The 283,833-nt window shown below is 53.8% G+C and overlaps 1 protein-coding gene and 1 non-coding gene across 6 annotated transcripts; one reads left to right on the plus strand and one right to left on the minus strand.

Annotated features, from left to right (window-relative positions):
• The first annotated feature begins 22,550 nt into the window (after positions 1–22,550).
• Positions 22,551–185,707, plus strand: SMOC2 (SPARC related modular calcium binding 2). Of its 5 annotated transcripts, none has more exons than XM_043592780.1 (13): positions 22,551–22,806; positions 67,630–67,801; positions 78,938–79,044; positions 80,667–80,766; positions 94,563–94,610; positions 97,555–97,605; positions 98,838–98,912; positions 138,266–138,452; positions 144,560–144,642; positions 173,268–173,364; positions 174,985–175,232; positions 181,477–181,514; positions 184,209–185,707. In XM_043592780.1, the coding sequence occupies exons 1-13, from the start codon at positions 22,723–22,725 to the stop codon at positions 184,224–184,226; spliced, it is 1,308 nt and encodes a 435-aa protein (XP_043448715.1). In that variant the 5' UTR covers positions 22,551–22,722; the 3' UTR covers positions 184,227–185,707. The 5 variants fall into 5 exon arrangements, with proteins under 5 accessions (XP_043448715.1, XP_043448711.1, XP_043448714.1 ...); XM_043592776.1 differs by having other exon boundaries at positions 22,555–22,806; positions 97,522–97,605; positions 174,985–175,259; XM_043592779.1 differs by having other exon boundaries at positions 22,572–22,806; positions 174,985–175,259.
• Positions 168,781–168,866, minus strand: TRNAL-UAG. Its single transcript has one exon. It is a non-coding gene; the product is annotated as a tRNA-Leu (tRNA).
• Positions 185,708–283,833: the final 98,126 nt, after the last annotated feature.

Raw genomic sequence — 283,833 nt, forward strand, 5'->3', positions numbered from 1 at the left:
CCGTGGCTCCTCTTACTTGTACCCTCACTTGCCCCATGCCCAGGCCACTTGCCTTCCGTTCACCCGGCTTTGTTATCTACACAAAAAACAGGATGATATTTTAGAAACAGAAGTCGCATGATGTCAGTGCCCTGGTCAGAGCACTTCAGTGAGTCTCAGTACTGTAAGAATCAAACGCAAAAACCTTAACGTGGCCTCTCTAGAAGCCTGAGTGGGCTGTGTTCTGGCCACCGGTCACCACCTGTCCCGTCACTGCCCCTCTGCAGGGTCCATTCCAGCTACAGTGGCCACCTTGCGCTGTTAGCAGGCAGGAAGACTCCTGCCTCAGCACCTTTGCCATTTAAAAAAAATTTTTTTTTGATGTTTATTTCTGAGACAGAGAGAGACAGAGCATGAGCAGGGGAGGGGCAGAGAGAGGGGAAGACACAGAATCCGAAGCGGGCTCCAGGCTCCGAGCTGTCAGCCCAGAGCCCGACGCGGGGCTCGAACTCACAGACTGTGAGATCATGACCCGTGCCGAAGTCGGACGCCCAACCGATCGAGCCACCCAGGTGCCCCAACGCCTTTGCCCTTTCGGACCCAGGGGCTGGAAGGCTCTTTGCCTGGCGTCCGAATGGCTCTTGCCTTCGCCGTCATCATCGGGTCTTGGCTCAGATGCCACCTTCTAGGTGAGACCTTCTTGGCTGCCTACTCAACAAGCAATACTCTTGCCTGTGGCACTTTATTACTCCTTTTCCAGCTTTCCCCCCACCTGAGTGCTCTGTGTGGTCTGTGTACCCCGTCCGAAGTCAAGTCCCAAGGTGGTGAATCTGTGGCCTCCAGCACGTCCAGTTCTGGCTCATCAAAAACGCACCATTAATATTTGTTGAGCAAATAAGTGAACGCGTGTCAAGCCAGCCACCGTTCAACGTGGTCTGTGCAGCAGTAAGAGAACACGGAGGAATGTCTGTCTCACCTCGACGGTGGACCCGTGTACCTGTGAGCAGCCTCGCTGCTTCCCTCAAGCTGCCCGGCCCAGCAGCGAATATGTTGTATAAGATGGCAAAATACGGAAGACCTACATTTTCCAAAATTCAGAATCACGATGGCAGGGAAAGGGATGTAATGGGTACAGTGCGACCACACGAAGGGGCGAGAGTCGTGCCAGGTGCCGGCGGGCGGGAGAGGAGAAAAGGCGGGGCGTCCGGATGGGCTCGTTCCCTCAGGCTTAAAGCGGGGGACGCGACAGGCTCCACATTCGCGGCACCGAACACAGAAATTACCGAACGTTGGTAAGCGACGGCTGAGAGGGAGTGGGGGACATGTGTCAAACTCCTTCGCCTCTGTAAGCCGTTAGACCGCTGGGTAAAGTTGGTATGTGGATAAGTAGGTGTGCTCACCCCCTTTAGCGGCCTTTAGAGCCCCGTCTGTCACAGTACAGAGGCGTGCCGACAGCCTCGACCCGGTAATTCCGATAATCCGTGGAACTTACCCTGGGTCCTTCCGCACGTGCTACGATGCATGACGGCGGGCTCTCCGTGGGGCTCGGGACGGGGGGGCCGTGCCAGTGCACGCGGGCCCCAGGGGGGCAGCCCAGGATCCCGGATGCCAAGGCCTTCCCAGAGCTGCCGTGGGTCCTTCAGAGGGCGACGCGCCCTCACTCCCTCCCTCAGAGGCGAGGCCGGCGCGGGGAGGTAGGTCTGCTCACACAGGGACTCAGACTCGAATTAAGGGGTGGATTTTCAGATTTATACAATAGAGCAATTGTCTCTTATTTTCTTCCAAGAACCCCAGTTGGTGGCTGACCGCTTAGCAGAACCCGCCCCACATCACCCGGGAGTGAGGCCACGTCCGTGCAGGGAAGGGGGTGGCCTTGCCTTCCCGCCCCACAGGTGTCCGTGCCAGCCACACGGCCACCACGTGTTTCCTCGGACATGGGGCTCAGACCCCTCGGGAGCGAGTGTTTATGGAGCCCGGACAGGCATGTGGACGCTCGGCGAAAGCGGGGGCTCCTTCAGGCCCTAGAGGACAGCCAGCCAGGCGCCCACGCCTCTGCGGCCAGGCCATTAGCTCCTCACCGAAGTGTCCCCTCTGCGCGCGGCGACGGTTCTGGCTTCAGGCGGTTCGCGCTGGAGTGCTCCTCCCGGCATCGGGCTCCTCCCTCCCTCCACGCTGTCCAGTCCTCCCTTAGGGAAGCGGCTCCGACGGCCAGCGTGGCTCTTGCTCTCGTCGCGGTGACCCCAGGCAGGGCGTTGCTGAGGTGGCCCAGCCTGGGACGCGTGGGGCGGGAGGGCCCGGGCTCAAACCCCTCTGTGAGTCGGGCAAGCACGCCGTCCTCCGCGGAATGATAACCAGGCCCTTCGCTTCCCGCACTTTCTTTCCTGACGGTGAGATGGCGCACCTGAAGGGCTCAGGACAGCTGCCGGCGAGGCCCGCGCTCGGCGACGACAGCGACACAGCCGTGGTGGGTGCCGGAGGCCACGCGCGTGGGGCGTGGGGTCCGGGCGTGTGCGCCCACCTGCTGCCCACCTCACACGGGGGCGCGAAGAGAGGCCCGGCCGCAGAGCGCACACAGGGGGACACGGCTGCGGGGCAGCAGGCCACGGGGCCGCCTTCCTGGCCCGGGAGCAGGGGAGGGGGTGGCCGTGGGCAGAGAGCGGCATCACCCCTCAGGGGACAGTGGGTTCCTCGCATTGAGGACCGAGGCCATGCCTGCTCTCACTGAAGTGTGTACTCTCCCAAGGCCCGTGTGCCCCGAGTCGGCTCGTCTGAAATGGGGTATCTGGGGACCAAACTTAGAAACTGGAGAAATGCACACGATGCCCCTAACTTTTTTTTTAGTTTTTGTAGTAAACGGTGGTACCCAGGGGAGGACGGCAGAGGGGGGACAGTGGTAACCGGGGGAGGACAGCAGAGGGGGACAGTGGTACCCCAGGGAGCACGGTGGACAGGGGTGGAGGGCATGCTGTGGGTGGGGCCCTCTCCCCCAGGAGGCCTTCCCTTGTGCTTCCTTGCCTTCCCTGCCCTGCCCTGCCCTTCCCTCCCCTCCCTGCCCCCCCTTCCCTCTCCTCCCCACTCCCTCCCTGCCCTTCCCTGCCCTCCCCTGCCCTACTCTGTTCCCCCCGCCCTCCCCTCCCCTCCCCGCTCCCCTCCCCTCCCCCCCTCCCCCGCCCTCCCCTCCCTAGTCTGGGTAGAGGGTCACCTGAGACATCGCACACGAAAAGTCAGTGTTTGGGGATCTTACACACCTACTAACTTCAGTACCCTCACACTGGACGCACACTCGTCTGCGACAGCGTCCAGGCGGGAAGTTGCTCTCCGCCAGATATCCGAAGCATTTCCCCGTTTCCTTTCCCTGACTGTAGGGACGCTGTGACTCTTCTGAGTCCTGTGTTTCCTAGGGGGCTGTTTCCTTTCTCCGCTCTAAGGTCTGGCCTCTTATTTCTAACCCGAGTGCACGTAAGCCTCACGTGGAGTGTCCTGATGCACTGCCCCCCCCCCAACTCTGGAGGTGTCTGTAGCTGCCCAGATGCCGGTGGTGGAAAGTCCTCTGGCTTCTCCACCGAGTGCTCCGTCCCTGTTGGTTCCCGGGGGACCCAGCGCCGGGGTCTTGGGGTCTCTGCCCGGCCGGACAGTGTCCAGGGAAGTGCCGGCCGCCAGACTCCGCAAGCCAGACGGGGGGAGACGCAGGGGCGGTGTGAGGCATGCCGTGTCATCGAGCCCCCCGCCCTCGGCATGGCCCCAGCCCAGGGACCTCTGATGCCCCAGCCGCGCCCGGGGCCCGGGGCGGGCCCCAGACGGCCTCTGATGGGCGCCGTGCCGTCCAGCCTTCCTCTGCCCCCAGGTCCAGAGGTGCCCGGCGCCCCCCCCATATCCACCTGCCCGGGACTCCACCGTGAGAGCCGGGGCGGCCTCCGGCCTCCGCCTCAGCTTGCGGACGGCGTCCGCCTGCTGTCTGGGAACTTGCTGTGGCTGTTTCCCCCTTTGTGGACAGACACCGTTCGGAGGTCCTGCTGGCCGAGCGGGGCATTTGCACCGAGGCTCAATCCATGATCTCCGTGCCCAGCTTCCTAGGACATCTTCACGTTCACGTCAGGGTCACGTTACCAAGGAGCAGATTATTAGGGCAACGCAGCGACTTGCCGAACGTCTCAGTAAGAGCTGAACGTATCTTCAGGTAAAGGCTGTGGGTCCGTGTGGAACTCACGGCCCCTCACTGATGACGACGGAGCTCTCGGGCCCGGCTTCCCCCCGCACGGCGCTCGGTGCCGGGGCGCCCCTCCCGTGTGCGCAGGGGTGGGGCCGTGCGGGAGAGGAGAGGCAGGCGTCTGCCTGAGGGAGCCCCGCTTCGTGGGGAAGACGGCCTGGACCCGCAAGAGGACCCCCCGCCCCCCGCCCCCGGGACGTCGCACCCCACATGCCTGTAACGCGGCCTGTCGCGGGGAGGCGGGTTCCCAGGGGAGGGGGCTCCCGAGGCCCAGCGGGGCGAGCCTTGTGTGGGCCTGGGCACCTTTCCTCTCCCGGTTTCCCCCCGTTTTTCCTTTTTTATTTTTAGTTATGGTAAAAAAACAAAAAACAAAAAACACAAAACCACCACGACATAAAACTCACCGGCCCAAGCATTTTTAAGAGTGCACTTCAGCGGTGCTAAGCACAGGCACCTTGTTATGCGACATGTCCCTTTTCGAAACGCGCCCCAGAGGGGCGTCAGGAGGGGCCGCCGTGGCAACCGTGCTCTGCGCTCCCGTCCGGGCCCCGGGGTGAGGAGCCGGGACCTGGGTTCTGCCGTCCAACAGCCGCAGCGGCCCCTCCCCTCGCGGCGTCCTCGTCCAGGGGGTCCCGCCTCCGCTCGCCTCCTCTGCAGACCCCGGGGGTGCAGGTGTCTCTCAGGTACGTGCTCGGGACTCTGTCCGGGCTGCTGTCTCTTCACAGTGTCATACTCACCTGGCTCCCACCATGCTTGCGGGGACGTGGGGGGTGCCAGGTCACGCCAGCCTGTTCCCAGGACGCCTTCATTCGTGGGCACGGCCCCGGAGACAGGTGCCATCGGGGGGGGGGGATTTGCAAACCAGACCCTTCGACATCCAGCTCATCTCAGACCTTCCCCATCACGAGGCATCTTCCCCTTGGAAACTAAAGAGGTGTGGACGCTTGAACATCCGTGCTTGGGGGCCCGGCACGCCGAGCCTCCCCCCTCCCCCCTGCTCAGAAATCACGCTGGAGAGCAAAGAAGACGTCTCTAAAATTCTCTCTCATGACTCAAAAATAAAACAATTTTGTTCTGCCTTAAACATCCATACAAAATCGCCTCTTTGGGGGAAAAAGAAACCGAGACTAAATAGTTTCAGCCAGAAAGCTTTCAGAGAGTTACGGGTCACTGGGTGTCGGATTATAAGGAGGGTCTGTGGGCACCCCGAGTAAAGCCCAGTGTTGCGTGTGATGTGGGGTGTGGGGGACTCACACACGAGCGGGGAGGGGGTACCGCGCACCCGCCGGACGGGGTTATGCTGATCTTGGCGCGTCCCGCGTTCCACTCCTGGCTTTGCCGGCTCGTGTCTGTTACTGGAAGACCCAGCTCGAAACCCAGCTCCTTCAGAAGCCTCCCCAGACCGGCCAGCCCCCCGATCTCTTCTCGCCCCCCACACCCCAAGCAGCATGTTGGGGTTTTTGCTGTGACATTTTGCAGCTGCCGACACACGGTCACGAGAGCACTTTCTCCCGTGGCCACGGGGCTTTGTGCCTCATCACCTTATCGCTCAGATTTATCTTTCTGTCTTTGTGTCCCTGCCCCCCACCACAGTGCCGGGTTCACTGGCCCGCTGGGTAGGCACTTGGGGCAGGCCGGCTGCAGGTGGCATTCTCAGCGGGCACAGAGTGCCCTCTCTCTCGCCCTGGGCCCTCTGGCACATGCTGGAGCTGCCGCACGGCGCAGGGGGGCAGGTACCCACAGCTCCCGGCCACCCGAGAGCCGCAGCGTCTGCGACCAAAGAGGGAAAACATGTGTCCCCGCGCTGTTCCCCTAGGGAGCTCAGAGGACCGCATGCTGGACCCCGGCTTGCTCCTCCCCGGACCGCGGGCGACCCCTGGGCTGGGTCAGGGCTCCAAGGGTGACGCCCAGGGAGGGGACTCGTGCTCCAGGCAAAGACGGGAATTCCTAGCCCTGGGCAGCGCTCTGTCTGTGTGAGGCGGGGGGGTCCACAGGCCCACTGGAGAGCTGTGACCAGAAGCAGCCTCCCGCCTCGGCCACACTCCCTGTCCCCTCCTGGGGTTCACCCATCAGCGTGGGGGGCAGAGACCGCGTGTCGTCCGGTTCTCTCGCTGGTGGCCCCGGCTGTTCCCGGAGGACACGGCTGCAAGGGGGCAGCAGAGAAGAGGGTGTGGAGCCTGAGGCGGACTCCCCACGGGCCCACTGCTCCAACCTGACCCTCGGAGCCGAGGTGCATCCCGGATGCAGAGGTGGAGGCTGGGGGCACGGCCCTCTGGCAGGCGGCTCCTTGCACGTGCTGCCCACCCCGCCTCCCCCCTCCGCCCCTTCCTTCCTCCCCGCGCTGGCTGAGCATCTGTCCCCCACCCCCTGGCTGCACTTGGACCGGTCCCGGCCGCAGAGCTGCCCACATCAGAAGCGCTGGTTCGGAATCGGGCTGCAAGGTCCTAGCGAAGCAGAAATGCGTCTATATGATGAAGCCACTGACGTTTCTTGGGCACCTGACGTCTTCATTAGGTATTTATCAGATACTTTCAAAACCGCCTTGGAGCGATGCCTGATTTCCCAGGAAGCGTCCTCAGTGCCTCTGAGAAAGGACCGTAGAGGCCGTCTGAGGTTCCCCACACGCGGCCTCCCCGGAGGCCGCCTCCTCGGCTTCTGACAGACGCCGGGCTCCGCAGGAGGCCTTGGGGACACGGGCGTCCCAGGGCCACCTCGGGTGCATGGGGAAGCACGCCGGGCTGTGTCCCCACGTGTGTGGGGCCCCTCCCTAGCGGCAAGGACCCCTCCAGGGTCATCACGCCGAGAAACTCAGCAAAAATAACAATGAAGTGTGGACGTGAATGGGACACATTAAAACACAATTCTACCATTTAAATGGATTTCCCCATTTCGTCTTTCTCTCTCTTTCACACATGGGCAGACACAGCTTATCTGTCTTTACAGGAAGAGAGGTGTTACCCAACACTGAGGGATAATTCAACGTTTATTTTTGAAAGGCACTCTGAAAACAGGGAGACTGGGGGTTGCCAAAGACGCTGAACAAAGTTCCTTGAGGCGTCCCTTAGAGTCTCAGGCCACCAGGGGCACCGTGGATGTGTCTTCACATGGTGCAGAATCAAACGGTGGCGTCGGAACGTTGTAGAACCCGGGTGCCCACGTGGAGGCTGCTACGGTGTGGACGGCAGGCCCGGCGTGGCGGAGGGCCCGTGCTCTGTGGCTCCAGCCTTCCGCGTTCAGCTGTTTGGACGGACACGGGAGCTCCGGGCGTACAACAAACCGTCCTGATTCCCGTGTTTCTCCTCCTCAGTTCCCATCAGTTTTGCAAAGCAAACTTCCCCTAAGACATGTCAAAAGCTGTAGGTAGGCATCCCAGGTGGGCCAAAGAAGAGGCAGAATTGGTGTGAAACGAGCCAAGAATTTTCATTTGTTGATGAAAGGTAAAGTCAGGCACCTGGTGCTCGCGGCACGGCTGAGCCGGCAGGGAGGCGGCTTTCTCTGGCCTTTCTCTAACTGCGTCGGTTTTTCTGGGCGAAACAGAAACGCTATTCACATCTGGCGGCGCAGACCTTATTTCCACTTTCCCTGGACGGGCTCCAAGCCTGGGCTGAAGGCGCTCGTCCCGCGGGCCCGTGCTCCGATTCCGAGGAGATCGCTACTATTTTAGGAGGGAGTAAACATCTTCTGAAGTCTTTTGTTGCCTACAGCCAAGAAGTGCACTTGAGTGTCCTGAGAGCACAGGCCGCGGGCAAGGGAGGCCCCGACTGACGGCAAAGTCCGGGGGCGGCGGGGCGGGGAGGCTGCGGAAACAGCCTGGCTCTCCCAGGAGCCCCGTCCAGGGTGGGAGTCGCCTCCCTGAGTTACTGTGGGCTCTGCTGTGGCCGTGTTAGAGGTGACGGTTCCTTGGGGCCCGAGGGCTAGTGGGAGCGTCCCTGATTTGCCTTTAACGAGGAGCTCCGGAAAACTCCTGAAAGTGCGGCCCTCGGCTGTGTGAGCCAGCAGCAACTCTGGCATCCGAGCCACGGAACGGCCGTGCTCGAGGACGAGGACGCAGTGGACGCGGACGTCGGCGCTGGCCGGTAGTTGGGGTGTTTGCTCTGCCTCGAGTACGAGATGGGCGGTTAGGGAGAGAAGAGGAGGAGAGCAGGCCAGGCTGCTGCCAGCCCCTGCGTTTGTCCCTCAACAGCAAATCCCCAGGGTCTGGGGACAGCACAGGGGTGGAACCAGCAAGGGGAAGAGGCCAGCGTCCCCCCGTGTGACTAGGCGGGACTCTTACCGGGCAGAAAACGGGGCCGCCTCCGTCTGTCCTGGCCGCTAACGTGGAAACACCTCGGATCAGGCGGCTTCGACAACAGACATGCGTTTCTCACGCGTTTCCCATGGTTCTGAGGCCAAGGCACCCGCACAGTCCGTGTCTGGTGAGAACGTGCTTCTGGGTTCAGAGACACGGTCTTCTCCTTGCCCTCACGTGGCGGAAGGGGCCTGGGGGCTCTCCGGGCTCTCCCAAGGGGGCTCCACCCCATGACCTCATCACCCCCCAAGGCCCACCTCCTAACATCATCACATCACATTGGGGGTCAGGGCTTCAGTATAGGGATTTTAGGGACGTGTGTCCTTAACAGGGGACAGTGTGGTAACAAAAGCAGCAGGTGGCTTTTGGGGAAATGACAGTCCTCCATTTCAAAATTTACAATGAAGCTGCCAGCAGACTGGGGACCTGTCACCTTCCCGCAGCCCGCAGCGCCCAGCCCACACCGTGGGTCCGCGGGACAGGGCTGCACCTGAACCTGAGGCTTTCTAAACACGGACACGGACAGGACTGGGTCTCAGTGGTTGTCTGGGCAGCTGGGGCTTTCGCCTTTGGGGTCGTAATTGCACAGGGCTGGGGGGAGAAGGGGGCACACGGGCTCCTCGGAGGGCCCGGTGACACAAGTGTGACCCCTGGCCCCAGGCCCCGCCTCCCATGCAATTGGAAGCTCGTTCCTCCGGGGCTCGCACCCGAGCTCCCTTCCTCCGCGCCCCGGCCCCCCGCGCGGCCTTGTGCCAACCCTGTGAACACCTTTGTCGGGACAAGGCCTCGAGGGCCTGGCGAGTCAGCGTGTGCTCTGCCCAGAGGGGCCTGGCGTGGGCCTCCCGCACCAGGCTCTCCCCGTGGCCGCGGGCACGTGGGGGCCCTGGATCTGGGCCTCGGCGACGGGACTCAGAAGACGGGGAACTGGCAGAGGGCACAGCGTGGACGCTGGTGCGGGCCGAGACACTGACGTGTGGGACGATGTGGGGCACAGCAGGTGACTTGGGGCCGCCGAGCGGGCTACGAGTAGCGACCCCAGACAGGAGAGGTCAGAGGGCACGGGAAGGGGGAAGGGAGCGTGGTTTTCACGTGCTGGCCCGTGGGAGCCACAGACGTGGCGGTGACTCGAACCTCATGAAGAGAACATTCAAGATGCTCAGGAGAGAGTCCGGCGGGGAGATGAGCAGGCCACGGCTGCACTGGCCAAACGTGGGCCCGGGGACCTGCCCGCGCTGTTCCCGCCTGGGCCGAGAGGGCCTTCTTCCTCCAGCCGTGCTGCTGGCCGCCGTGGGCTCCTCACCCACTCCGACGGTGCCGGCTGGTGGTCCTGGGGGCTGATGATGCGGGACGTCTTCCTGTGTGCTTATTCGCATCGGCGTATCTTCTTTGCTGAAATATCTACTCACGTATTTTGCCCATTGTTAGTTGGAGTTTTGTTTTCACTGCTGGGTTTTGCAAGTTCTTTGTGTATTCTGGTTACAGCCCTTTCCTTTGTCAGATATGGGGTTCGTAGGTATCTGGGGGGCAACTTAATTGTACTACGCTCCATGATGAATCGTCACCAGCGCAACGTCCCCGAAGAAAAACGTTCAGATACTAGACAAAATTTCAGTTGGTAAATGGAGACGAATGATTGAGAGGCTCCGCGATTGTCATACGACGCGGGGCTCTCCGGAACGGCCGACCCCGTGGCGCTCACGTGCAAACGGCCTCGTGCCAGCTGTGAATGGCCCCCGTATATACTCGAGGCCTCCAGACAACGCTGGGTACTGACTGGGACAGGAGCCCCACGCCTGCAGGGGCGTTTCAGCATGAGGCCGTGCTCCGTGGCGAGCAGGTGCGTGCGGCTGGAGGTATGATGAAAGGAGCGTGTACGTAAGCGGTTTCCGGACGGAGGAACGCAGCATCCCGGTCCCGAGAGCCGCTCCCGTCCTGCTCCGTCCTCTCGCTGGGAGCGGACGTGGCTCTGACGCCTCTGGTTAACATCGCCCTGTTTTGCTCTGGGCGTGTCCTTCCACGACGCTGCCTCTTTGTGCGCTGAAAACAGTGTGCTGGGTTCACTGCTTCTGCTACCGCGGCCAGACTTGCCTACGCGTCCCAAAGAGGCGCGGGCGTGACGGAGCGCAGGTGCTGGAAGTTACAGTGACCTAGTCTAGGCTCTGTCTGTCTCATCGTGTCAGGCTCATCACTGCACGTCAGGAGAGGCCCCGCAGGGCTGCTGCCCTCCTGAAGCCCTTTGACTGTCCGTCCTCCCTTCCCCAAGCTCGTGAGGAGCAGGGAACGTCAGAACAGCACAAGGCAAAGGGCGCAGAACGTTCTCGAAGCGAGCTGTCCTCTGCAACACCGACCGTATCTTCTCTGCTTTGTCGTGCCTTGGAAGGCGGGGTCCCCGTGCAGCAAGGACCTCGTGCGGCTCCAGAGGCCTCCCGCTGAAGAGCCCCCGCCGCCGCCCCCCCCCCCGCCGTGCTCCGTGTGCTGGGACGTCCTTTCCACCCCAGGAGCACGCACCGACTGACGTGGCTGGCCGTAGCAGCCGTGCGCCTGGGTGTTCCGTCAAACCCCCATCTAGATGCCGCCGTGAAGCTATTTCTAGATGAGATTGAAGTTAGTCAAGTCTGAAGAGAGCCGCTGACCTTCCACGCAGAGGTGGGCCTTGTCTGATCGTCTGAAGGCCTGAAGAGAAGAGCGTGAGGTTCCCCAAGGAGGAAGGGGCTCTCCCGCAGACGGCCTTGCTCCCACGGCAGCATCTACGGATCTTGGACGTGTGGGGCCCGCGGGAGCCCAGCCCCTACCATCGGCCTCTCTAGACGGAGGGATCGACCTGTTCTCTGGGGAACCCTGACAAGTACAGCCGCTCTCTACCGCTTGCCACAAAACCAGAATTTTTCTGACCCGACGCTCGACTACATCAACCGCCACTTCTGCACGAGCGTGTCCGTTCGGGCCGCGCGCGTCTTCTCAGGGCTCAGCTCGCGCCTCCGGGAGCCGTCTTCCTGCAGATGGAGGGCTTCTGGTTCACTTTTCCTTTCCAAACTCCCCTGTCCTCCAAGAGTCATCTGAAGCCCCACGTCCTCTGCGATTGCATCTGAGTCAGTCCACGGCCACATCGACCCCCCCAGTGCCCCAGTCACGCCTCAGTTGCCCCCCGCAGAGAGCGTGCGCGCCAGGCACCGGGGACGCGGGGACCCAGTGCGTGCCGCAGGGCTCAGGGCACGGGAGGAGGCCGGGAGGCAGAGTCGTGCTGGTTCACGAGGCCTGGCCTGGCAGCAGGCAGGGGTGGGTGAGACGTGCACCCCGGAGGGCTGGGGCTCCCTCGGTGCCAGTACGGGCCCGGCTCAAGGAGCCAGAATAGCAGACGTGTTAGTCAGAGGCGTTCGGGAGCCAAATTCTGGGGAAACCCAGCCAGGTCTCGAGTTCGATGAGTGCACAGACAACTCAACAACAGACAGTGTGGTCTTTGGCCCGGGGGGCAAGAGACCCTTTCCCCAGAGACAGAGTCTCTGTCTCTGCGGAGACTGTGGGGTGGAGGCGGGGCCGGCAGCCAGAACAGGGAAGACCGGCAAGAAGGCCCGTCCTTGCAGTTGGGGTGTGGACGAGAAACCGAGGGCCAGAGGCCCAAACCCTGGAGGGAAATGTCAATTCTAGACGCGCGCCCAGCTGCCAGGGAGATTTTTCGGGGCCTTATCTCGGCCGCACATCTCTCGCCCCTGCAGCTGCTCATGCTGGGCAGGTATTTGAGTTCCAGACGCCTGTGTGCTGAGCGCGGCAAGCAGGGACCCGGCGTGGCTCCAGCACTGCATGGCGACATCACAGGGCAGACTTCTGGGGTGCTCCCCTCTGTGGCCCTCGAGGGGGGGCCGGGAGAGCTACGCGTGCAGGCAGGAGGGAGTACGCGCACAAAGGAGCAGTCCCTTGAGGACGCCAGCGGTGCCGACGGGCGACAGGCGTAGGAAGGGGAGAGACGGGCGTCCCTGCGGGGAATGCGGGCCACGGAAGGAGGAAGCGCCCGCGGTGTGGCTTCCCGAGGGCCCGGAGCCGGGCCCCAGCTGGACGTGCGGCACACGGTCTCACGTCAACCCTGCCCGGCCGCCCCCAGTGTCGGGACCCCTGTTTTCCTCTCCTCCCCTCTCCCTGGCAGGGGCCCCGCTGACTGGAAGTGTCATTCTGGGCGAGGGCTCAGCCCATCTCTGTTTTTACGCAGGTGGTCTCTACTGTGTCCCTGATTCTGTGGGAAATTATTTAAAATGCTGTTTTCTTCCCTGAAACTCACAGCCCGCAAGACGGATCCCTCTTCGGTGTCCTTTCCTTGGCATCTGTGACCGGGGAGCCCCCGGTGGGGGCAGCCCCTGGCCGACGCAGAGGGACCGCTCCAGGATGGGGCCTGGCTTGCCGGACACAGGGCTTTCTCAGGTGATTGAGCTGAAAGGAATTGGGAGGGTATGTGAGTGTTTGTGTGCACGTGTGTATGTGTATATTTGTGCATGTGTTTGTGCACACGTGTGCAATGCATTGTGCACACACGTGTGTTTGTGTGCACGTGCACGCGTGTGTGCACACACGTGTAATGAGTGTGCACATGCGTGCTGTGAATGTATACACACGTGTGCTATGGATGTGCACACATGTACTATGTGTGTGCATGTGTGCATGTGCACATGGTTTGTGTACACGTGTGTGCTGTGAATGTGCATGTGCGTGTTTGTGTGTGCATGTGTACTCATGTGTACATGTGTGTACTATGAACGTGTACACATATGTGTTGTGAATGTGCATGCGTGTACCGTGTGTGCATGTGTTTGTGTGCATGTGTGCACACGTGAATGGTACGTGTACATGTGTATGCTACGTGTTCACATGCATGTTTGTGTGTGCATGTGCGCTCATATGTGTGCACGCATGTGTGCTGTGAATGTGCATGTGTGTACTCTGTGTCCCTGTGCACTCATGTGTGTACATGCGTGTACTGTGTGTGCACTCGGGCTGTGAATGTGTGCTCGTGTGCTGCATGTGTACATGCGTGTGCTGTGGATGTGCACATGTGTGTTTGTGCGTGGGCACTCGTATGTGTGCACACGTGTGCTGTGTGTGCACGGGTGACTCCCCTGTCCCCACCTGCACTGCACTGCTGACGAGGCTGAGGCATCCCTGACTCGGGCTGCTGTGAAAATATGTCTCCTTCCCTGTGGGCGTTTGATTTGTGGCCCCTGAGGACGTGCCTGGATTCAGACTATTTTCCTTCATTTTTCTGAGCACTGGAGGCCCCTTCAATCTTGAAAAATGTTGTCCCTGTTTGGGAACGTCCTAGAGCTGTTTCTTTGGGGGCGTTCTCTGTGCTGGGTGGGTGGCCTCCACGAGAATCGTCCACAATGCCCGTGTTTCAGGGTCGTGGCTGGGAGCCCCCTCCCTTCCAGGGCGGCTGGACCTACGGACCGGCTCAGGACGGCTGGGGCGCCCTGGAAAGGACAGCTTTCACCGTGAGATCAGGCTGCGCGAGGGCCCCCTTGCCCTCTGGAGGTCGCGAGGGGCCCTGGCGGCTGCCGGTTGCGCGTCCTGGAGTCCCCCAGGCAGTGCCTCCTGGACAGGGGACTTTGAGCGTCTGGCCGCAGGCGGTGGCCGGCCCGCGGGGAGGCCAGCAGAGTGTGCTACAGCTGCAGAGCAGGGCCTGGCGGGGAGTGGCGGATGGCACCCACCGAGTTAATGGTCTGGAGCGCGTTTCCTTCCTGGAGCCTCTGTGTCCCGGGAACAGGGTGTTCAGCCCGCGCACTGGGAAAGGGGAGCAGGCACGCGGCTCTCTGGCTCGGGTGTCTGGATTGGCTTCCGTTTGCTCAGAAGCCCGGGACAGAGAGCCGCTGCTCTCCCTGGGCCCTGCTGCTGCGGGTGCTTACCCCGGAGAGGTCCTCAGAGCCCCCAAGGCCCCAGCCCCACCCCTCTACGCCCGTCACAGTGCTGCCCTGGGACAGCGCCCTCCCCTCTGTGCCCCGAGCGCCCCTGCACGGGTCTGGTGACAGTGAGGCTGCAGGAGGGGCAGACGCCCTTCAGTTACTTCACAAAAGCGTGTTTAATGGTGACGACCTGCTTGTCCCCATCAGTGTCAGGGGCCTGATTTTGTGTCTATAAATACATCAGCAAGCAAGCCAGACTCGGGGGTGTGAGTTCTCGTTGAAGGTCTCAATACCAGTAATTCCCCTAGGTGTGCAGAAGGGGCTTGTGGGAGAGGCATGGGCACTCGGAGGGGGGTCCCCGATTCTTTGCCTTGGTTTAGGGGTTGGGGGAACAGGAGTCTCCCCTCAGCTCTTGGCCTCGGAGCTCCCGTCTTTCTCCAAATCTTGGTGGTGGGGGGGGTCCCAGGAAGCCTCCTTCCCAGAGGCTGGCCTGTCCTTGGGAGCCGTCCCTCAGAAAGGCTGTGGCAGAAGACAGAGCTCGCTCTCCACCGCGGTCACACCGGCTCCCCTCCCAGCCGCAGACCGGGAAGCAGGCTTCCCAGCACCTGGCCCACCGGTTGGACCTCAGGATGGAGGGACAGACGAACCGGTCAGGGAGTCTGGGCCAGACCCGTGGGCCTGTCCCAAGTGGTTCTGGCCACTGTTTCCTTGGGCCACATTCCTCAAGACCAGGCTGGGCTTCTGCACGGATTTGGGGGGGGGCAGTTGGACTCCCCTCCCAGCCCCGGAGGGGTCAGCGAGGCGGGGGTGGTCTCCCCAGACCCGCTTCCTCTCCCCTTCTCAAAGGCCTGTTCCCAGGGGAGCAGGTGACGGGGGCTGGAGGAGGCTGTGTTCTCTCGGCCCGGGTCTCCGATCACCCCCGGTTTTCTCTCCCGTTTTCCAAGTCGGTGCATTTTCGCCTGGCTTTCTTCAACCACAGTACTACATTTTCCATTTCTGCTAAGAGAGTACGTACTGCCTTTTCCTATTTGAAGTTGCTTTGAAAAAAACCCCAAGCATCTAGTTCCTGCCTGTTGGATGTGTAGACTGCTCGGAGGCGTGTGTCAGAATACGGCCTGGGGCCCTGCTCTGCTCTCTCTCCTGCAGGGGCGCCTCCTTCGGTCGGCCGTGGGCTCGGCCTCTCGGAGGAGAGGCTCCCCGCCACTGCCCCGTGGTTCTTGTTGACTGTCCCCTGGTACTGCGGACGAGACATTAGTAGCGGTTTGTGGCTCTGAATGTGTGTGTGAGGCCCGCCGGCCGTGGTTCTGAGGGTGGGCTCCCTGTTTCCACCACTATCGGTATCTTCACGCTTCCCTTTGTGCCACAGGCCACCCTGGAGAACGTTCTTCCAGACCCCTCACCGGAGGGCACAGGCCTGCCTGTGATCCCTCAGGGAGTGAGCCGGGGACAAACAGCTTTTCCGGCATCTGTTACACAGACTTGCGCTCCATTGCACGTGCATCCCGGACAGTCCCAGGTGTCCAGCGATCCGGGCGCCCGACACTCGCTGCCCCCTCTGCTCGGTGGGACAGGGACAGGGGCTGTCTCTGGGCTCCTCCGTCCTTTCTCAGCCGCCTGACGATTCCGTGATGGGGCCGGGCTTCCTCGTCTCTGAGTCGTTTTCCACTTGTGTGTCTGCTTTCCAGCTTCCGTGATTTTCCTGCACCTCCCCACCTCTTCTGCTCTCCTTCTCCTTGTAGATTTATGGCTTTAAAAGCTCCGCCAGCCTCGCTTTGGAGGTGTTTCTGTAGAAAGAGGGAGAAAATGTATGCATCCCAACCACGGTCACTAATTGGAGAACTCTGGGTGTTGTTTGAATTCTTCTTTTCTTTCTTTCTTTCTTTCTTTCTTTCTTTCTTTCTTTCTTTCTTTCTTTCTTTCTTTCTTCTCTAGTGGTTATGTATTTATCTTACTTTGAACAAAAATAATAAACCTAAGTACAAACCAAGCCCATTGTCAGCAATCACCATTGTTCCTACAGCAGAGAGTGGACTGTGAGTCCGCTGAGTATACTGAGTGTATACGTGAACGTGTGCCCTTTCTCCACATTGTGGCGTCTCCCAGCGGCACAGACACGTAAGACCGGGTCATGACTTTCTCAGAAGGTTGTTTCCTTTCATGGCGGCTGATAAAATAGTGGCATGTTTCCAAGGACGGCCTTTTCTGTGTTCCGATATGTTACGGGTGGAAATAAATTACAAATGTAAAGAAATGCCGAAGAGTCATAAAATAATCTGACAAATTCTTAAAATGGCACCGGAATCCTAAAAATAAAAGGCTGGCAAATACCTCTGATGATCCTGGTCACTAAATAATAAACAAATAATGAAATTCAAGGACTTTTTTTTGGCTAAAAATTTCAAGTACAGTTTCATGCTGACCAGCGTTTCAAATTACTGTATATTGATTTTGTGTCCGGCAACTTTCCTGAGTTCATTTATTAAACACTTGTCTGATGGAGTGTTTAGGGTTGCCTATAGATAATACCATGTAATCTGCAAATAGTGACACTTTATTTCTACCTTTCCAATCTGGATGCCTCTTATTTTTTTTCTTGCCTAATTGCTCTGTCTAGTACTTCCAATAGTATGTTAAATTAAAGTGGTGAGAGTGGGCATCCTTGTCTCGTTCCCGATCTTAGAGGACAAGCTTGCAGCTCTTCACCATCACTGAGTGTGCTGTTAGCTGTGGTCATGTCAGGTATGGCCTTTATTATGTACCTCCCCTCTATACCCATGTCGTTGGGAGGTTTTATCACAAATGGATGTGACATTTTGTCAACTGCTTTTTCTGCATCTGTTGAGCTGGTCATATGATTTTGTCCTTTATTTTGTAACTATGGTATATCACACTGGCTGATTTACAGGCATTAAACCGTCCTTGCATCCCTGGAATAAATCCCACTTGATCATGGTGTGTGACCCTTTTAATATACTGTTGAGTTCAGTTTGCTAGCATTCTTCTGAGGATTTTTGCATCTGTGTTCATCAGGGATGTTGGCCTGCAATTTTCTTTTCTTGCTGTGTCCTTATCTGGTATCCGGATAATGCTGGTCTTGTGAAATACGTTTGGAAAAGGTCCCTCCTCTTCCATTTTTTGGAAAAGTTTGTGGAGGATTGGCACGAATTCCTCTTTAGATATTTGGTGGAAATCACCAGGAAAGCCATCTGGTCCTGGACTTTTGTTTGTTGGAAGGTTTCTGATTAATGATTCAATCTCCTTACTAGTAATTGGTCTGTTCAGCGTTTCTTTTTCATCATGATTCAGTCTTGGTAGTTGGTATGTTTCTAGCAATTCATCCATTTCTTTGAGGTTGTCCAACTTGTTGGCGTATAATTGTTCACAGTAACCTCTTATGGTCCTTTGTATTTCTGTGGCAGAGATGTCGTATCTCCTCTTTCATGATGCTATTAATTTGAGCTCTCTTTCTGTTTTCTCAGTGAGTCTGGCCAAAGATGTGCCCATTTTGTTTATCTTTTTAGAGAGCCAGCTCTTACTTCATTGACCATTTCTGTTCTTTTTAGTACCTAGTTCATTTATTTCCGCTCCGATCTTTGTTATTTCTGTCTTTCTACTATGTTTGGGCAGATACATCTTAATATTATGCTTAGAGCTGGGCGATGCACAGGGTTTGGTACAGTGTTGTGCTGGTGTGTGTGCTGGGCCAGGGAAGGGGGGGCTGCTGAAGGCAATCGGAAGCTTTCTTCATTGGGGTATCTTTTTACACTGCTTTCTGCTGGTGTAACTCCCATCCACGTGGGCCACAAACGGCAGAGTATTCTTAGCAAGCCGTGTTCCAGTTGCCATTTAAAACCTTTTCCCCTCCTAAAGGCAGTTCTCATGTGAAGAGAGGAGGAAAGGCCCCCTAGACTGTGGTTAAGGGGAAGGAGAATCCAAAGGCAGTTTTGAGCTGAGTTAGGAGCCGTTGACTGGCTCGAGGCCTCTCCACGCTCGCGCCTTATGCCTCCATCGGTCTTGGCAGTGACGGGCTTTCCAAATGATCATTGTTTTCAGCTCTATAACTGATACATTCTGTTAAGTTTTGTATCGTAATAAACGCAGTTTCCCAGATGGCAAAAACAGCTTCTGGATATTACGGAAACAGATTTCAGTAAGCCTGTGCTGTGTCTGTGGTGGTAGCGGGGTGATGGCATGTTGGGACCTGAAGTTAGATGAGTTGTTGGATTGAGTGGATCTCTGGCAGCAGAAACACATCCTTGTGGAGTGGCCCAGGCATCTCCTGTCTTACAGGGAATGTTCTCACTGGAAAAGTAGCAATTTTGCATTTGGCTTTAGAGCAAGCTTGTATTTCTTTGGGAACATTACATCCCACCTTTGGAAAGCGCTCTAGTTGGGTTGAAGTATTATTACTGATAAATCAAGGACAACTGTAAGGTGCTTTTTTTACTTGTTAGGTAATGGATCTTAATGTGCAAACCAGTGCACGCCAGGGGCGCCCGGGTGGCTCAGTCGGTCAAGCGGCCGACTTCAGCTCAGGTCATGATCTCACGGTTTGTGAGTTTGAGCCCCATGTCCGGCTCTCTGCTGTAAGCACAGAGCCTGCTTTGGATCCTCTGTCCCCCTTTCTCTCTGCCCCCCCCCAACTCACGTCCTCTCTCCCTCTCTCAAAAATAAATAAATGGTAAAAACATTAAAAAAAAACAACAACAGTGCCAGCCATGGATGGTTCACCTGTGCACGTGCTCAGCAATGTCGGCTGATGTGGAAGAGAGGTGTGGGGGAGGCTGGGTTCTGCTCCTACCTGTCGTCTCCCAGGTCCTTATTATTACCATCTGGAAAATAATCACATTGCAGAATTTCTGCAAGAACTAATTAGATAATTAATATGTATAAAACACTCAGTATATTTCAATTTATTCAGAATTTCCATAATGTGCCCTTAAAGTGTTGTCATAAAACTTGTTATAAGGCATCTTGAGAAGGAAGGACAAACTTGTCTACATGATTTTATTGAGAACAAAGACAAATTCAAATGATCTGTTACTTTCATGTGTAAAAATAAGCAGACAGCCTCCGAGTTGGGCAAAGGGTTCACGCAGTGGGACCCTGACTGCTCTCCAGCGCGACCTGGCTGTGCTCACCTTGTCTCACGGTCCTGACAAAGGCCAGCTTCCCCAGCGCTGTCCATCTGCCTGACCGCTCAGCTCAGTCTCTCTGTGACTCTTTTTGGCACACAGGTCTCTGGAGTCGAGGCTTGGGCGAAAAGCCCAGAACTGAGGTGAGAGCACATCACCCACAGTCTCCCGAAGGGAGGGAAACAGTGCGCCGGGGAGACCTTCTTGCCAGGATTAAGTAGAAGCTGGGAGAAGCATCAGTAAAGTCAATGAGCGGAGGGGGCCGGCGACGTGGGGTCTGCTCCCCGACCAGAGCTTGTTCAGTCCGGAGCAGCTGACCGTCAGCGCGGGGACTCTGCGGTGAGCTTGGGAGGACACGATCGCAGACCTTTGGTCAGTCGCCCTACATTGGCACGTCGAGGTGGAAAAGAGGGCTGACAAGAGCGTTTGGCCAAACACAAATTAGCCAGAAATAATAATTAAATTCTATCGTGTCTCCAGCAAGAATAAAATCCCATCGCAGTGTTAGCATAGTAAAAGAAATAAACAAAGAAAGCCGGTGCGCCTGATAAGGCGTTTTGCTAATGGTCTAAGAGGGTTGGAAATCCGAGCATGGCTGGCGTCCTGGGCCCTGACTTTCTCCTGCTCTTCTGCATTGTAACTTCCATCAGTGACAGGGATTTAAACCCTGGATCCATAAGGCATGTTTTAGAATGACCGCTTAACACTTACTACTTTAAAAATCCCCACATTTCCAAGAGAAAGGAACTTCTGCGGACTGCTCTGTCCTCCAGGAACTGTTTGGAAAATATTGAGTTATTTCCTGTCTTAATTGTGAAACACTTACATGTATACGTGTCTTTCCTAATGGGATGTTTACCTGGTATTCATGCCAGTAATAACTTTCTGGAGATTTGAGAGTGACAGACAGACATAACCATGACCTAGTGCTTTAAATAAATGTGTTGTTTTTTGCCCCCCTCCCGCCCCCGCCCCCAAAGAAAAGTGGAGACTGACTGTGTCTCCAGACTCTATCACCAGCGTCTGTAAGAAAGCGACACTTGGCTCTTGGGTCCCGTGCTCTCTTCCCGTTGTTAGGGGGGCTTTGAAGGGCCCAGCCCTGCCTCACCCGTCAGAAACGTAGACAAACCCACTGCACGTGTCTTTCTGGGATCCCCAGAGGGTCTGCAGGTGATGTGTGACAGACACGTTGACACATCTTTCTTGAGTAAAAGGCTTTGAGAGTCACGTTTTCTTCTGTTCCCCGTCGCGCCCGGTGCCTCCAAAGGAAGGGAGAGAGGATTCCCAGGACCACAGGTGTGGGCACCTCAGGTCCGGTCCCGATTTTGTTGCTTGTGAGATTGGGCTCGGGCATTTGACCGCCTTGCCTTTATCTCTCCTCCATAAAATGGGAATAATTCAGGTTTCTCCCCGTAGGCAGCGAGGGTGACAGCACGGGCATGTTTTCAGTCTTCCGAGTTCGGTAGAAAAGTGCACGCGTCAAACAGTCCAGCTATTAGCTCGCGGTCCCCGAAATCGAGTGGAAAGTAAAAACAGAATTTTTAGAAGGAAGTGCTTTTCAAAGGATTTATGTCACATCTGAATGCAAATTTTCTCTGGATGATCTCACAGTTAGTGGTATACGCAGTGTTTCCTTCTTTATTTCTGCCTTAATTTCCATTAATGTTTCCTAATTGCATTCCTTATTTACGTAATCATTTGCAGCTGCTTTGCTCACCTGTTTCTCAGGCCCCAAGAGTTTTATTATAATTTCCTCTGAGCCCTCCAGCCAGGAGGAATGCATCTCAGTACTCAGCAGATTCTCAGGGCTCTGGAATCTGAAGGGGACTTCCTAGTGGATTTCAGGAAGACCCATTTCTTCCCCATCTTCCCAGGCCTTGTGTCCATCACTCCCCGGACAGAAATGAGACGCCCTCTCCCCCCGCAGTGTGGGACCCTGTGGTTGGAATACCAAGCTTTTGTCTCAGTAACCCGTCGCAGAATTTGCTGAGACAGCCCCTCTTCTGGCCAAAGCTTCAGATTAAACATCCGATTAAAAATCAGATTTGGATTTTCTGTTTTGTTCTTTTTCCCCGTGCCCCTGACAAGTCAATTGAGGCATTGTTCTTGAAAATCCTCACTCTGGTTTTCTGTGCGCGCCAGAATTAGCTTTTTTTTTTTTTTTTTTCCTCCTGTAAAGTTGTAAGCCAAGGCTAAACTATTTCAGCAATGTCGTCTGCAATGGATACTATGCAGAGTCTGGGTGTGCACAGTTCGCTGCGTTTCCAACCGGTCCTCGCTGCGGACCCTGCAACTTGTGCCACCCCTGTGCTCGCTGCGTAAACACCTGAGCCGCCTTCACAGAGCCGCTTTACAAGCAGCCACATTCCTGCCACACTTGCCTCGCTGTCAGCCCCCCCAAGTTCGACTCCGAAATTCGCCCCCAAGTGCATTAATCTGCTAAAAATGCCAAAGGCGCACCGCCCTCCGTGAATTTTCTGGACCCTGTGGTGTTGATGGTGCCTCTTGCCGGAGAGCCAGCTAATCCATCAGCAGATTTGAGAGGCGACCTTCAGGACTGGATGCGGTAGCATCAGAATCCACAGGTCTAGGACAACCGCGGGGGCTGGGGACTGCCCTGGGCTCCTCAAGTGGTGGGTATCGCGGGGCCTGTAGTCAGTGGAGCGGGTCGCTGCTCCCGGACACGGGCAGGGGAGGAGGCAGAGCGCGTCTTGCGGTTGTGCCCGGCACTCTCCTAGGGCGCGCGCGCGCGTGTGCACGTGTGTGCGTGCCTATGCATGTGTGTGCGCGTATGTGCACGTGTGTACGCGCGCATGTGTGCACGCGTGTGCATGTGTGTGCACGTGTGTGCATGTGCGTGCACGCATGTGCGCGCGCAGGGAAGCCGGCACGCTCGCGGCACTGACTGGCGGCGCAGCCCCGGGGGCCCGTCTCCACCTCCCGCTCCCGCAGACCCGCGCCCGGGGCGGCCCCCGGCCCGAGCGCGCAGCCGAGCGGAGCCGAGCGGGGCGCGGCGGCGGCGGCGGCGCGGGGGTGGGGCTGGAGGAGGGAGGGAGGGAGGGAGGGAGGGACGGAGCGAGCGAGCGGGAGGAGGATCCGGGAAGTTCGGGAGTTATTTGACAGCCGCCGGCGGAGCCGCACGGGACGCGGAGGGCCGCCGGGTGCGGAGGGCGGCGGGTGGAGTCGGGCGCCCGCAGCGCGGGGACAGGACCGCGTGCCGCGCGCGTCACCATGCTGCTCCCGCAGCTCTGCTGGCTGCCCCTGCTCGCTGGGCTGCTCCCGCCCGCGCCCGCGCAGAAGTTCTCGGCGCTCACGGTGAGTCGTCCCGCGGGGACGCGACCCCCCGCCTCCCCTTCCCGCGCGAGCGCCCGGGGCGCGGGAAGCAGGTGACCCCCGGGAGCGTGGCGCCGCCTCCCGCCGGCGGGGTGGGAGCAGGTGGGGCCCGGGCTGGTGCCGGTGCCCGGGCGGCGGCATGGGGCTTCTGGGCTCTTCCCGCCGCGTGGGGGTGCCCTCGGGGTCCCGCGCTTCCGGCTGGCGGGTGGACAGGGCCCCGCGCGGACCCCGGATTGCCCCGAGGGCCGTCCCCCCCGCCCCCCACCGGCATTCAGCGGGTCGCGCACTCGCCGGCCCCGCCGGCCCCGGAGCGCGCTTGGCCTCGAGCCCCTCCATCACCGGGGGTCCCCTGCGGGGAGTGGGGTGGGGGGGCGAGCTGCTGTCCTGGGCCCAACTCCTGAGCCCCCCGTGCTTCGCCCGCCGGCCGCAGAGACCCTCCCTGAGGGAGACTGGGAGGAGGCACGTGACATTAAAAAGAAACCCTATTTTCGCCCGTCTCCGCGGGCGCAAGTCGCGTCCCGCGGCCCCTCCTTCCGGGCCCTCTCCGGGTCCGGGTGCTGCGCGCAGGCAGGCGCGCTCCCGAGCGCGTGGGTCACCGCGGTTGACCGCCGTGTGTTTTTCTTTCTTAGCTGAGACTTCTCTGCAGCAGTCTTGGCCGGCGGCGCGCGGGGCCGAGCCCGGAGCTATGTGCGGGGCCCGAGCCAAGCCACCGGCCGCCGGCCCAGGCCGGGTGTCTGCAGCCCCCAGCTCGGGCGGACCTCGTGGGCTCCGCAGTGTTTGCAAACCCGTAATTAATGCAATCTGCAGAAACGAAAACATTCCACTTAAATGTGTTTTTGAACAAGTGCTTGAGAAAACACGAAGGTGGAGAGAACACCTCTGGTGGAGAGATGCCTTTTAAGTGGCGGGACTTGTCCTCAAGGCGTTTATTGTATCGAAAATACCGGAGGTTTGAAAAGAGCTGTGCTCCGGTTCTGCTTTTCAGCAAAAATTTGAAGCAGTCCTATGAGCCTTTTTTCCCCCCTCCGAGTAGTGTGAGGGGGGAAAAGACGTTACTGAGTTAGTTCACTGTTCATACCTAAAATTCTTCTGGAACCCTCTTTGGGTCCCTGCCTTGTGTCTTGCAAATGACTTGTAGATTAGAAACTGCTCCCTGGAAGCTGTAAGGAGGTTTTCACAGGCTCAGCCTTCCTGCAGAACGTTGATCTCCGGGAGAGGCCATCAGACACTGTTTCCTGTGATTATCCCGGTGTCTACCTCCGTGGCCAGAACACGCTGAGGGCACAAGCTCCTCACAGCCGACTCCTCCCCGCGACCCCCCCCCCCCCAGCAGCTCGCTGAAGGCCACAGAGAAACAGACCGGTTCTCAAAAGAAGACACTGGCATTTCCTTCTAGAGCTGTGGCCGCGGCTTACCTACCCTTGCCGCGATTTTCTGAGAGTGTAAAGGGTGTAAAGGGTGGAGTCCCGTGTGCCCGCTCCCCGGGGGGATTTTAAAGCCCTCAAATATTTTGGCCTATTCCTCCCCATCCCGCCCCACCATCTGAGAATTCAAGAGGTTGGCCGAAGGGTCCCGGGGAAGTGTTGGGAGCCCTGGATCCGGTGTAGGGACCATCTCTTTTCACATCCCTGCCTCGTATTCGGGGAGCTTTTGGTTCCTCTGCAAGATTTACATCTGATCTTCATTAAATCCGAGAGACAGTCCGGGAGCCCGGGAGTGGCGTCTTCTGGATGGGTGACGACCCTAGACACGTTACTGAGGTTTCTTAATCCCCAGGTTGCTTATCGGTGTCGTGTGGACAAAGTGCTGTCTGATTAGCTTGCGGTGAGGATTAAAGATAAGGCTTTTCACATGCGGGGGATCTCTTCTCCCATTCACCTTGCTTTGGATGGCGCCCGTGCCTTGGGTCCACAGGAGGTGGTTTGAGAGACCTTAACTATCGGCTGTGGTGCTGTGTCCTTCGGGGGTGAGGGCACTGGCCTTTCGTGGTTTCCCCGCCCGTCACAGGGTGCTTAGGACGCACCGCTTTGCTCCTGGCAGCTACCTGCGTTTAGTTGAGGTAAATTGTGCAGGGCTGGACAATGTACCGTCTCTCCCATCCTCTCTTCTCAGCTAGAGACCGGGATACTCCCCACCTCTGTGGGTCAGAAGCCCGTCGCGCTTGGCTTCCCAGGACCGTGCACCTGCCTGCCTTCCTCCCGACGCCGCCTGGTCTGTGTCTGGGTGCCGTGCGGTCAGAGTGTCCCTGGGTTCGATCACCTCCACTGCTCTGTGTCCAAGGCGAAGGGAATCTGCTTTGCTCGACCATTATCTTTTTTTTTTTTCCCTTCAAAGTTGTTCTTTAGAAATGGCACCAATAAGCCCTTTCTGATGGCTTTTATGATCTCCTGGTCCTCAGTGAGACTTTCCAGTATTATTGCCGATCAGCAGGTGGTGTTAAGTGATTAATCTGCCCTAATTGGGGCCACTTGTCTGCCTTCCTTTAAAAGGTGGGTGCATTCTAAGGCCAGACGGTGTCCCTTTCTCGTGGGAATGGTTGACTTGTCTGGAGCTATTTCTGTGAAGGGCTGAGACTGTGGCACAGCGTGGGCATGTGCGATCCGTCTTCTTTCACTTTGTCACAAGTGTCGTCGTGTGGGTTTGGACAGACGGACGGCCAGCCCGTCCCTGCAGGTTTCCTTCGGGGCGGCGAGGAGGCGCGTTACGCGACCCCCTTCCCACGGAATTTGAGCTGGGCCAGCGGGCTCGCTGTGGAGCAGACCAAGTGCCCACGCTTAGGGGGCAGGCGTCTTGCCACGTCTCGTCGCCAGCGGGTGCCATCTCCTGGGCTCTGCCCGGAGGCACTGGAGGTGGCACCGAGCGCCTCCGTGCACCACACACCCCGTCAAGGGCATTTTGTGGGTGCTCCTCCTGTGTGCCCTCAACAACCTGCCCACAAAGGTTCTGCTGCACCCACGCTGGAGAGTCAGGGAAGCTGCCCCTGCCACTAAGCTGATCTAGCTGTTTCCAGATTCAACCCGAAATTATTTTCCTTCCCTTGGGGGACGGGCATTCCCTGCTCTAATTTCGGTGACACCTTCAGGGACTTTATAAGTCCGCACTCTTTTCCCTCCCACCTTCCCCCTGGGGAGGGGACGTGCTCCGGACTCATTGGTCTGGGGGATGTGGAAGGACAGGGTCGAGATGGCTGTTTTGTGCCCCACGTGTATTTCTTTGCTTTGAAAGAGAAGAGGGGGGAAAGGAATGACAGTGTTTGCTCATATATAAATTTTAAAAAGTTTTGTCATTAGCATGTCCCCGAGAGGGTCTGACAGCAGCGTTTCTGAGCCATGGCGGCGGGGGTGTGTGTGTGGGATGTACACGGTCCCAGCATGAGACGTGCCCAACAGGCAGTGATTCTGCGTGTTTTCTCCCACTGCACATGCTCTGAGTGCACGGTGCTCCGGGAAGGCCGGGTTTCATTCATCAGCAGAGTGGCCACGGAGGCGGCGAGGGAGGAGAGAAGTCACCACAAGCGACAGTCTCCAACCTAGAAGCCTCAACGTCAAGACCATAAATAAACACATAAGCAGCCTCAGGCCCCGCGAGGATCGGGTGGTAAATGGGCATCGATGTAACGATGACTCAGAGCAGATTTCCAGGCAATTCTATATCAAAAGAAGCCTTCCCGACCCCCTAGGATGTTAGGACAGAGGCTGTTATTAAGATGGGCAGAACAGTGGGACAGAGCGAGGTAACACCTCTATTTCTGAATGACAACTGCACTTTTCTCCACATACAAGACAAAGGCTGAGGACGATGAATCTCCAGTGGGATCTGGCATTAGGGAAGAAAAATTACGACTTAGAAGGAGAAAATTAGAATTGTCCCCTCTCTGTGTCCCCGCTTGATGGGGTTGGTAACGGGGTAGGATCCCGCTATTAACATCCGTACGTGCTTGGGGTCTGAATAACGCTCGATACGTTAAGTATTTAACCAAAGCCCACAAGAGGAAAGAATTCAGAGAATAAAATCCCAAGTTCACATGGGCTGAGAAGAAATTATTCTCAAAGTATTACTAACAGACATTTTTATGTGGTTTCGCAGTCCCAGGCCGAAAATCAAAGAGCAAAGATTCCTAATAAAACACAAAAAAATTGGAACCAAGTAAAACGTTAACGCATTTATATCGTCAGAATTAAAAAAAAAAAGAAGTAATAAATGGAAACTTGTGGACTATCTGGCTAAATTTAACGAGAACTTTTGACAGGAGGGCAGTCTTAGAGTGACGACCAAAACCACGATTCTGCCCAAACTTCGCCGCGTATGACATACTGTGGCAGGTGACGGACGGGGCTGGCGCAGAGGAGGTGAAGTGTCCCTTCGGTGAGTGCTTCCTTCCTCCGGGAGGAACCTTCCCTCACCTACTCGCTTTTCCCTGGTGGTCTTTCTCGTCCTCCTTCTGCCCGAATCATGGCGGGCCCTCTCGGCGTCTGTCACCAGGACACCCGCCATCCGTTCGGCCGTGGCTGCGGTAGCTGGCCCTGAAATCCAGAAGAACCTTCTGATTGCTGTCCCCCACAGTCCCTCCTTGCCAGCGCTGGTGCGTCCCCTCCTCCCGGCTCTGCCCTGGTGGTCAGCTTGCTGAGGGGGGGGGGGCCCGGCTGCCATCCTGTCCCCCCGCATCGTGTTACGACCCGTCCGTTAGCAAGCCCCACGCCTTTGGGGGGGGTGGTAAGCCAGCGCTTAAGGGTTGAGGTTGCTGGCACGGTCTCTCCCGATAATAATGAAGTTTCAGAAAGCATGAAGAGTTTGAGGTCAACACAATAACGGGCGGTGTGTTTGATCACCGCTTGAGAACACTTCAGTGCGGCCTGGGCCGTCAGCCCCGCTGCATTCTGGATGTTCGCAAACTTGTTGGATTCTGGTCACTTCTTAGAGAGCAAGTTCGTCGGCTTGTTGGTGAAACGGTGCCCAGCCCAGCCCACGACAGGCAGACGGGATGATGGACGTGTCCCGGGCCAGGCCGAGGTGCTCTGTGCCGTGGGCGAGGGTTGGCGCTCGGGAGGCCATGCTGAGGCCTCGCCGTGAGGGAGGCCGTCTTGGGCCCTGTCCCGTGAGGACTGCATTGGGGAGCCCTCGCGGCGGGGTCCCCACCTCCCTCAGGGCGGCAGGGGAGGGCATGGGGCACCTGGAGCCTCGGGGAGACTTTCTGGCCGTCCCATCTGCCCCGATGGCGAGGGTCCTCTGACCGGCGAGCAGATCTGCCTCTTTGCAAGGGTGCCACACTTTTGTGTCTGGGCGGGAGGTGGCCGAGAAGTGTTCGCACGCGCTCCGAGGCAGCACGGACGGTGCGTCGCTGAGCGGGCCGACTGATCTTAATTTCTGAGGGAACCTGGTGTTCGTGAAGGACCCGATTTGCCTCTGGGGTTTGGCAGGCGCCCTTCCCCAAGACTTTCCAGCCACCTGGGAGCTCCGGGTGCTGGGGTCCGGCGGCCCCCCTGTGGCCCAGAACCTGACCCCAGCGCGGGGGCATTCTCATTTTCCTCCCCTTCTTCGCTCGTCGAAGGACTGGACGTCGACGTGCCCTTTCTCCACGCAGCTGGTCTGTTTCTGGTTGACTCTGCACGGGGCAGCTTCCCTCTGCGACCCTGCCCTAAGGATTCCTAGAGCCCTGAGAAATATTACGGGTGAACACAACTGTCACAGAGCCACCCTCACGGCTCCCCGGCCGCAGGGACCCTTCCTTGCATTCCAAATCAAAGTGACATACAGGCTTCATAACATGCAGTCGCCCCGTGGAGGAGAGCCAATCACGCTGAACTACGAAAGGGAAATTTCAAGATAATAAATTCCACAGACGCTGGTAATTTTGAAGACAATGCTCCAGATTCGAAGGAAGGTTTTAGAGCAGAATTTAGTGCATTGTTTGTTCTCAGCTGTGTACTGATTCATTCCACATGGGGCTGGGGAGTGTGTGACTGAGATTTTAAATATATGTACAATGAATGGAAAAAAATAGATCTTTGGGAGACAGAAGCGAGTGTCCCGCCAGTCTGTGGCGGGCAGGCTTGAGGCCGCCTCGCGCATGGGAGCGTGGGGGTTCCTAGGGGGTTGGGGGTCGGTGATGCTGACGGTGTGTCCCCTGTGTGGGGCACAGGTGTCCCTGGCACGCTTTGGTGATGTGCAGTCCCCTCCGGCGCAGTGAAAAATGACGTTGTGCTTTCCCATCATACTTTCTTCCCCAGAGATCAGGCACGTTAGGTGCGTTATTAAACTGTAGCGTCTTCACTGGAAACGGAGCTGAGACGGGCCCGCGGGCCCACGGTCCAGTGTGGGCTCTGCACGGGGCTCGGCTCCCCCGGCCTCTGCCCTGCCCACGGGCCAGGCGTGGGAGGAAGGGGGAGGGGACGGGGAGGCCCCCGTCTCCCGTGGAACTGGCCGAGTGCCAGGGCGTCACGGCCCAGAGTCCCTCATCTTTGGGAAACAGACACATGCAAAGTTTTACACGTTGAAAAGAGAGAATAGAAACGTCTTGTGTCCTGCTCCAATGGCGTCCACTACGGAATACGATTTGTCATCAGCAGGATTCCCTCTGGAAGGTCTTTGGTTTTAACATGGGCTGAGAATCACGCAGTCTTTAACAATTCGTCTGGGGGCGCCTGGGTGGCTCAGTCGGTTGGGCGTCCGACTTCAGCTCAGGTCGCGATCTCGCGGTCCGTGGGTTCGAGCCCCGTGTCGGGCTCTGTGCTGACGGCTCGGAGCCTGGAGCCTGCTTCAGATTCTGTGTCTCCCTCTCTCTTTCTCTGCCCCTCCCCTGCCCGTGCTCTGTCTCCCTCTGTCTCAAAAATAGATAAAAACATTAAAAAAATTAAAATTCATCTGTATCCAAATCCACAAGAATTTACGTCATCGGTTTGCATGGGCCATTCGTGGAGGTGGTTAGAGAAGATCACTGGGTCTTCTGGAGGCCAGACCCCTTGCTTCTCAGGCCTGGGCTGTCTCTCCAGGGTTTAGAGAGCTCTGAAGACAAAGGAACTTGTCCACGTGCCCGGGGCGCCGGCTGAGCACTGCCCCGAGTCTGCTGTCGGCTCTTCTATGGGGATCCGCGGGCCTGAGGCTCCCGGCTTCCTTTCTGGACGGGCTCCATTCTGGGCTCTGGCTGACCCATATCCTTTTAGGAATATGGCCCTCAGTCTAGATGCAAGATCTCAAAAGCAGTCGGTCACTAAGCCGCCAAGCACGACCTTGTCTGAGGCAGTAGTGGGGTGCATCTGGGTTCTCCATGTGGTGACTCTCCCTGTCGTTGTTGTAAGTGGTCTTTTCTGTGTTTTTCCCGTTACAACTAGATTTGCATCCTGATCCCATCATCTCAGATGGGGACTGTCCCCTCTGGCTTATGCAAATTTGTTGAGCACTCCCTCCTCTGTCTTCCTGTAAGAGGGTTGGCCTCCATGCACCCGAGGGACAGGCTAGGATTCAGTCCCGGGAGATGAGACACGGGCACGTGTCCATTTGCCGCATGGGTTTGCTGTGCCAAGGAAGAAGCCCCAGGAGCTCTGGGTATGTCTGTCCCCTCCTCCCCCCGCCCTGAGAATCAGTGCCTCGGAAATCAGCGAAGCCCTACATCAGATGCCCAAGTACACGTTCCTGTGAACCTGGCTCCAAAAAACCCCGATAACTGACAGTTTGTGAATAAGGTCATTCAACCAGCTACGGATACCTCTAATTGTTCTGCTTCTAGCTCTTTGTACACAGGATATCTCCCGGAGACGTGGACGTGGTCTTCTAAGCGTCAGGATGATTGTATGTGGTTCGTGGGACTGGGAGTTCCGTGTGATATAATAACTTGTTTTCACACTCTCTTTCTCTCTTCAAATAGACAGCCAGCTTCCTGTGCTCCTGCGATGTTATCTCGTGTGTCCTCATACTGGCCCTGCCAAGACGCTATATATATTTCGTGGGCGTGTATATTTTAGATTTTTGTAAGCGCCTCAGGATAAGGAAAGTGAGTAACAGCTCTGACCTGAACATACACGTTTGCTAAGGTGTAGCTTTGCCGAATCTGCAGATATGTGTTCCTGATAATCAGGTCTTCATTCTTTGAAGATTGATCTTTTGGAGGGAGTGGTCGCAGACGGATCATTCTTTGCATTCAGAGCTGTAATCCAGGTGGCGTCCCGGAGCCCTTCCTAGGCACTCTGGCCACCGGGGCCACCTTGACACCCGGCTCAGAGAGCACAGGTGTGGTCGCTCCGCTGGGTTTTATGCTCAGGTGCTAACGTTCCGGCATTGGCCACAGGGGGGAGCCCGAGAGCAGCCGGGCTGCGGCTCCAGGAGGGGCTCCTGGGTGGGCTTTGGGGTTTGACCGCCAGCCGAGCCCCCGCCACCTTGACATCGAGAAGACCCCATGGGCCGCTGCCACTTAGTGTGAGTGCAGGCCCCACATTCAACTCCCCAGTTTTAAAGATTTGACTCAACCTGAGGAGATGCTAAATCAGGGAAGGGAGACACAGGGACCCTTTTAGCTGATGTTTCTGGAAGCTGTGTTTGGAAGTCTGGGATCAGCCTGTTGAATTCGGGCTGTTGCTCAGCTGTGGGACAGGCGCGCCGTGTTACTGGGGTAGAACGGTGGCTCTAAGCAGCCAGTCGGGGGCGGCCCCCGCTGCCCCCGGGACGCTGCGAGATGGGCTCACTCAGCGCGCGCGATTGTTATCGGAAGCAGTGGCTTCGCTTACTTTGTCCTAAACTGTTATTTGCTGTCCTCGTGCTCCAGGGACGGAAGCTCTCAAACAGACTACTCTATGATGGATCTTCCCCAGAAAACGATCGTGCCCCTTCCCCAGCTCCGCGGGCTCTTTGCACACGCTCCTGTGGACCGCTCACCTGCACGGGCTTGGGGGCCATTTACATTGCTTTGTGGCCCAAAATCGGAAGGACATTTAGAAAAGTCTTTGTTGGCCCCATTCTCATTCATTTCTCCGTCCCTCCCCTTCCTTCGTGTCCAGACCTCTTCTCTCTGCGCCTTCTGCCGTCGCTGGGTGGCCCGCAGACTGGGCTCTGGAGGCCGTCAGGAGGCCATGCCCACTGTTCTGGGGTTTTCCAGACCTCCACGGCGCTCGGTGTTTATTCCAAGCTTCCTGGAGGCTGTCAGGGTCCCTGTGTGGTGCAGGGTAGCCCTGCGGGTTGCTGCTGGGACGGGGGGGTCTGTCCCCGGGCTCTGGGAGTCCTGGAGTGCGGCCTGGGCCACGAGGGGCCCTGGCCTCTGGTCTGCGTCCCTCATAGGGCTGTGCACCCACGCCCCGGGCTCGAGCAGGCCCTGGACGCTCAGGTGGGGCAGCCTGTGTCCTGCAGAATCCGGGCTGAGCAGCTCTGAGTCCAGTGCCTCCCTGGGGGCGGGCACGTCCGGGCCGATGCTTCCGGGGTGCGATCGGACAGGAGGCGGGCCAGCAGCCTCCCAGAGCTCGGGTCCAGTCCCGGGGCAGTGCTCCCTGAGCACCCTTCCTTCCCCGGCGCCTTGGCACCTCAGCCCTTTCCCCCCATCCTTGTTCTTCTTACGTAAACCCCAAATTTAGCAAAACATGACGAAATAACTGGCAAAGCAGAGTTAGGGGTTCATCGCTGTCTCTCTCTCCCTCCCTCGGTCTCTTTCTTTATAGCTGTCTCTCTGTGTCTCTTATGCATTTCTATCTCTGTCTCTGCCCTTGGGTCTCTTGACGTCGGCAGTGTGCGTGGGGTCACTGCCCCCCCCCCCCCACCCCGTCCTGGCCTCAGGCCTCGGCTGCCTCTTTGCATCAGCAGGGAGGCCCCACAGGGAGGATGGAGAGGCCCCTAGGTCGTCGGGCTCCGGGAGCTGAAATGTCTGAGAACACATGAACTAACCCAGAACTCGACTCCGCCAAATCCTAACCGGGTTTTGTTTTAAAACATCGCAACTTTTGAAGTTAACTCTCTCTCCTTTACTTTCTGGGCTTCCCAGTTTTTTTGAGAGCTCAGGGTAGCCCTGCGTGCGTCTGCGACTGTGAGGTCCAGCTCCGGGTGCTCCCAGGGGCGAGCGCCGCAGGGCGGGTGGGGGAGCGGCCCCCAGCTGTGCCCGAGGTGCCCGTGACCCACGTGCCTGCAGCCCAGCGCCCCATCCACGTGGTGGGGGGGCCTCTCAGCGCGCGTCCCTTGGAGCAGAGGATGCCCCCGGGGGATGGGCCCCGCGCAGTGTGTAAATAAAGTCGCGACACGGCGGTTCAGGCGTCGGACGTGCTTGAGGGCCGGGGGGCGCGTGACAGACGTGCAGCCTCCCCCGGGCGCCTGGTGCTGCTCCCAGGTCACCGTCCAGCCGCGGGGCGCTCCGTCGTCCCGCAGACGAGACAGCTGTGCGCCACGCAACCCGTGTCCGGCTGGAGGCGTGGCGGGGGGCAGGGGCCACGGGAGGGGGTCATTGCTTTCAGAAATGCTGCGGGAGGGCGGCAGGGGTGGGGGCGGAAACTACCAAGACAGGCTCCTGGACACGGGAGAGGGTCTCATGAGCCCCCCACCCCTGCCCCGGGCTGCAGGGGTCGGGGAGGGTGGGGAAGAGCAGGAAGCTCCCGGAGAGGGCAGGCTGGGCTGCTCCGGGAGCCTCCAGGGGTGTCAGCAGGGGTGCAGCTGCGGTGCTGGGGCGGGGGTCCCTGGTGCCGGCTCCTCAGCTGTCTTTCGGTTAGGGTTAGGGCGGGAGCTCTCCGCTGCCCGAGCCTGGACGGGCCGTTGGGGTGGGGGGGGGGTCCGCTTTGGTCTGATTCTCTTGTAGGAGTTCTTTTGAAAATAGGCCAACGTTGTAACAGTAACAATTTCCCGGTGCTGCCTTTCATCCCAAGAGTTGCTGTCTCTGTGCAGAGGCGGAAATGAGAGCAGGAGGGGGGCAGGAGGAGGGGGGGGCGGGAGGAGGGGGGGGCGGGAGGAGGAGGGGGGCGGGAGGAGGAGCGGGGAGGCGGGAGGAGGGGGGAGGCGGGAGGAGGAGGGAGGCGGGAGGAGGGAGGCAGCAGGGCGGGCTCAGCCCTGCAAGCCCAGGTGTACCCGGAGGCTCAGCCCTGCAAGCCCAGGTGTACCCGGAGGCTGCTCTGGGTTCCCCGTCGGGAGAGGCTGGCTTCTCTCTCATCGCCTCAACTTGGAAACGTTCATGCTCTCTCTCCTTCCCTGCTTAAAATTCACTTTCCGAAGCATATCTGAGACCGCTTCACTTTATGGAGGTTACCTAACAATCAGGTAAGACGGTGTGGACAGAAGGGCGCAGATTTCATCATTGCTCCTGGGGCCTGACTCAACGTCACTGGTGTCAGATGTCCCGGCCCAGCCGTTGGGTTGGTAGTTAAGCTGTGGAGACAGGAACCCCACAGTGAAGTAAGAGTGAAAAAACCCTGAGGCCATCCTGATGTCACCCAAATGGAGGGAGGACCCTGGGGAAGCAATTGCTCTAGACTCCCCAGTGCGCATTCCGAGTGTGGTGCCTGGAGGGCACGCAGGGGTGCCGGGGCGGTGCAGGGTGGCGCAGGGGCACGTGGGGGAGGTAGGGGCGCCCGGGTGGCGCAGGGGCACATGGGTAATGAGCTCGGGGTCCCCGCCAAGTGCCTGTAGGGGCCGCACGTGGCTTTCCAATTGTGGAGGGCGGCAGGGCCCTCCGGCCGGCCCCTGAGTGTGCGGATGCCAGCGGCGGACCGGGGGACAGACGTTCATGCGGGCAGGTGGGCCTGGGCCTCCCGTGGCGGTGTCACGATGTGAGGGCTGGTTTGTGAGTGCTGCTAAGCCAGGGGCCATTTGAAAGCTTGTGGCACACGTCACTCTTGAATGACACACTTGTGAATGGTCACAGCTTATGAGCAGGGAGATGGCTAGGTCTGTGGGCCCAGTGAGCCCGGGGCGGGAGGAAGGCAGGTGGGTGGAGGGAGGTGGGGCTTGAGGAGGTGGGACGTGGGCGGAGGTGGGGTGGTCGGGGTGTGGAGGGGGAGGGGCGTGGAGGGAGGCAGGGTGGGCGGGACATGGGCCGGGTGTGGGGGCGGCGGGATGGGTGGGGAGGGTGGGGCATGGGGGGTGGGCGGGGCGTGTGGAAGGTGGGGGGGTGGGTGGGGCGTGGAGGGAGGCAGGGTGGGCAGGACATGGGCGGGGTGTGGGAGGTGGGGTGTGGGGGAGGCGGGGTGGGTGGGGCCTGGGGAGGTGGGATGGGCGGGGCATGGAGGAAGGCGGGGTGTGGGCGGGCTGTGGGAGGTGCAGTGGTGGTCGGGTGGGGAGAGGGGTGGAGGGCCCTGGCAAGCGTGGGGCGTGAAGGGGATGGGACTCTGGGTGGGGGGCATTCCCAAGGGACGGTCCTTCCCTGGTGTTAACCTGCATCCCGTGGCCAGGTTTGGATGCACAACAAAGCCAAGCTGCGTGGAGGGTCCCTCCCACGCCCGCGCTCTTTCTGTGGATCGGGACCCCCGCGGCCCCCTAGCAGGGCTGCTCCTGGACACGTTTCTTGCTGCTGCTGGGTGGTGACAGTGACTTTGGGGTGTGGACTTCGTGTTTTGGCGATGGTGGAGTCAAAGCGTCTACTCCGCAGGGTCGCAGTGTCCTTTACTTACGGGTTCTCTGTGCGGAGCTAGATTGACCAGTGCGCTCAGGACGGAGGCGGGGAGAGCAGGCTGGTTTTAGTTTCAGCAGGGTGCCGGGGGCTCTGGGGACAGGTACTGTTAGCAGGAGCGTCTTGGTGCACAGCACAGGACCAGGGACTAGGAAGTGTCACCAGAGAGCAGAGGGAGGGGGCAGCGGGGAGGGAGGTGAGTGGCCCATCGGGAGGAAAGTCTGTGAGCTCAGTCTTCCTCCTGCTGCCCCAGCCACGTGAGCTTAGGTGGGAGTCAGGCGGTAGGAGGTTGAAGGGTCCGACCGGGAACAGGTGCGCACGCGTGAGAGCGAGGTGGCCGTTTTCTGGTCACGCTCAGGTTTTTCAGCGTGGCGGACCGTACACAGTGTGGAATGAGCCGGGCCCCGCCTGGCGTCCTCAGTCTCCCGGAGGCCCGTTGCGGGCGGCTGGACCCATCCTGCTCTGTCCTGTAACTTGGACAGACCTGCGGGTCTGGACTCTCACGTGAGGGCCCAGGTGGGGGACAGGTGTAAACACGGAACAGAAACGTGTGTGACGCATTCCACCCTTTACAGAGTATAAACTGGGACGGGCGCCTGGGGGGCTCAGTCAGTTGAGCACCCGACGTCGGCCCCAGTCATGGTCTCTCGCTTTGTGGGTTCGAGCCCCGCGTCGGGCTCTGTGCTGACAGCTCGGAGCCTGGAGCCTCCTTGGGATTCGGTGACGACTCCTCTCTCTGGCCCTCCCCCTCTCATGCTCTCTCTTTCTCTCTCAACAATCAATAAACATTACAAAAATTAAAACACAAAACAGAAACAAAGTATAGATCAGAGCAAAGCTCAGGGCAGCGCGCGGGTCCCGGTGTGGCCACTGCCCCTCTCACCCGGGAGTGACTCCTCATTGGGGGAGGGCCAGGGGACTGATGGGCACAGTCACAGGGGGCCCCTGTGCAGGACTCACTGCGGCCCGTACCGACCCGTGGGTGGCTCGTGGTTGTAAAGTGACCAGGAGACGTCACGTGTAAATGCGCAGCACAGATTCTAACGTTACCTGTGTGGGTGTGACAGGGGCTCCCGGACCCTGCGTAGCCAGCCTCCTCTGTGAGCACTGCCAGGGTCACAGACCTGCCGGGCGCTGGCCACGCGCTGCTCCGGCTGTCGTCTGGGGGCCGGGGACCCCCGGCCTGTCTCCGGGGATGAGCGCACTGGAGATCAGTCTAGCCCAGGCGACGGGGGCAGCGGGCCCAGCAGAGGGAGAGTGCTGGTCTCTCCAGAAGCTGGTCTCTCCAGAAGTTGTTCTCTCTTTCTTGCCTGCTGTTCGGGAACTTCCTAACTGGTCTGATAGTGACATCCCGTTCTTCTTGGTCTCAGTGCTTTCACGGCCGTGTTACCTCACGTGTGCCGTCCTCCCCTGCTGGCCCTCGGGGTACGACACGTGGCCCACCCTGTTCACCCGCCGGAGAAATGGACACTGGGGCCCCTCTCGAGACAGACTCTGGCATGGGATTTAGCGCCACACGGGCCTCCCGGACTTGTTCTGGAGGGACCCCTGGGGACGAAATACTGCAGGAGGGCCCCTCGCTGGGCCCCTGTGGTCAGTGGGCAGGAGGACTCAGTCTGGTCACGAGGTGGGGGGGCGGGGCCGGCCGCGGAGTCTCAGTCTTTGGTGCTGCGGGATGGGAGGACGTCCCCCTCTGTCACCGTGCTTGTGATCGCTGTCCCTGTCAACACACGCTTCCTCCGCCGCGGTGGCTTAGCGTCCAGCTCTTTGAAGAGAGACCAGGCGTCTTGGGCTCGGCCGCGACCCTCCACGTGTCCACCCTGCGCTGGGCTATTTGCAGCGTGGCCTGCTACGCCCTTGCTGTGCCGAGCCCCACCTGCACACCTGCCGGGCGTCCTGTGTCGGGGTGCTTGCTTGCTCTGCCTCCCTCACTTGCCAGAATCGCCGGCTCTTCCTCCGGGAAGCCTTCCGGACCCTCAGGTTGGTCTGGGGCCAGCTCCGCGAGGAGCCGCCCAAAAGCGGGGCGGCAAGTCAGGCATATGCTTATTACTCTCACTTTGTAATAATTAAAAGCGAACTTATTAAGTACACCTTGGAAACCAGTGGACTAATTTTTTTTTTATTTAAAAAAATTTTTTTTAATGTTTATTTATTTTTGAGACAGAGAGACACAGAGCATGAACAGGGGAGGGCCAGAGAGAGAGGGAGACACAGAATCTGAAGCGGGCTCCAGGCTCTGAGCTGTCAGCACAGAGCCCGATGTGGGGCTCGAACTTGCGGACCATGAGATCATGACCTGAGCCGAAGTCGGCCGCTTAACCGACTGAGCCACCCAGGCGCCCCACCAGTGGACTAATTTAAAAGGAATTGCAGAGTGCCCCTCTTGCTGGGACTGCTGCGCTAGAAACACTACTTACTGGGACACCGATGCCCCCTTCCCCACAAGCGGTGCCCCGAGGGGGCTGCTGACACTGCACTTTGTGGGGAGGAACTGGGGGCCCGGATGGATTAAGTGTCAGTGGCTGCGTCGTCGGGGGGGGGCGCTGTTGCCGTCTGGGGGCCCAGGCTGTCGTGGGGGGGACCGTCCAGGGTCTCCGTGGGGCTGCGGGCCAGACCTTTCTCCCCGCGCCCCATGGTCTCGTGTGCGAGTCACGTGAGTCCCCCAAGTGGAGGTGTTGGCCTCCGAAGGCTTCGCGGTGCCTGTGTCTCGGGCTGCCAGTGTGAGCTCTGCAGGTCCCCTCGGGAGGCACCTTCGGACGTGATGCGCATGGAGTGTAGGTGGGTGGAGGTCGCGTTGCCGGACTGATGTGCCAACAAGGTTTTCTTGGGGGCCCTGCCGTTGCCTCCGACTTAAGTGCTCACGCCCCCACGACCATTAAGCACACGTTTAAGGGGCCAGAGGCCGCCTCCAAAGAAGAACGCACTCCAAGCCCGGCCCCGTGAGCAGCTCTTTACGGAGACAGGACGGGGTGTCCTTCCTAGGAGAGTAGAAGACGTTCTAGAAACGACATAACCACATAACAGACATTTTGAGAGATAACCTCGCCGACCCACACGGTGCCTCCAGACACGTCTGCTTGATTTTGCTGAGTCGTCTTCAAGACTTTCCCACCTGGTTTTGAAAAACTCTTTTGCGATGAGAGTGTTTAATCTCTTTATTCGGTAGCGTCGAGGCGTTGGGGAGGCGAGAGAGAGAGAGAGCAAGTCCTGTCACCGGCCTGGGAGTTAGAAGGGGTCGGGGGTCTGCTCACCCTCTTTGCTCCCTTGATGTTTAAGGTGAAATCTAAGGCTGATTTTTATCAAAAATGATTTCAGCACTCAAACCTCCACAGCGTAATCACATCCATTATTGTGAAGGACTTATTTTGGTGGAAATGTGTTAATAGACAATAGAATCCATTTTTGACATTACGGGTGCAAAACAATATGAATGCCCCTGGGGCTTTTTTTTCTCTTTAAATGCTTGTTACGTGAGGGGGAGGAACAATCTGGCCCCGGGAGAGCACAGGAAGGTCTGTGGTTGACCCTTGGCCTTGGCCGCAGACCCTGGGAGCCCTGACATATGTCTGTCTGTAGGATGTCCGTGCTTACGTGGTAATTTGGTTGGAGAGGGAAAGTCTGAGCTCATGCCCTTGGTGCTGGGCACACTGTGAACTTAAAAGGAATCACTTGGCAATCTTTTGGGGTGTTTTTTAGAGACTACCTAGAGCGGTAATGTGCAGGGTAAACTTTTAGAGGTTCACCCCTTCTCGCACAGCATACTGAGTAAGGTTTACTCTTCTAGTGGCTTTTCATTTGACCATCGTGTTGGCTTTTCTTTTAATATTTACTGAGAAGCTGGGGTTGACTTGCAGTGTTTAAAGCCTTCGGGGTGTTACCTGGTCTTCTCTCCTAGCATAGCTAACAAGGTAGGATCTGTGCGGACGTGTGGTTCTGGTGACCGCACCTGGCATCTGGCACCCAGCGGGAAGTGAGGCGCATGCCGGGCGTCCCCAGTGCCCTTGACTCTCCGTGGGGCTCGTGCTGTCCTAAGTTTTTTCAGGACGCTACCATCTGACGTGCGACATTCCAGCTCGGGGCTTTGATGCGGATAAATGGAGGCCCTTGGCGAGGAGATGGTGTGTCAGCTTTGCAGGAGCGTGAGCCTGGTTGCTCATTTCACGGGAATCCTTGATGGTGCCTCTTGTCTAGACCAGCCAGGAGGCCTGGGCTGTGCCCTCCCCCTCCCCCCTTAGCTTTCGACGATTCTGGGTCAGCAGGTCCATTGCTTGAGCCCGCTTTGTGGGTGACTTTGGGTTCCCGTTCCGTCGAGTATGATGAAGGCGGTTCCCGTATTCTGAAGCTCGTGCCAATCTTTGACAGATTGGGGAAAGTTTGACACTTGCAATGGAGTCGTCAGTGCGCCTGGGTTAGAACTGCCCAGTGGCCGTGGATCAGGTGGTCCCTTCTGCGCTGGGCTGCATCCTCCTTCTCCCAGCGCCCCTTCTGGGCGGCCTCTGCCGTGAGGATTTCGGGCCCCTCTGAGCTCTCCGTTTGCTTGCAGAACCCCGAACTCTTGGTGTTGGACACGCATGAGGCTCTCACCTCATGCTTTCCCATACCTCTGCAGAGATGTTTAGGGAGGGGGAGTGGAAGGGGAGCTTAGAGGCCGTAGGGAGACAGGAGGCTCCAGAGATGGGGCGCATCAGCCTTGGAAATGGCCTGACCTCAGGGGCTCCCAGTGTATGCTTTATGCCCGCCCCCTGCCCGCCCCCCTAAGTGCTATGTGACCTGGTGAGACTGAACGGTGGGCGTGTTCCTGGGAAGAGGGCCAAGTGGGTGACCAGGTAGCGGGAGAAACTCTTCTCCCCACAGTTTTGAAGATTCAAATGGCTTTTGGCCATGTTGGTCGTGATCTGTGAGACACTAAGCGGTGTGTCATTTGGAGGTCCTACGTTTATCTGCGGACGCTGTTGGGGTCCGGCCCTGCCGGACAGTGGGGATGGCTCTCGTAGGCTTGCTCTGTGTCACTGCATCACCAGGGACATTACCGCCCCTCCCTCACCCATCCAGCTCTCAGGTGCTCTGTCTCTAAGACACCCTACTGACCCAAACTTGAAAAACAGAAAGTCATAAAGTGCTACCTTGCCCACCGACCTGGAAAATTACCGCTGCCCTAATGGTCATTCTCAGGTGACCACAGGGGACGTCAGTGTGGGCCGGCGGGGCCCCGGGGCATTGCCAAGGTCAGAGGGGCAGGTGCACCTGCATTGAAGGGGTTTCTGTGGAGGGAGGCCGGCCGGAACGGACGGAGCTGGGGTCGGGTTCCACATCACGACCCTGGTCCACGCGGGCGATAGCTGTGGCCGCTGGCCTCGCGGCGACTCCTTCCAGGATGACCTACTGGCAACCCGTTCATCCAGCTGGAGGGGCGGCTTGTCCAGAGCTGTTTCTGGACGTGTTCTGTTCCCTGGGGAAGCGCTAGACAAGTCCTCCCACGAGGATTGTCCCAGCCGCCACCAGTCCCACGCGTGTTCAGTCCTTTTTGCTATTGTTTTCTTCCCACGCCCGCGCACCCGAGGTTCAGAGGTCCGCGTTACGTCCCGTTGATGATGACGTTCCCACAAACCGCGGATGGGCAGACCTGGAGATGTCACGTGCCACAGACTTTCAACATATTTGTTATTGAACTCACAAGCAATAGTATTTTCAGAGTTCCCAGGTTTCCCTCAGGATTGTAGTAGTCAGCTCTACTCTGCTGTCGCAGAAGCAGGAAACTCTGGGACAGTATTGTGTTAAGAAAGCCAGTGGGCAGAGGAGTAAAAGTGTGAGCCACCGGGGAAGGGAATTCGAATCAGGTAGTGTCTACGCAAGTGCCCGTGAGCCTGCCCAGGTTCCGACTGTCCGCAGCCCTGCAAGCGTGTGCCCCCCACGGCGGTCACAGAGGGGGCCCAGCGGCCCAGGCGAGGCCCCAGGGACCCCAGCAAAGCCCTGCCTGGGGTGGGGGCTACCTATTCCTGGGATAGATCCCCCCGGGCCAGACTGTGTTTATCAGAGCTGGGTCCCGTCCAGCGCGGGGAGAGCCCAGCCCGCCTGTGTGGGCGGCAGGCACTGCTGCTTTACTTAGCTGCGACGTCTTGCCAAATCTTCAACGCATTCCTTCTGGGTTATTTTTTTAATAAAAAACGAATTTCCATGTTGGTTTATATGGTCTCGACTCAGCAAAAAACAGTCGTCAGTCCTGCAGGTGTCATTTTCTATAGTTTCCTCGACTTCAGTTTTTTATTTTTATTATTTATTTCTTTATTAAGAAATTTTTTTAAACATTTTTTCATTTTTTGAGAGAGACAGACACAGAGGGTGAGCAGGGGAGGGGCAGAGAGAGAGAGGGAGACACAGGATCGGAAGCAGGCTCCAGGCTCCCAGCTGTCAGCACAGAGCCCCCACGCGGGGCTCGACCTCACGAACCATAAGATCGTGACCTGAGCCGAAGTCGGGCGCTCATCCGACTGAGCCACCCAGGTGCCCCTCAGATTTAGATTTTATAGTTTGGATTCTGGGTTGCAGATGGAAGGCCAGCCTTTGCTCTTGTGGGCGGTGAGAGGGCGGCTCCCAGCCCTTTGCTCAGCCCAGAACTTCCGAGTGCCCTCCAGCGGGCGGGGCAGCGCCGGGTCGGGAGGGTGGCCGTGGCCGAGGGTCCGCTGGCCGCAGTCTGTGTCCGTAGGCGAGGAAGGAACGTCCGCCGGAGGCAGCTTCCAGAAGTCTTCGGAAGAAAGCATACTTTTCATAGCATGTGTGCACACGCATCTGTCCCAGAGGACGAATTCTCCAGGCCCGGGCTGGAGGCAGGGGACACCTGCAGTGTGTTTATGTCCCTGTGAGGCAGGATGGCGTGGGAAGGAGGCTGGAGGGGGGGGGGAGGGAGGCCGGACACGAGGTCCTGCTCCTGGCCTGGCCTCCCCACAGGTGCCGGGGAGGTGTGGGGGGACGGGAGCTGAGCCAGGCCTGGGCCCGGGGCTGCCCCCCGACCCTCTGAGGAAGGGGGCTCCGGCTGGGGTTTGTCTCAGTGGCCGCTGGAGGCTCTGGAGTGACGGGTGGGTCACTGAGCGCTCGGGCCGTGTCTCCCGGGTCCTGCGGCTCCTGGCCGTGCAGCCTGAACTCGTCGGCCCCCGAACCCGCGCAGTCTGGCTGAAATGCAGATTGTTTCTTGTGCACGTGAACTTTATAATATGAGAGCTACACGTCCACGAAGCTGTGAAAATTGTATTTCACTTTCAGTGTCTTACTGAGTTTATCCAGACACTTTCCTGTCGATGAAAGATATTTTCCTTTTGACGGCCCTGCCGTGGGTGACTGTTTTTCAGACTTTTCTTAAATCCCGTGTAATACCTGTTACAGGAGAAGATTTACTGTACGTGTGATGGAATTATAGGAAAAGTTGCAGGCTCCTATGTATTCTGAGAAGGCAGCGATTACGTTTTCTGCTTAAATAACAAATGCATTTGAACAGATAGATGCTTCAGAGCACCTCCAGGGAGCTCTCCGTGTGCGCTTCTGTTCCGTGGCTCAGCTAGCACATGCTCGTTTGCTCAGTGCCGACACTGAACAAAATCGGAGGCCGGAGGTGAGGGCCAGGACCCTGACCCAGGTTTGTGCCCAGGCCGACGAATGGAAGCCTCCGGGCCGTCCTGTCCCACCGTGGTTAGAGCAGGTGAGGAGTGTGTGAGGTCCGCCTGTCTGCAGCCCTGCTGTGCTTTGAGACGCCTGTGGTCGCAAGTGCGTGTGGCTGCTGCTGGGGTTAGTGACCTTCAAGGCCCTGCTCTCAGCTCGTGGAGATGCTCCGTGGAGACCTAGACCCGCCCCGGCGTCTCCCCGGCACACGGATGGCCCGCCGCCCCGCAGCGACTCCGAGCGTCGGTGTTGACTCTGGAGCTCTTTAGCACAGCTCTCACTTCTGCGCACGCGGCAAACGTTTCTGAAGTGCCGCGTTAGTCTTACTGATAATCCTGCTTTCCCGTGGTCTCAGAGAAAACGAGCCGTGGTGTAACCAGCCGTGACAGCTAGGTCCTGTCAGCTCGCGTTCTGGACATCTGTGTAGGGCAGGTCCTTGCCCGTCCCCCCCCCCCCCCCCGGCCCCACTGACTATTAAAGGAATCTTGACCCCGAGCTAAGGATCTTCCAGGGTGTCGTGTCTGGCTTTTGTAGGAACATCAGGGGGAAGTGGTTTCAGTAGTGCCTTGGGAAACCTTCTGGAAATTTCTAAGCGAGCAGTGCGTTCCCCAGTGAGGAAAGTGGAGCAGGGCCCACGGTGGGTGGGCCTTGCTGGGGGTGACCGAGAGTGTGTTTTGTAAACAGATGCGGGCCCACCGGTTTACACAAATGTGAAGGTTTGGCTGGTTGAGGACAGGAGGGCTTTAGAATTCACAGGGTCAGGGTTTGGATTCGGAAGCGATTTTCTAAATCTTTCTGTTTGTACGTGGTGTCCTGAAATCAAGAAACGTTAGCCGCTCCGAGCACCGTGCAAATTCAGGCCCTGCACCAAAACCCACATCACAGGACTTTGTGGTAAAAATCAGCAGGGCATCAGCCTCCCTCCCGGCGTAGCTGGTTCTCGAGATGACATTTAGGAAGACAGAGAGCGTCTCCCACATCGCGCACGCTGCCAAGATTCCTGATCTGCAGTCTCACTGGAAAGGCTTTCTCATCCCTTCGAGAAAGTTGAATGGAAATTTCCAGGCCGTTCAAGGAAATCGTGCCTGTGTCTTTTTCCTGGTCTCGGGGCTGGAGGGCTGTGCTAGACAGTAACGTTCTCTAAGCTCGACGTGCTCGCGGAAGATACGTACACGACTTGGGGATGTCCGTTTCTTCAAAGCTGGCCCGAGCGAGCACGTGCGAGGCTTGTGAGAAGAGCTGCTCACAGAGTGAGCGGGGGCTGGTACCCCCCGGCCACCCAGCCCCCCGCCGTGTGGAGGCGACGCGGGCCTGCGCCCACGCTGAGTGCCCCGAATCGGGGTCTGTGGGCTGGAGCCGGGACACCCTTCACGTGGGGTCTTCTGGGGAACCCTCGCGACTTGACAGAAACAAGGCTCTCGCCCTTCCCTTTGTATGACACCTTTTCCTTTTCGTGGAGAAGACCCGCCCGTGAAGCCACTTTGCCACACGGGTGGTTTGTTGTTTTAAAAACCCAGTTTCTAAACCTGGCCCCCGTGACGCTGCTTTGTTCTGTGTTGAACAAGTATCACCAAAGTTTTGAGAAATGTTTCTATTCCAGGATCCCACAAAGTGTCTCTCTGACATTTTATTTTTCAGTGAAGTCATACTGAATGCATCTAAGGCCGCAAATCCCAAGACACTGAAGATTAGCAAGAAATCTGGATTCTCTCCACGGCCGTCTGGGGCACTTCCAGAATAATTTTTACCAAAACATAAAAAAGGGCAAGAAATAGCAAATGTGAGGTTCTAAGAGCGCCTTATATGTGCACCTTGTTGTCTCCGTTCGGTTTTATGGAAGCGCTGACGTGTCTGTGCAAATAATTTGTTAACGGGCTCCCTCCAGGAGCGCAAAGGCACGGACGTCAGTGGTGGCCGGGGTGGCAGGGGCCTCTGGGCGTGGCTGTTGCAGGCAACCGCCTCTCACACGGACTTCGTGAAACTTTCCGCTTTGTCGTGACAGCAGACTGCTGTGGCCTGTGGCGCCTCGATCTGCCGGTGACGGTATGATAAGGCTTCTGCCGAATGAGATCTTAGACGTGATCCGCCACGCGGCCGGCTGGAAACGCAGGCCCTTCCCCTCCAAGGCGTGAATGGGGCCACGCTGCAGAGAGAGGCTGGTTTCTCGGGAACAAGATCATTTTTTGCGTGTGTTTCACGTTTTAAGCTAACACCGGAGGGCAGACGGGGGAATCCCCGCCTCTTACTGGAAAGGACCGGACGGGAACGCGTGTGCCCGGAGAGCCGTCTGGTCCCGGCCCCCTCCGCCCCTGCTGCGGGCCCCCACGCTGTCCTCTCTCTGCTTCGCGGGTCACCAGGGCGAGCTGCTGACTTCGGGCACGGGCCGAGTCTGTGCCGGCTGTTGCCCCGGGACCGCGACTCCCCCGTCCTCTCGCGGACGCGAGTTTGGCGTGTGAGGTCTCCGGTCTGGTCCCCACGCCCCGGGGTGACTGACGCTCGGGTGCCGCCCCGGCCCTGACGGGGGAGGGTGGAGGGACCCAGGTCGCGGCGGCCCCCTGGGAGGGCGGCCGCGGGCAGGTGGACCGGGCCCCTGGTGACGGAGGGAGGGGGGGGCGCGTGACGTCGGGAGCTGCCGCTGGTTGGCGCCCGGGGGGCCTCCCCTGCTGCGTCCGCCGCCCGTGTTTGTGCCCATCCGCGGGTCCACGCGTCCTCACTGCCGCCTTTTCTCCCTCCTCTCCAGGTGTGCATGAGCGTGTGTCCGGGTGTGGGTGTGAGCGCGTGTGTAAGGGCGTCTCTCTGCGCCCTGCGACCGGCACACACACTGCGTGGGGCCGGGTGCTGGGTGACGGGCACGGCCCCTCGTGCGCCGGTGGCGCGCCGGCCGGTCGGCCCCTTCCTCCCACAATATTAGCACCTCCCAGTGTCAGGAGGGCCGGCGCTGGGAGGAAGGCGGCCCCAGCCCCTCCTTCAGGCGTGGGTCGCGGGGGGACGGCCGCCTCCTGAGTGTCACAAGGGGAGGGCGCGGCTCACCGCCCCGCTGGACCCTAGTTGTGCGCGAGGCTGAGGCTCTGGGGCGACTTCAGCGAGCCCCCGGCTTCCTTGTTCTGAGGTTTCCCCGGGGCCCTGTGGCCACTGCCCCCTCCCGGTGTTTGTCCCAGCCCCGACGGGTCCTGTGCGCTGAGCCCTCTCCGCCCTCTGTCTGGCGCTTGGTCCTGGCCCCTGTGCCCCCTGCACACCCTACCCCGTCTGGTGTTTAGGCCACAACGTCCAAGTCTTCAAACAGCACCTGCCGTCGGATGATTTCCAAGCTTGTCCACGTAGCCCAACTCCGGATACGCATCCAGCCTCCTCTTTGACAGCTCCGCGGCCAAGACCGCTGTTCACAGCTGCACGGGCTGCACACTGGACGAGTCCGGGGCGTGTCGCTGACCTACACGGTGCAGCACAGCGGCGAGTTCAGGGTTGCGGCTTAGAAGGTGGCGGCTGTCGTGACTGCGTTGTTCAACTTAGAAAACCTGGAGCAGAGGACCGAGTTAGCCGTGAGCATCCCCTCAGCCTCCCGAGCCCTGGACACCTGCCACCGCTGGGACGTGGCCGCGCGCAGAGCGGTTCACACGCTGTGGCCTCACGGCTGGGACGTGCTAGTCCTTGTTCGTTCCCCTTGCAGATGGCACCGCGCTGCTAACTGCACGGAAAGCCAGCATCTTGTCCCAGGACTCAAGGTTCAGACACGCTGGTAAACAGAGAAAAGGGAGAACGTGAGCCAGATTCGGCCGTAATTTCAGATCAGACCGCGTTGTACGGAGGGGCCGCTTACGATGCGGACTTAGGTCGGATCACGTCCCGTTTCAGAGACCCGTGGAGACCGGAGACGTTGGGGTCGGAAAGGCTGAGGTCCCCGTGTGGCCCTGCCCCGGGGGACGTCGGGCTAGACAGCTTCTCACGTCCTCGGACTCCTCGCGCGAAGAACCCCCGTGGCCTCTCTGGTTCTGGAGACGTCGCACGCGGAGGGCAGCTGGCATCCTGTGCAAACATCACATTTTAGTGCCTTCTTCCTCTTCCCCGTGGAAGCCGATTGAGCTCGCCCGTGTACGTGTTTGTGAGACATTTGTGGCTGTGCATGTGCACGCAGCAATACCCGATGAAAACCACATCCCACATCCCGCTCCGCTCCCTGGTGCACAGGGTGAGCGAGTCAGATGTGCACGCGGAGCTCGGTTCCCTAAAAACCCGTGGGAGCCTTGGGAGGCGAGGCGTTGAGGTCCTGCCTGGGAAGGCGGGGTGCGTCCTGGAGGTGACGGATGGGAGGCCAAGGTTAGCGTGGGGATGTGGGGGCCCAGCATCCCAGCTGGCGGGGGGTGGGTGCCCTAGACCCGGTAGGACGGGCAGGAGGGCAGGAGGAGGAGGTGTTTGGGACCGGGCTTTGGGGGTCTCGGGTGTGATGGCCAGTGTCTGTGGTGTGATGCCGGATGCCAGGCTTCTCGCGCGTTCCGTGTCCCTTGACTCCTCAGCGGAGCGGCGGGGAGTTCACGGACGCAGAGGAGCTCGCCTGCGTAACGGGAGAGAAGGGGGGCTTTACCCCACATGCTTGCGTTTGTTCTCGGTCGTCCCAAGCTGCAGGGGGCAGCTGCAAAAACACGGAAGAGTCGGCTGTGTGTCAGATTTGGGGGGTCCATCCGGATCTGGTGGTGACAGGGCTGACACCAGTGTGTCTTTGGCACGTTTTACCGTGCGTGGTTAATCACGCGTTAGCTGAGATGGTGACTCGAAACGTATTCGAGGGGCGCACGACGTGAGCCTGCCCTGTTTCACCGGGCGTTTGGGGCGTTTGTTCTTTGCTGTTGCTTTTAGTAACTCACGCTTTTTTCCTACTTTGCTATCGACACACGTCCACTGGGTGATGGGCAGGCACATCCTTACCTATTTGCCATAGGTTCGAGGTGTTTTATGAGTTAAAAATAAAGCGTATGAAGAATGGTGTTTTAAAAGAGAGGGAGCCCAGATCCACTGCGGGTATTTGGAAAAGAGAGCACGTCGATCTCCTGTGTTATCGTTACCCAGAGACTAAACACGGGTAGAACTTTGCAGGGCTGACGTGTTGCGGTCTTGTCTAGTGTGCGTGTGCGCGTGGGGTGCGTATAAAATTGGGATCCATTCTTCACTTGCAGTTTAAATATTCTCGTTTGAAACTATTTTCTACGCCTTTGTGTGATTGTAATGGATTACCATACTTTTGATGCACACACTTAGAGCCGTTTGTGTATCCGGGCTCTCTTGTTGGGTATTTAAGTCTTTCAGGTTTATTTGGCTATTCGAAAGAATACTGCAGCGAGCAAAACTTGCATGAACGTGTGCCTTTCTGATTTTTTCTTCGCATATACTGCGGTATGGAATTGCTGTGATCAACGTTTTGAAGGCTTCTAATACACGTTACAGAATTAGTCACGGTTTCCGTGTCTGTGAAGCGTTTGGCACCGTTGGCTCTGCTTGGAACAAGTCACCGCTTAAAGCTCAGAATCAGCAAGTCTGGTTTCCTTGGTTTTTGATCTGAGAATCTAGGTTTATTGTAGACTTCTGTGTGCCGTGCCGCTGAGGACTTCACACCTTAAACAAATTTTTTTTTAATGTTTTATTTCATTTTGAGACAGAGACAGAGCATGAGCAGGGGAGGGGCAGAAAGAGAGGGAGACACAGAATCTGAAGCAGGCTCCGGGCTCTGAGCCGTCCGCACAGAGCCCGACGCTGGGCTCGAACTCATGCACCACGAGATCGTGACCTGAGGGGAGGTCGGGCGCTTAACCGACTGAGCCCCCCAGGCGCCCCAAAAGGACCTCACACCTTTAACCAAGGTTGAACCGAATCTAGTTATTTCTGGGTCTTAGTTCAGGTCAGTGAGCTTTAGAAGCTCGGCCCCTGCAGTTCGATTCCACGCACTTTTCCAATCCCGGGGTCACTTCGGAGCAGGGGGGCTCAGACCCCGTCAGGGCAGTCTTTCCTGTGGGCACCCCAGGCCACTCAAGGACCAGACTGGGAATTGCACAGATCGGCATCCAGATCCGTACGTGAGGCCACTGACCACACGCCCGCTCGGTCCTGGCCTCGTACCTCGGACCCCGATCACCGCTGTGCACCCGTTCGATCTGCACGTGCAGATGTGTGGTTTGGGCCCGTCGTGGGTGCTTTGTCATGTGCTGCATATTTAGATGGGCTTCCAATCATTTCTTTCTCATTTATAAGTGTTTTTATAACTTGCTTCCTCCACCAAGAGAGTCGACAAGTACAGTTGGAAGTTTTGGACACATAACTGAGCGCTTTCTCGTTCTTTTGCGGACGTCTCCGGGCCTGGTCAGCAAAGAGGTGAGGGGGCAAAGCACACGTGGTGAACAGAGGTTATAGCTCTTTGCCGCGTGCCCTGCTGTCTGCTGCGGGGATGGCGGCCTGGCGGAAGAGAGTGCGTGTGTGCGCACAAGGGAGGGTGGGGAATGTTCTAGACGTGATGTCCTAAAAGTGCTCTTCCCGGGGGGCACCCGGGTGGCTCAGTCGTTTGAGGGTCTGACTCTTGATGTCAGCTCAGGTCATGATCCTAGGGATTGAGCCTCATGTCTGGCTCTGTGCTCAGCACGGCGCCTGCTTGGGATTCCTTCTCTTTCTCTGTCCCTCTGCCCCACTCCTGTGTGCACTTTCTTTCTCTAAAAAGGAGAAGGACCCAGTAATTCATTTTTGCTTTTAATTCCCTTGCCTTTGGGGATGTGTCGAGTAAGAGATTGCTACGGCTGAGGTCAGAGAGGTCTTTTCCTGCTTTCTCCTCTAGGGTTTTGATGGTTTCCTGTCTCACATTCAGGTCCTTTATCCATTTTGAGTTTATTTTTGTGAATGGTGTGAGAAAGTGGTCTAGTTTCAACCTTCTGCATGTTTCTGTCCAGTTCTCCCAGCAACAGTTGTTGAAGAGATTGTCTTTTTTCCATTGGATGTTCTTTCCTGCTTTGTCAAAGATTAGTTGGCCATACTTTTGTGGGTCCAGTTCTGGAGTCTCTATTCTATTCCATTGGTCTGTGTGTCTGTTTTTGTGCCAATACCATGCTGTCTTGATGATGACAGCTTTGTAGTGGAGGCTAAAGTCTGGGATTGTGATGCCTCCTGCTTTGGTCTTCTTCTTCAAAATTACTTTGGCTATTCGGGGCCTTTTGTGGTTCCATATGAATTTTAGGATTACTTGTTCTAGTTTCGAGAAGAATGCTGGTGCAATTTTGATTGGGATTGCATTGAATGTGTAGATAGCTTTGGGTAGTATTGACATTTTGACAATATTTATTTCTCCAATCCATGAGCAGGGAATGTCTTTCCATTTCTTTAAATCTTCTTCAATTACCTTCATAAGCTTTCTATAGTTTTCAGCATACAGATCCTTTACATCTTTGGTTAGATTTATTCCTAGGTATTTTATGCTTCTTGGTGCAATTGTGCATGGGATCAGTTGGAGAGTGTGATGCTAAGTGAAATAAGCCATATAGAGAAAGACAGGTACCATATGTTTTCACTCTTATGTGGATCCTGAGAAACTTAACAGAAACCCATGGGGGAGGGGAAGGAAAAAAGAGGTTAGAGTGGGAGACAGCCAAAGCATAAGAGACTCTTAAAAACTGAGAACAAACTGAGGGTTGATGGGGGGGTGGGAGGGAGGGGAGGGTGGGTGATGGGTAGTGAGGAGGGCACCTGCTGGGATGAGCACTGGGTGTTGTATGGAAACCAATTTGACAGTAAATTTCATATATTGAAAAAAAAAAAAAAGGAGACGGGAGAAGAAAAGGGAAGGGAAAGGAGGAAAGAAAGTGCCTTCCCCGAATACGCTTGCTGTTTTGAGATGAGATAAAAGGCCTCTGAGCAGAAGTAGCATGGCCACCTCACCCCCTCCCGCAGCCCGTGCTCCGCAGACTTGTGCCCTGCCTCTTGGCCCAGCTTCTCCGCGAGAAAGACATCTCCCCCGACGCCACCGCTCTCATTTCTCCCCCAGCACGAAGGACATTCGGCATTCTTCATTCTGTGGATGTACGGCAGCCACGCTCTCCCTGGCCTCCAGTGAGGCAGAGTGGGGCCGTGTCACCTGTGTGCCTTAGACCTGCCGTGTGCCTGTTGCTGGACGTTAGGAGGGATGCGTCGAGTCTTAAGCCACCTCTCCTGGACTTGGAGACCTTCCGTCCAGTGGGGAGAAAAGGCATCAAGACACGGAATGAGCAGAGAACGGTCTGGAGTATCTCTACGTCCTGTGTGCTTCGCACCGTGACCGTCGAAGGAATTCGGATAAAGACAGGGTGACTGTGGTTGGGCTGCCCTGCCATGGCATTGGGGAGGGGAGGCAGAGGGTTAGTGGAGCCGTCAAAGCTGTGTGACGTCTGCCCGTACGGAAGGTCAGCGTGAGTAGGTAGCTTCATGAGGCAGGCAGGAGAGTGGCCTGAAAATAGGTGTTTCTAGAACGGGATGGAGATGATATGCTGGAATCCAGTGTCCGTGTGTGTGGTGTGGCCACAGGCTGACGAGAACGGGGTTCGTCTGGGGCGACAGTCCGGCTGTCCTTTGAGCACCACGAGCCGTCTGCAGGACAGAGAGTAGCCGTGGGGGGTCGGCTCGCCCTCTGTCTGAGCTCGGAGAGAGAGCTGGGGCTCCAGTGCCCGACGACATCTGGTTTTGAACCGCTCGGGTTTACGGAGGATGGTCCCTCCGTTGACCAGCAGGTAAAGATCCTGTGCTTGATTTATATTAGCAAGAACTGGAAGACCATTGTGCGTAGTTGATCATTTAAATCAAAATGTATTTATGAGCTACATTTATGAGGCGTCTCTGCTCCACAGAGTAAAGGGAATCAAGAGGCGGAGAACGTTAGCAGGTTCTGTGTGTCAATACTACCATTCAGGAGTTTTCTTACAGGTTCCTGTGACTCTTGGTCAAACCCGGAGGCACCGCACGTAAGAGATGAATTCTGTGATGTTCTGAGTAGTGCCGAGCCACGGAACGTCTCGGAATGAAGGCAAGACTCAGGACGGTGCTCCCCTCCTCAGTGGATCGTGCTGGGCCGTGAAATCTCCGTCTTCCCCGAGTCCCGCTGTGTGTTCCCTTGTCTCGACAGGGCCCTGGGGCCAGCCCAGTGTTCACCAGAGGGACGCGAGTAAGGGAATGGCTTGCGTGACCAAAGTGGCTGAAAAATCTAACGGCGCATCAGGAAAATAAAGTCGACAGCTAGTCGGCTCTGAAAGCCACGCTTCACCCTTTGCCTGCGACCCTCGCATCCCCTCCTCTGTTCCTGCGTGTCCCTTGTCACTTGCGAAGACAGGGAGCCCAGGTGGCGAGCAGGACCGCGGGGGCTGGAGGTCTGGGCTGGAGCGGCCTTGGTCTGAAAGAGTATCAGTCTTGGAGTCGCCCCTGTGGCCTCCTGCCCCAGAGCCACGACTACACGTCCAAACCCGTGGTGAGTCACCGGTGAATCGGTGACAGTGCTTGGGCCCACCCGTGAAAACCTGGCTCCCTGTTTGGTTTGCTCAGATTCTGTTGTGGCTGACAAGAAAAATAGCCCAGGTTCCAGCTCTCTGCCGGCCAGTCCACGTCGTGACTTTTCGTGGCAGAGTAGAAGTCCAGGGCAGGACCTGTGTCTCTGCGGAGCTGCCTTTCCCGGGGCGGGGGGGGTCATGACACCAGCCCGTGGGGGGCGGCCGGCACATGGTACACTTCCTAGCACATCACCCCCGCCCGCCCCCCCCCCCCCCCGCCCCAGTAGACTTCTGACGTAGCAGTGTCTGGGCCAGGGCACGGCAGGACTCGGGGACAAGCAGTTGGCCAAGAGAGGTCTCGGATTTTGAAACCTTGTGAGACCTGAGAGATCGCCTGATGCCCCAGTTTTATAAATGATGAAGTCCGCCTGGAGGCGGGATAGACCCATCCCGGGGGCAAGTCAGGTGTAGTGAGGGCAGGTGGGTACACACGGGTGCCGAGCTGCTGGCTTGTCGGGGAGGCAGCCGGGGGTGGGCACACGCTTCTCACAGGGCATGTCCCCCTGCTCAGTGCCCTTTGCCTCGGCCACACACGCACAGCAGCCAGGGCCGAGGGGCTCTGGGGTTTGCATTCCCCTCTCACGCTGGGGTGGGACGTGGAGGGGAGCCTCCCGCACCTGCCTGAGTGTGTTCATGCATCACTCGAACAGGGCAGGGAACATTCTTTCCTCGTGAAGGGTGACCCCGCATAACTCTGGGTGGGTCACGCCTGAGACAGGAAGTATTTCTGGGTCATCTTGTAGGATCCAAAGCGGGTCAGGCCAGGTCACTGCAACTATTTCTCATATCAGGCCTTCCCTATCGTGTATTTGAGCTGCGCGGTGTTCTTGATCTGGGTCCATGTGACGCCGGATGAACTAGATTAATGAAGAAGCCAGAGATCAACAACGCTGAACGGAAAATGGACTTTATCTTATTAAAATCACAGCATAACTTGTGTATGTGAAGTAATGGCTTAACGGATGCTAAGGTAGTTTCCCAAGCACACGGAGACCGGCATGAGAGTCAAGGGCAAGAAGGATGTGTCTTTCGGCACCGGCGTTTGGGGTCAGGGAGCCCTGAAATCCTCCTGCGTGACTCCCACTGAGTCAGGCCGAGCTCGTGCGTGTTCGAAGATCAAAAATGTCATGACTTGTGATAAAGCGTTCAATGAAAACTTAAAGCAAGGCATTGATTGGATGCTCGAGTTACAATACATGCGCACATGAGCCGCAGGGACGTTTCCGTCTTACCAGACACGGATGCAGAAAAGCCGTTTGAGTGTACGGAATTGTGGTTTTACCTTGCGATTTTCCAAGAGCAACTGTCCTGTTGGCCGTATTAGAAATACTGAAGCCAGGTGGGAACTCACCGCGGAAGATTACAAACCCGGGGAGAGCGCTCTGCGCCCGGTGGCTTGTGTCTTTCCTGGAGCAAGTCTGGACGCCGCTAAGCAGTCAGCAGTACCTTCCGTGACGGCCGGAGCACCAGGCACATATCCCCCAGCCCTTCTTCAGTGAACCGCTGTCCTCACTCGAGAAGCGAGTGTCCTAGTGTATGAAATTCCTTTGATTAACTAATCTCTTTGTATTTTAGTTCCTTCTGGTGTTGAATTGGCCTCTGGAGTTACGGATGAATTTACTTAAACACAATAACGTTTTCTTTTACTCGCGCGTGAAACACCGCAGGTTGTGTTTGAAGGGAACGTTCCTCGTGGAGGCAAAAACAAGGCCCCTTCCATCTCAAGCGGAAATGCCCCCCGTCATTAGGGATGCGGGTTTCAGCTTGCCCTTCCCGTGAGAACGCTCGGGGCCCGGACGCTGTCCCCCTTCAGTCAGAACGCGCACAGGCGCGGAGTCCGCTGGGTTCACGGACTCTCCTCTCTTCCCACGCTGGCGTCCCTTCCAGCTCCCCTTTACATGTAGATCCAGAACTCTCCAGAGGCCGGAAGGCAGGGCCGCCCGGGCCCAGCCGGTGTCTGCACTCACACCCCCTTCACGGCTCCCGGCTGATCAGATCTGATTAGTCGGACGCCGGCCAGGTCCGTCCTCAGGGTTGAAATCAGTGACCGCCCAGCACTGGAGGGGCCATGCCGGCATCCACTGCCCCACGAGATTAACTGAAAAAGATTATGGAGTGAGGTCGGTTTAGCTAAACAGGCTTCTCTGTTGGTTCTGGGAGGACAGCGGCCACGGCTCAGCGACACTGAGACACCACGCGCAGGCGGCAGGGCGAGGTGCTCCCCCGCGGAGCAGCGTCTCCAGGCCGCCGACCGCACCGCGAGGGGCGTCTCTTGATGTCCCCGTGTGCCGCCGGGCCTTGCTGGGGTCCAGCAGGACCATCCAGGGGAAAATGCACCCGGGACATTGTCCCGAGCCGTTCGTACGTTGTTGGGAAGGTAGTTCCAAGGAGACATCACAAGTTGAAACAAAGACGACACGAATGGAGTATTTAGATGCTCGGAAGTGATCTCGGGGAGGGACACGCGCTGAAACACTGATCCTTGCTGGCAGGGATTTGTTAAAAACCCAATTCCCGGGGCGCCTGGGTGGCGCAGTCGGTTGAGCGTCCGACTTCAGCCAGGTCACGATCTCGCGGTCCGTGAGTTCGAGCCCCGCGTGGGGCTCTGGGCTGATGGCTCAGAGCCTGGAGCCTGTTTCCGACTCTGTGTCTCCCTCTCTCTCTGCCCCTCCCCCGTTCCTGCTCTGTCTCTCTCTGTCCCAAAAATAAAATAAACGTTGAAAAAAAAAATTAAAAAAAAAAAAAAACAATTCCCATTACTTTGTGTCAGATACTGCATAGCTTTGCACAGTGGTGACAGTTGGTGTTTTATGAATGGTCTACAACTCCGGGTGACAGGTTTCCAGAACCAAAGGAAAACTTCGGAAAATGACCAAGTATAAAGATATCTACAGAATGGACACTGCTGTGAAAAGATTTGGCCCTAGAATAGGATCATAACTTAAAATTACATTAGTTTGAGGTCTTGATATCGAAGTTCTAGGTATATTACCCCTTGGTTACTTAAAATCAGTGTTAGACAAGCAAGTTGCTAACGGGGGGATGAGAGTATGTAAATCCTGGTTTTCTTTCCCCAGTGAGATGACAGCTAAGAACACCTATCTCACTGGACCCGTGTTCTAGTCTTGAAGTGCCTTTGTTGCTGCTGCTGTCCTCACTGGGTTTGCCGACCGGGGTTGTGTGACAAGAGCTCCTCACGGAATCACCCTTCCGAAAATGCAGCCGGACCCCGTGCGGCGGCCACGCCTGCGGGTTTTGTGCGTCAACAACCGCGGACCGGTAACTGTGGCGTGTTACAAGTGTGGATCCATTCTAACGCTACCGGACCAGTCCTAAATTGAAGTTGTGTCTCTGTTTCCATTATAAACCTCACCGTCTGCTCGGTCTGACATGACTCCAGGCGTGTTGGTCCAAATCTTGGCGAGTCTGTTAAATAGTCCTACCAGATGCTGTTCAGAGTGGCTTTCCCCCGAGACGTTCCCAGTGGGTGTATTTTCGGTGTGATGGCAGAATGCAGCGTCGGGGGCCAGGAGGCTGACCCGTGGGGCGGGCACGTGGCAATCCTGGTTCCACCCTCATTAGGAGACCTTCAGGGACACGAGTCTTCTCTTCCTCCCTCCCCTACTTCTCCGAATTAAAAATTTTTTTTTTCAACGTTTATTTATTTTTGGGACAGAGAGAGACAGAGCATGAACGGGCGAGGGGCAGAGAGAGAGGGAGACACAGAATCGGAAACAGGCTCCAGGCTCTGAGCCATCAGCCCAGAGCCCGACGCGGGGCTCGAACTCACGGACCGCGAGATCGTGACCTGGCTGAAGTCGGACGCTCAACCGACTGCGCCACCCAGGCGCCCCCTACTTTTCCGAATTTAACACCTAGCATTTCTCTGGACTTTCAGTGAAATGCTTTACTACGGAGAAGGAACCTGTCAAAATCTTTTTGAATAAATGAACCCACGCTAGAAATATTTCCTGGACACATCGTCACGGCCAAGAAGATGGGAGAAACTTGATGAGGATGTTGGAACTTAGCAGTGCCTCTGACTTAGGGTGGAACTGATTTTCTGGGGCCGGGAGCCCCAGGATGCAGAGCAGACGTCATCTGAGGGTGTCTGTCTCCTTATGCTGCTGTTCTGTGCTGCTTTCTCCCAAAGCCGGTGCAGCCGCAGGCTGGAGCAGTCCAGTCCTGAGCCAGGCCACCAAGGGTACAGCCGCTGATCGGCCCCGACCCCCCGGGGCCTGTCTGGGAGCCGGAGGTCCCTTGGCCTTGCCAATTCGGGGCATTGGTTCCTGGCCCCTAATCAGCCAGGTGTGTCCAAGGATGTGTAGAGCCCGTGTGGATGTGGACTTGCCTCCCGGCAGGAATTTCGATCTCTAAGTGAGGCACAGAATTAGGGACTCTGTATACCGGGGACACCCCCACCCCTCCCCCGCTCTCAGGACTGTGCATGTCTGGGAGCACCCCCACCCCCGCCCTCGGGACTCTGCATGTCCAGAGAGCACCCCCACCCCCACCCTCGGGACTGCACTCCAGAGAGCACCCCCACACCTGCCCTTGGGACTCTGCATGTCCGGGGAGCACCCCCACCCCCACCCCTCGGGACTCTGCACTTTCGGGGAGCCCTCCCACCCCCCACCCTTGGGACTCTGCACATCCGGGGAGTATTCCCACCCCCCTACCCTCGGGACTCTGCATGTCCGGGGAGCAGCCCCACCCCCCACCCTCGGGACTCTGCACATCCAGGGAGCACCCCAACCCCCCCACCCTTGGGACTCTGCACATCTGGGGAGTACTCCCACCCTCCTACCCTCAGGACTCTGCACGTCCGGGGAGCACCCCCACCCCCACCCTCGGGACTCTGCACATCCAGGGAGCACCCCCACCCCTCCCCCACCCTTGGGACTCTGCATGTCTGGGGAGCACCTCCACCCCCTCCCTCAGGACTCTGCATGTCTGGGGAGCACCCCCACCCCTGCCTTTGGGACTCTGCGCGTCCGGGGAGCACCCCAACCCCCGCCCTTGGGACTCTGCGCGTCCGGGGAGCACCCCCACTCCCCTACCCTCAGGACTCTGCACGTCCGGCGAGCACCCCGACCCCCACCCTGGGACTCCACATCCGGGAGTTCCCCCCGCTGGAGGCTGTGGGCTCTGGGAGACCCATGGTGGTGGGTTTGCTTCATGCCCTTGCCTGTCTGGCACTGTCTGATGTTAACCCAGGGCCACGGCGGCTGATCCCAGTCAACACCGTGGGGCTGGCTTCCAGAGTTCTGACATTTTCCTCCTTGGAGAAACCCGAGGTTTTCTTTGTGTCTCTTCGGGACATTTAATTTCTCTGTAAAAAGTGGACGATGTGCGTGTTGCTTTGAGTGCCTCGTGGGGAAGATGACTGGTCGGCAGTGACCACGGGGACTTCTGGGTGTGTGTCCTGAGTGTCCCCGCGCTCACCCAGGCCACGTGAGGCCCCCAGCCCCCCGGGGCAGAGTTTCCTCTCATCCCGGCAGGCCCCCAGCCGCCCCTCACCTCGCTCGCTGCTCCTGAGCTCGAGCCTCAGCCCTGAAATGCCCTCGCGTCCTGCAGAAACGACTGTGGTCCCCTGCAGTCCCTCCCCCTCCCCTCCCCCTCCCTTCCCTTTCCCTTGTAGTTAAGGCATTTCTCTCTGCTCTGTAATTAAAGGTGTTAACTTCAACGTAATTTTTTCCAAAAGAAGATTCTTTTCTCGGCATCCTGGATTTGCGTCATTACCAATAGAGCCACGAACTGATTTTCATTTGTGTTTTTGCGACTGTTCTAAAAATTGGGCTTTAGGGAGCAAGGGGAGGGACAAATTCTGCTCTACCCCCTCGCTTCTGGATGGCACCGTGGGGAAGCTGTCCTCAGCGATGGAAACGCTCTGTCCCCTGCCTTCAGCTCCACACACAGGTGCTCTGGGGGACTCAAAGCAGCTGTGCAAGGGAGCCCCTGGATTTCAAATCCCGTCTAGTTTTGGTTCATCTCCATATAAATGGCTGCCCGTGGCTCACGGTTTCTGTCCTGGGCTGTGCCGCTCCAGAGGGCCGCGGGCTGCGTGATCCAAAGGTTCTGGGCGAATTGCAGGTTCGTGCCTCCCAGCTTTCCAGATCTGCTGAAACACGGTTTGCCTGTGGGATGTAGGAAGCCCGCAGGCGAGGACAGGGAGCCGATTCTCCTGCGTTCGCCCCTCGGGGAGCGGGATGCCGACGCCCCGGGCCGAGGTGTCGGGTGATGGACTCCAGAAGCAGCCGCAGCTGGCGAATGTGGGGCTTCCAGAACCGTTCCCACCTATCTCAGAGATTGTACTGGTGCATTTCAGCGATGATGATAGTTTTCGATGGTGGCATAACTGCTTTGCGGGTTTCAGATGCTGCATTTCAAACGACTGTGAAGAGAATTCCCGTGGAAGGATCCCATGCCTTGGCTATCTCGTAACATAAACCAAGACTGTTAAGAAATGTGAGGAATCTGTTCTAACGTGTAAACCAAGGTGAGAGGGGAAAAGCCATCTCGCTCTTCTGATGATGCCCGACATGAGCCAGCGCCCGTCAAGCCAGAGGATGAAAACCCAGGAGGGAGGCGGACGGAAGGGCCACTCTGTCACCGACCCTCCAGCCCCTCCTCCACGCTGCCGTCTGAGGTTTCTTCCAGAAAACTGGTCCCGTGTGTGGGGTGGATAGGGTAGCCCCGGGGTCAACGCCTGGAGAGAGACGACCCAGCCCCGGAGCCTGCGGGTCAAGGACCCTGCTGTGTGTGCTCATGGGGTGACCTCCTCTGGGACCCTCTGTCTCTTCATCGGTCACATGAAGATCTGAGCGTGGTGTCCTCTGAGAGCCTTGGTCTCTTCATCGGTGCTCCCGAGGGCTTTCCCCCTGACCTCCAGGCCCTGGCAGTGTTCCTTCTGAAGGGGACGCCTCTGCACTTGCCCCTTGGGCATGCGAGCAAAGGGCATTTGGCTCTTTGTGTCACAGGGAAGGGCTCTGGCTTTTTTGCACCGGTTTCTTTCACCTGGGGGTGTGGGAGTCGTGTTGGTGGAGGCGAGTACGGGAGAGATGAAGGTGTCCTTGTCCGCTCTTTTCCTCCACGGAGCGCTCCCCGCTTGTGCCCCGGGAGCACACGCCTGCCTCCGTGGCGGGTGGATCAGGATTTTTGCCTCCCGGGACTCGAGCGGGCCGTCACGGGAGCGCTTGATGCCACGGGAGCGCTCGGTGCCCGGCTCACTCACGTGGCACGTCCTTGTTAGAACCTGCTGCGCGGGCTGTCCAGAGAGCCCCGCGGGAACCAGGCCCGTGACCTTGTTAGCAGCTGAGCGTCCCTGCTGGCCGAGGCCGTGAGGGGCACACGTCTCGTCCCAGAACGGGCGAGGTGGCGAGCGCGGGGCAAATGGAGGGCTCGCTGCAGCAGGGAGCGTAGGCGGTATTTCGGACACCGCGTGGGTCTCGAGACGCTGGAGTTCGGGAACCGGGCCCTGCTCGGTCTTCATCCGGAGATCGGGGGTCCCTGCCCCTAAGGCGAGGTACTCACCCTCTGCGCTTGAAGAACGCAAACGCGGGAAGCGTGTGCGAGGCTTCCTGGCTCGTCCCGTCCCGCACGCCTGCCCGGGCGGGCTTCCTGGGGCCGCGTGGGCAGGTTGTGTCCCGCGGGCCCGCTCTTCCTGTCCCCCGTCCCCCTCTGGCCGCGTCTGCAGCGGGAGCGGGTTCCCTGCGGAGCGCGTGGTCCCCGCGGAGGTCTGGCTGGGGAACGAGTGATCTGGTGTCTCAGCTTTGGGATGCGCTCCCCCTGCCTTGCAGGCTACTTGGTGTCCTCTAACATGCACTTTAGTGTAATTTGCTCTAAATGCTTTGAAACGAGCAGGAGCCTGGAGAAAGGAACTGGCCGAACGCCTCGGAAAATGTCGTTTTATCAACGGAGTGGATTCGATAGCCCTAGGGAAGCGGGGGCCCGAAGCACCACAGCCGCGGCCCGTGGCCCCGGTTAGCTGCCTCCCAAAACGCTGGGGTTCCTGGGGGCTCCGGATCGTCCGGAGCCCGTCTCCGAACACCGAGGCTTGGCCGTCAGGGTTGCACGGCAGCACCGTGGACACCCGCCCGCCGGCTTCCCGCTGCCTGGCCGGGGAGCACCGCCGAGAAGCAGGGTCGGGGCCCCGCACACGGGCGATTCCCGGCACCGCCCCGGGCCTGCAAAGCAGGGTCTCGCTGCTGGGGCGGAGGCCAGGCATCCGCTCGGTCGGCCAGCTGCCCAGCTGACCGCGGTGCCGTCGAACTGCGGGGACCCCGGCGTGCAGACGGCCAAGGTCAGGACACCGGCTCTGACATGGGCCCCGTCCGATTCCCAGGTTGATATTTTTTTCTTTTTTTGAGCTCCAGGAACACATATTTTATGTATGTATGTATTTGTTTTTATTTTGTTGTATTTTATTTTATGTTATTTTATTTTATTATTATTTTTTGCTTATTTTATTTTATTTCATGTTAGTTAACATGTACTGTGGTGTTGGCTTCAGGGGTGAAATTCAGTGATTCATCACTCACATACAACACCCAGTGCTCATCCCAACAAGTGCCCCCCTCCCACCACCCACTTTCCCCTGCCCCTCACCCACCTCCCCTCCGTCAACCCTCAGTTTGTTCTCCATAGTTAAGAGTCCGTTTTTATCTTAGTTTATTTTTCCTTCCCTCCCCCTATGTTCGTCTGTTGTGTTTTCTGAATTCCACATAGGAGTGGAATCGTAGGATACTTGTCTTTCTCCGGCTGGCTTATTTCACTTAGCACAATACCCTCTAGTTCCATCCACATAGTTGCAGATGGCTAGATTTCATTCTTTTTCATCGCTGGGTAGTGTTCCATCGTGTGTGTGTGTGTGTGTGTGTGTACACACCATATCTTCTTTCTCCGTTCATCCATCGATGGACACTTGGGCTCTTTCTGTAGCTTGACTGTTGTTGATAGCGCTGCCCCTTTATGTTTACACGCTTCTCACTTAAACTATTTTAACCTCTCACTGGGAATTGCCCTCCAAGTAGAATGCTTGTTTTGGTGCCACGACAGGGCAGATCTGACGTCTGGGCTTCTCTGTGCCTCAGCCCGGAGATGTAGGAAGTGCCCACGAGATAAGGAGTGTGCCTCAGAGGGTGGCGGAGAGACCGTGAAGGTGTCAGGGTGCAACCCAGGCTTGCTCGTTCTGATGCGGTCACAGCAGACAGACAGTGCCCAGTGTGAGTCTCCCCTCCTGAAGTTCGAGCGTCTGTCTGTGGCCCTGGCTCTCCATCATCCCTGCGCCCTTACGTCAGTTTGCTCGAATACCTTCTCCTTCCTCTGCAGTGTGTCCTAGTAAGTCCGTAATGGGTTTCCCAGAGGTATATCAATACAAGCATTTATTGAGCACCAACTGTAGACCAACCGTGTGGCTGGGTTGCCAAGGCCGCACAGACGAACATACATCGTCTTTACCCCGTCCCGGGGGCTCTGAGCCGTTGATCGGAGGTCCACTGTCAGGGTTTCCTATGTCCCAGCCTTGGCCTGTTTCTCAAGGCGGGAGCCCGAGAAAAACACGTAAATCATTGCGTATTCATTTGGCACGGTCCTCGATGCTTCCTGGGATTCTGGATAAAGAACTGGGACTTGGTTGTAGCTTAAACTAATGAAGATTGAGCCCAAGGTCCAGTGGACCTTCTGTAAACGCTTTGAAGTGATCCAGATATGGTGAGACCGTTTGGTGAGAGGGTGTGATGTCTAAGACTGGGAGTTTGGCTGCATGGAATCTTTATGGGGTATTTGTAGAATCCAAATCTGCCGTGGGCAGACAAGTCAAATCCGGTACTTAGAAATAATGACAGATGTTGACTAAGGTGATTTTTTTGTTGTTCCCAAAGTCTCGCATTAAGGTTACACCATCTGCACGATATTTTTTTTTAATTTTTTTTTAACGTTTATTTATTTTTGAGACAGAGAGAGACAGAGCATGAACGGGGAAGGAGCAGAGAGAGAGGGAGACACAGAATCCGAAGCAGGCTCCAGGCTCTGAGCCATCAGCCCAGAGCCTGACGCGGGGCTTGAACTCACGGACCGCGAGATCATGACCTGAGCTGAAGTCGGACGCTCAACCGACTGAGCCACCCAGGCGCCCCTGCACGATATTTTTTTAAGAAGAATTTTATAATAACCATGTTCTCATGGAATCTCACACAAACATAAATCTGGAACAACGAATAACCCAAGAGACTTCTTGACTTACCTCCGAGAAGTGCTAAAAAGAAGCAAAAATACATGAATATTGCAATTGCTATTGATGTGGAAGCAGGCGAGGAAAACAAAGAAAACGGAGGTGTTTGGGGAAAGGGAAGAGATTTGCAGAGCAAACAGTTCAGCACAACACGTGGCCGCCCTGAGTCGGGGGCTGGAGCCTAAGTCTCACCGTACGGCAGGTGGGGTCCATGAAGGGGCTGGAAGAGCTCCAGGAAACAACAGGTCTGGGGACCAAAGCCAGCACAGAGTCTCTAAAAACACAGAGAAAGTCTTCTGTCAGGGCGCCTGGGCGGCTCAGTCCGTTGAGTGTCTGACTCTTGATTTTGGCTCAGGTCATGATCCCAGGGTCGTGCGATCAAGCCTTGGGTTGGGTTCTTCACTGAGCGTGGAGCCTGCTTGGGATTCTCTGTCTCAATCTCTCTCTCTCTCTCTCTCTCTCTCTCCCTCTCCCTCCCTCCCTCCCTTCCTCCCTTCCCCCTCTGCCCCTACCCCTCTCGTATTCTGTCTCTCCCCACCATCCCCCCAAATCTATGTTCACTCAAACAGTGAAGGCAGCGTGGTAAAAAACAAGAAAGATAACGGTTTCTAGGCCTCCTGATTCCATCACAGTGTGTTTCCACATCACTCCCAACCATAAGAAGTGTCTAGAACCTGCGTGCCTCAGCGTCTCAGTGAGGCCGTGGGGACTGCGTTTCCCCTGGCTGCTTTCAAGTCCTGAGAGGTCTGTGGTGGTCCCACACAGGGTGGAGAGTTTTCCCGGGGTTTGCTGCTCACACACGTGGCCTCAGCCTCTGTGTCACCCCATCCCACATCTGTCACCCCATCTTGGGTCCTCCTGTCACAGCACCCCTCTGCATTGACCCTGAGAGAAGGACTGACCCTTCATTTTCTTCCTGACTCTTCCTTCAGAAACCTGATACTTTCTCTTGACCTGGTGCTCACGGGTGGCCCTGGATGGTGTGGTGATTACGGGTGGTCCCAGAGGGCCTAGTGATCATGTGTGGTCCCAGATGACACGGTGACTGTCTGTGGTCCCAGGTTTGCTGCCCTCTAAATTGTAAATTCTACAGGGGCAGGCCCTCCATTGAGTCCCACCTTCCTGGAGGTGAGAGGAGGTAGGCGGCAGTGACTGAATAATTATTAGGTAAGGTCACTTAAAGCTGCATCTGAATTGGCTTATATTACTTCTAGGGAACAAATGAATGAATGAATGAATGAACGGATGAGTGAACACAATGGCAGTGTCTCCGGGAGAAACACCTACAGTGGGCTGTGCTTCCCTTCCCCCTTGAGCGCAAGTCGTAGACTTTACGAGATCTCCACGTCGGCATCGTGGGTTTCCATCCTCTCATTTGCTAACGGCAGGGAAGGCTCAGGGCTGAAAACGGAGACGTTGCTCCTTAGAACGGGCTTGCGTTTGTGACCTCTCACACCTGTCCTTCAGTTGCTCTCAGAATTGCCTCCTCTGACGCGCCAGCCAGCGGTGTGCAGGCGTCCCCACCCCCTGACCGTGCTTCTGTCCCGCCCGATCCCCAGGGTCAACCTCGTCTGCAGAGGAAGCAAACACACTTAGGAGCTGAACTCACTGCCTAGTGGCCTCCGGGTTAGAAAGTTGATGCTTTTGCGAATCTTACAGCTGGAGACCTACGTATTTCTTGATGTTGTGCCATAGCGTAAACAGTAGAAAGAAGTCTTGAATCAATCTCACTGTGGGAGGATCCATCCATATGCAGACTTAAGGGATGCTTTAACCCGTTCCTTTAATGGCTGGATCTTGTTCTAACTTCCCCTCCGGCTTACACCCTTGCTTTAATCAAAATATAGACCGTGTTTTTGGCCCATTTGCATGTGACCTGTCTCGCGTCCACGCAGGATCTCTCCCTCGGTGTCTGGACAGACACGGCGCGGGCACCCCCTGCCGCTGTCCTTGCTGTCGGGCACACAGCACTGCTTTGTAAAGATAAATGACATGGGGACCCCTGCAACTCTGAGGTTTTCCTTAAAATAGTGTCGCTCAAGGTCCTATTGATTCCTTTCTAAACTTGGCAAATTACCTTTTATCTGAACTAGTTTGAAGACCCTCAACCAAGTTCTTTTAGTAGAGTGAGTTCTTGGGGTGCCTGGGTGGCTCAGTGGGTTGAGCACCCGACTCTCGATGTTGGCTCAGGGCGTGATCTCGTGGTTCCTGGTCCTGAGACCTAGCCTCCTGTTGGGCTCTGCGCTGACATCGCGGAGCCTGCTTGGTCGGGATTCTCTCTCCCTCTCTCCCTGCTCCGCCCCGCTCTCTCTCTCTCTCTCTCTGAATAAATAGATGAACTTAAAAAAGTGAACAGTGAATTCTTTAAACTAGGACTGTTCTATTTCCCCTTAAGTGGCCTTGTTGAAGAACACAGCCCCGGTAAGTGCACTGTCTCCTTGGAACATAATTGCTGTTAAAAATGGGAAGGGGGAGACACGTGCGTGAAGTGTGTGTTCTCTCATTTCTGACAAAGAATGGCTCCATTGTTAGTTCTGCACCATTAAATGATCAAGAATTATGGCCAAATTCCAAATGCCTGAATACTAGGCTTTTTTTTATTATTGTGCCTGGGGGCGGGGCCGGTCCTGAGATCTCACAGGCTCACCTGTGCTCCTTGATTCCTACACCGTCTCTGTCTCTCTTTCTGTCTTGTGTCTGCCTCTCTCTCTCTCTCTCTCTGTCTCTCTGTGTGTCTCTCTGTCTTGTCTCTCTGTCTTTGTCTCTGTCTTGTCTTTGTCTATGTCTCTCTCTGATTATCTCTCTGTCTTGTCTCTGTCTCTCTGTCTTGACTCTGTCTCTCTGTGTCTCTGTATCTCTGTCTTGTCTCTGTGTCTCTCTCTGACTCTTTCTCTGTCTTATCTGTGTCTCTCTCTGTCTCTGTCACTCTGTCTTGTCTCTGTCTCTGTCTTATCTCTGTGTCTCTGCCTCTGTATCTTTGTCTTATCTCTATCTCTGTGTCTCTCTTTGTCTCTATGTCTGTCTCTGACTCTCTGTCTTGTCTCTGTGTCTGTCTCTGACTCTGTCTCTCTCTGTCTTGTCTCTGTGTCTCTGTCTCTCTGTGTTGTCTCTGTCTCTCTGTCTCTGTGTCTATCTCTGTGTCTCTGTCTTGTCTCTGTCTCTCTGTCTCTGTCTTGACTCTGTCTCTCTGTCTCTGTCTCTCTGTGTTGTCTCTGTCTCTTTCTCTGTCTCTGTGTCTGTCTCTGTCTCTCTGTCTTGACTCTGTCTCTCTGTGTCTCTGTCTCTCTGTCTTGTCTCTGTCTCTCTGCCTCTCTGTGTCTCTCTGTGTCTGTGTCTCTGTCTGTCTGTCTGTCTCTCCCACACGACACTGTCAGGGCCCAGCTGTGTGGTGTGAGAGGAGGTCTGTCTTCGCGGAAGGACGAGGCAGGGACAGAGCCCCGAGAAGCTGGGGGTGACATTTCCGGGGGGCCGTTCTCCCTCCGGGACAGCAGGCCGACGCGTCGGCACCTCCCAGGAGCTGGGTGGCCCCCGGGGGCGGGTGCACCTCTGGGGCCGCAAAGTTAAAACACATTTTGGGCAAAGCTGAACGACCGGGCCCGGAGACTCTGTGGCCAGAATTCAGTCAGACGTTCTTCCGCGCTCGCTTCGCCCGGGTTGAAGCACAGGAGCACGTTTTGCACACCCCCGGGAAAGCGGCGACGCCTTTCCGCTTGCTTTGCTCTTCCTGGTGAGGCTCCCTGGGCTTCTGGACCCATTCCCGCGTGTCCCCCATTGCGGACTCTGAAGGGGACAGGCCCTGAGCACGGCGCTCTCTGGCTCCGCAGGTGTTTCCGGGACAGACGACGCCACGTCCCCCTGCTCACACGTACGCGGTGCCCGCGGGAGGCGGCGACCACCGCGGCTCTGCCCCCGGTGTTTTCCTTCAGCGCGGGGCTCGTGCTCACAAACCAGAGAAAACCCCACGCGGGGCGGGGGATGCGCCCGTGGCCACGGGCGCCCGGAGGTGCCGTTTATGCCGTGGTACAAAGCCGTCCCACGCTGGACAGGCGTGAGGTGGGCCGCCTGCAGTGGGACCGTCCGCGCAGGGCCGGCGTGGGGGCAGCCGGACCACTGGAGGGCACCGTGGGCTCCGTGATGCCGCGTCGGGATGTCAGCAGGAGCCGACGCGGGATGGGGAACCCCTGTGAGCACGGGCGCTGGGGGGCCGCCGGGCCCTCTGCACTGGCTCCTTCGTGTGGTCCCAGGCTCGCAGCCCCTGTGGCCCCGGGCGGGCAGACCCCTGACTGCTGGGCGTGCCCCGTGTCCCGGGAGCGAGCAGCGCCCCCCCCCCCCCCAGGGCCCGGGCGTTTATTCAGAAAACAATAATCTGAGCAAGTACGCGGGAGGGGGTCGCTGGGACAGGGAGGTGGTGAGGCGCCACCGCCTCCTGGCTCCTCCGGTGCCCTCCTTACGGTCCTAACTTCCAGGGTGACCATGAGACGTGGCGCACGCGGGAGGGAACTAGCGAGTGAATTTACAGATTAAAATCCCGGTCGCGTGGACGATGGAGGTGAAGCGGGTTTCCCGCACATCCCACTGCGGGATGGACCGTGTCGTGCACCATTGAGTCCGGAGCTCCGGGATCCAGCCGCAGACGCTGGCTTGGAGACCGCGGGCCGTCGACCTCCCTGCTGGCCCGTGGCTCAGAGTCCTCGGGCCCCCGCGATGTCTCTGACCGCCGTCGGTTGCGATCGGCGGTGGCCTCAGGCCAACGTCCGTCTCCCGCTGCTCTGCAGAAACGCCTCTTTACATTTGTCTGGCTTCTTTTTCTTTCCTCCCCCAAGTTTTTGCGAGTGGATCAAGACAAGGACAAGGACTGCCAGCTGGCGTGTGCGGGTTCCTCACAGAAGCCACTGTGCGCGTCTGACGGCCGGACCTTCCTGTCCCGCTGCGAGTTCCAGCGTGCCAAGTGCAAGGACCCTCAGCTGGAGATCGCTTACCGGGGCAACTGCAGAGGTGAGCCGTGTCTGATCGTTCGCTCAGAGGCCGGCCGATCCACCGCTAAGCGTAAGGCCGAGTCGTTTGTTCTCATCTTCGCTACGTTTTTATGCGTAAAAACTCAGGGATTCCAGGTTTGTGTCAGGAAGGAGGGAAATTTCGGGGACTCAAGGGCAGAGGCACCTTTTACCTTGTTTCGTGCTCTTTTCTTAGGCTGGTTGGTGCCATCTCGACACACGCGTATTGGCGTTTCACAGACCACTTTCTGAGTGTTTTATTCTCACCAAAGTTAATCCTGCTTCCATTGGCCCTGTCTTGTCCCCCCTTCCAGCCAGTGGGACGTCACACAGCACCTGTGGGGTGGATGGCGATTTCTTTCGTGTTGATTTTACACGTGAAATTTTCGATTATCCTGATTTAGGAAGCAGATTTAGATTTAACTAGCACGCTCCGAGCAAAACACTGAAATACTTCCTATGTTAATGAAGGGTTTGTCTCCGCATAGTATGCTGATGCTTTGAGCCCCAACAGAGTCGCATTCAGAAAGAGACAGGGCACCAGCAGGGGAGGGGCAGAGAGAGAGGGAGACACAGAATCCGAAGTGGGCTCCGGGCTCCGAGCTGTCGGCACAGAGCCCGACGCGGGGCTCGAACCCACAAACTGTGAGATCATGACCTGAGCTGAAGTCGGACGCCCAACCGACTGAGCCACCCAGGTGTCCCTCATACGCTTTTTACTAGGAAAGACGGTGTCTGGACAGTTGTGCGGGGATTCAGATGATTTTCATTTTTCGAGATACGTCCCTGGAGGCAAGGGAAACAAAAGCAAAAATAAACTATTGGCACTTTATCAAAATAAAAGGCTTCTGCATGGCAAGGGAAACAATCAGCAAAACTAAAAGGCAGCCTACGGAATGGGAGAAGATATTGGCAAACGACATATCTGATAAAGGGTCAGCATCCGAAATCTGTAAAGAACTTATGCAACTCAATACCCTAAGAACAAATAATCCAATTAAAAAATGGGCAGAAGGCACGAACGGACACTTCTGCAAAGAAGACATCCGGATGGCCAACCGGCACATGAAAAGATGCTCACCGTCGCTCGTGATCAGGGAAATACAGCTCAAAGCCACACTGAGATACCACCTCACACCTGTCAGAATGGCTAACGTTGACAACTCAGGAACCAGCAGATATTGGGGTGTCGAGAAAGGGGAACCCTCGTGCACTGCTGGGGGGAATGCCAACTGGTGGAGCCACCCTGGAAAACAGTATGGAGGTTCCTCAGAGGTTCCGGAACTACCCTAAGATCCAGCAGTCTCACTATTAGGTATTTACCCAGAGAATACGAGGACACCAGTTCGAAGGCATTCGTGCACCTTAATGTTTCTAGCGACATCATCTACAACAGCCGGATTATGGAAGCAGCCCAGATGTCCGTTGATAAGTGAATGGATGAAGCTAATGCGGCATGTATTCAGTGGAATATTACTCAGCCATCAAAAAGAATGAAATCTTGCCATTTGCAGCGACATGGGTGCGGCCAGAGTGTATCATACGGAGCAAAATAAGCCAGGCAGAGAGACACAAACGCCATAGGGTTTGACTCATATGTGGAATGCAAGAAAGGAAACAAATGAACAAAGGAAAAAGAAAGAGAGACGAGCCCGAAACGGAGTCTGAACTACAGAGAACACAGTTGAGTCACCGGAGGGGAGGTGGTGGTGGGGGGGGGAAGCAGGAAGCGGGTAAAGAGGACGTGGTCGCGATGAGCACCGAGGGTATGTGTAACTGCAGAATTGCTATATTGTGCACCTGAGATATAACACCGCATGTTTACTGTGCTGGAACTTAAAAGAGTGATTTGCAGTGGGTCTGGCCAGAAACGGCAAGACCATGTCTCACGGAAAAGTGGCCTCAAAGAAAAGCAGCCGCGTGAGGAGTTCTGTTCCTCTCTGCTCTGTGTCTAATTTCTGTACTCTCGTTCTGAACTCGCCAAACTGAGAAAAATTTGGACGCCTCGATTATAGTTTTACACGTCAGTTATCTGTGCTGAGAAAGGAGAGGCGATTTAGGAATAGATTCAAATATCAGGCGACTTGGTCTTCAGGGAAGCTTCTAGAGGCTGTCGCCTGTGCCGGCCTTGCCCACGGAAGCATGCTGTGGGCGCGGTGGTAAAGTTTGAGTCAATGCTGCTTTCTCGTGCCACGTTCCTGTAGATGACCCCGATCAGCTGTTCTGCCGGAAGTTCCACGGGGGAGCTGCCGGGGTTAGTCTCTGCCTTTGTGATCACCAGCGGGCACCTGGGGGGCGTTAGTTAGACCAGGGCCCGGGCCCCTGTCCTCCCTGGGTGGAAACCTGACGCAAAGGCCCGCGAGTCCGCACCTCCCGAGGTCGCTCTCCAGAGCCCTTGACTCGGGGCTCCGCTCTGCCCACCGTGGCGTCCGTGCTGGGCTGCTTTTGGACGCGTGTGTCCTTTTTGATAATGTCATCGCTCCCCTCTTTGTATTTGGATCCAGCCTAAGTTTTCTGGGAAATTCCCTTGGCTGGGATTCTCATTCACTCCCCTCAACCAATTTCAGACCACAAATCTGTGACACAGAAAATGTGCTAAGGGGAGTGAGCAGACATAAAACTCACTTCACAAAATCTGGTTCCACTGAAATCCAAGGGGTTAGTATAAAAAATAAAAAAAAATCTACGGATGCCCGTAGATTTCAAAGTCAAGTTTGTTTGGTGCTTCAGCTGGCAAGGGTAGCGAATATGAAGGTTATTGACAGCGACGTTATTAGTCACACGTTTGTTTAAAATAACCGGGCGTCACGCACCCCTGATACGCGTGATGCATGATTTGGGAACAGCCCTCATCTCGTAGGGGACAGGAACCTGTGCCGTGCTGGGGGCTGCCCTGGAAAGGGGCTTGCAGGCTGCGACGGGACCGTCCCTGCGGAAGCAGCCTTCCGCCTGGATCCCGGCTCACGGTGGCGATCGGCCCCCGTCCAGGGGATGGGCTCCTTCGTATAGACTGGCGAACTGTGCCATCGCTTACCAACGCCGTTCCCCTGCCCAGGGCTCCAACAGGGAGGAAACGGTTCACGGGGAGTGGGAAGAGGTAAAAGGGAGCCCCGGTGCGGATGGGGGCCAGAGACAGGAATCCTGCCGGACTGGGGAAGTCATGGTACTGCCTACGTCCCTCTCAGGGCACGAGTACAGCAGATTCGACAGCACAGCCGGGTCAGAAGCTCGCGTCTCCGAACGGAAAGGAGGGGGCACGAGACCGAAGGTCCCCTTGCACCGCTTCACGTGCTACAAACAACCGTCTGGGTTTTTCTCACATTGTCCCTGGGGTTGAAATAGTGCCAGTCTGGCAGATGGGCAACCGCATATTCTGAGGACATTGGGTGGGTGGCAGTCCCACTGGCCTGTTTGGAATGTACTGGTTTGAAAACAACTAAAATGTTTTAGTCCACGTTTCATTAAGCTGGATTAAAATATTTTATGCATTCGATGTCATGATCTAAGTGTTGCCCTTGAATAGAAATGCAGTGATGGGCACCGATGGATTTTTCTCCTATTTTCTTAGAAATTTTGTGGAGTTTGGGTTTTCAGAGCTTAGCAAACGCATTAATATCTTCCCTTTGATCTGAGTCCATTGGGGCTGTCTTGCTTTTCGACAACATTTCTGGCATCCAGTGAAAAAGCCAGAAAACCAGGAGGAGGAACGGTCCAAGGTCAGGAGGCGTTGGAGCGACTTTGGGATTTCCGGAAGCAAAGTCATAGCGGAAACGTGACAGAAACAGCCCGTCTCGGGGATTCCGGGCCCCAGGAGTTTTTTGTTTTTTTTTTTAATTTTTTTTAAATGTTTATTTATTTTTGAGACGGAGAGAGACACAGCATGAACGGGGAAGGGGCAGAGAGAGAGGGAAACACAGAATCGGAAGCAGGCTCCAGGCTCTGAGCCATCAGCCCAGAGCCCGACGTGGGGCTCGAACTCGCAGACCGCGAGATCGTGACCTGAGCCGAAGTCAGACGCTCAACCGACTGCGCCACCCAGGCGCCCCCGGGCCCCAGGAGTTTCTAAGAAAAGGAACGTGCTTGCAAAATGCTTCCGCTCTCTCCCCATTCCTGTTTGCTGCCAGTGTCTCGTGGTCCTCGTCGTGGCTGGCTGAGCGAGGCCACGGTCTCCTCGCGCCACGGTGAGCACACGGCACGCGGGCCGGACGTGCGGGGCCTTGGCAACGTCCGTGTGGAGGCAGAACTGCGTGCCCACATCAGGGACGGACGGATGAGTGGTGGTTGTTCTTCATGACGATCGTGTTGCATGAACCCCGAGGGACACACACCCACAGGGTTTTCTTGGACAAGCGGCGACTGTAAGTAGAAGCCAGAACACGTGCTTGTGGGGCCTCCGTCCGTGGTCAGTCCCTGCCGGGACAAATCCCGGGTCATAGTGCTGTCTGGGGAAACCTGCTGGCCCATCCACAGAGGCCTCCCGCCACGGCTGCCTGCTCGGAACCTTCCCCACAGCCCTGCGGAGACCCGTGGTCCCTCTGGGCCTGTCGGTGGTGGTGGGAAAAGCCACTCGGGGTGGCGCCTTGGAGAGTGTTACCTCGTAGCTGGCGAGCTGCACCGGGGACCCTCCCACGATGGGGAACACACAGCAGAGCCTGCGGCCTCGATGGGGACAGACCCTGGCGGCCCCAGCGCCTCCCTCTGTGGACGTGCGGTCCACGGGCTGCCCACGGAGGGACTTCTCGCTGACACTGGGCTCTGAGCGGCCAGACCCCCAGGAGGGCAGCCCAAGCGCCGGGCACCTGTGTCCCAGAAACCCAGCGGGAAGCAGCGACCTGCAGGGCAGCGTGAGCGGGGTGTGTCGTCCCCGAGGATTTCTGCGGAGCCCGGAGGCGTCGCTCACCCCCGCTGGGCTTGGTGTTGGCGTCTCTGAACGCCCTCTACCTTTCCGTTAGTTTTGCTAAAAATGTGATGTAACCGCCCCGCAGCCCGAGACTCCTCCACGGTCGCTGGCCTCTCCTCTCCACCTGTTTGTCCACGTGGGTGCTCGGAACGTGGACATCGGGGCCCCCGAGGGGTGGGGCGGTGCCGGGAGGTCCCAGCGCCTGCCCTGCACACTTCCCAGTGCTCTGAAGCCCGCTCAGGTGTGAGAACTGCAGACTCAGCCTCAGTTTCTCTCACCGGCTGGCTGGGGCTGCATGTCCACACCAGCCTTCTCATCTCTAAAACAGGGCGGTGGGGACAGGTGAACACTAAGAATTCTTTCTGTTCAACCATTTTCCTAATCATGAGAAGGCCCCTAACAAGCCTTGATTTACACGCGGACTGTAAAGAAACAGGCTCCTTTCACTTCAGGGGCGTCACCTTTGGGAGGCCAGAGCCGTCTGGATGTTTCCTGTAGCTTCACCAGGAGGCTTTGTGAACCCACAGCAAGCGTCCGGTCCCAGAGTGTGGTTCGGCTACACTAAGTCAGCTCTTAGCCTGCTATTATTTTCTTCAACAAAACAGAGATTTCTGTAAAAGAAATCTACGCGGGATGTGTGGAATGTGTGTGTGCGCACGACTATCTGTGTATGCATGTGTGTGCATGTGTGTCTAGTGTGCACATGTGCATGTATATCTTTGTGTGTGTTGTGTGTATCTGTGTGTATGTGTGCATGTGTGTATCTGTGCATGCACATGTGTGCATATATATGTGTATGTGTACATATGCTTGTGTTCTGTGTGCATGTATAGGTAGCTGTGTGTATTGTGTGTGCATATGTGTGTATATGTGCATGTCTGTGTGCATGTGCATGTGGGTGTGTATTGTGTGTGTGCATATCTGTGTGTGTGTGTGCATGTGGGTGTGCATTGTGTGTGTGCATATCTGTGTGTGTGTGCATGTGGGTGTGTATTGTGTGTGTGCATATCTGTGTGTGCATGTGGGTGTGTATTGTGTTGTACGTGTGCATGTGGGTGTATATTGTGTGTGTATATCTGTGTGTGTGTGCATGTGGGTGTGTATTGTGTGTGTTTGCATATCTGTGTGCGTGTGCATGTGGGTATGTATTATGTGTGCCTATCTGTGTGCGTGTGCATGTGGGTGTGTATTGTGTGTTTGCATATCTGTGTGTGAGTGTGCATGTGGGTGTATATTGTGTGTGTGCATATCTGTGTGTGCGTGTGCATGTGGGTGTGTATTGTGTGTGTGCATATCTGTGTGTGCGTATGCATGTGGGTGTGTATAGTGTGTTTATATCTGTGTGTGCATGTGGGTGTGTATTATGTGTGTGCTTGTGCATGTGGGTGTGTATTGTGTGTGTGCATATCTGTGTGTGTGTGTGCATGTGGGTGTGTATTGTGTGTGTGCATATCTGTGTGTGCATGTGGGTGTGTATTGTGTTGTACGTGTGCATGTGGGTGTGTATTGTGTGTGTATATCTGTGTGTGTGTGCATGTGGGTGTGTATTGTGTGTGTTTGCATATCTGTGTGCGTGTGCATGTCGGTATGTATTGTGTGTGCCTATCTGTGTGTGCATGTGCACGTGGGTGTGTATTGTGTGTGTGCATATCTGTGTGTGCGTATGCATGTGGGTGTGTATAGTGTGTTTATATCTGTGTGTGCATGTGGGTGTGTATTGTGTGTGTGCATGTGCATGTGCATGTGGGTGTATATTGTGTGTGTATATCTGTGTGTGCGTATGCATGTGGGTATGTATTGTGTGTGTGCATATCTGTGTGTGCGTGTGCATGTGGGTGTATATTATGTGTGTATATCTGTGTGTGCGTATGCATGTGGGTATGTATTGTGTGTGTGCATATCTGTGTGTGCGTGTGCATGTGGGTGTGTATTGTGTGTCTGCATACCTGCGTGTGCATGTGGGTGTGTATTGTGTGTGTATCTGTGTGTGCATGTGCACTTGTGTATCTGCATATATGTACGTTGTACCCATGTATGCATGTGTATGTGTACATGTATGTGTGCATGTGTGCATCTGTATGCACAGATGGTATGTGGGTGTGTCGTGTGTGTGCATATCTGTGTGTGCATGTGCATGTGGGTGTGTTGTGTGTGTGCATATCTGTGTGTGCGTGTGCATGTGGGTGTGTATTGTATGTCTGCATACCTGCCTGTGGGTGTGGGTGTGTATTGTGTGTGTATCTGTGTGTGCACGTGCACCTGTGTATCTGCATATATGTACGTGTACCCATGTATGCATATGTATGTGTACAGATGTGTGTGCGTGTGTGCATCTGTGTGCACAGATGGTGAGTAAAAACCTCTGGGCCACCAGACAAGAGGAGAGATCAATCGTGCACTGTTCTAAAAGGAACTGGACAGCAAGGGAGTTGTCTGTGTGTGTGCAGGTGTCTCTGTGCGTGCACATGTGTGTGTACACGTGACTCTCTCCTGCATCCAGTCTTCAGGCGGGGTCCTTGTTCGTGCTACGTGCTGTGTCGAAGCTGCGCTTCCTTCCCACAGGCAGGCCACCTGAAGTAGCCGTTGCAGAAAGCGGTGTCCTAGGACTTTCGTCACATCTGTGCGTCTCTCTTGCAGAAACCCTACGCCAGTCACGTTCACCTTCACTCTTTTATGGCGTTCTAACAGGTCTGAGGTTAGAAACGTCCTTCCTTGCGGACTAAAGTAGACACGACGGGAAGCAGCATCATTGCTCGCACGTTCCAGCCGCGATCAGAAGCACAAGACTCTTTGGAATGTTGCGTGAAGAACGGTCTTCTCTGTGCTCCACCCACACGCGTGTTCCCGCAGCGCTGGCTCACCAGCAGAGCCGCGAGCGACAGCGCAGCGCCGGGCCGGGCCCGGGAGCGTGGCACTCAGACTCCGTAAAGGGGATGTGGTGACGGTTGCGCCGTGGTCTCGTTTGATGCCCTGATGCTCGCGGTTATCAGTTACCCGGCAGATGGTTGTGACTGGTCGTCTCCTGTACAAATGTTGCACAGACTCCGAATACTTCGATATGTTCTTGCAACAGCTTGCAGCGCATGTAGGTTTTTTCCTGTATGGCTTGGCAACCCCAAGCATGTACTCGAGGTTTTCCTATTATAATTTGTTTCTGTCTTTCTGCGTTTGAAACGATAACACTTACGTAGAAGGGAAACTCTGTTCCTTCCCCCTCCCGCTGCAGAGCGCCGCGGTCACGGAGTGGTGCCGGAGGACGTACGGCACCCCTGCCCTCGCCGACCGGCAGTGGCTCGGTGGACGGGGCGCCTTGCATGCCCTTCTGGTCTTGCATCACCGCACGCCCACCGACGTTAAAGAGGCACAGAATGTTCTATTTATGCGAAGAGCGTGGTGGTGCCGAGTCCTCCATTTTCCTCGGAGTCTGGCCTTTGAAATTATGGGTGGATAAAATAGTACAACCTTTGAAATCCCGCGTCTGCCTTCACTGGATGCCAGCAAAAATAAAAGTGTCTCATAGGGCCATCATTTCTGAGGCCACCGCCCAGGGAGAGTGTGCCTCCTTTGTCTGGTGGCCTCTGCTCATCCGGCTCCCTTGCCCTGAGGCCAACCTCACCCGGGCCGGGCCTGTGCCGGGCATGGGCACACAGCCGTGAGGGCGTCTGGACCTCAGAGAGCACACGGCACCAGGCTGAAAGTCAAAACCACTCGGTAGCCATTCCAGACCGAGTCACCGGCCAGAAAAACATCCAGCGTCGCCCCGCATCTTGCTGGGCTGAACACTTGGATTTCTGTAAAGGGGGGCGTTCGATTTATCCCAAGCGTGTACACGTTAACAAGGTAGGGGTTTAACGTGACCTTACGGCCGTGGCGGAGAGCGTCAGCGATGCGGGATCACCTGTAGTGCTCTGTGGCGCGTGGAACCCAGAAGCGCTTGCTGAGGAGGTGGGTCTTGTGTGAAATGTTCCGACCACGATGAAGGAAGTAACACGCTGAAGACAGCACAAGGGAGGCGTGACTAATTTTGAGCGAAATCCCTGGCATTTTGCATATTTCAGGAGCATTGATCTGGTAGGTGCCGTCCAGACCCTGCTCAGTCGTGAAGACCGTCATTCAGAAGATCTAGGAAAGGGACACCAGGCCGGCGGTGGGAGACGGACGGCACGTTCGTTCGGTAGGTGGTCACGGACTTAACTTCGGGGGACATCTGATGCCGACTCGGCCGTTCCGGGCCTCAGAGTCCTGTTTCCTGTGACTACACAGCCTGCCATGTGCCAGACGAAAACTTGGAATTTAGTCTCCGTCAGACGTGAGCGCTGCCTGTCCGAGGACGTCCGATCAGCGCTAAGCGCAGAGTCTTTGAAGGAAGTGCGTCCAGGCCAGGAACGAGGCCCACACGTTGTTTGGAAAACGTATGCTCTTCTGGCACGTTCCACGATAGTTCAAGTATCAGAAATGATTTGCGATTCCGTCGGGACCCTGGCGGAGACCGTGCAAGCTGGAACTCCTGTCGCTTTTCCTTTTAGACGGTCAAACCACAGGTTGTGCTAAAAACACGAGGACACAAGTCCAGCAAAGCGGTGATTTGTCCTCAGCTAAAACACAGGCTGCATTAAAACCACATGTTGCCGAGTGCCGGCTGGCCGGGCCAAAGCGGAGATCAACACACGAGCACCGGCCTGGAGGGAAGAGCATCTTCTGCAGCGCGCATGCCCGTGACACACGGCGCGGCTGGCGGCCCGGGGTCCGCAGAAGCCGGGGACGGGGATGTTCCGCAGCAGAGTCTGTATTCAGCAGGCCGATGCCGCTGGGGCCTTGGCTGCGGCCCCGAGCCCCGCAGCGGGCGCCCAGAGGGCACGCAGTCAGGGCCAGCAGGATTTGCTACCAGACCACGAGAAGTCGCCATCTAAAGCCGTTGGCCAGGGCACACGTTTGAAGAAGCAGCTCTCGGAGTCCAGAGGCCCTTTCAGATCGAGACCGCCTGTTATTTAAATCTGGAAACACTTGGGGCGCCTGGGTGGCTCAGTCGGTCAAGCGTCCGACTTCGGCTCAGGTCACGATCTCGCGGTCCGTGAGTTCGAGCCCCGCGTCGGGCTCTGTGCTGACAGCTCGGAGCCTGGAGCCTGCTTCGGATTCTGTGTCTCCCTCTCTCTCTGCCCCTCCCCCGCTCATGCTCTGTCTCTCTCTGTCCCAAAAATAAATAAATGTTAAAAAAAAAAAAATCTGGAAACACTTTAGAAACACGGGGAAAGCCTGTCTTTTCAAGCTCTAAAACTCACATGAGCTACGCCGCACGGCGGCCCAAAGAAGGGAGCGTGAACTTGTGGTGGCGTGTCGGGGGGCGAGAGGCCCGTGGGCGACGCACGTGGGTGCTTGGCCACGCACGCCGTGCTGCGGTGTCCAAGGGGCTCGCGCCCCGGAGCCCATGCCGGGAGGCCTGGGGCCCGCAGCGAGAGGCGCTGCCCGCCGGGCCCCCGTGTCGCACGCAGGCCGGTGCGGGCTGGGGGGGGGGGGTGGCGGAGGGGACGGCGGCCTCGCGCACGAGCCACCACGTCCCTCGTGCACACCCGCGTGCCCGTGATTGGTTTGAGGGTGTCCGTGTCCGGATGCAGACGAGACGCACTCGGTGTTTTTAGCCGCTTCCCTTCTCACCGACTTACTGGGTCGCAGGAGACGGCTTCCTGAGGAGCAGTAGGAACTGGGTGCTTTTTATCAGGTTCTGCCGCAGTATCGCTAATGCCAACACCTGAAAGTCTGGGACAGAGCGGAGGGCGGGCTGAGGGTGTTTGGCTTTTCATCTGACGTGCTGTCAGATTTTCCTCCTGGAGCTGGAGGGGGCAGGACCTTAGTATCGCTTTGAGACCCCGGGACAGTGCGACACACGCGAGGGCCGTTGTGCAGGTCCTGCCGAGGCGGTCTTCAGGTGGGGCGGGTGTCCCGGGCCAGCGCGGTGTCCGAGGGCCCCCACGTGCGGCCTGGACCCGCAGAGAGCCCTCCTGCAGCCGGCCGCGGCCGGAGCTTCTTCGTTTCCCAGGAGGCAGCACCTGCCTTTTAGCAGGACGGGCAGAGTGGCTGCTCTGAGCCTCGGCTCCCTCGCTCATCGAGTGCAGAGCAAACCTGCTCCCGTCACCTTCCCGCCGGGGGCGCTGCGGCCCCACGCCCCCACGTGGCCCGGTGGCTCACGCCCTCATGGGTCCCGGTTGTGTAACTGGTGCATATGCTGTGCTCTCCCCGCAGACGTGTCCAGGTGTGTGGCCGAGAGGAAGTACACCCAGGAGCAGGCCCGGAAGGAGCTGCAGCAGGTGTTTATTCCGGAATGCAACGACGACGGCACCTACAGCCAGGTGAGGCCCTTGGCCCCGTCCGGTCCCCGCAGCGTCTGCTCCCAGCTGCGGGGGGGGGGGGGAGGGGGTGTCCCTGGGGGCCCCCGTGCACAGCTGGGAAGGGAGTTCCCGGCGGGGCTGACTGTCACCGCTGGCGGTGGTCCTGGTGAGCTCACTCACTCACGCCCGTCCCGGCGCAAGTGCCCACGTCGGGGCCGTGCCGCCGGCCGCTGTCCCCGGGCGCTGGCCTGGCCCAGCCCTTCCGGGAGGCGAGCGGGCCCCACTGACCCCGGGCCTTCCGTGGGAAGCAGTCCTAGTTTGCCACGCCTGGGGCAGGTGCGGGAAGGCGCAGGCCGCCGGTGACCCTGGCGCGAGGCGGGTTTGTGACTTTCCTCCCACCTTGTTGGTCAGAGTCAGTCGGGAAAATAACCCAGTTCTCTGTCTTACGTGTGGCCGAGTCTTTGCTGTCAACACCACTGTTCCCCGTTAAGGCAAAAATCCCTGAAGTGCGGGGCTAACAAACACAGCCCTTCGCAGAGAAACAAACAATCTGCTGTCCGATAGTGACATGAACGCTGTGCTTTTATATCACTGGGCCTCCGGGGGCCTGGCAGGGGGCTGGAGCGGGGGAGAAGTGGGCAGAGGCACCGACAGCAGGGGATGCCCTCTCTGGAGCATGTCTGTGTGGATGGAGGAGGGGGGGGGAGGAGCCGGGGCTGAGAGGGATGCTGTGGAGACCCGGGTGAGGGGCAGGGATGCTGGGGAGACCTGGGGGTGCAGGGGAGGTGGGCGGGAGGCTGAGGAGACCCAGGGAGGCAGGTGGGATGCTGGGGAGACCCGGGTGGGGGGCAGGGATGCTGGGGAGACCTGGGGGTGCAGGGGAGGTGGGCGGGAGGCTGAGGAGACCCAGGGAGGCAGGTGGGATGCTGGGGAGACCCGGGTGGGGGGCAGGGATGCTGGGGAGACCTGGGGGTGCAGGGGAGGTGGGCGGGAGGCTGAGGAGACCCAGGGAGGCAGGTGGGATGCTGGGGAGACCCGGGTGGGGGGCAGGGATGCTGGGGAGACCCTGGGGCTAGGAGGTGGGCAGGATGCTGGGGAGACCCAGGGGGGCAGGTGGGATGCTGTGGATTCCCGGGTGGGGGGCAGGGATGCTGGGGAGACCCGGGGAGCAGGTGGGGTGGTGGGGAGACCCCAGGGCTTGGAGGTGGGTAGGATGCTGGGGAGACCCAGGGGGGCAGGGGGATGCTGTGGATACCCGGGTGGGGGGCAGGGATGTTGGGGAGGTGGGAGGGATGCTGGGGAGACCCAGGGGGGCAGGTGGGGTGCTGGGGAGACCCCGGGGCCAGGAGGTGGGCAGGATGCTGGGGAGACCTCGGGGGTGGGATGGACGCCGTCCCTCCCTCCTCATCGTGGTCTGGGCGCTGTGGGGAGACACCGAGCCTGTCTCGGGACTGCTGGGGCCCGTCTCAGAGGTGGCGAGCCAGCGTGAGCGGCAGAAGCGCCTGGGTCGCCTACAAACCCCTGGGTCCCGGGGCCGCCCGTCTGCCGCTGTGTCCAGATGCAGCCAGGTAAGAGGCACGTGGCCTCCTAGTGGGGCTGCCTCGAGCACGGCAGCGAGCTGACCCCGTCCTGCCGTCCCGCAGGTGCAGTGTCACAGCTACACGGGATACTGCTGGTGCGTCACGCCCAACGGGAGGCCCGTCAGTGGCACGGCCGTGGCCCACAAGACGCCCCGGTGCCCCGGTAGGTGCCCTACGCGTGCCGCGTCCTGACCCTCCACGCCTGTGTGCTCGCGGTTCGGAAGAAATGCAGCGTAGGTGGTGGTGAGGGCTAGCGGGCGCTGGGCTCGTGTCGCCGACAGAGCCTAAAACAGGACGAAAACGGTTTCAAGAGGCTTTCCCAGCCGAAGCCCTGGTCTGAAGGTTGGTAGGTTCTTCGACTCAGGGTTCTTAGTCTTTTAGGAACAACCACAAGGGCTGTAGTCAGCAGTGCAAATCCCCACGTGTTTTCTTTGGCAAAAAAGAAAAAGGAAAGTTCTGGTTTTATGTGTATACGTTTGCAAAGAGAAAGAGGACCGTTCTTCACAGGTCCGTCCCCAGATGGTTTATTTGTGTTGCTTTATTACTCATAAGAGAGCTAACGCACCGAAGGTAATCTTACCGGCAGGAGAGTAACTTACGGGATGGTCCGTTTTCCACTAATATTTTACCGAAAATGATACAAATGATTCATGTCATTTTTATTTGAGAATGTTTTTCAGCTTGAGTTGTGATTTAAAAAGAATTTTTTTTAATGTTTATTTATTTTTGAGAGAGACAGAGTGCAAGCAGGGGAGGGGCAGAGAGAGAGGGAGACACAGAATCCGAAGCGGGCTCCAGGCTCCGAGCTGTCAGCACAGAGCCCGACGTGGGGCTCGAACTGTGAGACCATAAGTCTGAGGCTTAACCGACTGAGCCACCCACTCGCCCCTTGAGTTGTGATTAATTGGCCGAGAGGACCTATCGGCGCATCTGTGAAGGGGCCCCATGACCTTTGCATCACGGTCCCTAGATTAGACTAGTAGAACGTAGCCGCGGTGATAATAAAGGACAGAGCCTAGTCCTGAGTTTTCATGTGAAATATTGAAACGTTTGCGTTCAGGATGTACTTCTAGACTCATTTTTTTATTTAAAGGTCAGGCATCTTCTAATTAGGAATTCTGCTCATGATTCAGACGCTTACACCAGCAGCGAAGGCACAGGCCAGAACTCATAACCGCTGCAGCCTGATGACGTCTGTAATTAACAGCGACGCGAAACCTAATATTTCCAGTGACTGGTCATCGCTTAAAAGCCACGGGGTGTGCATAACGTGAAATTAAAATATATTTATTTCAAATAACTATTTTGTTATCCGAGAGCTAAAAATTGCTGACAAATATTTTTAGCGAGCTAACATTTGCACCTAATAATTCTTGTGCAGACTCGTGGTGTAAGGGGGGGATGAACGCACACGGTCGGCCTCCGTGTGTGTCCCTCGCTCTGGGACGTACTTTCACAGACTTACTTCACCTCCGGCGTGTGGCACCGGCTTGCACTGAGCCTCATCATACAAAGGAGAAAGCCAGGGGATGCCCGTTGTCTGTGATTTTAGTGGTACCGTTTGAAAAATTAAGCTGCGTCTGAAAGATCTTTATCGGGAAGGTCTTTATGTACAGAATCGGCTGAATTTCTTACATTCTCCAAACAGCCCTTTGTTTTTGGAATCAAACCGCTGTACTGGGCGCTGACGTATTTTTCCAGGCAGGCATCGGTAATTATAATTTGACTCTATAGATATGCTCCGTTTTCTCAGTGCCCGTGTGGGTTTTCTGGTCCACGGGATGGATGATGGACAACAGTCTGCTCAGAAGTCCGGTGTGTGTTGTGTGGGAACCGCAGGAAAAGCCCCGTGTTTCAGGGCAGAGTTGGGGTGAGGACGGGGCCGGCTGTCCTCTCAGACCCTCTCTCTGCAGGTGAGCATCCCTTTCCACTTCCCCGGGGTTGGGGCTGTGACCTCAGGGGGCCTGGCCAGTGGCCAGTGAGGCCAGTGGCCTCACGCCTGCTGCTGCCGCTGGTGCGTTGAGTAACTTCCAGGCAGCTGCGGAAAAGGCCCGTCAGCCCCCTGCCATAGCCGCACTCTTATTCTGCACAAACGTGAACGTGGAGAGCAGGTGTTGTGCTCAGAAGCTCTGCAGGTCGTGGGGATTGTTGAGAAAGTCAGACCAGGGAGCTTCCGGATGCGGGAGCTGACGCCCACACACGTGATGCCCAGTCACACTCAGTCACACACACACACACACACACACACACACACACACACGTGGACAGTTTATGACGGACTCTTCCACAGCGTGGCTTAACTTCTTCCCAGATGCTGACAGAGCCTCCCAGGTCATGCAGCACGGCAGGGCGATAGGGCGGCGCTCTGCATGGGGCCGTGACACTGACACGCACCACGGAGGGCTGAGCTTTCATGTGCACACAGCCAGGGACTCCCTCTCCGCGTGTATCCCCCTCTCTCCACTGGTCTCGTAGCTGGTGTGCCTCGTGGCTAGGGTCCCTTAGCCACGGCTGTGAACGATGGCCTTGGCCTCCGCCCGGTTTACTAAAACTGGGTTAGCCTCAGTGTTCAACAGTTACATTTCGCCCTGGAGTTCACACCAGGCTTATCCTGTAAGTTCATGCTATAAAAATGTAAACACTGGGAGAAGAGATTTAAAACGTAGCCACAAAGAGTGCCTGTCACTTAGAACGTGCACGTGTGTGTGTTTGTCGTGAACACGCGCAACCACGGAGGCAGGCCGCAGCGGAGGGAGGCAGACATCCGCGTGTTGGCGAGGATTCAGCGGCACACGAGAGCCCCTGCCCCCGATCCTCCTCCTCCCTTCTCCCAGGAGGACCTTCGAAAGAAACATATTCCATAAACATGTATTTTTAAGCCATTAATACAGAATACCCAGGCTCCTGTTAATGGATAAGAAAAATGAGACGACTCTAGCCAAAAGGGGTCCAAAGCCTTAAGCAGGCAGCACGTTATAAAGGAGGGAAGCTAATGGCCAGCGAACGGGAGACGGGGTTGAGACTCACACAGCAGGGAAACGCACGTGAATGTTACAGTCGGGTCCCCACACACCACTCCGTTAGCCGCCAAGAAAAAGCGATCCGTGACGTGCCCGCGAGGCCGTGGAACCACAGAACCTCCCACGGCTGCCGGAGCCACCGGTGCAGAACCCACGCGCCCTTCCCGTGCGGGCAGCAGGACGCAGAGCGGCTACGGAGGAAAGCACTCACGTCTGCGGCAGGACAGAGACTGGCACCAGGACGTCCGCAGCAGCATTTGCCGTAACCACCAAATCCGGGCAGTGGCTGGATGTCCGTGGTTCCTGTCGTGGTTCGCTCGGGTCGTGCCGACATGGGGCTCCAGCGTGGTCCCCAGTGGACGCACCGAAACACAGGACACACGGGTCCATTTAAAATGCAACACCAGACAAAACTCACCCCTGGCACTTCGAGAAGCCTCTTTGGGTGGGAAGCCGCAGAGGCAGACGAGGAAGGGGTGATCACACCGCCAGGACGGTGACTACAGGTGCAGAGAGGGGTGTTGACTGGAAAGGGGGTTGGACGTGGGGACTCTCTCCTGCCCCGGAAGCTGTTTCTCTGCGTCTTTGACAACAGTCCATCGTGCTCTGCCGGTGTGTTTATGTTCTTTCAGGCACGAGTGCAGGATTTCACGGACTTAAAAAGGTGCGGAAAGTTAAAGTGCGTTAAATTCCTCGTGAGGTCACACATCTCCCGGAGGATTTTCCCGGGGGGAAAGGGCGGGGGTTTAGATGCCTCGGGAGCCCTGTGAGGACGGCCGCTCCGAGGCGGGAAGGGAGGCTGGGACAGGTGTGGATGAGGATTTGGGGCCGAATGGCCTCAGCGTCTGCCCTCCGCGATGTTCTGGGGAGTGGCAGGCCTGGTGGCCGCCGCTCGTGGGGCCCCGCCGTGTGTTGGGCGTCACAGCCGCCTGGGTGGGAGGTGGGCTTATCTTCTATGTTACAGGTGAGGACTGTGCCCAAGGCCTCCGTGCTTTAAGGGACAGAGCTAGGACTTAAATCTGTCTTTCTGCCTCCATAGCCCACATTTTCGGCCACGTGCAATAATGTCAGTCCATGGGCCTTGAACGCCTTGCTGAGAATGTGTGTAAGTCCCTGTTGGAAATCCACGGCCACGTGGAGGTTCTGTCGAAGGTTCTCGGAGGGCAGGAGGCTACTTGCGGCCCCCCAACCACATTAACACCTCGGTGTTACTTCTGCAGACCTGCCGTCTATAACCAGCTCTGGTCAAGGATGGTCCCTTGGGGTGAGGACGCCACTCAGATTGTCACAGCTAGTGGGCGGTCTGCTTGGTGTTTCCAGCCACGGCCGCCGGGTGAGCGGCGCTCAGGCTGTGAGAGGCAGAGGCTTCAGGGGATGCGGTGGCCCCGGCCCTTCTGCCCAGTTGGCACCCCTTCCCGATGACTGGATTATTGAACCTGGCGAACCCCTAACGCAGTACTAACATTCCGCTTTAGTAAATCGTAGTGTGCGTGACCCGTAGCCTAGGGCTCACGGGGCACGTCCAGCCGTACCTTTCTCCCGAGGAGTCCGTTCATTGTTATCGCTGACTAATTTATCTGTTGTTGAGGATTTGCCAGGTAAGGTGCGTGTGGCGTTGAGGTCTCTGCAGACACGCGGTCTCGGGCCAGGAGCTGCAGGCACACGGCAGGGGTGGACAGGTGAGGGAGAGATCATTCTGGGAAAGTCTGGCATAAAAAGGGAGTGGAACGGTCTTGTTCCCACCGTTTGTTCTAGATGGTTCCTGCTTCTTGCTTTCCTCTTCGCTGATCCTTGCGCCGGAGGCAGGCCTGGAGGATGGTGGGAGGTCTCTCCCTTTGTGCGGAGAGCGTGAATGTCCGTGGCAGGCAGCATATGGCCTTGAGAAGTATTGAGGACCAAAAAGCTGCTCTTTGAGCTGCATCCAGGTGCACTCCAGGCCTTGCTTGCCGGAAGGCGGGTGTTCCTTACTCATGGCTTGGGGATTTATAGCTCACCTTGGCCTGTTGATCGAGACTCCTGGGTCTGCAGACGGCTTTCTGCACAGGGTCTTTCCCTGCACGGGGACGCTCCGGAGGTGAAGGAAATGACAGGGAACGCGCTGAGCGTGGCCCCCGTCGTCTGTGCTGGTGAGCGGCCAGGTCAACGTGTCTCCGTCTGAACACCGCTGGTTTGTATTTATTCTGTAAGGATGTGTTCTCTTCCTCCTTCTAACGATTTGAAGAGTAACGTTGCTGGGGGCCAGGTAGGAGTCAGAGACAAAGGACTTTTCTCCGAGGGAGGATTTCTGTAGCTCGCCTATTCGCTATTATTTGGAAATAGCTTCAGGGTTTTTAATCACATGTCCCTTCCGTAACTGTGCCCCGTGGCCAAGAGCTTATTCCCGGCAAGAGTACAAAGTGGTTTGAGACCCTGTAAGCTGAACCTGTGTGCACGATTTCTTCATATTTCAGTACCCCCAGAATCTTCGTATGTAGCTCAGCTTGAGGTATGTGTTTGAAGTCAGCTGCAGAGTTGGGGATACAGGGGCGCGGAGGGGAGACGTCCCGCAACCGTGACTGAGGCCCTCCTGGGATCCGCCCGCCCCACCCCGTCTTGCACCAGGGTGGGTTAATGGGGAGAGTGCTCGAGTGCAGGACGGAGATCCTGTTCCACCTGACGTCGCCACACCCCATGTCCCAGCGCCTTCTTGTGGCGTGGGACAGAAAGCCACCTCTCCGGCCCTGATTATTTCCTGGCAAGTTTTGTGACAAGTGTCATCTCTCCCTCCGTGGCAATTATCCGAGGCTTTGCTTTTCCCCGGACGGGAAGGAGTAAGTTCATGGTCCTTTCCTGGGGCCGACGGCACTCACACGTTCCGATTACTTACCTGGGCAGCTTACACGTTTGGGTTTGCGAAGAGGACGTGGGGTTCCGTGGAGCCCCTCGGTGTGTCTACGTGATACATGGCAGGCGGGTCTGCGGTCCCCCCGTTTGTCCACAACGCCTGCCGTTCTGGCCTCTGCCTGGAGTGGAGGAAATTCACGTTTCTGTGACTGTGCTGATCATTTCTGAAAATTTGCACTACGTTCATAGAAGCTAATTGTTCGTTTTTCACTAATGAATTTCCCTGGCACTAAGTTAAGGACCCTGCGCAGCTGAGGAATTTGAAGGAAATATCCAGCACGACCGAGTTTCCAAATACTGAAATCAACAGCTGCAGCTGGCTGCTAACGTCTCTGAAGCGTTTCTTTATGAAAGGTGCGGAAATGCAAGTTCAAAGCTGCTTTGTGTGAATTGGAAAGGTCACCGATCAGAAGGAGCCCCCTTTCCCCCCCTCAAAATGGCCTTTTCTTAAGGCTTAACAATCCTCTTCCCCAAAAATGATAGCAAAACAGAATGTTTCGGTGCACACTGGCAAGGGACCGTATGCACAGACGGCTTTAACAGAGGGGAAGGTACACCCGGAGGGAGCGCGCCCTGCCGTGGCGTGAAAACCAGCCGGCCCCCCTGGGCTGCCGGGCTGCTGTGTAGACGCCACTCACCAAGATGTGTTTCAGAGAAAAATACAAATCGTCGGGGACCCCTGTGACCGGTTTGAAGCGTTGAGGAAATTTGTTTTACATCCCTGGTGAGGTGCAAGTGGTCATGGGATACAGCCGACACAAGGTACGTGAACGTTCTGATAAACTTTCTGAAGGTAGTGGATTGATGCTGAAATTCTCTTTAAAAAACGAAGCCAACTATTCAAGGAGAGGGTCACGTGGTGTGGTTTTTACACCAAACAGGACTCCGCAGGCTGCCTGAGACTCAGTCTGAGGACCTGTGGGTCGGTGGGCTCTGGGCAGCAGCGGCCGCGGCCCGGCCCCTCGTGCGGAGTCCCGGTGGCCGCGGGGGCCTGGCTGGCTGCTGCCCGTCCCCGCTGGGGGCCTCTCAGGGCCCTGCCTTGGGTCTGCTCACCCGTTCCTTGTGAATTTGGACTTGGTATTGAATTATTCAACTACGTGCTGATGGTATTTTATTGTGGTTACTTTTCCTTCTTGGAAAAATACTTCATGCTTTTGCTGTTAATTTTCCTTTTGGGGAAAAAAGAGGGCTTTCAGGTATCTGATGCTTGCATTTTTAATTTATTTTTTAAAACATGTTTATGTACTTATGTTGAGAGAAAAAGAGAGAGGGAGAACACAGTGGGGGAGGGACACAGAGAGAGGGAGAGAGAATCCCAAGCAGGCTCCGCACTGTCAGCACGGAGCCCGAGGTGGGGCGGGAACTCACGAACCGTGAGATCGTGACCCGAGCCAAAATCAAGAGTCGGATGGACGCTCAACCGACTGAGCCCCCCAGGTGCCCCATCGCGTTTTTATTTTTGTGTTACAGTCTGCTCGATTGTTGTACTTGACTGTACATTTGATATGGTGGCTAGTTTGTAATTGAGACTCTCACGACTTTAGCACTTTAGGGTGTCCTTTTCCACACCTGTGCCTCAATGGCTGTTCTGTCGTGTTTTCTAATATTTACTAAAACTGTGAAAGAAATCAAGAGGTCCTGTCAGGGTGATGGTCCCGAGGTCTGCGTCCCACCCCCAGTGGCTGTGTCCTTCCAGAGACATTCTATGCAAAAACAAACAAGGATGTGTGTTTTCTTTTGAATTTTTTTGAACAAGTAGAACTTATTTTTATGGCACCTGTGTGTGCGGCGGCCGAGCTCCCGTGCCGGGAAGCCGTCCACGATGCCGCTGGGCTCTGTGCCAGCGATGTACCCGCTGATGTGCGTGAAATTGAGACTCCAGAGCATACACGGAGGCATAGGAAACAGACATCACAGGCATTACAGGGACGCCAACGGAAGATAAATCCAGAAAGATTCTCTCGGGCTGCATGAAGAAAGACTTACATACCCCTCCTCTGCCGTCGCAGAGAAGGAAGCTCTCAGCTGCGGGACCGTCGGCGCTCAGCCTGGCAGACGGCACATTCAGAGTGTTCCTGGTCTCTGACGCTCCTGCACGCGGGAGTCCGGACTGGCCTCGCCGCACAGGAGACGAGGCCCAGGAAGGCCACCCCAGCGCCACCTGCACTCTGTCCCGCAGGGCGAGTCCCAGGGAGGCTCGGAGCTGTCACCTGGCCCTCTGGCCACCAGTGACCACCGACTGGCATGGCTATGGCCCAGAGGGGCCCTTGTAGCCCAGGGTGACCAATGCTGCTCTCCTGGGCCATCGGGTTTGTGTTGTGCCGGGGGACAGGGCGCAGGGGTTCGTGTTGTGCCGGGGGACAGGGCGCAGGGCCCCAAATGTAGCTCATTTCTGCTTTCCGTCTGCCCAGCACTGTCCCCGGGCCACCCCCACCTGCTGGGCATGGCCCAACCTTAAAGGATGGCTGGTGGGGGTGGGGGCTGGTTAGGGGCCACTCGACCTGTCCTTGCCCAAGGTTTTGGGGACGAGGAGTGTGGCGGACCAGGCCCTTTCTGCATCTGAGGCGCTCAGAAAAGACTCGTGGCTCTGTCAGCCTGGAGGGGACAGGGCTCACTCTCGTCACGGCTCCCGCACCCCCCCCCCCCCCCCCCCCCCGCTGTCCACCGGGACCGAGGCCCGCAGGCGTCTCCGTCCTGGGCCCGGGGGCGGCTGCTGCAGACAGAGGGGCTCCCTTGCTGGCCTCCCCAGGGGCCCAGCCTCACGAAAACCTGCGTTAGGTTAGCGCTCGCCGCCCTCTCGGGGGCCGGTGGGGTTCAGGGCTGCGTCGTACTACAGGTGGTGTGGTCTCACCTGCAAGGAAACCCGGGAAGATCCGGGGGGAGCGAGTCACCTTCGCCCGTTGGAAGCGAGCCCTGATTGTGAACATTGCACTCCCGGTCACCCATGGGACCTGGAAGTCCATAGGAAGGGCAAACTGAGGCAGGGGCTAAAAATGCAGAAAGCAAAAAAAAAAGCAAAAAAAAAAAAAATGCAGAAAGCTCTGCGTTTCTCTCTGCGGTTACTCTAAAGCCTGGTTCCTCAGGCACGTACCAAAAGTCTGTGGTCGTTGAAGTCGTGTGTGGAAAACCATCGCCATCTCGTGTCAGGTGATCTTCCCGCTGTTTCGTTCTGCGCGCAGTGGGTATATGACATCTAGTCTTACATCCAGGAAAGACGAGGGATTCGCTAAGCGGCTCCTGCACCACCTGCCAACACCCAGGCAGTGTCATAGTGGGGCTGGTTTTAAACCGGATCAGCCACTGCCGTGAGGACGAGCAGCCACGCTCCCCGAAGCAGGTCCCGTGGGGCGGGAGCCAGGAACACACTGATCGGCACGGGGTCCTGCCAGGGAGGGCAGCACGCGGGCCTGGGGGCTGCCTGCCAGTGCTCTGCAAACTCATGGAACGATCATGAAGGTCATGTTGTCTCTGGACCGTCCAGTGTCTCAGCCCTGACGCTGGCGTTAATGGGGTCGGGTGTCCCAGCGACCCGAGGAGGGAATGCGGGCAGGGGCCCTGCTCTACGGGTTTACTAACAGTTGGGGGCAGGCGGCCCCCCCCCCCCCCGCCCCTGCACCTTGGCTCAGCCACGTGTCTACGCCTGGCGCCCTCTGTAGGGCGGACCTTTGACGGAAGCGCGATGTGGGGCTGGCGGGTTTCTGAGCTCTCTGATGCCAGTGTGGGTTTCCGTCCTGGGCCTCGGCACCCCCTGCATCTGACGCACGGCCTCCCTGCCCCCGCTCTCCACCCCCGGCCCGTTCAGCGCCAGGTCAGCGGGTCTGAGGGCAGGAGGTCTGGAGCCGGCAGGGTTTCGTCTGCCCTCACAGTCCCATGCAGGCTGCCTCTTAACCCAGGCTCTTCCACTAGGCTCTGTGGAGGCCGAGGCGACAGGAGAGTCCCTGCCTGGGGGACGTGCACAGAGTGATGGGGACCAGAAGCCTGCGGGGTGCACTCGAGGACCCAGGCGTCCCCTTGGACACGCCGTGTCCCCACTCACTGCCAGCCCGCCTCTCACCCCCCCACCCCCCACTGCCTCCTCTGCCAGGGCCTGTTCACCCCTTCCTGCCTCCACTCAGCACCCCCAGGGCTCACGGCGCACACATGGATGCTGCTACGTGACTCGGGCCCGTGAGACACCCGCCCAGATCTCAGTCTCCTCATCTGTATAATGGCATCACGATGAGACCTACTTTATAGGGCTCTTGTCAGCGTTAAGTGACTTCGCGTGTCGCGTACTTAGAGCAACGAGAAGCACACGGCAGGAACTGTGTTGATTAGCCGTGCACACAACTGCCGTGTACTTTATTCCAGCAATTTCCAGTTAGCCCTTGTCTCCCCAAAGTAGACGAAACCTTTCAGGGCTGCGTCTCTCCTGTTGTTTGTCTAGCAACACACGAGAGCGTGCCCGGCCTGACCACCTGCTCTGAGGGGAGGCCACGGGGCCCGCTGGGGCGCACGGGCCGTGTCACCCTCCGCAGATGAAAGCCTCCTGTGTGAAGACAGAGGCCCCAGTGGCGTGGGCACCAGGCACCAGGCAGGCGACGGAGCGAGCGTTCCCCGTGTGCCTGTCGCCTGTTGGTGTCCCGTCTTTGCTCAACCGGGAGGGGGCGGGGGGGGGCCCCCGATGCTGCCCATGTTGCGGATGAGGGAGCCGAGGTCGGGACGGGGAAGCCGCCTGAGCAGGTGGCGGGGCCGGCAGCTGGCAGGGTTGTTCTCTGGCCCCGGTTCCGCCTCCTCCCTGCACCGCGTGGTGTCCGTTCGGGGCGGGAGGGCAGAAGCAGCCGGGCGGCCCCTGAGCAAAGCCCGCTGGTTTTCGCCGGATGGAGGAGGGGCTGGTGGGACGCAGGGGCCCGTCTCTGGGCGCAGGGCCTCTGGGCCTCTGCTTCGAGAGAGCTCGGCATCGGCTGGATTCTCAGACTCACGGCAGAGATGGGTGAGCGGGTGTCCAAGCCGAGATGCGTGTCCGCAAAGTACAGGAGGAGTGGGGCCTGCCCTTCCTCTGCTCCTTTTCTCCCTTTCTTTTTCCCATTCTCTCTCGCTCTCTGTTTCTGATGTTGTAAATCTGTCCCTGGATGTGCAGTTTCCAGCGAGGGGTAAATCAGCGTGGCTTGTTCACCTGGGCCCTGAAGGAGCCCCGCGCCCTGCCTGCTGGACACGAGCTGGCCCGCCGCGGGCTGACCTCGGGAACCTCTCCCTTCCGCCGGAGCCGTGCACCCAGCCCCCGCCTCCTTCGCGGTTTCTAAGGAGCGGTTGGCGCTGGGGAAGGAGTTTGCTGAGGGCACTTGCTCTCAGCAGAACACGGCACCCTCCATCAGGGCCGCTCTGGCAACGGGTCGGTACTCCCGAGGGCAGCTGCATTGGAACCGGGCGCCCAGAATGACGGGCCTCACGTTGTTCCCCTTATGCCATAGATATCGTGCTCCCTGCATCGTTTTTGTGGTTTCCTCCACCAGTGACGTGTACCCTGATTGCGGAAAAAGCCACCTCTTTTAAAATATCTTTTTAAGCGTATCTATTTATTTTGGGGGGGGGCACAGGGAGGAGAGAGAGAGAGCCACCTCTTTTCAAATAGCATCAAATGATTTGTATCTGTAGGAAACGACGATGTCAAACTTACCTTGCCGTTCAGTCCACAAGGCAGGTAAGCCCTGTCCTTGTGATGTGTGCCTTGGATCGATATAGTGCCGTATGCCAGTGATCTCCCAACAAAACTGAACAGTAAGAGAAAAAGCAAAATAGCATTGAAAGGGGATGAGATCACACAAACGGAGGGAATTCAACTGTGTCCTCTGGAACGTGAATGTGAGGGCAGTCTTTGTGACCGTGAGCAGTGATCAGGCCTCGAAGGTTCAGCCGAGCAGCTCGTGGTTTAGGAAGCTGTTCGCTCTCTCCGAGCCCCCCGTTTCAAAACCCCTTCCTGCGCCCACGTCTTAGAGTTTCGTCGGTCCCACGCCCTCGGGAATTCTCCAGCAAGTCCTTATCTCTGGAGGGCTGTAATGACAGATAAGAGCTGCTTTCTGGTTCTGGCTTCATGGATTGGACTCAGCATAGCGGTGTTGCTGCGTGGAGAGCGGTGCTTGGCCGTTTTCCACACCCTTGGGGACGGGATGTCAGGGAAGGCGGTGAAGCTTGGGGAGATTTTTGTCCAGAGGCATTCGGAAGGTGCGGTGATTGGGACCGCAGCGACACTGGACTGTGCTTTAAAATCATTTCTTACGTACTGAGAACAGGACGGAATTATCTTTGCGTGGACTGGTGCAGGGGCTGGTGAGCAAGCCTGGCAGAGGTTGGTCTGGGAGAAAGCAGGCCTGCGGGCGGAGGGAGACCTTTCCCGAGGCCTCTCAGCCGACTGTGAATCCACAACTTATGGTCCTCGATGGTTGCGTTACAAAATACTGTCCTCAACGCTGTGGAGAAGCCCTCTCGCGCGGGGCGTCGGATAATTACGGAGGATATTCACATGTAGCTCAAAATGTTAACGCCTAAATATTCGGACATATTACTGGAACACTACCATTTTCAGGCAAAAGTAGAAAACATTTTTTGACTCATTGCAGAAACACATGATAACAGTAAGCTGAGGAGGAAAGACAGTTAAGCTCCTTGAGAAATCGAAGAAAGGCAGGCCCCAAAGGCTTGAGGATGAGGCCACGCCGTGGGCCCCTTTTATATCCCGGGGAGTCTTGCCAAAAGCAGAATCCTGTGTTTTGAAGCCTGGAAACCATGTACCTTTTCCCCAAATGGCGGGAGGGCGGTAACCCGGCGTGGTCGTCCGTAAGCAGTCCTGACGTCCTACGGAGAACAAGGTCCTTTCTGTCGCCTGGAGAGCAAAGCTTCCAAATGCACATGACTCCGTTATTTCACAGAATCAGGGCTGGAGGAAGAAGCGTGTCTCCTCCGGAGCTGGGGGCCGACGGGGCGCACTTGCGGCAGACCCGGTGGGCTTCCCTGAGGTTGGCGGTGCTCGAGAAGTGCTTATCGTGACCGCCCGTTGTCCCTTGCGGTAAACCTGCTGACTTCCGTCCGGCTTCCAGGGAACCAGCGGTATCTGCGAGGTTGCGTTAACGCCTGTCCCGTGAGATACTTTCCTACAATGACCTGCTTGGACGTCTCCTACTATATTACCGTCATGGCCCAAGAGACAGGGTAAATAGTCTCAAAACACCATACGGTTTACATCTTTAGTATAAGTGATGGTTTGTACGTCAAGGTCACATTCAAGATTGTAAGACCAGCGATGGGTCTCGCGTCTGTGTCTGTGATGTCCGCCCTAGGTACGCAGCCCAGCGTGTGACTCTGGCAGTCCTCGGTGAGTCCTGCACCGACTGTCCTCACCCCACCAGCAGGTAGACTCCAAATTCGTCCTGAGCACAGTTTTTTGTTTTATTCCTTTGGGGGAGGGCATTGTAATGGTGCGGGAGGAAGTCGTGCTTGTGCTGTGTCAAGCTGCCAGGAAGAGAGCACAGGGCCGCCCATCTCTCTCACGGATCTCTCGGTGTATCAGAGACATCACAAACACTCCGCGAATTACTCGGTCAGCTCTGAATTTTCCTGCATTCTTCTACAATCTAAGATGGCTCCTCAACTTTCTTTCCTATGGAACGAAATCCAGCCGAAACCAGGGTTTCAAGTATCTTCGGTTGCATAACTTTTATTGCTTTAAAAATGTTTCCTTTTTAATTCTAATTCATTCTGCTGCCCCAACGTGGTGATGTATGTGAAGGGGATGATGACGTCTTTCAAGTGAAGAGACTGACGTGTTGTATATTAAAGAGTGTGGGTCTCAGGCACGTGGCCGACTAGTTAGCAACAGGAGTAGGAACTAATCTTTGGTTTACTAGCTTAGGGCTTGTGACGGCAGATGACGTGGTCACCTCTGGGTACTAGGTGGCTTGTGCAGCCTAATGAGAAAGTGACAAGCACGGTGAACCATTGGAAATGGAAGGAAGCGTTGTGTAACAACTGTGGATGGGCACTTGGGAGCCAACGATAATTTCTTCCTTCTTTCCCCCCTTAGGTTCCATAAATGAAAAGTTACCCCAACGGGAAGGCACAGGAAAAACAGGTAACTATCTTAAAATAAATTTTGATGATGATAGTATATTAAAGCTAATTCAGTCTATGCCCTAAAATAGCTCCTCAAGTTAAAATTTAAATATGGACTAAACGATACGAGAGCTGACAGGGTTCATTACATATTCACTCAACGCACTGTGTCATTCCTGCCTTTGGACCTCCAGGGTCCTGTAGGTGCGGGGCACGTAACCCACATATGCCCCCGGGAGGACCCTTCCGACGTGGCTTGTGTCGGGGCCACCTGTCCATGCTGCTCGGTGCCACAGTCTCTGCCTGGGGAGAGGCTCATGCGTGGTGTTTGGGTTCCCCGTGTAATTCGGGAGTGTAATGCTGAGGGCCACCGAGAAAGAGTCTCAACTCTTCCTCATGAGAAAGAGGAATGCTTCTCCCCATTGTGACAGTCGCCTCCCCTGGGACCGGTAGCGACAAGAGCCAGGTAGAGCAGCGAGCCATTTCCGTAGCAGCCGGGTTCGTCTTGCGCAAACTACAGCGCGCCCACCGTGACCTTGCAGGAGCCCCACCTTCGCCCTTCCCACAGCCATCATCCTTTAGACCCAGTGACACTTTTTTTTTCTCTTTGTGTTACATCGACCTTTAAAGTCAGAAGTCATTTTCAAGACAAAATTGAAAAAAAGAAAAGGTTTTAGTACCACCATTGTAGGCAACTCTTTTTTTCTGATGTAGGTTATAGTATAGGAACCGGTGGTAAAGAAAGGGGCATAAAGCCGGATAGAGCTGAGTTCCAGTCAAGTACGTTGCCTTCAGTGTGTCCTGAGACTACGGTGGGCACCGTGGCTGCCCTGGCGGGATGGTAGAGCTGGGGGCACCTCGGGTGCACGCTTGGGACAGGCACCGATTGGCACACGAGTGGGCTCATGAAAGGGGAGGTGCTGGTGGCCACAGAGGGGGTGGGAGAGGGGGCAGGCATAACGTAGAACAGAAGAACCTCGTAGTTGAGGGAAATAGGGGAGAGACGTGATGGGCAGCCATAGAACACTGGCTGGAGCGAGAGTTTACGTTTGGAAAAGGGGATAAAGTCGCCTAGAATGTTAGATGAATGGCTTGGATTTGAGTCTGTAAGATCCTGAGGTGGGCGTATCGGTATTTTTTAGAGAACAGGAAGGGGCAGTATTTATGATTGCGAAAATCTATCCGGTGCTCAGGGGAGGAGGAAAGGAAAGGAAGCGCTATTTCAGAAGGTGTTTCCTAAACCTGTTCCTTGCAACGCACGTTGAATCCCCTGTAAAAGTGAAACAAAAATCCCTAGGGAATTGGTACGTGGGCACAGAAGTTCACGTAGGGCAGGAATATATTCCTTCTACTGAAGCCTCTTGATCTCTGGACGTGCACACGACAAGAGAAAATACCTGAGATTAGGCAACAGAACTGGCTTATGGATAAAAACGAGACGTTACAAACTCTAGTGGGAAAAACAAAAAGCACACAGCTGCCCGTGGTTTTGTTTCATTTTCTCAAGGCCGAGTTCAGTAGGTGCCCACGTGTTTGTTATGTTGGGACAGAAGTCTACAAGGGACCAGAGCATGGCCAGTGATGTGAGCAGGGTCACGCTGACAGGAAGGGCCCCTGGCGTTGGTGGGGGGTGAGGGAAGGCCTACGGGTGGTCACTGGGTCGCCGTGAGTGGGCCAGTCTGAGTTTTCAGGCTGCCAGTGATTCGGGGAATGGGCCGGTGGCCCCACAGAGGTGATGTGTCCAGGCCTCGGTGAAAATGTACAGCACTCATAACGTGTGTGGTTGCTGTAGATATGCTCCCCGTTTCATCGTAGTTTCTGGAAGGGATTACACGATCTTCAACGGTTCACAGTTACTGTTCCAGTGTTAGAACTTGAGTTTCTCGAACAGGCGACATTACATTTTGTCAGCGTTCTGACAGAGAGCAAGCCTTTTTTCAAAAGATTGTTCAGTGTTGAAGTTTTGTGAAAAAGCCTTTTGGTTTGCCCCCAAAAAGAACTTATGAGAAACTTCATTTTTATTCCCCAGACATCTGGGAAAGTCATGAATCACAGATAAGCCTCGTGGCTGGCCCTTATCTCCCGCACTGTTTATTGTATTTTAATCCTCAAATTATTATATAACGAGCTCACATGAGCAAGCTCGAGCGAGAAACAGCCCCACAAAGTGCCTTGTGATTGTGTCCCTGACGGGGGCCCCGCTTACCGGGGGCAGACTTCCCGTAGCTCATCCTCCATGCCATCCCGCCATGGCTCGGAACTCTCTAGAACCTGACGCCGTTCCAGGGAACCACGGTCTTTCTGCTAATTAAAGATTATCCACTGCAGCCTCAGCCTCTAGAGAAATGGCATTAGAGCAGCTCCGTCACCCACACCCGTGTCCTGCTCTGTGATGTTGACTCTTGCTCCCCGGCTCCCGCAGGGGTGACAGAGGGGCTGGTAGTGCAGGGGTGCACAGGGCAGCAAGTCAGGGCCTGATCCTTAGATACCTGCCCTGGCAAAACGGGGTGGGGGGGCAGAGCAGGGATATTGGGCTCCCCCAGCCACCCCAGTCCACCCCCCAGCTCTCTTCTGTCTCCGGTCACCCCAACCCACCGATTTTGTTGACGTGAGCCCCCATTCCCACTGCCATGGCCCCTTGCTTAGGTCATTTGTCTCTCCCTCACAGGCCCTGAGCCACTCTGGCTCTGAGGGACGGGAATCCCAGCACTTCCCCCTGGGGCCCGGTTTGCAGCCTGCAGCAGCTGTCAGGTGGCTGCTCGCCCAGGCGCCCTGTGCCGTCTCGGTCGGGCTCCTGCCGGGCCCCGCGTCCCTGTGCGCCCCGGGGCGGGGGTGGTGGTGGTGGTGGTTTGGCTGGTGTGTGGGGTGCATGCGAGCCCTCAGCTTCCATCCCGTATACACACTTACTGAACTTACTCTCATAATTGTAGTCTCCTTGCAAATCTTTTCCGTTCTGAATTCAGATGATGCCTCGGCCCCAGCGCTGGAGACTCAGCCTCAAGGAGACGAAGAAGGTGAGCCCGGCCTAAAACAGGGTTCTGCTGGGGGAGGTGAGCCCAGCCCGAAAGCGGGTCCTATGGGGGAGGACCACGGACGCGCTGGGGCAGCTACGGACGGGCCTGGGACGTGCAGGCAGGTTACCTGCCGGGAGTCCTCTCAGAGTGGACTGGATTTGGCCACTTCCAACTTTATGACACCTGCTGTCTTTCCCGGTGGCTTCGGGGCACGGCTTGTGGATGTGGCCGTGGCATACATATAGTACGATGCAAAAGTCTCTCTTCCCCCCGCCCCCAAATCAAAATCGAAGAGTTGAAATTTTATAATTTGGATAATATAAAATGTATATTTCAGAAGCATACGATAGCATGTGTCTTGTTCCCTGCTCGGACTTCGTGTCTTTCGCATCTCGTGCTGGCCACGATGCGGCACGGGAGGCAAGCTGTGTAAGGTCACGCGCGTGAGGATGTTTTTAATTTTGTAGTCACGACAAAGACGATTTTCCCATTCTTAGCCTTTAACAGATCGTCTGAGGGACTTGCCAAAGTGTCACAAATTGTCAGGCCAAAGGAGTGAGGGTGCGCAGGTAACAGCGACAGCGGTAATGATGTCTTCACGGCACGGGCTACCCGGTGTCATTAGCCCACCGAGTCCTCAGATGCCGTTTCGCAGATGAGAACTCGTCTGAGGTTCCGGGCTGATCGTGGCCAAGGGCGGCCGGGACCGAGGCAGCCTCTCCCGTGTGTTCTCGGGCCCGCGGTGTGACTGACCCGCTCGGCGAATACTCGGTGGCTTGTGACACAGTACTGCTGAAAACGAAGTGTTCCTGAAGTGTTTCACGCACAGTTGCATTTTGCATAGCGTAGTCTGTGATGAATCTTTCCTGAGCGAAACGTCGTGTGTTACTGTGAATCTTCAGGGCGCGGGGACATGTTTCCGTACATTGGGGCTTTTCCCTGAACCCCACTCCTCTCAAGCAGAGCCACTCTGGATCCACAGAAATTTTACTTATGCTTTTGGAAGAAGAAAGAAAAAAAAAAACCATATACTAACATGTTATACACGTACATTATTCTTTCCTTTTGTCTCAAATATGTAATCAGTTTAACAGTATCTTTAAAAGTGTGGAATATGCATTTATTTAGCCCACTGACTTTGCAGCTTTTAGGCTCCCCACTGAGGTCTTTAACTGAGAGACTGTGTTTTCATGATGATTAAAAATAATCATCGTTTTGTTTTGTTTTATTAGACATTGCGTCCCGTTACCCCACGCTTTGGACTGAGCAAGTTAAAAGTCGGCAGAACAAAACCAATAAGAATTCAGGTAAAAAGGGGCCCGACGTCACTTTGTGAGGAGGGATTTAATAGGCGTAGGAAGTGGTTTCTCTTTCTGGAAGTTCAGTGTGTAGAGTCCGTCCTTTCCCTCAGTTTCCAGTGAGTCATGCAAATAATTCTTGGGACCTGACCGCCAAAATGTAGTTCAGATTTTGGTGGTTTTATTAAATTTCCTCAGTTCTTTAAACGGGTTCTCTGCGTATGCCAAACGAACTATAGCTTCCGGTATAAATATAGCAATAATTGATAACAAGTATTTGTTTTTGACCAACTTTCAGAGATGACCAAACCCTTGGCTAATTTAGTTCCAAATCCTGAAAGCTGCGTGGATTGCCTTTGCTACGAAGGAGTGTTTGACCGACTTTTACGTGTTAAAGCCGACTGTTCTGACATTTGTGGGGAGGAGGTGGGCTGCCTGGCATCTGGTTAGTGGCGTTTACAGGTTTCGTGAAATCAGATTCTGTCTGTAATCTTCGTTCGTGCTTAGTTGGTTGTGTGTGTGCTTCCTCGGGCCTTTTCAGATGTTGCTTTTTTTAAAAAAAAAAAAATACTTTCCGAAAGAAAGTGTCCTTCTGGGTTTAAAGTATTCATCTGCTGAGGGTCCACAGACTCAGTAATAACGCGAATATTCTGTGATCAGCCTCCAGTGAAAAAACCGTAAACGTTCACAAAGGCAGCCTGAGATCACAGCTCTGTGGCCTGTGCTTGGAAGTGTTTTTTTTTTTTCCGAGTGCGTTTTAATGTCCATTTACGAAAAAAACCAAAACAAACCCCTCAGATTTCTTTAAGTTCAGGATACTAAGAGTACTTTGAATCTCTCCCACGACCTGCGTCCTTACCCACCCCTTCTGGAAGGACTCTTGAGGGGAGGCCCTGAGTCTTGGTACGTTCCCACCACCCGGAGGCCCCAAGACACGCTCTCTGTGACAGGAACGGTCACCGATTTACAGCCTGAGAGGCAACAGGCGGGATGAGCCGTGAAGGCCCCAGAGGAGGGTTAGGGGTGGAGTCGGTCTGATGTGTTCTTGTGTGGCTTCTGTCCCTGATGTTCCCATCGCTGTCCCCAGCCCCACGTGTTACTGCCCGGGACGGGGCCCTCATCCCTCCTGGCGGCGGCTTCCCTGGGGCTGAGGTGAGAAAGGGAAGAATCCAAATTTGAAAATTATTGCCTCAGAAACGATTGGGCAACGTTTTACCTTGTGTATCAAGATGCGTACTTCTCTTAGGAACTTCCGAAATGGGGGAGTTAGTTTTGTTCAATCTTGTCACTGTATTTCCAGAGGTTAGCTCATTAGATTTTCTTCGGAAGCACACGATGAGCACGTGGGAACTGGACCAAACACGGCATGTTTCGGGTTGACCGCTGGATCTTGGAAGCTTCCCATGCAAGGGCGGTGTGGCTGTGCCCACGCTTTCCCTGAGGAACACGTATCAAATTATTCTGAATGATGTCCCCGGACGTGTGCATTTTTCTATAAAAGCAGTCTGAATTGTCAGAGGTTTCAGGTGTCGACAGTAAGTACCTAAGCTCGTGGGCGAAGCACATTTTTGTGTCTCGCTCCTCACGGGCTGTTACCAGAGTTTCAGGCCTTAAGTGACCCGTCGATTATAATTAACCAACAGTAACCATGCAGGCTTCCACCGTGTCGTGGGACTGAAAATGATGTTTCAGGAAATGCCAGTTTACATAAGCTACCCTATGCTATAATTTGATTTAAATCAGCCTAAATGGGCAGGATACAAAAAGACGACGTTCAGTTGATTTATGGACGTGGGGCGCGAAATTACTGGATTCTGTTTGTTTCTTGTCAGTTGTCTGGATGCATGTTCTTTCTGAGGGTCTGAAGAAAGTCAGATCAAATCGGTATTTCGCAGTATTAAAAATAGTACTTTTTTTTTCATTTTTTTTTAACGTTTATTTATTTTTGGGACAGAGAGAGACAGAGCATGAACGGGGGAGGGGCAGAGAGAGAGGGAGACAGAATCAGAAGCAGGCTCCAGGCTCTGAGCCATCAGCCCAGAGCCCGACGCGGGGCTCGAACTCACGAACCGTGAGGTCGTGACCTGAGCTGAAGTCGGACGCTTAGCCAACTGAGCCACCCAGGCGCCCCTAGCTTTTATTTTTAGCAGATACTTTTACTAATGACCTTCTCCGATAGAAGTAGGCACATTTAGCTAACAAAGCACAAGTGGTGATTTGTGTATTATTCCCAGATTTTTAGAAAATTAGCTGTTTGTCTTCAACTCTTGTGTCTTTTCCTGTAAGAGGCCAGACTGGGCACGGATTTCTCTTTTGCTCGGGTGTTTCTTTATGAGTTACAATTCCCTCTATTTTTTGCTTCATGAGTTTGTGCTGAGGTAACATAATATTACTCGTGCTGTCGGGTACGTGAATACGATTGCCGTGCTAATGAGTGTGTTCCCTGTGCTGTGGTCAGTACACTTTGGGGCATTCGGTGGTAGGAGTCATTAGAAGGGGCCATTCCTGCAAAGGAAAATACAGCACCCTAGTCTGAAAATGTACACATGCTGGGTACTCCATGAGTATTTATTAAATCCGTAAAGAGTTTTGCCCTCGTATGTTCATTGGTATTCTGACGGTATCATTACTTATTTTCCTAAAACAAACTACAGGAAGCAAACAACAACAACAAAAAAACCAAATAGATAAATAACCAGAAAACAATTAATTTAGGTGCAGTTTGACGGCTGAAGTTTTATTAATTGAAATGCAATATAAATATAAATGACGTGGTCTCCTGGTGGTTCATCCAGCAGGAGGAGCATCACTCTTGTTATGTGAGTCATTACACATTAGTGAGTAAAATCTAGAACTGTATTTTGGTTAAGAAAGCATTACTCAGGGGGCGCCTGGGTGGCTCAGTCGGTTGAGCGTCCGACTTCGGGTCAGGTCACGATCTCACAGCTTGTGAGTTCAAGCCCCGTGTCGGGCTCTGTGCCGACAGCTCAGAGCCCGGAGCCTGTTTCAGATTCTGTGTCTCCCTCTCTCTCTGCCCCTCCCCTGCTCACGCTCTGTCTCTGTCTCTCAAAAATATATAAATGTAAAAAACATAAAAATAACAAAGCATTACTCAGTTTCCCTCTCAATATAAAATTGAGCGTCAGCTACTTTCTCGAATCATTTTACTCACTGTTTTATTTCTATCTAGGAAGATATCAAAGTCGGTCACCAAATTTTACCAGATAAGAGGTTTTGTAACTTGCCGTCTTTGAATTATACAAAATTAGTCTATAGAATCTAAAAGAAGTAGGAGATGGTTTCTGAACACGAAATTCCTCTAAGAATGTTTTGTTTTACAAAACAGGAAGCCAGTATTCTTTGAGCTGTGGGCCACTAGTTAGCACAGAGAAGGGGTTCAGGGAACAGAGGGGAAAACGGATAGATTTAGATGAGGAGGACCGTTCAGTTTTATGGCTGGAAGGGACCCTAGGTGTCGTGTAGCCCAGCCCCCTCATTTTATACACTAAGGGAAAAGGGAAAACGAAATACTGAATCTCAGGGAAATGAAGAAACCTGTTCATCACCGCAGCTCAGGGGGGTGACTTAGTGCCATTTCTGTGATTTCTTCAACTTAATGGGTAAGTTTCACGAAGAAGCCACGTTTTCGGAAATGCTTTGCGTATTAGATAGGAGTTTCTTTTTTCAGTTTACTTACTGATTTTGAGAGGAGGAGCAAGCAGGGGAGGGGCAGAGAGAGAAGGAGAGAGAGAATCCCAAGCAGGTTCCACGCTGTCAGCACAGAGCCCGACTTGGGGCTCGGATCCGTGAACCGTGAGATCGCGACCTGAGCCGAAATCAAGAGTCAGACGCTTAACTGACCGAGCCACCTGGGTGCCCCATAATGGATAAGAGTTACTGGGATTATGGAATCTTAAAACTAAAAACCAAGCCACGGAGGCCACCTGACTCACCCCATTTAAGTGAACAGTGGAAGAAACGGACGTCAGGAGGGACCAAGTCGTTCGCTCAAAGGCAGCACAGGTGTACGTGAATGTTTGTCAGATGTTCTGTTCGGTAAGAAGCCAAGTTGCATGGACATAACCGTCCTCACTCGGAATGTTCTAGCAATTCGCGAGCCTCGTTGAGAGGGTGAGCCCCACAGGGTTGGGGTGGCCCCCGTGGATACTGACCCTGGACCGGGCCATGAGGGTGTGTGGTGTTGTTGGTCAGTCCTGGTCCTCACCACGCCTCTGCTCCGGGTCCCCCTCAGTCCACGTTCCTCTGGGAACACGCGGTGCTGCCCGCCCTGGGTGCTACCACCCCCCCCCCCACTCACCCGCTCCGGGACGCTGGCGTGTCCCGTGCCCCGGCCGAGGGTTGCCCTTGCTGCGCCAGCCCTCCTCGCGGCCCCCATAACTGACACCTTACGACTCCTGGTGGGGCACAGGCTGGGCTCCTCATAACTTTTGGCCACAGTTTGGTACTTTCTCGGTTTATGAGCAGATGCACGGACCTACTCATTCCCGAAATGGCATCGTGGCACGGCAGCCGAGGTGACGCGGCCTACACACCGCCAGCAGCCTCGTACTCTGGCTCCCGTAATAGCATGTGCACGTGCAGGGCATCCCCCAAACACAGACGTGGTCTGGGGTGGGGGTGACTCTGCCCCACCTTTGAACTTGCAGAGACTGTTTCTGACTTTCACGTCGATGTTAATTTCGCGTGTTTCCCTCAGGTCTTTTTCTGGAAGTATTTTTACCAAAGTAAGTAAAAATTTCGTGCTGTGAAGAAATGGCCTGCCATCAGAGGTTTCTCTTTATCTCTTTATTAGCTCAGGAACCGACGGGTTAAGTTAACAATCAGTAACCATGACTGTCTGCTCGATGTCGTATTAGGCTCCATGACATCTGAGTGACCTCCTTTTTTGTTTAATGTTTATTTATTTTGAGAGAGAGAGAGAGAGAGAGAGTAGGGGAGGGGCAGAGAGAGAGGGAGAGAGAGGATCCCAAGCAGGCTCCAGCTGTCAGCACAGAGAACGACATGGGGCTCGATCCTAGAACCATGACCTGAGCTGAAATCAAGACTCAGACACTCAACTGACTGCACCATCCAGGCGCCCCAGAACGATCCGCTTTTGACACGCAAGTGGAGTCACCGTGCCCACGAGAGGGCTCTGCTGGGAAGTGTGATGAACGGGAAGTTTGGGGACAGCGAGCAATTATCTGCTGACCGCCTCCCGAGGCTTCTTGCCCCCCGTGAGCGGTAACGACAGTGGCAGGGGAGCCTTGTCCCTGCACGCGGCTGCCTGCGAAGTCCCTCACGTCCACTCGGTCCTCGCAACAGACCGGTGGGGCGGGCGTGTCCTGCGTCCGTGTCACAGGCTCAGATGACACATCCCAGGCTCTCGACGGCGGGCACCGAAAAGGCACCTGACCGGCCCCAGTCATGCTCCTCACGCTGGGCTTCTCACGGAGTGAAGACAGCCGTCTGCCCCCGTAGGTGCCCGTGGGGGATTCTCATATCGCTGGCAAGTCGCCGAGGCTCCTGTGGACACGCAAACGTCACACACAAAGCCGTGGGCACGCACGCCCGCACGGACACATACGCCGTCTTGCAGCTCTGTCCCCTTGCTGCTCCCATGTCCTCCAGGAGACTCTTGTCCCTGACCCCTTGTCCCCAGATGGCCCAGAGCAGCCCTGCTACGTCTTGCCTATGCCTCTGCTTCACGTGATGGGTTGTCCCCCAGACCCCGTTCCTCGTGTGCAGAGACCCCTGCGTCCGCCAGCCCCTGACCGCTCACTCTCCGTACCCGCTCCTCCTCTCCAGGACGCGCCTCTGTCTTCAGAGGTAAGTGTGTTTCTTGGCGTGCCTCTCCCTGCTCGGAGTGAGGTCTCGTCGAGGGTAGAGATAAACCTTGTTCAGCCCCGGGGCGAACCCAGCGTCTCCAGACCCATCTGGGGTCCCCTGGTGGCCCCGACGTGTCAGCCCCCGTGCGTGCGGAATACGACGAGGACAGCGCTGGCCTTCACAGCCCAGCCGTGGGCCGGGGCCGTGAGCGTGCGTGAGGCCGCGCGTGGGGGCTGGGGGCCCGTGGACTCCTCGTGTGAAAGGGGTCGTAGGGGCTTCTCGGGGTGCAGCGGGTCCTGACGAGGCTCCCCAGACCCTCAGGCCCTAGCTCTCCGCTTCCGGAAAGTGCAGGGCCGGCTACTCAGGCTTCACTGGGGGCCTCACGACGCCTGGGGCTGGGCCCGTGTTTGCCTCGCACCATGCACGACTCCCGGCCCCCCCACGTGGCCGCACCCCCACCCCCCAGCCCCCCAGCCCCTGGGGCGGGGCAGCGTCTGCAGAGAACGCAGGTGAGACCGTCCGGCCGGGGTCGCTTCTGGTGGGGCAGAGTCCTGGACGGCCCGTGTCGCCCGCGGTCTGCAGGAGCCCGGGTAGCGCTGTCGCCCCGTGGCGGCCGCTCCGCACACCCGCGTGTTTCTGAGGAGGTGCCTTGTAGATGCACATTTAAATCGGCCGACCTTGAGGGAAGCGGGTTCCCCCCGGAAGTTCGGTCGGCTCGTCCCAGCAGGATGGGGGAGCCCGGGTGCCAGGTGCGGGCCTGGGCGTGGGGGGTGGCGGGCGAGCTCTGCACGGCCGGGCAGGTGACCTGTCTGCTCTCTGGGTCAGGGAGGACCAGGGAACCCGGCCACCGCCTCCTCGGGGCCTCGTGTTTCGGTCAAGTCCTTCTCCCCCGTGGACCCCGATGACGTGTCCCCAGTGTGACATGCCACACCCAGTGGGGCCGAGTGGGGCTCGGGCCACGGTGGGTCACGCTCGGGGCCTCTGTTGGAGGGTGTGGGTCCGGCATCAGGGGCACGCCCGCTGCCCTGCTCTGGGGCAAGGTGAGGGCTCAATACCTTTCTCTGTGTTGAGGCCACAAGCTGACCCAGGGCGCCGTCCCCGCCGGGCCTGTCTGTGTGGCCCGGGCAGCAGCCCTGGGGGCAGCGGGCAGCCTCCCCCAGTGGCCCAGCCGGAGGGTCGTCTCCCATCCCAAGCTGCAGGTGCTCTGTGTCGTTCTCTCTGCCTGTGGCCCTTTTGCCAGCCAAGGTCGGGCCGCAGCGCTGGCCCTTCGGAGACCCCAGGGGAGAGCCCCACCGGGGCCACGCGGCCCACCCTGGAGGCCTCGGGTCCCACCGACCTTTCCACGGTCGGGATTTTCCAGTTGTGTGTGTGAGCTGAGGGCACACGGGGCCTGTTTTGTCGTCTCTGACATCCCCTCCCGCTTGGGAGAAAAATGTTCCTTCCTCCCCGAACTCTCCCAGACAGCTCTGTTTTATATCCAGGAGACGTCCCCGATGCCAGGATGCGCCTTGGTTTTATGGGACCCCCGCAGTGGAAACATTCTTCTGCTTTCTTCAGAGCTGATAATTTTTGTTTTATTGCACATATTAAAATTAGTGCCAAAAGATAATTATCTTTCGATTCTGCTTTAAATCATGGTAAATTGCATTCCCTCCCGGGGAAGAGTAATACCCGTTATTTTTTCTTTCTTCGTCCCTAGGCTTTAAAGTATCAGTTTTACTTTTTATTCCATTTTTCAAACATCAAGATACCAAGGAGATTCTTAAGTGATAAAGTGGCAGTCATCCGAAGAGATTGGCGCGTTAAACCAAATCCAATAACTTCTTTTAAACGTGGACTGGGAGATTGTATTATTTAAAAAATGTTAATTAATCTACCTAAGAGTGTGCATACCTGGATTTATTCAGTTTTCCTCCTTGTAAAGGGGAGTTTTCATTTCAGTCACGTTCAGTTCTTCGATTTCTGTGTCCAAGGTGGGGTGAATAATCGGGATGCAGCATTTCAGTGTAAGCACAGAACACAGGTAACGGAAGCAAGCACATTACGTCCCAGCCGGTTGCGAACACACACCGGCCGGGTGCACGTCCGGACTTGGGGCCCTCGGCATGTGAAGACGTGCATCTAATTTGCCGTTGAATTGATGAGGTCTCATATTAAATGGGACCGTAGCTACGATTTGTAGAAAGCTCGTGACGCGTCAGGCAGAGTGCTGTGTATTTCAAGGGATAATATAGTCTAATTCTTAACTCACCGGGAAGTATATTTTCAAAATCTCTAAGTGGCAGAGTCTTAGATTCAGCCAAGATTTTCGGCTCCGGATTTCCTCCCACTGCTTTGCGGATCAGACGGGTGTGGCCTGTTCCACGGCTGGCGGGCGCACCGTGAGATGTGTCTGGCCCGATTCTCTGGACAGTGGACCAGGAGGCCCGGCCGCTGTGCCTCTGCCGTGGGCTCTGAACGGGTGCTGGCATTTTGCGCCTCTCTGGGCCTGGACCCCGGGGAGGGTCTGGCCGCAGAAGTGACGTGATGGGAGGGAGCACTGGCCTAAGTGTGGGTCAGGCCACAGGCTTGAGGACAGGGCAAGTGGCAGCCTCCCCACTCTGGAACCCGAAAGCAAAGTCATGCCCCCCCCCCCCCCCCCACCGTTTCCGTGGGAAGGGACGCACTGGACCAGGGGAGGTGACCAGAGAGAGAGGCACCGTGTGCCGTGAAGGTGCTTTGGGACGCCGTGCGCCCACACGGTGTGTGTGGGGACACGGCCAACGGGGCAGTTTCGGGTGTGACCGTCCCTTCCCCGAGGGGCCGAGAGTTAGCCGCGGCCTTTCTTCCAGCAGGATCTCAGCTGCTGCTGAGGACCTCCGCGGCCTCTGTGTCACTGGGGCCGGTTTGGGGTTTGCTCTGCGGGACCCTCACCAGCTCATCTTCCTTCCCGCGTGTCACCTTTAAAGTGGCGGCGCTGTAACTCCCTGGCACGAGTGAGGCCACGGGTGTGAAAGCCCCGTGGCCCATTGGGGCCGTCCGTGTCCTCCACTCAGCAGGACGGGCTTCGTGTCAATTGTTGGGGTCGAAGGTCAGTCTTAGACTTTGCAAATAACAAGAGGATGGTCCTTGAGCATCCCGAGCGTGTGCGTGCGTGTTCGTTCCGTGTGGAGTTCTAGAGACGCATGCTGAGAGTTCAGGTGCTGGAAACCATAAGGATGGGACCAGCGACAAGTGACGGGTGCCCCAGGAAAGGATTGCTGGTTGCAGCGAATGCCCATGTGGTTTGCAGCCTGACTTTGAATGAGGTGTCTCTCCTTGCTTTTCACACTTAGGATTAGAAACCTGACAGGACAGACCCCGCTGTGGTTGTTTCCGTGGTCTTCCCATCAGTTACATCAAAGACTAAATCAGAATCGATTCGGCTCGTGAGCAACGGTCTTGGAGATGACCCACGGTTGACGGAGGTTAGGCTTCCTGCCTTCACCCCCAGGGAGAGCAGTGCGTCTTGTGCTGCCCGCGGCTCTCGCTCACTCGCTGTGGGCAGTGGTGTTGGGGGAGCGGTGTAGGGTCTTGCCAGCCCAGACTGTTCCCATTGGCACAGCTTCCCTCCAAACGGGCCAGAGTCCGTAACACAGAGGACATACCCCCACAAACGCTGGATTGATGCGTGACTTCTGGCCCTGGCCAGTGACTTGTGGCAAGGTTAAAAAACCTCAGTCCATTTGCGAAAGCATTTGGGTCCCTCCCCAAGAATGACGCGACGTGTGCGTATGTATGTGAACAAGCATCTGTATACAAGCCAACGTGTTAAGTATTTACTTTTCTCTGAGAAACGCTTTTGTGCTTTCCACGGATGCAACCTTTTTCCTTACCTTTGCTCCTCTTTATATCGGTTATCTTTTTTCTTTAATATGTCTGCGTCCTACATTTGTGTCCCAGATAAATCCTGGTCTGGAAGTATTTCCCCGTGTTTTTTGCCAGAAAATCCCACTGGTGGCTAACGCCAGAATACATCAGGCAATTGTATCTTGGATGAAAACGCAGACCAGGAAGTCATTTAAAAAGATGTCGTTTAAGTTCTGTGTTAAATAACTATTGGCATCAACACACAGAATATTTAAGTCCTGTTAAGGTTCTGTGGGCCAACCAGTAAGGCTTCAAGGTCATACGAGTTTCTTCCCGAGGTACTCCAGTAACTGAAGACGCAAAGTGTGTGTCATTCGGGACCTGCCTGACTCGCCCCGGACAACGGCCTCAGCTCTGAGCAGAGGAATTATTTCCAGGCCGTCCTCACTTGAGGCCTATGAGAGGATCTTGTTTTCCCTTTTTACACGTGAGGGAAGTCCCAGAGTTCACCGAAACGGCAGATCCAGGCGACCGGCCTGACGCTTCCGTTTACTTGGCCCTGTGCCGCCAGTGACACCCCTGGATTTACCAGGCGGGGTGTTGGCAGTAACGCCCCTGCTCGTCAGAAGTCTGCCTTTTGCTCCGGTGACCAGCCCCGGTGAGCACTGGTTTTCCGGGCGGCCTCGCCGGGACCCTGGTACCTTTTGTCCTCTAGGCCTCGTTTCCGTGGGGGCGGTTTCGGGAGAGGAGGAGCCTACGGAGGCGGCTCGCGCTCCCTGCTGAAGCCCCAGCCTGGGCCGTGGCCACCACCTTCCCTGGGGTCCTACCGCAGGGACCTTAGTCCCAGGGCCTCCTGCCCGAGAAGGAGTTGGGCCTGTAGACTCACGGCCCGCCGCGACTCTCCACCGAGCTTTGCCGTGGCAGGTGCTCGCGGAGCCCGGGATGTAGTCTTTGGGAGAAAAGGAAATACGATTATAACCTCACCACATGGATTAGGTCCTGGTCCTGGATTAGGTGGTGTTGATCGTTTCTCAGCGTTCACGTGGTCATACGCACAGACGTATGTACATACACATGGCTGTGTGGGGATATGTGCGAGGCTGTATTCATATCCTATACGTGCGTAATCGTTCGCTTCCGCTAAAAATTTCTGTGCACTCGTGCCCCGTCTCCCCAGCCCAGGGCGTACCCCTCGGCGACGCCAGCGTGCTGCTCACCCCCCTTCTTCATCGGTCCTCTGTCCTCCTGGGGCAGTGCCTGTGTCATCCAACCTAGAATCCTTAGCACACTTGTGTCTCGTTTGTCCTTCCCGGAGTGGAATACTGGAGTCTCGGGTGTGAGGTTTCCAAAGCTGCGTTCTGAGCAGCTTCTCGGGTGATTTTTCTTCTGAGGGCTTGAGCATTTTTCATTAAGTGTTTAATTTTAACGACCATATAATCAACATACAGCGTTGTGTTAGTTTCAGGTGCGCAGTATAGCTATTCGGCAATTCCATACGCCACTCAGTGCTCATCAAGATAAGTTTGCTCTCTTTTAAAATGTTTATTTTTGAGGGAGAGAGAGAGACAGAGAGAGACAGTGAGCAAGCAGGGGAGGGGCAGAGAGAGAGGGAGACACAGAATCCGACGCAGGCTGAAGGCTCTGAGCTGTCAGCACAGAGTCCAAAATGGGGCTCGAACTCACGAACCACGAGATCATGACCTGAGCCGAAGTCGGATGCTTAACCGACTGAGCCACCCAGGCGCCCCATTACCATCTTTTAAAACACCAATCTCGGCAGTGAGTTTTGAGAGAATTTTCGATGCTTCTACACTTCCGTTTGGATTGGGATGCCAGAAATTGATACTTTGGTTTCCATAATAAGATTTTTTTTTCAAGGAAGAACTTTTAACTATTTGTTTCCCACACTTATTTTTTTTAAATCTTTAAAACATTTTTTTTTCAACGTTTATTTATTTTTGAGACAGAGACAAAGCATGAACGGGGGAGGGTCAGAGAGAGGGAGACACAGAATCTGAAACAGGCTCCAGGCTCCGAGCCGTCAGCACAGAGCCCGACGCGGGGCTCGAACTCACGGACCGCGAGATGGTGACCTGAGCCGAAGTTGGACGCTCAACCGACCGAGCCACCCAGGCGACCCAACATAAGTTTGCTCTTTAATATCTGGTGACTTTTTTAACATTAAAATTTAAGTACCACAACAAACATGTTAACTACTATCAACAAGGTTTTGGACATTTGACTTTTGTTTCTTACACATTTATGCAAAACAAAACACTAAATTTCACAAAGGCATCTGAATCTCGGGGTAAGGTCGAACAACACGAGTCGTCCTTGACGCAGTTTCCCCGACCCCTTGTGTTCAGTTCCGCAGGCCAGCCTCAGCGTCCTGCACTTGAACTGTGTGTGCCACGTTGGTGGCTGCCCCTCTCCCTGAATCGCGGGCTCATGGCACCTGGGTCACCGCGGCGGACCCCGGGTCTCTGTGCATCCTCGTGCACCTGTCGGCTGGAGTCTTGTCCACATGCAGCTTTCTCAATGCTGACCTTTAAAAACACGAGCCCCTCCTCTGTTCAGGCCTCTCTGTTCAGGTGAGATGGTGCCCCTGTCACCTCATACGGCCCGAGGCCCGTCCGTGGCCTCCCGCCGCCCTCCTGCTGCCTCCTCGTTCATCCACACGCCTCCACGCTCCACGCCGCGAGCTTTCTTTAAGCAGCTGTGTGAGGTCTGGTAAAACTCCCACGTGTGAAGGGTACAACTCAGAAGTTTTCAGCGTCGTCCCTGTGTCGTGCAGCATCACAATGCTTCTCATTCTGGAACATTTCCATCCTTCCCACGAAACCCCAAGCCCCGTATCCATTGGCAGTTCCCCACGGCCACCCCCAGCCCCAGATGGCCGCCAGTCTACCTCTGTCCCTGTGGACTTCCTCATTCCGGGCCCTTCACACGGGTGGAGCCTCCTGTGTTTGCTCTCGTGACTGGCTGCTCTCACTCAGCGCCATGGTCACGAGGACCGGCCACGCTCTGGCGGATGTTGGCGTTTCATCCCCGTTGGTGCCCGAATCCTGCTCCACGTTTTATGTGTCCGTTCCTCAGCTGACGGACGTTGTCTCGTTTCCATGGTTCTGTGAACATTTGTGTAGAGATGTTGTGTACACGTCCTTTTCTCTTTCCTGAGTGTCTACCTGACGGCAGAATCGCCAGGCCGTCTGGTGACTCTGTTTAGCGTCTTTGAGAACCGCCAAAGTGCGTGCATCGGGTCCTCACCAGCATCGGGTCTCTCATTTCTCCTCTCATCCTTTCCAACGCTTGTTACTTTCCATCTCTTAAAAAAACTGCAGCCCCCCTATGCGCGCGGGGCCTTGCACTGCTGCGGTTTGATTTAATGACCGGTCGCGCGCACTCTCACGTGGTCACGTGCGTGTCTTGTTGGGAGAAACGTGTGTTCGATCCTGTGGACGTTGTGATACTGGTTACTTGCCATTTTATCATTGAGTTCTTAGACTTCTTTGGGTGTTCTAGATGCAAGTTCCTTATCAGATACGTGGCTGGCAAATATTTTATCCCGTTCCGTGACTCGTCTGCTCACGTTCCTGATGGTGCCCTGGGAATCACCAGGGCTTTTATGTTCGATGAAATCCACTTTATCTATTTTCGTTCTATTGGTTGTGCTTTGGTCTTACATGTGAGGAACTGTAAGGCTGGAGCCCCTTCCAGGGAAGAGAGTGAGGTTCACCCTCCATGGGGGGGGTGCACAGTCAGAGGAGAGCGAGGTACATCCTCCGTGGGGGGGGTGCACACAGTCGCCCCCAGCAGCAGGTCTCACGCTGACCCCCGACATGCCCGCCCTTCACACCTTCCTCTTCCGTGAGATCAATCTGAACCTTGAGGTTAATTCTGCTGGATAATTTCCTCTCTTCACCTTGAACTTCTTTTTTAAAGCAAGTGTATCCAGTTAAAAGTTACATCAATAGGAACTCTGGATGGGGGAGGATTAAGAGGAAATGGGATAAGAGAAAAAAATACAAATTTTGCATGGTATGGACTTACCGTAAATTCACATCTAACCTGGCATTCCACGTTTTCCCTGTCAGTCTGCCCAGGGGTGAATATTCCCGGCGCTCAGCCTTTGTTTAGCTCACCTGAACAGAGAACGTTTCCTCCGACTCTCTTCAGCAATCAAATGTTGACACAGGGTGCTCGCCTGCTAGGCCTGTCCTCACAAAACACCACGGACCAGGCGGCTCGAACAACGGGAACTTATCCCTCACGGTCCTGGCGGCTGGGAGGCCAGGATACGGGTGCAGCAGCGGGCCCCATGGGAGGCTCTCCTGGGCTTGCGGATGCCGCCCTCTCCCCGAGTCCGCTCCTGCCTCCTCCCCTGCAGGTGCACCTCTCCGGCGTCCCCTCCTCTTCCGGTAAGGACGCCGGTCAGCTCAGAGCAGGGCCACCCTCCTGACCTCCAACCTCAGCCCAACTCCTTAAAAGGTGATTATATTCAAAACCCTGTCTCTAAAAGCAGTTACACTGGGGAGCAGTCGGGGCTCTCACATATGAATGGGGGGGGGGCACAATTCAGGCCGTAACCTACAGAACAGCATTATTTTAATGTGTCTTGAATTTGGAGGTATTGCACTAAAAACAAAACCTGTTGGTAAAAAGGCTCCACCTGGAGGTGACATTCACCGTGGGAAGGTCTCCCTGTCGGTGGGCGTCTTCGACCACATACCTTCCTCCTCTACTCTTTCTGTGGTCACCCTCGAGTCTTAAGTTGCCTATTAAAAAGTTCCTTTCCCACAGGAATGGTTTTGTAGGCAGTAAGGAAAGCCATTCTGGTAATTTCTCATGCACCTTTGATACAAGTTTCATTTTGACCCACGATGACCTTGATTGCAGCGAATCAAATTTTGGATGAAGGCGATTGAAACTTTCACACAAATTTAGCTATTGCTTTTGCTACCGCAGGTATCTTGTATACAATAGCTATTTTCGGTTGGTAATTCCCCCGTCCCCCACGTTTGTGAAAATGAGCCAGGTACGGTTCACGTAAACTAAGAAAAAATTCACCTGTTTTATTAAGCTACCAAAATGTTTTGGCCGCTTCTGCCCGTGGGGACTTTTCCCCGATGCTTCCTGTGTCCCCAAGCCTGCCCTTGACGTGTGCGGTTGTTGATGGTGTACAGAATTCCCGTGCACTTCTCGGTGACACCCACTGTGAACAAAGTCATCGTCTGAGGTTTTATCGCCAATCCTTGTACTAGATGATTGGCCTTTACTTTGTACATTTGCGGATTTAATAACTTAATAATTATGGATTTAATTTCAGTTTCAGGCTAAAGAGTTGCCTGCCTTTACCGACGGTACTGGGCACGGCCAGCACGCGTGGGACCGTGCAGGGCGTGGTGTGACACACTTGGTCCTCTGGAAGGCATACCTGCTGGACACGTGTGGGGGAGACAGTGGGGAGAAGGCCTGGGGGGACTCCCGCAAGTAGGAGGGGTCAGAGTGTTCCTTCACCGGGAGGACTGGATGAAGAGCACACAGAGGGAGCACTCTCCAGCCCGCATTCGTGCTGCTCGCAACTGTGTGAACTTGACTTGGGAAGGAAGGTCCAAGACTCGTCCTGGCTAGCTGGCATGTTTTCTCTCTTGTCTGGAAACTTGGAAATAAGTTTGTTTTCATGTTTTGTGTGACTTTGCCACAAGAGATAGGGGGGTATTTTCTTCATTTTAGAAGTCCGTTTTTAAAACTTTAAAAAAAAAAAGAAAAGAAAAAATCTCTAAAATGTTTGGTTGGGAAGACAGTTAAAAAAAAATTTTTTTAAATCTTTATTTATTTTTGAGAGAGAGACAGTGTGTGAACAGGGGAGGGGCAGAGAGACGGAGAGACACAGGATCCGAAGCAGGCTCCGGGCCCCGAATTGTCAGCACAGAGCCCGACATGGGGCTCGAACTCAGGGACCGCGAGATCATGACCTGAGCCGAAGTCGGACGCTCAACCGACTGAGCCACCCAGGCGCCCTGGGAAGAGGTGTCTGTTCAGGTCTTTCGCCCATTTTTTCATCAAGTTGTTTCCTTTGCTTATTTTAGACGCAGTCTTTTATGGGATATGTGTTTCACAGGCACTTTCTCTGCGTCCTGTCCTTCTGGGGACGGTATCGCTCACGGAGCACACGATGGCGGTGTTGATACAACCCGGAGTCATCGGCCGTCTCCTCCCTGGCTCACACCTCTAGTGTCTTGTCCAAAGAGTCTGCACCAAACCCAAGGGCCCCTAGACTTTCTCTGCGCTCTCTCCAGAGATGTTACATTTTTACAGTTTACATTCAGGTCTGCGATGTGTTTTGAGTTATTTCGTGAACGGTAAAGGTCTGTGTCTAGATTTGTTTTTTGCACGTGGACGTCCAGATGTTCCAGAACTCTTGTTGGAAAAACTGTCCTTATTCCTTTGTGTGTCTCAGCTTCTCTTTCACACGTCCCTCAGGTGTATGTGGGCATCTACTCCTGGGCTCCAGAACAGTGCTGAGACTTAAAAAGGTTCCAAACCCGGTGACGGGCCGAGTAGCTGGCTGGAAATGGGGTTAGTGGAGAGCAGAGGTGAGATCGCGGACACGTGTTGAACAGGAAGGTGCCGCGGAGATGTGCCCTCCTGGCCATGTTTGCTTCTGAGCAACCCGAGGAACTTGACCTAGGAGTCCGAGTGGGTCCCAGGGCGCTCCCCGCTCCCTACGACTCACAGCCGTCCCTCCAGCGTCCTCCGTGGGCTGGGGCTCCGCTTCTGCTTCTTTGCAGGGAGAGCGGGCAGCCTGCAGGAGGAGGTCCGAGGGGCGAGGAGGGGCAGCTCCTACAGAGGGCCTTGTCCCCGTCAGGATGGGGGGAGGGGGTAGGGAGGACATCTGCAAACCTGGGAGAAAGGCTCCACATGACTCGAGAAGGAATTTGGAAGGAAAATTTGAGGAGAGGAGACAATTGAAGATAACATAATTTTAGTTACTGTTTTAAACACTGTCATAGTTGGAAAATTTAACACTGCTATTTCTGGTAGGAACATTTCTAATGCTTCCTTGCATTTTTAAAAAAAAATTTTTTTTAACGTTTATTAATTTTTGAGACAGAGAGAGGCAGAGCATGAACCGGGGAGGGTCAGAGAGAGGGAGACACAGAATCTGAAACAGGCTCCAGGCTCTGAGCGGTCAGCACAGAGCCCGACGCAGGGCTCGAACTCACGGACCGCGAGATCATGACCTGAGCCGAAGTCGGCCGCTTAACCGACTGAGCCACCCAGGCACCCCAATGCTTCCTTGTATTTATTTCTGCTTTATTTACTTATTTTCGGCAGGGAGTTTTTGGGAAGTCTTTCTTCTTCCTTTCTCTCTTCACGGCTTCGTCTTCCCCAAGAGCATCTTGCTCGAGGGATATTCATCCGCCACTGAGGTGCCCGGGGAGGGGGTGTGGGTATTCAGGGGCAGGAAGCAGAACCCTCATGTTTTTTGTTAGACCCACACGGCTGCCCTTCATCCACCTGCAAGGGAGCTCTGCCCAGGAGCACGCAGGCCTGGGTTTACACTAGCAGTCGGAAACGTTTTATTCTTTAAAAGAAATTTTTTTTAATGTTCGTCTATTTTTGAGAGAGACAGAGAGACAGAGCATGAGCGGGGGAGGGGAGGGAGAGAAGGAGACCCAGAATCGGAAGCAGACTCCAGGCTGTGAGCTGTCAGCACAGAGCCTGACGCGGGGCTCAAACTCACGAACCGCGAGATCACGACCTGAGCCGAAGTGGGACGCTCAACCTACTGAGCCACGCGGGCGCCCCGGTCCAAAGTTTTCAAATATTTATTGTAGGAAATATTCGCAAACAAGGAAAATAAAACAAAGTAACTAGTGGGCTCACAGTCCGGAGGTAAGTGGAGGGGACAGCATCCGAATGTGCATGTGCCTTGCACATACGACCTCCTTCTGTGCTTCGCAGATGGCAGGGAGCGTTTTCAGTGTCTCCAAACACCGTCCTGCCGCGGTTTTTCTTACAGCACGGCCCAAGCCCATCCCAGGTGACTGGAAAAGTGCAGGTCCCTGGGCTGGTCTGCTGTGTCACCGGATCTGTATCTGGTGGGCCCCGGGATTTGAGGCCTTGTGCAGTTGTCCAGATGAGGGGCGCCCGGGGGGCTCAGTCGGTTAAGCATCTGATTCTTGGTTTCGGCTCAGGTCGTGATCTCACGGCTCGTGAGTTTGAGCCCCACGTTGGGCTCTGCGCTGACAGCACCGAGCCTGCGTGGGATTCTCTCTCTCCCTCTGTCTCTGTCCTTCCCCTGCTTATGTCCCCCCCCCCCAAATAAATAAATATTAAAAAAATAAAGTTCTCCGGATGATTGTTTTCCACAGTAACATCTGTGAAATGCTTTCTACGGTATTCTTTTTATTGTACCACGTGTGGTGGGGCATAGTTTACGGAATCAGTTTCTTGAGAGCAGATTCTTGTAGGAGTGTTAGCATTCTGCCACTATTAACAATTCTTTAAGGAACACGTTTCTTAGTTTTCTCCCCTTTTGCGATTATGTCCTTGGCTTCCTGGGGATCCTGGATCCTCTGGCTGACGGAGACGTGTGTCTTCCAAGCCCCGGATGCCCGTCAGCCCAGCCTGTGGACGTTTGTCCCTTCACTCAGCATGTCGGCCTGTGGCTGTCGCTCGGGGGTTCCAGGGATCTGGGCGAGCTGCCTGAGGGAGGCCGTGCGTGAACGGCACCCGGAGTCACGTCGGAGCTCGGGTTCCGGTTCGCCGAGCGGGGGGACCTGCGTGTCTGACGGGCTCCCAGGGGACGCCCGGGCCGCCGGCCCTGGGACCGCAGGTGGCCTGGCCGGGCTGGGGAGACAGCAAGGAGCGTGGCTCTCGTCCCCACGGCTTCAGCAGCCAGTGCCCGTGGCACAGCTGGAACGTCTGACCGTTGGCCGTGGTCCCGGTTTGCAGCTCGGGGGGCTTCAGGACCCAGCCCACGTTGTCACAACCTTGCCCCCCCCCCCGCCCCCCCGTCCGTTAGCAGCTCCGTTACCAGGTTAGCCCTCCAACACCTGTGGGCACTGGCGGCTCCGCACAGGCCGGTGGAGTTTTAAAAAATAAAAGTCCCAGATGCCGTGTTCAGCAGACTGTGTGGGACCAGTCGCCCAGCCCTGACCCAGTCACGGGCCAGAGGGATGGGCGTCTCACTGGCCATGCCGGGGGCCGTCACTGCAGGCAGGGAGAGGGTGGCTGTGGGCCTCGAACCCGGTGCACGGGCTGACTGTGGGGCGATGGTTCCCTGATCCTCCAAGGCGAGGAAGGGGTGCCCTTAAGGAAACAGGCGTTATGGGGGTCGCTGTGGCCCTTCTCACAGGCAGGCTGTTTGTGCAGCTGGAAAACCTAGTTTGGGGCGACCCGGGCTCCCGCACACGGTGCAGGTGAGGGCCGGCCCGGGCCGGGGCAGCAGTGCTAGAGGGTCACCTGGCTCATGGTGGGGTGGGTAAGGGACCTGCAGGCCTGCGTCTCGGCAGGACGGTCTGGGTGCAGGGAAGGGACACGAGACAGGAGCCCGCAGGACTGCGTCGTGAGGAGGTGACACGCGTCCTGGGCGCCCAGATCCCCTCAAACTGCAAGACTAAAGTGGAAACGCCCAGGAGGGAGCAGGCCACCGAGGTGCAGCCCCGGGCACAGGTGGAGGAAGGGGAGGCCTGTTTTCTGGAAAGTTCCAGCTGAGTGTCCAGAGCTCAGGTTTGCTCCGAGGGTCTCGGACCGTGCACCCCATTCAGGGAAGTAGCCCGTGTGGTGGCCCGATGGCTCGGTGCCGGGTGACCAGGGGCAGGTTCGGCCTCTGACTGCCGTACCCGGGGTCCTGGCCTCCCCGGCCTCCAAGAAGCCACGCTCCGTGGTCTGTCGCCGGAGATGCCGGGAGGGCTCCACGTTGCAAATCACACCAGGCGCCCCGAGTGTGATGCGTGTGCAAAGGCGGCCGGCAGGCCGGCCGCCGCCCTGTGCATGAACTAGAGCAGACGCTGCCTTATTAGGTGACTCCATGCCAGACCCGCCGTTTCCTGTGCGCACTGTGATCTGCAAAATGTTAAATATTTAGACTCGGTTCTGTTTGAACACTTCTGCCAAAACGTGTTTTTGGGTTCTCTCCCCTCGGCAGGGAGGGAGGGCGGCCAGCACGCAGTCGTCCGGCCTCGGGGGACGGGGCCTCCGGGGGAGGTGAGCGGAGGTGGCCGGGGCGCGGGCCCGGCCGCCGTCCCCCAGGGGCCAGCCCGGCCACGCTCGGTTGTCACCAGGGCGGGAGGGGGTGGCCCACGGCCCCACGCCTTCAAACAGCGGTTCTGTGAAAATTACAGTGGGCGTCAGGTCGCGAAACGAGCCGCAGATGTGTGTCCGATTCGCCTTCAGGAAAGTCTTTCCCTCCCCGGTTCTAAGGCCTGCACGCCTGTTCACGCCCGGCGGGGCGCACACACTCAGAGCGTCCCTTGGCCAGAGGCGCCTCTGCGCGGGGACGCCCCCGATGGCGACAGGAGGGCGGGATGCGGGAGGAGGATGGAGAAGCCCGTCAGAGGCTGAGTGTCTGTGAAGGGAGCAGAGCCAAGCGGGGGGAGGAAAGCAAAACACAGCAGAACCGTTCGAAACGGCTGTAAACACTGAAACATAAACTCGGCTGAACGCGGGCCATCCCCCGGCCGAGGGAAGCCTTCCGGGTGTTGGGCCGCCCCCCTGCCTGGTGCCGGTGTGGGGACACGGCTCGCCGATGCAGCCCCGCCCCCGTAAGCGGCCTCTCCCGTCGGGACCGCTGCCGTCCTGGGTCCCTGCCCCCTTGGCCACGTCGTGGGCCTGTCTCGGGGCCGCACTGACCACTTGGACTTTACTGACTTCAGCTCTCCGCGCCCCGTACAGCCGCTCATCCACCCCTGCGGGCGGAGCATCCACGCCCTGCACAGCCCCCACATTCACCCCTGCCCACAGCAGGTGCGGGAGCTGTGGGCGCGGTGGCTTGGCCCGTGTGTACGTGAGGCTGAAGCGGTCAGACGGTCCAGTGGGGCGATGATGGTGGCTCGCACACGGCCGCGGTGAGGACCCAGACGGGCGGGTGGAACAGGGCCGGCTGCACATCGCACGCATCCGCCGTTATCGGGAGAGTCCAGAAACGCACGCCCGGCCCGAGGAGGCCCTGCTCAAATTACCGAAGTGTGTGGTCTAATTCAGCAGTTCCCAAGCTTTTTGCTGTAAGAATCCTTTTTACTCTTAAGGCTTATTGAGGACCCGAACAGCTCTTCTTAGGATGGGTTCTATCTGTGAACACTTACGGGCAGTATTCAAGCTGAAAAGTGTGTAATCCACGGGGCACATTCCGTCTGGCATCATCATCACACGTCACTCGTGAGAATCAGAAGGCAGAGGACACGGTAATATTTTATGGAAGCGGTTCTGACCTCCTTGGCTGTCCTGGCGGTCCTGGGGCCCCGCTTTGAGAACCGCTGCTCTGGAGTAGGGACACGATGTAGACATAGCACGAGCAGGCAGAGAAGCCTGCACGGCCATCGCGATGGTTGAGAAAAAGTGGAGTAGCTCAGTGGGAATTCAGACGATGGGAATCCCTTGCTGGCGGGGGGTCTTGGGGGGATCCCCTGAGAATGTGGGACAGAGTGAAAGAAGGGGTCTTGTGGCCAGGCCTCGTGAGCCCGGGACCCACACACACACAGCCTACATCCCCAGGGAGACCACTTGGTGCCTCAGCCCCAAACATCTACAGGCAGGGCCTTTAGATTTCTTCTCCGAAAGCAAGTATGGGGATATGCTTTGTGTGTGGAGCGTGAAGGGCCCTTCCTGAAGGTTTTCCTAGAAAAACAGCCCTGGACAGGGGATTCAAGCCACCGTATCCTTGGAGATACTTGTTCTGAAATGGCCATTTACCCATTGAAATCTGTCCATGTTTAAAACAATATCTTGGGGCCCGAGTTCAGGTACGATGTCCTCTTCTGTCCGAACACTTCAGCGTCCGTCCCCTCAGAGCCTGCCGGCACTCACTTCGTGACATCTGGTTTTTCCTCTCGCCATCTGGTTACAGATACTGGTTCTGGTTTCAGTCGTGATGGCTGTTTTGGGTCCAGGGATTGGAAATCTTTGGAGAATGTCAGAATTTCTCAGGGGGGCCAGTCTAAGAGAACACGTTGTACATGTGTCCCGGCCGCCCTGAGGCTGGCTGCCAGCACTTTCTGGTGAGCGGAAGGCGTCGCTGTCCCGCATCTGGCCCTGGCAGGACCCTCAGTGACCCGGAAGCCATCGGCTACATTGTCACGGCATGACTGGCGCTCAGGTCTAGGCTAGGGTCAGGCACGTCCCCGCAGACAGGGCCCCAGACGGAGGGCTGGACGAGGCCGTGGACGGGACGGTACAGAGGTGCTTCGTGTGTCACTGCCTGTCCCCTGAGCTGAGCCCGGGGCTGGGAGACCAGCTGCTGGGAGACCACAGTGGACCCCACTGGCTCCCGAGAGGAGTGGAAGCTCCTCAGGAGAGGAGCTTGAGGCTCCTGAGAAGGTGGAAGCAGCATTGACTAGGGATTTAACAACCTGGCTCGTGTCCTGCTTCTGAAACCATTATTGTTGTGCAGTCTCGGGAAGCCGCTAAGCTTCCCTGCGCCCGTGCCCACCCGAGGAACCCGTGGGTGATACAGTGCCCGCCGTCCGGGTGCTTACGACAGATGGAAACTACCGGGTGCTTCTGGTGGCAGCGCTCTGGGTGGGACGGCCTGGTCTGTGTGCCTGCTGTGCCTGTGCAGAGCTGAGGGAGCCGGGGCAAGGGGTGGAGTCACTCTGTGTCTCGTGTCCTCACCTGTAAAATGGAATGAGAGCAGCTTCTAAGCTGAGTATCTGTGAGTATCTGTGAGTATCCATGACTGTCTGTGAGTATCCATCACCATTTGTGAGTATCCGTGAGTATCTGTGTATCCATGACTATCCGTGAGTATCCGTATCTATGAGTATTCATGACCATCTATGAGTTTCCATGACGATCTATGAGTATCTACGAGTATCCATGACGATCTAGGAGTATTTGTGAGTATCCATAACTTTCTATGAGTATCCATCACCATCTGTGAGTATCCATGAGTATCTGTGTGTATCCATGACTGTCCGTGAGTATCCGTGAGTGTCCGTATCTATGAGTATTCATGACCATCTATGAGTTTCCATGACGATCTATGAGTATCTACGAGTATCCATGACGATCTCTGAGTATCTATGAGTATCCATAACTTTCTATGAGTATCCATCACCATCTGTGAGTATCCATGAGTATCTGTGTGTATCCATGACTGTCCGTGAGTATCCGTGAGTGTCCGTATCTATGAGTATTCATGACCATCTGTGAGTTTCCATGACCGTCTATGAGTATCCATGACGATCTCTTAGTATCTATGAGTATCCATAACTTTCTATGAGTATCCATCACCATCTGTGAGTATCCATGAGTATCTGTGTGTATCCATGACTGTCCGTGAGTATCCGTGAGTGTCCGTATCTATGAGTATTCATGACCATCTATGAGTTTCCGTGACCGTCTATGAGTATCCATGACGATCTCTGAGTATCTATGAGTATCCATAACTTTCTATGAGTATCCATCACCGTCTGTGAGTATCCATGACTATTCATGAGCTCCCCCGAAGCGGTTAGGATAGTGCCCAGTGTTTGTTGACCCCTCTGCAGTCCTCAGCAATTAGAATTGAATAAAATACATGAATGGGAGGTGCTTCTATGATGAAAAGGGCTGTAGAAATGTGACTTTATTTTCTTTAAATCCTGTAGAACCCCTCGGAAGACCTAAACGGTTCTCGGGTCCTGTCTGCTCTAATTGTATACAGGTTGTTTGTCTCTGAATAATCTCCTTGCAGGCACAGCCCACACCCTCCCCGATCAGCCAGGCTCCGGACAAACACCCACAGGGTTGCCTTCAGGTGACAGTTTCCCCAAGAACAGAAAAGGCTCCATGTGGTGTTTTCAAAGAAGGGAGAAGAATTCTACTAGGATTGAGTTATTTCTGGTGACACCATATCGCTGGTCCTGAAAGAGCTGCTTCTAACGTCATTTTATATGTTAGTCTCGGCAAAAACACCTGTTACAGTGAACTGGCTGTTGATAGTGGTGTTTGGGGGCATGATTTTCGGGCGTCGGAATACCACTTCTCCCTGGTTCTAAGGGTGAAAAACCATTAAGTAGCAGTCTCGTCGACCTGCAGGAAAATGCAGTTCTGCTGGCCTAGTTCTGTGGCCTCGTGTGCTTTCTTCTGCACCCGTTAGACAAAGGGATAATAGGTGAGCATAGGACACTCTGTGTGACGGGATTTGTGTCTATCAGGTTTTATCTCTCTGTCACAATGATGAGGTACGGGCTGTTGTTCTCGTTTGGCAGTTGAGGGACAGACTGGAAAGTCAGCTCGAGAATGCACAGTTAGAGGGTTTGCACTGTTCCCACACGGGACACGTCTGGTACGCCAGGTTGCATCGTGTGGCACAGGGACGTGGTTCTCAAACATCTGTCGTTTGTGTCAAAATGCCGCTCTGGCTTTTCCTTTTCTCATCTCTTCTTTCCCTTACCGAAATGCAAAGAAAACTAGTTTGAAGAAAGTTGGCCAACTCTGGACATTGGCTTGAGTGGACCCAGTGTGTTTTAAATAAGATGGCGGGATCAGTTTTGTTTGTAATCAGCTGTGTTAGATAAAACCACCCGTCTTGATGGGGGACTTTCCTGGAAAATGGAAAATATTCTAATTCTGTGTATGAGGAATCCAAATATAAAATCTGACTACTTTTATTGCCTCCCTTTTAAGAAAATCAGTCTGGTACTCTGCATAACGGACATTGTTCAGGAGACTGCGGGCGAGGGGTGCCATACTCACCATCGAGGAAGGCTTCAAGGGGTTCGTTAGCAGTGGCTGGGAGGGTGGTGCTGGGCAGGGCTGCTTGGTGATGGCTGTGGAGTTCCGTCCCATGAATGTGGGAGGGACAGTGTGGTCCTGTGGGGGCTCTTGGTGCGGAAACCCCGGGGGGGGGCACTGGAGAACAGGGGCAGGATCTGGGGAGCACCTCAGAGAGTTAGGCTCAGGCTGGAAGAAAAACAGAGAAGTGGGTAAGGGGTCACTGTGGAGTGACGTTGGTGTAATTGTGACTGATAGAAGGCTTGGGTGAGGTTGACTTTCACGTGGATGAACCCTCCGGAAACACTGGGGCACAGATGGGAAGGGGTGTGATTGGGGATCATTCGGCATCACGGGGCCCCAAGATCCCGCTGAGGTGGCTTTTCCTTGTCTTGGCTGTGTTCTCCTCCTCTCCCGGGGGCTTTGCTCATGTTTCAGAACGGGAACGACTTCTAGGTCTCCAGTTACTCAAGTCTGGGTCTGTTGCTATGGGTAATAAATATGGGAAACAATCATCAGAATGGACACCCGTGGTCACTATTTTCTTTGCAAAGAAACTGGATCCGTGAATCGCATCCAGATCTGTTTTTTCGAGACACGAGTTTGGCTGTGGTTTCCCATATTGTGTGTCTCTCGAGAGGGCGGCGAGGGGCGGAGGCACCGTGGCTGGAGTGTGGGTTTTGCGCCACCGCGTGGGTGTGGGTTCCCACTCCGCTCTCCCTAGCTTTGCCGTCTCGAGTAAGCCGTAGGCCTTTCCGGAGTCTCCGTTTCTTCACTGGAAAAACTCACGGTGGGAATACACGTCCCTCGTTCTGTGCTTACCGGGATCGCAGGACAATATGCGGAAGCCGAGCTCCGTGCCTGTGATGCCTGTGAATATTAAGGCAATGACTCTGGATTAAAAAGTTAACCTTAAAAACCTTCCTTTGGAATCAAGTTGCGTGGCCGGTGACACATACGTGCTGCTTGTGGGCAAAGCCTTAGCACGGAGAACCCCGATCGGTGGCTTCCTGAACGTGGACACGCGGGTAACTGTATTCCATTTATATTATGAGTTTCAAGGTTGCCCTCTGCCCAATCCGCCATTTCTAGAAAATCAAACTGTAAGGGTGCATTTCTCATTTTTTTTTTCTTTTTTGCCTTCTTTGATCATCTGTTGTGTAATTAAAAAGAAAGCCACAGGCGTTCCATGACTGATGAAGACAATATGAGTACAAATCAGGGAATCGGTGCTAAGCACACATGGAAACCTCTCTGTTGACATGTGCGACAGATGAAAATATATGCCTGCTTTAGCATTATGTGGCGACTTGTCAGACGTGCTCACCCCCGCCCAGCACTTTGGTTCCCGGCCGTGTCTGTCGCTCATTACCCAGATTGGGAAAATAATTTACCTTCTCTGATTCCATCACTGAATTTGTAAAACGATTATGGTACTCCCCCTTCACAGAATTAACATGCAACCAAGTAAACGACTACGTGAAAAACCTATAGTCAATCTCCAGTCTCTGCTCATCTGCAAAAATTCATATGGTTTTACAAGTGGGATTCTACCGAACAAACTTACTGTTTTTTTTTTTTTACATTTTTAAATATTTTATTTATTTTTGATAGAGACAGAGCACAAGTGGGGGAGGGGCAGAGAGAGAAGGAGACACAGAATCCGAAGCAGGCTCCGGGCTCCGAGCTGTCGGCACAGAGCCCGGCGCGGGGCTCCAACTCACAAATTGCGAGATCACGACCCGAGCCGAAGTCGGACGCTCAGCCGACTGAGCCACCCAGGCGCCCCAGCAAACTGCTCATTATTTATCTCTGAAATACTTGTGTGAGGTGTCCTTTTTAACCCTTGAGATACTTTACTGACCTCCCTTCAGGTAGCAGTGAAACTCAGTGTCCACAGGTTAGATGGTAGGTGATCACACAGAGTGGTGGTGTGGCCAGTATGACGGAAAGTAGCTTACATTTGGTGAGCCCCCGTGGCTTACGTGCCCTTTAAAACAGCAGAACAAAGGTGCTAGGCTCACTGTTGATTCAGTGCGTGGACCGGGTCGGTGTGCACCTACAGCTGAGTGCTTCAGGAGGTAAATTGGGAGATCTTTGGCCTTCCAAAGGACAGCGGTCTATACTTCTAACCGGGCACTTGGTCGTTGCTTGCATTTGCGCTGAATTATCTATGTACTTTTATCCGGGCTTCCTCATGCTTGCAGTGTCTGTCACTTAATCTCCTGTGCGTCTCATATTTTAAGGCCTGGGTACCCTAGTAGGTAAGGTGATGTAAGATAGCCTCAAGTCGGTCCTCTAGAAGCCCGCCACCAGGGTTCCTAAAGTACAGATACGATTGTAGCAGTCTTGAAAATCTTACAAGGCTTCCCGTGCTGTGGGAACCCCTGAACCTGGCTCCGGGGTCCCTCAGTCTGGCCCCTGCTGCCCTGCATGTCCACCTTTTGTTGGGGACCCTCCCTCTACAGCCATTTGCATCCTTGTGTGTGGCCCAGTGCCCCACACACCATGTTTGCTGAGCACAGGTCTGTTGGGTGAACCTGTGGTTAATTGTATGCACATTAAAAGCAGGGGTCATACGCTAATGAGGGAATGTGACCAAATGCTTGGAGAGGTGAGATATTTGGTATCTTAATTAGGAGTATTTGGGGGGTGACTTTTGAAAATACTGTAAGGAGAGGCAAAAAAAAAAAAAAGGTAGAAGATACTGGTTTTGGGAGCTTACTCTGGAATGACTGTCGTGTCCGAGAGCTGCTGCTTCGCAAGAAATAACCCCAGAATGTTCGTGGGAATCAGCGATCGGTGTTTGTTTCTCACGCACCTGCTGATCTTGGCTGGGCTCTGCCCCACGTGTCTCCTCCCCCTTGTGCGAGTGAGAAGGGGAGAATGTTCTTCCCGGAGCAAGAGTAGGGGTGAGGGAAGCGGTTCCGTGCACCTGTCCAGCCCCAGCTTGTCTGATGCCTGCAGACGTCCCCTGAGCCAGGGAGCTCACGTGTTTGGACCCAACGTGACGCCCTGCCCGTGCGGAAGTGCTGGCGGCGGGGAGGGAGCAAGGACGGGCCAGCAAGGTCATCTGTTGAGTCCCGAAGTTAGTGTGTAATTCTCCTAAGTGGGAGGCCCTGGAGGATGTGAGGCACAGTCGGGGACGAGGGTGGGAATCGGCTGAGGAGACAGGCATTTCTAGCCTTCCGGGCTGTGGTTGCAGTGGTAACTGGGACTTGGCAGAGGCCATCAGGAGTAAACAGACTCTAGTCCACGCACGTCAGAGCCGTGTGGCAGGCCCACGGGATCTTGGGAGTCGGGCCAGCCAATAGTAGTGAGATTTCAGGCCGGCAGAGGACCCTGAAGCAGGACAGTGAGGACGGTACCAGGAAGCAAAGAGGAGGGGTGGACGCAGGGGTTGTTCATGTGATACATCCAATCAGACGGGAAAACCGCTTATAACTTGGAGGCTCTTACAGATTAATCAGGACCCTTTGGACACGGGGCCAAACAGACTTTCTGTGGGTCTTACGCACAGCTTTTAAGGGAAACTTTCTTCAGCCGGTTAAGTCAGTCCTTGGAGGCCCAAGAGCCATTATGGACAAAGCTACCGCCGCACATGTAGAGTCACTCGGCCTGTAGGTGCTTCTGTCCTTTCTTTATGCCACATTTCATGGTCAGAGTTCTTTGTTTCGTAGACAGCGTGCACACCAAGTCCTCTTGGAAAAAAGGAGGAGGAGACGAAGCTTTTGTTAAGTGCCACTTGCTGGGGACTGACTGTGGGCTTTCACACGTGGTTTGCACATCATTGAATTGAGGTACCACCCTTCATAAGACACACTAAAAAAACAATGTGTTGCCAATAAAACTGTGACCAATATTTTCTCGTCTCTTAGAGTTCCTATTTTATTCTTTTTTTTAAATTTAAAACAATTCTTTTTACATTTATTTATTTATTTAAAAAAAATTTTTTTAATGTTTGTTTATTTTTGACAGAGAGAGAGAGAGAGAGAGAGAGAGAGAGAGAGCATGAGCAGGGGAGGGGCAAAGAGAGAGGTAGACACTGAATCCAAAGCAGGCTCCAGGCTCCGAGCTGTCAGCACAGAGCCCGACGCAGGGTTCAAACCCACAGACCGTGAGATCATGACCTGAGCCGAAGTCGGACGCTCAACCGACTTGAGCCACCCAGGCGCCCCTCCATTTATTTATTGTTGAGAGACAGAGAGAGAGACAGCGTGAGCAGGGGAGGGGCAGAGAGAGAGAAAGACACAGAATCCGAAGCAGCCTCCAGGCTCCGAGCTGTCAGCACAGAGCCCGACGTGGGACTCGAACCCACAAACCGTGAGATCATGACCTGAGCTGAAGTCGGACGCCCAACCGACTGAGCCACCCGGGCACCCCCTATTTTATTCTTATTTTGAAAAATTTTGAAGATTCATTTAGGTATCAGTTTGTTTATTGAGGATATTTTTATACGGTGAGATACACAGACCGTGGTGCTCAGTGAGATGAGCTTAGCTCTGGCAAGCAGGAATGCCCATGGAAGTCACATCCTTCAAGACAGAGAAGGTCTCCATCACCGGGCGAGCTCCCTCAGGCCCTTCTGGGTCAGTGCCTTCTTAGAGGCAACTACTGTTCTGATTTCCATTATCCCATGGTTCTGTGTTACTCTTACCTGGGCCAGAATTTCATATAAATGGAATAATGCACTGTATGCCCCCTTGTTTCTGTTTTGCTCATTATAATAGTTTTGAGATTCATCCTTATTGATTATCTATATTACCCATTTATTCTCTATAGTTTGTATGCATAATTGCATATTGTATGCATACTCCACAATTTGTGCACTTTCCACTTAATGGATGTTTTAATTGCTTCCAGGTTAGGGTTCTTACAAATAAGGTGCCATATATGTTCTTATATGTTATTTTATGGATGTTTTATCCATTACTCTTGGGTATTTACCCAAGAGTAGATTTCCAAAGCGTTCCTATCATTTGCATTTGTGTGAGAGTCCCAGCCCTTGACTTTGGATTTTTACTTTGAGCCAGTCTAGTGACACATAGTCCTAGACCATTTTTCAAGTGTTTATTGTTCAGTCACATATCTTTGAAGTATCTATTCAAATATTTGCCCAATTTAATTCTTCATCTTTCTTTATTAATCTGTAGGCGTCCTTTATATAGCCTGAATCTTTGTCGGATGTATGCCTTAGGGACATTTTCTCACAGTCCGTGGCCTGGCCTTTTACTTTTTTCTTGGTGTGTTTTGGTGAGTATATGTTTTCAGTTTTAGTAGAGTCTAATTTACTACATATTTCTTCTGTACTTAAGGCTTTCTATATCGGACCTAAAAAGTGTCTAACCCAGTGTCACAAACACAGGCTCACGTATTTTCTTTAGATGCTTTATAGTGTTTAGCTTTTATGTTGAGATTTCAAAGTCTTTTCAAATAAATTGTTGTGTGTGGTGTACTTTAGACTTTGTGTTTTTTTTTTTTTTTTATTGGAGCGTAGATAGCCTGTCGTTCTAGAATCATTTGTTGAAAAGACTTTCCCTCTTTGAATTGCTTTGGTGCCTTGTTAAATATCAATTGAACATGTATTCTGGGGTCTGTTTATGAAGTCTTTATTTTTTCCCATTATCTATTTAGCTATCTTGATTCCAGTCACATACTGTCTGGAGAGGCAGCTTTATAATGACCTTTAAAATGCAGCAACGTTAGTCCTCCAACTTTATTCTTTCAAAAGAGTGCTTTGGATATTTCCAGTCTTTTGATTTTCCAAATACATTTTAGAATGAAAATGCCAATTTCCACAAGAGAGCATCTTAGGGATTTGTTGGAAATTATGTTGAAACCACAGACAGTCTGGGAAGAATGAACATTATAACATCACTGAGTCTTCTGGTCCATGAACATGGTACATCTCTCTCCACTTGTATTGTTTCCTTTCATTTCCCTCAGCAGTGCTTTTTCAATGTCTTGCACATCTTTTCATAAACTTATTTCATGTTTTTGATGTTATTGGAAATGCCTCTTAAAAATGGTCTTTTCTAGTTATTCCTTCCTACTACATAGACAGGTGATTTTTGCATATTGACATTGTATCTTGAGGGTTTGCTATATTCACTTATTAATTCTAGCAGTTTTTTCTTCGTAGATGTTTTAGATTCTTTTTACATACCTAATTCTGTCATGTGTGATTAGAGAAAGTTCTACTACATCCCCCCCCCCAATCTTTCTGTGTTTCTATTTCTTATCTTTAATACGTTGCCCAGGACACCCAGTATAATGACAAGTAGGAGTGTTGACACAATTTCCAATCTTAGAGTGAATGCATTGTCTTTTATCATTAAATCTGATGTTAGCTGTGTGTTTTTAAAATATATGCTTTTCCAGTGGCTCAGTTGGTTAAGTGTCCAACTTTTGGTTTCAGCTCAGGCCATGATCTCCCGGTTCATGAGGTCAAGCCCTGCATCAGGCTCTGCGCTGACAGGGCGGAGCCTGCTTGTTATTCTCTTGCTCCCTCTCTCTCTGCTCCTCCCCTGCTCACTCTCTCTGTCTCTCAAAATCAATAAGTAAACTTTAAAAAATTAAGAAAATAAAATATATATACTTTTTATCAGATAGAGAAAGTTTTCTTCTAATACCAGTATTCTGGGCGTTTTGCCATTTAGTGAATGAAGTAATTCACCTTAAGAAGAATAACACCTAAGTTTTCTTTGCATAAAAATGGATAGTTTTACTGTAACTGAAAACATTTGCATTTAGGGTATAATGTTACTAAAACATCTAAAGGAGTTACTGAGTATTATTTCTAGTATTTTCTTAAATTTTTTTTTAATGTTTATTTATTTTTGACAGAGAGAGAGAGATAGAGCATGAGTGGGGGAGGGAAAGAGAGGGAGACACAGAATCCGCAGCAGGCTCGAGGCTCCGAGCTGTCAGCCCAGAGCCCGACGCAGGGCTCGAACTCACAGACCGCGAGATCATAACCTGAGCCGAAGTCGGACGCTCAACCGACTGAGCCACCCAGGCGCCCCTCTAGTATTTTAAATAGTCCCTCAATTTTGAAAGACGCCTTATCCTTCTTTCTACATACACTCATATATTATTCCATTAGCTCCTCTGACCATCTCAGGAGGCAGTTAGACTGGTGTGATACTACGTGGCAAGCGATTCCATCATTTACATGACTTCCCTAAAGCCATGGGCCAGGTCGGATGAAGCAGTCTTGACTCTGTTTCTTCATATCTTATTCAGTCTTCTCTACTTCACATCATGCAACCTGCCATATTTTGGGGAGGATTGCCAGAGATTTAAGTAACGATGCTGACTTTGAAAATTAAATTTTCCTCATTGTCTCTTCCTTTATAGAACTAAATGAGAGTAAATGGAAAATAGAATCTGTCAGTATAAAGTGGATACGAATTAATGCAAATACAATAAACAAGAGTCATTAGGGTAATGTATGGGCACACTTTCAATACCTGCAAATCGTTTCTGAAGAACCCTTATGGCGTTGGCTGCTGTTGAATAGCAAATTTATGTGATTCTTTAATATGAGGTGTGTCTGGGAAAACAGAATGTTGCAAGAGCAGATTATCATGTGGATAAAGGGACACAGGGTCCTTTACAAAGAACAACCATAACCATCCAACGACCCACCATCTGGGCATCACTCGCCCCCACGACACAAACAACGGAAACCCTGTTGTGGAGAATTTGGGACCTGGAGTGGCGTCCTCGCAAACTGTGCTGACAGCTAAGGGTGGAACAGAGGAAACTCAGAATCAAGAAGTTTCCAAATGGATCCGCCTGTTGACCTGCTGGTGTTACAATTCTGCATCTGTGGTGGTGGGCACCCAATGGGCAACAGCTTCAAATATTTTGCTTTTTAGAAAGTTTCCCAGGATTCTGTGCCTGTCGAAAAGTAAGTAGCGAAACCCTAAATATTAACGTGAAACTCTTGGAAGGTGAGCTAGCCAAAACTTCCTGCTGCAGCCTGCATACCCATGAAATATGGCCGAACCCAAAGGTCTCTTGTCTGTCTGTTTTTTGGAATGGATGTAATTTCTTTAAATGCGTTTGGGGCATCATCATACTAAAATCAAGTGGGGCGTACTTGATGAGATCATTAATTAAGTGCTTTTTTTTTTTCTTTAAGTTCAAAAATGTCCTGCAGCCATTTGTTATAATCTGACTTCCCTCTGGTCGTCAGATTATTTGAACACACTTTCAGACACATTATAAGTCACTGAAATCTATTGACGGTTTGGGAGATAAAATAATTTTAAAAGCTAGCTAATTGTTTTTTAATCCAACCAAATCTGCAGAGGTAGTTTTCTAAAAGCACAGAGTGCTTATACGACTGTAGAAATAAAAATTTACAGAGACAAGTTGGCGTTGCACTCATGTTTCTACTTTAATATTTTCATGCAAAAGGACTGAGGCAGATTACCTGCGAAGTGCTAATTCCCTCTGAGGAATCTGCTCAGCACCGGCGCGTGGCCCAGGAGGCCACGTGTCTGAGCCACACACATTGGCAAGCACGTGGAGTCGGGCACAAATGCGCCTGTGTGGAACCACACAAGCGTAGATGGGACGGATTGTGGAAGAGAGAGCAGTGCAGTCACCACGGTTATGTTGGGTCAAGTGGCTCACGGTATCAGCACGGCGTGCCACGAAGCCATGGCGAGAGGAGAGCCATCTAGAGTACCGAGAGCCAGTGGCCTGGATGAGAACGGACTCGACAAACTGAACGGAAGGCTGCTTGTTTGTGGAGGATGTTGAGCTTTGCCGGCGTGACGGGTTGTATACGCCAGGTTGGAGGGTCGAGAGGCGTCTCCGTGACCAGACACAGAAAGTGCTGGATGGACGTGTGGCAGAAATAGTGCTCTCTCTTTCAATTCCTATCAGTCACCTGAGGCTTCTTTACGTATCACTGCTTGGAGGGTTAGGTAATTAGTAGGCTAATGTAAGGTGAACGTGGGCGTTAATGAAACTACTAGTTACAGAAAAGTCTAGGATTTCCCCATTCTGATGCTTGAATATGTGATTGAAAAACTCTACGTGGATGGTATTGAAAGTATCTAAATTTTCTTTGGGGCTGCGAGTCTAGTTCTTTATAGGACCTCTTATCTTTGTGTCTCTGTGCCCGGTGGGTTCTGTAAACCTTGTGCTCAACATTAATAATACTCCCAAGTTTGTGTAGAACCTATCACTTTGTAGGTGTTGTGCCGTTCGGTCACACAGTCCTCCTGGGAGGCAGGATGGGCTTAAATGAGGATTAGATTTTTGCTAAAGTTGGTCAGACAAGAGGTTGAGGGGCCGAGGAAAGCTGGGGGCCTGACTCCTACTCCTGAACCTGACCTTTTCCCTAATGACATCATCCTGGCTCAGAACAGCCATCCCATCCTGTCTCATCGCCCCCACAGCTGCACTGGGAGTTTTCTATTCCCTTTCTTTCTTTCTTTCTTTCTTTCTTTCTTTCTCTCTTAACTTCATTTATTTTTAGAGGAAGAGAAAGCGGTGGAGAGGCAGAGAGGGAGAGAGAATTCCAAGCAGGCTCTGTGCTGACAGGATCGTCGGCACAGAGCCCGACCCGGGGCTCCAACTCATGAACCATGAGGTCATGACCTGAGCCGAAGTCAAGCCGACGTTGGATGCTTAACCCACTGTGCCACCCGGGCGCCCCTCCCTGGGCACCTCCTTTCCTAATGCTTTATGGGGCCTCCCTCCACGTGTTTCCGGGCCTTCCTTGAAACCTATTTCTGTGGGGCCCTTTTAAAGCCCTGCTTCTGTGTCCCAATGTTTGAAAGTTTCTGGATTTGTGGTAAAATAAGCTTTGTTCCGTGTTTGTCTCCACTTATAAGTGCTTCGTGCCCTTTATGAACAAAGGGTGTCTGTGTCGTCTCCCTGTGGCCCCAGCGTGAGCCGAGGTCAGGTCCCCTGGGGCTGGTGCTGCCTTAGGGAGGGAGAGCCACTTTCCAAAGCAGAAATCGAGTTTCTGTTTAGCCTCTGTTCCCAGGGGTTGTCATCGGTTTGTCTAAAGGCCTTCTTCCTTCATCATGGCCCTTAGCAATGGAACACAGAACTGCATTTCTCCAACAAGTTTGAATTCCCCACATGGAGCCAGACTTACCAAATAAAATTGCTTAATTTAACATTTCTAACTGACCAGGATGTTTATGCAACAAACACGAAATTTCTTCTGACTCAGCTATAATATCTTCTACATTTTACAACGTTCTTGGCAAATTATAAGAGATTGTTGACTTAATCTTACTTTGCTTGTGATGAACCTTCAAATGTGAAATAAAATACTCCAAAGGGACATTTCGAGAATTTCCCAGAACCATTTCTATAGATACAGAATGTCCTTGGATGGAGCTTGAGAAGTATTTTGTGCCCAAGTAATCACACCATAAATTCTGTTCACTAATAAAACTTCTGAAAAGGAACCAAGTGGACGCTCACAGTGAGCAGTGTGTTTTCCAGGGGTGCGTGCTGGGAATCAGCTCTTCTCCCAAGTGTGTGAGTCCTTGTAGTCACGGGCTAACTGCTCTGAGGGTTTCCTCTGAGAAGGTGTGGCTCTGCTGCACCTTCCCTGGTGACTTCTCATGGTCTCAAGTGACTCACGGGGCAATGCGGGCCACAAGTGCCAATCACTGCCCTTTTTTTTCTCGCCAGTTTCCAAGTTGTGGTTGGAGCGAAAGCTTCCTTATGATGACCGTGTGAGCATGGGTGGATTTTATTTATGGAGCTGTGTATTTGCTGAGCGAACTCTAGCGTATGCAGAAGAGGACAGAACTTACAGGGAACAGATTGAAATTTTACAGAACTGCGTGGTGGTGTTCTAAGAGATGCAGTGGCCGTGAGTTGTTGTCGTGGATTAGAGATGAATTACATCTTTAGAAATCACCCGCACCGCGTGGGTTGCCTCGCCGGCACCTGGAACGGTGCCTGACGGGATCTTCGGCCAGGTGCGTCGGGCACCCCGATCGTTGGAGTGTTATTGTTGAAATGAAAACCAAATGCCCGATCCTAATGTTGGGCTATTTTAGGATCAGAACATTGTTGCTTAAAGGACTTAATTTACAGCCAGAAAACTCTGATTCTGGGTAACTGGAGCCACAGGGGATTTTTTGGAAATACTTGGAGGCCTCGAAGAGTGGGAGTTGCACAGCCAAGTGTTCCCCAGGGTCCCGGAGTGGGTTCCTGTGGTCTGGACAGTCCCGCGGAGACCTTCTTCCGGCCTCCTCTGTGTTCACGTGCCAGGGACACGGCACCCAAGTAGGCACGGCTGTGCCCGGGGCAGGAGTCTGCACCCTGGACTCGGGGCGGATCGGGCCGCTTCTGTACTTGGCCCGGAGCGCTTGCCGCTGGGACCTTCTGGGTCCCAGGGTTTCTGTACCGGGACCGGAGCACTGGCTGTTGGGAACAGGAAGTGTGCTGTGCACCCAGAGACCAAGGTTTTCCTTCTCCCTCTTGCTCATGACCGTGATTTTGGCATCTACTGTGACATTGGAATGATCTATGGCCTCTGTGATCATCCTACAAAATGTCCACCTGGACAGATACGCTGATTGATGAAGCCGCAGTCGTGCTCATCCGGTTTCAGGGGTCTGTGTCCGGCCCAGGAGGCCACGGCAGGGAAAACACTTTCTAGTGGGAACACAGAGGAGGGTCTGAAACGCAACCCATTAATGTTTTTTTCGAGGGGGTACACGGAAATTTGTACGGTTTTTAACAAGTCTCCTAGCATTTGGCAATACAGTCGGTAAGGGACAAGTCACGAAATTCCACACGTGAGGGTCCTCTTGTCGTAATTGGAGTGGCCAGAGGAGCTGCAACCTGGGTCCTACTCTCACTGTCGGTACCAGAACCGCTTATCATCTGAAGAGCAGTTCCTAGGGGCGCCGGGGTGGCTCAGTCGGTTGAGCGTCTGACTTCGGCTCAGGTCACGATCTCGCGGTCCGTGAGTTCGAGCCCCGCGTCAGGCTCTGTGCTGACAGCTCAGAGCCTGGAGCCTACTTCAGATTCTGTGTCTCCCTCTCTCTGACCCTCCCCCGTTCATGCTCTGCCTCTCTCTCTCTGTCTCAAAAATAAATAAACGTTAAAAAAAATTAAAAAGAAAAAGAGCGGTTCCTCGAGGGCCTGTTAGGTGCCAGGCCATCCCAGCTGACGCTTGGGAAGCACGGTCCTCGTGCTCTGCTCGTGCATCTAACCTCCTTCGTCCTCGTGGGGCCCCCTGCGTTGGGTGCTGGTCCCCCACGGCACGTTCTTTCTCAGCTTCTCGGCGGTCCCACCTGCTCGATGTTACGTCGACAGTCGCAAAGTCCCTGTGAACTGCAGTCAGCTGGTTCCGAACAGACTAAGGCGTGGTTTATGGAAAATCGCTTCATAAGCAGGAAAGTGCTATAAAGATTTTATATCCACTCAAGGCATTGGTCTCTCCGTTTCCTTCCTTTGGAGAAATGCGAAGGCAAAAGAATGCCATTGCTCGATTCCACAGAGAAGCTCAGGTGGAGGACAGGTGTGCTCCCGGGGCCTGGGGTCCCTCAGGGCAGCTCAGGGGGAGAGGGCCCACAGCCCTGGGGGGCCCGGAGCCGCCCTACCGTTAGCCACGTATGTGACCGGGGACACAGGGCTCTGTTCTCTGCAGTGATTCCGTGAGTGAGAGCCCGACCGGTCCCACCTCTGACACTTCTGTGATCGGCCTTGACCTCGAGCCTCCTGGGGTCAGGGGGTGAGTGGCCGGGTCTCTGCATGTCCACTCGAGGGGCTGAGTGGTCAGAGGCCACTCCCGGAGAAAGCCCACTGCGAAGACAAAGTGCAGACAAGCGCACACATTTGGAATTCTTTAAAATGGGGGAGGAGGGAGATTTAATTTGCCGGTGTTAATTTTTACCCTTTTGTGTTCAGGCCGGAATTATCCAGAACAGGAGTGTTTGGAATACGCTGTTTCTAGATTGTATTTCAAACCGTGTGTGACTCTACAGCGAAGGATAAAGTGCTCCCCAGGTTTTACTTTGTTGGGCTTGAGTTCCTTACCCTCTGAGGATTATGGAGTAGACCGCACTCACCTTGTGGGGGTGCTGGAGTGCGGATAGCCCCGGGCAGTCGGCTTGCTTGCAGAGCTGTTTGTCCTCCGCATCTTCATTTAAGTTCGGGTTAGTTGACCCCCGGTGTGCCATATAGTGATTCAGCACCCGGGTCGCACCTGCTGCCCACCTCCCTCTGGTGGCCGTCAGTGTGTTCTCCCTAGTTGAGAGTCTGGTTCTTGGTTCTCCTGTCTCTCTCTCACCCCGTGTTCATTCTCTCTGTGTCTTAAATTCTACATGTGAGGGAAATCATCTGATAGTTGTCTTTCTCTGACTGACGTATTTTACGGAGCATGATACATCCTAACTCCATCCACGTTGTTACAAACGGAACGCAAAGATTCCATTCTTTTTTATGGCCGAGTAGTATTCCATTGTGTATATGTACCACATATTCCTTACCCGTTCATCCATCGATAGACACCTTGGGCTCTTTCCATCATTCGACGATTGTCGATAACGCTGCTATAAACATCCAAGGGCATGTATCCCTTTGAACTCGTGTTTTGGTATTCTTTGCATAAATACCTAGTAGTGTGGTTGCTGGATTGTAGGGTAGTTCTGTTTTTAACTTTTTTGAGGAACCTCCATACTGTTTTCCAGATGGCTTATTTATTTATTTATAAATATTTAATTATTTTGAGAGAGAGAGAGAGTGTGTGTGCATGAACAGGGGAGGGGCAGAGAGAGAGAGGGAGAGAGAGGGAATCCCAAGCAGGCTCCATACTTTGAGCCCAACATGGGGCTCAAACTCACGAACTGTGAGATCATGAGCCGAAATCCAGAGTCGAACGGTTTACCTACCGAGCCCTCCTGGTGCCCCCAGGAGGCATATTGAAGTCAGTGTCACACAGGGGGCACGAGAACCGCATCTGCCCGGAGGCCGGAGGGGTGCAGGCTGACAAACCGGTCAGACCTTGTGCTTCTGAGTTTGACGGGTCTGGATCTGAGCTCTGGGTCTGCCCCTTCCTAGCTTCCTAGCCGCGTGGCCTTCCCCCAGTGGCTTATCCGTGCCTCTGTTTTCTCATCTGTCAAATGGCTGCCTGAGAAAGCCCATGAAATGAATCAGGGCAGGTCTAGCCCTTGGAAAACCCTACGAGCAGCTGCTTGTTACATGAGTGGTGGATGCCGTGAGATTGTGCCTCTGTCACCGTTAACAGCAAGCATCTTCCACAGTCACCGGTGCCATCGTGTGCCGTGGACACGCCCTGTGGCTGTCGCAGCCGTGTGGCCCCAGGCCCGCCGTCTGCCGAGACTGGGTTCCTCAGTGCTCGGACATAGGCTGGGCTTGTGTACTTTCACGTCCTTTAAATAAAAGTTGGTGACAAAATTGAAAGAAGTAGCAACTAATCGATAATTATAGGTCCAGCACTGATTTGCAGAAAAAAAACAACAACGAAGTAAGTTTGCAAATACTGACAAACGGCCTCAGTTTTTACAACCTGGGCTGAAACCTGGGTGGGGGACCCAGGCCGATGCTGCCGTCCGGACTGTCCTGCACCGGAGCTGCCCCTCCTTTCACAGGTGGCTGCCGGTCACCTGCGCCCACCGTGCCTCCCTGAGCCCTGCTGACCCAGCCCCCCTCCGACTGGCCAGCCTCCGCCCCTGCCTCCCCGGCTTCCTGCAGCCCTCCGGTCGCACCCGCGGGCCCCACGAGGGACCCGCTGCGCTCACGCCTCTGTCCTTTGTCCCCAGTGTCCTCCTGCGACCAGGAGCAGCAGTCGGCCCTGGAAGAGGCCAGGCAGCCCAAGAACGACAACGTGGTGATTCCGGAGTGCGCCCACGGCGGGCTCTACAAGCCGGTGCAGTGCCACCCGTCCACCGGCTACTGCTGGTGCGTCCTCGTGGACACCGGACGCCCCATCCCCGGCACGTCCACCAGGTAGCGCTGCGCCCGCGGGCCGGGAGGCGCGGGCGGGAGGCCAGGGAAGGCGCGCCTGCCGTGGGTGCCGCCGTCACGGGTGCCCGGCCCCAGACCTCGCTTTGCTGTCCGGACAGCGCCGTGGGGCCGCCGCGGACACGAATGGCTCCGGCCGTCGGCACCTGGAGCACGCTGCCCCTCCGACGGCCCCCGGGAGCTGCCAGCGCGCAGCGGGGAGCGGTGACGCCTGAGGCCTCCGGGCCCCGATTCCGGCCGGCTGCAGTCGGGGATGCCGGCTCGGTATCCAGCAGGACACCAGCAGGTGTCCACGGCGGCTTCCCCTGCTCTGCCTGCGGCACGGGGAGCCCCGCGTTTTCTAAGCCGAAAGAACCGATCGCCCCAAATGGCTTTCTTTTTTCTGTGTGTTTTTTCCAAATGGCTTTCTTTAGCATAAAATCAAGACAGTGTGCTAAAAGCGAGCTCAGCAAGAGCTGTTCAAGGGTCTGAGATGCAGAAACATTTACTCCCTCGTATTGTGTGTGAGTTTGAGCCAGGCGGTTTCGTCATCGCGCCCGAAGCGCACGAACTGCTCGTGGAACTTGGATAGACACGAATGAAGATGTGTTTGCAGTCCTTTGTTACGTGAATTGAGTTTGAATTTTCGTAGATTGATAAGAGAATTCACCAATGTACAAAAATATTTCAAAAGTCATCCAATTCCGCCGCTGGTTTCATATCTAGCACCTAGGCATGAGCGTTTTGACGCTTCCGGAATGATTTCCCCCAGTCTTTCAAGGGTGACCGTGACACATTTAGGGGAGGAAGGCGGCCGAAGGACAGGCGACCAGCTCGCAAACGTCTGGTCGACGTGTGGTGCGCCCACACCTGGTCCCCGTCCGGGACAAGCAGGGGTCAAATTGGAAGAATGCAGTAGCATTCAAGCCGGTTCTTGGTGGCCAGCGAGTCACCCGTTCTGGCCACACGCCTTCTGTGCCCGCCCAGAGCAGACCCCCGCCCAGGCCTGCAGGCCGGCGAGGGGGGTTCGGCGACTACACGGCTGCCGCAGGAGAGCGTCCACACAAGTGTGCCCTGCACGGCTTGAGAAGAACGTAAATCTGTTTAGGGTGTTGGCGTGAGTGCTTTGTCTTGGTTCCCGTGCCCGTGTGTGTAGGGACTGTTTCCTAAGAAACCTTTCTCAGGAAGCAGTATTTCTGCCTTTAGAACTCAGGCTTGTTCACTGTGCATTTAGGTTGGGGCCTTTGCTCCCCAGGCCAGGCCTTGTGCTGCTGCCCTGCTGGCCCCTCGGCCACACCTCCAGAAACGGGGGCCAGGCTCGCCGGGAGAGGCTTTGTTCACACTGGCCAACGGAAGTCCTTATGCTGTCGAAACCAGAACTGCTCGTATTGGCTCTGAGACGACCGGACCAGGGTTTACGGTGTCGTCCCTAGGGGACCTGTATGCATTTTTATCATAATCGGACAAGCAATGTAGGAACCCCTCCTCCCTCCTGTCTGTCCTGATTTCTTTCTGCCCAGACTTTATCGTGGCTTCAAAAACTTCAGGGAGAACAGCATCAAGTTCTCATTTTCTCAGAATTTGCCTCCAGAAGGGAGTACCTCCCTCTTAGAACTTTGACTTCCAAGAAACAGCATTAAATTAAACCCAGTGAGGAAGACCCTTTGGATGCCCGCATTTCTGTCTCATCCCTCCACCCGCCCGTACATCCGTGCATCTGTCCATCTGTCTATCCTCCATCCGTGGACATAAACAGTGAGGGGCTACGTTTACCTCAGGTGAGAATCACAGAGATGAAGAAAGCCGCATTTCAGCTGACGCTATGATTTGGTGATGTCACTGATGACACAGGATCTCCCAGGTCTTTACTTTGACATCCTCGCTGTGTTGTCTTTACCCTTGAATGGACTCTTCTCATGGTCATAAGATGGCTGCAGGCATCCGGGCATCTCATCCAGACACCACAGTGCTCAGAGGATACACAGCCCGTTTCTTTACCGGGAGTCCAAACAACCTTCCCGAAACGTTACCTAGCAAATTCAATTCATGGATTGTTGGCCAGAACTGGATCGCACGACCACGGGCAAACAAACCCATGACTGGCCTGAAAAATGGACCTGGTTTAGACTGATGTCTAGAGAGGCATGGATGTTGGGAAATCAAAATTATCCACCTTAAGGGATATCTGATAAGCTGCAGGCCAGCCTCACCCACATCTACGACTGGCTGTACTGTGACTGGGCAGGAAGCCTGCAGAAAGTCCTCTTCCTGTCGCATCGATGCTATTTTCTTTTTTTTTTTTTTTTCAACGTTTATTTATTTTTTGGGACAGAGAGAGACAGAGCATGAATGGGCGAGGGGCAGAGAGAGAGGGAGACACAGAATCGGAAACAGGCTCCAGACTCTGAGCCATCAGCCCAGAGCCCGACGCGGGGCTCGAACTCATGGACCGCGAGATCGTGACCTGGCTGAAGTCGGAAGCTTAACCGACGGCGCCACCCAGGCGCCCCTCGATGCTATTTTCTTACGGTTTTCTGAAACAAGCAGTGCCAGGGAGATACTTTGTAGTTTCGCTGTGTATTTGTGTAGATGGTGCACGTTTTTTTCCCTCAGTTATCCTCTATATTTGCCGACAGGAAGAGTAATTTAAAGCTCCAAGACAGAGAGAAGGCACAGAAATAAAATGCGCCGTCGTGATAAGCCAGGTAGCTCCCTTTTCCTCGTCTCACCAGGCAAGGTAATGAAAACTCCCGGATGTCGGGGCCAGGGACAGTAGGAGTACGTGTTTGCCTGCCAGCGTGGAGAGTGGCTTCCGTCCAGCACAGAATTTCTGGTTCGGATGATCATCGGGGCGCAAACGGGTTGGGCCACGCGCCGACGTGCCTCTTGGTTCTCCTGCCCTTCGGTGTCACAACTGGCATCTGGGCTGTAGAGTGGTGATTCCCGGTGGGCCGGGGCCCAGGCACCCGCGTGAGCCCACGCCCTGCGTGGTCCAGTGGGATCTGGGAGGAGAGGGGCGGGTTCCAGCCGGCCCCTGCTTCATTGTGGGGAGAGCTGAGTGGGCCATCCGATTATCCCACTAAGCGTGGATCGGGCTGGTGGCCAGCTTCTACGTTAGCTCCCAGAGCAGAGCCAGGTCTCTTTCGCTTTCCTGATGGCCGATGAAGCATTCACCCATCTGCCATTAGACTTCAGGCTGTTCTTTTCTTTTCTTTTTATTTAATATTTATTTATTTTGGGGAGACAGAGTGCAAGCAGGGGAGGGGCAGAGAGAGGGAGACACAGAATCCGAAGCAGGCTCCGGGCTCCGGGCTGTCAGCACAGAACCTGACGCGGGGCTCGAACTCACGAAGCGTAGGATCGTGACCTGAGCCAACGTCGGACACTTACCTGACTGAGCCACCCAGGGGCCCCAGGCTTCAGGCTGTTCTTACCTCGCAGTAGGGCAGCCCCCCCATTCCCAACCCCAGAGCCCGACTCTGTCACTGGCCAAGTGCACGCGAAATCACCCTTCTCCCCAGCGGACAGCCTGGTATCTGACGGGCAAGCAGACAGTCGAGAGATGCTCATTTTTACTTCGCACAAGCGAGCGAAACGCTACTGAAAAGGATGTGAGGGGCGTAAACACTGAATTTGAGATTTGTTTTTACTGGAGACTTCAAAGGCGTTAATTCTGTTCCTTGAGATCGCCATTTCCGCAAGTTACGGCGTGTCACCATCCTCTTGAAAGAGGCAGAATGCTGTCGTGTCAATACACATTTTTGAGTCCACACGTGTAGGATTCTTAAGAGCTCTCCAGTGAAACCTGGAACCAAGCCAGAAGGACGAGCGTGGCTGGCTTCCAGGCCGCTTCAAAGAAAGGCTCGGAGCGGGGGACTGCCACGCGGAGGCTCCGCACAGAGTCCACGTCATGGGTTAGCCTCTGACCCCACAGAGCGGCCCGTGGCTGTCCCCGAGGGGCACCCCCCGATACTCCCGCAAACAGGACGTGCCCTCAGTGGCCGGGCACTTGACTGTCCACCGGGAGTTCCGTCCCCAGCTCCCACCTGTCCCGTCAGCGGCGGGCGCACACTTGCTCGGCTCCTCCCACGGCCGTCAGCTGTGATGGTGTCAGTGCTCACACGGGCACCGGCTCCAACCTGTTCCAGCCCGCGGACGCGGGCCGGAGCCTGCGATAGAGACCGCGAGCTCTGCAAACGTCACCCGTGAGAACGGGAGCTTAGCAGCAGTCCCTCCGACTGCTGGCTTCTTTCGCTCGCTCGCTCTGGGTGCATTTTGGCTCCCCTGTGCCCGCCGCGGTTCCAGTGTGGGGGCCACCCTGCTTGAGGCGGGTCCCCTCGCCTGTGCTCACGGTCTCGTGACTGTGGGCCCGCTGCCGTCGACGCCGAACCCCACCGCGGTCCAGGCGAGTGTGAACGTGACAGCTTAACTGTGCGCCTGAGTGCGTGGGGGACGCTTCAGGTTCAAACTCAGCGTTTTGAAAAGTCTGTTTCGTTTGTGTGAGTGAGTGTTGACTTCTCTGGCATCAAAGAGACTTTTCGGGGTGGGGGGCGGGGGGCTCGGGTTCCCCCTGGCGCTCGCTTCCGGCCGCAGCGGGTCGTCCCCCCGCCCCGGACTGGGCACCGGGGAGACGCTTGAGTTTCTCTTGTTCCCTGTGGCGGGAAAACAAAACAGCGAAGAGAAAGAGGAAGCTGAAGTGAGTGACCTGTAAGAAGGAAACGTGGTGCCCCGCCCCTTCCTCCCAGAGCGAGGAAGGAGACCACTGGAACCTCGATCGCTTCCCTGAGTGTCAGCAGGGTTCAGTCCGGAACATTCCACCTACGTCCCCTCCCCCGGCTCACACCGTCCAAGACCCTTTCCAGACCCGGCGGACCGCATGGGTGCTCAGGGACGCAGGTCCCGCAGGTAGCGGCCCCGCTGCACGGGGGCCGTCCTCCCTGCGGCCTGGGTCTCCACTGCCGGTGCTCCCACACACGTTCCGGAGGAGCCGTCGGGAGGCCCTCGGGGGGCCAGTCCCGGCTGCCGGCCTGGCATCAGAGCCCTCAGCAGAGGTGCCCGGGGGCCCGTCAGTCAGTGCTAGAGCCCCCCCTGCACCTGCTCTCCTGAGGGGGGCGTCAGCGGCAGCCACAGCACCTGCTCCCCGCGGCCCCCACCCACCTGTCCGTTCTCCGCACTTTTCTGTCCACTTGATGGGGGCCGGACGTAGTGTTTTCTTCCTCCCTCCCTCCCTTACTTCCCTCCCTCCTTCCCTTCCTTCCTTTCTCCCTCCCTTTCTTCCTTCCTTCCTCCCTCCTTCCCTTCCTCCTTCCCTTCCTTCCTCCCTCCCTGCCTCCCTCCTTCCTCCCTCCGTCTCTCCTTCCTCCCTCCCTCCCTCCCTCCCTCCCTCCCTCCCTCCCTCCCTCCCCCGCCTTCCTTCCTTCCTCCCTCCCTGCCTCCCTCCTTCCTCCGTCTCTCCTTCCTTCCTCCCTCCCCCCTCCCTTCCTTCCTTCCTTCCTTCCTCCCTCCCTCCCTCCCTTACTTCCCTCCCTCTGTCTCTCCTTCCTCCCTCCCTCCCTTCCTTCCTCCTTCCCTTCCTTCCTCCCTCCCTCCCTCCCTTACTTCCCTCCCTCCTTCCCTTCCTTGCTTTCTCCCTCCCTTTCTTCCTTCCTTCCTCCCTCCCCTACTACAGGGACAACCTGTAGTAGCTTCATAAATTGGATTAAGATTTAGTTGGTCTCTCAGATATAAATAAAAAATTCGGAGGTTCTTTCTGAGAGTTTGCATTCTCTCCTGGGACCACAGCCACTGCCCTCACCTGCCCCCTCCCCCTCCCCCTCTGAACCGTAACAAATCCTGGAAGAGATGGGGTTGGTCTTCGGCAGCCGCCGTGTAAGATTTGTCCCAGAAACTGGACGGAGAGGTGGAGTCTTGTGCAATGTGCTCCTTCCTCCCGACTGTGAAAACTAAACTTTAGTAAATTGTCACAGAGGTCACGGAAAGTCCTCAGTCCTGAGAAGTGGACACCACAGATGCGCTGCGGTCCAAGGACGGGGGCCATCGCACAACTGCCTGGGAAACAGAGGAGAGCACCGCCTTCTGAGTCTGAACCCGCTTTCCCTTCCGTTCCCTCACAGGTACGAGCAGCCAAAATGTGACAACACAGCCCGGGCTCACCCGACCCGAACAAGGGACTTGTACAAGGACCGTCCGCTGCAAGGTAAGCGCCCCAGAGGCGTGGTGGGCACGCCTCCCCCAGCACCTGGGCTTTCTCGAAACTTCAGGATGAGAAGGAATCTCTCCTGCTCTGTCCCAAGTGGGCACCTGCGGGGCGGGGCTCACACGGGCTCACACGGGCACCTGCCCACGTCAGCACCTGTGGCCGGCGAGGCCGGAAGTGCCGAGCCTAAGACCCGGCCTTTCCGAGAAGCGAACGGCGTCTCTAAAATCAGAACTTCTAAACCAAAAGGATCCTTTGTTTTACCTAAAAGAAAGTCTTAAGTCAAATGTCATGTTCTGACATTCCTTTAGAGTGGAATCAACTGTTCAAGGAGCTGAAGTTTAGGTTTTAGTAAAACGTGAGCTCGATCTCTGTATCAAGCGTGTTTAGTCGCAAAGAACCGTTTCGAATTAAACAGAGGCGGTGAGTTAAACGCTGTAATTATTGAAAATACATTCATGAAAAGGCGGTGTCTTTCAGCAAAGAGCACGTAAGTGTTGGTGATACAGAAAAATGATGCCTTCGACAGGTCCACCTGAAGCCTCTCGTGGGGGCCGCGTCTCCCCCGGAGTTTGCGGGGGATTAGGGGAGAGGGCCGCGTGCCGGCCGGCGGGGTCTCGGCGGCCGGGCGCATGTCATGGGATCAAGGAGTTCAGAGACGAAGCTCTGACATGGTGTGGCGCTTCAAAGCCAGTTCTGTTTTATTTCATTGGGGTCTTCTTTTCTTCTCTAAGTATCTCCAGATTGTGTTTCACCAATGCCTCAGAGACCGTGAAAATCCTTCTCGAATGTCCTTTCGCCCAGAGCACATGTTTGATCTTGGCCGTACACAAAGTCCGTAAGAATTCCGCTTAGAAGATGCGGTTCTTGCGTTGTTTGTCCTAGTATCAGGGAGGAGGGTTTTAAACTCTGACCCGCAAAGATGTTTTCCTGTTTATGAATAAAGAGAGAAAAGACTGGCGCATCACCGAGACGCGTCTGTTACCCAGCCAGCACTGGGAACCAAAGTTCCTAAGACAGAGGGAGGAGAGGAGCAGCTTCCTCCGTGAGCACAGCTCTGCCCGTCGCCCTCGCTTCTCCTGAGACGTCCGCGTGGGGGGCTGTCCCCCAGCTCCCACCACTGTCTTTTGACACAGGTCCAAGTAGCCTGTGGGAGACACGGTTTTTGTCGCACGGTGTCTGTCTCTGGGAGCGGTCTGCCTGCTTTGTGTCTCTGGGATCAGGCTCCCGCGTCTTGGGAGGGGGAGGGCATAGAGGTGCGGCCGCAAACACCCAGCAGATTCCCAGTTAAGCGCCTTGTGCATACATGATGTCTTACCCTTACAAGGAGCTCAGTGAATTGCCCAATCGCACGCGCCCTCATGTTCTCGGACCGGGGGGCCTTCTCTCCCTCCGTCGTCGGGTGCGATCTCTTGCCCTCCGTGGTGGACAAGACCGTTCCTCACAGGAAACAGTGAATCTAGCAGGCGCTCGGTGCACGGAGAGCCCTCGCTGTGTTCAGCTGGTCTTAATGCTGTCTCATAAACGTCAAGCAGATTGTTTGACTTTGGCTCTGAGGGTCCAAGACGCTTACCTTTTCCTTATTTGATAATACGGAACTGCACTACCTCTAGCTAGAGCGTGTGTGGTTTCGACCGGGTTCGTGATTCAAGACGGGAATGGTCGTTTGTCTCGTGGAAGCAGCTGAGGGTCCAGTTGAGAAGCACGGGGATGTCTCACTGGCTGGTGCGGCCGTCACAGCACCTTCGGGAGTGTCAGGGAACACGTTGGGAGGAGGCGTCCTCGCAGCTGGACAGCCTGTCCCCTCGGCTGGGGTATCGGGCTGTCACGCAGAGACTCCCCCCCTCGCTCATACCTTAAATAAAAACCAGCCTCCAGACACACAGGCCACTGTATGCAAACCGTGTAGCATTCTGCTTAGTACTGCTCATGACCACTTAATCATTTTGATTTTTTGGAGACAGTTTTCCTTATTAGGGAAAAACAAGTAGGTCTTGAAATGACTCCAGGTTAGAGGCTATTCTTGTCGAGAGGAGAAACGTTTCCAGAACAGCACAGTGGCAGGCCCGTGGGCAGGCGCTTCAAGCCACACTGAGGCTGATGCATTTTCTTCTTAAAAGGTACAGTTTTCGTTTCAACTGGCTTTCTACGCCCCGGCCAGTAAGGGCCCTTTATTTTCTAAGACACGCTGTAATTATCTCACTCACGGTCCACGTTTTTAGAGGGTCTGTTGACTCTCAGGTAATTATTCCCACGGTTCGTGGGGCGGTGAGCACGTGCCCGGCTCTCACGAGCTGCCGCTCAGTGATGACTTCATCTTTGGAGGCTGGCGCTTTACCGTGTGGAGGGAGGTCAAGATCCCGCTGATGGGTCCCCTATTGAGGACTGGGTCATTACTGGGGCTCTTTTTCCTTACAGGACGTGTCATAGCATCCTGAGAGGGGTAAACACCGAGGGTGGCGGCAGTTTTAAACAAAGGCATTAAACTGCCCCTTTCCCATCTACGAATTGGTCTGAGTTCCTCCTGTCCTGGCATCTGGCTGTCACGTCTCTTTACGCGTCCACCCGGTGACCTCCACCCGCCGTGTCCCCTGCAGAGCTCTGCTCCCGGGGCTGCTGGCACGGAGCCTTTCCCCGGGGGCAGCTCTGTGCCGTCTATGCGGCTCCTTAGGGAGCCTGTCCCGGACACCTGTCTGCGGGACACGGCCACCGCATGTGTTCACGTGGGCTGTGTGCAGATGGCGCATATGCCCTCGCGTCTTCCGGGGGGCGGGGACTGAGCCTCCCGGGGCCCCGCCGGCTGGCACAGCGCCCAGCACAGAGGAGGCGCTCGTATGTGGCGCAGAGTTTGTAAATTAAGGACACGAGGCCGCGTTTCTCCTCCTCTAAGCCTCTTGGCTGTTCCGGGCCGAGTGACGTTGTGGACTTCGATGTAGCAAGCGGTTTGCAGACTGTGAGGTGTGCAGTGCGAGTCCTAGACGCCCGGGCTCCTGACGTGGATGGCCTGGTGGATGGAGCTCGCTGCTCCTGCCAGACCCCCCGAGGGCTTGCCGCCGGCTGAGGGGAGGAAGGCCTGTCTCCTCCTCCTCCTCCCTTCTGGGCAGAGCCTGCGGCATCGTGACGAGACTGACAGACCCACCCCGCCGCCCTGCGCCCCCTCCCCCCGCCCCCGCCGACGTGGCGCACACGCTTACTGCAGGGACAAGATGCGGCAGCCGCCAGCAGCCGGGGGCCCCTGTCCCCAGAGACCCCAGAAGGGGGTAGAACCACAACACACAGTCTTTTCAAGTCTGCGGAGACAAAAAGCCCTTCGAGTCCCTGGTGACTGCAGGTGCAGTGGGATCTTTGACTCAGCTAGGAACCCTAAAAGCACCCCTGCATCTCTCAAGTACTATGCTCACAGTACTCTAATTTTTTGCAGAAGTAATTATGATTTTCTAAGGTAAGATAAAATGATCCTCACTTTGTCCTGAGAATAGCAAGTATATGTGTGTGTGTATGTGCATTTGTGTATACATGTGTGTGCACGTGTATGTGTGTTCACGTGTGTATGTTTGTGTGTATGTGTATATGTTTGCATATGTGTGCATATGTATGTATGTATGTATGTATGTGTAATTATGTGTGCTCATGTGTGTATAGGTTTGTGCATGTGTGTATGTTTGTATATATTTGTATATGTATGTGTATTTGTGTATGTGTGTATGTGTGTGCATATGTGTGTAATTATGTACATGTATATGTGCACATATGTGTACAGTGTGTATGTTCATATATGTGTGTGTGTGCATATATGTATGTGTATATATGTGTATATTTGTATCTGTGTATATGTGTGTATCTCTGTGTATATGTATGTATGCATGTGTATGTATGTATTTTTGTGTAGTTATGTGTGTATGTGTATGCATGTATATATGTATATGTGTGTATGTGTACATGTGAGTGTATATGTGTGTATATGTGTGTATACGTGTGTCTGAGTGTATATGTGCGTGTATGTGTATATATATATGTGAGTGTATATGTGTGTATGTATATATGTGTGAGTGTATATGTGTGTGTATGTATGTGTGTGTATGTGTGTATGTGTGTGTATGTATGTGTACATGTGTCTGAGTGTATACGTGTGTGTGTACATATATGTGTGAGTGTATATGTGTATGTGTGTATGTATGTGTATGTATATGTGTGTATGTGTGTGTATGTGTGTGTACATGTGTCTGAGTGCCTACGTGTGTATATGTGTGTACATGTGTGTGTCCGTGTGTGTGTGTGCGTGCGCACACACCACATCCTCTCCGCTCCTGTCTGGACGGACACGTGGGCTGCTTCCACGTCTTGCCTGTTGTAAATAATGTGGTAATAACCCTAAGGGCACATCTTTTCAAATTAGCGTTTTAGTGTTTTCATTTTCTTTGGGTAAACACCTACTGGTGTGGCTGCCGGGTCGCACGGTGGCTCTGTCTGTACCTCTCTGAGGAGCCTCTGTACTGTTTTCCACGGGGCTGCGCCAGTCTGCGTTCCCACCAACAGTGCACGCGGGTCCCTTTTCTCCTCGTCCTCACCAGCACTCGAGATTCTTTTCATGCGTCTGTCGGCCGTTTGCCTTCTTTGGAAAAATGTCTGTTCAGGTTCTTTGCCTGTTTTTAATCAGATTATTTGTTTTTCTGGTGTTGATTCATAGAAGTTCTTTATATATTTATGATGTTAAGTGAAGTAAGTCAGACAGAGAATGACGATTGCCATATGATTTCACTCATATGTGGAATTTAAGACGTGAAACAAAGAAGAGAAGAGACAAACAAAAACCCAGCCTCTTGAGCACAGAGAACAATCTGGTGGTGGCCGGAGCGGACGTGGGTGGGGGGATGGGCGAAGCAGACGACGGGATTAAGAGGGTGGAAACAGTTGCAAAAGCGGTAAGTCACTGGGCACAGCACAGGGGTAGGTCGTAAGACGGTAGCGTTGGTGACCTTCCGTGGCGAGCACGGAACCATGGGGTCCGACGCGAACACGGCGCCGTGTGGCAGTTGAACTCCCACTGAACAAAAGGGTCACTGGACCCTAAATGCAGCACCTGGAAAACTCCAGAATTTACCTTTCTTCCAAAGGCGGCTCTGTGTGTGGCCTTCAAGGCCCTTTCGAAGAGAATACCAGATGTCAATATCTCACCCACTGGAAACGTCAGCATCTCTGACTTTCGTGTCAGATCACGTACCCAATTCATAGCCACGAGTCTGCTAAACTGCAGCTGGGCTCGGAACAAAGCATTTCATTTGAGATGGGCGGCCCCGTGTCCCTGCAGACGCGGCCAGCTCGGGGCCGCGACACGCGTGCTCTGTGCCCTCCGCGGCTCAGTCTTCCCGGCGCCGTCCCCGGTCAGCCGCGGCACCGAGAGGCTTCCTGCCAGCTGCCTGCTAACAGGGGCGGGGTAGAGGGGGTGGAGGTGAGAGCAGGTGCACTGAGTGGGGAGAGGATTTCGAGGACACAGTGCGTCCTGTGCCGAGCTCTCTGATGAAACCTTCCGTAAGTCGAAATGGGTAAAGTGAAGAGGCCATTACTGTAAATTTATACAGAAGAGTTCTTGAGCTCTTTCTGGGACCTCGGGACACAGCTTGCTAACAGACGCACAACATACACCGAGACGATGCCCCGATGCGCCCAGACACGGTCCTGGGCTCTGGGGGCTGGAGGTGGCGATGCTGATGTGGTTCCGGGAAAGGGGGTGCCCGGTGCCCACCGCCCGTGTGCCGGCTCGCTGCGGACCGGCTATGGGCGGGGCTATGGGCACTTTTCGCCTTGTTTTCGTCCCACCGTCTTCAGACCGCCTTTGGTCAGTGAACACGGCTTCTAAGGTAGGCCTTTCCTAAAGGCGAGGCGGCGTGTGGCAAACTTGAGAAAGTGGGGTGCCTGCACCCCGTTTCCTAGGAGACAAGCTGGTGGGGTCCTGGAGGTGCAGAAGACATACACAGAGCCAGGACTGAAAAGTCGTAACTGTGCTGCACTTGGCGGGGTTCCTGGTGAGATTTTTTATTTTGTATTTTTTATTTTTTTAATGTTTATTTTTGAGAGAGACAGAGACAGAATGCGAGTGGGTGAGGGGCAGAGAGAGAGGGAGACACAGAATCCGAAGCGGGCTCCAGGCTCCGAGCTGTCAGCACAGAGCCCGACGCAGGGCCCGAACTCACGAGCCGTGAGATCATGACCTGAGCCGAAGTCAGACGCTCCCCCAACTGAGCCACCAGGAGCCTCGTTCCTGGTGAGATTTATTTATTTATTTATTTATTTATTTATTTATTTATTTAAAAATTTTTTTTTCAACATTTATTTATTTTTGGGACAGAGAGAGACAGAGCATGAACGGGGGAGGGGCAGAGAGAGAGGGAGACACAGAATCGGAAACAGGCTCCAGGCTCTGAGCCATCAGCCCAGAGCCCGACACGGGGCTCGAACTCACGGACCGTGAGATCGTGACCTGAGCTGAAGTCGGACGCTTAACCGACTGAGCCACTCAGGCGCCCCATGAGATTTTTATTAGAATATGTATTTAGTTCAGTTGATATTTTTCTCCATTTTTAAGAGAATGAAGATCAACTGGAGGAGGTTTGCTGGAAAATTGTGGGAATTACTCATTCACAGTAAAATAAGAACAAATTAAGGCCAAGTTAAAGAAGCAAAGGTTTTTTTTTGTTTTGTTTTGTTTTGTTTTTTGGTCTTAACATGCAGAGGAAGGAATCCTAAAGGTCGACTGGAAACTTTCAGTTACTTACAAGAAAGTCGGACGCTGTTTCCGAGTATTAATGCTTCGGTACTGAACCAACTGAGAAAGAGTGTTAAGGCGGTTCCTTGCCTGAGTCACCGAATATAAAGAGGAGCTTCTTGTGCCTGAAAGAGAGTTGAGAAATCTAGTTTGTGATAATATTTGGATGAAAATGTAGTTTAAAAATGCAGGCGCGCCTGGGTGGCTTGGTCGGTTGAGCGTCCGACTTTGGCTCAGGTCATGATCTCGCGGTCCGTGAGTTCGAGCCCCGCGTCGGGCTCTGCGCCGACAGCTCGGAGCCTGGAGCCTGCTTCGGATTCTGTGTCTCCCTCTCTCTCTGCCCCTCCCCAGCTCACCCTCTGTCTCTCTCAAAAATAAATAAAACATTTTAAAAAACAGCTACTAAAAATGCAGGAAAGTGGAGAGCCCACTTCTTTCGTATCCTCTCAGATGGATATTTGTGACTAATTGGTTAGAAGCGATGTTCACTCTTGCCCGGAGCCTCACAGCTACTTGGATACCTCCCCATTTTCAGCCTCGGATCCTGTCACCTGTCACCAGCTGACCTCAGCTCTTCCCTGGCCAGGTCCCCAGGTGGCCCCCTACCTCGTTGGCACCTGCACCTGCGGGGTCTAGGAAAGCACAGGCCTGCCATGTGGTGCCACTGGTTGTAGGGCCCCCTGCTTCCAGACGGATTCAAAGCTGCCTGCGTGTCACGGAGGTGAGGCCCATCGAAGCCAACACCTCACCTTCCCGAGAACCCTGTACCCCAGGATTCAGTCATTGGCTCCAGAAAAGAAGGCGCCTGTGTCTCAAAGTCTTCAAGTGATGCAGCCACCCCGTCCTGGCTGCCCGGTGAATGCGGTCCAGCAGAGATACGATGATCTGAGATCTGGGTACCGTTAACCCCCCCGTCTATTTCTTGTCCAAGAGAGCGGACAGGTTTCACTACCCTGTCTGCCTCGGACGTAAGTATCTGGGCAGGGATTTTATCAGCAGCAGGGCCGGCTTCCTGGGGGCGGCCCGGGTAACCGTCTGCCGGCACCATCGTGAGCGTCCTCGCACGTTTTGAATACGAGGCCCCACAGTTTTCGGGTTAGCCGGGTGTGATGTGTGGGAGCACATTGGTTGGTCTGGCGTCCAGTCACGAGGAGCCGGAGCCGGGCCGCGAGTGGTAGCAGTGGACGAGCCAGTGGGACGTGGACGCGGGAACGCAGGCTGGGGCTGGGGCACATGCACCGGGCAGCGGAAGGGACTGGGGACAGTCTGCGCCCCGCACCCCGGATGTGGGGCTGTCACTGTGGGCACACGAGGGTCGTGCGTGGCCGAGAAGGCAGTAAGAACCCCGAAGCGTCACATGACCCACAGCCCCCCCCCCCCCCGACCGACGCTGGTAAACAGGGTTCCTGAACTGGAATCACAGTGACCCATGGTTAAAAAGGTCGGCTCCTTTTTTTTTTTTTTTTTTTTGAAGTTTTTAATCTCTAAAATTCACAGCTTCTAAGCCGGTCTCTTGTTTCCCGGTGTAACAGCGCGGTAAGTATCTTCGTCAATATCCAGGCATTGGCAGAAACAGCGGAGAACCCGGTGTTGGTGAGCACCTCGCCTGAGGCCGCAGGAGCTCTCAGGGCACGGCTCAGGCCAACACGGGCAGCTCGGGCGTCAGGCACCCGGAGTCATTCGCGAAGTCTCGGTTTTCATCGAAAGGGCCGATTAAACAGACTCTGGGACAGTAGGGAGTGTTGTCCGTGGCGTTAGTGTGCTAGCTCCTCCTTGGCTTGGCCTCCGTTGCTTTGGAAGTCACGGTTCTGCGGGGGAGAGAGGGAGTGGGGGTTAGAGCCGCACTGACCGTGAAGAAGCACGTGCCAGACCGACTGGGGGGGGGTAAAGCGATGCTTCGGAGACAGTTTAGAGAACTCAAGAGGACAGACTGTTCTCAAACACCATTCAGTAAGTTAAAGTCGTCATTAAACAACTGTTACTCCGTGATAAGCAGTTTTGTCCAAAGTAACCGCTCGGAACACCTTCCAAGTAGGGCGTATGCTCGAAAATAACAAATTTGCTTTTAACTGGCTGCAACGCGCTTTCCTTAACTTCGGCTTCCCTCAGAGCTGAGCCGCGTTTGGTGACGTTCTGCCAGAGTCCGATGGAAATGCTGCTGTAATGCAGACTCATTTAAACAATTTGCTGCAGTAAACGGCACGGGCGTGGCGCCCCGGAGCGAAGGGTCTGAGGGGTCCGTGCGCCTCCCGGCCAGCGTCTGGACTCACGCTTCTTCCCTTGTGGAACTTGGCATCTGCCGCAGAGGGAGGGCTCTTGGTTGCAGTCCTGCGTGTTCTGTGTCCCTAGGCCTTCTGTGGTAAATGCCAAGCCCCGGCACCGGCCCCTGCGCCCCCTCCGAGACGCCCCGACCTCTGCACCTGCCGGCCTCGTGTCCCGAGGGGCTGCAGGCGGGCCCGGGGTCGAGGGCTGCTGGGACCTCCTGCCCTTGCTCCCAGCCCTTTCCTGAGTCTTTCTCTTCTGTCTCACTTCCCCTCCTGGCCCTCTTGTTTCTGAACCCAGAATGGGTCAGAACGCTGAAACTGTTGTGCCCTCTCATTACCCCTGAGAAGTCCTTTCTTTGCCAGTTTGTGAGCCAATATCTGTGCGTGGCTCTCGTGCCGATGGCCCGGTGCCGGAGGCTGGGGGACGCCCAGGCACTTAAGACCCGCTTCTGTCCTCGGGGGCAGGAGCGAAGGTTGCAGTTTATGACCCCGGCAAGGATGCTCTTAAACAAGAGAGCAATGCGATAAAAAGTTAGAAAGGCTAAGGAAGTGGAGGTTGACGCCGGATAAAGTCCCACCTTTATGTCTGAAAATGTCACGGTATCGTTAAAAGCTCTTCTCCAGGGGCGCCTGGGTGACTCCTTCGGTTAAGCGTCCAGCTTTGGCCCAGGTCATAATCTCATGGTTCGTGAGTCCGAGCCCCGAACCGGGTTCTGCGCGGAGAGCCCGATTCGGACCCTCTCCCTCTCTCTCTCTGCCCCTCCCCCGCTCACGCGTGCCCTCTCTCAAAAGCCAATAAGCGTTTTAGAAAAGCTCTTCTCCAGGGTTTGTGCCAGTGTCAGGAGCATTTCTCCCACGCCCCAGGCGGCGCTGCTGGAGCGAGGACTCCCCGGCCACTGCGTGGTGCTGGGGAGTCGCGGTGAGATGTCACTGCTCCCCCCGAAATTCCCAAGGGAGTGCACACAGGCAAAATCCAATGATCACAGCTGGACATTGGCCAGAGCACTGGGCTTTACTTCGAGCACGCAGGCCCGACTCATGGAAACGGCACAGCTGACAGCAGAAATGGACTTCGGTTCTTCCCGATAACTTAATTCTTCAGGAATTTCAGTGGACAAAGCGAGAGCAAAGCGCCCAGATTCATAAGCTCCTTGTCAGGCTGCTGGGACGCTCCCAGATGGCCAACGAGGGGAGGAAATGTTCAGAACCTGCTTTATAATGAAGAACAGCAGGCCATGGAAACTTCTAGAATATTCTGCCTGACAGGATGATTTAATTTTATTCTTCGCTCTCTCCTGACTTGTCAGATCAAGAGCAGTTTTTCAGAAAAGTCAGTGGTTTCTGCCTCTGACGGAAAAGGATAAATGGGCCGTGCCTTGGTTTTCAGGTAACTTTCGGACGTGCCTGGGATAGATTTTTCGCGAGTGATTTCCTGCAGACTACTTTAGAGCTTTGTGCTCTCATTCCATCTTTTCTCTGTGCTTTTGCTTATTAAATTAGGTACCTTATTGGAAGCGTGTAACGTCCTGTTTCCAGAGGGGAATCTGAGGCATCCGTGTGTTCAGGGTCCGACTTCTTGGGATCTGACCGATCGATGTAGAGTCCTTAAATTCAAGAAGTTCTAGATGTCTGGTTTTTTTTTTAATCTCCTGAGAAACATGCATCATCTGCTATGAAATAGCACTTTCGGTAGCATCATTTAATATGCTCTGAAAAGTCCAGTCGAAGTCAATAGTTTATTTAACACTTTACACACCACTTTTTATTTATATGGGGTGAATTTGTCTATTCAAATGCAAAGGACTAGGAGTCATGCCTTTGTAATTTCTGTAATGAAGAAATTATTTTTGACGCAAAGGAAGGAATCCAGCAGGTGTCAGAAAGACAAATGGACGCCTATGCACGTCTCAATTCCTTGTGACCCTCCCTCTTTCTTCTTGTCACAGCGTGTCATTTGTTGCCATCACTCTTTGTTGTGAAATGAACCAGCTCTTCTGGCACATGCCATCTTCCCAGAATGCACCAGTCCCAGAGTCTACCTCTGCACGGTTTCTGATTGACCACTTCACACCTAAACTCAACAGAAGTGAAGCGATCGCCTTGCGTCAAGGGAGCCGACAGAGAGTCGAAGAGTCCTCCTTTTCCCGCCGTTAATTCAAAGTCCTTTCTACTTTATGGCATTGTTTCTGATGTCAACACGGCTACACAGAGTTTCCTTCACAAAGGAGCAGCTGAGGGGCACCTGGGTGGCTCAGTCAGTTAAGTGTCTTGACTCCTGATTTCGGCTCAGGTCTGATCTCACGGCTCATGGGATCGAGCCCCTTGTTGGGCTCTTCACTGACAGCATGGAGCCTGCTTGGGATTCTCTCTCTCTCTCTCTCTCTCTCTCTCTGTCTGCCCCTCCCCTGCTCATGTGTGCTCTCTTTCCCGCTCTCTGTCAAAGTAAGTAAATTTAAAAAGAGAGAGAGAGAAGCCAGGGAGGGCTGTTATGCCAGGACTCGTGAGAGTGCTTCCCTCACCTCTGAGCACAGGACAGTTCCAGAAGGCAGGAACCGCTCAGGGTGAGTGCGAGAATGACCGTCCCGACAGCCGGCCTCACGAACACGGGGAAGAGTGATCTTTTCAGGAGCCCTCTCGACAGACAAGGGTTAAATTTTCATAGCTCCTGTGTCTGGTCAGTGACTTAGCTCAAGTTTTACATAAAGGACTGTGGATCCAGTGATCCCTTTCATTATCTGCTGGTGGTGCCGTCTGAGGCATTCCTATAGAAATGCCTTAAATACGTGAAGCCAGAGAAGCTGGATTTGTGAAGCAAACTGAGGTTGCCATGTGATCCTCTAAAAGGAGAAAACAAGCCTGAGGTTTGGCAGGATTCAAATCAGGTCCCATTAAGGAATTTGGACCATCTCCTGGACGGGTTTTGTCCAATGAATTTTTTATTAAAAGGCATCACTGACAGGGCTGTGGATGGTGAGTCAGAGGTGCCCAAGACTAAAAAGCACGATAGCACCAAGAACCACGCTGGCGTTCGTGCTGGGGAGCGTCGACTGGGGACGCGGAAGGTGTGAGTGCAGAAGCTTCGCGTGTGTCCGCTCGGCAAGTCTTTAGAGCCGTCCATGAGGACAGGTCGCTTTGCGCTGTGGATGCGTATGTTGACCTGAAACGTCCCAAGTCGGTATAGTTCAGGCCTCACCACGGTGGTGCAGCGAGCTGCCTCTCCGGGCTCGTGCAGAAGCCATCAGGGATCCACGTGTGCGTGCCTGCACACACGGGCACGCACGCTCACGGGGATTTTACTAGAACAGAATTCTTTATAACATGACACTGGTTGTAAGGTGGGTCCTGTTGAATGCCTTCTGTGGTTTATGACTAAAGGAACCAAAATAAATGATAATGTAATTATCGCTCCGTGCCGTGGAACACACACACGCCCCCATCGCCCCCCCGACTGCCGTCACCGCCACCACGGCCAACACCACCTGTGCCCCGTTGGAATGAGGCTCCGCTTACAAAGTTAACACAGGTGTCTCTGCGTGTTCTCCCACCTCTCTTCCCCGGGACCCTTGCGTAGGGTTTGCTTCTAGGGGTAGCGAGATACCCGGGCCTCGCAGCCACCGAGGATGCTAAGCATCCCCAAGTGAGCTGGGATCCCGCCCTAGCTCTGGCTCGTGACGCACACATTCTCGGAAGGCTGGTCGTGGCAAGTGATGGGCCCAGAGACCCAGCCTCCCTTCTGCCTGTTCAGGTTTCCAGCCAACGGAGATTACGGGATGCTAGAGAGGACGTCGGCCTGGACAGCAGCCCGTCCGGGCACTGCTCTGAGGTGAGGACCTTAAGGTCCAGAGCGGTCGTGTGGCCTGCTCGAGGTCCCACAGCCAGTGTGGGGTGCCTCTTGGACTGAAAGTCCGGCTTTTGTCCGTGTTATCAGGCTCTTAGTTTCCTTTCATGATGGCATTGGCTTCTGTGGCTATAATTTTCACGTTCTTTCTTCTTTGCTGAATGACGATGCGGAGCGCAGGCTCAAACACAGGAAGCGACTGGCTGGCCGTAACTTTGCCACCTGGTTTCATGTACCACCTCCCGGAAAGCTTCCTTTTCCTTTGTGAGTGTGAGAGAGTGGACACAGCAAAGGTGGGCTGAGATCTGTGTCCCCCGTGGCCCCTGGCCCTGAGGCAGATGGGTGTGGCCCGCCCGCCAGGCTCCCCTGGCGTCTCCGAGGGGCAGGGTGCCCGGGGCTCCTCGTCAATCTGTCAGGGGAGGCAGCTTGTGGGCCCAGAGAGCGCAGACACACGAGCCCTGGGTTTTGTCAGCACGGAAGGCAAGGAGCCCTTGCAGGAGGAAGTGAATCCTTTGTTTATACTTTTAACAGCTTGTCACACACCTTCTTGGGCGCTGGAGTGAAGACATGATCTGGCTTTCATGTCCTGCAGGCGTTGTTAAGACAAGAGCTGCCTCGCTGAGAACGCTAAAAATCGAGGCTGTGACTTTGGTAATTGGACAAATCGCTCCGACGGGCCTACCAGAGGCGAGGTGTGTATACGTGTCGCATTAAAGAGCTGCGTCCCTGACGCTGGTTAGGAGAAGAAGTCCAAGTTCCAGAGGGAAGACTCCCCTCCAGCATCGGGGAGGCCAGCCGTCGTCCGCCTGGCACAGCCCGCCCGGCCCCGCCGCGGCCCGGCCACGTCGGCAACCGGCCGTGCTCAGGGGCTGGTGCTGGGCTTGCCGTGTGCACCCCGGGTATGAGGCCGCTGCGGCTCGGGCTCCAGCGAAGGACTCAGAACCTCTGAGCTCTTATGTAGCCGCTGCTTTTTCCCTCTTTAGAAATAATTGGCCATGTGTGAGAGGTTTCTGCAGGCACGGCTCGGATTACCCGACATGGTTCAGGGGCGTCTGGGACACAGCTGCATTTTTATGTACATTCTATTAAAGAATGAGAATAGACACCGTTAATAGGACTTGGCCATAACATTTCCACAAACGTGCCTGTGGCCACTTGGGCTCCGTCTTTGCTGGCTACGGCATTCTACGGCAGTCTGCACCGTTCGGGGCCATAAAAGGCAATGGTCCCTACTCTCTAATTACCGCCCACAAAGAAGGGCTGTAGGTTAGTCGTTCTGAAAGTAAGCATTACCACTTGCTTGTGTATAGTCAGCAAACTTAGGTGACAGCCACACTCATCATGTTACCTAAACGTGTTTCACGACCTGAGGGGGTCCCCAGAATCAGCACCTGTACTGGGACTCACAGTAGTGGCTATGCCAGCTCCCAGCCTCTTGCGGGCTGGGAATCTGGCTCTGGAAACCCGGGACCTTGATCACCGAGGTCCGTGGTCTTGAGTGGCCCCAGACTGCTTTGTGAGGAGAATCTTGACTTGCGACTTCTGTAGGTAAGGAACGTTCCTCTAGCCAGCGTGTGTTATGGCCAGACTCCTAACTGATGTGATTCTCAAAGCAAACAGTTCCTCATTTAACCAACTTCGGAGAGGAGATGGAATCCAGGCCCCCAGCATCTGGAGGAGCTCAGTTTCTCAGACCCTGAGAAAACAGAAAATGTGCACGGAAGAAATCCACACTATTTTGATCTTGTCGCGCGGGGACTTCGGGCGAGTGGTGAGGTGGTTGTCCGTGCAGACCACCCGATTCTCCTGCCTGCCGTGAGAAGAGCTTCTCGGCTTCCGGCCCTGCTGCGGCCCGCAGCGGGCGTGTCTCGTAAAAGTAGTCCTTGGAAGCCGTGTTCTTCGTCAGGACATCGGCGAGTATCCGGCCGCCGTCACCACGGGGCCCTTACGTGAGGCACAGGAAGCATTTCTCTCGTTTCAGACTCAGCAAGTGGCCTCGTGTCTCCCTATGGTCTGGTTTATGCTGTGTTTCCTTTCGGGGGGACCTTCCTTCAAACGCGTGGCTCCAGCCACCCAAATGTGCCTTCTTGTATTGGCCTAAGTCTACTTTCTGCCATCCTTCTTTACCATGACTCTTGGTCTCTGCGTTGACGTCTTTCTCATTCATTTACACTTGAATCTTAGCGCGATGCGGTGCGTGTAGTCTGGCAAGCTGTAGCATCCTGGGGAGTTCGGTAGTAAACCGGTGCTTACGTAAACACACAGATCCCAAACCACTTCTCATCTGTGCTGTCCTGTGAAATCTGTAGCCTTCATCTCCTGATTTTATTACATTTTACAAGAGGAGAGATGCAAAGGGTGCAGACTGACATGGCCCTGGAGTCCTAAGAAAGACCGCTTTCGCCCAACGTGCTTGGTGTTACTGCAATCGTGGGCATAATGTTGACGAGGGAAACGTGTTTCTTAATGCAAAGCGTAGGATCGGGCGATTCTGCTCGTTGTGCAGTGGCGTCCCATCTAAGCAAGGAGTCCGGTGAGGATTTCCCAGGCCGATGGGTTGCTGTGTCGCCGTGAGGCCTCGCGGGAGGCTCTGGCTCTCGGGCCGTGGTCCTGGCCCGAGGGGAGGGCAGCTGTGGGTGTCCAGCGGGCGCCACCGTGGTGGACGTGTGGCTGTGATTAACTGCCACCCGAGGGGCGTCCGCGTGGCCATGAGGTGAGTGTGCACACGGCCCATTCAAGCTCTGTCACCATCATATTGAGGAAACAAAGCGCCTGCAACCGTTCTTGGAAACAGAGCGATAAAATCCATTTACCCTCCAGGGAGAACCGTTAGCCATCTGTGGCTACCTCTCAAATAAAAATATTGGATTGTAGGCGATATTTCTGCCTTAAATTAACATAACCCGGAAAAAAATATGCATTGAAACATCGAGTGAAAGCATTTCATTCCAAAATGAAACGATTTGTTTCTCCGTGTGGCCACCTACAGGCCCAGCCTCTGGAAAATCTGTAGGAGATAATAAACACGAAGCTGCTTTCAGTTCAGTATTAAGAAAGGAGCAGAGCGTGTGATTGAGAGAAACGGCTTCCGTCTGAAAACATGACACTAGAGGTGCGGTCCAGTAATGAATGATGCTGTCCCGCATTCCCGTCCGTCAGTCCTCACCCCCTCGCCTGTGCTTGTGAAGTTGGTAGGGTTTCCAGAGGGTTCGTGGTCAGCTCCCCAAGCCACAGGTCGGGTCCTCAGCGGGGTCACCCTGGCCTCGTCCTGCCCTTCGTAACTGCCTTCCGAGCTCTGCACGCGGCTCCCTGGAGCCACCCTCGTGCACACACGGAGTGCCCGGTGGGGAGGGCATTCGTCCAGGGCGCTCGTCCCATCCCACAGAGACCGCTCGGAGGGGCAGCGCCAGCTTCCCGACCCGGGGCGGCTGGGATGCGGGTGGGAAGCAGGACCATCAGCGAGGTGTGTGCGGGTCACGAGGGCACTGCCCTCAGCCTCAGGGGGCGGCGGTGTCTGCACCTGCTGAGAGCAGGTGCCCCTGTCCTACGTGCCTGGTGCTGCATACCCCGGATGTCAGGTGGGGTGCACTCTGTTCTCTGACATGCTCCCTCTGTCTGCTCTTCATTTTCCCGTGTAAAAACCAAGGGGGGAGGGGGACCTGGAGAAGCCCTCAGGTCCCTTCTGACACAGGGCTCTCAGGGCCTCTGCTCGCCAGAAGGCTCTGGGTTCTGGGCCCGGGGTCGTCACGGATGTCAACAGGCTCCCTGAGTACGCGTTTCCCAGGCGTTAACTAAATCGTTGTTTGTCATCTGGGAAATTCCGATCCATCTGAGTTTACGATACACAAGTCATTCAGCCCGAGTTTCCGCAAGAGGGACCCTGCAGAGCATGTTACTGTCTGTGCGGCAGCCCTGGGGACCCCGAGAGTCTTCAGGAGGTGGAAATGATTGCTCAGACCTTTTATTAAACAGACGCTCTGCTCGGTGGTCAGCTGGACGGGCTGGTGGGTGCAGGGAGGAGCCGTTCCGGTGTATTTAACGTGCCGCGTGTAATGCCTGTCATCGTTCCATGGCTCCATATGGTCGTTTTCTTTTTAATATGAAATTTATTGTCAGATTGGTTCCCATACAACACCCAGTGCTCCTCCTAAGAGGTGCCTTCCTCAATTCCCATCACCCACCCTCCCCTCCCTCCCACCCCCCATCAACCCTCAGTTTATTCTCAGTTTTTAAGAGTCTCTTATGGTTTGGCTCCCTCCCTCTCTAACTTTTTTTCCCCCTTCCCCTCCCCCATGGTCTTCTGTTAAGTTTCTCAGGATCCATGTAAGAGTGAAAACATATGGTATCTGTCTTTCTCTGTATGGCTTATTTCACTTAGCATAACACTCTCCAGTTCCATCCACATTGCTACAAAGGACCATATTTCATTCTTTCTCATTGCCAAGTAGTATTCCATTGTGTATATAAGCCACAATTTTTTATCCATTCATCGGTTGGGGGACATTTAGGCTCTTTCCATAGGAGGATGCTGGGCTCACCTCGTCCATATGGCCATTTTTAAAGCCCTGCTGAAGTGTAGGTGTTTCCAGTGGTCATGAAGCTCACCCACGTGGCTCGTCAAAGCTCATTCACTTGAAAGTGGCAGGTGACTTGGCGTGGTCAACTTTTGGGAAGCATGTGAGACCAGGCCACGCCTGTGGTTGGTCTGCCCTGAAACCTCACTGCTCAGGACCTCCGGATCAGGCATCTGGATAAACGACTTGTTGGGGGAGCATCTTTTTCGTCTCCAGCTCGGGTGTTTCCTTCAAGAGCCCCGCCTTGTCACAGGTTGTACAGTAGAAAGAATCCAAACACACATGGCTTGATTTCCTAAACTCAACACAGAGCTGTCACAGCAAAACGCACTCGAAGCCCCGGGGATGAGCTGCACGAAGGGTCTGGTTTCCAGTGGGCGTGGTCCCGGCGGGCGTCGTCTCGGTGGGCGTGGTCCCGGCGGGCGCGGTCTCAGTGGGCATATGGCTGCTCCAGGCATTGGGAATACAGAGGAGAAGGCAGTTCATGCTTGCTGAACTAGGCAGTGTTCCTGAAGACGGTGAGCTTTGAGCTACTTCCTTTTAAAGTTCATTTATTTATTTTGAGAGAGAGGTGGAGAGAGAGGGAGAGAGAATCCTAAGGAGGCTCCACGCTGTCAGCACAGAGCCCGACGCGGGGCTGGATCCCAGGAGATCTCTCATGAGATCTTGACCTGAGCCAAGATCAGGAGTTGGATGCTTAACCTACTGAGCCACCCAGGCGCCTCTGAGCTACTTTACTAAAAAGGGGCAGCACTGAGTAGGCAGAGAATGGACCCTGCTCAGGGGTGGGGGTGAGCTCCGGGAGCAGCCAAGCACAAGTATAAATTATGGTTCACAATTAATACACCTAAGGCATGTGTTTGGGAAGAGCTTATATTCAAGGAAGACAGAAAGTGATGTGGTTTCTTTGTTTTTGTTTTCCTATCCCATCGTACTGTTAGGCTGTTTTCTAAGGAAGATAGGATTTCCAGTTACAGTCATTGATTGTGGCTCCAAGGGAGAAGCATGTGTGTAATCTTTTCTTCAAAGATTCTGCCACTTACCAGAAATCCTGTGCTGGAGCCACAGCCTCGCGAGCCAGGCTCATAACTGCTGGCAGGGTCGGTGGGACGGCAGACCAGGAGAAGGACAGAGCCCCTCTCCAGCTACCAAAATAGACCTTGGCTCGCAAACACAGTCTTAGGAGATCAACGTGAATCATAAAAATCATTCACGAACACCGTGCCCCTCTTAGCATCTCCAGACTTGACGCTTCCTAAATATGAACTAAAACAGACCCTCCAGAATCTTCAGACACCTTCATAGGAGCTCTTGAAATGACGGGAGGCTTTGTGACACCTAGCTGATTAACGGTTGGGTGAGTTGGTTAATAGTTAATGACTTAACTCAGGCATACGAGAAGTAATATCCCGTATTGATAGTTCATTCCGACAGCCAGTAGGTCCTTAATTAGGTCAGTTTCTGCCAACTTTTAGCCATACAAACCGGAACAGATTTTTCACAGTGTAAGTGCCAGACATCAGTAACTTTTCTCTCCTTGTCAATCTATTTGTGAAATACTGTTTTTAAAAGTCCCAAACCAGGGGCGCCTGGGCGGCTCAGTCGGTTGAGCGTCTGACTCTCGGTTTTGGCTCAGGTCACGATCCCAGAGTCATGGGACGGAGCCCCGCATCGGGCTTTGTGCTGACGGTGTGGAGCCTGCATGGGATTCTCCCTCTCTCTCTGTCCCTCCCCAGCTCGTGCACACACTCTCACTCTCTTTCTAAAAAGAAAAAAAAAAAACTTAAGTACGAAACCAAAAACCAAGTATAGAAGTGACATCTCGTGTCTTGTCCCCTTCCTCTGTGCCCTGCCAGACTGAAGGCTTTTCCATGCCAGCTGGTGGATAAGATTGGGTGGCCATGGGTCTTTAGCTCAGCGTTTAGAGTCCGTGATCCCTGGCTGTATACGGTGCCGTCCAGCCTGTACCTGCACAGACACACCGTGAGCCTTCCACCTTACTTGGGGTTGGCTCAGTGTCCGGACCCCATGATAATTTTAAGTCATGATTTTTAAAAGTCTCCTATGTAGCCTGTTACAACCCATCTGTACTTTCGTGCTATTTCCAAGCTTCACTCAGCATGAGTGTCCTTCTCCGTTCGTGCCATCACAAGGGTGTTTTTGAAAATGAGAGAGCTGAAGGCAGGTCTCGTGGCCCCTGCAGAACTCACTTGACCTTGACCTAGTCCTTTGACTTAACACCTTGACCCCAAAGCTGCAAGTCACTGACCTCTGTCACCTGAAGAGAGGTCATCTTGTCTTTGCTCAAAGTGAGAAAAGGTGGCTCCAGGTGAATCCTGGGGGGGGGGGGCAAGCATTGAGTGCCATCTTCCCCTTGGAACGGAGGCCGCTCCGAACCGTGAGGCGTTCGCACGGTCTTCTGAGCATTCTCGTGAGCAACCAGGCTGATCCCGTCGGGGCTCTTCAGAGAACATAATCACAGTGATGCCTTTTGTCTCCTTTGGATAGTTTTTCCTTGTGTGTCGGCTCTCCTGGGGGAATAAGAGGGAGAAGGTGACATGGGAAATGGACTTTGGGACCCTTGCTGTGTTCTGTCCATCACGTGGACGTGGAGGAGAGAACGTGTACGGAATCTGTTGACATTTGAAAACTGCAGAAACCACGTTAGACATGCGCCAGAGAGTTTGGTCCCCCCATGTCTTCGTTCCTGGGGACAAAGCCTACATCTCAGGAATGGCAGGAAAGTGAAGCCAGAGAAGGAGGTCCCCGGCTGAGCGGCCAGCGCACAGCCGCTCTGAGGTGTAGACTGGGCCGCGAGAACGTAGACACGTGGCCCTCGTCTGCATGGACTCGACCTCCGTTAATGAAAGTGAACAACCGGACGGGATCCATTCAACAGTAATTGCAGAATCAGCCGGACGGGAGAAAGTGCCGAGGCTGTCACAACACGGGACACGGTGCACGGCACTTGCCGTGGAGGTGAGCGGGAAGCCGGGCTCCGTGCGGGAGGCGCAGGGAGGGCGGGGGCCGTGCGGGGAAGCGGCAGCGGCCGAGGCGTGGAGCCCGTCCCCAGAGCAGAGGCCCCGTCGTGTCGGCCCCGTGGGGGCGCCTTTTCCGTGGTCGCAGCCGTGGGCTCTGAGGTCGGGCCCGGGACTCAGGAGCCCGGCGCTGCCCCCGCCCAGCAGTGTGGTGCACCGTGCTCATTGGCGCAGGGGGAAGGTGGCCGCGGTTCTCGTGGGACGGGCTGACGCCGTGTCGGTAAGTCGGCTCAGCCCCGGGCTCCGCGCACGGAGTGGAGACCCGCGGCCCGAGTGCGCTGTGATGACGTCGGCCCGCCGACGGCCGCGGCTACGAGGACGTTCTCCCGAGGGTGTCGGGGACCTAGGGGCGGGCAGGGGTCTCGGCGCGCTCCCACCCTCGCCCACCCCTCGGCTGTCTGTCGGGGGATACCCCGTTCTGGAAGAGAGGGCAGCTGCTGACCCAGCGTCGACGCTCTGGCCGCTGCGGCCGCTTCCCCGAGGGCTCGGCCTCTGGGGCAGCGCCGGGCAGGGGTGTGGGCGCCCGGGTGCTTTGGAGAGTGTCCTGCACAGCGTGTCAGAGCCGGGCCGGCCGGGGCTGGGCTGTCTGGAGCCTCTGCTTGAGTTCCAGGCACGCGGTCGGCCTCACTTCTGGTTTCCCTCGCCTCCTTAAAGAATGCGTGTGGCTTTTAGTCGGTTTACGAGCATGATTTCAGCATGACTTTATTGTGGTTTTACAGAACGGGCTCTGCGATATTTGACTGCGGGGAGCCGTGGCTTCCCGCGTCTCGGACGTCCCCTGGCAGCACGGGCCCTGCTTCAGTGACTTGCGGTGAAGGCCCGATGCCACCAAGTGCAGGGTGAATGCCTGCGGCCGCAGAGCAGACAGCCTGGCCCCCGGAGAGTGGGGGCCGCCCCCCCGGCCCTCAGCGACAGCTCGCTGAGCCCCCTCTATGTCAGTGGTGAGAGCTGCGTCCCTCAGGTGCCATGGGGCTGGTCAGAGACCTCTGGAGTTTTACAAGCCTCCCTCTGTGGTCCGTGGTCCAGGTGATGCAGTACTTAAAGGGCAGGACGAATATTCAGCGACGTAGAGTGTCTCGCTGGGAGACGTAACGTGCAGGAAGCACGGTGCCCGTGCCCAATCCTGCAAGGCACAAAGCGGATATTTGTGTCTGTGTGCACGACAGGGACAACGGGACGGGGGGACCTCCATCGGCCATGTGTCCTGCTGTCCGGGTTAGCTGTTCTTGGCCAAGCACAGATTCAGTGGCTGTGTTTTGGAGAGGCTTCCAAACTCCAGGCCGTTCCAGACGGTAGCTCAAGGTCGGGAGAGCAGCGTGGGTGTTTCAAGCGGAGCGGGATGCAGGGATTACACGCTCCCAACATGTCAGAAGGGCTCGGGACAGAGGGCGAAGGCTGCCACCCGGGCACATCTGTGTTGCTCGTTTCCGAGTCAGGAAGCCCCTGACCCTGCCGCTGCTATCTGACAGGACTGCGTCCCGCGCCAGGAAGCCGCGAGAAGGGCCGAGTCGGGTGGTTGCACCCGCCGCGAGCCTGCCCCGCGGCGGCCCCCCTCCTGCCTGCACCGGTGCCCCTCACGGCACCCGCTCCACACGGCTGCCCCGTGCTGGTTAGCGATGAGGAAGGTGACAGAAGTTGTCTTCACCCAACCTTACGGTGCCAGGAAACACTTCCCCGCTCTTTTCCGGCGAGGAGTTTAGCGATGGCTCTTTGCAATCACATCAAGGTCGTTGGTGCTATAAAATGCGATTTACAAGCACTTCATAGATTGGAAGCTTAGTTTTGGTGACAGCCAAGGATGCACTTACACAGGCTCGCAGGTTTTACACATACGGGCGGTCTGTCTCGTGCTTAAGGCTCGTGTTCTTTCTTCACTTCCTCACACAGGATATGAAAGAGGCAATAACGGGGAGCAAACTATTGGAAGTAGAAATAAATGAGCTAGTGGTTTAAGAAAGTTTTCTCTAGGGGCGCTGCGGGGCTCAGTGGGCTAAGCCTCTGCCTTCGGCTCAGGTCACGATCTCACGGTTCGTGGGTTCGAGCCCCGTGTCGGGCTCTGTGCTGACAGCTCGGAGCCGGGAACCTTCTTCGGATCCTCTGTCTCCTTGTCTCTCTACCTCCGCCCTGCTTGGGCTCAGAGACTCTGATCCTCGAGTCCCACAGGCACTGGCCCAGTGCCGATTCCCAGCACACATCATGGTAACTAATCAGAGCACAGTCGCCAGCCTGTGAAACTCTTTGTTTAGAATAATGAGAAAATGTCGGAAATACGGAAATATGAAAATAAATATATAAAATAAATACAGAGAAGATAGGAAAACTAGAGTCAGTACGTAAGAGTCGAGATTTTGTTTTCATCTTAAGATTGGAAAGTTTCATGGGTGGCTGGGTGGCCAGTCCGTTAAGCATCTGACTTCGGCTCAGGTCACAATCTCACGGTTCGTGGGTTCGAGCCCCGTGTCGGGCTCTGTGCTGACAGCCCGGAGCCTGGAGCCTGTTTCGGATTCCGTGTCTCCCTCTCTCTCTGCTCCTCCCCTACTCATACTCTGTCTCTCCCTCTCTCTTTCTGTCTTTAAATTTAAATAAACTTGGGGCTCCTGGGTGGCTCAGGCGGTTGATCACCCAACTTCAGCTTAGGTCATGATCTCGCAATTCGTGAACTCAAGCCCCACGTTGGGCTCTGTGCTGACGGCTCAGAGCCCGGAGCCTGCTTTTGATTCTCTCTGCCCCTCTCCAACTTGTTCTCTGGCTCTCAAAAAATAAGCAAATGTAAAAAAAATTATAAATTAAAAAAATTTAAAAGATTGGAAAGCTTCGTGCTCTCCCCCGAAGGCTGTGTTTGCGGGTAGGCCCTTGCTCGTGGCCACCAGTGTGGACTGAACAATGGTGAGTAGGCCTGGGCCTCGCAAAAGTCTTAATGAGGAGGTGCTTCTCGGTGGCAGGGGACTTGTGCCTCACGCCTTGTCTCGGCGCAGCGCTCAGACCCAGGGCCGGCTTGTACCCTCACTTCCTGCTGTGGCCGCAGGACAGAGCCTTGAGTCCCTCTGTAGGACAGATGGCCTTTCAGGACTGAACCTAAGCCCGTGTCCTGCAAAGGACGTTCTCTGCATACTTGCTGTGTAGACTGAGGCCCATTTAACCCAGGCCGGGTCCCCCAGAGTACCACGTCCTCCCTGATGCCCCCTGAGCTCCTCCCTGGACCACAGGCAAAGTCCGGCCGCCTGGGCCCCCACAGTGCACGTGGGACACTTGAAGACCATAAGTTGGATTGTGTCATCCTATAAACCCCCCCGAAGGCTGGTTTCCCTGCAGGTAAAGTCTAAGCTTCTTCCAGTGGCCCCCGGGACCCTGCAAGCCTTGGGGGGGGTCCTCCCCCGTCCTGCTGCCCTCCTTCCCTCACAGCAGCCCAGGGCCACAGTTTTCCAAGCGTCTCTGCTCCGTACGAGCATCAGTGTGTGTGACGTTTCCTTCTTTGCTTTGCCAGAGTCTGTGTTTTAAACGATATCAAAGCAACTTTATTTCTTGTTTTTATTTTTTATTTATTTTAATGTTTTTATTTATTTTTGAGACAGAGAGAGACAGAGCATGAGCAGAGAAGGGGCAGAGAGAGAGGGAGACACAGAATCTGAAACAGGCTCCAGGCTCCGAGCTGTCAGCACAGAGCCCGACGCGAGGCTCGAACTCACGGTCACGTGAGATCATGACCTGAGCCTAAGTCAGACACTCAACCGACTGAGCCACCCAGGCCCCCCTGTTTCTTGTGTTTATAAATGGCCGCCTACATCGGTTTCCTATACATTTGAAATAATAAACATAAAAGCAGGCAGCCAAAACTTCCTGCCAGTCACTGTTAGATGCTCGAAAGCCGATTCGTGTCGGCACCCCTGACCCTTCCCACCCCGCAAGGCCATTTAAAAGCGCAGGACCTGTCAGTAAGCCTGGCCCCTTCCGCTTCCCTGGCCCGGAAGCCCGTGCAGTCGCCTGTTGGTCAGTGCCCAGCCCACACCCGGGCGTCAGCGTTGGCTGACACGGGTCCAAAAATATGGATGTCGTCATGTGATGCTTTCTCTTGATGATGTCCGAGGAAACCTCCATCATCCTGCTTCCTTTTGGTGGCGGTCCCGAGCGAGCCGGGTGGCAGGACGGACGTGAATGCTGCTTAATGCACAGGGTGGTTTTTGCACGTGACTGAGGCAGCATCCTGAAGATGCATGTTTGTATTTGAAAGGAAAAGGGAAAAGAAGAAATTCTAATCTCTATATGAGAAGCTATCTTTTATTTATTTTTATTTATGTGTTTATTTATGTATTTAAATTTTATTTTTTTAAATGTACATCCAAATTAGTTAGCATCTAGTGCAACGATGATTCCAGGAGTCGATTCCTTAGTACCCCTCCCCCATGTAGCCCATCCCCCCTCCCACCACCCCTCCAGCAACCCTCAGTTTGTTCTCCGTATTTAGGAGTCTCTTCTGTTTTGTCCCCCTCCCTGTGCTTATATTATCTTTGTTTCCCTTCCCTCGTGTTCATCTGTTTTGTCTCTTAAAGTCCTGATATGAGTGAAGTCATATGATTTTTGTCTTTCTCTAATTTCACTTAGCATAATACCCTCCAGTTCCATCCACGTAGTTGCAAATGGCAAGATTTCATTATTTTGATTGCCGAGTAATACTCCAGTGTGTGTGTGTGTGTGTGCGTGTGTGTGTGTGTGTGTATGTATATATGTATATATGTATGTGTGTGTGTGTGTATATATATATATACACACACCACATTTTCTTTATCCACTCATCCGTCCATGGACCTTTGGGCTCTTTCCATACTTTGGCTATTGTCGATAGTGCTGCTGTAAACTTGGGGGTGCGTGTCAGAATGGCTAACACGAACAACTCCGGAAACAGCAGGTGCTGACGAGGATGCGGAGACACGGGAACCCTCGTGCACTGTTGCTGGGAATGCACACGGGTGCAGCCGCTCTGGAAAACAGTGTGGAGGTTCCTCAAAAAACTAAAAATAGAGCTACCCTGCGACCCAGCCATGGCACGACTAGGCACGTATCCAAGGGATACAGGTGTGCTGTTTCGAAGGGACACACGCACCCCCATGTTTATAGCAGCACTATCTATACGAAAAGCTCCTATTTTTTAAAAGAAGGACATTTCATAGAAAGCGAAGAATGCGTTCACCTTAAGAGTCAGCAAGTGAAATGGTTTTTCAAGTGTCCCCGTGTAAACCAGGCTCCGAGACCCCCAGTGCGTGCGGCAGACGGGGCGGCTGGCTGGGCCCGTCCGCGGCTGCACTGGAGCCCGGGGCACGGCCCTGTGGCCCCAAACCAGGATTAGTGCTCAAGTGTCTTCACGGAAATTGCACTGAGCCCCGAGGGTTTTACTTGGATTCTGCAGATAGACACAGGATCAACAGCATCGTCAGGCTAAGCTGTAGGCTTTGTTTGGCCACAGATTCATAAACAAATTGCTGTAGTCATTCTCTTCCAGCTTTGAAAAGGGCAGTCTGGTTTCCTCTCCCTGCGACGTTTCTCTAAGTGGCTGTTAGCCGTGTGCCTGTGGACAGCAGGACGCTCGCCCTGCCTGCTCCCTGCGGGGCCGCCCCTGCGCTCCGCGGGAGAGCTCACTCGTGCGGACAGCTGTCCCCGTGTGACTTTGTGTCACGTCGCGGAGCCTGCAGGCTGTGGTTTAAACAACACAAGATCTAGGGCAGCCGTCTAGCCGCCCCAGGGGTCACCGTGCAGGGTGAGCAGGAGGCAAGCCAAGGAGCAAGGGCCCGGCCAGGAGTGGCCGTCCTGTCAGCACGTGGCCCCCCAGGGCTCCCCGCCGCCCTGGCCCCGCAAGCAGTCTGCAGGCCCCTGAGAAGGTCTCGGCCCTCACTGCCACCCTGGCCTGTCTGCTTCCGACCAGTGGCTCTGTCCCCGAAGAGTGTGCGTGTCTGTCCGGGTCACGGCGCCCTGTCCCCGGAGAGACCACCCGTCTTCCCAGCAGAAGCCCCCGAGGTCTGGGGGCGCCTTGCTTCTGTGTCAGGCCTGTTGCTGCTTTCGTGTATTTCCAAGGTCTGGTCCACTCCATGGTGACATTTCCATTCTGTACCTCTGTCACTTCCACGCAAGGAAAACCTGCTCAGTGGGTTCTGAATTTTTTCTGATTTCTTCTCATTTTGCGTTTTCATTTGCTTTGTCTCAGAACTGGCTTTGAGCAGCAGCCCCCATCACCCAGTGGCAACCCTCATCCCAGGGTGACTAGGACGGGGTGGGGGGTCTCCGCTCTGCTCCCGGGGGGAGTCCTCTCAGAAGCAGCCCCCGAACACCGCGATAGACGCCGCGCAGATACCACAAACCCAGGCCGGCTGCTTTCTCCGGGGCCTCCCCACCTCCACCCCTCAGTCTCAGTGACCTGCGGTCCTGCCCGTGCCCCGACTCGCGGGGATCGTGGGACCGTGCTCCCCGAGCCCTCGTCGCGGTGAAACCCACTTCCCCACTGATGGGGAGTGGCACCCCCATTCCTGTCTCATTAGCTGTTACCCTCGGAGTGGTGGCCGCGTGCTCCCAGAGTCTGGGGTAAATCAGGACTCTGTGGTCCTGTCGGCTGAGGCGGGGACTCGGGACGCTCGCTCTGTGTAGGTGATTGCGGCCACCAGGCCCAGCGGCTGCACGGGGGCTCAACAGTGTCTGTGGAGGAAGGGCAGCAGCGTGAGCAGGACCTCCTGTCTGCAGGCAGACCGTGTGTGTGTGTGTGTGTGTGTGTGAGAGAGAGGTCCAGCTAACCTCACCCAGAGCGCGTGTGCACGGCGTGGGACCCAGTGTGCTTGAGGACAGTCTTGCAGGTCTGGTGGCTTTGTCTTTGTGAGACGAATGCATTTCTTATTTTCTTTATTTAAAATGAAGTTTACATGGGGCGCCTGGGTGGCTGGGTCGGTTGAGCGTCCGACTTCGGCTCAGGTCGTGACCTCACAGTGTGTGGGTTTGAGTCCCGTCTCGGGCTCTGTGCTGACAGCTCAGGGCCTGGAGCCCGCTTCGGATTCTGTGTCTCCCTCTCTCTCTGTTCCTCCTCCACTCATGCTCTGTCTCTCTCTCTTCCTAACCACCCCCATCGAGGCCCCTGTCCTCCCAGCCGGAGTGCAGGGGCTGCGGGAGGCTCCCTGGGTTTCCGAACCACGTGCGACTCACCGGCAGCCCCCAGAGGGAAGAGCTAAGCAGATCATGATGTTTTCTTGAGAAGGAACATTCTCTCAATGGTGTGTGTTTTCCCTGTGGAGTGGGATCTAGTTTTTTGGTTCTCTCAAAGGGGAATAACACCGCTTTTTTTCACTGCTAACCTCCCCTCCCCCCGGTGAGGACTCACATCTTTTCTCTGATACGTGTACTTAACGAAGCGCAGACAGGCCTGAATGGATGCCTGCTGTAGGCAGCCAACACGTACTTGCATAATAATAACCACAACTCAAGTGTCAAAAGGAAAACCAGAGTGTGTTTAACCGCATAACACGTTGGTCTTTGAATGACTCACCGGCCCTCTCACTGCACCACCGTCCGACCCAGGCCGAGTCTTCTGACCTCTCCAGAGCCCGGAAAGGACGCACCTGGCCCGGCTCTTGTCCTTGTCCCGGAACAGGATGGGGCGGAGTGTGGCAGGTGCGGGGGCCGGGGAGCTGCAAGGGGGCTGCCGCTAGGCGGTGCCTTGCGGGTTAATAGATTGAGGGAAGCCGAGCTGCCCGTAAGCCAGCCACTCTGCGCCTGTGGGGTCCCCCAGGCCCACCGGGACAGGCGTCCGGCCACGTCCGTCTCCGGCAGGGACCTCGCGCGTTTCCCGATGCCCGCAGGCACCAGGAATTCGTACGTAGTGTTGGCCAGTAGGGGTGCCGCCCGGGACTGCCGCTGTGGATATCAGTGCCTGCGATCTCTGAGTCCCGTGTGGCGACTTGGTAAGTGTCAGATGCTATCATTCACGAAAATCAGGACCCCACATCAATATATGTGTTGCCATGTGTTCACATGAGCTCACTGATCCTAAGGTACCCCGACATACTGATTTCCAAGACATAAACATTTCTTTTCATCACAGGGAAAGATCTCTTCTATTCTGTGGGTTCTGTGAAATACGAGCAAAAAAAAAAAAAGATGCTGACTTTCTTTTTTTAGGTTGTCCGGGGGCCAAAAAGAATGAGTTTCTGACGAGCATTCTGGACGCGCTGTCCACGGACATGGTGCACGCCGTGTCCGACCCCTCCTCCGGCAGGTACGTGGCAGGGTCCGAGGAGGGTCAGTGAGGGTCCGAGGAGCCTTGGCGATCGCCGGCTAGAAGCTGGTGCAGCCGTGAGGCATTGGAGGCATGGTCAGCATAGGAGGACCCTGCGGGGCTCATGGTGACGGAGTGGGGACCCTGTGGGGCCCACGGGGACAGACAGGGGACCCTGTGGGGCTCATGGAGACGGAGGGGGGACCCTGCGGGGCCCACGGGGACAGAGAGGGGAACTGTGGGGCTCATGGGGACGGAGAGGGGACCCTGCGGGACTCACGGGGACAGAGAGGGGACCCTGCGGGGCTCATGGTGACAGAGGGGGGACCCTGCGGGGCCCATGGGGATGGAGAGGGGACCCTGCGGGGCTCATGGTCACGGAGAGGGGACCCTGCGGGGCCCATGGGGATAGAGAGGGGACCCTGCAGGGCTCATGGTGATGGAGGGGGGACCCCACAGGGCTCACGGGGACGGAGGGGGAACCCTGTGGGGCTCACGGAGCTCACATATCACAGTGGGTCGAGCCAGAACCTGGGATTTCCAGTGGCTGCACCAGGCCGTGGCGGGTGGGAGGCGGGAGAGGAACGGAAAGCGGGGCCCCAGTTCCGACGGCTTTATGCCTTGGAGTTGCATTTCAGAGCCATCGAGTCGATTTTCATAGTTTGAATTAAGATGTTTGGTTTCACGTTTTCAAAATACTGTGTGTCTATTGTAGAAAAACCCAAATACGTAAGATTTACCATCTCAAGTGTACAATTCGGTGGCATTCGCACTGACACTGCTCACGGTGACTTGCGAAACTCTGGACGCGGGTGGTCTGGTGCCGTGCAGGGGGTCGGGGTTCCGGGGCTCTGGGCCGTGCTCCCCGCGCCCTCCTGGGAGCGTCCTGACGCCGTGTGCTCCCCACAAGTAACCGCAGGCGCCAGGGGACCTCCCAGCGCTGCCTGGACGTCGCATGGCAAGCCCTGCGTCCCCCTGGGAATTAGCAGTAACTTCTTTCTTTTTTCGAAGAGCTTTTTCCGAGGGAGAATCTTCCCGTGGTTACTTCCTTAGAGTGCTGGCCTCCCTCCTGAGTATCTCGTCTCCTAGATCTTAAAATACCAAACTTTTCTTGAAATCCAAGGGTAAATGTCTGGTTACCACTTCAAGATGTATTTTTATTTGCATCCGGCAGTGTCCCTGTGGTATAAAGTGCTATGTATGCCTGTGCGTCACATTTAAAGGAGTCGGGAGCCTCGGGGTCCCAGTGTCTGTAGGGCCATGGATGTGCGAGCTGACCCGCCAACCCCACGGAGCACCGAACCTGGGACCCGGGGCTTCTGTCTTCAAACGCTTGGCCGACACCAACTGTGTAATTCACACGCATAAATTCATTGTGTCGTTGGCCGTTTTGAAACCAACTTGAAATATTTTTTAAAGCCCTTTCTCTACATTGTTTTTAAACCTCGTTATATGGAACGGTGAATCTTTGCTGGCTTAGACGCCGGCACCGTGGGAGTGACGGGCAGGGCGCCCCTCTGGGGGGGCTGGTGCGCACGGCGTGCCTTCCGTAGACGGGCAGGGGCAGGGCGGTGACGGCGGTGTGGCCGCGGCTCCTGACGCCCTTGTGTGTTCTTGCAGGCTTTCCGAACCCGACCCCAGCCACACGCTAGAGGAGAGAGTGGTCCACTGGTATTTCAAACTACTTGATAAGAACTCCAGTGGGGACATTGGCAAAAAGGAGATCAAGCCCTTCAAGAGGTTCCTTCGGAAAAAGTCAAAACCCAAAAAGTGCGTGAAGAAGTTTGTCGAGTACTGCGACGTGAATAATGACAAGTCCATCTCGGTGCCGGAGCTGATGGGCTGCCTGGGGGTGACGAAAGAAGAAGGTAAAGCCAGTGCCAGGAAGCGCCCCAGTAAGAGCCTTTCTCGTTCTGTGCTTTGCCACGCACCGGGTCCCGACGCCCGCTCCCGCGACTTCCTGCGAGGGTAGATTGTCCTTTGGTCTGAGGGTGAAAGAAAAGCCTCTTACGTGTAGCTCATTTGTCCGTAGAAATGACAGCAAATCGTCCACAAGCGTCTGAGGGAAGCCGGTTGGAAGGGGAGGAGCTGGGTGTTGTGTGAAGACCAGTGTTTTATTGTTCCGACCGCGGCGGCCGGCTTTCCAAACGTGTCCTGTCGTCCTGTGTTTGAGGTGCAAATCCGGGGACCGCATCTCGACTCCCACCGGACGTTCAGGCCGGCTTGTAAGCAGTTTGGTAGTTCCTGTTATGCAGACACACTATTGTGATGGCTGGACACGTTATTTTAGCTGTTTTGCCAGTCGAGTGTATGTTTTCGTCGGAGGCTGGCCTGACCAACCAGCTGTTGTGGAGAAAGAGGAAAGATTCCCCACAGTGGGTAGATCCCAGCACCCTCGGCGGGCAGGATGCATGGACCTCCTGCCTGCTGGCTGCAAGTGGGACTTAATGGCCTCGTTTGTCCAGTGTGGGTGCCGGGGAGGGTCACCAATTTCAGTAACACCTCTGAGCGGGAAACCAAGTTGGATGGAGCTAGAGAATATCATGCTGAGTGAAGTAAGTCAGTCAAAGAAAGACAGATAGCATGTGATTTCACTCCTGTGTGGAATTTTAAAAAACACAACAGACGAACAGAAGGGAAAGGAAGGAAAATACGATAAAAATAGAGAGGGAGGCAAACCATAAGAGGCTCTTAAAAACAGAGAGCAGACTGAGGGTTGCCGGAGGGGAGGTGAGTGGGGGGATGGGCTAGATGGGTGATGGGCATGAAGGAGGGCACTTGCTGGGATGCGCGCTGGGTGTCGTGCGTAAGCGATGAACCACTGGGTTCTGCCCCTGAAACCATGATCACACTCTATATTAACTAACTTGGATTTATGTGGAAACAAGAAAGAAAGGGGCGCCCGGGTGGCTCGGTCGGTTGAGCGTCCGACTTCGGCTCAGGTCATGGTCTCACAGTCCGTGAGTTTGAGCCCCACATCGGGCTCTGTGCTGACAGCTCGGAGCCCGGAGCTGCTTTGGATTCTGTGTCTCCCTCGTTCTCTGCCCCTCCCCCACTCATTCTCTCTCTCTCTCTCTCTCTCTCTCTCTCTCTCTCTCTCTCAAAAATAAATAAACATTAAAAAAAATCCAAAAATTTAACAAAAAAAAAGAAAGGAGAAGTCAAGGCAGGGCATAGACGAGTGTTGAGTTCGTCGTGCTGGGCTCGGCCGTCCTGTGTCTGCAGCCCGGCTGTGGAACACGGAGCCCCAAGCAGCTGGCCACGTGCGGGTTCCCTTCTGTCTTATTGTCCCTGTGTCCTTAGCCCTTGTCACGAGGGTCCCCCAACACTACTCAGCTACCAGGCTCCAGGCCAGGTCCGTGTGTTTGTGTCCTGCGTGTCTGAGGGCACAGTGGGAAGAGTGTGGCCTCCACGCAAGCGGGACAGTGACCCCGCCACCCCGGTCGCGACCCGTACCAGGCCAGCAGTGGCCCCGAGCCAGCTGCACGAGAGCCCACAGGACTCATGACCCGTCACAACCAGCTCAGGCGCTGTTCTTCTCCCGGCTGTGCCTACTGGTGGCGTGCAGGCCACAGCGTCCCGACTGTCACTGTCACCGGAGCTGGAGTCGGGGGTCTCCCGGGGCTCCGCAGCCGGCACCGGCTTCCACCCCGTCCTCCCTGCGCAGCGGCCCCAGCACCGAGCGTTAGACCCTCACGGCCGCCCCTGCCCGGGCTGTGCTTTCTGTCAGGCCCCCTGGCCCACCGCAGGCCGGCCTGCAACCTCCGGACGGCACTGGTGTGAAAACCAAAACTCCGCCTCCGGGCCTCTGCACCAGCACAGCCCCCACCCCCGCTCCTTTGTTTGCGGCCTCGGGGTCCTTTCTGGCGCTTCTCCGCCGCTGCTTGTGACTTCCTGGACCGGGACAGCCGCCCTCGCCGCGTCCCTCACCTTGTCTTCGACTTCGGTTCCCCGAGGGCCCCCGGAAACTAGGGACCCTGTGCGGTTCTAGCCAGAGATGCCAGAGCCGGGGCCACTCGGAGGCCTGCGGGGGTCGTCACGGGAGCCGGTGGGCAGCAGGGGCCACCCGACCCCGCGGCTGCGGCACCAGGGCACCGTCGGCCTCCGCTCCGTGGCGCTCCCGCGGGGAGAGACCAGGGCACCCGCCCCATGACCTGTGTGCCATGGCCGGATGGGCGTGGTGCCGCCTCCCTTTGGAACCCGTGTCCAGGTCCCGTGGCTGCCACGAGTGACCTAAGTGCGGGGTCAGCCACATGTGCAGCCTGCTCTTTCTAGGATCTTCCGTGTCACCCGTTTCCGGATCGCACAGACCGGCCCACTGTTCGCAGGGAGCCCTCCCCTCGGCATCTGTCTGGTGGCCTGATACGTGACCCCGATCTGGAGCTGAAGGTCCGGTGGCGGCACGTCCGTTGAGGCGCACCGTGCGGGCCACAGATTCCGGGCACCCCCGTGAAGGGGGGATGAGCGCGGTGAGAGGGCCCAGGCTCTGAGACGGAGCGGGGTCTCCTCCCGTCAGGCGGTGACCCTCCCACCCGCACAACTCTGCCTTCCTGCGGAGAAGCCCGCGTGCTCCCCGACCCGCGCGGCTCGGTGCGCGGCGTGACCGGCCGTCTGCGGAGGCGCTGGGCCTCGGGCGTGCGCGCTTCGTGTCCAGCCGTGACCGGTGCAGTCTGGCTCCAGGTGATCCCCGCCGGGCCCCGCGTCTCTGCGCTCTTTGCCCGGCTTCCGAAGCGGCGTGAGCTCCCGCACGGGAAGGTGAAAGCATCACCTGCAGCCAGCCAGGGGGCCGCGACCTCACGGTGATGTTGTCCCCGTCGCCTTCTGGAGCTGCTTTCTCTGGGGGTGACGCCCTTCATTCGCGCGTTCAGCAAATGGCCGAGCGTCTGCCATCAACTAAGGGGCGGACAGAGAAGCTGAGCCTCGGAAGTTCCAGTTGACAGGAAAGGAGCGAAAACACCCAGCCGGGGGAGCCACGGGAATGGCAGCGCGTGCAAAGCGTGGCCGGCGGCCCGGGGACACGGCACCGGGCTCTGGCTGAGGAGCTCGGCGGGCGTCTCGGTGGGAGTGATGTTGAGCGCAGCCCTCGGGGTGTCGGGATGGAGCCCGGGAGAGCTGCCGTCGTGCCTCAGGGCTCTGGGGCATCTGAGCGTCCGGCAGTCTCAGCCAGACTCGGCCAGAGGAGGGCGGCCTGGCAGGAACGGTAGCTGTGCGCGTCCCCGAGAACAGCCTCGTCTGGGCAAACCCGTGGGAAACCGCGGCTTCTAGAGGATTCCACCGAGTGGTTCAGCCAAGGCTGCCGTCTGTGGAAGAGACAGGATGGGAAGGTGGTCTTCCTGCAAATGCTGGCCCTTGCTTTGCTCCGAGGAGGGACCGCCGTCGTCCTCCCCAGAGACCTTCACCTGGAGGGGTCAGGGCGCTGAGGAAGCTGGCGCTCCGGGGTCACACGCCTGGTTGGTGATGACCAGCAATTGTCTCAAAATCCCACCTCCCTGTGAACACTAGTGCTGGCCTTTGGAGTTGGGTTCGAGTGCCTTAATCGATTAAATATCCTGTGGTTTCAAAACATAGTATGTTGATAGAGGATTTGAGGTATATTAGGGCCAACAGGGCAGGAGACCGCTGCCATGGGGAAGACAGTCTGTAACACGCGGTCCCAAGAGAAGGGGGCACAGCACAACACGCAGGGCCACGTGGGGACCACGGTCAGTCGGGGCGGAGGGAAGGGGGGAGACGTGGACAACTTCCCTGAGGTTTCCATGGGGAGGGGCACGTGAGGCAGGTTAGCAGGTTCAGGACAGACTGGTTTGAGCGATTGCAGGGGGCTCTGGGGTGTCAGGACTGCCCCAGGTTGTCCAGGACCTGCCCTGGGGTGACAGGGTGGGGGGCTAGCTGTCAGGACGTGCCCTGGGGTGACAGGTGGGGGCTAGCTGTCAGGACCTGCCCTGGGGTGACCGGGTGGGGGGCTAGCTGTCAGGACGTGCCCTGGGGTGACAGGTGGGGGCTAGCTGTCAGGACCTGCCCTGGGGTGACAGGGTGGGGGGCTAGCTGTCAGGACCTGCCCTGGGGTGACCGGGTGGGGGGCTAGCTGTCAGGACGTACCCTGGGGTGACAGGTGGGGGCTAGCTGTCAGGACCTGCCCTGGGATGACCGGGTGGGGGGCTAGCTGACAGGACGTGCCCTGGGGTGACCGGGTGGGGGGCTAGCTGACAGGACGTGTCCTGGGGTGACCAGGTGGGGGACTAGCTGACAGGACCTGCCCTGGGGTGATCAGGGGCGGGGCATTTGACACCCTCATCCTTAATAGGAAGCCCTGTCACCGTGGAAGCTGGAGTGTTCCATTCCTCAGGTGGCTGCAGGTGAGCCGATGTCCTGAGTTGAGGGCCGTGTTAGCCACCAAGAAGAGGGCTGATGAATCCCCTGGAAATAAGCTAAAATGTGGTCAAAGTGGCCGTTTGGTCAAAAGTGAGCATTGGGGATTTAGATTCATATCTGATTCTACAACCCTTATCTTCCTTGAAGAATTTCTCTTTTTTCCTACTGTGATTTTCATTTTCAGCTTTATTATCAGCTCCTTCTCCCTGCCACGTGTGATTTGAAGTAGGTTTTGAAAAGCCAGAAAAACCTGCACATTCGGGAGAGGGTTAGATTGGACGTTCTGAATAGGCCAACTGTTACCGCTATCTTTTGTTTCCTTCATCTCTGCTCACAACTGAACAATGCATGTCTTATCCTAACAAATATCAGAAATTAAATAAAAAACAGATAACGTGGCTTTTTTCCTCAGACGTAATGAGACCCGTACATTCCCCCGGAATGTCTGTATGTGTGCACACGCACACGCGTGCCAGCTGTGACGTTTCACTACAGGATGGGGTCGTGACACATCTCCTTCCTGATCACACTTAGTTTAGGAAATTACACAACAGTTTACCTTTGAATTATTTAACTGAAACGTATTAGCGGAAGCTGTGATCTAGATTTTCACTATTACCAAAAGAAAACAGAAAAAAAAATAATAACTGAAACTGTCGATAAACGATAAAAACAAGAAAGGACATCTTCCTGAAGGTTTCAGGAAAAACATTCACAAAACGTTGCCTCATTCCCTCACGAGTCTCCAAAATGGCCGTTGCACAGACACTCAGCAATGAAGAAATAATTCATTTTTGACCAAATTAGCTCTTTCCACCAAATTGCCATGCTAGCCGCGTCCCTTCTAGGCGTACTGCCTGACCACAAACCGCCGTCCGCCGGGTCACCTGGAGCCCTCCGCATCGCTTGTCACCAGTGACGTAAACTGGTTGCCAGTGGTTCCTGAACGCTGTGCCCGTGGGGCACCTGGGCACCAGTCCCCTCTCTGTGTAGTCCCCTGGGTTTAGTGAGGTAGGGCTGCCGTGCTCCCTGTTGCTGGGGACAACGCTGTGCTGTCCAGGAGCAGGGGAGGGAGGGAGGAGGGAACCCAGGAAGGTGGAGGGCCATCTTGGAAGCAGGGGAGGAAGGCAGGTGCCCGGGAACTGGACCCAGGAGTGCCCGCAGGATGGGGGACGTGACCTTGGGGGCCGGGTCTGAGCCTCCCGCCTGCTCTCCCACCACGGGCCACGTGGCGGGGCCACGTGGCGAGGCCACAGGACAAACACTGTGCGTCTTTATGTGTCTCCCTCCACCTTCCATTTCCCTCGAGGATTTGGAAAAATTGTTTTGAGCCAAATACGCTAGTTTCTTATGAGTTAAATATAAAACCAAAACGTGTCAGGGAACCGTGTTGCACCCTGCCTGGGGCCTCCTTTCCCCGGGGAGAGTTTAAGAAACACGGGTCAGAAAGGTCTCGGGTTAGTAGATGTTGCTTTGGAAGTTTTGGTAAAATGAAACCTTCTTCTCCAGGTGGACTGGAGCGTTTATTGTTAGAAAATTGTACGTCGTCACTTTCGAAGGCACTGCTTATAATCTGTGCTGTCTCCCTCTAGACGTATTTTCTCATGTGAAAAGTGTGTCAGTTGACGACACTGTCCTAAAGTGATTTTGTTCCCTTCCTGAAAAGTGATATTGAAATTTTCACTGAATGAAGAGTATTTGGTTTTTAATAGTGTCTTTTTTTTTTTCTTTCCTTGTTAGCCCCCAGAGTTAATGCTGAAAGCACTTCTAATAGACAGGTAAGTATTGTTCTCTCTATTTTAGCGTTAATAACTTGTTTAATTATAGGCAATGAAAACTCGGGGTTCTGGAGATTTGGAAAGTAAAGTGCCTTCCCAAAACAGGAGAAGCCACGTTTCATATACATACCCCAGTGTGGCCAAAAGAACCTTGCAAAATTCCATCAGAATCATCAACTCATTAAATCATCAACTTAAAGATTTGTCTTAATTTTTTTTTTTTTACTCTTTGAAATTTCATTTTGTTATTTTTAGAAAAAAATGGAGTCCTATTGTTTTGTGGAAATTTTTAAAAAAAATAATTGTCTGGGATTTGCAACTTATATCTTAACAATTTGTTAAGGAGATCACAGGGACAGGAGACCCTCTGGGCATTCAGGTGAACATTTTCTTTTCATCTGGGGATCGTAATGAGACAACTCTTCTGCTCCAAAAGGGATTTTCAGCCTCCCCCAGTGTGTGTTTAGACACATGTTTCTGTGTTTCTGAATCCTGTTGTCTTCACACGTGCGGGTAAAGTAGGTTAATTGTGTGGACTCTCCCCAGCATCCCAAGCCACACCCATCGAAGTCTAGAATATTTTCCAGAGGGCAAACGTGAGTGGGTACGTTTCTCCCTCCCTCAAAGCCACGACAAAAAGCCTCCCTCCTTAGGACCGCTGGCCCATTCATAAAATCACCGTTCCCAAGGCATGTCCTGCATCTGGTGTGGGTTTTAAGCGGAGCCGTCGAAGGCACACCCTAGATGTGATTGAAAGCCATTTTGTTAGGAAAGACGTGTGATACGGTTTCCTTTGTTTAGCGAATGTTTACGGCTTTAACTTTTTAAATCCTACCACAAGTCACCTCCGCTTTAGAGCCGGGCTGGTCTGAAAGCAGTCACCCCAGCCGAAACGCCCGCGGAGTGTTGTCATTACCCAGCGGTGACGATGGCCACGCGCGCGGTAAACTCGGTTCAAGACGCGAGCCTCCCTCTTCAGCTATTTCCCAGGAAAAGAAGCCGGAACAGCCGCTCCTGCTGTTTCTATGGTGTCGGGATGGCTATACTGACTTCCATGCCCTGGTTACAAGGGCTGTTACTGTAAACCGTGATTCTGGGATTAAGTCCCTTGCGTAAACCAGCTGTGGCTTGCACGTGATGAAATCATGGAGGGCCGTAGATCTTTCTTTGAGGAATAAAATATTTCTGAGCGCCAAGATCTTTCACCGTCCGAGTAGCCGCAGACAAGAAGCGTTAAACAAAGGGGAGCTAGGAGGATTCAGGGGCCCGTAGTTATCCAAGAGCGAGGCGTCTTTCCTGATCTCTTCTGCATTTCCCGGCAGGATTCAGACACGATCAGAGCAGCGCCCCCACGCCGACGTGGACGCGGGCCAGCCTCGTCTGCTCCAACAGTTGTGACGCGTTTCCGTAACTGTGAAAATACTGATGGTTTATCTTCGCCCACAACTAATTAAAACAAAACTTCCCATTAGCTCAGACGCGGGAGAGACAGTCTTTTTGTTCTGGCCACCTACTAGTGTGTTTATCAGGGGAGGAGAGGCAGCCTGGAAGCCTCCTAAGTGTTTACGTGGATTATTTTAGATAACCAAACAGGAGCATGGATCGATTTACACTGGTAGGAATTGATACACTTGGGAAGACAAATCTCGAAGACTGTATCTCGCTTCTCCTTTTCGTTCCAAATGGCTTTTAACTGGCAGTCGGGGTGCAGGATGGCGGTAGTTTAGGAGACAGACTTTTCAAGTTGCATTTCTTCTCGAGAGGTAAGTTAGTACATGGAAAGGATGAAAAGGAAATTTCAAAAGTCAGTGATGCCTTTATCAAATTTGAAGCATGAATTAGATTCTTAAAAGTATTGGGGCGCCCGGGTGGCTCAGTAGGTTAAGCGTCCGACTTCGGCTCGGGTCGTGATCTCGCGGTCCGTGAGTGCGAGCCCCGCGTCGGGCTCTGTGCTGACAGCTCGGGGCCTGGAGCCTGCTTCCGAGTCTGTGTCTCCTCCCTCTCTCTGCCCCCTCTGCCACTCGCGCGTGCACGCTCTCTTTCTCAAAGCGTGCACGCTCTCTCTCTTTCTCAAAAAATAAATAAACGTTAAATAAAAAACTAAAAATAGTTATCTTGTATAACAAATCAAATGACGGGAGGCTGCAGAACATTGAATATATTGAATCTACTTAAAATACTTAAAGCAAATGCTAATTTTTCTCAGCCAGTATGTTTCTCCTGATAGTCCTGATCACTGGAAGGGAGAGGAGGGTCGGAAGTTAACATTGGCATCGTGTCTTTGTTAATCCTTATGCCCAAAGTGATGGAACCAGCAGTGGTTTCTGTTGCATGCATTTAAAAATACAATGCAGTGCGATACAATAAAACAGAATACCAAAACCTGTTATTAATAAATAACGATCAGTGCTAGGAAGAAAACTAAACTAAACTAAAAGTAAATAAACAGAATACCAAAACCTATGATTAATAAATAACGATTAGTTCTAGGAAGAAGACTAAACTAAACTAAAATAAAAGTAAATAAATAAACTGAGCCTAACCCCTAAAAAAAAAAAAAAACAAATACTGCTTTACCCCTGTTGCCGACAGGTAGATTAACGCCAGCCCTAGGAGGCAGGCTTTACTCCTCACAGACGAGGGATGGAAACTTCCTAACCATGTCTCTGTTTCTGTCTTTTTTTTTTTTTTCAGCCAAGAAAGCAAGGGTAGCGGCTCACACATCCAAGGCGATTCCTGGACACGTGGGAGACTCCCTCACCAAAAAGCAATTAAAAAAACCCCAAAACACATAGTATTTGCACTTTGTACTTTAAATGTAAATTCACTTTGTAGAAATGAGATATTTAAACAGACGGCTTTAATCTGTGAAATGGAAGGGCTGGCTTCAGAAAACTAATCACATACAATGTATGTGCCCTCTTTTGGCCTTGGAAATCTGCACTTGGTAGAGATGTATCTTGAGTGGCTTTAGGCTTCATTTCTTTATCCTGCACATGCTGACGTAGTAGAGCTGTGAGCCGCGGCCCCGACCCCCCGCCCTCCCCCCCACCCCTCCCCGGCCTGGGCAGCCGCCCCCCACAGGCCACGCTGGCGACCTCTGAGGTCCGCTGTGCCTGCGGCGTCTTCGAATCTGCGTCGGCAGCTTCCGCAGAAGTTTGCAGTCCTCTGCCGTCCCGTCCTCATCACGCCCTTAATGAGCGCATGGGTTTATTTGCTTCTTGGGACTTTGTGTCGGTGTGTTTTGCTGTGCCCTCCCGAGATGGCGTCCTCCCGATGAGCCAAGCGGGCACCGCGGCGATGCGCGGAGTCTGGTCAGTGCCCGTAGGGAAGGCCGCTTCCAGCCTGGCTTTGGGGGCTGCTTTTCCTTCTCGAGCTTCGGTTTGCGCGTTGCCTTGGGCTCAGAGTAACCACGCGGTAAAATACTACGGATTGCCCCTGCCGGCCCGAGGCAGCCGGGAGAGGCCCGGCGTGCAGAGAGGCGGCTTTAGTCCCGCGCCCCGGCCAGCGCTGAGTGCCCCGCTTCTGTCCTGGCACGTGGCCGCTGCCCACCGTGCCCCGGCCGGCGCTGGGCGTCCTGGGAGGTGACCGGTCACCTGAACGACTCGGGAGCACCCCCCACAGAGACGGCTCAGCCGGCGTCCGCCGTAGCCGGGATGCTGGTCTCGGCCGGTCCCCTGCTCCCGCCTCGTCCTTCTCTGTGGCCTCAGGGGCACAAGGACGTGCCCATAGGGGATCCACCCGAGTGGCCCTTGTGAGAGCAGGTCAGGAGCTGAATGCCCACGCTGTGAGCAGCGGGGCCGACCGCGGGCACCCAGAGCTGGGCCCCGACACCGCACGCGTCCGCTGGCTCGACCGAGCCGTTTGGAGGCCGGGCCGACAGCTGTGGGAGCCGGGTTGTGATCCCGTTTCGGCTCCAGCTTTCGGTTGGAAAAATAATCTCCGTGGCCCCAAGTCCCCCCGACGCACGTCATGTAAGACGATCTCTGTGCATGTGCATGAAGATATTTTGTGAGGCTTCTTATTTAAACTGTACGAAAGTAAAAACCGAAACTTTGGAGCCCCAAAACCAGCTTCGGTGTCTGTCACGTTGTTTAAGAAACAGTTAGGATCCTAAACTTATTGGATAATCTTTGATATTTCTGAACTTTGGATTTAATCATTTTTCGTAGAGTCAAATAAAATATGCTTTCCGAACTCTGCTTGTGGTGTCTCCTTACCAGCAAAGCGCAGCCCTTTAGCACTGCTCAGTCCCAGAGCTGCCTGCGGTCAAGAGGCGGAGGCAACGGTTCTTGGCCCGAGTGAGCGATCCCGGCCCTGCCCCTCTGGCTGTGTGACCGGGACGCGTGACTCCAACTTTCTGTGCTTCCGTCTCCTCCGTAAGCCGGGGCCGGTGGCCGTGCGCGCCTCCGGGTGTGGCTTGTGTGAAGGGCGCGGGGCCCGGCACAAAGGATGTGGGGTTTGACCCTGTCGTGTGAGGCAGTCACTCGCACTCAGTACTGACTGAGTGCTGAGGACCCCGCATGCCGCGCGGCCAGGGCAGACCACGGCAGGAACAAGGAAGGATCTGACGTTGATCGAAGCGATCGGTCAGGTCCCACAACTCTCCCTTCCTCTCCAGCCCCCTGTTCCGTCCCAGGCCAGGCCCTCGTATTTCACTGGGACCGTCGCAGGGGCTTCTGACGCGGTCATGCTTCTCCCACAGTCCTCCCCTCCCTTCTGGAAGATCCCGTCTTGCACGCTTTTTTCTCTACTCGGAAAAGAATGAAAACTAATAGCGGCAAGTCAATTGTGCAGAAATGGAGCTAGGAGACGCACAGCCGGCCATCCGGAAGCTGGGGTAGATGGGGTGGGGCCTGGGCGGGCTTCTGGAGCAGGGAGGAGGGGCTGAGGCCGGCCGGGGAGCTGCAAAAGCTCGACTGAAGGCCGGCGGCGAGAGGAGAGTCGAGGTGGGTCCGGAAGGGAGTGAGCCGGCGTGCGTGGCCTGAAGCGGATGGTTCTCATCGCCAGGCACGGAGACTCCAAATCTAAGACGGAGCTCTCCGTCCTTTACATACCTCGGGCAGCTGTTTTTAGTGACAGCCGCCTCCCTCCCCAACCCTGCCCGTGTTTGGAAACGGTCTCCTGCATCCTTGTCAAAAACTCCCGAGTTCGAGACTTTTCAGAAGTGTGCCGACCAACTCGGAAATCGTGCCCATGAGTGTCCCACCTGGAACTTTTTTTCAGTTATCGAGGTGAAAGCTTTTGTTGAATCAGTGAAAACGACTGATAGAATCACGAACCGCCAAGCGGACGGAGACCTCGTGCAAACCGCGGAGCTCCCCCAGAAAGTGAGAACGCACGTGGCTCTAAGGTCAGGGCCTTGTGGTGTTGGTGGCGATGGCGGTTTTCTTCTGAAACACTACATCGACCAAAACTGTCAAAAGCATTTTTGACTAGCTACTTAGCCATCGTTGGTATTTCCTCACTTAAAAAGTGACGTTCGCCATCTTTTACTAAAATGCTGGGACCAAGCAGCCCCGGAACGCCGTGGCTTAAAACAGCCCTTGTGCGTCCTTTTTCATACTCTTGTGCCGGCCGGGGCAGGGCAGTGTAGTCTGGGCTGGGCCCGACCTGCCTCTGGGCCTCTCACACTGGGTTGCAGGTCTGCCCCATCCCCTCGGCGTGGGGACCACGTCAGCGGCGTGTCCTCGCAAGGCTGTGCCTGAGACGGAGCGGGCCTGGCGGCGCGAACCCGTTCCAGCCTTAGTTTGTGACCCGTCGGCCCGTGTCTGCTGCCGGAGCCCATCTCGGGGTCGGAATGAGTCACGGGGCGGGGAAAGGCACGGCTCCCAGCGAGAGGTCACGGCAGCGGGTGGGGGTGGGTCCCTACTGGGGAAAGGGAGCCCAGCACCTGGTCTGCACTCTAGAGGCGCACACGTGTGCCCTGAATCTCCCGTGGGCAACGCTCGGTGTTCAGAGGCGTAGCAGAGCGTGTGCACAGGGGATGCGTGTCGGGGTGCGACGTCAGACGCGGCGAGAGCTCAGACCATGCTGTCGAACAACCACACAGAGCTGAAGGCTTCCCCGGTTATGGACGGTGTGACCCGTTTGGTCTAAAACGGGCATCAATCGAAGGCATCTTGAACTCAAACTTACGGGTCAGGCTGGTTTGTATCAAGTGGGTCTGAGCGTCCCCCTGAAAGAAGCATCAAGGACAGGGAGGCCCGGATCCGAAGCCCGAGGGGGAGGCCCGGATCCGAAGCCCAACGGGGAGGCCCGGGTCCGAAGCCCAAGGGGGAGGCCCGGATCCGAAGCCCAAGGGGGAGGCCCGGATCCGAGGCCCAAGGGGGAGGCCCGGATCCGAGGCCCAAGGGGGAGGCCCGGATCCAAAGCCCAACGGGGAGGCCCGGATCCGAAGCCCAACGGCACACAACAGGGTACAGATGGCAGGTGGTTCCTACAGAAGGAAACTCCCTAGAGGTGGAAACGTGGGAATCTTCTCGTTGGGAATTGACTTCATTGGTAAGAAACAGAGGCTCGGAAGCCAGGTCACGGTGATGTAAGGGCCGTTTTCCTGCCGTACGAGCAGGTGGGCCGCAGGCAGGCCCGGCCGACGCAGCCAGACCCCTTGGGGTCTGGGAGCGAGGCTTTCCTGGAGGCCCCCAGCATCTCCCTGTGTGTCAGCGGACACGGCGGAGGGCGGAGGGCGCCGGCAGCAGGCCTGTGGCCGCTGAGCGTGGCACGTCAGCTGCCTCGCGGCTTCCCGGAGCCCATCCGGCGGGCTTCTTGCCCCCGGTGTCCCTCCCTTGCGTCCCTGGCTTCGGATTTTATCACCACGTTTGCCGCCAGGGACAAAACGGGAGCTGGGCCGGCAAGGCCGAGGGGAAGGCGTTCCTGGCAGGCGGCTGGCAGGTGTTTGCCACAGCCGCCCTCCGACAGTTCCTGGAACACTCACAACGATTTTCGTCCCGGCTTATATACGTTATGTGACACAAATACCTTCTTTTGTGCCCACTTTCTCTGGAAGCCCGGAGGTTAAGTACTGGTCAGGTGGACAACTTAATTCCATTCGTGGGTGTTTCGCAGCAGCGGGGTTTTATACGTCTTATTATTAATTTTTTTACCTTCAGAACAAATATTTTGTTTCCTTACCTTCCGGTTGAAATTATGCTGAGTCGATGTGTTGTTTCTTTGCTGAAAAAAATTGAATTTTTTATATTCCCTACCAACCTGTGCTTACGTGGCCTTTTCAATGAACTGCGGCTACGGTAGTTAAGAGACATGCCTTTTTATTGCTTCTGAGATCTTGTAAGTGTGCCTCGGGGCGAGACTCGGAATGCTTTAGTTTCGAGGTTCATATTCATGATTCTCTGAGCATTAGAACAGAAGGACTGCGTTTTATGGCTTAAAACAGGGCGAGTCTGTTACTTTTTCATCAACGAAAATGGTCTTTCTAATTTGGTTAGTAATTTTATTAACTGGCTCCTGTTATGATAAAAGACACATATTTCTAAAAGCGAGATCAAATAAATCATTTCAATGTGTTTTAAGATGGGCTTGGGATTGGGTTTCGCAGTCCATTTATTTCTGATGTCGAAAGAAATAGCTCAGGGACGCGGGGGACACATAGGGCGACGAGAGCTGAGGAATGTACAGAATTCGGGAGCCCCTGTTCTGTACGCCTGTAACTAATGTGCCGCTGCGTGTCCATTACACTCGAGCGAGAATTTAAAAGGAAACGGCCTTTCTGACCCGTTAGTCCCGCTGTCCCTGGGGCCGGGCCGGTGTGAGCCGGGGTGGCATCTCAACAGCGGACTGACTTCCCTCCGACCTTGATCTAAACCATCTCCACAGCTGGCAGCTTCCGGACGCTCTGACCCCGGACTCCGCGCCCTCTGCGCCTCGCGGGAAGCTCCTTCTCCGGCTGGGAAAGAGGAGCGAAGTAGACGCAGAACGTTCCGGTTCTGACATTCAGACCGGCGCTGGAAGGCGGTTCCTTCTGGGGCCCCCGCTCACATACCAGAAGCGCCGCAGCCCGGTGAGGGAGCCCTTCCTGAACTTCCCTTCTGCCAGGTCCTCGAGGCAGAGCCTGTCACTCAGACCTCCCCTTCCCCGACGCACGGGGAAGTCGCATGGACACTCGCTCAAAAGCTGCTGTCTGGGTGGACGAAGACGGTCCCTTTGCTCCATGAACACTGTAGGGAATAAATGTGAGATCACGTCCTCTACTGCATCCCTGGCTCTCTAGAGTTTTCCAACTATATTTGCCTGGAAAAAATGTCTATTGAATGAAATATTTAGAAATGAGTTGCATCCTTGGGGCACCCGGGTGGCTCAGTTGGCTGAGCATCCGTCTCTTGACTTTGGCTCAGGTCACGGTCCCAGGGTTCCTGGGTTCAAGCCCCACATCTGGCTCTGCGCTGACAGCACGGAGCCTGCGTGGGATTCTCTCTCTCCCTCGCTCTCTGCCCCCCCACCCCCGCACTCACGTGTGTGCACGTGCTCTCTCTCTCCCTGTCTCTCAAAATAAATAAGTCGACTTTTAAAAAGAGAAATAAATGATAGCCTGTCATTAATTACAAGTCTCAAGACGTGTTCCAGAGAAAGGAAAATAAAAACAGAGGATTGAAAACGCTGGCCAGGAAGCGAGCAGCTGATGTCGAAGTCCAGTGCGAGGGGCGCGGGAGCTTCCTGCTGCAGTCACAGCCCCCACGCGTGGGTCAGCCCACACCGCGCTGTCACACTGTCCCAGACTCCCGTCCGGTAATGCCATTCTGGCCTCACATCGGCTCTCCACGGTGTCGGTCGCTATAATTATTCTTTGGCCAAATTTGAGCAATCTCACCCTTTTCTCATTTCCAGAACTTGCTGTTTCTGTGTTTGTTTTCCCGAGTGCTTGCAGCGTGTGGGTGGGGCTCGCTGTCATTCACTAGACACCCGTGGGGGCCGCTGAGAATTCCTTACGTGTAAGTTATGGCATGAATCCACCCGTCCGTGATTTGTTCCTTGAAGTCTGAGAATCCACATGCCAAGCATGTCTCTAAAGGACATACGTCCAAAACCGTAGATCATATTTGCAGCAAACACCACTCGTGTCATGAAATTCGCTCACGGTTTGCTCACCAATTAAGAAAAACTTCGCTTTCCCGAAGAATTGTCTGTATTTTAGCACTCACATCAAATCAGTACCTCCTCCGTGATTAAATCCACGTATTTCCTTCTCAACAAGTTTATTTCCACTCTCTTCGGGTATGTCTCTTAGTTATCAGAAACTTTTTCTTCTGATTTTTCTATTTTTTGTACGTTTACTGTGACACAGAAATGTCATCTGATGAATTTGCAGCCCGCACGCTATTTTTCACGCTCCTTGGTCTTTCAAATGCTTGAAAAAACTGGGGGAGAGCTTATCTTGCCATTAAATGCTAAACACGCCTATGTTTTGCAGAGCCTGCTTCTTCGGAGAATGGGGCACAGGGCTGTGTCCCATCTTGCTGATGAAATGCACATTGAGTGTTAAAAGCAAAACCACTCATGTAAATAAAACTTGGGAAGGAGGAGCTTTTAACCGTGCCAGATGGCTACCTTTAGGGTGCTGAAAAGCCCCAGAGATTGATATGCTCTGGCAGCGAGCCCAAAGTATTCTTATTTGATTATAAGCTGCACGCATTCAATCAGTTAAAGCAGGTTTTCTCTTCTGAGACAGACTCACAGGGGCTGACCGGGAGGTGGGCACCAATCATACGACCTCTGGGCACCTCTTCCAGTGCCAATCCAAGGGCTCCCCGCCAGCATTCGCGAGGCGGTACTGAGGACACCGGGTGCTCTCCTAGTGACGTTCTAGCACAGCACGTGCACAGCCCAGGGCTCCGTTCACGTTCGCGGAGTGCTAATGAACCATCGACGCCATTTTCAGAGAGAAGGTAGTGGAAGACGTGTGCGGTCTTTCCTGCAGGGCGACGGTGATTTGGGGAGGGCAAGTGTGACCCTGCCGGATGCTCTATTAGTCCGTGACCCTGGGCAGGATCTTTAGTCCGGCCTTCAGGGCCCCCCTGGACCATGAGAACATTAACGTCTGTCTCATGGGATTGCCGATAACCAGGTCCCAGCGGGAAGGTCAAGGTTTTCCCGACTTCGTGCAGCCTCCGGCACCCCAGGCCTTCCTCCTTGCAGGGACGCTCCTGAGGGTCTCCTGGCTGGTCCCACGCTGTCTCCCACAGCATGGTGCCCGTGTCGTCCTGGGCTCCCGCGCACTTCCCTTGACTATTTAGCGCCTGGCTCACAGTTTCGATCTCCACCCAACGCCAGATCCCTGGTTGTTTCTGCAGTGAGCCCTCCCTCCCCCACGGTACCCGTCCCTGCCGAGACACCGTGGAGACTCCATCCGGACAGCGCTCCCGCCGCGCCTGCATGCATGCACCCGATGCCCACATTTCCTGGAAATGCCCCTTCAGTCCCCGGAACCTACCCCCCCCCACCCCCGCTCCCGCATCCATCCCAGTCATCAGCCACTTGCTACCTTAACTTCCCGCCCTGCACGGGTGACCGTCCATGGCTTGTCCTTAGAATTACCCTCTTGCAAAAGTCCTCAACTCTTTGACCGCATTCTCTGGGACCTTCGTGGGGAAAACTCCAGCACTGAGTCAACCTAGTGACAGGACCTCTGCTTTCACGCCCACGCAGTGGAGCATTGCAGGGAAAATACAAAATTATGCCGACTCCTGTCACCGTTTGAAAATCCTGGGCTGCTCTGTCTCGACTCTGTCTCCCATTCACTCCAAGGTGATGCCACATCCTTCTCCACATCCCCCGCCACTCCCTCACTGTCCCTGCTCCTCCCCTGGCTCCCCACCTCCACCCTGCACCCCTTCAGCTTCTCACCCTGTCACCTCAGGACCGCAGGCAGAGCCCCCCCCCCATCCCCATCACACAAATATGTGGGACCCGGTCCATCCCCTCCGTTCCCGTGGTTCAGCGGAGAGGACGTGCCTCTTCCTTTTCCTTTAGTGGATGATGCCCTCTGTGCATGCAAGGTCCCTTCCCTCCACTGACACTGGTGACTCTCCGCTTCCTTTCTCCTCTGCGCCTGGCGTCCTCTGTCACTTGCGTTAAGCCCTTAGGGCTTCCACTTACGGATTTTGAGGGGACACAGTTCGGTCCATAACTTCTCCATATGGACCATTTGGAGTAAGCTCATTAGGAAGTGAGGAGTTAGAAGTAAACTTGGGAGGGTCGGGTGAGACCTTGGGTAGACACTGTAGACAAGTGACGAACAGCTGAAGGAGGAGGTGACGCGCTTGGTGGTACCGATGGACAGCAGGGACAGGCGGGAATGCTGGAGAGGGGACAGACAAGTCGAGAGGCTTGAGCACGGGCAACGCGGCGTTGAATGTGTGGAGGGAGCCCCTCAGGCATTCCTGGAAACTTACCCTCCCCTCCACTTGTGCGTCTGACTCTAACTTGCCTGTGTATGGACATGCCATTTATATTAAGGCCCAGCTCCTACTTCCCATGCGATGCACATGTGGGCTAGGTAACATTTAATGAAAATTTAAAGGAGAAACCAATATACATTTCCAAATTAGCAGCAGGCTTCAGCAGAATGAGGAAATCTGAACCACAACAGACATGAAGTTCTCTTTGTAAATTTAAATATTAAGACTTTAAACAAAACTTCATTCCGTAACATTTTTGAAAATTTTCTTTCCTCTAACAATAGACCCTTTGAAGGTTTGGCTGACAGAGTACATCTTGTTTACTTATTTATTTAGCCAACACATTGACAGTGAAGGAAATGGCGAGTGTTCCATTGTGTGTGTGTGGGGGGGGGGGGTGCTGAGATTTTTGGATGTGTAGTAGCTAAAAAATACAAATAAGTATTTCTTAACAGCAGAAGTTTCTGCAGAAGTCACTTGTATCACAGAGGTGCCATTGGCGGACTTGACTGAACCCTTCTGGCAGCTGAAGGCCCCCCCGTGACGGCCTTGCTCCGCTAGAAACTCTCAGCACCGAAGCTCAGAGCCTCCGTGAGCAAGGCGTGATCCGTGTAAATGGTTTTCCCCGAATCACGTTGTCTCTGCCCACGCCAACCCCACAGGCACCTTCAGCTCCCGAGAAGCCCCGTCCCTTTCTGGAGCCCGTTTGCTCTAAGAGTCTGAACTTTCTGCGTCTGTAAACTGTGCCCAGATCAGTGTCCCCCCACCCCCCGGGGGGCCTCGATGGGACATGATACAGACAGCGCTTGGAAAGATAAACGGCACCTCGTATCTACGAAACGAAAAACAACTGTGAATGTTGACGCCCGCCGGCCCTGACCGTTCAGATACTCTCAGATCACTCACTGAAACGCTTACACGGACGTGTGTCACAAGCACGAGATTGCCGAGCACATCCGTGTGTGCTTCCGTGGCTCACACGCTCGGCCGAGGGGCAGAACTTGAATTCCGATCCAGTCTGTCTGGCGGAAAAGTCCGTGACGTGTACGTGGCACCAACTGCGTCGGGGGAAAGCCTTGCCATCAGGGAAGAGCCCGTCTCTGGGGACCCTCTCCTAGCTGTGCTCAGGGCAGGGTAACTGGCTCCCCAGCACCCCGCCGCGGGCCCGAGGCCACGCTAGCTGCAAGGCCGTGCGGAGGAGACGTGCCCGCTTCCCGGGCCCCCAGGCTCACAGCTCCTGGCCCTGCACGGAGAGGGACGGACCCCGGGCGGTGGCGCCTGGCCTGCATCCGTGAAAATCTCAGCTTCCAAGAAATCAGGCAGGGAAGGAAAAGGCGCAAAGATGAGGAGGAGGCAGCCGGCAGGGGGAGGGGAGCAGGGGAGAAGTCTGGGGAAACACGGAGAGGTAGGGGAAGTCACCGGGAAAAGAGGCAACGAATTCTCACCAATTCTGTTTCTCTTTCGAGAGTTGTCCCCTTTCAGCTGTTCGGTCCCCCCTCCTGCCCTCTGGTGTTTGACTTCCCGCAAATTCAAGGGTCATGTGTGAACACATCCTCACGCCTGACTTCTCTGAGGACCTTCCTGCCCAGGGGCCCCGGGGCGCCCGGCCGCACTGCCTCCTCTCTGCAGTTCGCAGGAGCTGTCCCTGCACATCCCTGCGGGACGCTCCCCGTCTCCGGGCACTTCGCCTCACCCTGCCACCCGCTGAGGACGCGCACCGCTGCGTCTCGGGGGAACCCGCGCCTCGCAAGTGGTCCAGCCGCGGCCCGAGCGGCTGGCGAAAGTCCCCCGACCGTGCCCCCTGCCCGCGCTCCGGGATCATGACGGCCCGGGTGACTCATCTGATTCTGTTCCGCTCAAGCACACGTCTTATGACGACAGTAGGAACAGTTAAGCTAGTGTTTCCGTAGGAAACTATTCTGAAAGAGAGGAACTTCGCTGCATGGGTCGCTAACTCAGCATCGCCTCATCCGTCCGGCTCCTTGTCAGGGCGCTGGAACCCGACGGGTCCCTGCCGGCGGTTCCAGCCTCCGGACCACGTTTGAACGGGTCAGTCGTTCACATTTTGTAATAACGTGACACGTGCTTTTTGCCGAACTCCTGGTACTTCTCCGTCTTCACTCTCGTCCTGAACTTGAGGAATACTACCGGTCGGCCTGTTTCTGTCTCCCTCAAGTGTTTACACCCGCGAGGCCCCACCACGTGGGAGAAGTTTGGATGGAGAAGCAGAGACTGGTAACGCGTTTCCCAGGGAGAACGTCCTCCCAGTATGCGAGGACACAGGAGCGCCTCTCCCCACAGTGCATCCACGAGCCACGAGGCCCCTGTGCACGCCCTCTCTGGTGCCCTCGGTGCCCGGGCCCCACGGCCACTCAGCCTCCAAGCACAGCTCGAGCTCCACCATTGGAGAAGCTCTCAGCTTAGTGGGCTGCGTGTAGCCCCGCATTTAGCACGGCGACGTCCAGCACTGCCCGGCTGAATTCCGTGGCTCCATCTGTCCCTGATTAAACGGGAAGGCCGTCAGGAGGCCACGTCATTGTGGATGTCTAACTGTGTTCCTGCGCTCCCTCTGGACACAGTGATCAGGCTCAGCCTCTCCCATTCTTATTGCTCTAAGAAGGCTCCCTCAGCCTCATTCTGGTGGGTTTCAGTCCGATCTCTAACTAGACACAACCAGTGAGCGCGGCTGACGGCACAAGGCACTCCAAAGCGCGATACTCTGGACGGTTGTACCAAAGGCTGCCCGGTGTTACGGACCACAAGAGAACATGGTTAAAAGACAATGGGTTCCATATTTCTCGGCCCTGGAATTCTCTAAAACATGCAAATGTGGAGCAAGTGTTCATTGACAGCTGTAATTGTTTTCAGTGTAACTTTGTTTTCGGTTAACGTCAATCATGCGTGTACAACGTGAGGCATACGGCCTGAATTATCACATGAGCGTTAATGCGGATTTTTCCTGGGTCTGTTTTTATGTTTAAATGCTCTCCTGAAGCCTCATGTCCTGCTGAAGACCGAGAGGTGAAATAACAGCGGCCTCCCTACCGCCTTGAGATTCTTGTCAAAACATTGCAGCGGGAGGGACCGCACGGGACTGTAAAGGCATGGGGCAGCACCGGCCAGGCTGATGGTAAGCGGAGCTAAGCGAAAACTTGCAGATTTCCACCGGCTTCCTTCTAGGACGCAGCACACTCGGGCCGTGGGACTCCATCAGACGGCCAGAGTCAAGGTTACTATTAGCTTCTTTTACGAAGATGAAAGGAGTCAGCGATGGGAAGGGTTTATTACAATTTTGTCATTCTTCTGTTGTGCTGGCATCGCCCATATGGAATGTCCTGGGTCGGCCACATCTTTAAGCCAGGCTTGCGATGTGCGTGCCTGAGCGCACTGTGTCATGATTACGTATCCATCGCAAGCGTGTGTTGGGAACTGCGGGGACAGGACAACCCGGAGGGTCCGCGTGTGTGTAGGAGGGGCATGGGTGTCCTCCCCGGACGCTGTCGGCTGGTGCTTCTGGGCCTCACACCCCTCCAAGGGTGCAGAACGGCTGCCCACTGGCCAGGGTCTCCCACCACTTGACCTTCACATACACGGCAGGGAAAGTCCGTGTCTGGCCCCAAACCCCTGGTCCCGTCCCTGTGCTGCTGCCTGGGGCTCCTATGTTTTCGTGTGACGTTATTCTGTGTTTCAAAGAAGGGAGTCTCTGTCGACACAGCGGTGGGGACGGGCTCTCACGGAGCCGCGGGGCAGCGGCCGAGGAAGGACGCCAGGGGCCCGGGACCCCCCGGCCCCCCGCTGAGGCCGCCGAGCTGGTCTGGTTCCCGCAGACACACACAGCTCCACACGGCAAGTGCGGTCCTCTGCGCTCTGCCAGGGGAGGGTCCCCGACTAGAGGCAGGGCTTGGGGGCCGGGGTGACCCCAAAGCCAAGAAGGACGGGGGTGGGGTGAACACACACCCAGTTTCCTCAACACAAAGTGGGCTGATTCTGAGAAGCGTTTCACAGGATTCTCCGAGAGGCCTCCCTCCCTTGCCTGTGCTACGTTCCCCGTGTTGTCACTGGGTCACTGGGGCCGCTCCTCGGGCCGACCACGTGCACCTGTGTCCTCGTTCCTCCTTCCACGTTGGATGAGGGCGGCCGGGACGTGCCACCTGCGTTGATCCCTCCAACAGCATCACTTAGGGCCTCTGCTGTGGCATCAGGACACATCAGGACGCTCAGAGCGGGCGGCGGAGATGAACAGAGCGGGGGCTGTCTAGTTACGGGCACGCCCCTGTCCCCGGGCAGCTGAGCCGAATGGGCTCGGACACCAGCACCTCCCAGACCTGCGGGCGGCAGTCAGCGTGATGGCAAGGCCACCTCCGGGGCGAGAGCCCCAGCAATCGTCCCTTTAGGGAAGGCTTTCACCCGGTTCCTGCTCGTTGTGTTAGTCAGAGGGACACCCGGGGACACAGAACCCAGAGGGGGTGTGTGCACATCGTACAGGTGCAGACCTGGGGAATGCTAAGAGGCTGGCACACTTCCCTCCTCCTCCAGGCAGCTCAGGCTTGTCTCCTACAGCCTTCACCTGATTGGATGAGGCCCATCCACCTTACGGAGGACCATCCACTTATCACAGTCTACTGATTCAGATGCAACTTTATCTAAAAAATAAACGTCCCATCAACATCACTGACATCATACGTAAAGGCTCCAGAAAGAAGCAGAAAGACTGGAATTGTCTTATTTTCTATATTTAACTCATTCAGCTTCTCCCAGTTAAACACACCCACCATGCTGGTTATCAGTGCTCGTGATTGGACCACGGGGATCACAGAGCTGCAGAAGACAACGAATTCATGTGGATCCCATGAGGGAACCGAGCCCCAGAAATGCCTCGTGGAATGCCCGAGTGGCACTGTCCACAGCCTGCAGGTCCATTCTCGAAACCCATACGCCCAGGGGTCTGAAGAAGACCATTTTCAGGCTTTGACACTTGCACAATGTTTTGGGCCTCTGATACGGGAGTCCTCCTGGAGGCTGTGGCACAGGAGCCCTGGCAGGGGCTGCCGGAAGGGGCTGGCGCGTGGCCGTGTCCCCGAACACCGCATGGATGTGGTGTTGAGACGGGCTCCCCGTGTCCTGGTTGTGCCACTCAAGCCGGCCATCTGCTGACCTGTCTGACCCGAAATGGCTCAGAATAATCAGGTGCGGCCCTCGGAGCCGGAGAGTGCCTGCGGCCTTCTCCACCGAAATGTGGGGTCGGTGCCTGTCGGCCGATGCACAGGACACTCAGAGCCCAGGAGTGAGTGTCTGGACCACTCCGGGCTGATTACATCCAGCATTTTCACTCCACTGCCTTCTCTGGCTCCGACGAGCTCGTCGTCCACACTGGGGTCGGGGGTGGGCGTCTCGGCAACCGTGAAGCAAAGACGTACAGGAGCAAAATAGGAAGGGAATGTGCTCCTGAAGGAAACGGGTCTGAACTGGGCGGGCGGCGGTGGGGGGGTTTTCCTCCAGACTCCGTTTAAGCCTGCTAAAAGAAATTCCCTTTTCTTTTTCGTTTATTTTGAGAGAGGAGAGAGAGTGCAAGCAGGGGAGGAGCAGAGAGAGGAGAGAGAGAGAATCCCAAGCAGCCTCCATGCTGTCAGCACCGAGCCCGATGTGGGGCTCGAACTCAGGAGCCATGAGATCATGACGTGAGCTGAAGCTGGCTGGTTAACGACTGAGCCCCCCAGCGCCCCAGAGGAATTGCTCTGAGGGCAACAGCAGTTTAACAGGTCGCAGAATCACACACGGCCGCCGTGGGCACGGTGTCCACACGGGAGGAATGGTGCCCCAACCGTGTCCTTCCCGCAGACCACAGAAGCTCAGGAAGGTAAGGCTCACGACCCAGACGTGCCCCGTCTGTCCCGAATGCGTCCCGGGACCGCCATGGGAGCTTCACGGGTGGAAACACGCAGACCCACGGCCAGCATGTTCCAGATGATTGTTTTAGTTGGGACCATCGTGTGGTTCCAAAACACGGACAGACCTACCGCCCGGTGTGCCGTCGCGCCCCCAGCACAGGACAGCTTAGCGAGCGCTCACGAGGGCCAGTGACACAGAGGCCCCTCACCCACTCGCTCCGACCTTCCCGTCATGCACTCGGTGCCTCTGCAGAGGTTCTTTAAGAGCAGGGAATGAATATCGAACCTGCCCTGCAGTCCAGGAATGAACCCCACTTGATCACGGTGAATAATTCTTTTTATATGCTGTGAAGTTCGATTTGCTCGTATCTTGTTGAGAATTTTTGCATCCATATTCATCACGCATATTGGCCTGTAGTTCTCTTTTTTTTTGCCGGGTCTCTGGTTTGGGAATCAAAGTAATGCCGGCTTCATAGAATGAGTCTGGAACGTTTCCTTCCCTTTCTATATTCTGGAACAGTTGAGAAGGATAGGTACTGTCTCTGCTTTAAATGTCTGGTAGCATTCCCCTGGGAAGCCATCTGGTCCTGGACTCTTCTGTGTTGGGAGATTTTTGATAACTGATTCAATTTCTTCGCTGGTTATGGGTCTGTTCAAGTTTTCTATTTCTTCCTGTTTGAGTTTTGGAAGTGGGTGGGTGATTAGGAATTTCTCCATGTCTTCCAGGTTGCCCAGTTTGTTGGCATATGATTTTTCATAGCATTCCCTGATAATTGCTTGTATTTCTGAGGGATTGGTTGTAATAATGCCATGTTCATTCACGATTTTATCTATTTGGGCCATCTCCCTTTTTTTTTTTGAGAAGCCTGGGCTAGAGGTTTATCAACTGTGTTTATTTTTTCAAAAAACCAACTCTTGGTTTCATTGATCTGCTCTACCGTTTTTTTAGATTCCATATTGTTTATTTCTTCTCTGACCTTTCTTATTTCTCTTCTTCTCCTGGAAAACAGTGTGGAGGTTCCTCAAAAAATTAAACATAGACGTACCCTATGACCCAGCAATAGCACTGCTAGGAATTTACCCAAGGGATCCAGGAGTGCTGATGCATAGGGGCACTTGTACCCCAATGTTTGTAGCAACACTCTCAACAATAGCTAAATTATGGAAAGAGCCTAAATGACCATCAACTGATGAATGGATAAAGAAATTGTGGTTTATATACACAATGGAATACTACGTGGCAATGAGAAAGAATGAAATATGGTCCTTTGTAGCAACGTGGATGGAACTGGAGAGTGTGACGCTAAGTGAAATAAGTCATACAGAGAAAGACAGATACCATATGTTTTCACTCTTGTGTGGATCCTGAGTCACTTAACAGAAGACCATGGGGGAGGGAAAGAAAAAAAAATTTTGAGAGGGAGGGAGGCAAACCATGAGAGACTCTTAAAAACAGAATAAACTGAGGGTTGATGGGGGGGAGGGTGGGTGATGGGCAGAGAGAAGGGCACCTGTTGGGATGAGCACTGGGTGTCGTGTGCAAACCAATATGACAATACATTTCATATTAAAAATAATAAAAAAAAATAAAAGCAGGGAACGGTGTCCCGAAGCTCCGTCTGGGGAGCCTTGGGAGAAGGGAAGAAAACCCTCACAAATACTTTATGAACACCAGCGACTCGATCCAGCCCACAACAGGTGTCGTGTTGCCTGAGGAGAAACCTCCCTGCTGCCTCTGCCCTGGTCCCTCCCGCGCCAAGTAAGACCCGGCCTCCCTGTGCTGGTCATGTTAGAAGAATTTTAATGGTCACTTGGAAGTTCAACCAAATTCCACTGTTTTATTGAAGTTTGGGTTACTTCTCAGAGACCGTGGCGGGGCCGGGATGCTGTCTGGCTGGAAACTTCTGGTCGACCTCCCTGACCCGGGTCCTGTGTGGTCGCAGCTTCCCAGTGAAGTGCAGAGTGCGTCCCGTGTCCTGCTAGGGGAGGGGCACCCAGCTGTCCTCCGTCGCCGAGTCGAGGGAAGCCTCCGGGGAAGCGCCCGCTCTGTGGACCCGGCAGGGCGAGTGGCAGCTGGCTCGGCCACGGCGGCGGGCAGGGGACCTCTCGCCCACAGGGTCTCGGGCCACAGCTGCACCGACTCAGGGGCCACCCCGCGGCTGTTCCACATTCTTTCAGGGCAAGAGCCCGCACAGTGACTGTGCAGAGATCGCCAGAGGCGTGTCTGTCGAGGCGCTTCACCGACAGCTCTGATCGGGGCACGAGGGGACCCCAGGCGACCTGAGACAAACTCCCACCTCCAGGCCGGCGGGACGCCTGGCGGACAGGTGGGCGAGGGCAGGGAGGAGGCGGGAAGGCCACGTGCAGACGACAAAAATAACCCATGGCTTGGCACGTGCAGAGCGCTGGGGTCCATTACTTCCTTTTCCAGACACTGTTACCAAATTCAACGGGGAAACAGGCTAAGTATTATTTGCGGTTTTCAAATGGGGACACACACGGCTTGTGAGTTTGATCTATCTGTCCAAGGTCTTGGAGTTGACAGTTGGGGCCTCCGGGACTCAACCCCCCGTCTTCTTTCTTAACATCCTCTGCCTCGGGGCGTCCAGGTTAATGTGGGGACAGCAGCCTGGGGTCCCCTGGGTGCCCCGTGTCCGCAGAGGCTTCTGGAGCTCCCCGGCGGCTCCGATGTCTGCCTCAACAGGGGCACAGTTTGCAGTGGAGAGCAACACGGACCTCTAACGGGACCGCCCCTCCCTGCCTGTGGGGATCAGAGACATAAACTCGCCAGGTTCTTGATTTGGAGTAAGAATCTCCTTTTTGCGAAAGAGATAAAGAGGAAGAGAAAAAGCACTTTTGTCTGTGTGAGGCACCTTCATCCAAGTGACTTATTACATTAATTTCTGCTTCTGAGCCCAGTTATCCCGAGGGAGTCCTAATTTCAGGGTGACTGAGAAGGAAGCCTTTCAAGTACTTTCAATTTCTGTGCGTTTCTCTCCCTTGCACTTGGGAGCAGAAGGGTGACCTGCCCCCCCCAGGGAGGACAGAGAGAGGAGCGCCCCCAGGGAGGACAGAGGACCCCCCCAGTGAAGACAGAGAGGGGAGCCCCCCAGTGAGGACAGAGAGAGGTGCCCCCCGCAGTGAGGACAGAGGATCTCCCCCAGTGAGGACAGAGAGAGGAGCCCCCCCAGTGAGGACAGACGACCCCTCCCTACAAGGACAGAGAGAGGAGCCCCCCCCCAGGGAGGACAGAGGACCCCCCCCAGTGAAGACAGAGAGGGGAGCCCCCTCCCTTGTCTCTACCCCCGCCTCTCACTTTGGGAGAAACAGTGCCTCTCCTCAAACACAACGTGGACACCTGTGGGGACCGAATCCTGTAGAGGGCAGGCCCCCGACCCCCGTCCCAGCGCCTGGACCTTGCCCGTCACCGTCCCCAGCCAGAGGGGGTGCTGCTCACGCGGATGCACAGCCCCCACGCAAAGCTGAAGGCCGGTCTCCTTGTTCCCCACCTACGGTGCCACATGGAAAACGGGAATTCGATGATTTAATCCTCAGCTATTTGTAGAGAATAACATTTGCTCACGTATAAAAGTCATTGCAAACCTCATGAGTTCAGAGTTGAAAAATGTAGGGTTTTGAGCTAATTGTTTTTCTGAACATAAGGTCCTGACTTGGGGAAAACAGTTAAAAGTTCAAAAACTTTCAGACATCAGATAACTATTACAAAGCAACGTTAGATAAGTTTCAGCAAGAATAAGAGAATTAGAAACATATGAGTCATAATTTCCTTTAAAACCCACTTGCATTTAAAGACCAAGGGGCAGGGAGACACTGATTAACCAAATGTGTTCAAGGACTCACTGAATCCAACCTATTTAAAGCTTGGTGATGACATTTAGGCAGAAAAATAGTGAATTCTTCCTCAGCTCCGTTCAGGCCGTGCAAATAAAGCCGTGTTTGGGGAGCTCCTCCCCGCGTGTCCCTGAGCCGACGTGACCTAACTCAGGCCATGAAAACGTGGCTGGTGCATGGTCACTGCTTTTGCGCGACTTTCCGCATCTCCGGTTAGGAAAGCCACCTGAGGGGCGCCTGGGTGGCTCAGTCGGTTGGGTGTCTGACTTCGGCCCAGGTCATGATCTCACGGTTTGTGAGTTTGGGCCCCGCGTCGGGCTGTGTGCTGACAGCTGGGGGCCTGGGGCCTGCTTCGGATGCTGTGTGTGTCTCTCTCTCTGCCCTTCCCCCACTCGTGCTCTGTCTCTCTCTCTGTCTCAAAAATCAGTAAACATTAAAAAAAATGGTTTTTTTTTTTTAAAAAAAAATTTTTTTTCAACATTTATTTATTTTTGGGACAGAGAGAGACAGAGCATGAACGGGGGAGGGGCAGAGAGAGAGGGAGACACAGAATCGGAAGCAGGCTCCAGGCTCCGAGCCGTCAGCCCAGAGCCTGACGCGGGGCTCGAACTCACGGACCGCGAGATTGTGACCTGGCTGAAGTCGGACGCTTAACCGACTGCGCCACCCAGGCGCCCCAAAAAAATGGTTTTTTTTTAAAGAAAAAAAGAAAAGTCACCTGAAGGTTCTCAGAAGCAGCGAACAGAGGTGCCCGTGGCCAAAAAACAACATGGCAGGTTCTTCACCGTTCCCGACAAGCCAGCGCCGCTCACCGAGATCGAGGGCCTGTTGATGGGGCTTCCTCCTGTCAAAGGCAGGGATGTGTTTTTCCCCAGTCGGTGGCCACCCCGTATAAAACTGCTCCTCCGCTTACAAGACAGAATAGCGGCATCGGGATGAACAAGTCACAAAAGGGCGCAAATAGAACACAGATTTAAGAGCAACAGAAGCTCAAGGTGAAGCTGGGGGAACAACACGGCCAGGAAAACGGGCTGCAAGCTATTTCCAGTGACCGAGGTGGACAGATGCGGACGGACGCGACACAGGTGAACCGCCAAGCCCAGCAAAGCAGGGCAGGCGGGAGGGGAGGCTCCGCCTCCAGGCCCCGCCCCAGCCCCAGGCCCCGCCCCCAGGCCCCGCCCCAGGCCCCGCCCCCAGGCCGAGCTCCGGAGCAGCGAGCACCCAGATCTGGCCGCTCGCTCACTTGGGTCCCGCCCATCCCGTGTCTGGCTCCGGACCGAGAACGAGACACTGTGGGGAGTAGGGCGGACGGTCCATGCCGCCGTCTGACGTTCGGATCATCCCCTTCCAACTGCCCTCTTGTCCGGTACGGGCCCCGAAGGCCACTGGTCGCCCTGGAGGGACCTCGTGCCCGCCTCGCGCCAATCGTGAGAACTCGTGTTTCCCCGACCCCTCGGGCCAAGTCCCGTGTGATGCTGGGTGTACTCTCTTTAGCCCACGACTGACACAGCGGAGCGTCTTCTAGCTTCCGAGCACGTGACGGGCTTATGCCAACTTTCGCTTCTAACATTCCACCAATGCCACCCACCTAACACGCTTCTAAAACCGGGTGGCTCCCCCACGGTCGAATGTGCCCATCAACCGACACCAGTCAGACCACCATCCAAGCCACGGCCCGGCAGCGCATGTTCTGCCACAGTTCCAGGGGGTCCCACCAGCCTCAGCCCTTCCGGAGCCCCCTCCCAGCTCTCTGGCCTCGCTGGACCCCCGGCTCAGAGGAGGGGCCCTGCCGGTGGGGGACTGAGGTCCATGGTGACTGAGGCCGTGTCCTGGAGTATATTTGTTCACGCTTTAAAATTACTGCATAAGGGATGTGTGTCCGGTGGGTTCTCTGAAAGTCACAGCCCGGAGCCTAGAGCCCCTGTAACCTCCCCGTCTGTCTGTGGGGCACATGGCACGTGACCTTCCTTCCACGAGATGCATTTATCACTTCACCCCGGGTAATGCAGGGTTGGGGTTTGCTTCTGTGTTTTTTTAATAAAAACAATTTCTGGAACCCAGAAGTCGATTTGAGGGGAGAAAAGGGGAATTTTTTTTTTTTTAATTTTTAGAAGAATGAACACACCTTTGCAACCGGAAGAAAAAAAAAGGTAGATAGTGATTTGAAAGTAACATGGACTCTTTTTCTCCTCTGGGTTTAGAAATGTTCTTTCAAATTCTTTCATGAAGGAAGGAGAGAAGGAAAACATGTCAACTATCTGCACCATTAAATAATAATTAATATTACATATTTTTAAATGTTTATTTTTGAGAGAGAGAGAGAAACAGAACTCGAGCAGGGGACGGGCAGAGAGGGAGACACAGAATCCGAAGCAGGCTCCGGGCTCTGAGCTGTCAGCACAGAGCCGGACATGAGGCTCGAACTCACGAACTGTGGGATCGTGACCTGAGCTGGAGTCAGATGCTTAACCGACTGAGCCACCCAGGCGCCCGAAGATATTTTATTTTTTAATTTAATTTAATTTAACTTAATTTTTTTTATTTTTTTTAAGGTTTATTTATTTTTGAGACAGGGAGAGACAGCATGAACGGGAGAGGGTCAGAGAGAGAGGGAGACACAGAATCAGAAACAGGCTCCAGGCTCTGAGCTGTCAGCACAGAGCCTGATGTGGGGCTCGAACTCATGGACCGCGAGATCATGACCTGAGTCGAAGTCGGATGCTTAACCGACTGAGCCACCCAGGCGCCCCTAATTTTATTTTAAAGATATGTATTTTAAAATTACTTCAAAACATAAGTGATTGAATAGACAGTAACACTTATTAACTCATTTATTAGTCATTAGCATTAGCTCACAGGTCTCAAAAGGCCTTTAATGTATGCAAGCATTTCCTTCTTTATTTTGCTTTTTCTTCATTTCTTGAGACCGTCCGTGCCCCACGTAAATTCATAGAATTAGCGAGCAGACGTCTAGAAACTTTGAAATAATGAACAGAAGGGGAAGTTATTGATGGATTGGGTATGAATGAAATAGTGCTAGTTAGATGCAGTTAGCAGACTTCCTAAATTTCTTCTAGGCTGACCGTTCAAACGATCAGGGGCATAAGTCCCGGAGATCCCATCCTTCTGGGTGCTCGTCTGTGTCAAACGTGGACACGGTTAATGAGAATCACGGCTGAAATGTGCTCTACGTCAGCACGTTGGATTTGCGCGTCCTGCTAGGAACTTACCTGTCAAGAACCTTCCCGGAAGACCCCCATTGTCCTGTGAGGGGCCTGTGGCAGGTGTCATCCTGGAGACCAGGGCTCTGAACTGATGGCCAGGGGAATGTCTTCTTTCCCTCCAGATCGCGTTTCCGGGTTCCGTGTGCGCCTGGCTCCGCTCGGCGGCATCAGCTGGCTGAATTCTTACCTCCGGAGCGAGGGGCTCTGGCGTTTCTGATTCCCTCTGCGGTCCTGCGGTCCCCGGCCCCGGCCCTCTCCTCCACCTGACGGCATCCCTCACAGGCCGTACACACGCGTGCACACGCATACGGGGAAAGGGGAAAGACACGGAGTTTAATGTTGCAGAGTAAAAGGGAACTAAAAAGACCGATTACCAGCGGTGATATTGGCAGCATTTGGGATAGAATTTAAAATGGACTTCATTACCCGCGTATCAAGAGCTACCGTGGCGATTCCACTTACTAATACGAAGTTGAATAAACACTTGACTACTTTTTTTTGCCAAACTCTTTATTATTCATAAAATGAGTTTACTCCCTGGGCTGCAAACATTATTCGTTGAACTGCATTGTTCTTCCGTACATGTTTTCACTGACGCTGTGTAGCTGCCTGAATTCCATCCACAGAAAATTCTGCGGAGGAAGAGAAAGTACGGAGAAAGTCGTCCGCCTCATTTCCGCCACTAACGGCTTTATCTCCAACAAGACACACTACTGATGTGGCTTCACTCCGAAAAAGACGAGTATGCCTCCCGCGTGTACTCGGTGCCCCAAATGCTGTAATTACAGACCCGCGTGCCTGTGCGAAGATCGCGTGTGAGACGCTTCTTTCTCTCTCAGGTGAACGCTGGCGTGGGGTCTCTCCAGAGTGTGGTCGGTGAGGTTTCAGAAAGAAAGAGAGTTCTAGGACCTTGGAGACGAGCTCACGAAGAGGAGGGGCCACCAGCCTGGGTGGTGACTGAGCCATCTCATGCCGCATGGGTGCGGGTCACAGGGTCTCGGCAAGCCCCCCAGTGTGCTCACTGGCGGGGCTCTCGGGGCGTTTCTCTAGCGCCTCGGGGCCTCCCCCGCCCTCCAGAAGAGGGACCAGAGCGGCCGGATCGGATCACGGTTGACTCTGTGCTTGCTCAGCAGACGGGCCGATATGAACAAAACAAAGCAAACGTCTTGAAGAAGCCTACACTTCTCTTCTGTTCCCCAAAGGTAGTTAGCTCATAAGAGCAGCAAAGGTGCGAAATATCGAGTCGATGGCCAGTTCATTCTAAGTCCCGGCCACCCCTTAACGTTGGAGGGTGTAGGGTCATTCCTATACCCGCTAGGTGTGATTTTCCACGGTGGTTGGGGTGTGCCCGCTAGGAGAGCGCTGGTCCAGGGTTTCCACGGAGGCAGCCTGGGGCATGTTAGACCTGATGAGGGCTTGACGACTTCCCAAGAATTTGAAAGCACTTGACTTTCACTCAGTGTTTATTTGTCTGACTCCGGAGGCCCTGGGTGACAGCGCGGTCCAGGCGGCACAAGCTGCTGGGAGCAGACGGCCTCCTTGGACATCCTGTCAGAGCTCCGATGAATGCACCTTCTGTGTGGCTCTTGGCTGCCGGAGGCCCTGAGGACGCCACCTCGCGCTGGAGCCCTTGGCTTTCAGGAGACGGCTTTCATCTGGAGCTAGCACGAGAACACGGCTGCTTCTCGGCTCCAAATGGGAACCGCATGCCGGAGCCCGAAGGCCTGGAGAGCAGCGCGGGCTGGGCCTCGCCCTGGCCTGCGGCCGGCTCCCCCGGGGGAGCTCGGGGAAGGCACGGAGTCAGAGTGGCAGCGTCCGGCCCCGAAGACGACACCAGGAGCTGGTGCGGGAGATGGCCGGGATGCACGCAGAGGGGGCAGGGTCCTGCTTATTCTTTTTCGTTACTATTAAAAAAAATTCGGTATTTTAAAAATTCATATCAAAAATTTTTTAATGTTTATTTATTTTTGAGAGAGAGAGAGAGACAGAGAGAGAGAGAGAGAGAGAGCGTGCACCAGCGGGGCAGGGGCAGAGAGAGAGGAGACACAGAATCAAAGCAGGCCCGAGGCTCCGAGCCATCAGCATAGAGCCCGAAGCGGGGCTCGAGCTCACGAACCACGAGATCACGCCCTGAGCTGAAGTGGGACGCTCAACTGACTGAGCCCCCAGGCGCTCCAGGAACCAGTTCTCAGTGTTGAAGCGTCCTGGCGTGGCTGCACTGCACGTCTGGCTCAGCAATGTGCTAGAATAGATGGAAAACAGACCTACTGTTCACATGTTCTGGAGAATTCCAACTCCCTGCTTTCCCTCGGCACTTCCTACCGTATTCCAAAATCCTTCTCGTCCACGAGCCCGGTCAGCAGTCAGCAGGCGGCAAGGTGAGGCAGGGGCAGAGTGGGATGACGGAGGGCTCACCTCCCCCGACCCCAAGCCCGGCCCACCTGTGGTCGCTACATCCACTGTTTCTCTTCCGTTGCTCAGCGCCCTTGCTAAAATGGGGATACAAACCCCTGCTCCATAGCGTTGTTGGGGCTTTTACCTGAAATTATGCATGCAGTCGGTGCTTAATTAACGTTCTCCACTTCCTGCTCAGCTTCCCCAAACAACAGCCACAGCAACAACAAAATCAGTGGTCCAACCAACCTACAAACTTCCTAGAGGCTCACGGGGTCCTGCCCTGTCCTGTGGTCATTATTCTGGAATGTTCCGGAGGCCCCTTTTCTCGGCAGGGTCGTGTGAGCACGTGACCCACGTGTGAAGGGCCTAATATCTGCCATTTCAGTTCTCCAATATTAAGATGCTTTGAAGCTCTGTTTCAAAGGAACAAGTCGTTTCCTTTAAATCAGCGAACACCGTGATAGAGTTCTGCTGTGCGGCAAAAGGTGGACCCGCATCCAAGCTCGTGTCCGGGGTCGGGTCAGGTGAGCATCGTGGCGCACCATCGGAGGACCGGTGTGTGGTGCACGCCTGACCTGGACGGGTCCTTCCAGAGCCCGTGTGGCCCCCCATGGTGCCTAACCCGCCACAGGCTTGGGCCGGGAAGATCAGTTTGGTTTAACCCTGCGCTCACACTTGGTGTGTTTTGAATATACACCTTCAGTTATAACTCGTACTTCAACTCGTGTGACTGAGTGAAAATGTCTGCTTCATGGTTTGGCTCAAACGACACACTTTTTTCCGCTGTGGGTGTATTCTATCGATACGTGTGGTGAGAAGGAAGATGGGGTGATTTGTTTCCACACGGCGTAAGTGTCTCTACATGTGTATATCTGTCCACTCTCACCAAGGGCACATTCCCCAGGACGGATGTCGGACTAAAGGGGGCGCAGCCCAGGCAGTCTGTTTTCAGCGAAGGGCCACTGAACGTCGAGGCACAGGAAGGTCAGACTGCAGCAGCCACGAGAAGGAAGCGAGGCGCCGGGTACCCCAGACGTGAGCACGGGACGAGGAAGAGGCAGGTGGCATCGAGAGGAGTGTCAACCACAACGGCCTGAGATGCTGGGGTACCAGGTGCGACCTGGCTAGAAAAGGCACAGGCTTCGGGGCTGGGAAGCCACTCAACACGGCGACTCGCACAGGGAAACGTAGTCCAGGCAGCTTCTCGAAGAAGGAAGAGAGTCAGTGCCATCAGGGACAGCTTTCCCCTTGACCAGCAAGCAGAGGGTCGCGGGTAGCTAGGGGACGATCTGCTCTGCATCTGAGATTTTCCCGGCTGGACAAGACAAGTCCTACCAGAGGCTTCCTGTGGCTTCTGTCCTCACACTCGGAGCAGACCGGGCTCAGTCCATCGGGGAGCAGGGGCGTGTCTGGTCCGGAGGTGATCTGGAAACATACTATTCCCTCAAAAAGGCAGAGGGAATCATTCAAGGAGCCGATGAGACCTGATTGATCTTAATGGAACCTGAAGTGTAAATTTTCCCAGCTCTGCTCCATGGTTTTATACATTCCTTCTCTATTTTATGTTAACAGCATCTTTCCATAGGTTTTCTATGCTCTGTGAATCAATAGGCTCCTAAATTCCCAGTCAAAACACGTTTCGTTTTATTTTGGGACATGAAAATTATCTTTCTCTTTTTCACCATTTCTCTGGCAACCAAAAATGAATCCTTTTCCTTCAAATTCCAAAGGCATAATTTTGGAGCTTGGCAGACCCATTTGCCCGAAGTCTCAGCTCCTGTTCTAAATTCATTTCTTGATCTTGGCGAGTTTCCTTAGAGGATGCGTAGCTGATTTGTGCCATCAGATTATGGGGAATTGAGCACAGTTGGTCTTCCTGAAAATAGTATGTTTCACTTACTGGTAAACACTGTGTGTTATAGATTCTCTGTTTTAAAGATACAATTCCATAAATAAGTTTCCAAGCATAAAAGAGATTTCTGAAGGAATATTTGTAGGAATTAATAAACCTCAATAACGTAGCTGGTTTACACTGCCGATTAATTCCGTTACTCGATGTAATTACTTGTTTACAGTGACTCATCAAGGGGCTTATCATTGGTTCGGTGAAGAAGACGAACCCGTGGCCCAAGAAGACCCACGAATGCCCAGGTCTGATCCCTGCACGATTTGTTGGAACCTGAGTGTTGACTGTTCCCTGACTGGTTCTGTCCCTGACGATAATTGTGCTGCTGTTGGCCCAATGGAAACAGTGCAGGTTGTCGGTGGTGTTTTCACACAGCTTTCTCGTGTACAGCAGGGCAAGGTCTGGTCCACTATGTGTGACTTGTGTCACCTTTTAAAACCTATTTTGAGAAGCAGTAAAACTGTCATATTTTTTTAACAGCCTGGTGGATTGGTTACTTGGATCGCGGGATGTTCTCTTCATGTGCAAACAGACAGAAGCTCCTGAGCCTTCACTAAAATCCGTGTCGAGTCACTTACTCTTGTGTTAAATCTTGGCTGCTGCTGATGACAGCCTTGCTTGCTTCTACAGGAGGAGTCTGGGGAGTGAAGGCGGAGAGGGTGCCTTCGAAAGTCAAGGTATTTCTTATTGAGAATGATCATACTTCCTTTTTTTTAAAAATTTTTTAATGTTTATTATTTTTTGAGAGAAAGAGACAGAGTGTGAGCAGGGGAGGGCAGAGAGAGAGACACACACACGGAATCCGAAGCAGGCTGCAGGCTCCGAGCCATCAGCACAGAGCCCGAAGCAGGGCTCGAACTCATAAGCGGTGAGATCATGACCTGAGCTGAAGTCGGATGCTTAACCGACTGAGCACCCCAGGCGCCTGGAGAATGATCAAACTTCTTTACCAGAACTGCTAAAGACACTCACTGGGAGCACCAGGCGTGGCTAACTGTTGTTAAGTCAGTGCTGAATGAATGAGCTTCACTGACTTGCAAAAGTATCAGAAACTCCCCAAGTTGTGAGCTACTAAGAAATAGTGAATGTTTACTGCTCTACTTACAAGAATATCGAAATCTACCCAGAGAGACCACCGACATCTGTAGGTGTGTGTGTGCACGCACACGTATCTGAGACCTGGAAGGGGTGTGGCACTGATAACCTAAGCGGGTGTGACCCTGACTCTACCTGGCTTTGTGATCTTTTATTGGGTTTTTGAATGAGTTTTTCTTTCTGAAATATATTTTGCATTGATTAAATTATTCATCACCTACCCAAAGTAAGCATCGGTCAGCAGGAACCATAGCTAACCATTGAGAGAATCCTACATGAGACTTCTTCTAAAGAGAGAAAATTAAAAAAATAAAACTCTCATTACGTTAGGACCAAGGGGTTTTGATGAAGAGGGGAGGTAGAAAATTAGCATGGGTACTGGTCGGTGCCTACTTTTCAGGCTTTGGCCTCTGCTCTCACATGTAAATAGAGCTTATTGTCCATCCGAAGTCACCAGCCCAGGCTGAAGTTTGGAGCGGGCTGTCGGGCGGCTGGTGGTTTATGATCGATGCTGGCTTTCTGTCCACACTCATTTGTAATGTGCGGCGTGGACGGCAGGGAGTCGCTCAGGTGTTTGCAGGGTAGGGGCAACCTCGTTCCGTCACCCCCCATTCCTCAGGACTGGACACGGACGCTGTGCGGCCCAGGGTTCAGATGGGAGCGAGGGCTTTTCCAGGCCTTCTTCAGATCTGCTACAATTGCCGTTCGCTGCGAAAGTACACTTTGGTGTGAATGTTGTTTATCTCGCTTGAAGAGGCAGGCTCGGGTGTGGCGTGAGATTTGTTTACTTCTTCTTCCTGAGAATAAAGATCGGAGGGAACGGGTTCAGGTTCTAGGGCTCAACTGCAAGAGAACCAGAGGCTGTCACAGACTTCAGGCAACGAAGCAACACAGAGTGAGAACTCCCAGGAAGTAGGCAAGGGCACATGAAACAAATCACAGCACTAACCAGCCAACACGGGGGACAAAGGAAAAAGTAAAAAAAAAAAAAAGAAAAGAAAAAAAGGAATTTCCATTGAGTCAACAGGATAAACGTGAGAAAACTTGCACTACGGAGAGAAGAAAATCAGGTGGGAAGTTGAGCGATCGTTTGAAGATGCCTGTAAAAGAAACGAGAGCATGTGGGAACCCCTGTTCCATGCAGCAATTTAAAAGAAAAGCAGCACTGGGGCACCTGGGGGGCTCAGTCGGGTGGGCGGACGACTTCCGCTCAGGTCACGATCGCACGGTTTGTGGGTTCGAGCCCCGCGTCGGGCTCTGTGCTGGCAGCTCGGGGCCTGGAGCCCGCTTCTGATTCTGTGTCTCCCTCTCTCTCTGCCCCTCCCCCACTCACACTCGGTCTCTCTCTCCTTCAAAAATAAAAAAAAAAAAGACATTAAAAAACTTTTTTTAAAGGCAGCATTGTCTTTAAAAATGGCCAAGCGCACCAGGGTCCGGTCGGCAGGGAAGAGCCCTGCGGAACCTGCCGCGGGAGTCGTGTATCCCTACGGAAAGCGGGACACCCACCACAACGTGGCGACGTCTGCCGAGGAGAACGTGGCTCACGCGATGGGTGGCCCTGTCGGCCTCCGTGGGTGTGCTCACGCATGTCGGCTGCCTGGCTCTGTGACGAGGAAGGGTGTCCCCTACGATGGCAAGTACAGCAATCTGGCTCTCTCTGCGTGCCTCACGTTCCGGCGGGATCACACCCCTGCCTTGTCCCCGCCGTGGCAGAAGAGAGCGCCCGGGAGTGCGCGCCTTTCACACCGCTGCCTTGTCACGCCCGAGAAGCGCGACCTGCCGTGTCACACGCAGAGCCACGTGCAGAGCCCGGTGCCGGGAACGGCGCGGGAGCTGGTGACATTTTTAGATTACTGTTCTGGGAAGACTCTCCTCCGTGACGAACAGCCCGGACTCTGGGAGCTCTGCGGTGCCGTGGGCCTCTTGACACGTTCTGCGTGCCTTCGATTACGGGGTGGACGGTGTCTGTTCGCCTCCCGTGTCCTGGGGCCTCAGCAGAGATGAACTCCAGTGGCAAGCGGCGAGCTACGAGGTGAAGCGGTGTCTTGCTGTTTTGCGAATTTTCAGTTGCTTTGGCCGCCAGTGGCCAAGGCCAGTGGAGACCTCACCCCCTGTGACCCAGCAGGATGCTACTTGGGGACGCGGAGTGGCACGCCTGGCAAGGAGAAATTGAACAAACTGGTCCTAGGCCTTCCAGAATGTGCTTCCGGGCCCTTTGAATGACTCGTGTCACCCTTTCATTCTGCCTGGTTCGTGCAGGGTGAAGACGTCCAGGCGGGACGGTTGAGAAGGTTCTCGGTGTTCGTGTGCTTGGAACCTCACGCCTCCGTGGGCGGCGGGCAGGCCGGGGACCCACGCTGTCCTCGTCATGGCACCGAGCCGGCTTGTTAGGAAGCACGCACCCCGCCGTGGCCCTGAGCACCGGGACCGCCCACCCACCCCTGGCGGGATCTGGCCGGACCGCTCTCCGGGCGTCCCCCTCCGAGGGGGCCCTGCCGTCCCCTCGCCTCATCTGACCCCCCCCTCCTGGACCTTCGAGTCCAAATCTGGAATAACTCTCCGCAGACACGGCCCCAGCGAGCATGTCTAAAGTGATTTATGAGGCTTTTTGAACTTACATTCCTGTGTTCCGCCGTTTGCTGCAGGCGAGAATTTTCTGACAGATTATTATGAAAACAGCGTTTCTATTAGAAGCTGCTGCTTTACTTTTCTGAGCCGCGAAGCAGTGTTTCGTCGAGGGCTTTTATTAGATCTGCGTAACTTTTACATCTGCTTCGTTGCGTGTGCACGTGGAACTTCATACATATAACGGGAGTTCTGTATTTGCTGTATTTGTCATTTCAGCGACACCCCGAGCGCAGACCTGAGCTGGTGACGCCGTTTACGTGTGGGTGCTCGCCCTCACGAGGGTGTCTGTTCGCTTCCTTTGGAGGAGTCGGTGATCCTTAGTCACGACGCAGCTGAGCTCCCAGTGGCCTCGCACGGGCACGAATCATCTCCCCAGCGCAGGAGGCGGAGGGCTGAGATGTGCCACGGAGCGCGCCCGCTCGCTCTGTCCTTCCCCGGGTGCAGAGAACCCCTCCACCCTGCCGTCCCGGAACCAGGGTATAGACTTTAACCCCTTCACACCCTCGGGGGGAAGAGTTCAGAAGCAAAATCTGCTTAGCCGCTGCGGTGGAAACGGGCCTCCACCTCTGACGGGGCGGCTGAGCGCTAAGGCCTCCCCCCCTCCAGGGGGCTGTTGTCTGCTTCCTCACTGGACACGGTCCTGTCTGGTCTCCCGTCTGGTCCCCCGAAAACGACTTAAGGTGAAGTAAAGCAGACGGGTACGAGAAGACATTCAGACGTTGTCCCTTCCTGTGTGAAATGTCGTCTCTTCTAAGCTCGCCCTTAAATCACTGCAGAACACGCTGGAAGGAGCTCCAAGGGACACGGCACAAACTCACGAGCCATTTCGTAGGCCCTGCCTGTTTCCAGGACAGATTTCTGGTTTGGATGAAGTCACGCTGGACACTAATGCGTGTTCTCTGCTTAGCTCTCGGCGATGAATTTGGGGGAAGATATGTCCCTGTATCATTTAAAATCCTTATAGTGGCATGATAATTTTAGCAAAATAAGGAAGTAATTTAAATAAAAAGACGTTATGCTATGCCCTCTTCTGGAAATTTCCTTTTTGTTTGTCACCGCTTTGACTCAGGGACCAATGCTGGCATGGTCTGGGTGATAGCGAGGCAAAGGGGAATGTTTGGCCGGGGCACGTGGGCCGGCAAACTGCAGCAGCTTCAGCCGAAACCGAGCCTGCTCCGTAGGCTGCTGTGAACATTCGGCTGTCGATAAATAAAATTTAAAATCTGATATTCCAAATTCAATCAGTTAAACAGCTGGCAGAACCCAGAAGGGTGCCGGAATAGTTAAGCGTATTAACAAACATAAACCACAGGAGTCGCTATTCCAGAAGGACTTGTCAGTGTTGTCAAATGCCACACAGATGCTCGAGGGGATGCCTGAAAACACGCGACGGGGGGTCCAGAACCCGGAGCAGACATGGGTGACGGGAGGAGAAGGGCCTTCTGGGTGGTGCCCGTGAAGTCACACGGAAACGCCCTGCTTTCTCAGGTCCTGTCACCAGGCCGGCCCATCAGCAGCCTCCTCGTGGGAGGCTGACCCGTCACACGGCACGCGTCCGTGCACACCCACCCGTGACACCGCTACCCTGCAGAGCGCCACGCACGGCCATCGGGCTGGGTCTCCGTGAGGGGCTTTTCTTTGTGTGTGCCTTTCTGGGGCTCCCTGAGCCCCGGCCTCCTCATCCCCCCAAAGCAGACTAGCCTTGCAGGCTGCCTTCTGGTCGCTGCCGTGCACACACGCGTTACATTTTGCGGTTACTTTGACCGCGACGTCCTGATTGTGCGCCGGAAGCCGGGCCAGCATGTGATGCAAGTTCACGGGGCCCCCAGCTCCCCCGAAAGCTGAAGCGATGGTCTTCTCTCCCACCTGCTAAGGAGAACGGCACACCGTGTGACTTCTTTGCTACTCAGTGTCAAGGAAATGCTCCTGCTTTCTCCCCCTCCCTCACTCGCGGATGGACTTCCTGAAGACATGGGATGGAACGGGATGGTAGGACCAGCAGGAGGCTCTCCAGAGAGCCCTGAGAACGGGACTTCCTGGGCGCCAAGAACTCGCTTCTGTGCTCAGGGAGAGAGTGGAGCTGACAGGCCCACACTCACCGGGGAAAGCTCGAGCTTAGGTCCTGCCGGAGCGCGAGATCTCTGGGACTCTTCCCGGGGGCTCAGGGGCGCAGGGGGGTGGGGAGCCTGAAAGAGAAGCCGAACGGAGGGTGGAAATTTGTAATCTAGACAGAAGATCAGCTCAGCTTCTCCTCCCGTGATTGGGCCACATCCCTGCTTCTGTCGCAAGAGCACGTTGTCCTGAGTATTGCCGAGTGTAGACTTCTACTCGCTTACCGACCCTGGTGATCTGAGTCCAAATCCACTGTCTCGCTCTGGGATAACAGACCTAAAAGGTGTGCGGCCATTTCCAGGTGTTTACGGGCTCTTGTGTGTCCCGATGGCCACGGTTTTCACAACAGCCCCGAGCTGGGTGTTGGAAGGCTATGTGCACAGAAAATCTTTCTGGCTGAAATGTTTGCAGACCAGACTGTGGTCCAAGTTCCATTTGCACACAGCAAAGGGCAGACTCGGTTTTAATAATCGGAGGTGAGAGTTTCAATGAAACTGTTGCATTTGGAAAGCACACACGCAAATATCTTGGGAACGAGGCCGGGGGCTCGTGTCTCCTGTCGTCTGCCCTCCCGCCCGCGGGAGCTGGGCCAGCCGAGCGTGGGGCCGAGCCTCCTGGAGAACAGCTTCGGTGCGGCGGGCGCCCTGGCTGCATCTGGAAATTCCGCTGCTGCGTTTTGCTACTTCTCGGAATATTTATTAAAGATAATTTTCCGTAATCTCCAAATGCAGCCTGGGACCCTGCGGTGGGCCCCACGGCAGCCAGGGATGCTCGCCTCTCCAGAAGGGGCATCGGCGACAGTGGCGTGTCAGTCCCCCGGCTGCGGGACACGGCGGGACGACCCCCACACACTGGCTGGTGTGGTCTCCAAACCGTTCATTTGGCCTCCAGTTTCGCTTTTGTCTTAATTTGCGTGGTTTTGACTGAAGTCATATGGCAATTCTGAACCTTGAACAAAATCAGCGGATTTCAGCCGACATTATTGCATATAGGTTCATGGGGTTTTGTGGTTTCTTCATCAAACATGTAGTTAAATGTTACAAAATGAAACCATAAAAACCTTGTCTAGGAAAAATTCATGTCTCTCCAGAGGCGCCAAATGTGCTTTAAGGCTAAACCGTTGGGGAAAGCTGGAAAAGGTTGCTCTGAAATTGAGTAAACTTGCTCAGATGAGACATTAAATCTAGCAATTAGATTGTTTTTAATAATTTTAAATTTTGAATAAAAATAAACTTGGAAAAGAGGGCTAGCACAAAACAGCAGTGTCCTTCTGAATATTCCAGACGCCCCAGAGGTCAGATCTGAATACAAGCTTTGACCCACGTCCACGGGATCCTTTGACATTCAGGAAATAAATCAGCATTACCCTCAGAGGTGCTGATTCTCAGCTCCGCTGCTGCTGGCTGCCCGCGCCGAGCTCGGGTCCCTCCTTCTCAGACCCCGCGCTCTCACAACGAGAACTTTGTGCTCCTTGTGCACAGCGGAACATGCAGGTCCCAGGAGCTGTGTGTGTCCCGCCTCTTCTGCAGCTAACGTGCGGCAGGGAGAGAAGCTTCTGGACGACCGTGCATCCCAGCAGTGGGAGAGCCCGGTGCGCAGGGACCGCGGCCGCCTTCTCAATCCTCGTGTCCCCGCGACTTGCATTTCTCAGCTCATTTCATTAAAAAGTACGCCTTTCACTTTATTAACGGAAAGTACGCCTTTCCACCTCGAAGGCCATCTGAAGCACTACACGCCTGTCTGTTGCTTCTCTGACGGGAAACGTGTATTTCACCCCTGGAGGATTATTCTGGGCGACTGGACACTCTATCGCCGTCCTCCTGGCGTGTCCGTGGGGCACCTGCCGCCACACGCGTCCGTCCCGCTGAGCCCTCCTTGCTGCAGAGACCGAGCGCCAGTGTGGCTGCCCCTCGCGGCTGCTTCCTGACAAAGGGACAGAGTGGACATTTGTGGCTGGAAAATGATAAACCCTTGGTACTGAATACCCAAGAAACCAACTGCAAAGCGATCAAATCTCGGAATGAAATACAACCGTAAAAATCATCAGCCCCAACGCTTTTCTGACATCTTCGCCATAACATCCCTTTTCCGAAGTAAATTTGGTGAGGAAGGCAGGCTGCAAAGGCATGTGTCTGCCGGCGGCTCTGCTCGGAGAGGGCGGACACGTGGAAAGTTGTGGGGCCACGTGGAGTCCTCTCGTCACATCGAGGACCGTAGTTTTTCACTGTGAGGTTTCTTTTTACAACGCTGTTGATTTAACGTTTATTTATTTTGGAGACAGAGAGAGACAGAGCATGAACAGGGGAGGGGCAAAGAGAGAGGGAGACACAGAATCTGAAATGGGCTCCAGGCTCTGAGCTGTCAGCCCAGAGCCCGACGTGGGGCTCGAACTCACAGACCGTGAGATCGTGACCTGAGCCGAAGTCGGACGCTTAACCGACCGAGCCACCCAGGCGCCCCACAACGCTGTTGATTTAGAGGTGTTTGCAGATGCTCCTAAATAATAACGGCCAAAGCAGAAATTTTCAAATGACAAATATATTTTGGTAGAATAGCATCAGGGCCACGTTTCTCTTGAAGAATGGGACCCTGCCATCTGACCCCAAGTCTGGGACCCAAAATTTCAGAAGACTCCTTTCCTCTTACAAAGTCCTAATAACAAGTCTGAAATTCAAAATGACTGAGATTTATCAGTTCATAGTTTTAAATAACGGGGCTGTGTACTTGTATCCACAGCGCTTTTTACGGCGACGTGGGACCAGCTCGAAGGGAGCCGAGTGTGAGTGTTTCTGTGTCGCGGGATGATGGGTAAGGGCCATCGTCCTGACCCCACGTCTCCTCCCCGCACCAGTCACGGGTCTGAACAGGCCGCCTGTCGGAGGCTCACCAGCCTTCCCAACGAGCACCTGACCTGGTGCCCACAGACGTGTTGCGGCCACGGACCTTGGCAAGCATTGATCCATTTCTCTCCAGACCCCCGAACCGTTCATTATTCACTCTAATGGGAGGGATGTGTCATGCCCGCAGAGGTGAGGGGACAGGAGCTGGCACTGTTCTGTCATTAAGGGTTTCAATGGGCGGGAAGGCTGAGGGGCGTCCGTCCCTGGGGAAATCATGACGACACATCACCTGGCCGCCTGTGGGCGTGGATAGCCCTTCCTTTCCGGACTGTGCAGATCCTCGCTTTCTGGGCCCAGATTCCCTGAGCGACACCAGGCCGCGGGCTTTCAGGGCCGTTCTGGCTTCTCACCGAAGCAGAGGGTCTGCGAAGCGTTTTAATGCCTATGGAATAAAGCCCACGCTTGTAATCACGTAAATTTTCAAACAGAATGAACCGCTTCTCAGAACCAAGATTGAAGGAGTCCGTTCTGATTATAAAAGTTCTTCCCTAATAACAGCACTTGAGTTTTCGGACTAGCGCACACAAAGTTCAAATACACGGACGGAGTGGCCTGAGCTGCCGAGAGCAGGACAGCGGCGGGTGCAGCCTTCAGAGCACGTGGGGACAGTGGGTACGTGGCGGCAGGCGGCTAGAAACCCCAGCTTCCAGATTTGCTCCTGTTCTTCCTGTTTAGTAATCCACAACCACCCCCCCCCCCCCGCCCAGACAAGCGTCTCCCACCCACCAGGGACCAAGCTCTCCTCTCGGCGCTGGAGCCCCGGAAATCTCCGAGCTCGAGGAGTTGACATCACAGAGGAAACGATGGACCAGACTCGCCAGTGAATCAGCGTTGGGAATGTCAGTGCTGTAGTGGGAAATAAGGGGACAGTGGGGCCAAGGACAAGGGGTCTGGGGGGCGGATATGTCAGGGGGGTCAGGAAGGGCCTCTGTGAGGAGGTGACTTTAGGGCTGACACCCGAATTCTAGGAAGACACGAGCCGTGTGCAGATTGGGGAAGCTGCACCAGCAGAGGGGACAGCAGGTGCCCAGCCCCTGTGGAGGGGGGGGTGGGGACAGGGGGGAACAGGGGCAGGAGAGCAAGGGGCCCCCACCGAATTCAGGTTCCTGCAGCTGGAGCTCAGCAGTCACCGCGTGTGGACGAAGCCGCTGGGAGGCTGCTTGGGGACGTGCTCAGCCCAGGGGAGGAGCAGGGGACGCGTTCGCTCTGCCTACTGAGCGCGTGGTGGCCGCTCCAGAACGAGTGGGGGTGGAGAAGTCAGAGGGGTTCTGCTGCTGAGCCCCGTGTGGCCGTGGGGCTGCCGAAAATCTCATCGTGGACCGTCAGTCCTTTGCTGTGAGGGGCTGGGTGATGGTGCCACTTAGGTGGCACTTACTGTATACCAGGCCCCGTCCCGAGAGCCGTCGGCAGACTGACTCAGTGCGTCCTCAGGACAGCCCAGGGGACACCATCATCCCGACTCAGCATCGGGACATGGAGGCCGGTGGGGGGGCTCCTCTGTGACCCCGCCCACGCAGCTTGGGGGCGGGGGGTGCAGCGTAAGGTCCACGCCCCGAACGGCACTCCGTGCCTCCAGAGCAATCCTGGCGGCCTGGGAGAGAGGGGTTGGGAGGGGGGTCGGCGCTCACTGGGGAAACACGCTGTCCACGTGTAGGTAGCCAGACGGCGGCTGGCGGGCAGTCGGGCAGTCGGGGCGTAGTCAGGGCTACGGATGGCGGTGTGAGAGCCGCGAGGGGGGAGGCCGCTTCGGCACGGGACAGCCCCCGGAGGGTCTACACGGCGCACGGTGTGATACTGCCTGGAGCAAACCAGAGTCTGAAAGTGTGGATGCAGGATAACCTCAGTTGCATAAACACATGCACAAACAATGTGCCTCCCAATGGTAACAGCGGTTCTCTCTGGGTGGCAAAAATGTAAGTGACCGAAACTTCTTCCGTATATCCGCCTACGTTTTCCTAATTCTCTCTGGCAAATAGGAATCGTATTTATAGAGAACAAAACGGCAGGAAGCGTATTTCAAGACAAACGCCGGTTACTTTCTGACAGACACAGCAGACGGGGAACCGTCGGCACAGTTCTGGCTCCCGACGGCTTCCAGAACGAGCACCCTGTGCGAGCGCCCAGGGCCCAAGGGGCTCCGAAGCCGCGCAGGGGGCCCTTTCCCCTGGTTCAACTGGGAATCATTTATTCTTTTTAAAATTTTTTAACGTTTATTTATTTTTGAGAGAGAGAGAAACAGAGTGCAAGCAGGGGAGGGGCAGAGAGAGAGAGAGAGAGAGGGAGACACAGAATCGGAAGCAGGCTCCAGGCTCCAAGCTGTCAGCACAGAGCCCAACGCGGGCCTTGAACTCACAGACCGTGAGATCATGACCTGAGCCGAAGTCGGACGCTTAACCGACTGAGCCACCCTGACTCCCTGGGAATAATTTATTCTTTCATAAAAGTACAAAGAATGCTGTGGCGAAGTTTCACGTACCTTTACCTGATTGATGGAGACTCCCTTGAACCCTTGCATTTTATGGGGTCAAACTTGACAAATATTAGGTTCTTATGCAAAAGTCTGGGCTCACAATGATACCTCCTAGGAATTGTTGCTAAAATGGGCATTTTAGCTGCTTTCTGTGATTCTTTAGTTTATTAAGGTAAAAAGTTATAGAAAAATATGGACTTCCTTCTGGGGTGTTTCTCTTTGCTTTGTTGTGATTTGCGGAGCCTCTGAGGAAGCAGGGACAGGACACCATGAGAAAGACGTAAGCCTGCTTGCCAGAAATCGTCACCCAAGGCAAGATGGTCAGGGCATCGCTGTGCGTGGGACCGTGTCTTCTGAAAGGGCTCCCGCCCGGGGCCTATTTGGAAATAGGGTCTTTGCAGATGAGCTCTAGTTAATGTGAGGCTGTTGGGGTGGGCCTCATCCAACAGCACTGTGGTCCCTACAAGCGGGAAGTCTGGACGTGGACTGGCACAGAGGGAGAAGCTGTGTGCGGACCGAGCAGAGGTGACGGGACGCTTCACAAGCCCAGGAACGGAACCGATCGCCGGAGCCTCCGGGAGCTGGAAAGGCAAGGAGGGGCTACACTGGGTTTCAGACACCACGGTCTCAGGCTCCTGGCCTCCAGACCCGTGTGAGAACACATTTCTGTCATTTTAACCACATGGTTCATGGCCCCCCGGTCCCTGGGAGAGAGCATGCTGGACAGGATTTAGAGCATCCTGATTCACGCCAATGGTAATGGTGACCCCCAGCCCAGAGTCTTCTTGGAGGGACACACCCCCCAACGTCTGTTTCACAAACCGTGAGACTGCCGACAGGTGTGGTGTGGGAGATACGGTGGTTCTCCGAGAAGGAAACGTCCTTGAGAACCTTCAGAAAAGAAAATATCCAACCGTTTTTGATTATTCCTTCCAGACACCAGACCTCTGTGCAGCCTGCCCTCGGGGGCTCAGGTCAGGGGAGAAAGGAGCCCGGCAGGACGTCCCGAGGTGTTCGGGCAGCACCACACCCGAGCCGGGTCCCAGGGACGACGGCACCTGCGGGTGCCGGGGGCCGTGAGGAAGCCCCTCGGCCGGCCGGCCCAAAGCAGCAGCCAGGGCAGGGATGGGAAGGTCTGCCTGTAACCACCACGGGAAAGCCCACATGCCTGCAATCGCCGGGGGTCTGTTCTGATCGAATCTGGCTCCGATCGGTGGAGACACGGAGCCTCTGCCCCTCCCCGCCCCCACACACAGGGTGAGGGAAGCTGTTTCACCCCCGAGAAAAGTCACGGCTGGGGTTGGTCGGCAGATCAAATGGGGTCATCGCATTTCTCTTCCGAGGAGGAGGATGGAAGTGAGCCGCGTGCCTCGATCACGGCGCCGGGCGTTGTACAGATCAGCAGGCCTGCCTGTTTGGGGCCAGAACGCCTCACCCCTGCCCGCCGGCGTCTGCGGTCCCGTGACTGGGAGCCACATGCCTTGTTCCAGGCTGACGGACGATTTAACGCGGGACAACATGCTGGCCGTCTCAGAGCGACTGGCTCACCTGGTCCATCCGTTCCGTGGGGACCCATCGAAGAGGGGGGCAGCCGCCCGTTAACTTCAGGAGGGAGAGGAGAACGTGTGTCCCGTGACGCCAAGGCGCTGGGCGCTCCTGGAAAGCAGCCGTGACCGCGTCCCTGAGCTGCTGGGGCCCCGACGACCGCAGGTGCACACGCCTCGTCCGCACAGCTGGCCTCGCGGCCCCGAGGGCTTCCCCAGCGAGGGAGGCCTCCTCCAGCTTCCGCGCCCGAATTTCAGACTCCCTTGATCCTCCTGTGCCGGTTCAACGTCAGCGAAAAGCAAAATGTGACCCAGCCACTGTGTGTGGGGGGTCCGACCCCGGGTTTGTGACGCGTGCCTGCCGGGGGGACAGTAGGATTTCAGCGAAGCACCTTGCCGGCTGGCTCTTTGCTGTGCGACCGGCTCCTGAAGACAGGAAAGCAGCGATCCCGGAGTCTGCTCTCCTCTTTCTCCTCCTCCCCCCCTTTTGGCAGCAGCCTGGCTGCTGGGCACCTGGGGGTGTGGGCGGGGTCTTCCCCAGCCTTCTCCCCCCCCCCGGGTTCCCCACCGGGAACGTGTGGCGTTGCCGCCTCCCGACGCTGTGGGTGTCTGCGGCTCGTGGGCATCCGGGCACCCTCAGGAGGGCGGGCACAGGTGGCTCCAGCCCTGGGCTGTGGCCCCAGGGGACACGGCGCCTCTTGTCGGCACCGCCGCGGGGTCTCCTCGCAGCGGCCACAAAGGCCCCCCCTGCACCACAGAGACCTGTGCTCGGAGATTCCCTTCTGGCTTGGAGCGTTGAATACCTTCCACCAGCCTCGGTGGGCAACCATGGCCCTGACCCCCTGCGGGTGGGGGCGAGAGGGGAGCGCGGGCACCCAGGGTCGGGTAACTGGGTTCGGAGCCTGGCCGTGTTTGCGCACAGGAAAACCCGCGCAGCCCGTGGCCTCCAGAGGCAGTACGTCCTGTCCCGATGACGACACCGGCGTGACCTCCGAGTTTGTCCGCTGCGTCAACTGTGGGAATTACCTGGACACTCTGAAGCTCAGCGTCTTCGTCGGGAAAGCACAACCTGCTGCTGTTGGGTGCACTGTGCCCCGCCCCCTTCACATGGGGGAGTTGGAGCCCTCAGCCCCAGACCCTCAGAATGCGACCTTGTTGGAGGCGGGGTCTTCGCAGAGGTGGGTCCTCGTAGGAAGGGGACATTTGGACACAGATGCAGACCTGCACCGAGGAAGATCCTGGAGGCACACCCGGAGGAGGCGGTCACACACGTGGAGTGACACATCCACTCGCCGAGGGGTGCACACTGCACAGGGGAAGAGGCGCGCACACGTGGGTGTGGCCGGGTGGCCCTCGGTGGGCAGCCGTCACCCCTGACCCCGCTGTCCCGAAACAACGGGGTACCGAGTAGCGACGAGCAAGATGAGGTTGTGACAATACAACAGACAGCACTTTCAAAAGTCAGGAAACGGACAAGACGTCCAGATGGCCAAGCGACACATGGAAGGATGCTGGACGTCGCTCCTCGTCAGGGAAATACAGATCAAACCACAGGGAGATGCCACCTCACGCCGGTCAGAGTGGCTAAAATGAACAAGTCAGGAGACTATAGATGCTGGTGAGGATGCGGAGAAACGGGAACCCTCTTGCACTGTGGGTGGGAATGCAAACTGGTGCAGCCACTCTGGAAAACAGTGTGGAGGTTCCTCAAGAAACTAAAAATAGAGCTACCCTACGACCCAGCAATTGCCCTGCTAGGCAATTATCCACAGGGTACAGGTGTGCCGGTTCGTAGGGACACATGCACCTCCACGATTATAGCAGCCCTATCGACAATAGCCAAAGTATGGAAAGAGCCCAAAGGTCCACTGACAGACGGACAAAGAAGATGTGGCGTGTATACGACGGGATGTTCCTCAGCCACAAAACAGGATGAAATCCTGCCGTCTGCGACAACGTGGATGGAACTGGAGGGAACCGTGCTGAGCGAACCAAGTCAGTCAGAGCAAGACAGATTATCACAGGATTTCACTCCCATGATAATATTTCTAACGGCAAACTTTCACGGTAGAAAAAAGTCTTGGGTTTATACCTGGTAAAAATAATTTGCTTTAGATTAGCACCAACACGAAGGAACAATATTTAAGAATTCTCCAGGGCCGTGACCTGTACGAATGCTATGGCCCAGGCCTGTAACACGCCCAAAGCTAAAGCATTTTCCGGCTTCAGTTGGGCAAAGACAGGGGAAGCCGCAAGCCTCGAAGGACAGCGCTCACCAAGCGCTAACAGAACTTCCCGCCCCTCATCTCTGGCTGAAATTGAAAAGTAAGGACAGCACGGGGCCCGGTGGGCTCAGGAAGTGTCCCAGGGGCTCTGTCTCCCGTCCAGGCTCCAGCTCTCTCCCCCCCCCGACCCCAGCGGCTCCAACCCAGGACCACCCTTGCTCTCTGACCTCGGCCTGGCTCAGCGAGGACGCTCTGAGGTCGGAGGGTCCCGTACCGCCTCACCCCACGACGTGGCTCCAGACTGTGTCTCCCTCGGGGACACGGCCCCACCACGCAGCCCTGCACGCCTTTGAGAATCTCCCCCAGTCAACCCCCCTCACAGACCGCTCGGTGTGTGACGGGCCCTCAAAGGTCCGGGACAGACACACAGGCTGAAAACAACGCGTCCCCTGTGCCCAGCCTCCACCCTGTCAACAGAAGCTCAGGCAGTGAAGGAAAAAGGGCCACAGCAGGCGGCCCCACGTTTACACGCTCTTGGTGGGGGACACCCCACACGGATTGACCAAGGCCGGGAGCGCCTTGGGGCCTCGGGAAGCAGGAGTCGGAAGGACCATCGCGCCCCCTCTACTAGTCACCTGCCGTGACCCGCAGTGCTCTAGCCAGTGAGCTGGTCCGGAGCGCGGACACAACGGTCCCCGGAAGGGAACGTGCGCGTCCTGCGGCGGCTGCGTGAGCACTGAGGTGGGCGCGAGCCCAGCCTGCGTCCTGCCCTCCTCTCTCCCGGCGGCCCCAGAGATAAACTTAATCACCAAGACAGAGGAGGAAAGAAAAGGATCTGAGAGGTTGGGGTGTTTCTCTATGACCAGTTCTGCCTCTTAACCAAATTCGTGCGTATTTCCAGTATCTTCTCCCAACCCCGTCTTGGAGGGTAGACAACATGGAAGCAGCTTTGAGCGCGAGGAGTCTGTCCCGTGCAGGGCACAGCGGGCGGTCAGCTGTTCAAACACCTCCGCACCCTCGCATTGGGAGGTGCGAGTATCTCTTTAAAGGTGCACAGCAGCCCAAGGGACCGGACCTCGCCCACCTCCTCGCCTGTATCTACGCAGGCGGCACCCCAGCTCACCAGGCGATTTCAAAGTCTGACATCGCTTTCCCTTGTCTCCGTTGTTTCGTCATTGTCATCCGTTTTACGACATCGTGGCTCGCTCTTCCCGAAAAGTGGGACAATGCCTGTATTCCAGCAATCAGAGAGTTTTGCAGACGCGATTTTCATCCTAGGAACAACATGAAGATTTCTGGGACTGTGTGTTCCCCACCTCGTGAAACCAGGGGTTCCCTCTCACTCTCTCCCGGGCAGCCCTCCGTCCTGAGAGGCCACCAGGTCGGCTCCTCTCAGGACACACCAGGGCAGTCTCGCCGGTGACAAAAGCAAAGCAGGTGCCCTGTGCCCGCAACACGGCAACGCCGACCTCCAGGCCACCCCCCTCCAGCCACCCTGAGTATTGTAAACTCGGCAGCGGCAACCTCGGTAAAGCTCCTGGGAGCAGAGAGAGGAACCCGCGTCGGGTGTGCACACACGAGGCGCTTCCTGCGGGTCAGGCCTTGACCGTCACGTTTCCCTGTGAGGACGGAATCCCGGGCGCCTTTCGCCCGCCGCGAATGCGGTTCAGACACCCACTCTCCCGCCTCCCCACGATGCCCCCAGCCAGGCGAGGACGACAGCGCACCCCCGTTTGCATCCGTGCGCCCGTGGAGGGGTGGGGCACCGCCCGGAGTGGCCCGTGACGGGCTGAGTGGGGGCGGGGGACCCCGCACAGGTGCGGCTCCTCTGGGCAGCGCAGCGGGCTCACGGAGGGATGGTGGCCGCGGCGGACCCGTGTCTGCAGTCGGGGCTCGGGGAGGGGACCCCAGCCCCCCACAGACAAGCCAGGCTCGTCGGAGCGGGTCCTGGGTGCACACGGCACGGCATTCCTGTTGCCTGATTAAAGGAATTTTCTTTTGTGGATTAAACCGCACTCCATAAACCCCAAATTGTCCTGGCCAGCCACACATGCAGCCACCCCCAGAATGCTGGGGGCCACGGGGCCAGGGCCCAGACCACCCGGCTTCCAGCAGCTTCTGTGCCTCCGTGGGGAGCGCCGGTTCCTGCGTGTGGGGTGGAAGCGATTCAGCGAATCGTGGGAACAGTTACAAGAAAAGCTCATTTCCCTGCTCTTTTCCATAATTGCCCTTTCTCAACCCGATATGATTGAAATGGAAAAAGCAAACGCGTCCATTTGGGTTGCCGTGTTCTCCTCCCCCTTAATATTTCTCCTTTTGTTTAGAGTCAATAAAGGCGGCTGTGGCCGGTGACTGTCGTTAGGCCCGCGCACCTGGGGTCCTGGCGGGAGGCTGGGGGGCCGCAGAGGGGCCGCGTGCGTGGTGAACGTGGCGCCCGATTCCCGCCTCGTCTCCCTTCGCGGTGCGCTGGGACCGTGTCTGCCTCCTGGACAGCATCGCTCTCCCGAGTCGGGCTTTCCGGGCTCAGCGGAGAGAGAAACACAAGCGGGAGACTCCGTGCCCGGCCCCTCCTTCCTCACCAAGCCAGACCCTGACCCCAAGTGGCGCTCGGGGTGACCTTGGGGCGGTCAGGAGGGCTGGCTCCTAACGGAGAGACACAGAGAGACGAAGGCCTGGGACGAGAACAGTCTTTCCACCCCAGTGTCCTCTTGAACAAGGCTGACTTTTCCCAGGATAGCGGTAAATAGTGACAGAGATAGCGCTAAATACACCCAGAGGTTGTATTTCCTCATTTAACACAGCCCAGTCATGCTGGGCCGCGGGTCGGGCTCGGGAGCCCACGGCCACGCTGCAACAGGCCACGTGCACAGGGACCGACCCTGGGGTCTGGCGGTGTGGTTTGGAGCGCGTGGGGAGGAGGGTCCGCGGACGCCTGGGGGCAGGCTGCTGCGGGGGTGACGGCCACAGCGCGGGCAGGGAAGGTGCTGCGTGAGGAAGGGCGCACGAGGTGGTCCTTTCACAGGGAGGGATGAAGTGGGAGGGGACGGGGACCACGTTCGCCCGCCCGGCGGAGACAGGGGAGGAGCCACGTTCCAGAAGAGTCAGCGGGATTCCACAAGAAACGTGGCCACTCTGCACAGGCTTGAACCCTGTGGTGGCCGACGTGCGTCCATGAGGCGGCGGTTGAGCCCGTCCCTGTGACTTCCTCCTTCTGCCCCTCTCTGTGTGTGCCTCTCTGTGTCTCTCTGTGTCTCTGGGTGTCTCTGTCTTTCTGTCTCTGTCTCTCTGTCTCTCTCTGTGTCTCCATGTCTCTCTTTTTCTGTCTCTCTGTCTCTCTCCATCCATCTATCTGTCTTCCTCTCTGTCTCTGTCTCTCTGTCTCTATCTGTCTCTCTCTGTCCCTCTGTCTCTGTCCCTCTCTGTGTCTCTCTGTCTCTGTCTCTCTGTTTCTATCTCTGTCTCTGTCCCTCTCTGTGTCTCTCCGTCTCTGTCTCTCTGTCTCTATCTCTGTCTCTCTCTGTCCCACTGTCTCTGTCCCTCCCTCTGTGTCTCTCTGTCTCTGCCTCTCTGTGTCTCCAGCAAAGCAGGCATTACGTTCTTCCGGGAGCCTCTGGAAGGAGCTGTGGGAAGAGAGCAGGGTGACGGTGACCACACGTCCAGGAGGACAGATGGGCTGAACCACAGCACGAGCTGACCGCTCTCCCCTGAACACAGTTATTTATACCTCAGCTCTGTCTGCTCCCGAACGCTGTAATTATGAATGTCACTTAAAACTTATGGTCACCTGTGGTCACCACCAAGTCTGCTGCTGGCTGGTGGGGGGCCTCCTGGGCCGCATGTGTCTGTCGGCACCCGGGAGGTACAGGTCCCCCCAGGAGCCCGTGTCATCGTGGTCACGGCCCGGGGACGGTCCTCGGTGGCACCGACCACGTGTGACACGGGACCGGGAGGCCAGAGAATCTCACGGCTCTGTCCCTCCTTCGTCACGGTCTCCGGGCAGCCTGGACGGCCTGCCTCTCAGCAGACCCTGCAGGTTCTCAGGTACCTTATGTTTTCAGACTCTGCCTGAAAGATTAGGAGCTAATTTTGAATTCTGCCCCGTGCCCGCTGTCCCCCGATGCCCCTTTATGAACACGGCTTCTAGGACAATGCGTGTTGACTGCGTCGCTTGGAAAACTGTCAGAAAGATGTGCTGAGAAGGCAGAAATGTCGGGGAGGCTAAAACACGCACAGCAGACTGGGGGCCGGAGCTCGGTGGGAGCGGGCGCCTCCTGGGGCCCTGCGGGGCCTCGGGTCACAGCGCCGGCCAGACTCGGAAGGGCCGAACTACACCACCGAGGACACGCTGACGTGGCTCTGGGAGCGGCCAAATCCGCAGGGAAATTTGAGATTATCCCGAAAGGCCACGTGCATATAAAAGCATGAAGAGCTAGCTAACAGATCTCTGTTCCCCGAAGACATTAAAGGCACCCCGGAGAAGACGTGGGGCCCGGGTGCCGGCACTTGGTGCCGGGGAGGGGAAGGCGCACACCCCAGCTCCAGCCGGGCTCTCCTCGCGTGCGTCTCGGCAGACAGCCGATTTGGGTCCCCTCTCTCCCTCTCTCTGTCCTCCCCGCCTTGCTCGCTCGCTCTCTCTCCAAAATAAATCCCCCCGGCGGTCTCCACCCCACCTGAACGACCGGCTGGGGTCCCCTCCGCGTCTGTGCTGTGGACACCCGGTCTCCTCTCTTACGTTGGAGGGTTTGAGGTGCTTAAGGAAGGTCGCAAACTGGCGGCATCCGTTTTTCCCGTTTGTTGGGTCGCACGAGGCAGACTTCATGGTGACTCTTTTACAGGTTTAAGGAGGAGGTAAGTGAACGCTCTGCCCGCCGACCACCGTCAGAACGGGAGACCGGACAAGCTGCCCACATCACATCCCCGTGATCGTCAACCAAGTGTACAAGCTGAAGAGAGAAATCTACATTTTACAACTTAAAATCAATGCTAAACAGTGGGAAACACTTGTTTAGACTTTATCTCACCACTGCCTGGAAACAGTTCCCTAATAATCAGGTTCATGTGTGCCCTCGAGGCCGCAGGGTGTCCGTTAAGAAACTCTCTCTCCGCCGGGCAGAGGGTGTGGCGGGGGACAGGAGGTCGGCCCTACCGAAGTGTTATCCCATGGGTGAAAGAAAGTCACACTACCCATTCCCTAAACACGTCTGGGTGTCTGCTCAAAAGAATCCCTCGGTTGAATATTACCTGACATGATACGCACAGCGGTTTTATAAGAAGAGTTTCTTTTTACCATCTGGATGCTCTCAGAACATTCTATTCAATCGAGTGAGAGAATAAAACACCTCATTTTGTAATGCACATTTAAAATAAAAAGTGAGGGATGCCGCGGTGGCTCAGTCGGTTAGGCATCCGACTTGATTTCAGCTCAGGTCGTGATCTCATGGTTCGTGGGTTCAAGCCCCAAGCCAGGCTCGTGGAAACACAGAATCACTCCACACCCCTTTCCGATCTGTGTGGTGTTTACATCTGTTGGGGGTCCTGGGGCTGAGGAAGCAAAGACCCCCAGCCTGGTGGTCCGGAACAACCAAAATCTGTTCTCTTATGTTCGGGAGGCCAGCGGTCAGGAGTCAACCTGTCTCGGGTCATGTCCCCTTCCGTCCGAGCCCCTAGGGAGGCTCCCTCCTGCCCCTGGGGGCTGCAGTCAGCAGCTAGGCCTCGGTCCTGCCCGGTACCCGGTGCCCGGGTCCCAATATCCTCTCCCTAGACGGACACGGGTCATGTTGGGTTAGGGTCCATATGACCCCATCTTACCTGGCCCACAACTGCAAAGACTCTATTTCCAGATAAGATCCCGTTCACAGTCCCTGGGGGCTAGCGCTCCGGCCTTGTGGGGACACGACTCCCCAGGACGTGCCCAGGCTCTTGCCATGCCGCGTCCTCCCACCACCAGTGCGTCAGAGCCCAAGGGAAAGGTAAGGTGTGGCCTGAGGGCCTGCCCTCGAGGGCCGGTCCCACCGCAAGCGGCAAGAGCCGGGCAGAGCTCTTCGCGGCCCGGCTTGTGTGGACACCAGGACTGCGGGTTCCCTCCTGCCCGTCACGGGGTCACCAGCATCCCCAAACCCCTCCCCAGCCATCCAGAACGGGAGGGAATTTAGCGCCAACAACTAGTTTCACAGAGATTGCCCGGAGCACCCCCCACCGGTCTCCTTCCCGGTCTCTGCCTCCTCTGTCCAGTCCCCCCGGGTCAGGCCGGGCCCCAGGCAGAGCTCGGCCCCTCCCCTGCTCTGCATCCAGTAATAAACCCCCCTGCCAGGCCTCGCGAGGGTTGCGACTGGGATGTGCAAGTTTTCGAGGGGAGGTAGTGGCTTCCAGAAGCCCCGCATCCTACATCTTCCAGGCTCCGCGGGCTCTTCCTCCTCCTCCCCCTCCACCTGCTTCCCCTCCCTTTGGCCCCTATGCCAGCCTCCCTCTCCCCTCGCAGAGCATGTCCACACACAGCGGGCCCTGGTGGCCTCCCCTCTACCAGGGTGTGTGCCCAGGCCCGTGGCCCCCCCGGACGCAGCCACGCTGGCCGCCCTGCCGTCGGATGCGGGGCTCGCGGTTGTGCGCAGGCCGGGGACACCGTGTGCAGGAAACCGATGGAGCGATGCCCCCGAGACAGAAGGCGTCTGTCTAGCTGCGTGACCCACACGGGCAAATTGGGGGTGGGGGGAGGAAATCGTAACATGTGGGTGAGGCTGGGCTCTGAACGGAAGGCGGTGAGGACCGGAGCGGGAACCTCCGGGCCGAGCCGGTCGAACATTTACGGCCCCGAGGCGTTCCTGATGGGCCGTTTGTTTGTGATCCCAATAACATCATATGCGCCTTAACCACACAGATTTTCCAGTTCAACCTACATTCCGCAGACCAAAAGCAAAATTGATGTGGCTTAATGGACGTGAGTAAGTTTTGGAAAAAAACGAACATTTAAATTCATTTTTCCATTTTTAAACCCAAACGATGCATGAGTGCATCCTTGGAAACCTCAGAGGTTTTGCGAGAGGTGGGAGAGTCCATTTTTGACAAGCAACAACCACCAGAAGCAAACCCCCGAACGGAGCAGAATCCCCCAGACTCCTCCCTGCGTCCCTCAGGGCCCCCGACCCTCCGACCCCTGCCGGGGCAACTTCCGGGCCGTGCGGACCCGCAGGTGACGGGCCTGGACTCCGTTCTGAAGTGAAAAAGGACTCGTGTAAATCATTCTAGAATTCTCTCTCACCGGAGACTCCCCAGATTTTTCTCTGTGCCCTTACTAGGTGTTCTGCTGGGGTAGCAGACAGATCCATGGCCGCTGTGGGGCTCCCCGGGAATCGTGGCGCCAGCTGCCCCAGGCCACCGCACCTGCGACGCGGGGCCAGGCTGCCACTGCTCCTGCCGCTGACGGAACAGAAGGGGCTCCCTCACTGCCAAGAAACACCACGATTTCCTTACACTTTAAAGGAATCTGGGGAAAAGTCAAGATTAGCAAGCGAATACTGTTCTGATTCAAAAACTTATCAAAATCGCCTTTTAGGGAAAAAGATCTGTTTTCCAACGAATCTGTTATCTTGTTACAGATGGTAAAAAATGGATTTAATATCCTGATCTCCCGACTAGGAATTTCACTGGTTGCCTGACGTTTTGATAGTCCTACCAAGAAAGTAGAAGAAAGTAGTAATTATTTTTGTAGCTAAAAATATTTTTCTGCAAAATATGATTGTGGTTTTAAGCCAATGCCATGTTTCTGAGCTCTTTCTCTGGAGGCTTTTGAGGATTATTTCATATTCCAAGAGTGTAGGTTTGGGGTGGCATTTTTTAAAATCTCTGACTCATCGTATAAAAGTAGGTATGTATGGTCTTTTTTAACTCATGGAATACAGTGGAAATAATAATTATGACATTTGCATTCTGATAATTAAAAAAGCATATTGTCTACTGAGATAGATCTGAAAAATGGGTTATATCACGAATACAAGGAGTGGTAGACAAAGTGATTTCTTTTTTTTTTTAATTTTTTTTTCAACGTTTATTTATTTTTGGGACAGAGAGAGACAGAGCATGAACGGGGGAGGGGCAGAGAGAGAGGGAGACGCAGAATCGGAAACAGGCTCCAGGCTCTGAGTCGTCAGCCCAGAGCCCGACGCGGGGCTCGAACTCACGGACCGCGAGATCGTGACCTGGCTGAAGTCGGACTCTTAACCGACTGTGCCACCCAGGCGCCCCCAAAGTGATTTCTTAAAGATGAGATTTCATGGACTCGGAATCCGTTGATCCATGTGGAGGCCAACACATAGTGCCCATTTCATTTTCTTGTTTATTTCCTGATTAAACATGATAAAGAAATGTACTCGACTATCATCATTATTTCATTTGACGGGGAAAAATAACCCAAGAAGGAGAAAAGGTAGATTCTAGGCAGCAATAATAATATTTTTACACTGAGTAAATTCAGCATTTCTTTGCCTTACTTTGCCACAGGACAATGAAAGTATTATGCATGCGTTCAAGTCAGTGAATTTGAATTTGGGATCTTGGTTGTGAATCTTGGTCCTTGGTCCCTTTATGAACTAACAAGAAATAGGGCTTGCTACTGAATGTCTCGATGTTTCGTTTTGCCTCAGAGATTGGGTTTGAACATTAACTGTAGAAATGTGTGTCAACGTGATCGGCACGTGGCAGGTCTCCAGAAAACGCCAGCTCCCGTGTCCTCCACTCTCGAGGCCCTCCTGCCAGCCGCCTCGAGGCACTCACCGCCGTGAGCCCGCTCTCTGTTCCCAAGACAACCTTTGGACTGGAGAGCTTTCTGAGCAGTAAATACACCCCCATGTTAGTAAATCAAATTAGAATTAGAATTTTTAAGCAGGCTTCATGCCCAGCGTGGAGCCCAGTGCAGGGGCTTGAACTCATGACCCGGAGATCGAGACCTGAGCTGAGGTCACGAGTCGGACATTTAACCAACTGAGCCACCCAGGCGCCTCTATAATTTTATGTTTTTGAACGCTCATCTAGTTAATGCTTCTCTTCTGTTATAAAATATAATAGTTTTACTTCTGAGAAATGTTCACATGCTAGTGTAATTTTAATAGATGTTAAACATATTTTTATATGATCTCAAGAGCATTGCCACTTTCTCATCTTCTGTCAGTTTTGAGGCCCTTGATAGTTACCTCCAGCTTCTTCTTCTTCTTCCTTTTTTTTTTCTTCAGTTGATTTATTCATTTTGAGAGCGAGAGAGAGAGAAGCAGGGAGGGGCAGAGAGACAGGGAGAGAGAGAATCCCAAGCAAGTTCGCGCTGTGAGCGCAGAGCCCAATGTGGGGCTCAAACTCACGAACTGTGAGATCACGACCTGAGCCAAAATCAAGAGTTGGCTGCTTAAGCGACTGAGCCAGCCAGGCGCCCCTTACCTCTGGCCTCTTATTCTGCCCTGAATCGAATGATATGCTTTTCCTCTCAGATTTTTGAGTGGCCGCTTCATAAAAGTGTAGACACTATTAGCTATAACTCGGGGTCAAATTCAAGTTTCATACTCTTTACATGGGCTGCTTAGAACACTATTAATTAAATGGAATGGATATTTATTTACTTCCTTATTTAAGATTCATATCAATCTCAAGAGGACTCACAGAATGGTAATCAGTAAAATAATATAAACAATTATTTAACAACAAATCGGAACAGCCCATTGAAAGGAAGGATTGAACGTGCATTCTGGTAACAGAATTGAACGTGTTTCACCTGGGTTTATTTCACACTCTTCATCTTCTGAGATTGAGAATATTTTAAACTTACCTGCAACAGATCAAGGGAAACAAAACAGCACTTTTTCCCCCGGAGACGAAGTTTATGCAGGGCAGATATTTTGTTCTATTATGCAAAGAACATGAATGAGCTAGTAAATATCAGTGCCAGGAGTTTTTTTTTTTTTTTTTAAGCACATCTTTTGTAAAAACAGAACTCATCACATAAAATCAAAACCAGCAAAAGTATACCCACCTGGGGTCCGTGGTGATAAGTTAAGTGAACCACACGGAGACATTGCCTCTCATAAAGATGGTAATTAATCTAAGTGATAGATTCCAAGATCGTCTGTTTTACTTCATAATCGTAGAGTCATTGCTGATGGCACATTTTATTGGGTAAATGTTATCTGCCAAGCAGTCAATGCTGTGGGCTCACAGGTGACTCTTCCCTGTGAGTTTCTGAGCAACATCCATATAAAGAGCATTCACGGCACGGCCATCGTCCCTCGTACAGACCAAGACCATGGCCTTGTAAAAGCAGAAGGCAGGCAAATAAAAAGAGTGATGGCTTCAAATAATCAAACAAGGAGGACATTGGCCTGAGGTGGCTCTGACGCCCTGGCGGCCCACGTGAGCACACGGACACATAAGGACAACGCGTCGCAAACAGCCAGCTGGGCTTCGAGCCGCAGCCGATCCCTAACTTCCTGCTTGGTTTTCTGCCGTTCTCTGTAACAGTGTCCCCTGCTCCTGTCCGCCTCCCGTTCTCTGTAACAGTGTCCCCTGGCTCCTGTCCGTGGAACCTCACTCTCCCCTTCTGGTTTGGTGCTGCCCCATGCGAATCGATTTTTGCCAAATAAACTCAACTTTTTCACCGTACTCCAGTTCACCTTGTTACGGAGGTTAATTATAAGGAAACTTGACAATTTGTTCTACAAACAGTTTTAATTTACTTTCACAGAAAGGACCGATGTCATTTCTGTCATGCGGATGTGGCCGTGTGGAACAGACGTGGCGGACCGAGCGAAAACACGACCCTGTTACGTTCAGTAAGCGCCTCGGGAGAGGGATAGTGGTGAAAATTAAATCTACCCTGTCCCTGGGTGGGCGGCCTGCACTCGGAGCGGGCACAGAGGGAGGCAAAGTCAGACTGGTCACGTAAGAAACCCGCTACTCCGTAAGCACCCCCCGGGTAACTTCCTTTCCAACATACACGGAAAGGACAGAGACAAGGCACACGTGCCGAGGACCCCTGCTGGTGGCTCAGGCGACAAGCTCCGCAGCCCTTTGTCGTATTGACTTCAAGTCAGTGTGGAGTTGTCACAAGGGGAAACTCCGCTCAGGGCCACCCCGGGCCGGCTCGGTGGCCCCGCACCAGGCAGAGGGCTCTTTAACAAAGCGGTTTTGTGTCCTCGGTGACACGGTTGCACACGTATGGTAACGTATGCCGTCTATTCGTACATGTTACGAGAGCACCTCGTTATGCCCCGTGTGGCGGGTCCAGGGCGTCTCACCGATTCTCACGGCCACGCGGGAGGCTCGAGGTTATCAGCGCCTCCCACGGAGGAGCAAACGGAGATTCCGGGGGCTGCTGTGCCCCGGGCCCCCGGGTCTCCTCTGCCGGGGCGCAGGCTTGCCGTACGGGGCCACACATGCGGACCACACGCCACGGAACCCAGCTCATAGGCACGGCGGCCCTTCTTTTGATCTCCGTCTTTACGGGGGAGGAAGAAACTCAAATTTTGCTTGGTTTTACTTCCTCATCCGGGGACGGTACTCTGTGCCTTTTTATACCACATGCAGGAGAGAGAACACCCTGTCACGTCTTCTTTTCTCCCCAAAATGCCACAAGCTTTTCTTCCCTCCCTCCTTCTTTCCCCTTCCTCCCTCCTTCCCTCCTTCTCTTTCTTCCTTCTTTCCTTCCTTCCTTCTCTTCTCTCTTTCTTTCTTTCTTTTCCTTTCTTCCTTTTTTCTTTCTTCCTCTCTTTCTTTTCTTTCTTTCTTCCTTTCTTTCTTCCTTTCTTTCTTCCTTCCTTCCTTTCTTCCTTCTTTTCTTTTCTTTCTTTCTTCCTTCCTTTCTTTCTTTCTTTCATTTCTTTCTTCTTTTCTTCCTTCCTTCTCTCTTCTTTCTTTCTTTCTTTCTTTCTTTTTTCTTTCTTTCTTTCCCTTTCTTCCTTTTTTTTCTTTCTTTCTTTCTTCCTCTCTTTTCTTTCTTTCTTTTCCTCTGGTGATGTAAGAAACCCACTTCTTTCTTTCTTTCTTTCTTTCTTTCTTTCTTCTTTCCTTCCTTTCTTTCTTCCTTCCTTTTCTTTCTTTCTTTCATTTCTTTCTTCTTTTCTTCCTTCCTTCCTTTCTTCCTTCCTTCTTTCCTTCCTTCCTTCTCTTCTCTCTTCTTTCTTTCTTTCTTTCTTTCTTTCTTTTTTCTTTCTTTCTTTTCCTTTCTTCCTTTTTTTCTTTCTTCCTCTCTTTCTTTTCTTTCTTTCTTTCTTCCTTTCATTTCTTTCTTCTTTTCTTCCTTCCTTCCTTTATTCTTTCTTTCTTTCTTCCTTTCTTTCATTTCTTTCTTCTTTTCTTCCTTCCTTTCTTTCTTTCTTCCTTCCTTCCTTCTCTCTTCTTTCTTTCTTTCTTTCTTTTTTCTTTCTTTCTTTTCCTTTCTTCCTTTTTTTCTTTCTTTCTTTCTTCCTCTCTTTTCTTTCTTTCTTTCTTTTCCTCTGGTGATGTAAGAAACCCACTTCTTTCTTTCTTTCTTTCTTTCTTTCTTTCTTCTTTCCTTCCTTTCTTTCTTTCTTCCTTCTTTTCTTCCTTCCTTCCTTCCTTCCTTCTCTTCTCTCTTCTTTCTTTATTTCTTTTTTTCTTTCTTTCTTTTCCTTTCTTCCTTTTTTTTCTTTCTTTCTTCCTCTCTTTCTTTTCTTTCTTTCTTTCTTTTCTTCTGGTGATGTAAGAAACCCACTTCTTTCTTTCTTTCTTTCTTCCTTCCTTCCTTCCTTCCTTTCTTTCTTTATTTTTTCCTTCCTTTCTTCCTTCCTTCTTTTCTTTCTTCTTTCTTTCTTCCTTCTTTCTTCCTTCCTTCCTTCTTTCCTTCCTTCCTTCCTTCTCTTCTCTCTTCTTTCTTTCTTTTTTTCTTTCTTTCCCTTTCTTCCTTTTTTTTCTTTCTTTCTTCCTCTCTTTCTTTTCTTTCTTTCTTTCTTTTCTTCTGGTGATGTAAGAAACCCACTTCTTTCTTTCTTTCTTTCTTTCTTCCTTCCTTCCTTTCTTCCTTTATTTTTTCCTTCCTTTCTTCCTTCCTTCCTTTCTTCCTTCTTTCCTTCCTTCCTTCTCTTCTCTCTTCTTTCTTTCTTTCTTTCTTTCTTTTTTTCTTTCTTTCTTTTCCTTTCTTCCTTTTTTTCTTTCTTCCTCTCTTTCTTTTCTTTCTTTCTTCCTTTCTTTCTTCCTTCTTTCCTTTCTTCCTTCCTTCCTTCCTTTCTTTCTTTCTTTCTTCCTTTCTTTCTTTCTTTCTTCTTTTCTTCCTTCCTTCCTTTATTCTTTCTTTCTTTCTTTCTTCCTTTCTTTCATTTCTTTCTTTCTTCTTTCTTTCTTTCATTCTTTCTTTCTTTCTTTATTCCTTTCTTTCTTTCATTTCTTTCTTCTTTTCTTCTTCCTTCCTTCCTTCTTTTCTTTCTTTCTTTCTTTCTTTCTTTCTTTCTTTCTTTCTTTCTTTCTTTCTCTTTCTTTCATCTTCCCACAGTCTAACTGTAGTTCATAGTCAATATATAGATACAGTATGAGAAGTTTAGACTGTGAGAAAAGAGTACTTCTGGTGTTGCCCAGGGAGCAAGCACGCTGCAGCCTGCTTCCCCTACCAATGATCAACAAAACAAAACACCAACAAAAAAGCCCCACTAATTAAAACTGTTCAAAAAGGAACCACAGGCCCCAGTTGGAGTGACTTGTGTTAAGTCCCACGTCAGCGAACCAAGACTTAACTAACACTCAGCCTAACTGCAGTTTCAGACCCTGGCATCGCCTTGTCAGCACCAGTGAGGTCATGTGCCTGACAGACCCCTTCTGTCCCCGCAGGGGGGTGACTGGGCCTGACTCAGTCCGCTCTTTGCCACAAATGTCCCATTCCTGCCTCCTTCTGCCTGTAAAAGATGCTCATTGTGTTTTGTTCTTCAGGGCTCCTCTCTGCTTGCTAGACGGGGTGCCGCCTAATTCACGAGTTGTCGAATAAAGACAGCGAGAGGTACAAATTTTACTCAGCTGAATTTTGTTTTTTTAACAAATCCAAAAAGCAACCACCCGGAGACTCTGAGAGTTGATGACAGCAGTCGAATTGTGGAGGGAGGTCACAATTTAAGGAGCCGTACTGGTCGCTTCTTTTTTTTACGTCTCAGCTTTAACAGACGTGAAGGCCGCCTAGTTGGGAGCCCACACGCAGACACTGAGAGCAAACTCGAGACTTTTACCGTCTGCCTGTCTGAGGACCAGAAGCGGGGTCCTCCAGAGACCGGGAGGCTGAGAGTCTAGGAGGAAATCTTCATTTATTTTCCTGTTTTCCCTTTCCTTCTGTTTGTTGGCTGTTTTCTCTCCTGGCCCTGTTCTTGTGGCAGCTCAAGCCCCAGGCTCCCTCTAACAGTGACAAAGCGAGAACCCAAATCCCCATGAGACTCTTGTCTTTCTGGCCAGAGGTGATGAATTGGGTAAGAGGGCCAGCGGTCGAAGATGGGGGGAAAACGCCTCTACTTATTCGTCCCTCTCTTGTCTCTGCTGCACCAAGTGGTCATGCACAGGCCCCCTCCTCCCGAGGGAACACCCCAAGGCCTTCAGAGCTGAGAGCAATGTCAGAGGACCCAGCTTGACCGGAGAACATCCCAAGTCCATGTCTCAACCGACACGAATCCTAGGTTTGCCTCTGAACTGCGCATGTGCAGGAAAGACTCTAACACCGCAGGAAAGCGCTGAACTTTGAGCACCGGACGGTGACATAGACCTCGGCCCACCTCCTGGACAAACCCCGGAGAGGCCAGTGTGGGGGACATCTCCACGCAGCACAGCTAGGTGGTCAGACAGTGAAACCGGAACTCTGCCCATAAAAGTGACACAGTCTTGGCCTAACAGGTCCAACTGCTTGTTAAAACAAAACCCACAAAATTTAACATTTTCCAGAGGATTTCAACAGGACCCAGAATTTTATAATATAATATGAAAAATTGTCGAGAATACAACCCAAAATTATTTGACATGGAAAGAACCAGGAAATGGTAACCAATACTCACGGGAAAAGACAATCAACACAGCCTGATCCCAAGATGACCCACATGTTGAAATTATCTAGGACTTTAAGACAACTGCTCACCACAACTATGCTCTTGAGATCAGGGTAGTTTCTCTTGAAATGAATAGAAAGTGAACTTCTCAGTATGAAATTATGAAAAAAAGAATCAAACAGAAACTTTGGAACTGAAAATTAAGTGGATAAAGTATGATAGTTTTGTGGATGGGCTTCCGATGATGGAAAGTCGGTGAATTTGAAGCCACATCAGTAACGATTATCCAACGTGCATCACAGACAGGAAAGCAATAGAAACAATAGCAGAGCCACAGGACCCTATCGGACCGTATCCAAAATGTAACACACGCATCCCTGGTGTGCCTGGATGAGGGGAGAGGGTCTGATGCTCAGAGAATGATTATTTGAATTAATGGATTATTTACATACGCTGGAAGCCAAACCATGGCCTCGTAAAACCTCCCCAAATATGGTGCAAGACAACGTCTTACAGATTCAAAAATTCAGTGAGCCACAACGGGATAAACTAAGAAAAAAAAAAAAAAAAAGGATACACACATCCCACTTATAATGCTAAAAACGAGGCTTAAGGAAAATATTTGAAAAGGTGAGAAAAATAAAGTGTTTTCACTCGGCACAGATGAACAACAGTGTCCTCGTTTTAAAAAGTCCATCTGTGACAGTTTCCCTTTGCAGAAGACATTTAAACCAACAAATAAAGTGGAGCGGGGGCACTGTGGCTCTGGGAAAGGATGTGCAAAACATGAAGTAAAATAAAAATTAGCGGGCAAGTTATCTAAATATTTGGAACCTCAAACAAATATTTGGTTTGATTTTGAGGCAAATAAACGAGCCGGCTGCTTCTTTTTTTATCCCCTCTGGCTCATCATCTGCGGTGACCAACAGATGGAAACACTGTAAGGTGAGTGATTCAGTGTCAGCAGGGCGGCTGAAGAAATTGCCTCCTGTGCTCCCGAAAGCCAGCGGACCTTGGAAGCTTATGTTAAAGGCGTTAGAACATCGACTGCTTCTTTCTCCAGCTTCCTTGATGAAAATGGCCTTTCTCAACTGAGTTCTCCTATTCGCATCCGGGGATGAAATTCATACCTGATGGGTGGTGACCTGGAATCTGTATGTCACGAGCAGGGTCTGAGTGGTCCCCACCCCAATCTCCTGTCGCACAGGGTGTCCGACCTACAAACAACCTCGTGTCTTAGGAACCACAAGTAGCGGTGGCAAGATTCCAAGTGATTTAGAAGCATCGTCCCGCAGGTGAATCTGTACAAATCCCCTGCGTGAGCAGAAGAGAGCCACTGACTGCATGAAACGCACATCCCTCTTCATTGGAGGCACTTTGTTAGCGCGGCTCCTTTATGCCTTTGAAATTCCGGTTTCCAAATTCCTCAAACCGTTCACAATAGAGAAAAGCCCTGTAACGATAAAAGGAGCAGAGGAATTCAAAGCGAAATTGGATGTGAACCTCCTGTTGTTGACGCGTGGGTAAAACGGAGTTTAATTGTGTCTGTATTGATAGCAGCTGCCATGAGAGTCGCTGCGCTGAGCTGCAGGTGCGGCTGCGGGCCTGTCTGGGGCAGGTCCGCTCGCGACCCCAGCTCGCATCTGAGGACGGTGAGTTGGCTTCACGCCCAACTCGGGGCTTGAACCGGGACGCTGAGATCAAGACCTGAGCTGAGATCAAGAGTCAGTCGCTTAACCAGCTGAGCTGCTCAGGCATGACTTATTTTATTTTGTATTTTATTTTATTTTATTTTATTTTATTTATTTTATTTTATTTATTTATTTTATCTTATTTTACTAATTGTATTTATTTTTATTATATATATGTGTATATATGTGTGTATATATATGTGTGTGTGTGTATATATATATATATATTTAAGGCGTGGTTTGACTTTTTTTTTAATTCAAGTTTAACATACAGTGTGGTCTTGGCTTCAAGAGTAGAACCCAGTGATTCATCTCTTACATAGGACACCCGGTGTCATCCTGAAAAGTGCCCTCCTTCATGCTTGTCACCCATTTAGCCCCTCTACCCTCATCAACCCTCAGTCTGTTCTGTGTATTTGAGAGTCTCTTATGGTTTGCCTCCCTCTCTGTTTACATCTTACTTTTCCTTCCCTTCCCCTGTGTGCATCTGTTGTGTTTCTCAAATCCCACATATGAGTGAAATCATATGATACTTGTCTTTCTCTGATGGACTTATTTCACTCAGCTTAATACCCTCTAGTTTCATCCATGTTGTCTCAGATGGCAGGATTTCCTTCTTTTTGATCGCTGAGTAATAATCCATCGCGTGTATACAAACCTCTTCTTCTTTATCCATTTGTCAGTCAATGGGCATTTGGGCTCTCTCCACAGTTAGGCTATTGTCGATAGCGCTCCTATAAACATGGGGGTGCATGTGCCCCCTCAAATCAGCATTTTTGTATCCCTTGGATAAATATCTAGTAGTGCAATAGTTGGGTCGTAGGGTAGTTTTCTTTTTAGTTTTTTGAGGAGCTTCCACACCGTTTTCCAGAGCGGCTGCACCAGCGTGCATTCCCACCAATAGTGAAAGAGGGTTCCCGTTTCTCCGCATCCTCGCCAACATAGTTTGACTTCTAATACATGTGAATCCAAAAGAAATGAAGCAAGTTATAACCAACGTCTACTCTCACCTGAAGAAGAAAGAACAGGTAATTTGTGATCTGCTAAATATGGACTGAGAACAGAAAGAAAACTATTTTTATTACCAGAATGCAATTCATGAATGTCCTAATTACATCAGCCTGAAAAATATTTGTTCATAGCCATGGAGAGTGAGAGCATGATGCTATTTTAATGGTATTTTAAGTGTTTTTATCATTATGTTTTTTCCTTTTTAATTCTTACTCATGAGAGCATCTGAATAAGGGCTGAGAGATTACCACTTGATAGGAAAAATTAAGGATTTTATTTTGAGAAAGGCGAGCATTACTGTTGAGTCTGATCTTCAGTGTGGCTTGGCTTCTCTCTCCTATGGAGGAGAAAGGATGATGTGGTCCCTGCTCAGTGTTTCGCGTCCCTCCGCTGAAAATAAACACGAAAAGCCCGGTTTTGACATGTTTATGCATTGTCATGTTACTTTTGGAAACTGTGAGATTTATGCCAGTTAGTTACTAAAGATCACTGCTGTCACTTGTTTTCCTCTTTCCCCATAGCCCAGAACCAATACGTGTACAACTCCCCCCTCCCGCTGCCACTCCCGGGACACGGGGGAGTGCGGGACCAGCACGGGTGACTCTGTGCTTGGTTCTCTAACTCTGGGTAGGTACATTTCACACATCTTACTTGCGTTAGTCAGGTTTTAAAATTCTGAGAAGTCGACTGAGTCCACGTTAAATCAAATGATCGATTTTTTTTATATGTTAGCATCCTATTCTTCCAAACCCTGTAAGAGTATATGGCAAGAGAACTAGCCTGATATATCTTGATAGACATTGATTGTGATTTTGATGGGTTTTTTTATGAAATAAATCATATTTTTATCTTTGTAGTTACAGATATATATCAATCTTTATTTTTTTGTCCTCACATCCAATACTTATCTGATTCTCAGTCGAGAGAACTATGGGTAAAATCATAGAGAATACGTAGAATGTAAAGTAATGTTATGTATGAACTCGAAACCCATATTGAGGTGTTCATAGTAATTTTCTTTGTTAAATCTCTTCAAACCATAATTACCTTGTGTCTCGAATCCCATTTGAAATATTTATTCTGTCTGAATTGGGGAAGTACCCAAAGCAAAGCAGAGCAGATCACCCAGCTGTTAGAATTTCCAGGAAGGGATAGAGGCTATCAGAGCCCCTCCTGGGGAAGAGAGTTACAAAACTCACAGGTTCTTCCATAGGCCAGAAGCATTCTACGTGATTGTAAGAATAGAACTATCTTACGAATATGCTTCCAGGGAGGTCAGCAAAAAAGACAGCATCGGGCTCACGGGACGGGGCCTGTCATGGCCCCACACCGGCCCCCTCCCCTTCCCGGGCCCGCCACCCACCCACGCCTGTGCTCCCAGCCGGTCCCTGGCCTGCCGGGTCTCGGGAAGCATCAGGTGGAGGCAGGATGTGATGTGTTGGCCCCGACACAGGCTCGTGCAGGTCGTGTAGGAACAATTTTCATTTGCAAGAACCTTGCGTGTTGGACTCAAGCAATTGCATTCTGCTGCAGGGACCCAGAGCCCTCAGAAAGGGGTGGGCTGTGGGGGAGAGAGAGATGGTCTCTGGACAGCCACGGCATCCTGTGACCTAGGGGACCCGACGTCCGGGCTGGCAGGGCCGCCACGGACATTCTGCAGCTTTGGCCGAAGTGGAGGTTGATGACCACAGGCCAGATGGCGTGACGTCCTCCGAGCAGCCCCAACGGTTGTCCAGGAGAGCAGCAGACCAGACATCTCCTCCGCCGAAGACACACAGGAGACGCGCAAGCCCCTTTGGCACTTAGACGCCACCCTGGGAAGAAAACAGGAGCCAGCCTCTGAATCAGCGAAGTTCCAATGGAAATGACTCACGCTTCGACGACTGGCCAGTTTTTACTTGGACGTGAGGAGGCGAAATCTGCCACAGGAGGTATTGTGACTCAACTGGAAATCAAACTCAGATTTAAAAGAAAATAAGTTTCCTGTTTTGTAACACAAACCTGAGGTTGTAGCTCTTGGGAATCAGCCACATTTGGCTCTCTGTGGCCGTCCCCACAGTGAGCATTTAGCAGGTGCTTGTCTGCCATGCGTGGGCTCAACCAGAGAGGGACTGGGGGTTCTCAAAGAGACTCCTGTTGGGAGAAGCAGGAAACCCCGAATGCCCCCCCCCCCGAAATCCCAACAGACAGTCAGTCCTGAGTCTGCCCGCCTTGGCCAGAAGTTAGCCACACATCCTGGAAAAGCGTTGCCTCTGATTCTGTGGCCTGTCCACAGGCCGTCGGGGGTGATGGAGATGTTCTCCACGAGACATATTGAGCGAAATGTCTGGTGTGATGCAGGGCCTGAATCTTCTCTTGCATTGAAGTTTCCTGCAGTTAAATAGCCATATGTGACAAGTGGCCACCATACTGGACAATGCGGAAGAAGGTCTGGGCTAGCTCGTGGCAGCTCCCGTGGAGACTTCTAGGCAGTCGGCCCCACCCCGGCCCCCAGACGCGGCCATCGTTCCTGGCTTTCCTTTGGGAACCTCCTGCTCTTCTCATTTTTAGCAGTCTGGCTGAGGTGAAGGATGCTGGATTCACTCCCTGGTCTTCTTGCAAAATTCCCTTGTCTGCACATCAGCTGCCTGCTGGGCTGATCCCAGGGGGAGGTTGGGGGACCCGGACGGGTCCTGATCTGCAGCTAAACTCTGTACTACAGACATCTCTAGGCCGGTGTTGGGCTCTGACACAAGAGGCCACCAGCCGTTTGCAAGGGGCAGTCCAAGCACCGACACGACTATGGTGAAGGGGACGGTGATGTCCTATCCCCTTCGTGCTGGAAGCCTGCTTCTCCTTCTGCTCTGCTTAGTCTCGTTGTGTTTAACAGAATGGTTGAGCGTCCGACTTTGGCTCAGGTCATGATCTCACGGTTCGTGGGTTCGAGCCCCGCATCGGGCTCTGTGCCGACATCTCAGAGCCTGGAGCCTGCTTCCGATGCTGTGTCTCCCTCTCTCTGTCCCTCCCCCACTAGATCTCTGTCTCTCTCTCAAAATAAACTTAAAAATAGATGATCCAGCTCATTCTTCTGCATGTCACCGTCCAGTTTTCCCAACACCGTTTGCTGAAGAGACTGCCTTTTTTCACATTGCATATATTTCCTGTTTTGTCTAAGATCAGTTGGCCATATATTTGTGGGCCCATTTCTGGGTTCTCTATTCTGTTCCATTGATCTATGTGTCTGTTTTTCTGCCATTACCATACTGTCTTGATGATTACAGCTCGGTAATACAGCTGGAAGTCCGGAATTGTGATGCCTCCAGCTTCGATTTTCATTTTCAGGATAGTTTGGGTTGTTTGGGGTCTTTTCTGGCTCTGTACGCATTTTAAGATTGTTTGTTCTAGCTCTGTGAAGAATGCTGGTGTTATTCTGATAGGGATTGCATTGGATATGTAGGTTGCTTTCGGTGGTATCGACCTTTTAACAATATGTGTTCTTCCAATCTACGAGCGTGGAACGTTTGTCCATTTCTTTGTGCCTTCCTCAGCTTCTTTCTATAGTTTCAGCGTATAGATCTTTTACCTCTTTGGTTACGTTTCTTCCCAGGTATCTTACGGTTTGGGGCAATTGCAAATGGGATTGATTCCATGATTCCTCTTTCTGCTGCTTCATTATTGGTGTATACAAACGCAACACATTCCTGTACCTTGATTCTGCATCCTGCGACTTTGCTGAATTTACGTACCAGTTCTAGCAGTTTTGGGGTGGAGTCTTTCGGGTTTTCCACGAGAGTATGATGTCGTCCGTGAAGAGCGAAAGTTTGCCTTCTTCTTTGCCAATCTGTATGCCTTTTATTTCTTTTTGTTGTCTGATTGCTGAGGCTAGGACCCCAACACTATGTTGAACAACGGTGGTGAGAGTGGACATCCCTGTCGTGTTCCTGGTCTCAGGGGGAAAGCTCTCAGCTTTTCCCCATTAAGAGTGTATTATGCTAAGTGAAACAAGTCAGAGCAAAACATACCATATGATTGCATTCATATGTGGAAGTGAAGAAACACAACAGATGAACACAAGGGAAGGGAAGGAAAAATAAGATAAATACAGAGAGAGCACAAAACGTAAGAGACTCTTAAATACAGAGAGCAGACTGAGGGCGGCTGGAGTGGAGGTGGGTGGGGATGGGCTGGATGGGGGTTGGGCATTAAGGAGGACACTTGCTGGGATGCGCACTGGGTGTCGTGTGTAAGAGGTGAATCACTGGGAGCCACTCCTGAACCCAGTATTGCATGCATGTTAACGAAGCTGGATTTAAATAAATAGACTAAAGATAAATTAAAAAGTAAACGAGGGAAAGAGTCAGCTGGTTTATGCTTTCCTGACACCACGCGGCTGCTGTCCAGGAGCTGCCTGCGGGAGGTCACAGCAGCAGGGACGCCAGGTGGTGTCCCAGTAGGGCCAGTGCAGAGACGAGGGTGGCTTGGCGGGACAGCAGAGGCGTGAGAAAGGGTCAAGCGTGGTGTGTCGTTTGGAAGCTGAGAACAACAGAACCCAGAGAAGAGATTAGGAGGCATGTGGTGATCGAGAAGACAGGGGAACAAAGAACTAAACTCTGTTTTGGCTGGTGTTATGGGGAGGACGGTGGCATCGTGTATTGGTGCAGGGAAGACTGGGGACCGGTGGGAGGGGGGGTGCCGTCCCCACAGACAAGCCGGGAGACAGTGGCCCCCGGCAGGTTCCAAAGCCCAGGTGGGGTGGATGCGTGCAGATGAAGGGCAGGGAGAGCAGTGTCCAGGCCGAACCCGAACCGCCCCGTTGTCAGGTGCTAAGACACACAAGACACGTCAGGAAGAAGGGATGACGGAGACTGAGGGGGAGGGAGAGAACCGGGGAGGCCGGAAACAAAGGGACTGAATCAGCTGCGTCAAATCCTGCAGAACCGTCGCGTGAGGTGAGGGCAGAACCCTGACCGATTTGGTGGAAACAATGGAGGCGTCTGGGGGCCTCGGGAGGTTTATTGCAGTGATGTGGGGGGCACTGTGGCAGGTGGGAAATGCTCTGAAGGGAAATTAAGGGGTGAGCTTTTGGAGACAGCGGCGTACACACATGTGAATAAAAGCATGCATTCACGTTATTTAATATCCAACATACAAGACTTGAAAGAATGTGCAAGCAGTTCTAATTTTCATGGCAGAATCTTCCAGAAACTCTGGAGCAGGGGCAAGGACTCTGCTCCACAGCAATGGCGATGCAGCCGGGGCTTTGTCCTCCATAGAAACTCAGGTAGGTCTTGCATAATAACACGATACGGCTCCGGGGACAAACCGCAAGGAGCCGCACAACTGTGACCCCACAGAGCCTCAAACGGCGTGGCCGCACTACAGAGTTTCATTTCATGTTAGTTGCTGATGCATAAAATGAAGAGATAGACCTCCTGCATCACATACTAATAATGACCTTGGTTAAATGAGGCCCATTTATTAGCCAAAATGTACCTTTAGGTAACCCTAATTTTTCCTTGTCTTATTGCTTTCTTGAAAGCTTCTTTGTTGATAGCTGGACCTTTGAAGCGACCTAGGAACGCATAGATATCTTAATAAATCTTTCTTTACTGGGAAAATAAGTATTGTGTCAAGGATCCCAGAGTGATGCCGCCGGGTGGGGTCTAATATGCAAACAAACGAAACCGCAGCTAGCCACGCGGCACCTCACGAGTTTGAAGAATTCTTCAGGATCTTCTGTTGTGAAGGTTTGCAGAGCAGCCATTCTTGTTTCCTTCTTCTCTTGTCTTCCAAGAAAGTCCGGGTGATACTTAAAAGTCAAACGCAAGACTCACACACGGGCAGACAGTGAAATGGAGGAGGCAGTCACATTTGTCTTCCCAAATCCTCGTCTTTCTGGGCTCACGGTGCACACGTGAGCATGAGAATAGTTGGGACAGTGGCTGGGAGACCAGCCCCCTCTCCCTGCTCCGCCCTCTCCTACTGTCTCCTCTGGCCACCTGTGGGGACTTGGGTGATGTGGGTGCCATGCAGGTATGCCTCAGACTCCGGGATTCGGTTTTCTGGGCTTACGAGAAAGCTGGGGAAATCACACCTGGGAGAAACCAGAGGCGGAAGTTTCAGTTGGTCGTAATCCACGTGTGGGAGTAAAGTGAGGAAATGACAGGACCCCTGTCCACCGTCCGGAAGGAAACGGCCGAGGCCCAGTCAAGTCAGGGGTTTAGTATCAAAGACAACCCAAACGGGAGGATGCGGGTGATAGGTCAGGTCATGGTCGGGGCTGAGGACTGAACGTATCCACTGAAGGATCGAGGCCCATCACTAGGAAATGGGAAAACAAAAACCCAAACCAAAACCCAAACCTCTCTTACCTACCTGTCTCTACAGGCTGTTCCGCTCGTATGCGGAATTGAAGAGACACAACAGATGAACGTGGGGGAAGGGAAGGAAAAATAAGATAAAAACAGAGAGGGGACAAAACAGCAAGTCAAACCCCATCCTTTGGGCCAAGGCTTAACGTTGGGCGCCAGAATCTGGAGGGGCTGAGCCAGCATAGAGCTGGATGGAAATAAGTCATAACAAAATGCTGTGCAGTGTGGGCACGATTTAGCAATAAACGCACAGCAAGATTAAATTATCCCATGCAGTTGGTGGGACTCATGCTTTAGGTAGAAAAGACTCAGAAACTAGGAAGGCTCAGATATCAGACGGCAGACACCATAAACCCCATTGTGGAGTGTATAAAGTGGCTGCTATGATTATATAGGGTAATAATATTACATGACATAGTGACGGAAAACGTTACACTTAAGGGTTTGCTCGTAAAATGTGACACGCACTTCATTTCAACAAGACAGTCAAAAGCCAAACCCCAGGCTGTTCCTGCATGAAATGGACTTTTTGTCTCTACAAAAACGTCATTCTTCTTGTAATGTTTCAACATGGTGGTAATGTCTGAATTTCTAAAAATGAAGCCATGAATCACTGCAGTATTATTTTTTCCTACAAAATAAGTTTCCCAAATTACTCTGAAAAATCTTGGACACGTTTCTCCCTTTTCTAATAGGACATATTTCTTCGCCTAGTGTTCTTCTATCACATCTTCCCCCAGGTCATTGAAGACACTGCTTCTGCAATGTAAGCAAGAATGTCCTGCCGATCTTAGGTGTCTTTCCCCGGTTTACATTTGGGGATAACGTGTGTGTACAATGAGGCACAAAGGTTGTGACGACTTGAGAAACCAATATGCCTGTGTAACCATCACCCCAGGGAAGATCTAGAACCTGCCGGTGCCCCCCCGAAAATCCCTGTTCCCAGATTTAAGTCAACCCTCATCCTCCCTGGTCACCCCTCTGTCTTCCCTCGCTTTAGACTAGATTTCCTTGCTCGTCGAGTGCATGCACGTGGAAGCGGCCGGCAAGGACCCTTTCTTGTTCGCCTTCTTCCACTCTAGCGTTTGAGAGGTTCAGACAGGTTGTTGATGAAGCAGTTCGTTCTTACTATTGCTGAGTCATGTTGCATTGTGTCAACGTAACACAACTGCTCCCGCATTCCTCTGAAGTTTGTGTTGTTGCCGGTTCGGGCTACTATAAAAAATACTTTATGTAAGTTCTTCTATGGATGGCTATCTTTATTTCACTTGCTTGGGTCCAAACATAAGAGTAAGATTTCTGCCGGTTTTCCAGGCAATTTATCAGCAATTTTTAGATCTTATTTCGTGAAGCGTCCATTTTGTTATTTATTTGCGGAAGCTCATTATATGTGCTAAATACAAGACCTTTGTCAGCTATATGCCTTGTGAATCATTTCTCCCAGTGTGTGGCTTGCCTTCTCATTTTCTTAAATATGTCATTTAATGCACAGAAGTGTTTATTTCTTTGTTTTGATGGAGACCAATCTGTCAGCTTTTCCTTTTATGTGTACTGCTTTTTGTGTTTACTCTAACAAACCTTCCCAGTTTGAATGATGAAACGGTATTTCAATGTTTTCTTCCAGAAACTTCTTGGTTTTAGCTTTTATGACATCTTGAATTCATGTTTGTAGGGTTCTAGAAAGAAGTTGCAATTAAATTTTTTCCATGTTTATCCAGATGGTGGAACACAATCGTTGAAAAGGTTCTTTTCTCCTGTGACCTACTGCAGTGGTCATTGTCTCAGATGTAGCAGCTGTGCGGCAGGTCCCGAGGTCACATGGTGTGGTCCCTCAACTTTTTCCTTTTGAAGTTTGCCTTGCCTATTTTATCTCCTTTGAATTTCTAAATAAATCTGAGAATCAGGTGGATAATTTCTGTAAAAGACTCCAGTAGAATTTGACTGAAGCTGCGTTAGGTCTATGGATCAATATGTAGTCACTTGAGATCTTACCAAAATTGAGTCTTAAAATCTGTGGTTGTGGCATAACTGACCATGTATTTAGTTCTCTTCTCCCTTCCTTCACTAATATTTTTAAATTCTCCACATAAAGAATTTGCATAGTTTTATAAAACTTATACTTATTTATTCACATTTTATGCTATTGTGTATGGAATTAATTTATTTCACGTTTCAATAGTTTCACTGGTAATACACGAAAACAAAATTTTATCTTGCTACTTGGTGGATGTTTTATTCTTGTAGCTGTTTTGTTGATTTTTTTTTCCTACAAAAGCAGTTAGCTACTTCAAATAAACAAATTTTTTCTTCTTCTTATCTTTGTGCTTTTTTTCTGCTGCCTTATTTCAATAGAAAGTTTCCAGAATAATGTTGAATAAAAATGACAAGAAAGGATATCATTGTCTTCCTGATCTTAAGGGGAAACACTCAACATTTCATAATTACAAGGGATGGTGTATTCATTACAAAAGATATGTAATGACAGCTGTAGGTTTCTGATGATTCTCTACCTCAGATTAAGATTGCTTTCCTATATTTCAACTTTGTGTTTGCTGAGATTTTTTAAATTATGTATGAATGTTGAAATTTGTTAAGATACACACACTCATATATATCTTACTCCTTTAATCGGTTACTATGGCACGTTACATTTATAAATCTTCAATGTTATATAAGTCTTCACATTTATTATTTATAAATATCACATTTGTATCATTAAGTTTACTGGTTAAGAATAACTTGGTGCTGGAAGGGGTGCTGGAACTGTTAAATTCTTGATTGCGGTGATGGTAATACCACAGGGAGCATTTGTCATTTGCCAAAACACAGAATGGTACATCAAAGAATCCATTTTGCTGTATATAAATTATTTCTGAACAACAATAATAAATAATGTTAGAGTGTAGGATTTTTATAGATGCTTTTTATCTCATCAAGGAGGGTTTTTTTAAGCCATAAATGGTCTGAAACTTTAAGAATTGGTAAACACAACATCTGAAGTGAAAAAGGCACTAGACCAAATTAATGTCAGATTAGGCATTGAAATAAAAAGAGATTTGAAGTGAACTTGAGGTTGAACTTGAAGACTTAGAAATAGAAACTACCCAAAAGAAACTATAGAGAGAGAAAAAATAAACATAAAAATGGAAAGAGCATAAGTAAACTGCAGGACAACTTCAGGTGCAGGACCATAAGCGTAACTGAAGTCACTAAAAGAGAAGATGCATTGGGACAGAAAAATATTTAAGTAAATAATATTTGAAAATTTTCCCATTGTAACAAAAACTATACACCACAGATCCAAGAAGCTCAAAATAAATCCCAAACACACAAAAAAAGTGAAGAAAACTCCACAAATGCCATCATAATCCAATTTCTCAACATCAGTGAAAAAAAGAGAAAGTCATAAGAGCAGCCAATGAAATACGTACAGAAGAATGAAGGTTGCAACAGATTTCTCATCAGAAACAATATTTGAAAAAAGTAATAGCTGAAAATCTCCCAAATTTGATTAAAAGCACTAACCTACATATCCAAGAAGCTAAACAATTTCCATTAAAAAAAAGAAAGATCCCAAGTAAATAATCTAAAATTTCACTTTAAAACACTAGAAAAAGAGCAAACTAAGCCCAAAGCATGCAACAAGAAGGAAATAATAAAGATGAGAGGAAACACAAATTATCAACAGTCGCTCAAGAAGAAATAGAAAATTTGAGTAGATCTATAACAAGCAAAGAGATTGATTTAATAGTTAGAAAACCCCACAACTTCCCCCAAAGAAAAGCCAAGATTAAATGGCCCTAGCAGTGAGATCTACAAAATTATTTAGAAAAACAAACATCAAAATCTTTTATAAACTACCAAAAAATAGAAGAGGTCTCATTCTATGAGATCAGGATTACCCAAATCCCAAATGAGACAAAGATACCACAAGAAAAGAAATCTATTGGCCAGTAACTTGTGCTTATGAAACCCTCAACAAAATACTAGAAAACCAAACCCAGCATTACGCAAAAAGAGTTAAACGCCATGACTAAGTGGGATTTATCCCAGGAATTCAAGGTTGGCTTAAAATATGAAAATAAATTAATATAATATGCCATTTTAATAGAATGAAGGAATAAAGTCACATAATTATCTCAACACATGCAGAAAAGTACTTAATGAAATGTTATACCTTTTCATGATAAAAACACTCAGCAAACTGACTAGAAAGAAATTTTCTCAACCTGATAAAGGGCATCTACACAAACCCATAGCTTACATCACCTTTGATAATGGAAAACTGTGTGTTTTCCCTCTAAGATCAAAAACAATCAAAGATAGTTCCCACTTCAATTCAATATGTACTAGAGATTGTAGCCAGGACAATTAGGCAAGAAAAAAAAGGCATCCAGATTGGAAGACAGAAAGTAAAACTATCTGTATTTGTAGATGACGTAAACTCATATGTGGTAAACGCTACACACACATTATACATGCACCTAATACATGAGGTCAGCAAGGTTAAGATGCAAGATAAATATGTATTTGTACATACTAGCATCAAGAACAATGTGAAATTAAGGAGACAATTGCATTTGGGGCATATATTTGCATACTTGCATATATATGCATTTGGGGCATATATATATTATATACACATATATATATTGTATATATGTATATATACATATATATGTGTATATATACACACATATATATGTGTATATATTATATATATATATACATATATATATATATTCTTCCAACTCAACAATAAAAATAAAGGGGCCAATGAAAACAAACATTCATGAAAAAAGATTCAATATAAAGGGGAATGCAAATCAAAACTACCATGAGATGCTACTTTGCCCACTGAGATGGTTGTGATTACAAAAAGAAAGGAAATAAAAGTTTTGGAGAGGATGTGGAGAAGTTGGAATTCCTACACTGCGGATGGAAATGTAAAGTGGGGGGGGGGGTCTCTGTTTAAACTCCCAGGTCTTCAAAAATCAGACAGAGTTACCATATGACTCAGCAATCCCACTACTGGGTACATTCCCAAGAACATAGAAGCAGTATGTTCCACAGAAACGTGTGTAGGAATGTGCACGGCAGTGTTAGTCGTAGTAGACAAAACGTCCATCACCTGATGAATGGACAAGCACACATGCTATATCCCTACATGGGATACGTACTTTTTCAGCCACGAAAAGTCGCGAAGTGAAGTTACACACTACAACGTGGGTACACTTTGGAAAAGTTATGCTAAGTAAAAGAGGGAGTCACAAAATGCTACATATTGTATGATTCCATTTATATGAAAAGTCCAGAATGGAGGAATCTATAGACTGAGAAAGTAGATGAGTGCTTGTCCGGGAGGAGGACCAGGTGAATGGGGAGGGACCGTGAACAGGCTTCTTTTGGAAGGCGATGAGGGGCGCCTGGGTGGCGCAGTCGGTTGAGTGTCCGACTTCAGCCAGGTCACGATCTCGCGGTCCGTGAGTTCGAGCCCCGCGTCGGGCTCTGGGCTAATGGCTCAGAGCCTGGAGCCTGTTTCCGATTCTGTGACTCCCTCTCTCTCTGCCCCTCCCCCGTTCATGCTCTGTCTCTCTCTGTCCCAAAATAAATAAACGTTGGAAGGGGATGAAAGGATGCTGGAACTAGATAGTGGCGATGTCTCTACAGCGCTATGAAGACACTAAAAACACTGAGTCTCTCACTTCAAAATGATGAATTCTGTCTCAGTGTTTAAAGATGAAGCAAAGCAGCTGGAACACAGGAAGCAGCTATTTTTAGGTGCTGAAGAAGTTATCGCCAGCCCGAAGTCTGCATCAAGCAAAATGTCTTTACAAAACGGGGGCAAAATATTGACTTTTTATACCTACAAAAAGCCCAAGAATTAGCCAGGGGAAGAGCTCGGCCTGCAGTACGAGAAACATGGAAGTTCATCCTTCAGGCAGTAGAAAACGTGAGCGAGCGAAGGAAGGGGGCACAGCGGACTTGGTGACCACGTCGGGGAAGATTCAGGTTTCCCTTATTATGTAAACAGACGATCGGGTCATGAAACAAAAGTGCCGTTGCATTGTGGGGTTTTAAATATGTGTGGAAGTGAAATGTATGTTAGCAATAAAATAAAATAAACGGGAAGAAAAATGGAAGCTTACCTTTGCTACCGTGAAGTCCTCACGCCACGCCCGAAGCAGCCATCCCCTAAGGTAGACGGTGGGAAGTTCAAGATGTACATGTAGATCCTAAAACAACCACTAAACTCACAAAAACAAAGGGCTGTACTTAATGTGTCAAAAAAGGAGATGAAAATGAATGTTAGAAACATTCCAGAAGAAGGTATAAAGAGACAGAAGTGAGAGCAAAGATCAGATAGAACAAATAAAAAATAAATGGCAAAATAATTGACTCAGACCTGACCATGCCAGTAATCACATTAAATATAAATTAGTGGTCTCGGCACCCCCAGTAAAAGGACAGAGATGATAAGGTTGGATAAAAAGGAAGAACCCCATATGTACTGCCCATGGGTAACTCTCTGAATATGAAGACTCAGATAAGATAGAAGTAACACAAGGGAAAGATATGCCATGCTTGCACTAGTCGGAAGAAAGCAAGAGTGACTATCCACCCTCTGTCTATCTATCTATCTATCTATCTATCATCTATCTAAATTTATATTCATATACAATACACAAGTATGTATATATTCCAGTATTCCAGGAATTTACAAGGATATGGTAACATGGGCAATGTTATACATCACTGGTAGAAATATAAATTTATGTATCTTTCTGGAAGGTTCTATGTCTCAAGGAACTTTAAAATGTGAATATTTTCTGGCCCACAAATCTAAGAGCGGCCAAAAGGCTTATGGTCGCCTTTTGTAACAACCACCTGGGGACTGGCTAACTAAATGGCAGTGCATTTACATGATAGATTACTGTGTATTTTATATTCTTAACACTTCAAGTATACAAGAAAGCGTTATATTAATTTAAAAAGTGGAAAATCAAATTACATAGACTCCCTGGACCTGTGTCTATAAAAATACCTATAATTAAACTCTATCTATTCTTTACTCATATTGCATCCAGATGTTTAGGGATCATGTGGTTTCTTTATGTTCTAAGGCTGCTCTGTTGGGCCCCGAGCCTTTCCCCGGGGGGCAGCGGGACACACGAGAACACTGACTGCCAGGATTAGTACAGACACGGTTCTGGGGTCTCAGTCATGCTGGCAGATGCTCCCGACCCCGCTGCACACTCAGACGCCCTCCGGTCCCAGCCCTGCTCCCACAGCCCTTCAAGTCCCAGACTGGAGGCCAGAAAGCGTCTTCGCTGAGCTGCCCTTCGAACCAGGGCCCTGGGAAAACTTCTGGGACGGAGGACAGTTCATGAAAACTGCATCCTGGCCTTTCTGGCCGGCAGATGCCCTGAGTTGACCTGATGGCATTCTCCAGCCTGAGGGAGGAGGGCGGTCAACTGCTTCCTTGTCCTGGAGGTCCCTATGGGCTCCTTTCCTGTCCTTCCTTACCCACTCGCCCTGCCACCTCCCTGGCTTGCCGTGGGAGGGGCGGGCCCAGGCTTCACTTCTGGCAGGTTCCTCTTCCTGACCCCAGCCTCCCTGTCACTGGACGGAGGCGGGTGATGGGGTGAGGACCGGCTGACCCACCCGGGGCCCTGGCCGGGAGCTCTTTCCAATATTACCTTGAACCGACAGAGGAAGGGGACGGTGGTCTGTGGTCTGCTCACAAGGCATGCGCGTACGATCCCACCGTATGTATGACACACGCAGGTGCGCGAACAGGGGCGCCTCAGGGACTGAGGTGAAACGTAATTTAAATTTTGGTACTTCTCTTCACTGTTCAAATTTGGCTATGGATTTATTTCATAATCAGAAAAAGAAAGATGAATGTCCTCTATTAAAACATAAATGCTCCTAGAGGAAGTTAGGCCCATGGATGAGGGGAGACAGTGTTAACAGCGATTTCAAGACCACGCTTTGCCGACTGGCTCACTGCACGATGGAGTCACGGCAGGTGTGGTGGCCTGTGTAGGGACGGTGCGGTCCACCGGGCCGGCGGTGCGGGTGGGGACGCACAAGGGGGTTGGGACTCTGCACGGCGGTGGAGAGGCCTCTGGGGAGGTTCTGCCCGGCCGGAGCTAACAGTGGGGGACTCTTCTCAGTCTCGGAGGACAATGGCCCTGACCCGGGTGGGTGGGACTTGACTAGAAGACGACTTACACACCAGACACACGTGGGAGATGCTACGCGTAACAAGCCGTGCAAAGCGTGGCGCTTCAACTGAACACACAGATCAGACTGAACACAAAGAGCGTTGCTTTGGCAAGGTTCCCTGTTACAGGAACAGCAAGGGGGCACATTTCTTACTCGGACCTCCTTTTAAGGTGGTTCAAAGTTCGCGCGCGATTTCGTGTGATGCGTTAGCTGAGAAAACGTTTTCAAGACAGAGGTCATTGCTCTCGATCATCAGAATTCAGGAGAAATGTGGCAGCCAGAGAGGCACATTTTAGGGGAGTGATTAGCAGTGGGAGGCGGCGAAAATCTGTCCTCCTTTCCGGCCTCTGCAACTGTTGAGTCCGTAGGCCCTGTCACCAGTGACATGGAAATCCCTTTAGGCCATGGGCAGCCCGGCAGGAAAAAAGTGACTTGCGGTTTTTGTCAACCTTTTGTGCGTTTTCCTCAGACACTTAAAGGTTGAAACCCGGGGCAGCGGTCGGATTGAGTTCTCGCCTGCCCCACGAGGCCTCGCCCTGTCAGCTTGGGGCGGAAGCCGCGTCCGGGAACGGGCAGCGGTAACGAGAGGTAGTAATGCCAGGCCAGCGGCCTCTGCCAGGGATTTTATGTGGAATTATCTCTCCGCTGGAGGGAAGTGTCCTGGTTTCTCGGGGACGAAAGGGACACGGGACCATCTCCCCCTGGGGTGGGCCTGCAGGGAATTCAAGCACGTCCACAGTTAAGCGGCTCGTTCGCCGAAAGACCAGGCCAGTGGCCGGGACTCCCGGGGCGGCTCCCTCAAAGCCCCTGGGCCCCTGGCTTTGGGCTCCGTCTCAGACAGGCCCTGAAAAGAGCAGGCCAAGGCTCCCTGATCCTGATGAACAGCTGCCCACGCATCCGTGTCAGCCGGCTCTGCCCTGAATGTGTTCACACGTTTGGCCCTAGAGACAGGCCGATGCTTGGGTTGTGAGTTTTGAGGGCACATCGCGTACCCAGCAGCCACGGGCGCCCAAGGTCGGGTCAGGGCTGGAGAGAGACGTCTCTGAGCTTGTGGTGCAGACGTGACTTGGGCTGCCGTGTCCTCCTGGGTGTCTGTGCGGTTTCACGGCTCTTCACCTCCACCAAGATGTTTATTTCGTTCCCGAACGCTTTTCATGCCTTCTGTGTTTACACCCTAAAAATTATTTGATGTTACCTGGTGCTTAGTTTGAAGAAACTACCCCGGAAAGGAGTCCTCGAGCAAACAAAATACGTTCACACACAACATTTTCACACAGGATTTCCACACCTTTTCCTAAAGCTGGATACGCGATGTACCGGTCTGAAGGAGAAAGGCTCTGTTTCGTTTTTTTTCCTTTTGGATTTGAATCTACTGAAGATTCTGTGGCTTCCAAGATGGAAATCAGACTCGGATCCTTCTGTTCCCACCGTTCCTGGGGGCGGGGCCCCCAAAGTCTGGAACGGCTTCTTAGATGTGAAACAGTCCAAACAAAACAGCGGCGACTGCCAAGCACGGGGGCCTCGGAAGCACACGGACCACGTGTCCTGTGCGAGCCGGGTCGCGCAGGTGGAGGTGCGCGGGCTCCCAGCACAGACCCTTCATGCCTGACGGACGTGTCGGGAGACACGACGGGCTGGGCTCACCTGGCTGAGGCAGTAACGCCTCCCCGGAAGCCCCTCTCGTCCAGCATGCTGGAAAGCTGTTATTTTACAGACAGAAAGTCAGTCCATTCGAGAAAACAAGTTTGGGAGGAGTCGGAGCTTAACGTGCGAGAGAACAGAGGAAACCAAACCCACGCGGAGGAAACTGGCTGAGGCGCTCCCTCCCTGCCGTCTCCGCCGAGGTGAGGTTGTGGCTTCGTTCTTCCTTGTCAGGTGCCTGACGAGATGGGGTTCACGTGACTTCGTCTACCTGCGAAAGACTGGACCAGACCCAGGACCCCCGACCTGAGCAGGTTCACCGGTCTGCGTTCGAGGGACGCCGGCCTCGAGCTTTGCCACTCGATATCCGAGCAAAAGTAGCCGCTGGCCGCTCGGGCACGACAAAACACTACTCGCAACTTCTCCGCAGGACAGATTGAATGCACCAACCACGTTCTGTCTTTGCCCTTCGAAATGCTTTTATTTACGGAATAGCCTCTTAAATATAAACCTCTCCAGATACAAACACTGCTCGCAGGAGATGCGCACGGCTGCCTTCTGACCAACCCGCAGACCCTGGGCCGAGCCGTCCACAGCCTCACCGGGGTCCGGAGGCCTGAGGTGCCCCTGGAGAAGCAGTGGCCGGGAGGCTCTTGTTAATTCCTAACACACGAAACTCATCGGTCCCTTTTTTAAGGTACGTCTCCTATCTGGACAGACACAAAGAATAAGAGTCCGGTTCAGACCAGTTCAAACAGACCATCAGGGGGACCCTTAGGGTAAGCGGGCTTGTCCCTGAGGCCTCAGGGACACGGCAGCCACCACAGGATTTGAAGTGTGCTGAGTAGTGGACCAGAAAAGGCTGTTTCCAAGGCTCCTGTTTCCAAGGCTCCTGTTTCCAAGGCTCCTTCTGGACTCTTATCTCAGTTCAAATAGGACGCGTGGCTCAGGTTTTCTTCGTCTGTGGACAGCGGGCTCAGCTGAGGAGAAGCCGGGCCACGCTGGGTTCGGCTCATTGCAGAGTGGGTCTTTCTAACGGGGCAGCTGGAGCTCTTGTCTTGTTCTCCCAGGAAAACCCACCCGCTGCTGGGTTGTGGGAGAACGTGTCATGTGCAGCCTGGATAAAGCACAAAACACAAAGTAGAGACTGTCGAAACAGCGTAAGCGACCACACGCGAACAGGAAGAGAAGAAGCCCTTTCAGGAGGCAAAGGAAAAGAGGGCCCTAAACGCTTTTTAAAAGGACAAAGGCAGCGGTTGAGTTGTGCACAATCTAGAAAGACGGTGAAATAAATTTTAATTGTTTTAAATATTTGTTTTTGAGAGAGAGAGACAGACAGACAGAGTGCGAGCGGGGGAGGGACAGAGAGAGGGAGACACAAAATCCGAAGGAGGCTCCAGGCTCTGAGCTGTCAGCCAGAGCCTGATGCAGGGCTCGAATTCATGGACCTCGAGATCATGATCTGAGCCGAAGTCAGATGCTTAACCGACTGAGCCACCCGGGAGCCCTGACAGTGAAACAAATTTTTAAAAGATGACAGATGGTAGGACTTTAGGGACTCTTAGAAATTACCTGTGTGCACGTGTGGGACACCGGTGCTTTGAAATACCAGATTTTCTCCAATTCCACAAACTCCCTGCCACAGGCAGAGGCAGAGGCACAGCCTGGAAGGCCCTCGGAGAATTCTCGAATCAAGCCAGCCTCCGGTCAGTTGACCACGGGGCACAGGCAGCCCCAGCCACTCCGGCATCTTCTAACGTGGTAACGCTGCTCCTGGGACACGGAGGACGTGGGTCTTCCGACTGGAAGCCCCTCATTCCCCAAGGCTCTTCTCACGGCCACCGAGTCATTAGCAGCTGCCGGGGCCGTTTCAGGTCCTAGAATTTCGAGTGAGCATCAGATTGACCACCCAAACCAGGAGAACAAGGCTCACGCCGGGCTGCCCCGTGTCGGGGCTCATGGACGCAATGACTAGCTGTTCTCTCCTTCCCTTACCCTCGGCGGAGCGAGGTCACCAGAGTGGGCCGCGCCTCCTTGACCCCTTCTCCGCGCACACGTCCCTCGTGCTCACAGCGGCCACCCGCTTCACGCACACAGACTCCCAGAAATGCTGGAGCCGGAGCTGGTGGGACAGGTCTCGGAGGAGATTCCACCGGTCTTTCTTGCATCCAGAAGCTCTTTTCTCTTTCCTCAGACACTTCACCTCCTACCCGGTGACAGGGTGGGTGTTCAGTTTGGAGAATGTCTCCTCTTCGCCACCCTTCCTGTACTTGGGGACCAGGGCCTTTTGACACCCGGCTGCATTAAGGCCAACGTCGATGTCTTCCACCGCACAGGCTGCGTGGGTTAAAGGGTCTTCATTGGGTGGGATTCTGGGGTGGAACCAGAGGCTCCATCAGTAACACCGGGTTCCACGTCACTCTTTGCACTGGTTTGACCACATTTTTATAATTACAACCACTTTTATTTACGTAGCAAAAGCCCAGAGAATGTGTGTGTGCTGCCTTCTCGTCATACTCTTAATGTAAAAGAGGCAAAGGAAGGATATTCTATGGTCAAAAACGGATTATGTCCTAAAAGACTAGAGCAGCCATTGGGTTTCCGAAAGGGACGAAATCTTTAAAGCGTGGGTAGAAAAAAGCATTTTATGCTGAAAGCTACCGACCTCTGACTTTGTGAGTGTATTTATACGTTTATCCTATTCTGAAAAGAATTTCGATCACGCTCCCGATATTACCAGCTGACTTCATGCAGGAAACAAATTCCGCAGTTCAGGGCGGTGTCTGTCGATGATGTGGGCTCCGAGAGTGTGTTGGGTGTGGTGATACGCGATACGCGGGCAGCTCAGTTTGGTCAGACAAATAGGAGCGTCTATAGAACCTGAGTAGTGGTTTAACAGCACTCAAAACTAGAGATGTGCTAGAAACGTTGTCAGCTTAGACGGCGAAGGTAGACGGGACCACGAGAACACCGGAAACCTTGTAACATCGAGACTGCGCGTCACGAGCAAAGAGGCTGCTCTTGGCTCTCTGTTGTTGTGATGCTTCTGTGCGTCCTTCTCGGCCACTGTCAACCTGCCAACACGGAGCTCTCCTTCCCCACCTCTGGGGAGTGAATCGCGAAACACAGTCATGTCGGCTTGAAGAGACTCACCTTAGAAACCACTCTTTGTGGCAGTAACTTTGAGTTTTCTAGGAGCACAAGCTCCTGAAAGACTAGATAATCTGGAAAGCTCCAGGTGCCTGGCCAACAGTGGGAAGCAGGTCTGTGATCTGAGCAAGGTTTGCTGCGTGTGGGTGTGTTTTCCCATGAGACAAAGCCCTAAAACCCCTTTCCAGGAAGACGGCAAGACTCAGGCTGACAACGTCAGGGGATGTCCTTTTGCAGAATTAGGACCAAGCCCAAGGCAGGAAACACCCTTTTATCTAGAATCTTGGCTATCTGAAGTGCCATGAAGGCCTCGGCATCGTCAGCAGCTCCTGGGAGTTGGATACAGAGACCGAGCTCCGAATCACTTCCTGGGAATCTGGGTTCGAGCACTCACCGGCACGCGGGGGTGCAGGAAGCACCTGTATCCTTCACCTCGCTGAGCCCTGAAGACCCTCAAAGAGAATAGAGCGGATGATCCCTCGTGAGCAGATGGCAGGAAATCCCTGTATTTTATTCTGGAAAGTGCTTTGCTCCACACCCCTGGGAAGAAGGCAAAACTGAAATTCAGTATTCACGTGTAGAGAAAACAGTGAAGAAAGATTTCATACAATCTGTTCTTCTAATTGGTTGTTAAAGTTGCAATATTCTAAACACAGATCATAATTTACAGCCATTACTTTTAAATCCAGGTCTACTGTTAGAACAAATGAGAAAACAAAATACATATGATGTGACACTCCAAAATAGTTCTTAACAAGTAGATAGAGGGGCTCCTGGGTGGCTCAGTCGGTGAGTGTCCGACTTCGGCTCAGGTCATGATCTCGCGGTTCGTGGGTTCGAGCCCTGCGTCGGGCTCTGTGCGGACAGCTCGGAGCCTGCAGCTTGCTTCGGATTCTGTGTCTCCTTCTCTTTCTCTCTCTCTGCCCCTTCCCCACTCATGCTCTGTCTCTCTCTCTCTTTAAATTTAAATAAACTTGGGGCACCTGCATGGCTTAGTCTGTTAAGCACCCGACTTCGGCTCAGGTCATGATCTCGCGGTTCGTGGGTTCGAGCCCCGCGTCGGGCTCTGTGCTTCGGATTCTGTGTCTCCCTCTCTCTCTGCCCCTTGCCCGCTTGTGCTCTGTCTCTCTCTATCAAAAATAAACAAATGTAAAAAAAAAAAAAACAACACAAGTAGGTAGATTAACCATATCTAAATTAGAGGGGATACACCTGGCCCTCAAACAATGCGGGTCTGAACTGTACAGGTCCATTTACGTGTGGATGTTTTCGATACACACAGGGAATGCCGTAAGGGTGGTGTCCAGTCCCGACGACGTTCTTACTACCATTTTATTCTCCTGAAATTACTCTTCTGCAGGAGTGCAGGTGTAATATCTGTAACACACGACGTATGTTAATGGTTTATGTTACCGCGTAGGCCTCTGGTCGGCAGTAAACCGACAGGACTTAGGTTCTGGGGGAGTCAAACGTTAAACTCAGATTTTTGACCATGCAGAGTGTCAGCGCCCCTAACTCTCACAATGTGCAAGGGTGAACCGTATTATTATAAATCAAATATAGAGCATTACTAAAGACACGATTTATATGAATATCTATGCTTTCAAAACATTGATATTTGACCTCAGATATCATAATACTAGCTTGTACGTCCTTTTCATATTAAATTTTGGATGAACATCAAAAAGTATTTGGCCCAGGCAAGCATTCCAAATATTGGATCTGATCCAAATCTCTAAACTTCTTAGGCCTGAAAAATGTGGAAAATTAGAAATACTGAGACTCTTTTTGCAAGATTTCTAGCGGTTTCTGTTTCTGGTTAAGATATGAATACCAAGAGGGTTGCCTGGGTGGCTCAGTCGGTTAAGCGTCCAACTTCGGCTCAGGTCATGATCTCACGGTTCTGTGGGTTTGAGCCCCGACTAGGACTCTGTGCTGACAGCTTGGAGCCTGGAGCCTGTTTCAGATTCTGTGTCTCCCTCTCTCTGACCCTCCCCCATTCATTCTCTGTCTCTCTCTGTCTCAAAAATAAATGAGTGTTAAAAAAATTTAAAAAAAAAAAGATATGAATACCAAGAGGCCGGGCCGTGACACTCGTCTGCGTCCAGTCTGCTCGGTGGCGGGGCCCCGCCGTGCAGGAAAGAGTGGGCACAGGAGCCGATCTGCGCGTCCAGAACGTTCACAGGCAGCTTCTTCCAGATGTGGGGTCCGCTTTGCTGCTGGAGTACACGAGCCCACGGGGACGTACACGAGCCCACGGGGACGTACACGAGCCCATGGGGACGGTGGTGTTTCCAAGTGGAGTGTGGTGCCACTGCCAGAGTCTACACCACTTCATCCCAGATGTCTCAACGCGCTTTCTGCCGGCTGCAGCAAGGGCTCGGTCTCAGGACCGCCAGGGGACTAAGACACTCGCCTAGGCGTTTCTGATCCATCCATCAGCATACTTCCTGCCTGCCCACAGCTGCTTTGCCTGGGTCAGCGTCCACCTGGTGGCCCGTGGAATGAACGCCCTGATGACAGAGGTGCTCGGGTGCAGGTGGAAAGGCAAAGCCGTCCGACTGTGTTGGGCCGTTGAGAGAGAGCCACGGAAAGTCGGCGGCACGGGGAGGCACGCGGAAACCAGCGGACAGAGACCACTCGATGGAGGACATGGAAGAAATCACAGGCAAGGTGGATCAGCGCAGGTGAGTAGAGATGGAAAGTGGGGGGGGCGACCGCGTGGTGCGGTATGAGATCGAGGCCGGGATCGGCAGGGTGGGAGGCGGGGACATGTTACGCTCCGTCCTGCTTCAGCCCTCCCCTCCGTCTGACAAGCATTATTGATCGGCCACCACGGGCAAGACACGGCACCAGGACAGCACCGGCGCAGTAACCTACGTGGGACGAGACCTCAGTCGTCTGGCCAAAGCGGCGAGGAAAGGAGAGAAACGTGCCACATCGGGAGTCGGTTACCGGTCCCGCCCCCTCTGCTCCCCCCGGTGCCCTGACTGCATCCGTGTGCGGGAAAAGTTAGTAGGTGAGCTAACCTCAGCCGGTGAGCATCCAACAGGAGGGTCAAAGGGACCTTTTACAGCCTTCCTGAGATAGAATTCACACACGCAGTTCGCCCATTTAAAGCGGACGATGTAACAGTTTCCGGAACATTCTCAGAGTTGCGTACCCATCACCACCACCATCATTTCTGGAGCATTCTATCACCAGAAAGAGGCCCCGCAGTGTTTAGCTACTGTCTCTGTCCTCTGCTCCCCGACGCCTGCACAGCCACGGATAGTAACACCTGCACGGTGCCCCGGACTGTGCTGGCACAGGGCGGACACAGGCATCTGTGTCTCATCCCTGGTCTTGGGGGGAAGCACCGGACGTTCACGATCACATGTGCTCTTAGCCCCGGTGTCCCTTGTGAGGCCACGGTGTGTCTATCCCCAGACTTTTCAGTCTGTTTTGTTTTCTTTTCCTTTTTCTTTTTTTTTTTTTTTTAGTTATGAGAGTATTGGATTTTATCAAACCCTTTTTCTGCATCTATTGAAATGATCATGTGGGTTTTGTTTCTTATTCTATTGGCATAATGTAGTGCATTAATTGTTTTTCGGATCTTGGACTAAGTTTGCATGCCTGGAACGAATCCTACGCCGTTGATATGGGTATATGTATATAATTGTATATGTATATGCATGTAATTCTTTATATACATTTCCCGATGTGTTGTCCAGCCACCATGTTGGCATCTATATTCACGGTCTTCTTCTTCACGGTCTTCTTTTGCTGTGATGTCTTTGTCTGGCTTTGGTATCAGGATAATGTTGGTTTTAAGTTGAGAAGTGTTTCTCCTCTTTAATTTTTTGAAAAAGTTTGTGAAGAATTGGTATTAATTCCTGTTGAAAGTTTTTTTTGTGTGTTTTTTTTAATGTTTATTTATTTTGAGAGAGAGAGAGAGAGAGAGCATGCAAGTGAAGGAGGGAGAGAGAGAGAGAGAATCCCAAGCAGGCTCCATGCTCTCAGCACAGAGCCTGACATAGGGCTCAAACCCACGAACCATGAGATCATGACCTGAGCTGAGATCAAGAGCCAGATGTTCAATCAGCCGAGCCACTCAAGTGCCCCAAATTCTTGCTTAAATGTTTGATAGAATTCAACAGTGAAGCTGTCTGGGACCTGAGCTTTTCTTGTGGGTAATTTTTAAAATTATTGTTACTGATTTTGTCTCTCTGCTTGTTATAGGATTATGCCGATTTTCTATTTCTTCTTGGGTAACTTTCTGTAGTTTGTATCTTTGTAGGTGTTTGGCATTTCATCTAAATTGTATCATTTGTGTCACATGTTCAGAGATACTCCCTTGTTACTCTTTTTATTCATATGGGTTCCCTGGATCAGTTTCCTCTTTTGTTCATGATTTTAGCCATTTAAGTCATTGTTTCCTTGGTCAGTCTAGGTACAGGTTTGTCTATTTCATCTATTTCTTCAAAGAACAAACTTGGTTTTGTTGATTTTTCTCTATTGTTTTTCTATCTCTATTCAATTTATTTTCATCCTAATTTTTATGATTTTCTTTTCTTAAAAATTAAAAAAAAAAGTTATTTGTTTTTGAGAGAGAGAGAGGTGGCAGACACAGAATCCGAAGCAGGCTCCAGGCTCTGAGCTGTCAGCACAGAGCTCAACGCAGGGCTTGAACCCACGAACCATGATATCATGACCTGACCCGAACTCGGACACTTAACCAACTGAGCCACCCATGCGCCCCTTTGTGATTTTCATTATTTTCCTTTTCTGCATATTTCCAGTTTAGTTTGCTCTACTTTGTTCAGTGTCTCATGGGGGAAAACTAGGTTTCTGACTTGAGATCTCCCTTCTTTTCTAATAGAGACTAAAAATTTCCCTTTCTGTGCTGCCTGTGTGGAGTCTGATAAGTTTTATTATTGTTGTATCTTCATTTTCAGTTATTTTGATACATTTTGAGCTTTCCTTTGTGATTTTTTTATTTTATCCATGGCTTGGCTAGGAGTGTGTTATTCAATGTCCACATATTTGTGAATTTCCCAATTTTCTTTTGTGTTTAATTTATAGTATAATTCCATTTTTGTTGGAGACCATACTTTGTATGGTTTCAATTCCTTTTAAACTTATCAAGGTCTTGTTAAAAGGAAAATTTTCTGTGTCTCTCTACTCATACCAATGCTTCAGACACCAGATTAGGTTTTCTTACCCTAAGCAATTCCCCAATTCTGGGTGGACAACAACTGGCTGTCCTAGTATTTAACTCAGTTCTGACAACAGCTGCCTGGGGTTGACAGACCCCACTGGTTAGGGGCTCTGTCCCTAACCTGAGCTGATTTAAGACACCTAAACTTCCAGGTCTGATTCACTGCCTACAAACTGAGCGTCCACAAGCCGTCTTTGGGGATGACAACTTTCTAGAACGGCTCACGGAACTCAGAGAATTATTTACTTACATTTACCAGGTGATTAGAAAGGATTGTACTAAAAATAGAGGTAAGTAGCCGGAACAAGAGGTGCACAGAGCAAGGTGTGTGGTGAGGGCACGGATGGACCTTTCATGCTGGGTATGCCACCTCCCTGCCCCTCCGTGTGCTCACGGACTTGTGAGTTCTCAGGAGCCCCTTGTTTTGGGATTTTTATGGATGGCCCATCACACAGGCTTGATTGATGAAATCATTGGTCGTTGGTGGTCAGCTCAGCATCCAGCCCCTTTTCCTTCTCCAGACGTCAGGAGGTGGGACCGAAAGTTTCATCCCTGTAATCATGTGATCGCTGCCCTGGTCACCAGCTCCACCTTTAAGGGTTTTTCCAAAAGTCACCTTGTTAACATAAACTCAGATGTGATTGAAAGGAGCTTTTATAAATAAGTAAAGATGCTGCTTTCACCATTTTTGCTTAGGAGCTATTCAAGAGCCGGGGATAAAACTCAAATATTATATAGGAAAATATGCCTGGGTCCCTCTCATCACTCAGGAAATTACAAGGACTTCAGAAGCTCTGTGCCAGAAACTGGGGACAAAGACCAAATCGATATATCTTGTTAATCCCAACATCACACCTGTTGTCTGGGCCGGCGGATGGTCTGCCACGGAGAGTGTCCCACGTGCACTGGGAACCACGTGCGTGTGCCGTGGGGGGGTCCGGTGTTGTGCAGACATCAGTGAGATCTAGTTGGTTCGTGCTGTGACTCAGGGTTTCTCTTCGCTCCTTCATCTTCTGTCCTGTGGTTCTGTCCACACTGAAAGTGAAGCATTGAGGTTTTCCAGCTGTGCCTGTTGAGTCCTCCTGACTCCTTTCTGACTCCATTCTGACTCCTTTCTGCACGACAGAAATCTGTGCCCCCCTCCTTCCCATTTTCCTATAAGCAGAAAGAGAAAACCAGGGTGTACCCAACTTTCGCAACTTTCTTGGAAATATCCTCAGGCAAATACCCGAATCTGTCACCCACAAGCCCACCTCCCGTGGGACCGCGGGACACAGCTCGGTTCGGATTTCCGCCCCATGCTCCAGGGTCTTCCTTTCTTCCAGGTTCCCGAATACGCTCCTCGTGAGAATCTCCACCATGGTGCGCTAGTGACTGTAGGACGACACGGTTTCTCCCACCTCGCTTCTCACTTCCGCTCCCTCACCAGCAGGACCTTTCACTTCCACCCTTCTACAAACAGCCTACTCCAGGCAATCCAGGCCTTTTCTATGCTATTCCGTTAAAATTTCCAATTCCTCTTCCCAGCTTCACCTTTCTCCAGTATTTCTTACAGTGGTTCCTCTCTTCTGGTTTCCGGATCTGTGCTCATTCTCAGGTGTTGCTGTAACAAATTACCGCAACACAATTTTACTATCTTACAGTTACTGAGATCAAAAGCCCTAAAGTGAAGTCGGAGGCAAGGCCGCGTTTTCTGCCGACTCTGGAAGACAATCAGTTTTGTAGAATTTTCCAGTTTCTAGAGGCCACCTTGCTCCTTGGCTCACGGCACCCACAGACACGTGCGCCCTTCAAATCCAGACACGTGCCCCCTTCCTTTTCTTGTTTACTGCTCAACTGCAAAACTCATTCAGACCCTTAAAATTAACGTGGTTGATGTGGGTTCTTTATTTTAGAAAATATTCTTCTACGTGTTACTTTCACACCTTACTTTTTCGTGTTTTTTTAATTTTTTTTTGTTTCAAGTTTTTCTTTAAATCCGAGTTAGTTAACATAGCGTAATATTGGTTTCAGGAGTAGACTTCACGATTCATCACTTACGTGCGACACCCGTGTTCCTCGCCAGTGCCCTCCTCAATGCCCGTCACCCCTTAAACCCGTCACCCACCTCCCTCCGTCAGCCCTCGCTTTGTTCTCTGTCATTAAGAGTCTCTTGTGGTCTGTCTCCCCCTTCCCCCCACTTGCCATGCGTCCATCTGTTTTGTGCCTTAAATCCCACATACAAGTGAAACCTTGTGACACTGGTCTTTCTCGACTGACTCATTTCGCTCATCAGAGTACGCTCTGGCTCCATCCGTGTCTTGACAAATGCCATGCCGCCTCCAATCCCTCTCTCCCTGACTCTGAATGTCCTGCCTCTTACTTCTGAAGACCCTCGTGACTGCGTTGGACTCACCTGGATAACACGGAGTCCTCTGTCCTCAGATCCCTAAGTAAGTCACTCTTGCAAAGTCCCCGTGCTGTGTCAGCTACAGCGTTTCCCAGCGGTGGAGGTCAGCACGGACATCCTGAGCGGGTCGGCGGGTGTGGATGTCCACTATCGTCGCAACCTGCTGGTGGAACAGGCTTGTACCTTTACAACGGGTCCTTCTTACCACCAGCAGCTTTTTATTTGTTGGTTTTGAAGTCGTTTTCTCCATATTAGTAAGCCACCCTCCTCTGTTAAGGTCGCTTTTGAATGACCTATCTTTTTTATGTTCTTGTAATTCAACCTTTTTGTATCTTTGAAATCAAAGTGTGCCTCCTGTAGACAGCGTATAGTCGGATCTTGTTCTCCGTATCCAGGCCCACAATCCTTGCTTTGGATTGGGTTGTTCGGTGCGATCGCGTTTAATGTTATTATTGATCGACTTGGATGTGTCTCTGCCATTTTCCCTCTGTTTTCCGTCCCTGGTTTTCTGTGGTTGTTATTCAATTCCTTTACTACTTTTGCTCGCATTAGGTGAAACTTTTCTCTTGTAACATTTTAAGGCCATTTTCACTACATTTCTTGACTATGTTCTTAGTGGGGGCTCTGGAGTCGACATACATTTTAACTTCTCAGAATCCACTTCAGATCTCTACTAACTTAAAGCCAATGAGAAATGAAAATGTTATTCGTATCTAGCTCTATTTTCTTTTCCTCTCCCTTGTGCTATGATTGCCACATATATCACAGTTGTAAGTTATAGCCCAATGATACATTGTTATAATTGTTACTTTGTGTAATTTCATACCACTTACGGAAGTTGAGAGAACAGAGCAAGTATATATTTCCAGGATTGGTTGCATTAACTTTGTTATTGGTTTATTTATCCTCTGCCACCTCCTTGTGCCCACGTCAATGTATCACATTCCTATATGCTGTAGCAGCAACAATGCTGTTGTTATATATTGTTTCATAAAATGGAAATTTAAATCGGATAAGAGGCTGAGAACGAAGAAATAGGCATTTATATTATATTTTATATTTACGTAATTCCCGTTGCTGGTGCACACGTGTGCGCGTGCGCATGTCTGTGTATTAAATGACTGTCACAGGTACCTGCATTCAGATTAGAAGCACTTGTTAGGTGGGTCGGCTAGGAACAGTCCTCGGTTTCTGTGTATCCACAAAGGAATGTCTTTATTTCCCCTTCGGTTTCACAGCTAAATTTGCTGGATATAAGATTTTCAGTTGGCGTGTTTTCCTTCTGTCAGCACTTTGAATATGTCATCTGACTGGCTTCTGGACCCATAGTTTCTGGGGAGAAGTCAGTTCACCTTATTTGGCGTCCCTCGCACAGAGCGAGTCATCCCTCTCTTTCTGATTTTGTTTTGGTGTTCAGCTGTCTCGCCACCCTGTGCCCGGGTGGAGGTATCTCCACGTTTGTTCCACTTGGACTTTCTAAGCTTCTTAGATGTTTAACTTAGTATTTTTCATCAAGTATTAGAAGGCTTCCAGCTGACTTCTTCCTCTATTTCTTCTCTGGCCCCTTCTTCTGTGTGTTGAGGTACGTGGCCCGCTCCTCCCTGGGGTCTGCAGCCTGTGGCTGGGGGCCGCGAAGAGGGGCCCCGTCTCCTGGCCACACTCACCCATCTTGGCATTTCCAACACACCGACAGACGGGAGCCAGACGTGGCTGAAGTCTCGTGGAATCTCACTGTTTCTACTGGGATCTTGCAGGTTCCTTAAGTAAGTGTTTTTGCATTTGCTGTGGGCTTTGGGGGACATTTGCAGAGACTTTAAATAGTTGTTTTAAAAATAATTTTCACCAGTTATGGCTGCTTCTCATGGAGCCATTTATGCTGCCATTCCAGAAGTAGAATGCTCACCCTCTTTCATTCTCGCACTTGGCCAACACAAACATATTCTGGTGTTGTTGTAAGGAACTTAGCTCTTTATCTAGTAAATATGGGCACGGTATGATCTTCAGTTTGCAGACTGGGTGTCAGAACGTGGGCTGAGCAAACCGTAGTGATCGTGAAAGTGTCAGTGGGTGGCCTCTGCTTTACCTCGGACTGGGAGCTGAGTGCCTGCTGAAAGGGCGTGCACCACAGCATCCCATCTCTCCAGGGGGTGACGGGGCATCTGGCCGCATTTAAAATTACGTGACGTCTGCAAACACAAATCTGACCCACCTGCTCTGTGCGTGGGGAACGGCAGGGCAAGTCATGAAGACTAAGTAATCTGAATAGAACGATGCCAAAATCAAAATCTACATCAACACAAATCTTGTCCTATATTCAAAATTGCTGTTTCTTGGGGCACCTGGGTGGCTCGGTCGGTTGAGCGTTTGACTTCGACTTGGGTCATGACCTCACGGCTCGTGAGTTCGAGCCCCGCGATGGGCTCTGTGCTGTGGGCTCGGAGCCTGGAGCCTGTTTCGGATTCTGTGTCTCCCTCTCTCTCTGCCCCTCCCCCATTCATGCTCTGTCTCTCTCTGTCCCAAAAATAAATAAATATTAAAAAAAATTTAATTACTATTTCTTCATCTTGGAGAATATAAAAATGAGCCATAAACAATGTTAATTGAAATATTTCTGAACTCAAGTTGGGTTTCTGGAAGACTTTCTCTGGGTGGGTGATGATTATACTGGCCCATAATGGCCGGGGGTGATTTCTGAAGTCAGTACTGTGATGGTCACACAGGATTCAGTGGCAGCCACTCCGGCCCATCCTGAAGGCCACGGGGCCAAAGGCCCCGAGAAGCTGGGTGTTCAGCAAGTATGATTCAGCTGAGAGGAAGGAAAACGTGACTTCCCCCCATGAAGTATTTCTGTCAGAGCACAAAGAAAGAGAAGTAATGAGACCCCCCGCCCCGGCACCTGGCTCAGACGGGAACATAGAGACCTGGCCTGGGATGAAGCGTCAAGGGGTGCACCGTCCTGCCCGTCTTTCCTCACGCCTGCTTTGTGTGCCGATTCTGGGTCCGGTGCCAACCTGCTCCAGGTGCTGACATTCAGGGAGGCCGCCCTGCACCTGCCTGGGCCCATCCTCCTGCCTGGCCCCGCACCCCCACCTGCATGAACCACCCCCAGGGCCTGACTCTGTCCTCCTGCCTGGCCCCCCACCCCCACCTGGATGAACCCCCCCCCCCCACCATGGCCTGACTCTGCTTCCCACATTAGGTCTGATACCACAAGCTGGAGTGTGTGTGGTATCCCATTATGCAGGATCCCCTGGACCCCAGGTTTCCAAACGCATGTCTGGGCTTTGTCGGGGTCCTGTAGGCAAGAACATGAAAATAATTATTATAATGTCCCGCAGAGGTTTAAAGCTCAGGCCAAGTTTATGGAAAATATACTGTGGGAATAACACAGGCTGGATAGAATTCCCATTCGACTCAGTGCTGGGCGTGCTAGAAACCACGCACGAGAATATTACTTACACAGAGCCCAGCCCAGGTCCCTCAGGAGGAAAATACGTATAAGACATGGGCAGTAGGGGACAGTGGGGACACTGGGGTGCCACAAAGACATTCTCTCCATACAGGTGACATTTGATCCGAAATGTAAAGGACAGGGGCGGCAAACCAGGCAGAAATGTGGAGCTGGAGCTCTCCACGTGGAGGAAACAGCAGGTGCAAAGTCCCGGAGGCAGGAGTCAAAGGAACAGCAAGGAGGTGGCCGGCGTGGCTGGAGGGACGTGGGAGCGGAGAGGCGGCTGGCCGGCTGACGGCGGTGGCATCTGGAGGCCACGGGAGGGCCTCGGCTTTCACCTCCATCTGTGAGACTGAACCTGCCTTCTGTGCTAGGTCACAGTGTCCCTGACTTCTGCGAACACACTTTATCCTCAACGAAGCTTTGAAGGAGGGATGACAGCAGCAGATGAGTTAACGAGGACGTCAGAGACCGGGCGACTCCTCCGGGTCCGCGAGCCAGTGCCTGGTGGGTTCCAGCCTCAGAAGCAGGGTCCCGGGACTCCGGTCCATGCCCACGCTCACCACGCACAGAACAGACGCGCAGCCTCACGCTCCGCGCGGCTCTCGGTCTGTGGATCGTCTCTGTCCCATTCATAGGAGCGCGTGGTTCTTTCTCTGGACCACGTTGTAAAACGGGAGAGCACGATAAAACTGTGAGGACGCTCGTGAGCTCGTGTTCAGCCACGTCACACCGTTCACCCGTAATATTCCATTTCTTTAAAACTCAGAGCTCACTAAATAGTCTGAGACCAGAAACGCGCCTTCAACAGTTATGTCGCAGGTTATCTGACACTAATGTTGTAACGTGCGCCCATCACGTGGGTCCCATTTCTTGTTTCATCTCGAACAAGCTGTTTTTGGTGTGGAAGCTGTTGTAGGACCACATTTGACAGGTGTGCACATCTGAGCAGCTGGGCGGGTCTGTGACCACGGCGGCTCCTGAAAGGTGAGGTCGGCGCTTGTGTCCTGACGTCCCCGTGGCTCCATGCAGCCCCTCCTGTGTCGAAGGTTGCACCACACAACACGACGGGGCATAAAAAGGGGAGTTTGGACAGAACATCTGCAGAGTAGTATTAATGGCTCTGAAAATAAAAATGGTTCTTTGCCATGATTCTGTAAACTCTAAAAATGCAAAGTTAATAAACAGTTACGAAATGATGAAGAGTTTGCAAAGTGCTAAATAAATATCAACTATATTTAATACACTTCGGGTTACCGCTTTATAGTGGGTGTTTTTTTTTTAATTTTTAACGTTGATTTATTCTTGAGAGAGGGAGAGACAGAGTGTGAGTGGGGGAGGGACAAAGAGAGAGAAGGAGACACAGAATCGGAAGCAGGCTCCAGGCCTCGAGCTGTTAGCACAGAGTCCAACCCGGGGCTTGAATTCATAGGCTGCAAGATCATGGCCTGAGCCGAAGTCAGACACTGAACCTACTGAGCCCCCCAGGTGCCCCTTTAGAGCAGGTGTTTTTAAAAAACATGAGTTGATGTGTTGAAACACAGCTTTCCAAAACAGATAGGAAAACGTGGGATTGTAAAGGGGAAGCAAAGTTTCCGTTAATGATCTTGTTCTCACAGTCAAGTTCTCTCCCTCCTCCCCTGCATCCTGTATCCGTCGTCACTAAAAGGACCACCAGCAAGGATTCACCATGAGAACCCACAGAGCTGACCAGTCACCATCTCTAACGGGGAGTCTAAAAGGCTCATCCGCCCAACCTCCTTCCCAGGCTCTCCATACGTGGTGCCATGGCTCATATGTGGGTTCACATGTTGCCCGTGGCTTATATGCGCGTTCCCGTGGTGCCCATGGCTTGTACGTGCTTTTACGTGGTACCTGGGCGAACCCTCCCCTGAGTGCGGGCCGCGCCCAGTGTGCTGCTGCTTCTGAACACAACATGGTGACTGAGGGGACCTTCACCTCTGAGCCTGGCTCACAGGGCTGCCCCCCTGCCGTCTACAGCCCCTCTCCCCACCCCTCCGGTGAAAACAGCTGCGCCTGTGGGACCTGTCCTTGGGAGGACCCACAGGCGAGGGATCGATGGCTGGTTCTGGCCGGTAGTCTTGGAAGAGGCGTGTCCCGTGAGCCAGCACGCGGGTGACCTTGGCGTCGGACCTTCCCCGTCACGCCTCCCGATGCGCCCACAGCCCCAGCCCGCGCTCCAGTTACAGACCGTGAGAAACCCCGAACCAGACGGCCCGATGCAGCCGTGCCAGGCTCCTGACCTACAGAAGCTGTCAGATCCTAAAAGTCGTTCTGAGTCCCTACGTTCTACGTCCCCAGGGATCGTTTTAACGCAGCGATTCTGTTCCGCCTTCACCGCTGGGCCTCAGCACAGCCGGGCCCCCTGCCTCGCTCCTGAGGACGGACTTCACCGACCTCGTTCTCTGCCGGCCACATTTACTGTTTTCGCTGCATGGCTTTCGATGTGCTGTCACGCATTGTTGATCTCTGTTTCTTTCTTCACGGCGACATCCGTGTCGACGCAACCGTATGCGTTGGAGACACGGTGACGGGGCCGTCAGAGAAGAAGACGCACGGACTTGAATCCTTCCACACCCGTCACACCTCGGAATCCCACGGGAGACTCCGAGAGGTGCCAGTGCCTGGCTGAGCACACGTGTTCTGCTTTAATCCATTTTGACTGCGGCTGCCGTGTAGACGGCTTCTGTGCATTTCTACCCTGAAGACTTTGGAATCGCGTCAGGAATGTGAATCACGTGGGAGGAGCAGAGGCGGTCGGCAGCCCGGGAAGGCAGGGTTTCCCAGCGAGCAGGGGTCACAGGGTCGGGGCCCCGGGGCACAGATTGCAGGAAAGCTTCTGGTGCCGTGGCCCTGGGGAGACAGGGCTCTCTGTTCAGCCAACATCTACCCTTTGCAAGGATCAGCATTAAATTCTTCATCAAGTAACTTGGAAAATTGGTAAAACACTGTACGTTTATGAAAATCTGGTAGCATTTTTTATCCAAACTGGCAGCTAAGCTCAGACTCTGTTTTTTAACTTGTTTTTCTTTCCTTCTGCATTTATATTTCTCCTTCTTAAAAATAAAATACTGTACCAAGAAAGTTTCTCTTTCCAGATCTTTAACAATTACTGGGACAGTGACAGACTTCTAGAAGCCTCTGCTGTTAGGGACGGGTTCTCACTGGCTGGGCACATGCTCGAAACGCTGTTGTGGCGAGGGTTCTGACCCCCAGGGCCCGTGGGTTCAGCCGAAGTAAATGACAGGATCTCGGGAATGTAGACTTACAGAATGAAAGTTTCTGTGCGGATTGGCGCTAAGCTTAGTTTCTGGGCCTTTCGCAGAAAACTGAACAGGGTGAAGGAGAGAGAAAACAAAACAGCCCCCCCCCCTCCAGGTCCTCAGTTACCCGGAGAAAGACGGCTTCGTCCCAGACGGGAGCTGGGGCCAAACTGGAGGGTCCCAGAGGCGGTGACGACGGTGGCCAAGCCAACGTCTGTGTGGCCCCCACCTGGGCCTCCCTCTGGGGGGGCACCTGCCGCGGATGGGGCCCTGCAGACCCGGACCCCAGCCCCCACCCTGGGGTCACAGCCGGTGCCTGCTGTCCGAGGGGCCTCCCGCCCTGGTCTGTCCCGGAGACAAGGATGTAAAGTCGGGAGACCTCAGGCCTGTTGACCCTCTGGGCTCCCGGTGTAGACGCGACACGGTGACGGGCTTAGAGAGGATCGGCCTGGGTGCCAGTCCTTCTTCTGGGAAGAAGCTGGGGGATTTGGAAGCGATTTCTGGGCTCCTGCTGTGCGCACAGGGCAGAATAAACACTGTTCTAAAAGAGTCTATTAGGGATAATTAATCATTTTAACCCAAGATGGGCTTTGGAAGGGCTCATATACCTTCACCACAGGAGGAATTTCTAAATGCCTGGCCAAGGCCCCGTATTTTTTTAACAAACAATTTAACAAGGACTGTTTCTTCAGAAAGCATTTTCTATCTAAACGCACCGATGGCTGGATCTCAAGAAATGATTTAAGTGTTTTTCTAAAAACAAGGTATTTTTCAACGCAACTGTTTTCAGGGAGAAGAGAACACACTGCACTTTTTGTGGAATACATTTTGATACTTACAGAGATTTTAAAAGAAAATATTTGGGCTGTGGTTTAGGAATCAAACAGTCTTAAGTATGTAAATAATGACAGGCTGGAACTCTTTCTAAAAAAATATATACTAACTGTGAGACACAGGAGCGGCCTGCGGAGGCCACGGCGTGCTTCCGGAAGGCACCAGAAGGTCTGTTTCTCCCACACGGACAGAGGAGGGTCCTGGTATGCACATGGCCGAGGCAGCCGCTCACGGGAGAGGATCCTCCTCCGTCATCCTGGCGTGAGCCACGGAATTAATTCTGCTTGGAGAGGTTATGTCGGGTCAAGACAGTTTATTATCTGAGAAGGAAACTTGTTTTGTGCCCGACACAGTGGACGAAACTGACTTATCTTGTGTGATGTGTTACCATTCGCACCAGATGCTGTCCGGTCCACGCTGGCGTCCTCAGTGCCGAGGACGCTGGCCACTCCCCGTGGTTTCCTTACGTGCTTGTCTCTGTGGATTCGCTGGCTTCTGTCCCAGGTCGAAGCTGAGTTTCTGGGTTCAGGGCAAGGCAGGCACTGGGGCCTGTAAATCTGAAATGTCTTCGGTTCAGTCAGCACATTGTGATTGGCATATATCCACACACAGCGTTTAAAAAAGCAGATGAGGGGGCGCCTGGGTGGCGCAGTCGGTTAAGCGTCCGACTTCAGCCAGGTCACGATCTCGCGGTCCGTGAGTTCGAGCCCCGCGTCGGGCTCTGGGCTGACGGCTCAGAGCCTGGAGCCTGCTTCCGATTCTGTGTCTCCCTCTCTCTCTGCCCCTCCCCCGTTCATGCTCTGTCTCTCTCTGTCCCAAAAATAAATAAACGTTGAAAAAGAAATTAAAAAAAATAATAAAATAAAAATAAAAAAGCAGATGAGGGCGCCTGAGGGGCTCAGTCGGTGAAGCGTCTGACTCTTGGTTTCCACTCAGGTCATGATCTCTTGGTTCGTGGGTTCGAGCCCCGTGTGGGGCTCTGTGCTGTCAGTGTGGAGCCTTCTTGGAATTCTGTCTCCCTCTCTCTGCCCCTCCCCTGCTCGCTTGCTCTCTCTCTCTCTCAAAATAAAGAAACTTTAAAATATACATATATATTTATGAAAAAAGCAGAGTGTATCACAAACAGGAATGGGTGTGGCCCATGGCCCACAAGAGGGTCCCGGACACGAGAGCATGACGGTCGTGGTGGGAACACGTTTAGTGGTTGTGAATCTGAGGACACAATCTGTTGTGAAAGAAATCTAATTTTATTTAGGTTCATAATTTAATTGCTTAAAAATGTTCATCCATCCATTTCAAGAGAGAGGGAGACAGAGAGAATCCCAAGCAGGAGCCACACCGTCAGCCCAGAGTCGGACGTGGGACTTGATCCCATGAACCAGAAGGTCATGGCCCGAACCGAAACCAAGAGTCGGACACTCATCCGACTGAGCCACCCAGGTGCCCCACTTTAATTTCTAAACATCCATTTCAGGGCATCAGAAATGCAATCTTGGTTTATCGCAAGCTCCCATGGTCTCCAAGGGCTGTTGCCTGATTTCCGGGCCTCACTCACAAGGTGCCAAGGTGGGGAGACTGCCTACTCAGCGAACAGCTCGGCCTGTGGTCCTTACGAGTAGTGTTCCTGCTTCTGCTCCTGGCCGTGAATTGAGGCTGGGGGTCTGGGTTCTGCCTCCAGACCCTACAATCCATCCGGGATTCTGGTTCCACAGCAGAATGTGGCCAAACGTGAGAGGCTGGGCTGGATGGGCATGGGTCGCTTCTTAGGGACCCATGTCTGCTTGTAATTCTCTTATTTATTCTGGGTTTTCCTCCTTTTCCTATTCTGCGGTCCAGAAAAAACCTGGCCTGGCTTTCCTGTTTTCTTCTAAGCCCTGCCTTGTGAATTCAGCTTTACAGATTCGCCATTATGCTGCTTTAATAATCCTTGCTTCAAGAAAAGGACATTTCGTTGTCCAGCTTGTAAGTGGAGGCGGGCCACGGGAGGCAGAAATTATCGGAGATAATCGTATAATGATTAATTTATCAGAGTGTGCCCCTCCCTGGTGTGTGTGGATTCCTATCGGGGAGAAGCATCTGAACGCCATCCAATATATTAGTGTGAGCAGAGCCTGGGAGGCTCACAAGTGTCTCTTTCGCCCTGAGGCGAGAAACCCGGAAAATAACGACCGCCTGCCAAGAGCACAGCGCTGGTTCAGCCCCACCAAGCTGGGAAGGGCCACAAATACACCATTTCCTTCTGCTTCTCGAAGCCTTCAAGTCCAGACCCACTGTTTCAGGGAAGAATTCGGCCCATTCAGCCACCAGGGTTAGAGGTGGGAACCCTCCTGGACCGTGACGAATTGAGATAATTAGGCCAACACAAACAGTACTGCGCCTGGCCTTGAAGCGTCATTTGGAAGTGTTTGGGAATATATAATTGACCAAATGACTCAATTTTCCACTTCAGCTTCACTTGTAGATAAATTTTAAGATAGGTTTTGAGTTTATACACCAATTCTCCTCGGAGAAGAGAAAAAAGTGAAGCACGTCTTATGAACGGTGTCAGTTTCTAGTAACTTGGATTCATATACGGAGCCACATAGAAAACCACTTATTTTTGTCCTGTATTTTTTAGTGAGGAAACACGATATTGACTCTTTATCTACATCGGGAGTCAGCAAATTATGGAGTTATGTGCAAGGGGAGATTGAAGACGTTTGCTTCCCGTTTATGACACAAGACGAGGGAGCCAATCGGCTCGAGCTTCGTGCCCACATTCAGCTCCGCGTCCTTCGCTGTGCTGAGTGGATTCAGTTGCCGGATTCCGCAGACGGGTTGAGGAGGCTGGCTGTGGAGGCCGGTGCTGGCAGGAACCGGCGGTCCCCTGAGCGGGCAGAGAAGGGACGGTGGTGTCACAGTCACGGCCAGTATGAGGATTGCGAGAATGTCTGGTATTCGTGCCAGGCTTCCAGAAGAGGACTTGTGGCCTCTTCTGATTTAGGAAACAGATGCAGCTGGAAAGAGCCTTTTTTATTTCTAGTCCAACCGCATGGCGATTCTGAGTTTTGTTTTGTTTTGTTTTTTCCTGACACTTGAGATCTTCACGAGAAAACACGGTTCGTAAAAATAATTGGGACTTTCGGGAAAGGCGATTCCAAACTGTTGGCAGTGACGTCATCTGCTCACCTATTCCAGTAGGTCTCTAAGGAGGCAGTCGCTGTGCGCCAGGCGCCGTGTGAAGCACCAGAAACCCAGAGGTTGGGCACGTCACCTCCTCGATCTCACAGTTTCCCGAGAGGAGGCGGGAAGGAGGCAGGAACCCACACGGAGAAAAGGCACACTGCGAGAAGAGAGGTGGGGCGCAGGAGAAAAGGTCCCGAAAGGTAGAGTGCTCCTTCTTACTCTGATTCCAAGATTTCGTGACTCACAGGCCTTTGTACCAATTCTCCCAGACTTAATTCCTTAATTCTAGCACCGCTGCAAAGTCTCTTCCCGCTACCCTGGTGGTCCCCTGGGATGGTCTGTGTTTCCGAGGCAAAGCCCTGAAGGAGCTCCCTTCTGTGCCCCCAGTGCCCGCTCAGACATCTAGCAGAGGTGCCCACGTACAAGTCGGTGGTTGAAACCCCGGGGAAAAGCAGGTGTCATAAATGCTTCCGGAAGACGAAAATAAACACGCCCCAGCAAGCACTCCCTGCAGAGAGAATGATCAAATTTAAGTGAAATTTAACAAACACTTATTATGCGGCAAACACACACAGACCCAGTCCACATCCTCTGGAAAGTGAGCTGCCACAGGTGATACGGAAATGCGCGAGGAATCTGATGGTATTTCAGAGGAGCCGTCGGAAAGCGCGGAACGTGAGATGAATTCTGGGAAGACGACGACGGAGTTACATTTAAGCGGGTGTTACCCAAATCTAGCACGTTACTTTAGAGCGATCGTTCCGGAGACAGGTTTCACGGAGCACATGACTAAAAACAGACAAGATGGGACCACGAGGTCCTAGCCCGTGAAGAAAATACGGTTTCTTCGTTTTTTGTTTTCTCTGCTTTTTCCGGTACTCAGTCCTTCCAAATGTTCCAACGGGGGGTGGGGGTGGTGGTTTGGTCATCCCTCCTCAAGGACTCAGATGCGTCAGACGCTAAACCAGCTGTGTTTTCTCCCTGGAGCCTCCTTCCCAAGGCCGCCGTCCTACGGGCCCTGCCAGGGAGGCCATGATGGATGAGCCCTCCCCGCCCCAGCACTGCTCAACGGTCCGGGAGGAGAAGCCACTGCTCCCACAGCCTGTGTGTTCCGACTGGAGGGGCGGCCGGTGTTCCAGTGGCTCCTCACGAGGACACCAGGGCTCGGGGCTCAGGGAAGAGCAGTTGTGACGGTCAGTGCCCACGAGTCCAGGCGTCTACGCCGCAAGGGGCCGACGCAGCGGGACCCGGGGGTCCGCCGAGGGCTGCCCCAGGTCTCTCTTTGCTGCTGCAGTTTGAGTGTTTTCATTCCGTGTTTAACTGGATACATTCGGGGAAGCGTTTATTCTGTTAATTGGGGGGTGAGCAGCCATTTCGGGCTCATGTCACGGGGGCTGGGGTGGCGAGGGGGCTCCACTCACTCTGCAAGGACGTCACCGCCCCTTGGGTCACTAGCAGGGCCATCGGCTATGGCAGCTTGACTGCCTCTGTCAGCAGCTGTGGAAAGGGGGCTTCTGGGGAAACTGCGGCCGGACCGTCTGGCCCCCCGGGGAAGACCCGACAGGAGGCCAGCGGGGTCTCCGGGCACAGGAGGAGGACACAGTGCTCGTGCTTGTGACACAGTGAGGTGCTGACACATCTACAACCCACACCCAAAGCCTGATGACATGTGTTGCAAAATTGTTCTTTTACTGTGATTACTGGTTTGGTACGTTCGAAGCTGTTTTTCCAAAGTGACTGTAAGAATGTTAGGAAAATCGATGCATGTTGCGTATTAGGAAGTTTTCTGTTGCTCTAAATGGATCGTTCTGGCAGCTAGATCACAGAAGTGGTGTCTTTTGCAGCAAAACATACGCCAAGACTTTCATTTCTCTGGCAACAAACTATTTATCATTGAATTACTGGTCAAAATGGTAAAGTGTGGATGTTTCCCACATAGTCAGGGTCAAGAGTTAGATGCTGCTGAGAGGCTCGCTGGTCCCAAATAAAGAGATTTGCCCGGGGCGCCTGGGTGGCGCAGTCGGTTAAGCGTCTGACTTCAGCCAGGTCACGATCTCGCGGTCCGGGAGTTCGAGCCCCGCGTCGGGCTCTGGGCTGATGGCTCAGAGCCTGGAGCCTGTTTCCGATTCTGTGTCTCCCTCTCTCTCTGCCCCTCCCCCGTTCATGCTCTGTCTCTCTCTGTCCCAAAAATAAATAAAAAACGCTAAAAAAAAAAAAATTAAAAGAGATTTGCCCTATGAAAAGTGTGAAGTTAATGCTGTGGTAATTGTTAATGTGACACTAACTATGCTAATACACCCTTCTAATTATAAAATGTATTTATAACACGTACATTACGCTGACACGTTAATAATAGTACATTGATTTGAAGACAGCATATCGAGTATTTGCTACAATGTCAGTCTCGTAACAGTTGGCATCGTATGCGATGATGTGCATCCCACATGCGTGTTAACCGCGTCCAGGCATCTCAAGTCAGATGGAAGCCCGCTGACTGCTCGCCAGCAGCCTGGAGCGGCAGCGGTGGCCGGGTGGTCCTCCGACGAGCTGGTGTCTTTGGCCAGAGCCTGGGAAACCTCGGGAATTCTTTGCTTCCGGTGACCTCCAGCCTCTGGTAGTCTGGCTGGAACCATGAGTATCCAACCCCAGAAGCCTCTTTCAAAACCGGTCCCTCTTCATATGCTTAATCCCAGAGCCTCCCAGCAAACTGCTGACGGGCCCCGAGCCGCACTCTGTGCTGGGCACGAGCCTCCCTCCCAGAGGTGCCCGTGTGCGTCCTGTCGTCGGCGGAAAGGACGGTGTTTCAACCTGCGACTGCCCAGGTGTTTCTGGCTTAACAGGTGCCGTGCCAGTTTCCCAAACTCGGATGGTCTGCGGTCAGTCTCAAGGCTTTTGGTGATGTAATTGGACAATCTCTTACTGTTTGCGGCGGGCCTGGGGACCCGTAGGGCCGTGCCCGGGGCCAGCATGGAACGACACCAGGCCCGTTCAGATCCGTCAACCCACGAGTCACTGGTGCATTGCCACGGACACCTGTCTTCAGGCTGAGGGCCGTCGGGGGTGCGTAAACAAGGGAACCGAATCCTCGGTCCTGGGAACCTTAAGCTCTCAGTGCTTTGACCTGGAAACAAGTCTTGGGTAAGCTGGTGCAGTTCGCTATTTTCTAGACAAAAGAATTGCTCTGGAGAGAAAGGAAAACTTCCATTAACTGGGCAACTACTATGTGCCAGAGGCTTGCGTGTCTCATCTAACTGAATCCTCTGG

The sequence above is a fragment of the Prionailurus bengalensis genome, chromosome B2 (assembly GCF_016509475.1).
Source record: "Prionailurus bengalensis isolate Pbe53 chromosome B2, Fcat_Pben_1.1_paternal_pri, whole genome shotgun sequence".
Taxonomy (NCBI): domain Eukaryota; kingdom Metazoa; phylum Chordata; class Mammalia; order Carnivora; family Felidae; genus Prionailurus; species Prionailurus bengalensis.

Bases quoted from the DNA above. Each gene is read 5' to 3' on its own strand.
- SMOC2 (XM_043592776.1), top strand. From the start codon at position 22,723: ATGCTGCTCCCGCAGCTCTGCTGGCTGCCCCTGCTCGCTGGGCTGCTC. The intron at 138,453-144,559 runs GTAGCGCTGCGC...GTTCCCTCACAG, and splicing joins ATCCCCGGCACGTCCACCAG to GTACGAGCAGCCAAAATGTG. The intron at 173,365-174,984 runs GTACGTGGCAGG...GTGTTCTTGCAG, and splicing joins TCCGACCCCTCCTCCGGCAG to GCTTTCCGAACCCGACCCCA.